This window comes from Moschus berezovskii, chromosome 6 (genome assembly GCF_049115385.1).
Source record: "Moschus berezovskii isolate FMDL1 chromosome 6, NW_MosBer_1.0, whole genome shotgun sequence".
In the NCBI taxonomy this organism is placed as follows: Eukaryota; Metazoa; Chordata; class Mammalia; order Artiodactyla; family Moschidae; genus Moschus; species Moschus berezovskii.
The window spans coordinates 100343963-100632320 of record NC_142465.1 but is presented as its reverse complement, the minus strand read 5'-3'; the positions used below and the strand labels follow the sequence as shown (position 1 = coordinate 100632320).

General features: G+C 38.6%; 2 protein-coding genes and 2 pseudogenes across 7 annotated transcripts; 2 read left to right on the top strand and 2 right to left on the bottom strand.

The window, feature by feature from the left end:
- Positions 1-71438: 71438 nt before the first annotated feature.
- ATF7IP (activating transcription factor 7 interacting protein) lies at positions 71439-192940 on the top strand. Of its 5 annotated transcripts, none has more exons than XM_055394164.2 (15): positions 71439-71629; positions 126529-128009; positions 138130-138213; positions 139479-139624; positions 140981-141118; positions 148366-148431; positions 157405-157478; positions 158021-158109; positions 160220-160858; positions 166963-167027; positions 174777-174855; positions 176529-176684; positions 178840-179022; positions 180923-181035; positions 192022-192940. In XM_055394164.2, the coding sequence occupies exons 2-15, from the start codon at positions 126536-126538 to the stop codon at positions 192439-192441; spliced, it is 3726 nt and encodes a 1241-aa protein (XP_055250139.2). In that variant the 5' UTR covers positions 71439-71629; positions 126529-126535; the 3' UTR covers positions 192442-192940. The 5 variants fall into 5 exon arrangements, with proteins under 5 accessions (XP_055250139.2, XP_055250137.2, XP_055250136.2 ...); XM_055394162.2 differs by having other exon boundaries at positions 71440-71623; XM_055394161.2 differs by lacking the exon at positions 71439-71629 and adding an exon at positions 89243-92276.
- On the top strand, positions 161372-161470 carry LOC129537359 (U6 spliceosomal RNA; annotated as a pseudogene).
- Positions 192941-196532: 3592 nt separating the features above from the next.
- PLBD1 (phospholipase B domain containing 1) lies at positions 196533-281870 on the bottom strand. 2 transcript variants are annotated; one of them, XM_088837305.1, is made up of 11 exons: positions 281620-281870; positions 256772-256991; positions 243323-243406; positions 241414-241552; positions 236588-236728; positions 235830-235974; positions 210612-210812; positions 210373-210513; positions 202007-202192; positions 201216-201322; positions 196533-197647 (listed from the first exon to the last, which is right to left on the bottom strand). In XM_088837305.1, exons 1-11 carry the CDS (start codon positions 281723-281725, stop codon positions 197480-197482), a joined length of 1638 nt encoding a protein of 545 aa, XP_088693431.1. In that variant the 5' UTR covers positions 281726-281870; the 3' UTR covers positions 196533-197479. The 2 variants fall into 2 exon arrangements, with proteins under 2 accessions (XP_088693431.1, XP_088693432.1); XM_088837306.1 differs by lacking the exon at positions 281620-281870 and adding an exon at positions 270752-270897.
- On the bottom strand, positions 260248-262077 carry LOC129535654 (hyaluronan synthase 2 pseudogene; annotated as a pseudogene).
- Positions 281871-288358: the final 6488 nt, after the last annotated feature.

Here is a 288358-nt window from a genome sequence, read left to right as displayed (position 1 = left end):
CCTGAGCCACCAGGGAAGCCCTAGTTGTCATCAGTTCAGTTCAGTTCAGTTCAGTCGCTCAGTCGTGTCCGACTCTCCGCGACCCCATGAATCACAGCACGCCAGGCCTCCCTGTCCATCACCAACTCCCGGAGTACACTCAAACTCATGTCCACAGAGTCGGTGATGCCATCCAGCCATCTCATTCTCCGTCGTCCCCTTCTCCTCCCGCCCCCAACCTTTCCCAGCATCAGAGTCTTTTCCAGTGAGTCAACTCGTCGCATGAGGTGGCCAAAGTATTGCAGTTTCAGCTTTAGCATCAGTTGTCATAGGCCTTATTATTTGGTTTCCTGGACTATCTCTAAAGATAGCAATTTGTCTTCCACAAGCCTGACTTTCATGCTGGCTTTCTGAGCTTGTTGAAATAATACATTGGATTCTGGGACAGGTTGCTTCAGGTTATGGGTATAGGGGAGAAAAAGCTTTTCTCCTACCCTCTTAGGTTCAGTGGGCTTCCCTGGTGGCTCAGAGGTTAAAGTGTCTGCCCGCAATGCAGGAGACCTGGATTCGATCCCTGGGTCGGGAAGATTCCCTGGAGAAGGAAATGGCAACCTACTCCAGGATTCTTGCCTGGAGAATCCCATGGACAGAGCAGCCTGGTGGGCTACAGTCCACAGGGTTGCAAAGAGTTGTACATGACTGAGCGACTTCACTTTCTTTCACTTTCTAGGGTTCAGTAGATGCACTCTGATAATTAAGCTGACAGAAGACTGATTAAGAGGAGAAAAATACACAAGCTTTATTTGATGTTAATATCTTTACATGGTATGAGGGCTTCATAAAAAAGAACTGGAAACCCCAAAGAAGTGATTAGACTCACAGGTTGACATATCATTTCTATCAAGGGCTATAAATTGTGGTGAAATGACTAGACAAGGGAAAGGAGTTTGGGATTCTGTGGGCAGTAAGTTGTGGGAAAGTGACTACAAATATGGGGGAAACTAATGGAAGAAAGGTTATTCTGCTAAGGTTTGTTAGTGCAGCCTCATCTTGGTATCAACTCTCTTTCTGATGATAAGAATGTTCTCTTCTTCCTGGCACCAGGAGGCCCCCTTTTTCATGGGAAATTTGTGACCTGCTTTAAGGCAGAAAGGGGGAGGGTGGAAAGCCCTTCCTAGATCTGCTGTTTCTCTATTGCCTTCTCCTCAAAATTATCAGTATTATCAATATGCCAAAATTATCAATATTCCTCAACAGCGTGTGCTGAGTAACATGTTCTGACTCCCTCTTATGGGTCAGAGTTCTACTTTTACATATAGTCTGGCCATTGTCCGCTTGTATATTCAGTCTCTCAACTCCAATGGCAGAGGTAGGGTTGAGATTATTCTTCTGACACTGACAGAAAGCTGTCTGTTAGGCCGTCTCCAGTATGAGGTATTAGGAGTTTACTTACTTCTTGATGGTTAATAATTTTTCTGAGCAATACTGAGGCCAGGTTGAAAATTAACAAGAGGAAAGCAATGTAACCAAATATTTCCCCTAAGATATGAAAAAAAGATAACCAATTTTTAATCCTGAAAGGGGAATTTGAATTTCTCAACTTCATACCCGACACTCCATATGCATCTCTAATGGGTAAATTTCAAGTTTGATAAAATGGAGTTTGATATAATTATTTTGGGACAGCCCCACAAGAGAGCTGTCTTGGGGTGTATTTTTTTGGAAGCAGATCCTACACAAAAGATTTCAGTACAAATAGTTTGAGAGATGATCTTAGGAAGCCTTGATAGGGAAAGGAGAGGTAAATCAGGGAAGGGGAGGAGCAGTGACAGTAATTGGCAAATTACCACTGGGACAACACAGCCACTATGCATGTTATTAGGCAAGAATTACACAACTATGGGAGGAGCTGAGGAAGTTAAGATCTGGAAGGGGAAGTTGGGGGAATAGTTGTTATAAGCAATCCTTGTGAAGCCCTGGGGTAGGTGGACAAAGGGAAGCTTGAAAGGAAATCTGAGAAGCCAAGCACATCCATCAGTGGATGTTAGGGCTGTGAATGGGGAGCTCACTGAGCACTCTCCTGGAAGCTATGCCTCTCTGTAACTATAACCTCTGTGTGTGTCCACTGCTATGTGTCTGGTGGTGGGCCTACAACTACTGGTGATCAGCAGGGCTAGCAGCTGGGAAGAAGAGTCTAGTGTTCAGTTCAGTTCTGTTCAGTTGCTCAGTCGTGTCCGATCTCTGCAATCCCATGAATCAATCACAGCACGCCAGGCCTCCCTGTCCATCACCAACTCCCGGAGTTCACTCAAACTCATGTCCACAGAGTCGGTGATGCCATCCAGCCATCTCATTCTCGGTCGGTCGTCCCCTTCTCCTCCCACCCCCAACCTTTCCCAGCATCAGAGTCTTTTCCAGTGAGTCAACTCGTCGCATGAGGTGGCCAAAGTATTGTGTAGAAAGGAGCAATTTCAGGTGTGGAATCCAGCAATTCTATACCTGGGTTTATATCTGGAAAAAACAAAAGTCACTAATTTGAAAAGATACATGAGCCCCAGTGTTTATGAATCACGAGTGGAACCCCTGAGCAGCATCCCACTAGGGTAAGAGGAAGCTGGGCATTTATTCTCTCATTCTTATGAATCACTTGCTGAGAGCTGTTCCCATGGGTCTTCCCAGCACTTAGAACCTACTCTACACCTAGGCTGACAGAAAGCCCTCAGGCAGTCACAAGGCAGCAGTAGGACACTGTCTCCATGTACAGAAATAGTAAGTTGTGGGGAAGGGAGCATGGTGTTGATGGTATCTTCCACACTGGCCAACAAAATAAGGTTTTAGATTCCCTAGAGAGTACTGGGATCTAAGAGAAATCAGAAGAACTTTGTAGCAACTTTTCTTGTTTCCTGTCTTCTTTCTCCCTTCCCTGTTTGTGTATATAGTAAATTCCCAAGATGTACCATACTTCTGACTTTAGTTTCATTTACAGCCCAAAGTCAGGCTCTGACCTGTTCTTTCAGAATATATTGGGGCTGGATTTGGGGAGAGGAAATTATATGCACCACAGTAGAAAACAATGAAAATAATATGAAGTATTAGATAGTGTTCCCACCAGATCTGATATCCTGAGAAAGAATCATCACTTTTATTATTTTTCAATCAGGAATTCATAACCTGAATCAGATCATGAGTAAACATTAGACAAATCCAAACTGAGAAACATTCTATAAAATACAATACAGTCTTTAAAAATGTCAATGTTATGACTAGCAAACAAAGACTGAGGAATTTTTACATATTGAAGGAGACCAAAGAAACATGACAACTAAATGTAATATGTGATCTTGGATCCCATGCTTGAAGAAAAAAAAGAGTAACATAAAGGGCATTACTGTGACAAAATCAGAATATGTTTCCTAGAATAAAGTATCAATGTCAACATTTTGAATTGGATAACTGTATAGAGCTTTCATAAAGAATATCTTTGTTCCTAGGACGGTATCCCTGGTGACTCAGATGATAAAGAATCCACCTGCAATGCAGGAGGCCCAGGTTTGATCCCTGAGTCAAGAAGATCCTCTGGAGAAAGGAATGGCTATCCACTCTAGTATACTTGCCTGGAGAATTCCATGGACAGAGGAGCCTGGTGAGTTACAATCCCTGAGGTCGCAGACAGTCAGACTCAACAGAGTGACTAACACCTTCACTTTTCACATTTTTGTCCCTAGGAAATACACTCTAAAGTGTTGAGACAAGGGCCATAATATATCTATACCCAAAAATGTCTTCTTTAAAAAGTTGGGCTGCTTTATATAGTGAAGAACTTATACCTCCTCGAACTATTAAAAATACAAGAGGAGGGAACATTCCCAAATTCATTCTGTAAGATAACAATTACCCTGATATCAAAACCAGATAAAGACACTACCAAAAAAGAAAGTTACAGGCTAATAACTTTGATGAATATAAATGCAAAAAACCTCAACAAAATATTAGCAAACCAAATCTAACAATATACAGAAAGGATCATACACCATGATCAAGTGGGAATTATTCCAGGCAGAAGGATGGTTCAACCTATACAAATCAATCAATGTGATACATCACATTAACAAAACAAAAGACAAAATCCACATGATCATCCAATTGATGCAGAAAAAGCATTTGACGAAAGCTTAAGAGCTTTTTGCACAGCAAAGGAAACCATCAACAAAACAAAAAGACAACCTACTGAATGGTAGACAATATTCGCAAATTATGTGACTGAAAAGTGATTAACACAAAATATACAAGTCACTCATACAACTAAATATAAACAAAATGAAACAAAACAACAATAATCCCTCCAAACAATCCAATCAAAAAATGGGGAGACAACTTGAATAAACATCTCTACACAGAAGACATGCAGATGGTGAAAACGAACATTTAAAAAATGTTTAAAACCACTAATTATTCAGTTCAGTTCAGTCGCTCAGTCGTGTCCGGCTCTTTGTGACCCTGTGGACTGCAGCATGCCAGGCCATCCTGTCCATCACCAACTCCTGGAGTTTACCTGTCCATTGAGTCGGTGATGCCATCCAACCATCTAATCCTCTGTCATCCCCTTCTCCCACCTTCAATCTTTCCCAGAAAGGGTCTTTTCAAATGAGTCAGCTCTTCACAGCAGGTGGCCAAAGTACTGGACTTTCACCTTCAACATCAGTCCTTCCAATTAACATTCAGGACTGATTTCCTTTAGGATGGACTGGTTGGATTTCCTTGCAGCCCAAGGGACTCTCAAGAGCCTTCCCCAACACCACAGTTCAAAAGCATCAACCCTTCGGCACTCAGCTTTCTTTTTAGTCCAATTCTCACATCCGTACATGACCACAGGAAAAACCATAGCCTTGACTAGATGGACCTTGGTTAGCAAAGTAATGTCTCTGCTTTTTAATATGCTATCTAGGTTGGTCATTACTTTCCTTCCAAGGAGTAAGCATCTTTTCATTTCCTGGCTGCAATCAGTATCTGCAGTGATTTTGGAGCCCAAAAAAATAAAGTCTGACACTGTTTCCACTGTTTTTCCATCTATTTCCCATGAAGTGATGGGACCAGATGCCATGATCTTTGTTTTCTGAATGTTGAGCTTCAAGCCAACTTTTTCACTCTCCTCTTTCACTTTCATCAAGAGGCCTTTGAGTTTCTCTTCACTTTCTGCCATAAAGGTGGTGTCATCTGCATATCTGAGGTTATTGATATTTCTCCCGGCAATCTTGATTCCAGCTTGTGCTACTTCCAGCACAGCGTTCCTCATGATGTACTCTGCATAGAAGTTAAATAAGCAGGGTGACAATATAAAACCTTGACGTACTCCTTTTCCTATTTGGAACCAGTCTGTTGTTCCATGTCCTGTTCTAACTGTTGCTTCCTGACCTGCATACAGGTTTCTCAAGAGGCAGGTCAGGTGGTCTGGTATTCCCATCTCTTTCAGAATGTTCCACAGTTTATTGTGATCCACACAGTCAAAGGCTTTGGCATAGTCAATGAAGCAGAAATAGATGTTTTTCTGGAACTCTCTTGCTTTCTCCATGATCTAGCGGATGTTGGCAATTTGATCTCTGGTTCCGCTGCCTTTTCTAAACTCTGCTTGAACATCTGGAAGTTCACGGTTCATATATTGCTGAAGCCTGGCTTGGAGAATTTTGAGCATGTCTTTACTAGCGTGTGAGATGAGTGCAATTGTGCGGTAGTTTGAGCATTCTTTGGCATTGCCTTTCTTTGGGATTGGAATGAAGACTGACCTTTGCCAGTCCTGTGGCCACTGCTGAGTTTTCCAAATTTGCTGGCATATTGAGTGCAGCACTTTCACAGCATCATCTTTCTCAATTGGAATTCGATCACCTCCACTAGCTTTGTTCATAGTGATGCTCTCTAAGGCCTACTTGACTTCACATTCCAAGATGTCTGGTTCCAGGTGAGTGATCATGCCATCATGATTATCTTTGTCGTGAAGATCTTTTTTGTACAGTTCTTCTGTGTATTCTTGCCACCTTTTCTTCATATCTTCTGCTTCTGTTAGGTCCATACCATTTCTGTCCTTTATCGAGCCCATCTTTGCATGAAATGTTCCCTTGGAATCTCTAATTTTCTTGAAAAGATCTCTTGTTTTCCCTATTCTGTTGTTTTCCTCTATTTCTTTGCACTGATCACTGAGGAAGACTTTCTTATCTCTCCTTGCTATTCTTTGGAACTCTGCATTCAGGTGCTTATATCTTTCCTTTTCTCCCTTGCCTTTCGCTTCTCTTCTTTTCACAGCTATTTGTAAGGCCTCCTCAGACAGCCATTTTGCTTTTTTGCATTTCTTTTCCATGGGGATGGTCTTGGTCCCTGTCTCCTGTGGCCGAGAGGAGCTACCCCACGCCCAAGGTCAGGGCGGTGGCTAAGAGGAGCTGTCCCACGCCCAAGAGGCGGTGGCTGCAGGGGCACAGGAGGGCCGAAAGGAGCTACTCCTCTTTCAAGGTCAGGAGGGGCAGCCTTGAGGAGTTACCCCTCGTCCAAGGTAAGGTACAGTGGCTGTACTTTGCTGGGGCAGCTGTGAAGAGATATTCCACGACCAAGGTAAGTGAAACCCAAATAAGACAGTAGGTACTGGGAGGGGACATTAGAGGGCAGACACACTGAAATCATAATCACAAAAAACTAGTTGATCTGATCATATGGAGCACAGCCCTGTCTAACTCAATGAAACTAAGCCATGCCGGGTGGGGCCACCCAAGACAGACCGGTCATGGTGAAGATGTCTGGCAGACAGAATAAAAACCACAGTCACAGAAAATTAACTAATCTAATCACATGGGCCACAGCCTTGTCTAACTCAATGAAACTATGAGCCATGATGTGTAGGGCTACCCAAGATGGATGGGTCATGGTGGAGAGGGCTGACCAAAATAGTCCACTGGACAAGGGAATGGCAAACCACTTCACTATTCTTGTCTTGGGAACCCCATAAACAGTATGAAAAGGCAAAAAGATAGAACACTGAAAAATGAACTCCCCAGGTTGGTAGGTGCCCAATATGCTACTGGAGATCAGTGGAGAAATAGCTCCAGAAAGAATGAAGAGGCTGAGCCAAAGAAAAAACAACGCCCAGCTGTGGATGTGACTGGTGATGGAAGTAAAGTCTGATGCTGTAAAGGGCAATATTGCATAGGAGCCTGAATTTTAGGTCCATGAATCAAGGCAAATTGGAAGTGGTTAAACAGGAGATGGCAAGAGTGAACATCAACATTTTAGGAATCAGTGAACTAAAATGGACTGGGATGGGTGAATTTAACTCATGTGACTATTATATCTACTATTGTGGGAAAGAATCCCTTAGAAGAAATGGAGTAATCGTCGTAGTCAAAAAAAAGATTCCAAAATGCAGTACTGGGATGCAATCTCCAAAATGACAGAATGATCTCTGTTCATTTCCATGGCAAACCATTCAATATCACTGTAATCCAAGTCTATGCCCAGACCAGTAATGCTGAAGAATCTGAAGTTGAACAGTTCTATGAAGACCTACAAGACCTTCTAGAACTAACACCCAAAAAAGATGTCCTTTTCATTATAAGGGACTAGAATGCAAATGTAGGAAGTCAAGAAACAGCTGGGGTAACAAGCAAATTTGGCCTTGGAGTACAGCACCATGCTGCTGCTGCTTGCCACCCATCACTAATTATTACAGAAATGCAAATTAAAATCACAATGAAGTAGAATTTCTACCAGAAATTTCTATCACCAAAAAGTCTATAAATAAACAATGTTAGAGAGGATATGGAGAAAAGAGAACCCTCATATAGTGTTGGTGGGGATATAAATTGGTGGAGCCATTATTGAAAACAATATGGAGTTTCCTTTAAAACATTAAAAACAGAACTACCATATGATCCATCAATTTCACTCCTGGGTATATATCTGGAAGGCATGAAAACAGTAATTTTAAAAGATACATGCACTCTAATGTTCACAGCAGCACTATTTATAATAGTAAAGACATGGAGTAAACCAATGGCCTATCACTGAGCAACTGGATTAAGAATATGTGGTATATATATATGAAATGGAATATTACTTGGTCACAAAAAAGAATGAAATAAAGCCATTTGCAGCAATGTGGATATGCCTAGAGAATATCATGCTTACTGAAATATCTCAGAGAAAGACAAACACTATGTGATATAACCTACACGTGGAATCTAACTAATCAGCAACCTCAGATATGCAGATGACACCACTTTAATGGCAGAAAGTGAAGAGGAAATAAAGAGCTTCTTGATGAAGGTGAAAGAGGAGAATGAAAAAGTTGACTTAAAACTCAACATTGAAAAAACGAAGATCATGGCATCTGGTCCCCACATTTCATGGCAAATAGATGGGGAACAATGGAAACAGTGACAGATTTTGTTTTGGGGGGCTCCAAAATCACTGCGAACAGTGACTGAAGTCACAAAATTAAAAGATGCTTGCTCCTTGGAAGAAAAGCTAGGACTAACCTGAATAGCAGATTAAAAAGCAGAGATATCACTTTGCCGACAGAGGTCTGTATATTCAAAGCTATGGTTTTTTCCAGTAGTCATGTACGGATATGAGAGTTGGACCATAAAGAAAGCTGAGCACTGAAGAACTGATACTTTTGAACTGTGGTGTTGGAGAAGACTCTTGAGAGTCCCTTGGACTACAAGGAGATCCAACCAGTCAATCCTAAAGGAAATCACTCCTGAATATTCACTGGAAGGACTGATGCCGAAACTGAAACTCCATATTTTGGCTATCTGATGTAAAGAATTGACTCATTGTAAAAACCCCTGATGCTGGGAAAGATTGAAGGTAGAAGGAGAAGGGGATGACAGATGATGAGATGTTTGGATGGCATCACCAACTTGATGGACATGTGTTTGAGAAAGATCCAGGAGTTGGTGATGGACAGGGAGGCCTGGTATGCTGCAGTCCATGGGGTCACACAGTGTCAGACACAACTTCACAATTGAACAACAATGACAAATAACAACACAAATGAATCTATATACAAAACTGAAACAAACTCACATGACATAGAAAATAAACTTGTGGTTCCCAAACGAGAGAGAGAAGGGTAGAGGGACAAATTAGAGGTACGAGGTTAACACATACAAACTACTGTTGAACAGATAAGCAACAAGAATTTACTGTATAGCACAGGTAATTATACCTACTGTGTTTCACTAACCTATGATGGAATATACTCTGCAAAAATATTGAAAAAATAGGTTGTTTTTAAAGTCTTCAGGATGATGCAATAAAATTTATGAGAATGCTTCTTTTGGTACACACACACAAGAACCAAGTGTGGCAACTTAACTTAAAGTCTCTGTTTTCATAGGCAATATGCCAAGGATGTGTCATTAATTATTCCTCTATTTTTAAATATTAAACAAAATGAGAAAAACCTTAGAACTTGCCTGGAGTGGAGTTCTACCTAACTAGGGGTTTTGCTTTTTTGGGAGCTGATGTGGAAATAGACTTTCAATAAAACTGATTCTTTCCTAAGCTATTAACTAAATCCTGATGACATATTTGCAATCTTTATTAATTGCCATATAATATGGCTGTCTGAACAGGTAGCATGATTAACATAAAGTCACTAAAGTAAGAAAGGATAAGAATTAGAGTAGAATTCTTGTACAGAAGGTGGATAAGTATTAACATATGGTGGTTAAGCTCTTGGGCTCTAGCAGGTAACCTGGGTTACAAACTTGACTTCATCACTTGCTTGCTGCATGACAATGTGAATATATTACTTAACTATTTTTTGGCTGCACCAGGTCTTAGTTGTGGAATATGAAATCTTAGTTGCAGCATGTGATATCTGATCAGAGATTGAACCTAGTCTCTCTGCAATGAAAGCTCAGAGTCTTAGCCACATGACCATCAGAAAGTCCTTACTTAACTTCTTTAAACCTGTTTCCACATTTGTAAAATGGACATAATAGCAGTGCTACCTTTCTGTAGTTCTTAGGAAGATTTAATGTGACAATGTATGTGACAGTTGGGATAAATGTGGTCTACATATGTTTTAAGACATACACATTTTAATGTATCATAACAGTTCAGGGAAGGAATAGAGCCACTATATGTGTTTTTAGACAAGAAACTTATGACCAGAACTAGAGATTACCCAACTGGGAGGAGCTGAGGAAGTAAAAATCTGGAAGAGGAAGTTGGAAGAATAGTTGTTATAAGCAATCCTCCTGAAGTCCTGGGGTAGGGGTACAAGTGGAAGCTTGCAAGGAAATCTGAGAAGCCCAGCAGCCAATGTAGGACTGTGATTGGAGAGCTGGCTGAGCACTCTATGGGAAGCTATGTCTCTCCATAACTATAACCTCTGTGTGTCCACTGCTACATGTCTGGTGGTGGGCTTACAACCCTATTGACCAGAAGGGCTAGCAGCTGGGAAGAAAAAACTAGTGTAGAACAGAGCAGAGTGGACAAACTGAAGGCACTGAGCACGCTGACATTTGCTCATCACCATGAAGACCTTAAGACAGACATGGCTACTGTTTCACTTCTGCCTCTCAAATCATGAGCAAATTCTTCTTGTGGTCAACTCTAACCTGGAACTACATAAGGAAAAGGATTCTGGGAAATGCAATCCCATATTAGCCAAATTGATGACAGAACAGTCCAGCATGCCTCAAATAATACTGGCTTTAGATGTATAGTTTATTTCTTGCAAATCAAAACCACAATGAAATATCATCTCACACCTGTCAGAATGGCTATTACCAAAAAGAGAACAAATAGCATGGGTTGGTGAGGATGTGGAGAAAAGGAAAGCCTTGTACAGTGTTAGTGGAAATATAAATTGGTGCAGCCATTATGGGAAATAGTATGGAGATTCCTCAAAAAATTAAGAATAGAGCTAACACAGGATCCAGTAATTCTACTTCTGGGTGTTTCTCCAAAAAAAAACAGAAAAATGGAAAGAGTAATTAGAAAGATATATGAAGTGAAAGTGGGAAAGATATATACCCCCCTATATTCAATACATTTGGAAGCAATTGAAGTGCCCATCAATAGATAAGTGAATAAAGAAGATATGCTATATTACTAAGTCTTATGAAAGAATAGGGGTGGGAGGGAGGTTCAAGAGAGAGAAGATGTATGTATATTTATGGCTGGTTCACATTGTTGTACAGCAGAAACCAACACAACATTGTAAAGCAATTATCCTCCAATTAAAAATAAATTTTAAATAATTAAAAAAAACAACCAGAATTGGTTGACTAGAGAGCACATTAATTTCTGTAACAAGTATTCTTTAAGAATATTGACCCGGTCAATCATACTCTTAATGGATCAGGAAAATGCCATACTTAAAGAAACCTTCCCAGGGCAAAATATTCACTAAAAATAAATTAATAATAATGATCTAATACAAATAATCAGGAAAAACCAGAAATATTCCATCCAAAAATTGATTAAATATTATATTTATTTTTTATCTACTTATAGGTTTACTTATTTCTTTTTTATTTATTTATAGGCCTTTGAGTGTTTGAGTGTCTCCTGCAGAGGCACAAGTCAGCAGTAGCCTGCTGCAGGGACACAGACTCTGGCTTCAGCTGGCATGGGAGTCGCAGCACATGGCATAAATCCTCTTGGAAGAGGTTGACATTAGTTCCATCATACAGCCATGGAGCAGATGTTCCACAAACTGGGAACAATTATATCAAAGAAATTCTCCCACTGTTGCAAAAGTTCTAGGGCCCACAACAGATTCCCAAACCTGGGGATTTGACAACAACGGGACTGAGAACCCCCAGGGCATTTGACTTTAAAGGTCAGTGGGATTTGATACAGAATTTCCACAGGACTGGAGAAACAGTCTTGGAGGGCACAAACAAAACCCTGTGTGCACCAGGACCCAGGAGAAAGGAGTTGTAACCACATAAGAAACTAAGGTGGACTTGCCTGTGAGTGTCCAGGAGTCTCCAGCAGAGGCATGGGTTGACGGTGGCCTGCTGTGGGGTCAGGGGCACTGAATATAACAGACCTGAGAGCATTGGGGTGTGCTGGCAGAAGTCCTTTAGGAGTTCACCATTACCCCCACCATAGTTTTGCCTGAGAGGGAACACAGTTCCACCCATTAACAGAAAATTGGATTAAAGTTTTCCTGAGTGTGCCCCCGCCCATCAGAACAAGACACATATTCCCCTTAACTTCCATCAGGAAGCTTCCACAAGTGTCTTATCCTTATCCATCAGAGGGCAGACAGAATGAGAGCCACAATCACAGAAAATTAACCAAACTTATCACAGGGGTCATAGCCTTGTTTAATTCAATAAAACTATGAACCATGCCATGTAGGGTCTTCAAGGACAAACAGGTCTTGGTGGAGAGTTCTGAGAAAATGTGGTCCACTGGACAGTTCAGTTCAGTCACTCAGTCGTGTCCGACTCTCCGCGACCCCATGAATCACAGCACGCCAGGCCTCCCTGTCTATCACCAACTCACGGAGTTCACTCAAACTCATGTCCACAGAGTCGGTGATGCCATCCAACCATCTCATTCTCCGTCGTCCCCTTCTCCTCCCGCCCCCAACCTTTCCCAGCATCAGAGTCTTTTCCAGTGAGTCAACTTATCGCATGAGGTGGCCAAAGTATTGCAGTTTCAGCTTTAGCAGCAGTCCTTCCAATGAACACCCAGGATTGATCTCCTTTAGAATGGACTGGTTGGATCTCCTTGCAGTCCAAGGGACTCTCAAGAGTCTTCTCCAACACCACAGTTCAAAAGCATCGATTCTTCGGCGATCAGCTTTCTTCACAGTCCAACTCTCACATCCATACATGACCATGGGAAAAACCATAGCCTTGACTAGACAGACCTTGGTTGGCAAAGTAATGTCTCTGCTTTTTAATATACTATCAAGGTTAGTCATAACTTTCCTTCCAAGGAGTAAGAGTCTTTTAATTTCATGGCTGCAATCAGCATCTGCAGTGGTTTTGGAGCCCAAAAAATTAAGTCTGACACTGTTTCCACTGTTTTTCCATCTATTTCCCATGAAGTGAGGGGACCAGATGCCATGATCTTTGTTTTCTGAATGTTGAGCTTCAAGCCAACCTTTTCACTCTCCTCTTTCACTTTCATCAAGAGGCTTTTTAGTTCCTCTTCACTTTCTGCCATAAGGGTGGTGTCATCTGCATATCTGAGGTTACTGATATTTCTCCGGGCAATCTTGATTCCAGCTTGTGCTTCTTCCAGCCTCATGATGTTCCTCATGATGTACTCTGCATAGAAGTTAAATAAGCAGGGTGACAATATACAGCCTTGATGTACTCCTTTTCCTATTTGGGACCAGTCTGTTGTTCCATGTACAGTTCTGACTGTTGCTTCCTGACCTGCATACAGCTTTCTCAAGAGGCAGGTCAGGTGGTCTGGTATTCCCATCTCTTTCAGAATGTTCCACAGTTTATTGTGATCCACACAGTCAAAGGCTTTGGCATAGTCAATGAAGCAGAAATAGATGTTTTTCTGGAACTCTCTTGCTTTCTCCATGATCCAGCGGATGTTGGCAATTTGATCTCTGGTGCCTCTGCCTTTTCTAAAACCTGCTGAACATCTGGGAGTTCCCGGTTCACATATTGCTGAAGCCTGGCTTGGAGAATTTTGAGCATGACTTTACTAGCGTGTGAGATGAGTGTAATTGTGCGGTAGTTGGAGCATTCTTTGGCATTGCCTTTCTTTGGGATTGGAATGAAGACTGACCTCTTCCAGTCCTGTGGCCACTGCTGAGTTTTCCAAATCTGCTGGCATATTGAGTGAAGCACTTTCACAGCATCATCTTTCAAGACTTGAAATAGCTCAACTGGAATTCCATCACCTCCACTAGCTTTGTTCATAGTGATGCTTTCTAAGGCCCACTTGACTTCACATTCCAAGATGTCTGGCTCTAGGTCAGTGATCACGTTATCGTGACTATCTTTGTCGTGAAGATCTTTTTTGTACAGTTCTTCTGTGTATTCTTGCCATCTCTTCTTAATATCTCCTGCTTCTGTTAGGTCCATACCATTTCTGTCCTTTATCGAGCCCATCTTTGCATGAAATATTCCCTTGGAATCTCTAATTTTCTTGAAGAGATCTCTTGTTTTTCCTATTCTGTTATTTTCCTCTATTTCTTTGCATTGATCACTGAGGAAGGCTTTCTTATCTCTCCTTGCTATTCTTTGGAACTCTGCATTCAGATGCTTATATCTTTCCTTTTCTCCTTTGCTTTTCGCTTCTCTTCTTTTCACAGCTATTTGTAAGGCCTCCTCAGGCAGCCATTTTGCTTTTTTGCTTTTCTTTTCCATGGGGATGGTCTTGGTCCCTGTCTCCTGTACAATGTCACGAACCTGGTCCACTGGACAAGGGAATTGCAAACCAATTCAGTATGCTTGCCTTGAGAACCCCATGAACAGAATGAAAAGGCAAAAAGCTAGGACACTGAAAGATGAACTCCCCAGATCAGTAGGTGCCCAATATGCTACTGGAGAAGAGTGGAGAAATAGCTCCAGAAAGAATGAAGAGGCTGAGCCAAAGAAAAAACAATGCCCAGCTGTGGATGTGACTGGTGATGTGTCACGCTTGTGTATGTTCCTCAGTTCTTTGTCTCGTCACAACAAAGATTTGGGGTGACGGACATTAAAGCCCCCTCGGCATGTCACAGCTCTCGGGTCTTGGACAGACCGTGTTATAGCTCTCAGGTCTCAAATGGACCATTCTATAGTTCTTCGACAAATCAGAGTTACAGCTCAGTGTTACAGCTCTATTTTATTTAGAAGATAGCCGGAAAATTCATCTTTGAGGCGTGAGGGCATGTTGGTCCAAAGACACAAAGAGAAGAGGGGCTAGCCCACAGGAGAGAGAGAGGGAGATAAAGAGCATATGCACGTGGGAGAGAGAAAGAGCATACGAACGCGGGAGAGAGAGAGAGAACAAGCCCTTGGCTCCTCCTTTTATATGTTTTCTTCCCCCTGGGCCTGCCCTATGCAAATTGGGCTTAGTCAGGAGTGCTGTTCTACCAGCAGTCTTCACTCCAGTCCTCGGACCTTCCTTTGTTCTATTTTCGCGGGCTTTTCCCTTCCTTGTCTTTTGGCCACCGCCATTTTGGACTCCTTTTCCCTATTCTACCTACCTAACAGATGGAAGTAAAGTCTGATGCTGTAAGAACAATATTGCATTGTAACCTAGAATGTTAGGTCCATGAATCAAGGTAAATTGGAAGTGGTCAAACAGGAGGTAACAAGCGTGAACATCGACATTTTGAGAATCAGTGAACTAAAATGGACCAGACAGGGCGAATTTAACTCAGATGACCATTACATCCACTACAGTGGGCAAGAATCCCTTAGAAGAAATGGAGTATCCTCATAGTCAAGAAGAGTTTGGAATGCGGTACTTGGGAGCAGTCTCAAAAATGACAGAATGATCTCTGTTTCCAAGGCAAACCATTCAATATCACAATAATCCAAGTCTATGTCTCAACCACTAATGCCAAAGAAACTGAGGTTAAATGGTTCTGTGAAGACCTACAAGACCTTCTAGAACTAACACCAAAAAAAGATGACCTTTCCATCATACAGGACTGGAATGCAAAAGTAGGAAGTCAAGAGACACCTGGAATAAGAGGCAAATTTGACCGTGGAGTACAAAATGATGCAACCCAAAGGTTAACAGAGTTTTGCGAAGAGAACACACTGTTCATAGCAAACACTCTCTCCCAACAACGTAAGAGACAACTCTACACATGGACATCACCAGATGGTCAATACAAAAATCAGATTGATTATATTCTTTGCAGCTGAAGATGGAGAAGCTCTATACACTCTGCAAAAACAAGAACGGGAGCTGACTGTGGCTCAGATCATGAACTCCTTATTGCCAAATTCAGACTTAAAATGAAGAAAGTAGGGAAAACCACCAGACCATTCAACTATGACCTACATCAAATTCTTTATGAATATACAGTGGAAGTGACAAACAGATGCAAGGGATTAGATCTGATAGACAGAGTGCCTGAAGAACTATGGACAGAGGTTCGTAACATTGTTCAGGAGGCTGTAATCAAAACCATCCCCAAGAAAAAGAAATACAAAAAGGCAAAATGGTTGTCTGAGGAGGCCTTACAAACAGCTGAGAAAAGAAGTGAAAGGCAAAGGAGAAAAGGAAAGATATAGCCCTCTGAATGCAGAGTTTCAAACAATAGCAAGGAGAGATAAGAAAGGCTTCCTCAATGATCAATGCAAAGAAATAGAGGAAAACAATAGAATGGGAAAGACCAGAGATTTTGTCAAGAAAATTAGAGATACCAGGGGAACATTTCATGTGAAGATGGGCACAACAAAGGACAGAAACAGTATGGATCTGACAGAAACAGTATGGATCTAACAGAAACAGAAGACATTAAGAAGAGGTGGCAAGAATACATGGAAGAACTATACAGAAAAGATCTTCATGACCCAGATAACCACAACTGTGTGATCACTCACCTAGAGTCAGACATCTTGGAGTGAGAAGTCAAGTGGGCCTTAGGAAGCATCACTACGAACAAAGCTAGTGGAAATGACGGAATTCAAGTTGAGCTATTTCAAATCCTTAAAGATGATGCCGTGAAAGTGCTGCACTCAATATGCCAGCAAATTTGGAAAACTCAGCCGTGGCCACAGGACTGGAAAAGGTCAGTTTTCTTTCCAATCCCAAAGAAAGGTAATGCCAAAGAATGTGCAAAATACTGCACAATTGTACTCATTTCACATGTTAGCAAAGTAATGCAGAAAATTCTCCAAGCTAGGCTTCAACAGTACGTGAACTGAGAACTTCCTGGTGTTCAAGCTATATTTAGAAAAGGCAGAGGAGCCAGAGATCAAATTGCCAACCTCCCTTGGATCATAGAAAAAGCAAGAGAATCCAAGAAAAACATTTATTTCTGCTTCACTGACTATGCTAAAACCTTTGACTTGTGGATCACAACAAACTGTGGAAAATTCTTAAAGAGACGGAACTACCAGGCCACCTGACCTGCCTCTTGAGAAACCTGTATGCAGGTCAAGAAGCAATAGTTACAACCAGACATGAAACAGCAGAAAAGAGTAAGTTAAGGCTGTATACTGTTACCCTGCTTATTTAACTTCTATGCAAAGTTCATTTCACTCACTTGGTCATGTCTGACTCTTTGCCACTCCATGGACTGCAGCACGCCTGGCTTCCTGTCCATCCCAACTCCTGGAGTGTCCTCAAACTCATGTCCATCAAGTCAGTGATGCCATCCAATCATCTCATCTTCTGTCCTCCCCTTCCCCTCCTACCTTCAATCATTCCCAGCATCAGGGTCTTTTCAAATGAGTCAGCTCTTTGCATCAGGTGGCCAAAGTATTGGAGCTTCAGCTTTAGCATCAATTCTTCCAATGAATATTCAGGAGTGATTTCCTTTAGGATGGACTGGTTGGATCTCTGTGCAGTCCAAGGGACTCTCAAGAGTCTTCTCCAATACCACAATTCAAAAGCATCAATTCTTCAGTGCTCAGCTTTCTTTATAGTCCAACTCTCACCTCTCTAGAAAAAACAAGAGAGTTCAGAAAAACATCTACTTCTGCTTTATTGCTTATGCCAAAGCTTTTGACAGTGTAGATCAAAACAAACTGTGGGAAATTCTTAAAGCGATGGGAATACCAGACGACCTTACCTGCCTCCTGAGAAATCTGTATGTAGGTCAAGAAGCAACAGTTAGAACTGGACATGGAACAACAGACTAGTTCCAAATTGGGAAAGGAGTACATCAAGGCTGTATATTGTCACTCTGCTTATTTAACTTATGTGCAGAGTACATCATGTGAAATGTCTGACTGGATGAAGCACAAGCTGGAATCAGGATTGCCGGCAGAAATATCAGTAACCTCAGATATGCAGATGACACCACCCTTATGGCAGGAAGTGTACTGGAAAAACCATAGCTTTGACTAGACAGACCTTTGTCAGCAATGTAACGTCTCTGTTTTGTAATATGCTGTCAAGTTAGTCATGGCTTTTCTTCCAAGGAGCAAGTATCTTTTAATTTCATTGCTGCAGTCACCATCTGCACTGATTTTGGAACCCAAGAAAAGAAAGTCTCTTACTGATTCCATTGTCTCTTCATCTACTTGCCATGGAGTGATGGGACCAGATGCCATGATCTTAGTTTTTTGAATGTTGAGTTTTAAGCCAGCTTTTTCATTCTCCTTTTTCACTTTCATCAAGAGACTCTTTAGTTCCTCTTCACTTTCTGCCATAAGAGTGGTGTCATCTGCATATCTGAGGTTATTGATATTTCTGCCTACCAGTAATTAGTCCACAGTGACAGGAAACTAGCTCTTTAGATCTTTTTGCGCTGTTGTCCACAGCTGACAACTTTGCAGTTTAAAAGGGGTTCTAAAACTCCAAGATTCACATCCTCATTCCAGCTAGAAGGAAAGAGAAAAAAAAGTAAACTAGGATTTGTTCATTCTTTTTAAAAACACTTCCTAGAAAAGTCACCAACTACATGGAACTCTGGAATGTATAATCTTTACTACAGGAAGTCTTAAATTCAGCTAAAACTTGAAAGAATGAGAAAGCAGGCATCAGGGACAAATAGCTATCCTTGCCACAGTCCACTCATCCACATGTTCCTTCTTTCTACACAGAGACCTTGAATCTTCAAGACTTAAATCCAAAGTGCCATCTAGTTACTGTATTAAGGTCAAAGTCCAGAAACTCTGGGTGATATTCAGTCATCTCTATCATGGCAGGATGCGGCCACTCATACTCTAGAAATCCAAAAACCAAAAGTTAGTTTCCCTCCCCCTCACTCATATTCAATACATAATGGTAAAATAGGACTGAGATAGCCTTAATAAAAATTCCAGCTGGATAAGGAAAAATAGGAAACTTTCACACAATACTCACTGGCACTGGTCCATGGACATGATCAAACCCTATTGGGCAGGAATTAGGAGACTCCCTGGCCCTGATGGCTCAACTGGTAAAGAATCCGCCTGCACTTTGGGAGACCTGGTTTCGATTCCTGGGTTGAGAAGATTCCCTAGAGAAGGGAACCGCAACCCTCTCCAGCATTCTGGCCTGGAGAATTCCATGGGCTGTATAGTCCATGAGGTTGCCGAGTCAGACACAACTGAGCAACGTTCACACACACACTGGCCTGGGAACAGTGAAATTCCTTGATTAGCCTATTAACTGTCTGCTGATTCTGCTCTTGGTGATGAACTCCTTCATTTCCTGCCCTTGTAATGGACTGAACCGTGTTTCCCACAAATTTGTATGCTGAAGTCGTAACCCCTAAATTGACTGTATTGGAAATAGGGCCTTTAGCAGGTAATTAAGGTTGAATGAGGTCAAAAGGGTGATGCTTTAATCTGACATGACTGGTGTCCTTCAAAAAAGAGAGAGACCCCAGAAACAAGGCCATGAATTTAGTCAGCTGTCTACACAACTATGGAGAGCTGCCTCAGAAGAAGCCAGTAATTAGCATCTTGATCAGAGGCTTCTAGCCTCCAGAACTGTGAGAACATACATCTCTGCTGCTTAAGCTCCCAGTCAGTGGTATTTTGTTATGCAGCCCTGGAAGACTAACACAATCCTCATGGCCCTTAGCTTTGCTCCCTCACAATTAAGTTCCTCCTTGCAAGCAATATAATTTTTTCAAATAGGATTTCCTTTTTATTTACTTTCAGTTCTTATAATCATAGACAAGATCTTGTCTAGACATTGTTTATTTTTTTAAGCCTGAGTGCTGGTCTTTTACTTATTGGTTGTATTATTCTGCCCAACTGTGTCTCCCTAAATTTAATGGAGTTACCTCAAAGTCATTTAAAACAGATGAGAAGAAAGAAACCCTAATCTACTGTTTGTTAGCAATTGATCTCCTGCTAAAGTTGAGGGATTTGAGCCACTGCTTATAATTGGTTCTGTTTGGGGGTGCAGAGTTTTATCCCTGCAGAGACCTAAATTATCAACTTAGAATACAGGCCTCAGATAGATAGTAACTCTTTTAGCAAAACTGTAGTATCATCAATCTCTGTTTCTATACTGTCTATCTCTAGCCTGTAAGGCTTTGCTGAAAGGGTCAGGAAGCAGACAAGGCACACAAAAGTATTAATCTTTCCTATCATTTCCCCTAAAGCTACAGCCCCAGTCAGTACATGGTTTCCTTTCCAAGCTAAAGTAGGGGAATGTTTGTCATGAAAAGTTCAGCCTGCAATATTGAGTCTATACCACATGCTGCTCTACTTCTAAACCAGTACCATGTATAATATTTCTGTTGTTGTTGTTTGATGTACTACCCAATTTTATCATACTTAATCCTGTGTTTACTGTGAGTCCATTTAGCATGAAACACAGAAACCTAAAAAGAATAGATAGTTCAGTCAAATGGCAGTTGGTAGTTTTTTCTCTTTAATGTATACTTTGTTGGAAGTAAAGGAGGCGGGGTTTGAAAGCAGTGCTAGCTCTCAAAGACCCATCCTTCTATCTTGTTGCTCTTCCATCCTCAAAACTGTCTCAAAATCTGTATCTCCTAGCTAGTGAAAAGAAGAAAGCTGTGAAGAAAATCATGCCTCCTCTTTTTAAAGTAGATTTTTCTGAAGTGTACTTGAAACTACTTTTCATGCTAAAAACTTGGCTTCTGTGCTGAATCAAATCTCACAGAAAAGAGTTTTGTATGACGTTGAAAAGAATAGTGTTGTTGCTTTGCCAGGCAAAGGGGGACACAGTGGGCTCACGCCCTTAAGAATTGTGTGTCCCCATCCAGGGTAGATCTGGTGAAGAGTTTTATAATGATTCAAGGGCAAGGTTGCTGATGAGGATCAAGGTATGTGCAGGGCTTGCATTCCTTTAACTCGCCCTCAGGTATCCTCATCCAACAAGTCCATCCTAAAGGAAATCAGTCCTGAATATTCATTGGAAGGTCTGATGCTGAAGCTGAAACTCCAATACTTTGGCCACCTGATTCAAAGAACTGTCTGAAGGTGGGAGAAGGGGACAACAGAAGATGAGATGGTTGGATGGCATCATTGACTCAATGGACATGAGTTTGAGCAAGCTCTGGGAGTTGGTGATGGAGAGAGAGGCCTGGCATGCTGCAGTTCACAGGGTCACAAAGAATTGGACACGACTGAGCGACTGAACTGAGCTGAGCTAAACTGATCGTCCTGATGAGATTCTGTGGTTCTCAAGATTATTAAACTGTGACCTTCTCTCTGGAATGAGGAATGGTTCATCAAGTAGTTAACATTTTCCATTTGTTGGGGGTTTTAGTCCTGCAAAAGACTTCAAAGATACTGCTGTGTATATCCTTTGAGGCAGAACCAGGACACTGTCCCAAGACTACACTGTTTTTTCTTGACTGCTCCTCCCTTGTCTCTGCATCCCTTCCATTCCCTGATAAGCAACTGCTTGAACCTACACTTTAGTACACAGGGAAGGTCATGGAGGCTGAAGCCTACTTCCTACAAACAAGAACCGAGGGACACAGGAAAGCTTCCGTGTCCAGGAACCCCACAGAGTCCTGCTCAGTTTCATTTTTGCTTATACTTATTGGATAAAACTTAGCTCTATGCAACACTGAAAACATTCCTTCCAGGTAGGTGTGACAAGCTGTAAAGAGGAAGAGGCAATAAAAGGTATGCTGTCTCCCTTTGGGTATACTGCTTGGAAACAAAGTACTCACCAATTCTAGATGTGATCTATGGGTAGGCATTTCTACCTTCAAGGGAAGCTAGAAAATAAAAAGATTATAGGGAGTCAAATACCTAGCTAAAAATGGAAAGTTTTGTTCCTAAGGGGAAGATAAGGAAAGAACATATGAAGTGACCGATTGCAGGCTTGACTATGGGATGTGAAACACACAGCACAGCCTCTATCATATAGTTAAAAACTCAGTAAATGTTAACTATTATTTGTGTCAAAATGGGGTCTAAATGTTTATTATTTGTGTCTAAGTTACCTTGTTTCATTCCTACTCAGATAACTTTTCAAAACCGACTTTTTTTTTAAAGAGAAGTTTTAGGTTTAACAGAAAAGTTGAACGGAAAGTACAGAGAATCCCCATGTATCCCCTGCTCCCACAGATGCATAGTCTTCCCCGCCTTCCATGAATAACCTTTAATGTTCACTATATAGAAGTGAAACCCTACCTTCCACTTCTTAATATGTTTCTATTGAAATCAACAGCACAAAAGACTCAGATGATTTCTTGAGTATGAAGTGACTTCACTACAACTTGAAAAAATCTTAGATTACAAACAATATACACAGTTTAATGAATAAAATCAATCTACTCTATATTTTAAGTTTATATTATTAGCATATTTCATGAATGTTAAAGAATGAAAGCAAAGTACAGATCAATAGCTTATTTATTGTACCTCTGAAAATATGTGCAGTGTGAATAAATATATTCCATATTATAACTTTCTATCTGGAGAGCAAGTAAAAATTAACATTGCTTTAATAACACAAAGAATGACACATTAAACTTGACCAAATCATTGCTAATGTTAAAATAGAAGATTTAGTGATTATCGACCAGGTTGAGACAATGACATTTCAGGGGGTGTGGGGGGGTTACCCTACTCACTACTCTACTCCTCAAAAACTCTTCTCCCTCTCTCTTGATACCTGAAATTCCTTTGTAAAGAGATAAAAGAAAAAATAAATATTATTAGAGACTAAAGGTTGAGAGCACAATGAAAAAGTGTTACTGAATGGGAGTGTCTTTGAAGTCAAAAGATCATAAACCATATCTGCCCACATGAGAAAAGCAAATACTCTGAGATCATTGGCTACTGATGCCTTGTGCTACCAGCTGGGTAAGCACTGAGTTGGTTGGAAATTATCCACTGTGTCTTTGGTACCCATCTCAAGATTATGGCTTGTAACTGCCTCTGTTGAGTATCTGAAGCCCTGCTTTGGGATTAGAGTATGTTGCTTTCACTTGGCATGAATCAGGATTATTTCACTCAGTCAAGTGTGCATCAGGGTCATGGACTAGGTGTCCATGTCTCTTAGATGAAGGTTTATCAAAAGTAAAAGATAAATGCGATGAAACTGGGAATGGTGGAACAATGTAAATAAGCTTCCATTAAGGTATCAGTCAGTCAGTTCAGTCGCTCAGTCATGTCTGACTCTTTGCGACCCCATGAATCACAGCACCCCAGGCATCCCTGTCCATCACCAACTCCTGGAGTTCACTCAAACTCATGTCCATCGAGCTGGTGATGCCATCCAGCCATCTCATTCTGTCATCCATGTCTCCTCCCGCCCCCAATCCCTCCCAGCATTAGAGTCTTTTCCAGTGAGTCAACTCTTCGCATGAGGTGGCCAAAGTATTGGAGTTTCAGTTTTAGCATCAGTCCTTCCAATGAACACTCAAGATTGATCTCCTCTAGAATGGACTGGTTGGATCTCCTTGCAGCCCAAGGGACTCTCAAGAGTCTTCTCCAGCACCACAGTTTAAAAGCATCAATTCTTCGGTGATCAGCTTTCTTCACAGTCCAACTCTCACATCCATACATGACCACGGGAAAAACCATAGCCTTGACTAGATGGACCTTGGTTGGCAAAGTAATGTCTCTGCTTTTTAATATGCTATCTAGGTTGGTCATGACTTTCCTTCCAAGGAATAAGCGTCTTTTAATTTCATGGCTGCAATCAGCATCTGTCGTGATTTTGGAGCCCAAAAAAATAAAGTCTGACACTGTTTCCACTGTTTTCCCATCTATTTCCCATGAAGTGATGGGACCAGATGCCATGATCTTTGTTTTCTGAATGTTGAGCTTCAAGCCAACCTTTACACTTTCCTCTTTCACTTTCATCAAGAGGCTTTTGAGTTCCTCTTCACTTTCTGCCATAAGGGTGGTGTCATCTGCATATCTGAGGTTATTGATATTTCTCCCAGCAATCTTGATTCCAGCCTGTGCTTCTTCCAGCCCAGCGTTCCTCATGATGTACTCTGCATAGAAGTTAAATAAGCAGGGTGACAATATACAACCTTGACGTACTCCTTCTCCTATTTGGAACCAGTCTGTTGTTCCATGTCCAGTTCTAACTGTTGCTTCCTGACCTGCATACAGGTTTCTCAAGAGGCAGGTCAGGTGGTCTGGTATTCCCATCTCTTTCAGAATTTTCCACAGTTTATTGTGATCCACACAGTCAAAGGCTTTGGCATAGTCAATGAAGCAGAAATATATGTTTTTCTGTAAATCTCTTGCTTTCTCCATGATCCAGCGGATGTTGGCAATTTGATCTCTGGTTCTTCTGCCTTTTCTAAAACCTGCTTGAACATCTGGGAGTTCACGGTTCACATATTGCTGAAGCCTGGCTTGGATAATTTTGAGCATGACTTTACTAGTGTGTGAGATAAGTAACTAATAATAGATCCTGACATATTTTGTTTCAGAGAAGAAAGGAAAATCAAAACACAACAAAATTTCAGTACTTCAGCAATTGTTGACATGTGGTAGTAAGTAAGCTGACCTCCTCTGGAGAAACAAGGAGCACAAAGGAAGATTACTCTTGAATTAGAATATGAGGTATTCAGATACAGATATCCTGCAGGCTGCCATGTTGCCTGAATTCCGTCTTTCCTTCACCTCTCTAAATTCCTAGTCAGCGCCATTGCAGAACTATTAACTTGATTCAGTTATTAAAAAACAATTTTAGGTATGTTAGGAACTTGAGTATGTGAATCTATTTTTTTAACAATAAATTTTATGAAATCTAAATATAGATAAAATCTTTCTCAGGAAAAGTTAAGGTTTAAACTGAAGCACTAATCACTAGGCTTTGAAGACAACACCAAAAAAAAAAAGTAAAATATCTTATTGTGAAAAATATTTACTGAAAGAAATAGTATTTTGGATATAATCAATTATAAATAAAACCTTAAAGTGAAAAAAGTCCACTTTCAATTTACTGAAAGAAATAACATTACTAGAAATTAGCTCACTAAGGAGGACATGGAAGGTAAAAGATGTTGAATAGTAAAGAAGCTTGAAAGTAATGAAAGCGTTAGAAAGGGAAAGATGTCAGACATAAGCTTCACCCATCTCCTGACCCAATCCACAGTTTTCCTGGTAGTTAAGCTACAATCTTGAATTACTAAGTTTTACTTCTCTGAAGAATCACACAAAACACTGTTTTCCTGTTACTCAAGAATCAGGCAGTACCAGAGTAATTTCTTTAGTCACAAAAAATAAAGTCTTTTCTGGACTACAAACTGAGTCCCCTTTGTCCCAAAGGAAACTTCTCTTCTAATTATATACTCAGAGCCCAATTTTACCTCAGTTTGTAAGGAATTTCTCATATAATTTAAATGAAATTCTCATATTACTTGGCAAACTCTTCCAAAATTAGCATTCTTTAGCACCTCTTAAGATTTTCCCTGGTGGCTCAGATGGTAAAGTGTCTGCCTACACTGAAGGAAACCCGGGTTTGATCCCTGGGTGGGGAAGATCCTCTGGAGAAGGAAATGGCAGCCCATTCCAGTACTCTTGCCTGGAAAATCCCATGATGGAGGAGCCTGGTAGGCTACAGTCCATGGGGTCGCAAAGAGTCGGACACGACTGAGCGACTTCATCTCACCTCAGTACCTCTTCATCTTAATTTTTTGTTTATTCTTTCAAAATTTGTTACTCTAAATTTATACTGCGACTGAGACTTTTTTTCTTAAAGTCTTTTCAAAAGTAGGTAACTAACTCACTTTGGTCTTCATTTTGCAAAAAGTTTCTACCTGGGCAAGAAAAGCTCTAGGGGCTTTAAATATGTAAATTGTCATTTGTATCAAAGAGATACCTAATCTAGTGCCATGATTTTATCTTCATGTCTCATTTACATCTTAATGTGGAATATGAGGGTGAGACTAAAGGAAAGCTCTGCCCTTCCCCGGAGAAATAAAATTAGAGGGGAAAACAGAAGTCCTAAAATTGATTTCCACTTGTCATTTACTAAGTCAGAAAGTAGGCTACTGTAATAACACTGTAGCTTCCTTTTTTTCTGTCACGGTTTTTCAGGTTTAGTTCCTGGTAGTGATTAACAACAAAACTCCCGAAGAGGCAAATCACCAGGGTAGGTTTGTCTTTACAACTTGACAGAAAAGTGGAAGATAATAGCATGTGAAGGCAGAAGAATGAAGGCTACATCAAGAAGAGCACGGCCAGGCAGGGAGACATGGACCCTGTGTCTGAGCAGTCCTTGGGTCCCTGTGTGGATTCACAGCTAGGTGTAACCTTCTGAATTCATTATCAAAGCATGTTAGTCTTACACCGATCTCCCAGAGAAGCAGCTGCTGGAGATGGGAGATCCGTGATCAGGGACCAGTCTCCTCACTCACCTTGGACCAACTTCTCTGTGGAGGACATGCCTTTCCAACTGCAACAGTCAGCTCCTGGGAAGAATTCCTTTTTTTTTTTTTTTTGAACAGAGGAAAATTTATGCGTCGAACCTGGACTGGTCACTTATGATAATATACATGCTACAATTCCATTCTCTCCAATCATTCCACCTTCACCCTCTCCCACAGAGTCCCAAAGACTGTTCTAAATGCCTATGTCTCTTTTGCAGTCTCTTATACAGGGTTCAGGTTACCATTTTTCTAAATTCCATATATATGCGTTAATATATATTTTTTTAAGGTCTCTTTATTAGCTGTATTTAAGTGAGTGCTTGGCAGCCTTTACCATCTTTGATCCTTTATCATTTCAAGTTAACAGTAGCTTCCTGGAACTTGGGGGAGCGATGAGGGGTGGGAGAAGAAAAGATAGAATCAGACCATTTCCCCTAGTACCTTGTACAATAAATCCCCCCATTTTTTTTTTTTTTTACAGGCTTCTTTCTTTTCCATATATAAAATACAGCCTAAGTGATTTTTTGTTTTGTTTTGGCCCACACAGCATGGCATGTGGGATCTTAGTTCCCCAGCTAAGCACTGAAAGTTCATGTCCTGCATTGGAAGTGTAATATATTAACCACTGGACCTCCAGGAAAGTCCCAGCAGCATGACGGTTGTGGTGGTTTAGTCACCAAGTCGTGTCTGACTGTTTTCAACCCCATGGACTATAGCCCACCCGGACACTCTGCCATAGGATTTCCCAGGCAAGAATACTGGAGTGGTTTGCCATTTCCTTCTCCAGGGGATCTTCCCTATCCAGGGGTTGAATGCACGTCTCTTGGATTTCCTGCTTTGCAGGCGGATTCTTTTACCGATGAGCCACCAGGGAAGCCCAGAAGCATAAGTGATGTTTATTGTACAGCTGTGATGCTGAGAGCTTGGCCTCTGTGCACTGGTGCTGAGTTGAATCTGAGAGACAGAGTTCTAGATGAAGTAGAAAAGGATAGCTTTATTATTTTGCCAGGCAAAAGAGGACACAGTGGGCTCCTGCTTGGAAAAACTGTGTGTCCCCACCTGGGAGGACTTGGTAAAGAGTTTTCTAACAATACTTCCCCAAGGTTGGGGTTGCTGACAAAGTTAGGGTGTGCCCAAGTGGTCTGTCTCTTAACTATAATGAGCTTATCTGCTCCCTCTAATCCTGCCTCAGGTGATTTCTTGGCTGCTCCTCCCTTGATTAGCCCATTGGAACTCTGGGAAGGTCATGGAGACTTACCTACAGGAAACTAGGGGAAAAGGGGCCTCTGTGCCTGGGAGCTTCACAGGGCCCCGCTGGGTTTCAGATGTTCATATATTTTATAGAGACTTTAAATCTTTCTATATTATGAGACCAGTAAAGCCTTGAAGGTTTGACAGTGAGTTCATTGGACTCCTTCAGTAGATCACAAGAATCATCAGTTTCTGAGTTTTCCTGACAGCAGGCTAGGAAAAGTGTCTGTTTTTAGTTTCTGTTGTTGCATTGTTTTGGTTGTTTTAAATCTTCAAAGTCTCAAATTTCTTATTTCCGTTTGCTAACTTAAAACAATCAGTTAGCAAATATTGATTTGCCCTAACCTGCTTCTTACAACATACTTTGTAAAGGTCAGGTTGGCATAAGGCAAGTTTTCTGTACTTGAGTGGCTTAAAGTCAGCTTGGGGGATCGGATTCCTTACCAACTGAGCTATCAGGAAAGCCCGGGGGAATGGATACAAGGGATTTTATTATCCTTTGGTCACTGGGTTGATTCAACCTCTGTGACAGCAGAGATTTCCTTCTTGTCTCTGCGTAGGTACAAATCTTCCACAAGATGGATAAATTTCGCACACAGAGATATGAAAAACACTCCTTTTAATGCAGGAATCATTTGTTTGCTATTAACAGTGTGATGACTCAGATGGTAAAGAATCTGCCTATAATGTGGGAGCCCTGGGTTTGAGCCCTGGGTTGGGAAGATCCCCTGAAGTAGGAAATGGCAACTTACTCCAATATTCTTGCATAGAAAATTCCATGGACTGAGGAGCCTGGCGGGCTATAGTCCACGGGGTCGCAAAGAGTCAGACACAACTGAATGACTAACGGTTCACACTTTCAATAGTATGAGGAAATAGGACAGCAGAGTAAGCAAACAAGATGACTGGATGTACCTTCAATAAAATGCTATAATGCTAGAATGATCTGATCATAGAGAGAGAACCACTTTTGTCTTTGAGTAGGCTATTTTATAACTCTTTAGAGATTAAAATTAACTTATAGAAAACAAGTAACAGTGCAGATAATTCTTGTCCAGAGTCAAACATATACATTCTGTCCAGAGGTGTGACAACTCTCACTCTCTCCCAAAAGTTGGTTTTATAGTCATTTGCAAATTTGTTTCAATATTCTTGATCAATAAATGTGTCTCTTTTTTGGATTCTCCTTTGAATCTGTTATAACATCTTACTGGTTTCCTCATTTAACTACTATGACTGCCTGTGTGAATGGTCACCATGTCTTACTCTCTGCAACCCTATGGACTCTAGCCCACCAGGCTCCTCTGTCCATGGCATTTTCTACACAAGAATACTGGAGTGAGTTGCCATTTCCTACTTCAGGGGATCTTCCTGAACCAGGGATTGAACCTGTGCCTCTTGCATCTTCTGCATTGGGAAGGAGATTTTTTACCACTGAGCCACCTGGGAAACCCTTAACTAGTACAGAGCTAGTAAAATGTTTAATACATAGTATTTTTATATTTGTCTGAGAATCATGATTTTATCACTAAAAGATTGCCCTTAACATTAGACACAAAAATCTATTCAAATTAATTTGGGCAAATGGGAAACTGCAGGTCCATTTCAAGGAAAACCAAAGCAGGATATATAAGGACCTCTAGGTCAGGAATAGGAGAATCTTTAGGAGTCCAAAGTGTTTATCTCACCATCTTTCCCAATCCATGTGATCTTTTTGTCTCTGCTTCTCACTTTTTTGTCAGCTTTCCCTGTATGAGGGGAAATGGCCCTCTCAAGCCCTAAAATTACAGAAATTTCTTTTATGCAGTCATTCAACAAAAATCTGTCAGAGGCTTACTATGCCAGATACCTCCTGCTCCAGCAATACTGCCAACAGATTAACATTTCAGTGCTTCTATACACTTCCACACACAGGTCAATAAGACAGACTCTTATTGGTTTATTTAGCTCATGCACCTACTCTGATCAGATCAGCAGTACCCAAAAGGCAAAAATCACATAGTACACTACCATGGGAGAGAATTCCTAAGAAAATGGCTGGATAAAGCAGACGAATGGTTTAATAAGCTTTTTCCATGCATGGAATATAAACTGTTAACATATAGTGTTACATATACACTCCACTGCAGTCCCAAATGGGGTGTACTGCAATACATTCTGACACTAACACCCAGTGTTAGAAGACTCCCAAGGTTGAAAGCTCGGTTCTCTAGAGACTGGCCTTACTAGAGTCGCTAACTATAAGTCCACCTGCACTCCTGACTGCCTTGGCTGTAACGTTAGGGGTTTCCATAGCTTCCTCAGTTCAATTCAGTCCAGTCACTCAGTTGTGTCTGACTCTTTGTGACCCCATGAACTGCAGCACGCCAGACCTCCCTGTCCATCACCAACTCCCGGAGCCTACTCAAACTCAGGTCCATCGAGTCGGTGATGCCATCCATCTCATCCTCTGTCATCCCCTTCTCCTCCTGCCTTCAATCTTTCCCAGGATCAGGGTCTTTTCCAATGAGTCAGTTCTTCGAATCAGGGGGCCAAAGTGTTGGAGTTTCAGCTTCAGCGTCTGTCCTTCCAATGATATTCAGGACTGATTTTCTTTAGGATTGACTAGTTGGGTCTCCTTGCAGTCCAAGGGATGCATCATTGGCCACGTGATTAAACTCAGTCTCTAGCTCCCCTTGCCACCCTAGAGGTCAGGCTGGCTCAAAGTCCTAAGCATCTAAACCTTTCATCACATGGTTGGTCTTCTTGGTGACTAGTTCCCACTTTGCGGTTATCTAGGGGTCCGTCATAAGTCACCCATTAGTAATAAAAAAGATACTCCTCTCAAAGAGTTTTTGATGCTCTGTACCAGGAACCAGGAAAAAAGATCAAATATATCTTTATTACATCACAATATATCTTTTTTTATGTTGTGTTAAACACTGTAAGAATTCAGGCATTCACTTCCCATGGTGGGTTAATGGCTGAGATAAAATGAGTTGGTTTGCTGAAATAGAAATTTCAGGAAGGGAAGAGGACAGTAAAACAAGTCAGATGAGATCTTTAAATCTCACTGTTTTAATATGACATTTTGGTTTAAAAAATTACTATATTTTCATTTGACTGAAATGAGAGTTTGTGTGGAAGATAAAGTTCTAAAAGCAACTGGACTGCAACAATGAGGGATTGTGAATGCCAGGCTAATAACTTTTGGAAACTTATCCTGTTTGTAGGATGTTTCATTGTACTGAGAGGACTGTCATAAGTGGTATTTTAGGAAGATCAGACTGACAGCACTGTGTAGTTTGAATTAGAAAAGAGAAATCAGAGAAGCTATTAGGAAGTGCCAAAGTGTGATTTTTAAAGAGCATAATTTTTTAAAACATGACTTTTATACAAATATAGAATGAATATGTGTCAATGATTATTATTTATCTCATTAATGAGTTAGACGGTAAGTTAGTTCAAAGAAGAATTAGAGGAATGGAGGATATATAAATGACCATCTGAAAAATCAAAGAAATGCATATGCTAGGTTTGGGAAAAACTTAAAAGTTTTTTGTTTTTCTCCTATGGGAAAGAAATGATTTGCATCTTTCCCTGAAAAATAAATTTACAATTTCAAAAAAATTATAACAAAGTCTGGGGTCTAATCAATATTAAATATTAAGTCACACAAAACTATATTCCCAAGAAAATTAAATAATCCTGGGTGGTTATGGTTAGGGAAGCTAGATATTAAAGGGACATGTAGTCATGAGAAATGTTGGGCTGGAAGAAGCACAAGCTGGAATCAAGATTGCCGGGAGAAATATCAATAACCTCAGATATGCAGATGACACCACCCTTATGGCAGAAAGTGAAGAAGAACTGAAGAGCCTCTTGATGAAATTGAAAGAGGAGAGCGAAAAAGTAGTCTTAAAGCTCAACATTCAGAAAACAAACATTCAGAAAGCAAATAGATGGGGAAACGGTGGCTGACTTTATTTTTTTGATTTTTGCTCCAAAATCACTGCAGATGGTGATTGCACCCATGAAATTAAAGGATGCTTACTTCTTGGAAGGAAAGTTATGACCAACCTAGACAGCATATTAAAAAGCAGAACCATTACTTTGTCAACAAAGGTCCGTCTAGTCAAGGCTATGGTTTTTCCCGTGGTCATGTATGGATGTCAGAGTTGGACTATAAAGAAAGCTGAGTGCTGAAGAATTGATGTTTTTGAACTGTGGTGTTGGAGAAGACTCTTGAGGGTCCCTTGGACTGCAAGGAGATCCAACCAGTCCATCCTAAAGGATGTTCATTGGAAGTCCTGGGTGTTCATTGGAAGGACTGATGTTGAAGCTGAAGCTGCAATACTTTGGCCACCTGATGCGAAGAGCTGACTCATTTGAAAAGACCCTGATGCTGGGAAAGATTGAAGGCAGGAGGAGAAGGGGACAACAGAGGATGAGATGGTTGTATGGCATCACTGATTCAATAGACATGGGTTTGGGTAGACTCTGGGAATTGGTGATGGACAGGGAGGCCTGGCACACTGTGGTTCATGGGGTTGCAAAGAGTTGGACACGACTCAGCAACAGAACTGAACTGAACTGAATCATTTTTTGGTTTTGTTTCTGAGTTTTGGATAATTTTTCATATTACTCCCCCTTATGATCATAAAAATTTTTTGTCTTGATAACATGTATTTTTAAAAGCTGGACTCATTGTGTTTCAACCCGACTAATGCATGTGTTCAGTTTCCACAGATTAAGAACCATGCCAGTTCCTTCATAGTACACTTTTCATATCCAGTGAAATGAGATTGTTTCTGTAAAATGTACTCCAGTACAGCCCTCATAGGGCAATTGACTTGTTTAATTGTATCTTCATAGAAAGTAGGACAGATTCTTATTGAATGCATACAAATTTTTATGTTAACAATAAAAATAAAGAGACTCAGCTGAAATATTTGTTCTTGAATGCCAAGGGGTCAGGGAGAACAAAATACCATTTAAAGAATGTTTAATTTCAGTTTGCAAAGGCATAGTCTTCTGTATTTAGGGTTGGAGGTAGAATTTGAAGGGAAAAAAAAGGGCTTACTGATTTACCTATCAGAAAATAGAGCACTAGAAGATATTAAGAAGAGGTGGCAAGAATACACAGAAGAACTATATGGAAAAGATCTTGACCCAGATAACTGCGATGGTGGGATCACTCACCTACTAGATATCTTGGAGTATGAAGTCAAGTGGGCCTTAGGAAGCAACACTATGAACAAAGCTAGTGGAAATGATGGAATTCAAACTGAGCTATTTCAAATCCTAAAAGATGATGCTATTAAAGCGTTGCACTCAATATGACAGCAAATTTGGAAAACTCAGCCATGGCCACAGGACTGGAAAAGGTCAGTTTTCATTTTAATCCCAAAGAAAGGTAATGCCAAAGAATGTGCAAAGTACTGCACAATTCCACTCATTTCACATGCTAGCAAAGTAATGCTGAAAATTCTCCAAGCAAGTCTTCAATAGTATGTGAACGGAAAAATTCCAGATGTTCAAACTGGATCTAGAAAAGGCAGAGGAAACAGAGATCAAATTGCCAAAATTCCTTGGATCGTAGAAAAAGCAAGAGAATTCCAGAAAAACATTTACTTCTGCTTCATTGACTATGCTAAAAGCCCTTAACTATGTGGATCATAACAAACTGTGGGAAATTCATAAAGAAATGGGAATACCAGACCACCTTACCTGACTCCTGAGAACCCTGTGTGCAGGTCAAGAAGTAGTAGAACTGAACATGGAACAATGGACTGGTTCCTTCCCTTGTGGCTCAGCTGGTAAAGAATCTGCCTGCAATGCAGGAGACCCAGGTTCAATCCCTGGGTTGGGAAGATACCCTGGGGAAGGGAACGGCTCTGTACTCAAGTATTCTGGCCTGGAGAATTCCATGGACTGTATGGTCCATGGGGTTGCAAAGAGCTGGACAAGACTGAGCAACTTTCACTTTTCCAAATTGGGAAAGGAATGACAAGGCTGTATATTGCCACCCTGCTTATTTAACTTCTATGCAGAGTACATCATGCAAAATGCCAGGCTGGATGAAGCACAAGCTGGAATCAAGGTTGCCAGGAGAAATATCAATAACTTCAGATATGCAGATGACAGCATCCTTATGGCAGAAAGTAAAGAAGAAATAAAGAGCCTCTTGATGATGGTGAAGGAGGAGAGTGAAAAAACTGGCTTAAAACTCAACATTCAAAAAACGAAGATCATGGCATCTGGTCCTATCACTTCATGGCAAATAGATAGGGAAACAATGGAAATAGCAATTCACTTTATTTTCTTGTGCTCCAAAATCATTCTGGATGGTGACTGCAGCCATTAAATTAAAAGACGCTTGCTCCTTGGAAGAAAAGCTGTGACAAACCTAGGCTGCATATTAGAAGTCCATATAGTCAAAGCTACGGTTTTTCCGGTAGGCATGATGGATGTTGGACCATAAAAAAGGCTGAATGTAGAAGAATTGATGCTTTTGAACTGTGGTGTTGGAGAAGACTTTGGAGAGTCCCTTGGACTGCAAGGAGATCAAACCAATCAATCCTAAAGGAAATTAATCCAGAATGTTCATTGCAAGGGCTCATGCTAAAGCTGAAGCTCCAATATTTTGGCCACCTGAGGCCAAGAGCTGACTCATTAGAAAAGACCCTGATGCTGGGCAAGATTTAAGGCAGAAGGAGAAGCAGACGACATATGTGTATATGAGATACATAAATATATATACACACACATATATAATCAGTATTTCAAAGAGATGTCTATATTCTCATGTTCATTGCAGTATTAGTCACGATAAGCAAGATATGGAAACAATCTGTATCCGTGAACAAATGAATGGATAAAGAAACTGTCATATACACATACGCACACTGGACTACTATTCAGCCTTTAAAAAGAAAGAAATCTTGCCATTTCAACAGTATTATACAACATAGGTGAACTTGGAGGACATTATGCTAAAACAAGGAAAGAAGCTAGACACAGAAAGAAAAATACTAGATGATTGTGCTGATATGTGGAATCTAAAATAGCCAAATTTTCAAAAGCATAGAGTAGAATGACGGTTACCAGATACAGGGAGGTGGGGGAAGCTGGGAGATGTTGTCAACAGTTATTAAGTTTTAGTTATACAGGATGAATTAGTTCTAGAGATATAATGTACTAGATGGTGATTACAGCTAATAATACTGTATTGCATACTTGAAATTTGCTAAGAAAGTAGGTATCAGGTTTTTTGTTTTGTTTTTCTGCTACCTCACATGGCACGTGTTACCCAGCTAACACATAGTTACCTAACACTTTGTTACCCAACTAAGGATCAAACCCATGTCCTCTGCAGTGGAAGCATAAAGTCCTAACCCCTGGACCACCAAGGAATTCCGATATCAGGTATTTTTAATATACACACAAATGTAACTATGGGAGGAGATGGACATTTTAATTAGCTTGCTATTGTAATAATTTTATTATGTATTATATATCAAAGCATGTTATACACCTTAAATATACATACATTTTATTCTTAAAAGTGTATCAAATACAATTAACCAAGGAAAGTTATGCTGCTGTATTGATTGGGAAGTTCTTTCTGTACACCACTTAAAACAGTGTGGAAATAATTTTAAAAAGTAGAGCATACCAAACAAGCTTCATTTTTAACTTTCTTTTTTAATAAGGTAACAATAATATTTGTGATTTCCAGGGGATTTCTGAATAACAAAAGACATCTTATGTTTTTTCCTTGAACTTAGGTTCAGTTTTGGAAGGAAAAAAAATTTAAAAGCTATAAAAGGAGATGTGGTCATGATTAACATAGAGTCATATATGCCTTAGAACAATAAATGGTTATAGCTTGGCTGTCTATTAATCAAAATGTCAAATGGTAATTTTAAATAAACATAACACAAATTCTGTGGTCAGCCATCCAGTGGTTTGAACTCCATGCTTTCATTGCCAAGGGCCTGTGTTTCATCCTGGTTGGAGATCTAAGATCCTGCAAGCCACATGGTGTGGGCCAAAAAATAAAACATAGCAGAAAGTAATACAATTGCAAGGAAACTTAGCTTTTTCAGAAGTGAACACTAAAAATTAAGTATAGCACAAAGCACAGAACATTATTTTAATGACATAACAGGTAAAAAATAACTCTTTATTCTTGCAGAAATAGAAAAAAATATCCATCCATTCTAAAATTCACATTAACCCTCAAGGGACTACAAGTAGCCAAAATAATCTTGGAAAAGAAGAGGAAAGTTGGAGGTCTCACATACCTCCTGATTTAAAACTTATTATGAAACTATAGAAATCAAAACACTATGGGCCTGGCATAAAGACAGACTGACAAATATAATAAAATAGTGCAGAAATAAACCCTCACATATTTGCTCAAATGATTTTTGAAAAGGGTACTAAATCATTCAATAGAGAAAGGACATTATTTTATTTTTTCATCATATAATGAAACATATTTCAACATATTTATTTTCATCAAATAATGTAGGGGAAACTGGATATCCACATGCAAAAGAATGAAGTTGGACCCTTACCTAACACCATACACAAAAACTAACTCAAAAAGAGTCATCAAAGTTCTGAGAGCTAAAACTATAAAACTCTTAGAAGAAAATATGGGAGAAAAGCTCATGACACTGGATTTAGTGATAATTTTATGGATATATACCAAAACATAGATAACAAAAGAAAAGACAAATTGGACTACATCAGAATTTCAAACATTTGTGCCCCAAAGGAAACAACAGAATGAAACAGCAACCAATGGAATAAGAGAAAAAATATGCAAATCATATATCTGATGAGTAAATAACTTTGAATATATAAAGAATTCCTACAACACGAAAACAGTAACAACAAAGCAAATGACCCAATTAAAAAATAGGCAAAAGACTTGAATAAACATTTCTCCAAATAAGATATGTAAATGGCCAAATACGAAAAAAGACACTCAACATCACTAACCATTCAGTTCAGTTCAGTCACTCAGTCGTGTCCGACTCTTTGCGACCCCATGAATCACAGCACGCCAGGCCTCCCTGTCCATCACCAACCCCTGGAGTTCACTCAGACTCACTTCCATCGAGTCGGTGATGCCATCCAGCCGTCTCATTCTCTGTCGTCCCCTTCTCCTCCTGCCCCCAATCCCTCCCAGCATCAGAGTCTTTTCCAGTGAGTCAACTCGTTGCATGAGGTGACCAAAGTATTGGAGTTTCAGCTTTAGCATCAGTCCTTCCAATGAACACCCGACTAACCATTAGAGAAATGCAAATGAAAAAATAAAAGCCACTGAGACATCACCTTACACTCATTAGTATGGTTATCAAAAACAAACACAAACCAGAATAACCAGGCTTAGCAAGGATGTGAACAGACCTTGAAAGAAGCAACATGATTGATCATTGGTCATGATGTGCATCTGTTATTAACATAGTGCTTTTTGTGTTAAAAGATAAACTGAATCATAAAAAAGTTTTTTGAGAAAAAATTGATTTGAATTGAGTAACATCCAACTTAGCAGATATAAAGAAGCTCTGAGGACCAGTACTTAATAAAAGATTTTCATAGCAGAAGGGAGCAGACACAAGGAAGTTATACTTGGCAAAAAAGCAAATTGTTTACAGCAAGGTTGCTTTCCTTTAGGAGATCACAGGGGTCTATCAGGCAGTTTACCTAACTAGTGCTGAGGAGGTAATTCCTAATTGACTAGTTTTAGATTTCATTTCTGGAAGAGCCAAAACTGTAATTAAGTTTCAGTTTGGTGATCTGGGGATTAGTAGCAAAAGCAACTGCATTTGAGGTCTGTTGTCTTGCTTTTGTGCAGGAGGGCTAAGAGGAGTTACTCCACGTTCAAGGTCAGGAGGGGTGACTGTGAGGAGATACCCCTCGTCCAAGGTAAGGTACAGCAGCTGCGCTTTGCTGGAGCAGCCGTGAAGAGATACCCAACGACCAAGGTAAGAGAAACCCAAATAAGACGGTAGGAATTGCAAGAGGGCATCAGAGGGCAGACACACTGAAATCACAATCACAGAAAACTAATCGATCTGATCACACAGACCACAGCCTTGTCTAACTCAATGAAACTAAGCCATGCCGTGTGGGGCCACCTAAGATGGACGGGTCATGGTGGAGAGGTCTGACAGAATGTGATCCAGTGGAAAAGGGAATGGCAAACCACTTCAGTATACTTGCCTTGAGAACCCCATGAAGAGTATCAAAAGGCAAAATGATAAGAAACTGAATGAAGAATTCCCCAGGTCGGTAGGTGCCCAGTATGCTACTGGAGATCAGTGGAGAAATAACTCCAGAAAGGACAAAGGGATGGAGCCAAAGCAAAACCAATACCCAGTTGTGGATGTGACTGGTGATAGAAGCAAGGTCCGATGCTGTAAAGATTGCATAGGAACCTGGAATGTTCAGTCCATGAATCAAGGCAAATTGGAAGTGGTCAAACAGGAGATGGCAAGAGTGAATGTTGATATTCTAGGAATCAGTGAACTAAAATGGACTGGAATGGGTGAATCTAACTCAGATGACCATTAGATTTACTACCATGGGCAGGAATCCCTTCGAAGAAATGGAGTAGCCATCATGGTCAACAAAAGAGTCCAAAAGCAGTACTTGGATGCAATCTCAAAAACAACAGAATGATTTCTGTTCGTTTCCAAGGCAAACCATTCAATATTACAGTAATACAAGTCTACACCCCAACCAGTAACGCTGAAGGAGCCGAAGTTGAAAGGTTCAATGAAGACCTACAAGACCTTTTAGAACTAACACCCAACAAAGATGTCCTTTTCATTATAGTGGACTGGAATGCAAAAGAAGGAAGTCAGGAAACACCTGAAGTAACAGGCAAATTTGGCCTTGGAGTACGGAATGAAGCAGGGCCAAGGCTAATAGAGTTCTGCCAAGAGAACACACTGGTCATAGCAAACACCCTCTTCCAACAACACAAGAGAAGACTCTACACATGGACATCACCAGATGGTCAACACCGAAATCAGATTGATTATATTCTTTGCAGCCAAAGATGGAGAAGCTCTACACAGTTAGCAAAAACAAGACCAGGAGCTGACTCTGGCTCAGATCATGAACTCCTTATTGCCAAATTCAGACTGAAATTGAAGAAAATAGGGAAAACCACTAGACCACTCAGATATGACCTAAATCAAATCCCTTATGATTATACAGTGGAAGTGAGAAATAGATTTAAGGGACTAGATCTGATAGAGTGCCTGAGGAACTATGGACGGAGCTTCGTGACATTGTATAAGAGACAGGGACCAAGAACATCCCCATGGAAAAGAAATGCAAAAAAGCAAAATGGCTGTCTGAGGAGGCCTTACAAATAGCTGTGAAAAGAAGAGAAGTGAAAAGCAAAGGAGAAAAGGAAAGATATAAGCGTCTGAACGCAGAGTTCCAAAGAATAGCAAGGAGAGATAAGAAAGCCTTCCTCAGCAATCAGTGCAAAGAAATAGAGGAAACCAACAGAATAGGAAAGACAAGAGATCTCTTCAAGAAAATTAGAGATACCAAGGGAATATTTCATGCAAAGATGGGCTCGATAAAGGACAGAAATGGTGTGGACTTAACAGAAGCAGAAGATATTAAGAAGAGGTGGCAAGAATACACAGAAGAACTGTACAAAAAAGATCTTCATGACCCAGATAATCACAATGGTGTGATCACTCACCTAGAGCCAGATATCTTGGAATGTGAAGTCAAGTGGGCCTTAGAAAGCATCACTATGAACAAAGCTAGTGAAGGTGATGGAATTCCAGTTGAGCTATTTCAAATCCTGGAAGATGATGCTGTGAAAGTGCTGCACTCAATATGCCAGCAAATTTGGAAAACTCAGCAGTGGCCACAGGACTGTAAAAGGTCAGTCTTCATTCCAATCCCAAAGAAAGTCAATGCCAAAGAATGCTCAAACTACCGCACAATTGCACTCATTTCACACGCTAGTAAAGTCATGCTCAAAATTCTCCAAGCTAGGCTTCAGCAATATGTGAACTGTGAACTTCCAGATGTTCAAGGTGGCTTTAGAAAAGGCAGAGGTACCAGAGATCAAATTGCCAACATCTGGTGGATCATCGGAAGAGCAAGAGAGTTTCAGAAAGACATCTATTTCTGCTTCATTGACTATGCCAAAGCCTTTGACTGTGTGGATCACAATAAACTGTGGAAAGTTCTGAAAGAGATGGGAATACCAGACAACCTGACCTGCCTCCTGAGAAACCTGTTTGCAGGTAAGGAAGCAACAGTTAGAACTGGACATGGAACTGGTTCCAAATAAGAAAAGGAGTACGTCAAGGTTGTATATTGTCACCCTGCTTATTTAACTTCTATGCAGAGTACATCATGAGGAACGCTGGGCTGGAAGAAGCACAAGCTGGAATCAAGATTGCCTCGAGAAATATCAATAACCTCAGATATGCAGATGACACCATCCTTATGGCAGAAAGTGAAGAGGAACACAAAGGCCTCTTGATGAAAGTGAAAGAGGAGAGTGAAAAGGTCGGTTTGAAGCTCAACATTCAGAAAACAAAGATCATGGCATCTGGTCCCATCACTTTATGGGAAATAGATGGGGAAACAGTGGAAACAGTGTCAGACTTTATTTTTTTGGGCTCCAAAATCAGTGTGGATGCTGATAGCAGCCATGAAATTAAAAGACACTTAATCCTTTGAAGGAAAGTTATGACCAACCTAGATACCATATTGGAGAAGGAAATGGCAACCCACTCCAGTGTTCTTGCCTGGAGAATCCCAGGGATGGGGGAGCCTGGTGGGCTTCTGTCTATGGGGTCACACAGAGTCGGACACGACTGAAGTGACTTAGCAGCAGCAGCAGATACCATATTAAAAAGCAGACACATTACTTTACCAACAAAGGTCCATCTAGTCAAGGCTATTGTTTTTCCAGTGGTCATGTATGGATGTGAGAGTTAGACTGTGAATAAATCTGATTGCCGAAGAATTGATACTTTTGAACTGTGGTGTTGTATAAGACTCTTGAGAGTCCCTTGGACTGCAATTAGATCCAACCAGTCCATTCTAAAGGAGATCAGTCCTGGGTATTTCCTGGAAGGACTGATGTTGAAGCTGAAACTCCAAAATTTTGGCTGCCTCATGTGAAGAGTTGACTCACTGGAAAAGACTGATGCTGGGAGGGATTGTGGGCAGGAGGAGAAGGGGACGACGGAGTATGAGATGGCTGGATGGCATCACCAACTTGATGGGCATGAGTTTGAGTGAACTTCGGATATTGGTCATAGACAGGGAGGCCTGGTGTGCTGTGATTCATGGGGTCCCAAAGAGTCAGACACAACTGAGCAACTGAACTGAACTGAACTGATAGCAAAGTTTTTACTTTGTGCAATTACTAACATTAATATACTATGATAATTAAATTGGAAACATATTTTGGGGGAACAGGTGTTATTTATGTAAAGATGATGTTATAAGTTGAATTGTGATCCTAAAAGATAATTGGAAGTCATAACCCCTTCTATTTTAGAATGTGACCTTAATTGGAAATAAAAGTTTTTGCAATTACAGAAGATGTAATTGATTAAGATCAGGTCATACTCACAATATTATGAAGCAATTATCCTTCATTAAAAATAAATACATTTTTTAAAAAGAGATGAGATCATACTGGAATTAATCCAGTATGACTGGTGTCCTTATAAAAAGGCAATGTGAAGATAGTAGGAAGAACGTCATGTGAAGATGCAGGCAGAGGTTGGAGCTATGCAGCTGTAAACCAAGGAACATCTGAGGCTGACAGAGGCTGGAAAGGCAAGGAATGAAGACCCTAACACCAGACTTGTAGCTTCCAGACTAAATTTCTCTTGTCTTAAGCCACCCAGTTTATAGAACTTTGTTACAGCAGCCCTAGGAAACTAACATGCATTATAACTACATTGGCCAAACCTACATTTTTCTTCCTGTGCTTTTTTCCTTTACTTTCACACAGAACACTTCACTTCTGACACTTCTGTTCACCAAATGTTTGGGTTTCCCCCACACACACTAACTAGGTGTTGTTCTGAATTTTTAGCTTAATTCTGACACTTTCTCCCTGGAGATAGTATCACATCGCACAGGTTCATCACATAGGCATGATCCATTTTTGATTTCATTTTCAGCCTTTCTCTATTCTCAAGAGTATGAGGTAGGATCGGGGGAGATGACAATTCCAAGATTCTAATCATGGCCTGGTGTTTCCAGTGACCAGCCCTTACTCGGGAGCCATCCAGAAGCCCAACCCAAGTCAACTCATTAGAACAAAAAACACTCAGCACCCAGGAATTATAAAGCTTTCAGGAACCCTGTGTCAGGAATTGGGGGGCAGAGACCAATAAATATTTTCTATTATCTCAGAGTAACTAGAATTACAAAATGATACACATGAGATGGTTGGATGGCATCACCAACTCAATGGACATGGGTTTGGGTAGACTCCAGTAGTTGGTGATGGATAGGGAGGCCTGGCATGCTACGGTTCATGGGGTCACAAAGAGTCGGACACGACTGAGTGACTGAACTGAACTGAACTGACACATGATAAAACAAAATGTGGTAACTAAAATTCATACATCTCAGAATTGTGCAAAGTGAAGACTATCTGTAGTCTTAAACACCCATATTACATATAGATTACAAAATTAACTGCTATTTCACAGAGAGAACATGAAGATTTGATACTTGTCATATGTAAGCATTTTAGCATTTCACTGAAATCTATGATGACCCTCATAACTACATACATACATCATTTTTAAACCTTCTTAAGGTAGCAAAAATGAACACTTACAGACAGCTGTTTAATAAAGTATAAGCATAAGAAAAGTATATATAAAAATAAATGTATACTTTATATAACATACTTAATATATCTATTAATATATAGTGACCAGTTTTCAGTATTCTAGCATATTTAGAAATTTTTCAGGTAACCAGAAATGAACCTTTAATTAGCCAATATTAGCATCTTGAAATTAGGAATATATCTACCTAAAGAAACAAAAGACCTATACATAGAAAACTATAAAACACAGGTGAAAGAAATCAAAGAGGACACAAATAGATGGAGAAATATACTGTGTTCCTGGATCGGAAGAATCAATATAGTGAAAATGAGTATACTACTCAAAGCAATCTATAGATTCAGTGCAATCCCTATCAAGCTACCAATGGTATTTTTCACAGAACTAGAACAAATAATTTCACAATTTGTATGGAAATAAAAAAAACCTCGAATAGCCAAAGCAATCTTGAGAAAGAAGAATAGAACTGGAGGAATCAACCTGCCAGACTTCAGTTCAGTTCAGTTCAGTTCAGTCGCTCAGTCGTGTCCGACTCTCCGCAACCCCATGAATCACAGCACGCCAGGCCTCCCTGTCCATCACCAACTCCCAGAGTACACTCAAACTCATGTCCACAGAGTCGGTGATGCCATCCAGCCATCTCATTCTCCGTCGTCCCCTTCTCCTCCCGCCCCCAACCTTTCCCAGTATCACAGTCTTTTCCAGTGAGTCAACTCGTCTCATGAGGTGGCCAAAGTATTGCAGTTTCAGCTTTAGCATCAGTCCCTCCAATGAACATCCAGGGTTGATCTCCTTTAGAATGGACTGGTTGGATCTCCTTCCAGTATAAGGGACTCTCAAGAGTCTCTACTAAAAAGCCACAGTCATAAAGACAGTATGGTACTGGCACAAAGACAGAAATACAGATCAATGGAACAAAATAGAAAGCCCAGAGATAAATCCATGCACCTATGGACACCTTATCTTCAACAAAGGAGGCAAGAATATTCAATGGAGAAAAGACAATCTCTTTAACAAGTGGTGCTGGGAAAACTGGTCAACAACTTATAAAAAAAATGAAACTAGAACACTTTCTAACACCACATACAAAAATAAACTCAAAATGGATTAAAGATCTAAACGTAAGGCCAGAAACTATAAAACTCCTAGAGAAAAACATAGGCAAAACATTTCTCCGACATAAATCATGGCAGGATCCTCTATGACCCACCTCCCAGAATATTGGAAATAAAAGCAATAATAAACAAATGGGACCTAATTAAACTTAAAAGCTTTTGCGCAACAAAGGAAACTATAAACAAGGTGAAAAGACAGCCCTCAGAATGGGAGAAAATAATGGCAAACGAAGCAACAAAGAATTAATCTCAAAAATATACAAGCAACTCCTGCAGCTCAATTCCAGAAAAATAAACGACCCAATCAATAAATGGGCCAAAGAACTAAACAGACATTTCTCCAAAGAAGACATACAGATGGCTAAAAAACTCATGAAAAGATGCTCAACATCACTCATTATCAAAGAAATGCAAATCAAAACCACAATGAGGTACCATTCCACGCCAGTCAGAATGGCTGCTATGCAAAAATCTACAAGCAATAAATGCTGGAGAGGGTGTGGAGAAAAGGGAACCCTCTTACACTGTTGGTGGGAATGCAAACTAGTACAACCACTATGGAGAACAGTGTGGAGATTCCTTAACAAACGGGAAATAGAACTGCCATACGACCCAGCAATCCCACTGCTGGGCATACACACCGAGGAAGCCAGAATTGAAAGAGACACATGTACTCCAATGTTCATTGCAGCACTGTTTATAATAGCCAGAACATGGAAGCAACCTAGATGTCCATCAGCAGACGAATGGATAAGAAAGCTGTGGTACATATACACAGTGGAATATTACTCAGCCATTAAAAAGAATATATTTGAATCAGTTCTAATGAGGTGGATGAAACTGGAGCCTATTATACAGAGTGAAGTAAGTCAGAAAGAAAAACACCAATACAGTATACTAACGCATATATACGGAATTTAGAAAGATAGTAACGATAACCCTGTATGCAAGATAGCAGAAGAGACACAGATGTATAGAACAGTCTTTTGGGCTTTGTGGGACAGGGAGAGGGTGGGATGTCTTGGGAGAATGGCACTGAAACATGTATATTATCATGTGTGAAATGGATCGCCAGTCCAGGTTCAATGCATGATACAGGGTACTCAGGGCTGGTGCACTGGGATGACCCAGAGGGATGGGATGGGGAGGGTGGTGGGAGGGGGTTCAGGATGGGGAACACATGTACACCCGTGGTGTATTCATGTCAATGTATGGCAAAACCAATACAATACTGTAAAGTAATTAGCCTCCCCTCCAAAATCAAATAAATTAAAATACATAAAAAATTGAAGTCTTATTATATAAAAACTATAAATAAAAATAAATGTATACTTTATGTATGTAACATACTTAATATATCTATTAATATATAATGACCAATTTTCAGTATTCTATCATATTTAGAAATTTTTCAGGTAATCAGAAATGAACCTTTAACCAATATTAACATCTTGAAGTTAAGGATTTTAAGTTGATGTGCTAATGGAACATAATTACTATTGATATGAGAAAGTTTATTAGAATTATAATTCAATTTAATTGAATATATATTTCATGATATTAAATTTTTATAGCATATTCTCCACTAATTAAATCAGGAAGATACAGTTTTTATTTATTTTTTGAACCTTATCTACCAAACTAGTCCTATTTGTCCAAGGATTCACCATAGTCCTGTGAACTTGATTTTTATATCTAAATTCATCTGAGTTAGAAGTTTTTAATGAGAAGATTTGTTTCCTCTGAAAAGGCCAGCACATCGAGAACCTTAGAAATTCAGGGGTTTTCCCCTGGAATTCTTATCCTTTTTATAGGTTGTAAGATTTTGTTTTTAGTCTGTATAAACCAACAAAATTGGAGCTCCTTTAATGTAGAGGTTTTAATTTAATTTGTTTTTGTGAACATACTCCAAAAGTAATATACTACCTCGTACTAATGCAATGGGGTGGATATGCTATGTTTTGTTTTGGTTTTTTTTTTTTTTGGCCCCACAGTTCAGCATGCAGGATCTTAGTTCCTGACCTAAGGAACTAAGGGATTGAACCCAGGTTCCCCTGCAGTGAAAGCTTGGAATCTTAACCACTAGACCATCAGGGATGTACAATGCATTTGCTATTTTTAATAACAGACACAAAAACACACTGAGAGTTCATAGATTCTGTTGTACAACCTTATCCATGGGTAAAAAGTAAATCCAGAACATAAAACTCAGCTGTCTAGATATCCAAAGATTCTTTTATTCTTTCCAGTGGGCATAAAACATTTGCTTAATTCATTTGGATTCATAAATTGTCAAATAAGAAAAAAAAATGACAAAAAAGTCAAAATACTCTGCCACATCTCATTAAACAGAGAATAGAATCCCACCAGATCAACAGAGATCACCAAAGCATTCAGATCATAAAACCAGATTTCCAGTCCTTGCTGCTACCAATGGGAAATAATTTATCAGCTATGTGCACATCAGAACTGGGACCAAACCTGACCAAGAACCAGAAACAAAAAAGAAGATACAGAAGAGTCAGCTTAAGTAAAATTATATTGCTGCCTAGAATTCACTCCAAAGACCAAAAAGAGTAATGCCTTAAGTATTCCATGAGATGTACTCCCTGAACAAGGCAGTTTCACTTACTCTAGCTGGGTGATTACAGGTTGGCATCTAGGTGGAACAACTTCCATAACTGTGAAAGTTAAATTTGATTTCTATAAAGTTTAAAACACCCTCAACAATTTATTTCATTACTGAGGGAACTAGCAGGATTGTAAAGCTGATTTAAAGGAGAATTAGAGAAATTAAGGACTATAAAATAAACCCTCAAGAAAGACATACCAAAATAAATTTGTTACATTTGGGACAAAAGTGATCAAAATCCAATAAGACTAATATAACCTATGATTATATCTCTTCCCATTTATTACTCATATATCTGTCAGGAAAAAAAATCTACATGGTGATATGTACCTTTACAGTCCTAAACCATAGTACTTAATCCTAGAACTAGGGAGAACCTGTTTACAGGATGAAGTATAACACTGAAAGAATATTCAATCATCCTTTTTCTTTAGCTCCAATTTTTAGATACATTTTTTTAACAAGGAGAATGAAAGTAAAGTATGAAAAAAAAAGTAGTTCAAATTTACTTCCTCTCTAGACTTTCATTTATTTCTTAGTGACTTCTGCCACATTTTTTTATATTGCTGGGATCCCAAGTCAGGGGATCCTGTAGGTGACCTAAAATTGCTTTTGTTACCAAAATACAAGTCCTTGTAACCAGTGCACAGTGAGGCCAAATAACACCTAAACACTGGAGTTCAGAACAGAGAAAAGTTATTGAGGGCCATGCAAGGAGATGAGTGGTTCATGTCTTAAAAACCCTAAATTCCCCAAAAGCTTTCAGCAAAGCCCTCTTCTAGGAAAGGTGAGGGAGGTGCTTGGTGAGAGCCTTAGTTCTGGATGTCAGGTCATGGTCAGATAAGGATTCAACTGTAAATCTCTACCAAACAAATAATTATTCTCTGTTCTGACAAGAAAGGGCCAGGTCCCCAGGCATGACTTCCACCCTCCAACTCCCGCTCCTGGCTAAGAGGAGGCAGACCTCAGCTGGATGCTCCCTTAGGACCAGATCCCCAGACCCTGCCCAGCCATCATCATCATTGTTGAGGGAGCCAAGCGCCCAGGACCCAACTGGCCCTTAGGATCCTCAGGCCCTCGTATGGCAGGGGCAGGTCGCATAGACTGTGTCCCAGGAAGACTCTGTGAGATCACAGAGGTGGGGATGGGGAAGAGGTTCACTGCCACTTCAAGACCTTGGGCTGGCCAGTAGGTGGCCTTGGCAGGGGCTCTGAAGCCTTTCAGGACAAAGCCCCCAGCCTGCTCCCTGGACCCTCAGTTCACCACCCACTCAAGGCCAGATAAGCTGGAGAGCCCCTGGGGAGAAGACAAGGCTCTGCCTTTTACCTCACTCTCCACCTGCCAACCACCACTCCACAGATTCTTGTCCGAATCCCCTCACCACCTGTTGCTCTCTGATGGTTGCTTGTGGGCAGGGCCCACTGCAGTGCTGACCAATAGCTGAGCAGGACCACTAACGGTCACTCCTTGACAGTTGGTTGTTTGTGGGTGGGATGGGTGGGGCCTGGGGCCCCCCATAGCTAAGCAGGACCACTAGTGTGTTACTCTGTGATAGATGGTTGCCTGGGCACCTGACTAACCATCATTTCTTTACAGTTGGTTGCTTGTGGGAGGGGCCCACTGCTGTGCTGGCCAGTGGCTGAGTGGGATGACTAACGGTCACTCCTTGACCTTTGGTTGCTTGTGGGAGGGGCCCACTGCTGTGCTGACCAGTGGCTGAGCAGGATGACTAACGGTCACTCCTTGACAGTTGGTTGCTTGTGGGAGGGGCCCACTGCTGTGCTGACCAATGGCTGAGCGGGATGACTAACGGTCACTCCTTGACAGTTGGTTGCTTGTGGGAGGGGCCCACTGCTGTGCTGACCAATGGCTGAGCGGGATGACTAACGGTCACTCCTTGACAATTGGTTGCTTGTGGGAGGGGCCCACTGCTGTGCTGACCAATGGCTAGTAGGACCACTAACGGTCCAATGGTAACTGTTGTCTGGTAACAGAAGGGGTGTGGGTAATGCCCTAGAGCAACAGTCACATGCTCTATCTTCACTGAGAATTTTTCCTTGATTTATTAGCAAAAGCAAGAATTCTGTCACCTTTAATTTCTTTCTCAGCAAATAAATGGTAATATTTCTTTAATAGGAACACTTGTAGCTGAGTTTCTAGAAATGGAGAAGGAGTTTGAAGTGGATCAAGTTCTATCATAACTCCCACATTCCAGGTTTCCCCACAAATAATTATGAACAATTTTAAACATTTATTTATGCCTGTATAATGGAGAAGGAAATGGCAACACACTCCAGTATTCTTGCCTGGAGAATTCCATGGACAGAGGAGCCTGGCGGGCTACAGTCCATGGGATCTCAAAGACTCAGACACAACTGAGTGACTGTAAAACAAGAGTGCCTGTATAATATACAAAATCTACTTTTGCCTGTTTCACTCAATTATAGTTTAGTTGTATGTTTTGAGGTATTTATTCTATGGTCTACTCCAAGATCTTATGTCTTTCAGCATAGAACAGGGGCATAAGAAGCAGCTTAACTCCTTCTTTGTATCTTGGATAAATACATCAACTCTTTTGCCCCACTTTCTTTATCTGGTTTTATGTTGAGAGGGAATATAAATTCTTCCCCAAGAAGGACTATTATACTAGTTCTTCACTGCACCATCAAATTCATCAATCAAGGTTCAATTATTCACCCATCTGATAAGAGGCCAACCAGGCAGCGATTCTTATTTTACACAAGACTTAGCTAAGAAGCTTGTTAAAATGAAGATTCCTTGCCTTGTACTCAGATACTCTGATTCTGTAGGACTGAGATCAGCTGAAGAGTCTGAATTTTCACTCAGATCTCTCAGGGAATTCTTAAGTACAAGGTCCTGAACACATTGTTGAAATGATAAACTGAAATAGCTGAAAATAGGCTTTGAAAGCTAATTTTCCATAGCAACTGATATAGAGGCAGAAAACAAAATACAATTTTGAGTAACTATAGTGTTGGGAGAAATTGGGGTTAGCCTGGCCCAAGTGGCAACTATTAAGAATATAAAACAGGTATAGAAGAGCTTACTCATTGCAAAAGACCCTGATGCTGGGAAAGACTGAAGACAAAAGGAGATTGGGGCAGCAGAGAATGAGACGGTTAGATAACATCACTGACTCAGTGGACATGTATTTAAGCAAACTCCAGGAGACAGTGAAGGATAGAGGGGTCTGGTGTGCTACAGTCTATGGAGTTGCAAAGAATCACATATGACGTAGTGATTGAACAACAACCAAGAGATCCAGGCACAGCAATTTCAGAGGTTAAAAGAAAGGCAGTAGCTATTTAGACAGTGTACTATGAATTCTGCCAAAAGATGCTTCACTTCAGAAATCAATGGTTTTAGCTTCACTGCAGTGGAATTTGCAAGAAAAATTTGACAACCAGCTTACTAAGATGTTGCTAAATATATATTTCAAAAAGACACTGGATGTAACAAAAACTGATTTAAGTCATGACAAAAGAATTATAGGCACTTAGGCAGTTCTAGTGAACTCCAGGAGTTGGTGATGGACAGGGAGGCCTGGAGTGCTGTGATTTGTGGGGTCGCAAAGAGTCGGACACGACTGAGCGACTGAACTAAACTGAACTGAGGCAGTTCTCAGGCTTAAATAAGTTTATAAAAGTAAAATATCTGAATAATGGGAGATGAGAGATCCCTCAGAAAGAATGATACAACATCACACACTGTGAGAGGGCAAATGGCAAAACTTTTGAATATTGGCCATGACCTAATATACCAAGTTCTTAGGACTTGGGACATCACTAATTCCACTTACCAGAATATGGCCTTAAAAATATGAAAATGATAAGATAAGATATATATTCATAATAAGATATATGAATTTGTTGCCCAATGGCTTCAGTCGGATTCTGAGTTCATTCTGATAGCCCTTGCTTAAAATATGATGGCTAGTTATTAGTTGGATGATACGACCCACATTATGGTTGTCAATCACCGTTGAACTTGTTCTTGTTGAATGCATCCATAAGCAAAGTAGCAACGGTGGCAGTGAAGGAGGCCATCATTTCCATTTATCACCTGGACTTCACTTCACCATCGCTAACTCATCGGCTAGGGCTTCCCTTGTGGCTCAGTTGATAAAGAACCCACCTGCAATACAGGAGAGTGCCTGTAATGCAAGAGACCTGGGTTCGATCCCTGGGTTGGGGAGAAAATGGCAAACCCACTCCAGTATTCTTGCCTAGGAAATCCCATGGACAAAGGAGCCTGGCAGACTACAGTCCATGGGGTTGCAAGAGTTGGACATCATAGTGGCTAAACCACCAGTATTGCTAAGGGTTTAATTGGCAAGGCATAATGATCAGTGAACAAGTAAGAGGAAACTAGAGAGAGGGGTAGGGGAAGCCATCTACCTGATTGTATGTTCACATGACTCAGTTCTGACCTGTGAAACATAAGCAGAAATGTTTGTGAAAGTCCTTAAGTGGAGGTGGTTGGGACATACCATTTTCACTTCTTTCTTTACTTGCTGACTGAAAGAATGTATGCGTGCTGTCTTATTTGAGAATATTCAACTCTTTCATTCAGGATAAAGCAAATAAATGAGATATTTGAAACTCATAAGAAGTATTAAGTCTAGATACCAGGTAAGCTATGAAATAAAGGTGAAACTCATGGAGGGTGTTAACTATAGATATGTGTAGGCAGGTAGCTTATGAGATGTAGGCAAATTTCATAAAATGTGTTAAATACAGATTTTAAGTAAGTTAGTAACTTGTAAAACATGTTTAAATTACATATAATAAATGGAGTATATGACAGGACAAACAAGAATTTTATTCATAGGTAGACAGGGGTAAAAAAGTTGAATCACAAGGTACAGGTATATCTTTGGGCTAACAGCTAGGCTATCCTTCAGTCAGCTGCTGTTGTAGGCAGAACTGTAAAATGGTCCTCCAAATTTCTGGCCCCCAGTGTATATACATCTTCTGGCCCCCAGTGTATATACACCTTCACTTATATCAAACATTAATTTAGGTGTTGTTGTGAAAGGATTTTGCAGATGTATTTGGATCCTAAATCAGTTTATCTTATTGTACGGGGATTATCCAGGTGGGCCTGACCTAAGTTTAAGAAGGCTGTAAATATAAGCATAAAGATCAGAGACAGAAAGCTAGAGATTCAAAACATGAGGAGTTGATGCATCGTTCCTGCCTTCAAGATAGAGGGGGCCACAGGGCAGGGAAGATCAGTAGCCTCATGAAATCAAGAGCAGCCCCTAGCTCACAGCCAGTGAGGAAAGGGAACCCCAGTCCTGCAACTTCAGCAACTGAATTCAGTCAACAGGAAGAGTGAGCTTGGAAGTGGATTCATCCACAGAGCCTCAGATAAGAACTAGTCCAGATGAACCTTGGTTTCTGCCTCACAATGCCTTGAGCAGAGAAACTAGTCATGCAGAACCTGTAGCCTCCAGAGCTGTGACTACTAAATGGGTGTTGTTTTAAGCTGCCAAATTGGTGATAATTTGTGACACAGCATTAGAAAAGGAATACAGCTACTCATTAGTGATATTTATCATGGTACCATTTTGGCCTCACACACGTTCTACCCTACAAGCATAGATAACACTCATAATTGTTCAGCAAGCTAATTAGGGAGCTACACTTGCAGCCAGGCATACTCACCACTGCCTCTTGTTGATAGAACATATGAGTTTGTTGGTTCCAGGAACCTGTCTGCCAAACTCCCTTGCTCAAATCCTAGTTCTGCTTATCAAAATCATACCATCAAAGGGGAAGAGTGATGTAGCAGAGAGAAAAAGAGAATATATAAACATTATGTAAGCAAGGAATTCAGTTAATGTGGTACTTCCATCTACTTGCATCCTAAGTGTATGGAACTATTATCCTTGTTTCTTTTTCCTTGTTTTCTCATTCTGTGTTATAAATTGATTTAATAAGCCACATAATTTGAGCATCTTCATTTCATCTGTAGACCTTTTTGTCCCAAAACTTCTATGATAGCTTTCATGTTAGTGTACTTTGAGTTTACTGTTACATTAAGGAAATTTCTCACAAGACAAATGTGGGCATAATGTCTGGCATGCAAGCAGCCATTTTGGTCCCATGAGGCAAAAGGTCCATGCTCAGTACGGTGCTGCTGTCAGATAGAAGGAGAAACAATTTTAAAAGAAGCCTGAATTTCTTACATAATGGTGGGCTGTTACAGCCCTGAATTGACTATTTTTTATGTGTGAGAGAAATAAACTATCTTTAAAAAGTGTCAGTATTATTGATTTTTCATCACTAACAAAACTAGCTGAGGTTTCATGTTTCCTCCACTATGTCTAATAATTGGTTTTTAAACCAATCTTTAGTTGTGGCATGTGGGTTCTAGTTCCATGACCTGGGATCGAACCTGGGCTCTCTGGATTGGGAGTGCAGGATCTTGGCCACTGGACCACCAGGGAAGTTACCCCTACCCACCCTACTGTTATCTTTTAACTCAAGCCCTGCTCAGGGAAGTTGCCTTGAATTGCATTCCAGATCAATGATTAGATCAGGGTAGGTATATGAATGGATGGAAGCTAGTTTCCATCCTATGAGATGACCAGTTAAACATGTGATTGTAAACATCTAAGACAAACACCCTAGCTTCCTCTGTAATTTGGACTATGAAGTTTGAAATGTGGAGGTTACCAGTTAGCAGAGATTTTTGGATTTAACAGTCTAGGGTGGGGCCTGAGGTATTTTTTTCTGTTTAAATATTAGCTTTCTGCTAGTTCCTATTTATTTCCTAATTGGAGATCTCAGTTGTATTGAAAAGATTATGGTATACTGAGTAAAGTATTTAAATCTCATTCCTACTACTTACTAACTTGGCTTGTTGTCAGGTAATCTCTCTGATCTGTAATTTCCTCCACTATGAAGATTATGTCTGACTATCAGGGTTGTAAAGATTACATGATACAAAATATTTAAAATACCTGGCACATACTAGGCACACTGGAAACCTTCAATAAATGCAATGTAGTAGGTACTCTACTGGTATCATACAATATTTGTCTTTCTCTGTCTGACTTACTTCACTCAGCATGACAATTTCTAAGTCCATTCATGTTGCTGCAAATGGCATTATTTCATTCTTTTTAATGGCTGAGTAATATTCCATTGTGTAGATGTACCACATCTTCTTCATCCATTCCTCATTGATGGACATTTCGGTTGCTACCATGTCTTGGCTGTTGTAAACAGTGCTGCAATGAGCATTGAGGTACATGTATCCTTCCAGATCATGTTTTTCTTTGGATACATGCATTATCTGGGTAATCTAAAGGTCTGTTTTTAAAGGCTATATCTTCCTGTTCACAAGTCATATTTTCCTTCATATTTGTAAGTTTCATTTTTAAAGAATTATATGTTGAACATTATATATCCAAAATCTTATGGGAACTGAAATATTTTTGTCCCAGAGAGTTTGTGTCTTTTCCACTGTCAGGAAGTTAGATTGAGAGGCATTGATTTGCTTCAATTGGGATTACGCTCTGTTGGGTTTAAAGTAAAAGTGAAAGTGAAGTCGCTCAGTCGTGTCTGACCCCATGGACTGTAGCCCACCAGGTTTCTCCTTCCATGGGATTCTCCAGGCAAGAATACTGGAGTGGGTTGCCGTTTCCTTCTCCAGGGGATCTTCCCAACCCAGGGATCGAACCCAGGTCTCCAGCATTGCAGGCAGATGCTTTAACCTCTGAGTCACCAGGGAAGTCCACTGTTGGGTTTAGATTATTATAAATTTAGTTTGAGTCGCCTCAGGTTTCAAGTATCTTGAGAGTGAAACTTGGAGTTCTCTCCTGTGTGTATAGCATATCCATTTCTCTAGTAGGACTTTGAGATTAGGCATTGCGAGACTGGCTACATCTTAGTGGGAAGCAAAACTCCTACAATTAAGAAATTTAAGACGCAGGAGACACCCGGCTCCGGCGGCGCAGACGCGGGAGACGCCCGGCTCTGGCGCAACCGACCACGTGCAGAATCGTGGCTGAGATGAGCTACCCCGCGCCCAGGGTTAGGGCGGTGGCCGAGAGGAGCTGTACCACGTTCAGGAGCCGGTGGCTGCTTGGGCACCGGAGGGCTGAGAGGAGCTGACCTACATTCAAAGCAGGAGGCGCTGCCTTGAGGAGATACCCCTCGTCCAAGGTAAGGTACAGTGGCTGCGCCTTGCTGGAGCAGCTGGGAAGAGATACTCCACGACCAAGTGGAATATAAGAATCCAGTGTTCTGGGGAGGAAGGAACAAGATGGCGGAGGGATAAGACGGCAAGACCACTTTCTCCCCCACAAATTCATCAAAAGAACATTTGAACGCGGAGTAAAGTCCACAAAACAACTTCTGAATACTGGCAGAGGACATCAGGCTCCCAGAAAAGCAGCCCATTGTCTTCTAAAGGAGAGAGAAGAAATCCAGCTCCACCCACCAGAACACTGACACATGCTTCCCTAACCAGGGAACCCGGACAAGTCACCCATCCAACCCCACACACAGCGAAGAAACTACATAATAAAGAGAACTCCACAAACTGCAAGAAGAGGGAAAGGCCACCCCAAGCAAAGTAATATAAGCAAGATGAAGAGGCAGAGAAATACCCAGCAAGTAAAGGAACAAGATAATTGCCCACCAACACAAACAAAAGAAGAAGATATAGGGAATTCACCTGATAAAGAATTTCAAATTTTGATGGTGAAAATGATTCAAAATCTTGAAAGCAAAATGGAGTTACAGATAAATAACCTGGAGAAAAGGATTGAGAAGATGGAAGAAAGATTTAATAAGGACTTAGAAGAAATAAAAAAGAGTCAATATACAATGAATAATGCAATAGATGAGATCAGAAACACTCTGGAGGGAACAAACAGTAGAATAACAGAGGCAGAAAACAGGATAAGCGAACTAGAAGATAGAATTGTAGAAATAAATGAAACAGAGAGGAAAAAAGAAAAACGAATTAAAAGAAATGAGGACAATATTAGAGACCTCTGGGACAATGTTAAACGCTCCAACATTCGAATCATAGGAGTCCCAGAAGAAGAAGACAAAAAGAAAGACCATGAGAGAATACTTGAGGAGATAATAGTTGAAAACTTCCCTAAAATGGGGAAAGAAATAATCACCCAAGTCCAAGAAACCCAGAGAGTCCCCAACAGGATAAACACAAGGCGAAATACTCCAAGACACATATTAATCAAATTAACAAAGATCAAACACAAAGAACAAATATTAAAAGCAGCAAGGGAAAAGCAGCAAATAACACATAAGGGGATTCCCATAAGGATAACAGCTGATTTTTCAACAGAAACTCTTCAGGCCAGAAGGGAGTGGCAAGACATACTTAAAGTGATGAAAGGAAATAACCTACAGCCCAGATTACTATACCCAGCAAGGATCTCATTCAAATATGAAGGAGAAATCAAAAGCTTTACAGACAAGCAAAAGCTGAGGGAATTCAGCATCACCAAACCAGCTCTCCAACAAATGCTAAAGGATCTTCTATAGACAGGAAACACAGAAAGAGTGTATAAACTTGAACCCAAAGCAATAAAGAAAATGGCTACAGGATCGTACTTATCAATAATTACCTTAAACGTAAATGGGTTGAAATTTTCAAAAAGGCTAGGAAACAATTCTCATAGCCATCAATAGTTCAGTGTTGAGTTCATGAATAGTTTTTAAAGTTTGGGACAAACTGTAGTGTTTGCTATTTGAAGTACTATTTGTAATTGGCATATTACGATGTAACATTGGTCTTCATTTCCATCTTAAAACGCCTAAAAATGCCTAACAGGTTTTTAGATTTGTGAATTTTAGTTGAAATGTATTTTACGATGTTACTAAACCTGCAGAAATATTGAAATATTTCAGAGAACTTATTCACTGTACATTTAATTTATTTTATTTATAAAAGTTATGAACTGTAGAAAGTTTTACTTGTTGGGTCAAATGCTTGTTGCTTCAAATGCTTGTTGCATTTGAAGTGCTAGTTACAAGAAAATCAAATACCTTCAATGTATAAATGCTATTAAGTTTTTAAAGGACTCTGGAGTATAAGTAAGTTTGTTTAAAGAAATTTAGTCTGTTCAACTTGAAAAAAATAAATAAATAAAATTGGAAAAAAAAATAAAAAAAAAAAAAGAAATTTATACTTGCTTTTGAAAGACAATTTGGAAAATAATTCCAAATAAAAAGACAAAACTCAATCAAAGTACCATCACTTCAGTTAAATTTCGTCATTATTTTGATGTATTTTCTTACAGAAATTATACTGGGGTTTAATAGCTTATAATTGTCTCATTATTTAATTGAAATGCTAAAAATAGATGTATACTTTGATTGAGGGTGAGACTACCTAAGAAATATTTTTTTGGGTCAAAACCTAAAGAAAATAATATTTATAATGAGACCGCTTGCTTTTACATTTTGTCCAGTTTTCTCTGAGAAGGAGGCATCCACACTTTTGCATTCTTGCAAGATCATTAGTGTGGTAAAGCCAATTCAGAGTGGCTTCTTAAATTATTATTCTCAGAATTTTTGTTGGGAGTTGTGTGCTGTGCCTATAGTTCTTTTAAACAAATCTGCTAAACTAATACCCAAACCTTCTAATTTTGGAGGTATTACTTTTGGTTAATCTCTTCGGTAAATAGGCCTATAACTGTCAGTATCTTTTCTAAAAGGATACATAGGTCATATATTTTCTAAACCTTTGAGTATCTAAGAATACATTTCTTTATTTACTTTTTTACATTAAAGACAACTTAAACTTAAATTCTAATGTCGCATCCTTTCCCCTCTCAAAACTGTTATGATATTGCTCAATTAAGTATTTGGTATTAATACAACAGAGGAGAAGTCTGATGTCAATTTGATTTTTGTTCCTTGAAATATAACATTTTTTATCTCCATTCTTTATCCACCCACCAAAGACCCACCCATGGCATATATACCTTCTTAAGCCCCTCTCAAGCTAAAGGTCATAGGATTTTTATCTTGCCTATTATTCAAATATGCTGATAAAATGTTTTAAAAATACAGGTGTTTTTTTTTTAAACTAATATCATTTGAAATATACTTCAGAAGTGAAACACTGGCCATTGCTCTCTAAAGGTCATCTTAGTCAAAACTGGTGCTGAACAAAGAGGTCAAATACTGACCTTGTCAAGTTCCAGATGGTCCTCAGTCTCCTTCACTTCACCTCCAGCTTGTCTTCCTATCTGTGAAACCTGTTGATGAGCAACAGACACTTGGTTAGGACACAAAAGCCATTGCTAACTACATAGAGGCAATAGCTTTCCCTTTGCAGTCCCACTTAGGCAGCTATACAACCCTTACTTTTCAGAGAAGTTGGTTAGCGACTCCTTCTCTGTTCCTTCAACTAGCCTTCTCTAGCTGTTATTCCCCTAGCTTCTACTACAGGTGTAGAAGGTTTAAATCACATAGAATCTCTTACTTCACAAGACTCATTTAGATCTCTACTTCTCTTACTTAATACTAACTGATAGTTATTGGTACTAACAATTGGTCCCAGGGAACAGAAACAAAATGATGGGACTTTTGAACTGATTCTCTGATCTGCCTAAATTTGGGATTAATGACACTGTTACCAGTAATAAAATGGTAGCCTATTGCATGAAGTGGGCAAGATACTTAAATTATAACACATTGTCATGAGCAATCAATGGCCTATCAAAATAGATGTTACCATAGATTATCTCATGGGAGAAACAATAGTGCTGGCTGATTGCTTCCAGAGGCACTGTAGAACTTGAAGAACAAAAATTATGAGTTCAGAACCTTAAATTTCCAACTTTAGACCCAGAAAAGGAACAAGATGGCTTCTATGACTGCCCTAAAATAAACCTCTATCTCTTTTAACTGCAGAGTGTCAAGGTCTCTGACCAAGTCCAAAGTCTAGATGTGTGAATGGCTAAGTTACAATGCAGATTAAAATTATAACATCAAATGGTTTCTTATATTAATGTTAGCACTTTGATTAGGAGGAGTGAGAGAACTGGGGTTGGAACATAGAGGAGACTTCAGTCAGGCTAAGAACCCACATTTTGTCAAGCATCTTTTGCATCAGTAACGGCCTTTTGTACTCTGTCTTTGTTAGTTACTTTTCTTTTGTCTAAAGGACCAGTAACGACCTTTCCTGAACTGGTTGCTTTATAGGGTCCAGTGATCCACGGTATGGACTTGGAAGGTATCCTTTCCAAAATAAAGTTCAAGTTGTTTCATCTGATCCCTTCTACCAGTAAGAAAGGGACAGGATACCTTTTGTGTCTCTTCAGATTTTAGAGACAACATAAGCTACTACTATGATGCACTTACTAGATAACCCAAAGCCTGCTGGTTTGGTGTGGATCCTGGAAGAACGTCGGCATCAGAGATAGTCTTCTGCACAATCTGTTCTGTCATTTGGGCCATATAACTCAGCAGATATGATTATGCTTGTTCTTTCTTTGGTAGATAGGGCTACTATATGGAACCTCTGGCTGACTCCTATAGGATTTTGAGGCAGAACTACACCATCTTCTGTGAATGACTACTGGTCCTTTGAGAAAGGGCTTCTGTCCCACTATAGGCCCTAATGCAGACTGACAGCTTGACCACAAGCTACTAAGTTACCATGTAACCTCAGTTGCCTGTCATTAACTGAGTATTGTATGATACACCAGTTCAGTTCAGTTCAGTCTCTCAGTTGTGTCCGACTCTTTGCGACCCCATGAATTACAGCATGCCAGGCGTCCCTGTCCATCACCAACTCCCGGAGTTCACTCAAACTCATGTCCATAAAGTCAGTGATGCCATCCAGCCATCTCATTCTCTATCGTCCCCTTCTCCTCCCACCCCCAATCCTTCCCAGAATCAGAGTCTTTTCCAGTGAGTCAACTTGTTGCACGAGGTGGCCAAAGTATTGCAGTTTCAGCTTTAGCATCAGTCCTTCCAAAGAACACCCAGGATTGATCTCCTTTAGAATGGACTGGTTGGATCTCCTTGCAGTCCAAGGGACTCTCAAGAGTCTTCTCCAGCACCACAGTTCAAAAGTATCAATTCTTCGGCAATCAGCTTTATTCACAGTCCAACTCTCACATCCGTACATGACCACGGGAAAAACCATAGCCTTGACTAGACGGACCTTTGTTGGCAAAGTAATGTCTCTGCTTTTTAATATACTATCTAGGTTGGTCAAAACTTTCCTTCCAAGGAGTAAGCGTCTTTTAATTTCATGGCTGCAATCAGCATCTGCAGTGATTTTGGAGCCCCAAAAAATAAAGTCTGACACTGTTTCCACTGTTTTTCCATCTATTTCCCATGAAGTGATGGGACCAGATGCCATGATCTTTGTTTTCTGAATGTTGAGCTTCAAGCCAACCTTTTCACTCTCCTCTTTCACTTTCATCAAGAGGCTTTTGAGTTCCTCTTCAATTTCTGCCATAAGGGTGGTGTCATCTGCATATATGAGGTTATTGATATTTCTCCCAGCAATCTTGATTCCAGCTTGTGCTTCTTCCAGCCCAGCATTCCTCATGATGTACTCTGCATAGAAGTTAAATAAGCAGGGTGACAATATACAGCCTTGACATACTCCTTTTCCTATTTGAAACCAGTCTACTGTTCCATGTCCAATTCTGACTGTTGCTTCCTGACCTACATACAGGTTTCTCAAGAGGCAGGTCAGGTGGTCTGGGATTCCCATCTCTTTCACAGTTTCCCACAGTTTATTGTAATCCACACAGTCAAAGGCTTGGCATAGTCAATGAAGCAGAAATATATGTTTTTCTGGAACTCTCTTGCTTTCTCCATGATCCAGTGGATGTTGGTAATTTGATCTCTGGTGCCTCTGCCTTTTCTAAAACCTACTTGAACATCCGGGAGTTCATGGTTCACATTATGCTGAAGCCTGGCTTGGAGAATTTTGAGCATGACTTTACTAGTGTGTGAGATGAGTGTAATTGTGCGGTAGTTTGAGCATTCTTTGGCATTGCCTTTCTTTGGGATTAGAATGAAGACTGACCTTTTCCAGACCTGTGGCCACTGCTGAGTTTTCCAAATTTGCTGGCACATTGAGTGTAGCACTTTCACAGCATCATCTTCCAGGATTTGAAATAGCTCAACTGGAATTCCATCACCTTCACTAGCTTTGTTCGTAGTGATGCTTTCTAAGGCCCACTTGACTTCACATTCCAAGATGTCTGGCTCTAGGTGAGTGATCACACCATCGTAATTATCTGGGTCCTGAAGATCTTTTTTGTACAGTTCTTCTGTGTATTCTGGCCACCTCTTCTTAATATCTTCTGCTTCTGTTAGGTTCATACCATTTCATGCCCATCTTTGCATGAAATGTTCCCTTGGAATCTCTAATTTTCTTGAAGAGATCTCTTGTTTTTCCTATTCTGTTGTTTTCCTCTATTTCTTTGCATTGATCACTGAGGAAGGCTTTCTTATCTCTCCTTGTTACTCTTTGGAACTCTGCATTCAGATGCTTATATCTTTTCTTTTCTCCTTTGCTTTTCGCTTTCCTTCTTTTCACAGCTATTTGTAAGGCCTCCTCAGACAGCCATTTTGCTTTTTTGCATTTCTTTTCCATGGGGATGGTCTTGGTCCCTGTCTCCTGTACAATGTCACGAACCTCCGTTCAGAGCTCATCAGGCACTCTATCTATCAGATCTAGTCCCTTAAATCTATTTCTCACTTCCACTGTATAATCATAATGGATTTGATTTAGGTCATATCTGAATGGTCTAGTGGTTTACCCTACTTTCTTCAGTTTAAGTCTGAATTTGGCAATAAGGAGTTCATGATCTGAGCCACAGTCGGCTCCTGGTCTTGATTTTGCTAACTGTATACAGCTTCTCCATCTTTGGCTGCAAAGAATATAATCAGTCTGATTTCAGTGTTGACCATCTAGTGATGTCCATGTGTAGAGTCTTCTCTTGTGTTGTTGGAAGAGGGTGTTTGCTATGATCAGTGCATTCTCCTGGCAAAACTCTATTAGCCTTTGCCATGCTTCATTCCGTGCTCCAAGGCCAAATTTGCCTGTTACTCCAGGTGTTTCTTGACTTCCTACTTTTGCATTCCAGTCCCCTATAATGAAAAGGACATCTTTTTGGGTGTTAGCACTCCATCATCAGTATAGATTGGTCTTGAGAAATTCCTACAGGAAGTAGTAAGTCGTATGAGTCTGCTTCTGTCTTCTGCTACACTTCTCTCTTTTGCACCTGTGAATGCATTGGGACTTCTATAACTAAGAAAAATTTGGGTGGGCCTGGATTAAAGGTGGTTCTGAATCATATCCTGGCATCATTTGAAACTGGATTGCTCCAGTACCACATTCACACTCTGGAGTAGACTTGAAGAATATGGGTGAAGGAAAAACCTCATTTTGTGTGATTTCAACTGGTACATTTAGTTGTCTACTGTATCAGGACCAAAGAGTTCGTTAGAAGTATGGATTTATATTTATTAATGGACATTTGCTGGTATCTGCCTGGATGGTCAGGGACAAAACAGAATTTTAAGACTGATGACACAGGAGTTTGGGGTAGAGGTATGTGAATGGACCCCTCCAAATAAGCACAGAGTATGGAGATATTTGTATCCCTTGTGAATATCACCCAAGAACAACCTCAGTAGAAGAGTGCATTTAAAATAAGGCAGAAAAGAAGACTCATTCTATCGATATTAGGCATCATTTTTCCTCAGACATCCCTGTCCTTGACAAATGGGCTTTTCCAAAAAGTGGTCATGTGGTCAGGGACGGAGGTTATGCATGGACTTAACAACATGGATTTCCACAGACCAAAACCATTGCAATGAGCCCAAGCTACAATAGTAGAGACCAACAGTGACCCTCCTGCTTTAAGACCATTCCTGGAGATAAGTCTATCTTGGCAGCAGGCTGATTACATTAGATTAATTCCATCATTCAAAGGGTATAATTTGTTCTCACTGATATAGACTATTTCAGACTAATATAATTTGGAAGAAGATTTACCTTTCCTGTCTGCAATACTTCTTCCAAACCCACCACAACCTGTGGATTTACAGAATGCCTTAAGCACAATATTCCAAAGAATATAATTTTCAACCAAGGAACTCATTTTATGGCAAAGTAGGTTGATATGCTCATTTCATAAAATTCACTAGTCTTATTTATTCTCATTACCTAAAACAACTGTCCTAATAGAATGGTAGAATGGCCTTTTTCCTTAAAGAGAAGTTATCTTTTAGAGTAACTGAAAATATTTTCTTTTACCTTCGTTTATTTCATTTCTGATACTCTTTAGACCTTTATGTTGATGCATGTTTCTGACCTATCTAATATTCTTTATCCCTGAGAACTTCTTTAATATTTCTTTTAGAGTATTTCTGCTAACAATGAATTTCCTCAGTTCTGATTTGTTTGAAAATATTTTTATGTCTTCTTCATTTTAAAGGATACTTTTGCCAGGTATAGAATTATGTGTTTTTTTTCTTTCAGCACTTGAAAAGTGTCACTTTATTGTCTCTTGACTTGCATTGTTTTTGATGAGACATATGTTATAATTCTAAGCCTTGTCCCTCTATGAGTAATATATTTTTTCCTCTGGATGACTTCAAGATTTTTGCTTGTCTTTGATTTGCAGCTATTTAAATATGATATGCCTAAATTGTGGGGCCTTTGTATTTATCCTACTTGGTTCTCTGAACTTTTTGGATATGTGATTTACTCTCTGTAATTAATTTTGGAAAATTTTTGGCCATTGTTTGTTCAAATATTCTACTTTATTCTCTTTCTGGGATTCTAATTATGTATAATATCAGACCATGTGATATTATTCCACATCTCTTGAATATTCTGTTCTATTTTTTTTTGTTAATTCTTGCTTTTCTTTTTGCATTTTAGTTTGGGTAATTTCTATTGACCTACCTTCAAGTTTATTGGTTCTTTGCTTACCTATGTTGAGTTTACAGATGAGCTCATTTAAGGCATTCTTCATCTCCATCACTGTGATTTTTAGCTCTCCCAGCTGTACTGTACTGTTATTTTAAAAATCTAATCATTTTAGCATGAGGTGGTGGGGAAGGAGGTGAGGGATATAATGTTGAGGTTAAGTCACAGCTTTAAGCAGGCCTGTAAATTTGGGTCTTGGGGTATGGATTTCTCAAGTTTTCTGTCTGTCTTGCTTGAGTGTACTCTTGGGGTATGGATTTCTCAAGTTTTCTGTCTGTCTTGCTTGAGTGTACAAGCCTACCTTGGATTCCCTCTATCATTTCTTTTGGGTTTATATTCCAGGAATGGAATTGCTGAATCCTATGGTAATTCCATTTAACTTTTTGAGGAAATGTCAACCTCTTTTTCACAGAGGCTATTATACCATTTTGTATTCCCACCAGTGGCTCAGATGGTAAAGTGTCTGCCCGCAATGCGGGAGACCCTGGTTCAATCCCTGGGTCAGGAAGATCTCCTGGAGAAGCAAATGGCAACCCACTCCAGTATTCTTGCCTGGAAAATCCCATGTACAGAGGACCCTGGTAGGCTATAGTCCATGGAGTCGCAAAGAGTTGTACACGTCTGAGCGACTTCACTTTCTTTCCAGTAATGCATGAGAGTTCTAATTTCTTTCCATTCTTGTCTACATTTGTTATTATTATTTGTTTGTTTTTGGTGATAGCCTTCCTAAATGCTATAATGTGGTATGTCATTGTGATTTTTAAAAATATTTATTTTAAACTGATTGATGATTGCTTCACAGTATTGGTTTGATTCCTGTCACCCATCAAAACATGAATTAACCATAGGTGTACATATGTCCCTTCCCTCCCACCAATTCCCACCCTTCTAAATTATTACAGAGCTCGTTTGAGTTCCCTGAGTTGTACAGCATATTCCCATTGGTTGTCTATTTACATAAGTTATTGTATATGCTTCCACACTACTCTCTCCATTCATCTCACCTTCTCCCTCTTCTCCCCGACATTTGTCCTTAAGTCTGGTCTCTATATCTGGGTCTCCATTCTGCTCTGTGAACAGGTTTATCAATATCATCCTTCTAGATTCCATATTATGTGTTAATATACAAAGTTTGTTTTTCTCTTTCTGATTAACTTCGCTTTGCATACTAGGCTCTAGGTTCATCCACCTCATTAGAACTGACTCAAATGTGTTCCTTTTTGTTTTAGTAGTAGTATATTTAGTAGTATATATGTACCACAGCTTCTTTATCCAATCATCTGTTGATGGACACCTAGGTTGCTTCCATGTCTTAGCTATTGTCAATCACGCTGCAATGAACACTGGGGTACATGTGTCTTTTTCAGTTTTGGTTTCTTCAGGGTATATGCCTAGAAGTGGAATTGCTGGGTCATATGATCAATCCTGGGTGTTCATTGGAAGGACTGATGCTAAAGCTGAAACTGCAATACTTTGGCCACCTCATGCGACGGGTTGACTCACTGGAAAAGACTCTGATTCTGGGAAAGGTTGGGGGCGGGAGGAGAAGGGGACAACGGAGAATGAGATGGCTGGATGGCATCACCGACTCTGTGGACATGAGTTTGAGTGAACTCCGGGAGTTGGTGATGGACAGGGAGGCCTGGCGTGCTGTGAATCATGGGGTCGCGGAGAGTCGGACACGACTGAGCGACTGAACTGAACTGATATATATATATCAGATCTTCTTTATTTATTTATCCATTAAATGATCACTTAGGTTGCTTCCATGTCTGTTGTAAACAATGTTGTAAGGGACATGGAAGTGCATTTGTCTTCTTGAGTTAGTGTTCTAGTTTCCTTTCAATAAATACCTAAAAGTGTAATTGCTGTATCATATAGTTGTTCTATTTTTAAGTTTTTTGAGAAACCTTTGTATTGTTTTTCATGGTGGCTGCAGCAATTTACATTCCCAGCAACAGTGTGCAAAGGTTCCTTTTTCCTCTACATCCTCATCAACACTTGTTACCTCTTGTCGTTTCAATAATAGTCATTATGATAAGAGTGAGGTGATATCTCATGTGGTTTTGATTTACATTTTCCTGATATTACTGATTTGATCACTTTTTCATGTATCTATTGGTCATTTATTTGTATGTCTTCTTAAAAAAATGTCTTTTCAGATATTGTGCTTATTTTTCAATATTTTTTTGCTGCTGAGTGTATGAATTCTTTATATATTTTGAATATTTATCCATTATCAGATACACAATTTATGAATTATTTTCTCCCATTCTGTAGGTTTCCTCTTCATTTTGTTGATGATTTCCTCTGCTATGCTGAAGCTTATTAGTTTAATGTAGTCACACTTTTTTTTTACTTTTGTTTCCTTTGCTTTTCGTGTCAAGTGTAAAAACTCACTGAGACTAATGTCAGTGAGCATAACATCTGTTTTCTTCTAGGAGTTTTAAAGCTTCAGGTCTTACATTTAAGATTTTAATTCATTTTGTATTAATTTTTGTATACGGTATAAGACAATTGTCCAGCTTCATTTCTTTGCATGTGGCTGTTCTGATTTTCCAATACCTTTTATTGAAGTGACTGTCATTTCCCCATAGTATATTCCTAGCTCCTTTGTTTCAAATTAACTTACTATATTTAACATATTGGTTGATTTTACATATTTGTGGATTTACTTTTGGTATCTCTATTCTGTTTCACTGATTTATATATCTATTTTTATGCCAGTGCCATACTGTTTTGGTTATTATGACTTTGTAATATAGTTTGAAACCAGAGACCATGATGTTCCCAGATTTGCTCTTTCTCAAGATTGCTTTGGTTGTTCAGGTATGTGTGTGTGTGATTCTTTGTGTCTTTAGGGTTTTCTGCATATCATATCATGTAATCTGCATAATAAAACTGTCATAATGACAGTTTTGCTCCTTTCTTTCTGATTTGGATAACTGATTTCTTTTTCTTGTCTAATTGTCCTTGCTAGGACATTCAGTACTCTGTTGAATAAAAGTGGCAAGAGTGGGCATTTTTGTATTGTTCTTGGTCTTAGAGGAGAAGCTCTTAGCTTTTTACCCTTGAGAGTGATATTAACTCTGGGCTTGTCGTACGTGGCCTTTATTATGTTGAGGTATATTCCCTCTATACCACTTTGTTGGAAGTTTTTGATCATAAATAAGGTTGAATTTTGTCATTTTTCTGCATCTATTGAGCTGATCATAATTTTTATCCTTCATTTTATTAATGTGGTATATCATACTGATTGATTTACAGGTATTGAACTATGCTTCAGTTCAGTTCAGTCGCTCAGTCATGTTCTACTCCTTGCGACCCCATGAACCACAGTACGCCAGGCCTCCCTGTCCATCACCAACTCCCAGAGTCCACCCAAACCCATGTGCATTGAGTCGGTGATGCCATCCAGCCATTTCATTCTCTGTTTTCCCCCTTTCCTCCCACGTTCAATCTTTCCCAGCATCAGGGTCTTTTCAATTGAGTCAGTTCTTCACATCAGGTGGCCAAAGTATTGGAGTTTCAGCTTCAACATCAGTCCTTCCAATGAACACCCAGGATTGATCTCCTTTAGGATGGACTGGTTGGATCTCGAACTATTCCTACATCCCTGAAATAAGTCCCACTTTATCTTGCTGTATGATTCTTTTAATGTATTATTTGCTGATTGAATTCTGTTTGTTAATATTTTGTCGAGGATTTTTCGTCTATGTTCATTAGGAATCAGTTCAGTTCAGTCGCTCAGTCATGTCCGACTCTTTGCAACCCCCTGAATCACAGCATGCCAGGCCTCCCTGTCCATCACCAACTCCCAGAGTTCACGTAACCTCATGTCCATCGAGTTGGTGATGCCATCCAGCCATCTCATTCACTGGTCTGTTTTTTTCTTTTCTGGTTTCATCCCTTCCTGGGTTTGGTATCAAGATGATGCTGTCCTCCTAAAATGAGTTTGTTTCTTCCTCTTTCGTTTTTTGGAAGATTTTGAAGAGAATTTGGTATTAGCTTGCTTTTAAATGTCTGGTTGAATTCACCAGTGAGACCATCTGGTCCTGGCCTTTTGTTGCTTGGAAATTTTTGATTACCAATTCAGTCTCCTTACTGGTTAATTGGTGCATTCAGATTTTCTATTTTTTCATGCTTCTGTCTTGGTAGGTGGTACATTCCTAGGGATTTATCCATTTCTCCTAGGCTGTCCAATTTGTTGATGTATAATTGTTCATAGTAGTGTCTTATGAGCCTTTGTATTTATGGAGTACAGTTATAATTTATTCTCTTTCTTTTCTGATTACTTCAACAAACAAGCAAAGAGAATCTCTCTCCTCATGGAAGGCTCAGTTCCTTTTTCAAGGACTTTTTCCAAGATATTATCCAAGATAATATATCTTTTGATTATTCAAAATCAATTTTTATGAGACCTTGATTACATCTGAAAAATTCATTCACCTTTGTGATATTCTATTGGTTAACTCTGGGAGATAGTGGAGGACAGAGTTGCCTGGCATGCTGCAATCCATGGGTTCACAAAAAGTTGGACATGACTTAGTGACTGAACAATAACAACATTGTCTGGAAGGAAGTCATGAGTTTTGTCCACACTCAACGGGAAATGATTATACAGGGTGTGAATGCAAGAGTAGAGATCATATTATCATACTTCCTATTCCAAGAAATTATTTCTTAAGTTTTCCAAGGTTTTACTACTTAACACCTCAGTAAACTACTCTGAGAATTGGAGGACAATACGAATTATCAGGTTATGGTTCATTCATATTCTATCTTAATGGTAGTATAGGATATATAGATAGAAACTGCTCAAAGTGATCTATGTTTGTGACATTACTACTCTGACAAATATTAAAACTACTACTATTGCTACTATGATTACTATTAGCTAACACTCCTCATGGTATTAATGCTAGTATATACTCAGCATTCCTCAAAGTGTTTTATCATAATTTAATCTTTGTAAAAACATTACCAGATAAGGGCAATTTTTATTATGCCCATTTCATATTTCTGAAACCATTTGGATAGACAAGTTTAGACCATGTAGTAAGAAGCTGAGCTTGTGTGTGTGCTTAGTTGCTCAGCTCAGTCGTGTCGGACTCTTTGTGACCCCACGGACTGCAGCACGTCAGGCTTCCCTGTCCATCACCAGCTCCTGGAGCTTGCTCAAACTCATGTCCATCAAGTTGGTGATGTTCAGTTGTGTCCAACTCTTTGTGAACCCATGGACTGCCTCATGCCTGGCTCCTCTGTCCATGGGGATTATCCAGGCAAGAAAACTGGAGTAGCTGCCATACCCTCCTCCAGGGGATCTACTCAACCTAGAGATCAAACCAGGGTCTCCTGTAATGCAGGCAGAGACAAGATTTTAATTCAGGTAGTTTGTCTTCAGAGCCCATTTTTATAAGCACTAAATTAGACTGTTTCTAACAGTACTTAGAAACTCCAGCTTTCCTCTTTAACTGTTCCTTTCTCAAGTTTATATTGTTTTTCAAAAGTTTTATTTTCCTCGTTCAATTGCTGCTCAATTGTTTCATTTTAAAATGTTTACTATTTTAGGTTTTTTTGCTTTTTGTTTTTTGGAATTTTTTCTGTGTTATTGCTTTACTCCACTTTTTTTCTAGAAGACTATTCAGTCTGTATATATAAATAAATCCATCTTGGAGGGTAAAATATATAAATCCTTCAGTACTTACTGGTAAGTAGCTGCCCTACCCCAAATATCCCTCCTACCAGCCAGTCTGTCTCAATGCTCAGCTGAAGAACCCTTGGACCTCTCCACAAACCTACAACTAAAAGATTAACATCTGGTAAATTAGGGGTCTTCAAACCTTCTTCTATTCTAATTGGTCAGTGCCTGGTACCACAAGGATTGATAAATATTCTAAGTATCATCCTACTATAAATTTAAGCCAGACCTTTTCCTCTTTTCAGTGCCTTTGCATTTCTGTTTTACCTAACTTGAATCTTCTTTCTTTTGTACCTATTCTGACAGCCACATTAAGTTCTACATTATGAGTCAGATCAAGCATCATTTCTTCTGTGAAATTTTCCTACATTCCACAAGGAAGATTTATGTTCTCTATTTTTATATTTCTTTTATTTTTAGTATATAACCTCATGATTGTAATGATCTCATAATGTGAATCTGTATATACGACTCCTTCCTGATTAGAGGCAGTGTCATTTCCTCTGGGCATCTCTAGTGCTTAGAAAAGTGTGTGAATAAATAATAAACGATGTACTTGTTAATTGAAACAATGAATGGCTGGTTACATTAACCAGCAGGTAGAATGGCTAAAGAGCCCATAAACGTGTGGTTGAGGGTATATGGGGGAATACTTTGCCAACCAAGGTCCGTCTAGTCAAGGCTATGGTTTTTCCCGTGGTCATGTATGGATGTGAGAATTGGACTGTGAAGAAAGCTGATCGTCCAAGAATTGATGCTTTTGAACTGTGGTGTTGGAGAAGACTCTAGAGAGTCCCTTGTACTGCAAGGAGATCCAACCAGTCCATTCTAAGGGAGATCGATCCTGGGTGTTCATTGGAAGGACTGATGCTAAAGCTGAAACTGCAATACTTTGGCCACCTCATGCGACGAGTTGACTCACTGGAAAAGACTCTGATGCTGGGAAAGGTTGGGGGCGGGAGGAGAAGGGGACAACCAAGAATGAGATGGCTGGATGGCATCACCAACTCTGTGGACATGAGTTTGAGTGAACTCCGGGAGTTGGTGATGGACAGGGAGGCCTGGCGTGCTGTGATTCATGGGGTCGCGGAGAGTCGGACATGACTGAGTGACTGAACTGAACTGAACTGATTCAAATACAATAAAACTGTCTAACTGGAGTTTTAGGGAGGCAAGTCTAGAATATGAGCAAGAAAGAAAATTGACCAAATGGTGAGTTCATGTTCAATTATTTTCCCTTTGTCATTAGCCGAGACAGTTAATGAACTATTATGAAAATGATTCCTTTTTATTTGCTTATAGAAGACAAAGAGAAAGCTAACGAACTCTACTATACCAACCTCATTTCTTATTATAGAATTTTAAATATTGATAGATTTATAATTTGCTGAGCATCTATTTTATAATTGAGCACTGTGTGTTAAGTAAATTATAATACATCATTTGTTATAACTGAGCCTCCATTTGTAATTTATTGAGCACCAATGTACTATATTCTGTGCTAAGGACAGAATCAAATTATAGAAATAAATATTAACCACCCCACATTAATTTCTAATTATTTACAAAAACTTCCTGATAACTTATTTGTCTCCTCCACTGTAGTAGAGATTTCTTAAAGATGGGCAAAGTAATATAGGTCTGGAACACACTCATTTCTAAATAAATACTGAGGGAATAGATTAAGCGTTAGGGTTTACTGATGATATTAAAAAAAAAACCAACCAAACCTCACTATCCATTTGTTAGTCTGCTTTTGCTTTGCAGAACACATTTACATTTATTCGATCATTTAGCCTCCTCAACTGATTTGAATTACAGTTATCATCATTTTGGAGATGAAAAAATTGACTAACACACTTATTTCAAGTAACAAGCAAGTAAGCAGGAGTAACTGGACGTAAGCCCAGATTCTTCAAAAAACACGAGGAGCATTTTTTTTTTTTTTTATTGCACTCTGTGGCCTTCATGAGGGTTTGGCTCGCAATAAAAAACTGAGTAACAGGGATACAACAGGTGGAAAGGTATAACTGGAAGCGCTTGTTCTGGCAGAGAACAACTGAAAGAAAAGATGTGTTTCCGCCATTCCCTCGTGACTTACACAGTTTAAAGAATATTTTCCGGTTTTTAATATAAACGATAAAGTAACATGCTACAGTCTTTTACGAAAACCTTGCCCTAGCTCTTTTAACTTTCACCCACCTATTTCCTTCCTTCTTTCCTGAGGCTCATAGAGGGCGCTCACAAAGTGCTACTCACTGGTTGAGTGATGCGCCACTCAAAAAACACACATCACTGCAACTAAAGGGCGCAGCGCCACCACCTCAGACTAGCTTCTCTTTTCCACGGCAGGAGGCGGGGCCAGTATTTCTCATTCAAATAAAAACCCTGGAGATTTGCATGGGGAACGGCCAATCCGGGAGCCTATTGGCTGAAAGCACGGCGGGCGTGGCCAATATTACGACCACCTAGCCCCGCCTACAACAATTTGCATAACGGCCCCGGCGCGTGCAGGGGAGAAGCGGGTTTGTTTTTGAATCTGCGGAGGCGGCGGCGGAGGCAGCGGCGGCGCGGCGAGTGGGGAGCGCGAGACTGAGGCGGCAGCGGTGGTGACGACTGCGCGGGACGACTTTGTAGGACGGAACTTGGTTCCTCCTGCCTCATCTCCCGCCCCGAAAGGTATATGTAAGTCCCAGGGGCTGTTATAACCACATTTTGTTAAATTACTATTGTATTTCTGAAGAGTCAAGACCGCATTATGGCGGCTGCGGGACTTGTGTTTGCGCCTGCGCGGTTGCGGATCTGCGGGCGGGCGCTGCATGGGAGCACGTGATCTTGCGGGGTCGGGCTCTAGCTGCAGTTGTGCAGCTGGCGGGGCGGTGGCTGCGCAAGCGCAATATTCATTTTCAAGATCTAATGTTCTTGGACGCCATTCGGGTTCTAGATTTAATTTTTCTCATTCTTGAGGGGTTTCGTTTTGTCACGCGGGAATTCCTGTATTTTTCAAGGAAAACGTTTCTCTTATGCTGTATTCCTGTAGCGAACTGAGAGGTTTTGTGTGTGTGTGTGTTTCTCCTGTTCTCTGAGAAGCTGTGTACTTAATTTTGTGTAAAAATGATTGTCCATTTGTGGTTCTTGATTTTAATTTCACTTTAAATGTATTGCTGGATTCAAGTTTATATTTCGGGCTAAAGATCAGCACCTAGTGGTGTTCTCACGGGAAGTGCAATTATTTGAACTGCATATTTGCAAATACATTTTTAACCCTATCCTTACCAGTTCTATTATGGAATGTTTTCAAAATAGAAACAGTTTGAGGTTTAGAAATATGAGAGGGAGGGGACATTGGAAGAATCTATATAATGTTTAAAAAGAAATCTCAATCTCCTTACGTATTTATATTTTTTAAAATAATTTGATCTTCAGTCGGTGGAGTTTTAATCAGTGGTGTGCCTCTGACCTTGCTTGCATTTGAGTTTTACATTTTTTTTATTTCTGATTGCATGTCTATTACTGCTTCAGTTAGATTATTTTTGTTACTATGACTTTTAAAATTGTAATGATATGAAAAATATAACTCTTAAACTCGGTAAATTTTCCTGATAAAGAATTCTACAAAGAACTCCCAACTACCCTGAGGCCTTTATGAGGAGATTGTGAATGAATCAGTTGATTAAAAAAACAGCCTACTATATATAAATGAGTGTAAGATACAGTTTGTGTGTGGTTTTTTAAGTCGTCTGTTTCTGGTTTTAGTTTCTTAAAGTACTTACAAGTATCCTGATTATTTTAGTTTAAAACGGTAGTGTCACTGTATTTTAATCTTATGTAAGCCTCTGGGAGAAGTTTGATACAATTTAATATAATTCTACCATTGTGCAAAGTATTTCTTACTAGCCTGAAAACTTGTAAATGGTTGTCATAAACGTCATCTTTGGCTTGTATATACAACAACTGTTTTCTTGGTTGGTTATGTAACTTAAGTTAGTCACCTGTCAAATGAAGAAGTGGCTGTTGCTTTATAGTCTTGGTTGGTTTAGGGACTTTATTGGCTACAGGTACTGTTAATAAGAATTAAATAGATGTAGTTGAAAGGAATACTTTTGGTTGATGGTTTTTTTTTTAAATGACATCGCATAGGGGATAGAATGCAGTGATAAGAATAATTCTTTTTTTCTGAACAGAGTATTTGTTGTTGTGATATAATTTTTGAACCTCCTAAGTCTTTTACCCAGAAATATATTTAGAGGGCAGTTGTGTGATTTTTTTCCCCTTTTATGCTTCCGGGTTGATTACCCAGCACACCCCTTCCATCTCCAGATATAATTTCAAATATTTTAGAGTTGAAACATGTTTTTTTCTGTGTCTGTGTATGCGTACATAGTTAGGTTAAGAAAAGAACTTCTGTCATAGGGCATGTTTCATTCTACACTTCCAGAAAAGTGAAGTATTTTGTTTTATATATTTAAGCTTATGTTTTCATTTGCATATACGAATGATTGCCTCAGGTTAATGTTGAAGGTTATAAGAGGCACTTGACAACACTGAAGAACATAACGAACTATGTAAATATGTATTGGTAGGACAGTTTTGTTGTTAAACGTTTGTTAGAAAGGCAAGTATAGTTCTATAAACTTAAAACTAAGAATAATGTACTGTCTGAACATCTGATATTTTTTGTTCGTTAGTACTCTGAATAACAGGCATGATTTGGAATTTGTTACTATTAAGATTGAATGAATACTGAATGAATTCTGTTACTGGGAGTCAATTAGAATCCTTTTAGATTTGTACATTTTAAACAAAAAATTCAGGAAAAAAAGGTTTGAATACTTAAGCCAAAGCCATTAAAGTTTGTTTTTTCTTTAAATTGTGATTTGAATATTGATATTTAAAACTTTTTACTTGTTTGTTTTAGCACGTTTAGAAGATGTCAAAAATTAATTAAAAATAAGCACACTAAATGTTTTTGTGACTTTCCTATTTATTGATTGAGCAGTTAGTTTATATTTTGGATCATAATTTCATTCCTGCCCCTTAACCTGAGCATATGCATACACACATAATGTCGTCTTGTGGATATTTACTTCCCTGGTGGCTCAGCAGAAAAGAATCCGCCTGCAATGCAGGAGGTGTATAGGAGACATGGGTTTGATCCCTGAGTCGGGAAGATCCCATGGAGGAAGAAATGGCAACACATTCCAGTATTCTTGCCAGGGAAATAACATGGACAGAGAAGCCTGGCAGGCTACAGTCCATGGGATTGCAAAGAATTGGACACAACTGAGCATGTACACACACACACACACAACCTAGTGTTATATTGTGGATATTTATCCATTTCATTGTTCTTTAGAAGTATGTTTTTCAAAAATGATTGTGTAATATTCATTTTGTGAAAATATCCTAAATTATCAAATGTTCTTGAAATACATTTTTAAACAGCTACATAATATCAGTGTCTTTAATAAGAATGTATTGTGACTTTCCTTATTGAACATTTTGTTCATTTTGGATTTCTCTATTATAAATAAAGCTATAGTGAACATCTTGTATATGAATCACAATCTATATCTTATTTCTTTGAAATTACTGTTTCAAAGGGCTTTTAAAGTAATTTACATAATAAATAAAAACTTAGTTTTTTTGAAAAGCATTTCCCATGCCACCATGATTTTGGTGGTTGAGAAATAGTAGCTTATTAACTTTTTTTCTTGGTAACTAGTGAAATTGAACTTTTAAGTATTAACTATATATGTAACTTTCTCATTTTTCTTGACTTTGCTGTTTGAGGATATTTTATGTATCTTTTTGTGGTAAATGTTAATATTTTTCTTATTTGTAACCGTTATTTGTGAATATGAAAATTGCTTTTCATATTTTTTGCAGTTGTTTTTTTTTTTTTTTTTCAGTTAAATATTTTAAAGCAATTGCTGTGGGCTTCCAGATGGAACAGTGGTAAAGAATCCACTTGCCAATGCAGGAGACACAAGGGATATGGGATTGATTCCTGGGTTGGGAAGATCCCTTGGAGTAACAGTGGCAACCCACTCCAGTATTTCTTACCTAGCACATTACATGGGTGGAAGAACCTGGCTGTCTGCAATCTATTGGTTCACAGATTTGGACATGGTTTTACCTACTTAGAATTGTTATATTTTAATGTAGTGATGTGCACTGCTTTTTCATTTATTAGACTTCTCTGCATAAAAAATATTACCTCTTGTAAGATGAACTAAATGCTTGTCTTTTTTTTTTTTTTCCAGGTGTTTTAATTATCTTAAAAAATACCTTTGCATCTACATAGAGTTTGTTTTGACATTGTGTAAAGATGGGTTGTTAGTTTCAATCTTTTCCAAATATCTAATTTTCTCTGAATTTTGTGTTGGTGATTCATTTCTCATTGCTTTAAGATGCTTCTTTGACCATAGCTTACTAGGTTTGAGCCGTCAGTTCTGCTTCATTTACTAGGGATATTTAATTAGGCCCATTGACCTTTGGGGATCTATAAATAGGTTTGAAAACTTGCATGGGTTCCATGATGTACACAGTTTTATGTGAGTGAACATAATTTGCAAGTTTTTCTGGGGAAAGAGTTACAGTTTTATCAGCTTCTCACAGGAATATGTTCTGTAAAATTTAAAAGCAGGTTAACAACACTGTAACTGGGCCTTGTTTACGTAGCAGTACTGCGTTGTTTTATCTGCTGTAGTGCTATAGACTATATAAATATATGAAGGGACAATACATAGCATTCCTTTTCATCATTTTCTAAGTGAAAGTGAGTTTTCCCTGCCTTTGTAATAAATTTGACAAAGTTTTAAAACAGCCAAATATTTGAAGCTTTGTTTAGAGTTGCACGAAACCTAAGTTAGGATAATTTACATCTTTATACAGTTTTGTTTTTAATTCATGAATATGATGCATTTCCTGTAGATCCCACAAAAATGTACTGTTTTTAGGAATTCTGGGAAAAATTGTGGTACTTATTACTTTTTATTAAGGTGTTACTTTACTAATTACCTATTAACGGTATAATGTTAATAAGAATGATAAGGTAGAGGATGTAGGATTTCATTTTCATTTTTAATCTGCTTTAGGATATAACATCACGTTAATAGTGCAAGTATAAAGTTAGAAGTAAAAGAAATAGCTTGCTGAGGTAAAGTGTTCTACAATATTTAAAAACAATTTTTCTTCTTTAACATAGACCTGTTTTTTTAAATGGGAAAATTTTGAAACGTTATCTGATTCATTTTTTGGTCAGTATGGAGCCTATAAATAATATGTAATAAAGATTAAATTTTTTTCTTTTTAATCTCTTTGGTAACATTAAATATTCCTCTCATAAGGAATATTTCCCTAATTATTAGCATAAATTCATTCTCTATTAAATCTATTCTTTGTGCTGATTGCAGTGAAAAATATAATCTTGATTAATAGTGTATTTCAGTTGTAATTCTACTTTTAAAAATATCTTTATAATAAGTACAGGAAAGAATTATCAAATAATTGCCAAAATATTTATGTTGAATATAGTGAAACTTGAAAATTCATGTCATGTGTGTAAAGGCGAAATCAAGGAAATAGAGATAAAAATCAAATGGTAAAATATCAACTTTATAAAAATGAATCTAGGACTAGTTAGAAATTGTGTTAAGATACTAAATTACTTTTCTTCAGTATTTTCTTTTTAATGAGAAATTTTGTCTGGGTATTTTTCAAGTAAATCCACTTATAGAAGTTTGCATATTTTTACTTTTTTGTGTGTGACCTTTGCCCTTACTTGAGAATTTTTCCTAGTTCTCAGTATTGTGATTCTTATGTTTCCTGACTATAATAGATAAGTTGCAGTAAATTAAAGAGTCTACCTACAGTGCAGGAGACATGGATTTGATCCCTGGGTCAGGAAGATCCCCTGGAGAAGGCACTGGCAACCCACGCCAGTATTCTTGCCTGAAAAATATCATGGACAGAGCAGCCAGGTGGGCTACAGGCCAAGAGGTCACAAAGAGTTGGGTGCAACTGAGCAACTAAGCACATGGCACAATAGTAAATTAGGGCAAGGAGAGAAAGGCTACTAGAAAAGTGCATATGGATAGGGTCAGGAAGTGATGGCTGGCATCTTGATTGTGAATTGGGGTTAGGTATCAAGTGTGAGAACAAAAATTTGCAGTTTTGAGGTTATTTCGCTTGGGAATTGTTACTCCTAGAGACAAATCAGTATTTATAGAATGTTCATTATGGTAACTGAGGATCTTAATAACAATTCTGAATGATAGAGGATGTCTAATGATGTTCAGTTTGTCCAAGAAGGCAAAGAGGTTTAAATATGATTTGACTTAAAAAGACTTCTGTTACTTTGTTTTTAAGTTTTGAGGTATAGGGAAAATTTATGTATTAGCATACCTAGTTTTTCAAAGGAGTCACATGCAGAAAGAAGTTTGAGAGTAAAGATCTTACTTTGGAGTTCCTAACAGCTATGAGGCATTATAGGGAAAAATTAGATGATATTTTAACAGTAAATTATAAAAGTATCATTGAGTAATCCTGGGGAGCATTGTCCTTCTTAGTTTCCTAGAGTACGCAGAAATTGCCTATCCATTAGTGGAGCATCTCTTTTAAAATTCTTGCGCATTTGATCTTGTTATGTTCTTTAGAGATTTCAAGATTAGAAATTACTTCTCAGTATTCTTTCTCAGAGTGTCATGCAGTCTAGGGAGTAACTCAGTGGTCTTTTCTGTTGTTATTAGCTTTTTTCAAAACAGAAAAGTGAATTCCAAAGTTAAACTAGGTTTATATATGCTTCAAGTTGTATGGTGAAATCCATTTTGTATTGGAGACAGTATGAGTGCTGGGCAGCATTTTCAGTGTTTTTAAGTGCTGCAAAATGAGAAAACCAGGGTATTAGTATTGATTTATAATGGAATGTTTCCAGGTTTGAATTTTGATCTTTGGGTTTTTTAATCTTTAAGAGAATGACTAGGACATCTCGTTGGTCCCCCTCCTAAAAAATGTGGCTGGCCTAAGGGGACAGTTGATAGTGTCTGCTTGAGAGTCTTTATATAATAATTGGACTTATATAAACTCAAATGTCTGGGAAATGAAGATGATCTATTAACTTTATTGTCAGAAATATTTTATTCACATCTGCAATTTTTCATTGTTCAGAATATTATTAAAAAGTTTTGTGTTATTTTGTATCAGATAACTATGAATAACTGGCATTATCCCTTTTAGTTTGGGAGGGAGGGAGAGCCCCTTTGTGTGATAATGATGTGAGTTAGTAGTGTCATTATGTCGAACTATATAATCCTTTCTCCCTCTCTTTGTTGTTTGTGTAACCCTATGCTACTTTGTGAAACATTGTTTTGGTAGGTACCCAGGAATTATGTGTATGGCACTTTTACATTCTAATAGAAAGCATGAATTGGATGTAAAAATGGAGGTTCTTGGAACTGAAAGAGCTGTGCAAGAATCTCTCCTTGAGTCAGTAATTGTCAAAGATGATGTCTTCCATTTTGTAGAAGGGTAAACTTAGATGTTAGGAAAAGATTCTGCTCTTTTGAGGACCAGGGACAAAAGGAAAAGAGATTGGTGAAACAATAATGAATGACTTTACTGCTTCAGCTCTTTCTCAGTTAAGACTTTTCAGCTTAGGTGTGTACCTGCCCTGTTACCCTTATTAGATTAAATGTCTCAAGAAAAGGAATAAATGGGGAAACGTATGGAATAGAGGCTGTTTTTGAACTTCCTTTGTTTTCTTTTAGGTAGTAAATGTTAGGAACTGTTGGAGTACAGTAAAGGCTAAACTTTCTGAGAAACTGTTAGTATTAAAGATAATGAATGTTTATTTCTCTTATAAAATAATACAGAGGAAAACTCTTCAGGTGTGTTAAGTGGCTTTGGCTTAATATTTGTGGTTTTTGTATGTTGAACATGGTTTCTAGGTTGAACATGGATGATTTCACCAGTCAGGGAAAAGGGAGAAAGAACAGTGGGAGTGCACAATCATTCTTTTGATAGCCTCATATGGATGTGGCATATATCTGTTTGATTCATGTTTTATGGATCTGTATGTAATCTTTGGAACATACATAGCTGGGAGAGGAAGCCTGGGAAATGTATCTTGCTGGACAACCATTCGTTCAGCTAAAGTTAGAAAATTTTATAAAAGAAGGAAAGAAATGGATATTTGAGAAGTTAGCATTTTCTGATACTAAAGGAAGCTGGAGAAGTGGTCTCTGATTCATAATTTGATACTGAAAACTGACTCTCTGTTTAAGACTTAGATCCAATTATAACTCTCTATAGCTTCCTTTGAAGGGCTTCCCTGATTGTTCAGTGGGTAAAGAATCTACCTGTAATGCAGGAGACACAAGAGACATAGGTTTGATCCGTGGGTTGGGAAGATCCCCTGGAGGAGGGCCTGGTAACCCACTCCAGTATTCTTGCTGAGAGAATCCCATGGACTGAGGAGCCTGGTGGACTGCAGTCCAAAGCTTCGCAGAGAGTCAGATGTTCCTGACTGAGTAAACACACATGCATACACACACACATCTTCCTTTGAAATGAAATTTTGAGAGCTTTACAGTCATGATTCCTGACTGAGGTTCTAGTTACTATGAATATCTTATTTGGTAGAATTCTTTCTCTTTCTACTTGCCTCTGAAAACATTAAATCATGATGAGTTTTGCAAGAACTCAAGGTAATATCTTTGAATCTTGCCAGTTAACTTACTTTAAAAGGATGAAAGACTGTAGGTAAACTCTGAGTGACTGTTTGAACTGCTGCTTTTAGCTTCAAAGTTGAGTTTATGTTTGAATTATCCAGATACTATTTTTCTTCCTTTATAACTATATAAGTAAACTATACTTTTTTCAAGATAGAAAATGTCATTTTTGAGGGCTTTGTAATATACACAGGTAAAAAAATTGTGGTCATAAATTCTTTGCTTTCAGGTAAAACTTAACTGATAAGTAATGAGTAAGTAAGTAAAAGTAGTTGTCTACAGATGATAAATATAACACAATAGATATTTGTTTGAGGCACGAAAAGTGGGACTCTGTTAGACAGAGGTCAAGGAAACCTTAGAAGAATTGTATTTTAAAGGAAGAATTAGAAGGATATTCTTAGTAAAGTGTATTCAAAATCTCAGAGGTGGGAAAGTAGTATATTTAAGAGAATATACTCATAATGTGCCTATAAAGGGTATTGTTATCTTGAGCTGCTGCTGCTGCTAAGTCACTTCAGTCATGCCCAACTCTGTGTGACCCCATAGACGGAAGCCCACCAGGCTCCCCCATCCCTGGGATTCTCCAGGCAAGAAAACTGGAGTGGGTTGCCATTTCCTTCTCCAATGTGTGAAAGTGAAATGTGAAAGTGAAGTCGCTCAGTCATGTGCGACCCTTAGTGACCCCACGGACTGCAGCCTACCAGGCTCCTCCATCCATGGGATTTTCTAGTTTCTCTTTTTACTTTGCTCTACTTTGTATCTTTTTAAAAGTCTTTTATTCCTTTCAACTTTTATGTTTATAATTACTTGTGTAGAACTTTATAAGCATCCTGCAGCGAGGAGTTTTATCTTATTGATGTATTTGACAAGTATCACATTTTAAAGACAGACCCCTTTTAATTAGGTATAAGACTGCTATTAAAATTATAAAGTTGCTTTCTACAATACCTGCCTTATTATTCAGTAAATATTTGCTTATTGAAAGAACAGAACCTTTGTTTTAGGTGCCAAATAAAAAGGTGGGGGGAGAAGAAGGTGTTTTAACTCCTTTCATTTAACTCATGATAATCCACAGATGTCAGAACTTTTCAGAAAATAACTAACCATGAAGTTTCAAACCCACTGGATAAATTGTCAAAAGATTGGACAGACACTTTGCATCTGGAAAATTATAAACAGTGAAATAACTTTTGGAAAAAAATCTTCAGTTTCATTCACTAAGAAATAGAAAAAATTAAGAAAACACTTTTGCTTACCTATTAGTAACTTCTTAAAATATAAATCTGAAGGATAAATGTATGCAAATTAATAAGGGTTTGATGAAAAGGGGAAATGACTTAATTTTGTGTTGTTTGTGTGATTGTCTTCTTCCCCGTAAAACTCAAGTGATATAATAGCTGGAAGATTAAAAATATGCAAGCAAATTAAGAAGAAGAAAAAGAAGAAAAGGCAAAGGATTTTCCTAAAACCATTTAGTAATATAGTGAAATGAAACATAGTAATTTTGTCTTGGAGCCTGGCCAACTAGTGTCTTGGAGCAGTATTTCTTACACATAAAATGGTGATACCACCTACCTGGTAGGCTTATTTTGAGGATTAAATGAGATTAGTTATATAAAATGCTTAGCATTTGTTCCTGACATACTTTTCAGATTTGGCTTCAATCAGTTGATGAATCTTTTAGTAAGACATGACTATTTACTAAGACGCAACCATGAGCAGCTTTAGAGAGCCCTGCAGTACAAGGAGGTATATAGAAAATGACAGTATTTTTGATTACTGGAGTTAGAACTTTAAATGTGTTTAAAAAGTAAATTAAAAGAGTAAGTTTGATAATGCCACTCCCTAGTAGGAAAAATATGCGTTCAGAAAAGTAGTTTATTTGCAAAGGTTTGTGAGAGAGTCCAGATTTAGGACTTACTCATTAAAACAAAAACAAAAAACAGAAAATACCACTAAAATATTTAAAGAATAAAAATCTTTCAGAGATATTGAATTCGCCAGCCTCATTATGATGAAAAAGCAGCCATTTTCTCACATTATTTATTTATCTTCAAGGTTTATCATAATTCTTCATACTGTCATTATTGTCAAAGTTAGAAATGAAGTCATTTATTTGGGGGGCTAGATCCCTACAGAATTATCCTGTTTTTTTTTTTTTGTAATTTCAGGGTGTAGTGTGATCCCTCACCGCTTATTTACCTTGCTGGACATGCTAACTTAAAATTGAAGAAAAACAAAATGTCCTTTTCTTCCATAACCCTTCCTGTGACTAAGTTTCTACCCCATAAAGCATAGCCTTGACCATATAAGTTTGTTTAATGATTTTCTGATTCTTTATTTTGATGTTTTATTTGACTACTTTATTGATCTAATGAAGTACTCTTAAGTATAGAAGGGCTTCCTTTTATCTGCTTAACAAAAGTATATATGTTTGATATAAATTAACTTCTGTGGGAAATAGATGAAAAAACAGTGGAAACTGTCACACTTTAATTTTTTGGGGCTCCAAAATCACTGCAGATGCTGATTGCAGCCATGAAATTAAAAGACGCTTGCTCCTTGGAAGGAAAGTTATGACCAACCTTGATAGTATATTAAAAAGCAGAGACATTACTTTGCCAACAAAGGTCCATCTAGTCAAGGCTATGGTTTTTCCCGTGGTCATGTATGGATGTGAGAGTTGGACTGTGAAGAAAGCTGATCGCTGAAGAATTGATGCTTTTGAACTGTGGTGTTGGAGAAGACTCTTGAGAGTCCCTTGGACTGCAAGGAGATCCAACCAGTCCATTCTAAAGGAGATCAATCCTGGGTGTTCATTGGAAGGACTGATGCTAAAGCTGAAACTGCAATACTTTGGCTACCTCATGAGACGAGTTGATTCACTGGAAAAGACTCTGATGCTGGGAAAGGTTGGGGGCGGGAGGAGAAGGGGACGATGGAGAATGAGATGGCTGGATGGCATCACCGACTCAATGGACATGAGTTTGAGTGAACTCCGGGAGTTGGTGATAGACAGGGAGGCCTGGCGTGCTGTGATTCATGGGGTTGCGGAGAGTCGGACACGACTGAGCGACTGAACTGAACTTCTGTCTAGTTTTATAAAGTATAATAATTTACTTATTTATCTGCTTGAGTACAAGATTAGGAGGTAAGAGCCATCTAGTTTATCTCAGTGAGATTTCACCTGGAGTACTTAAAGCTGTACTGTATCATGGTTTTTTAAGATTCCCACATTTGTCAGTGTTCCTTGTCTGTCAACAAGTGATATTCTTTATTTCTCTGAGCTGGGAATCCGTCTTCCTGACACAGGGATCGAACCGGGTCTCCTGCATTGCAGGCAGACGCTTTAACCTCTGAGCCACCAGGGAAGCCCCAAGTTATAAAAGAGATACTATAATGATTTCCTGTAGGAGCCTGGCAGTGACCATGAGAAAGAATGGTTAAGGAAGCAGAGATGTGCCTGCAAACAAGACTCTCTGCTTGGGCAGAGCATGCTTGCAAACAGGATGTTCTGCCAGGAAGCCTGCACACAATATCCAAGGTTAATGGTCCGCTTGCATACGAGGGAACATGCCCTCCTTAAAACCAAGGAAGAGGCTGGAGTTCTGGGCAGGCTTCTTAGTAAACATGATGTGGTCACTTCCTCCCTTTGTTCCTCCCGTCCTTGGAATGTGCTTGGTTTTTTGTCCTTATTTGGTAGAAGAATGCATTGCTTAAATTTTGGTATGTGTTCAGCTACCGGGGTATAAAAATAAACCGCAAGGGGGCTTGCACAGAATTTTTCCCCCGGCCGGAGTTGTGTCTTTGTCTGTCTTTTGTGTGTCTTGTCTTTGTGTCATTTCGCCCGCAACATTTCCTGTGAAGACCTACAAGGCATCATTTCTACACTTGAGGTGCAGTCCTTGTTCCCTGTCATAGCTAATTAAAAGAGATTTGTTTTTAAATATCACCTGTCTCTGTGGTCATGGTTACAAATTTGATTTATCCAGTTTTATCCTGGAAGAAGGAAAGCAAATTCTTATTGAAACTATGTACATGAGTTCATAAAAAGTAGAGAGACTCAGTTATGCTACTTTATACAAGATTTAATCATTCTTCCCGTGGTCATGTATGGATGTGAGAGTTGGACTGTGAAGAAAGCTGATCGCCGAAGAATCGATGCTTTTGAACTGTGGTGTTGGAGAAGACTCTTGAGAGTCCCTGGTACCGCAAGGAGATCCAACCAGTCCATTCTAAAGGAGATCAATCCTGGGTGTTCATTGGAAGGACTGATGCTCAAGCTGAAACTGCAATACTTTGGCCCCCTCATGCGACGAGTTGACTCACTGGAAAAGACTCTGATGCTGGGAAAGGTTGGGGGCGGGAGGAGAAGGGGACGATGGAGAATGAGATGGCTGGATGGCATCACCGACTCTGTGGACATGTTTGAGTGAACTCTGGGAGTTGGTGATGGACAGGGAGGCCTGGCGTGCTGTGATTCATGGGGTCGCGGAGAGTCGGACACAACTGAGTGACTGAACTGAACTGATGAGTCCTATGTGTTCATTGGAAGGACTGACACTAAAGCTGAAACTCCAATACTTTGACCACCTCATGCAAAGAGTTGACTCACTGGAAAAGACTGATGCTGGGAGGGATTGGGGGCAGGAGGAGAAGGGGATGACAGAGAATGAGATGGCTGGATGGCATCACTGACTCGATGGACATGAGGTTGAGTGAACTCTGGGAGTTGGTGATGGACAGGGAGGCCTGGTGTGCTACGATTCATGGGGTCGCAAAGAGTCAGAAATGACTGAGCGACTGAACTGAACTGAAAGTAGTTTTTAAACAAGGCCAATCAGTATATTTGGTATTTTTCTATAGAATTGTGCTTATAATAACCTGATGGTTTATTAACTTACAACCTGTATTAAGATCTTCCATAGAATATTTTTTTCTCCTGAATTCTGAGGGTATTGGATCAAGAGACTATTTAAATAATCATTTGCACAAAATATATCTTAAATTAAGAGTTAAAGATAGATTAAGAAGGTAGTGCTTTTCTTATATGACCATTAAAAATAAAATGTTAACTGCAATTAGTTAACTACAGTGTAAACTAAATTAACTTTTCAGTTCAGTTCAGTTGCTCAGTCGTGTCCGACTCTTTGTGACCCCATGAATTGCAGCACTCCAGGCCTCCCTGTCCATCACCAACTCCTGGAGTTCACTCAACCTCATGTCCATCGAGTCGGTGATGCCATCCAGCCATCTCATTCTGTCATTCCCTTCTCCTCCTGCCCCCAATCCCTCCCAGCATCAGGGTCTTTTCCAGTGAGTCAACTCTTCGCATCAGGTGGCCAAAGTATTGGAGTTTCAGCTTTAGCATCAGTCCTTCCAATGAACACCCAGGATTCATCTCCTTTAGGATGAACTTTAGTCTTAGGTAATTCTTACTCTCCTGTTCTCGGGTTAAGTAATCTACTTATATAAAGTTGTCTACATTGAACTAATAGAATTGTGGAAATCCTGACTCATTTTCTTGGTATAGTTATCACAGAAGTTGATCATGAAGGTAACTTTATACTAAGATGTGTGTATCCATGAATCTCGTCTGTATAATAGTTGAGATGTAGTCCAGCCTGACTCTGGGCAACCCTACAGACTGTAGCCTGCCAGGCTCCTCTGTCCGTGGGATTCTCTAGGCAAGAATAATGAAATGTGTCGCCATTCCCTTTCCAGGGGATTTTCCCCACCCAGGGACTGAACCCACTTCTCTTGTGTCTCCTGCATTGGCAGGTGGGTTCTTTACCACTAGCGTCACCTGGGAAGCCTGATAGTACAATTGGTACAGTTCTTTACTAAGGATTTTTTGATGTTTGTTAAGAAGACACCCTCCTCCCCCACCCATCTAGCTTCAGTGGCAGGAAGGATCATGATTCATTTTTGTTTCTTAATTCTCATTGCTCTGGGCTGCCTACTCACTTTCTACATCTGGTACACTACTTTCATCCTTAAAATTTCATTCACCATTGTGGGGATTTCTCTCACCCCTCTTTTGTGTAGGTCTTTTGTTTTCTGTGTGTTATATCTTTTTATTGACTTACTCTGTCATTAGGAGGAGTGGACCACATTCTCTAATAGCTTTTTGAGAAAGCGTATATGGGAAATATGTTTTTTGAGACCATGTATGTCTGATAATTGTCATTTTATATTTTGCTTGATTGATAGTTTGGCTAGGTATACAAGGCTAGGTTGGAAATCATTTTACTTTAGAATTCTAAAGGCACTGCTCCATTATCTTCTTGCTTCTGTTACCACTGAGAAATCTGAGGCCATTTTTCTTTTTGATTTTTTTTCCCTCAATGGAAGCATGTAGAATCTGTTATTACTTTCCAGGTGTTCTGAAATTTCACTTTAATTTCTTGATATCGATCTATTTATTATTGTTTCCTGGAATTCGTCAGTCCTTTTCAGTTTAGCAGCTGTTGTCTTTCAGTCCTGGAATTTTTCTCAAATGATTTTACTGGTGATATCTTCTGCTATTCTATCATTCCAAGGTGAATTTTCGGGTAGATACTCACATTTTTTTTCTCTACTGTTTACAACTTTGTCTTTTTGCTCAGGTAGATTTTTTTTATCACAAAGTCATTCTATTGAGTTTTTCTTTTATATATATTTTTTAATCATGTTCTTAATTTCTGTTGTTTATTCCTTGCCTGTAGTATTCTATTCTTGACACATGAATGCAGCATCTTTTAATATATGTGGATATTAATTTATTTTTGAAGTGTTCTCCCTGTGTAGTCTGTTGCTTTGTGTTTTATTTTTTGTTTGTCTTCCATATTAGACTTTTCTTAGTTGTCTTTCTCTTTCTTGCCTGACTATAATATATTGTGGCAGAGTAAAAAGTTGATTAGAATATCTAAATTTGTCAGTTTTAGACCATTATGGGCTGGTCTGGGTGGGCGGTTTTTGGAGAGTTCCCAAGACCTAAGGTCTTGTGTCTTGTGCTTGTTAAATACCCTTAGAAAGTAGTCTTTCATTTTCTTACATGGAGAGTAAGGATGTTATTGCCAGCATTCTGGAAGATTAATGGAGGAAGAGGACTGGGTTGTCTTCAGTGAGCAATCAATCCTTCTCTTTTTCGTATGCTACTGTTTTTAAAAAAAGTTTTTATTTTATGCTGGAGTATAGCTGATTAACAATGGCAATAGTTTCACGTGGACAGCAAAGGGATCACCATATATATATACAACCATATATATATATATATACATGTATTCATTCTCCCCCAAACTCCACTCCCATCCAGGCTGCTACATAACATTGGCTGTGCTGTGCTCTGCTTAAGCTCAGTCATGCCTGACTCTTTGCAACCCCGTGTACTGTCACCCACCAGGCTCCTCTGTCCATGGGGATTCTCCAGGCAAGAATACTAGAGTGGGTTGCCATGCCCTCCTCCAGGGGATTTTCCCAACCCAAGGATTAAGCCCAGGTCTCCTGCATTGCGGACAGATCCTTTACCGTCTGAGCCACCAGAGAAGCCCAAGAATACCAGAGTGGGTAGCCTGTCTCTTCTCCAGGGAATCTTCCTGACCCAGGAATTGAACTGGGGTCTCCTGCTTTGCAGGCAGATTCTTTACTAGTTGAGTTACTACTCTCCTTTTAAACTGTGGATGTTGTTTTTAGATCTTTGCTAGGATTGGGGAGAGCAGGCATTCAGTGGAATGTGGTAAGGACATCTAGAGATTTCACTGCTTCACAAACAGCTTTCACTAATACTCTCTTTTTTAGTCATGCTCCCTTCACCTCAGTTTCCAAAGTGCTTAGTTCTTCTGGTTTCTATGTCTTTTGAAGTTTCTGCCATGTAAATCAAATTGGTTCCTAACTTACCTCTGTGCAACTTAGAATGCAGTGTTTTGGGAACTGCTTAGTTACGAGTGGTTCTGCATATTTACCAGTTCCCAGAAATCTTTGTAGCTATTGTCCCTCTTACTTTTCTCTTTGTTCTTGAGGATTCATGCCTTCAAAAAATGCCTCCAGTGTAGGTTAGTGGGATTTGAGTGAGTGAAGTTCAGGTGTTTTCAGTTTGAAGTGAAGTGAAGTGAAGTCGCTCAGTTGTGTCTGACTCTTTGCAATCCCAGGGACTGTAGTCTACCAGGCTTCTCTGTCCATGGAATTTTCCAGGCAAGAGTACTGGAGTGGGTTGCCATTTCCTTCTCCAGAATCTTAATAACCTTCTGTTACTTTTAATGTTGATAGTAACCTGTGTAATTAAAGTGTATTAACAAAATTAATAAAAATGTATTTTCTACTTCATACGGTAAAGCCATTTGTTTAGGTTCCATGGAAGTTTCAACATTCTACATATGCAGAGTTTTCTAATAGTGTGATTTGTGATATATTAAAAGTATAGTAGTTGACTAAAGTTAATTCTCTTATAGTTCTCTTTCATTACTACTTGTGTGACCCCTGGCAAATGATTATATTCTCTAGTCATAAAATTTTGAGATTATAGTACCATTATTTTACATGGTCATAGTAAGAGTGAAATGAAAGTGCTAGTTTTACTTAGGAAAAGGGTAAAACATTGAGTAATCATGGAGATGTTTACTTTACATTAGAAATGCCTTCCAAATGTGTTTGCTTTTACAAATTAACATTAATTGGGTTTATTAAGGCTCACTCTACATAAAACAAGTTGATTATAATCTCTGACATTATATAATGAAGCTGTACTTTTCTTAGTAATATTGAAATTTTTTAAGTAGATAATATGATTATATTTGTAATTTTCTATAGACTTTTTCAGAATTCAGCTATTCTAAGCACATGTTATCTCCTGTATAGTGCCTATAAAAACACTTTAAAAACTGAAAAATGCTTCTCAAAAGATATTTTTTCCACCTTGGGTTTTGAAGTGCAGAGTTTTTTAAGTTGACAGTTAAAAACTTAGCTGATATATTGTCCTTCCTAGAGAATAAGCGTTGAGATCCTAAAAATGAAGGTTCATAAAGATGTAGAATTTTCACAGATTTTTGTGGAAGAAATGAAAACACAGGGAATTACCCTGGATATGTTCGAGTGCCTCCTGGTTTATAGTCTATGGGAACTTGAGTAGAATTTGTATCCTGCTGTTGTGTCTAAAGTTGTGTAAGTCTTTTAATTATGTTGGATTGGTTCATAGTGCTTGTCAGGTCTACTCTATCCTACTTTTCTGTCCATTTTGTTAATTTTTGAGAATTTGATATTGAAACTCCAGCTAAAAATCATTTACTTAAAAATAATTGTAATATATAGTGGAACTATATGTAACTTATGTTTTGTATTTTCCAAGTCTCTTGTAAATGTGTTATAATACTTTCATAATTTAAAAAAGAAGAAAAGAGAAAGACAAATATCGTAAGATAGCACTTATATATGGGCTTTGAAATTTGACACAGATGAACATATCTAAACAGAAACAGATTCATAGACATAGAGAACAGACTTGTGGTTGCCAAGGGAGTAGGGTGGGGTGGGGGAGGGATTGGGAGTTAGTGATTAATAGATGCAGACTGCTTGTTATATAGGGAATGGATAAACAACAAGGTCCTACTGTGTAGCACAGGAAACTGTATTCGGTATCCTGTGATAAACCATAATGGAAGAGAATATGAAAAGTTAAATATGTGTATGACAGTCACTTTGCTGTACAGTAGAAATTAGCACAATGCTGTCAACCAACTATACTTCAATAAAATGCATTTTTTTAAAAATTAAAAAACACAAGGAATTAGTTCCAACTCACCAAATATTGAGCAAATAAATACTGTATTTTACACTATGGAAGTGAGTGGAAAATTAATTAGGTTGTGATTTCTGTCTTATAAGGACTCATAAGTAAAGATGTCAATGGCAAAAGATACTGAGTATGTTGGTGGTATGTATAAAAGATCTTGAGAGAGCAAGTACACCTGGTTTGGGGTTTGTGCATAATAAGGGGAAAGGAGAGCAGAAAAAGGATTGTCAGTGATAAGAAAATTTAGGTTGAATTACGAATAGGATTTATTGGGTAAACCAGCATAGTTTCTTTGGGATAAGGAGTGAAACTGGCAGTGACACCAGTTCTCTGAGTAGCAGCCTAACCATTATTCTGAGTTGTTTACGTGTTGCACAGAAGCAGAACCAATGTGGGAATGGATAGAAAAAGCTCAAGTAGGCTTAGGCTGAGTGTAGTCTAGAATATATTTTAGCTATTAGCACTTTCATGAAGTTATTTAATCTCTTAGCCTGTTTCCTCAATCACGAATTGGAGATAAACCTACTTTGTAGGGTTAGTGTGAGAATTACTTTAAACAATGTATGTAAAACTTACATGAAATCTTGATTTTAGTTAATATCTTTTCTACTGCTTTGTCTTCTAAAGCCCCTTGCATGTAGACAATCGATATATTTATTGATTTGACTTAAAGTGTCTTGGGATAATAGAGAGAATACAAATAAATTGGTGGTAAATTGGTTGTAGTGGCTGGAGGAGGATTGGTATAAGGAGGGAACTTAGATTATGTTTCTTATTTTGAAATCTAAATTGGGTGAAAAGGTAGCTCTTATAGCCAATAGCTGTTGGGAAGATCCCCTACAGGAGGGCATGGCAACCCACTCCAGTGTTCTTACTTGGAGAATCCCCATGGACAGAGGAGCCTGGCAGGCTGCATACAGTTCCTGGGGTCGCAAAGAGTGGGACACAAGTGAGCGACTGAGCACAAATACCCAATAGCCAGCAGCTTAGCTTGCCTTGGAAAGCTTAGATTGAGAAAAAAGTATTTAGTATTTACATTGGAAAGGTATTTGGCAAGACATAGGAGGTTTAAGGAGTGCAGGGGAGCAACCTACACTTGAAGGTATGTTACATAATGTAAATCTTTGTAGAACAAGCTTCCAAAAGAATCTGCTGCTTGAATATCAACTGCTATTCATCAGGCAGCTCAAAATGTTTTGGTTGTTTGTTTTGCCATTAACCTTAGCCACATTCTGGTGCTACAGTGTCCTGCTAGAATCTTTCCCAGTTTACCAATTTCTTGCTTTTAACAAATAGATCTGAGCCACCCTCAGAATCCATTATATTTTTGAAGAATTAACGTGACTTGGATCAAGTATTAATGTCAACTTTTTTTCCCCTAATGCAGTACTTAAAGCAGTTTACATTGTCTGACTAATCTCATGGAAGATAAATAAGGACTTTTAAAAAGCAGAATATATATATATATATTTAACCTTTATTATGGACAATTTCAAATGTATACAGAAATAGAATGAAATAATGAGCTCCATGTGCCCATCGCTCAGCTTACGCAATCATCAGTTTTTGGGGCCAATCTCCTTTTGGCTAATCCCTACCACACCCTTAGCAAATTTTCATAAATACCTACCTTTAGTGGTGGATAGAGACAGGAGAGCACAAGGCAGCTAAATTTAGGAAGGTAAACCAAGTAAGAGAAAAGGAAAAGATGGATTTCCTAGCTGATGTGAGTTATCAAGCAAACAGGTTCTTTCTGTGCTTTTGTCCTTTTTCTTTTAATGGTTGGTTAATGCTAAAAACTAATTCTTGTTGTTAATACACCCACTTTCAGACTGAATTTTTACCCTTTTGTTCTTCCTATTTGTTTTTTACACTGAGGGTGTCTACATTCTTTATTTTTATTTGCTTTTCACCCATGTCAAAATGGTGAGAGGTCTGTGTGAGGGCATGAAATTAAATTTGCCCTGGGACCAACCACTCACCTGGAGATGTCTTTGTGACCATCTGGACCACAGACTAGAAGAAATTGTTTTTACCTTTATTGCAGGTTACTCAAAATAAGCTTTGTTGCCATTTTAACTGTAAAGTCTCTAGTCCTCCCCAGTACTTATTTAAAATTATTGTCAAGAGTCAAAAATCTGATTGCAAGGTTTAGCCATTTGGCTACATTTGTGCACTTTGGAGCTTAGATTCTGTGGGAAAATCTTTAACTAGTTTTCTATAAATTGAAATTTATTATCAGGGTTTTAAAAACTTAATTTTCTAGAAATTATAAAAATTGGCACTCTTTTCATGTAAAAAGTACTATAAAAGAGTTAAAAAAAAAAAGACCTTGAGCAGAGTTAGACTTTTTTTTTCTGGACTGAAATGGAGGCTTTCTTTCAAGCGAATTCCCTGATGTTTGCTGTGTGTGATTTGGCTCTATCTCTGTAACTGGTAATATGTGGCATGGACTTTAAGCTGTTTGGGATCAGGATGTACCCAAACTCTGTATTGCAAGTCGGGATTCACAGGCATTATGTTACAAAACTGGCTTGCTGCCTTCTGTTTGCTGTGTTCTGAGTAGCTGCATTGTTTGTTGCAGTATGTGCATTAGCTGTTGTCAGTGTTCAGTTTCCTGCAGGCTGACATAGTGGGAGGGGCTTTGTTTGATACATAGCTGAGTTTCCACTGTGTGAGTTCTTGAGTGCACACTGCAGCCATCTTAATTACACTTTAGTGCAACTGAGACAGTGCAGCTGTCTCAAAATGGCTGCTAACCTAGTCTTTGTAACTGCTTAGGCAGCCACTATGCCACTAAGGAGACCTGTCACATGCATCAGGACCAGAGGTAAGAACCAATTACTCTTTATCTCTGAACATTTTAATAAAAAATATTTGCATTTTACTAAGTTTATATAGGAAGGTGAACTTAGAGCTTGCTTGCTAAGAAGTTGAAATGTTTGCTGATAGAACCTATAAGCCTCTTTTATGGAAACAGTATATAGCATGCTGAGGTCAAAGGTTAAATTCCTGTAATTTTTCACCATCTTATGCTCTGTCATTACCAGAACATTTGATCACCACAGCAGTGCTTTTCTGGCCCTGATTAACTTAATGTTCCTTTTATGTTGGAAAATTCAGTGTGCTTGTTATTTATTTGTAGAAACAAAGAACAGTATATTATCTCAGATTTTTTTTTAAAAGAAGCCATAAATCTTGTTTTGCATGAAGATTGTGGTTTTTCTAAGTTTGTATGTGTGCTTTTGAGGTATTGTTTGGTTGCTTTCTGGGAAGAATGTTAATTTTCTGGATATAAATCACAGTTACAAAAATTAAAAAAAAATTTTAGCACTGTTACTTTTTTTGTACTGTGCATTCCAGTTCTTTATTATTATGCTGCCTCCTCCAGGCCACCCAGTTCTTTCACAGTTTTGATGAAGCTAAATTTTTGTCATTATATTTTTTGCTTAAATTGACATTCAGATTCAGATTTTGAATTTAGAAATAGCTCACATTTTCTAGGTCTGGATACCCTTTTTCTTTGTATCTAATATATTATGCAACAAGATTGAAGTAAATCTCAGTTTTTTAATCAAGTGATATTATGTGTGTCCAGTTTACCTTAGTTAAAATTTGTAGTATACTTAATCTAATGACTCAGTAACTTTGTTAATTTAGTTTCAAAATTTTCAAAAAGCTTTCTTAATGTTGTTCTGAAGTAGAAAGCTTTATTGAGATATTGTAAGTCAGTAGTGACCCAGAATCCCAGGGATAGGGGAGCCTGGTGGGTTTCTGTCTATGGGGTTGCACAGAGTCGGACACGACTGAAGTGACTTATTAGCAACAGCAGCAGTGACCCAGAAAGTAGGAGAATTAAATTTTTGTTACTGTACTATTTCAGCTAGCAGAACAGTTATTTATAATCGCTGATACTTAAATCGAAGTACTTAAAATTTTTTTTCTAAATGATATAGTACATCCCTCTATCTTTATCAGTAGAGTATTATGAATATATCCCTGACTAATATGACATAGAACAGTAAGTTTTGGACTTTCTAAATACAGCAGCTTCTAAAAAATAGCAACTTTTTGCACCTTAAATTGTTATGAAGAATCCTAGCATATAAAAGGGATATATGAATGGTGTATTTTTTGTGTATTTTATAATGCAAACATGACATTTACTTATTATAAACTTAATAAAATGAGAACAATTAGGCTGTTATGATAAAAATGAAAGTTTGAAACCAGATCATGTATGACAATTATGGTCTTTTAGGATCTAGGTGTCACCTATTTGTAGACGTCTAGGTGCTAAGGGACTGTGGAATTCAGCTTGAAAAATACACTAGAACATATATCCTTCATTTCTTTTCTGATATACAAATTTTCATGAAAGTAGTGTGTACGACCTATATTTGCATGATTTAATGATTTAAAATTGCTGCCTTGCCCTGAAATTGTTTTTACTTGTTCTTATTTTTAAACTTTTTTAGCAACATTATTGTTTTTCCTAACTTAATCAGTATTTATTTGTTTATTCAGTGGCCTAAAATGTATTTGGGATCATTAGCTCAGTTTTATCAACAGCTGCAGTATATTCGTTTTATGTATTACTTTGTAAAGTTATTAGGACTTTTTTGTGTGCCGTAATGAATTCTCATAATCTGAACATTTCTTTATGTAAATGTACATATGAGCTTGCCTGTGAAAAAGTAAAAGAACTACAAATCCAATATGTATGACAAGTCCAATATAAGTGAGCAATTCTATCCATTGTGCATTTCGTTTCAGTAAGGTTTTGCCCTAGAGTATGAAATAGGAAAGTGAAGATGCTGTGACTCTAATCACTCTTATATTTTTGGCTTCTTATAGTACAAACAGCTCACTGTATTTCAAAAATTGCATATGATGTAAACCAGCTACTTGGTTTTATATTCTTTATTGCTGGAGAGAAACTGACTAGGTTGAAATTATTGATCAATTTATGATAACCTTCAGAGTAGGGCCTCAGGGAAATTTTAATGATCCATTCTTCTTGTCTTCTATTGTGGACTATAAAATTTACATCCACCTTCCCCTCCACAAGATGAATCCACTGGTTATTACTTAGACAAGGGGAAACGCCAGTACACTGTGATCACTCGTCTCTAATTCTTTCAGTGCCATGTTGCTCTTTTGCAGCTCTGAACATGAGCAACTGTAAACAGAAACTTGACCTCACTGCGATTATTACTTTTAGTGTTGGTGACAGTTTTTAAATTTTCTATGCTGAATTCCATGTTAGCTATTATGCTCAATAACTGAGGGCATAATAAATCTGGGTGCTGGGTAATTAATGTGTTACATTATTATTTTGTCACTTTTTGCCCTCCTCATTTGTTTATCTCTTTTCGCAAGCCATTTTGCTGGCATAAACCTTCAAGAGAAATGTTGAGGTAGCAGAAAGAACATTGACCAAGAGTTCAAACCTGTATTTGAATTATACTTTTGCTACCTTTTTCTTATATTGGCTAACTTTTACATTTTCTGACTCTCATTCCTTATCTATAAAATGGAGGAAAAAATCCTTTTTGGCAAGGATATGTTGGCAATTTACATAATGTTTTTGAATAATACCAGAAAATACTCCTCAAATATCTAGCATTCTAATAGTTTCTTGTAGTACTTGAATGCTCTTCAGTTTCTTTTCTCAGATGTCATATACTATATCAAATATGATTCAATCAGGGAATGTGTTATGTTTAGAAAGAATGGGAAATTTCTCAGAACTCATGCTCAGAAGTGGTAACTAACACCATTATATCCACCTGGTAATTGATATATTCATATTTGTACTCCTGGGTACTCTCTGTTGAATAAATTAGCCTTCCTTTGCTGTATGTGGGTGGTGGCAGATATATTTATTAAGTCAAGCCAATATAGAATGTTGTCATTTCAGAATTAAAACGTTTCGGTTCCAGTCTGGCTGAGTAGTCCACACATGCGGTGAGAAAATAACTTTTTCTAAAGAGATAACTTGAATTCAGGGCCTAAGAGTTTTATATGTTTCAGTACAGATGAGAGTCTTTACAGTGTAGTTCTCTTTCAGTGACAACAAACTGGCAGCGAGTAGACTTCTTTAATGTTTTAACCACTGCTATATTTCTGTAACATTTAAAGTTGCCAGATTTTACACAAAAATCTGTATATCTCTCATCTTTTAGAAAATAGAATATTGGGTAGTGCTAGAAATGTATTTTGCGTGAGAAAAATAATCTACAGTTGAGTACATAGTCTCCTTCAGCTAGGGCCTCCTCCTCACAGCTGGTCCTCTTCATTGATTCACAATACCTTCTGGGCTCCTGTGAGCTGTTCCTTTTAAATTCCTATCCTGCTTACTTCACAGATTGTTGGTGGCCGTTAATATCTAAAATACAGCTTCTCATCCAGAAGAAAGTAAACATAAGTAAAATCTAACCTACTTCATGTGGTAGGAGAGATAGCATATGTAAAATCAGCTTACTCTTCAGAAGATACGGCACATTTGTCTTGTCCTGGATTTTATATTAGAGTACCATGGTTACTGATTGAAGGAGATCCACTGACATCAGCAAAAAGTGACATTCATTTGAAAGTGAAGTGGTTAAAAAAATACAAACTAGGAACATTTAAGTTTCTCAAAGTCTTTTAATGTTATAAATTCTCTTTACATGTTATCACTGTATTAAATCTATCACTATATTTATTTGTTGTATCATCATTGATGTTTTTAATAATGATATTGAATAAATTATATTCATGATGCACAATTTACTGAACAGGTAAATGGAATGAAGTTTATAAAAGAGTTTTGCTTAAATTGATTAAGAAATATTAGCACTTAAAATGAGTAAGTTCCTAATAGAAGGTTCTCTTCACTGTACTAGACTGGATAATTTCATTGGCCATTATATATACTTGTTTTTGTTAATATTTCACTTCCATGTATAAAAGATTTACCATCTCAGCTATGTGAAGACTTCCTTGATGATCCATGAAACATGGTAGTATATAATTATGATCTGATGTGAATTTGAATTCCACATTTTCCAGAGTAAGCCAGCTTCTTAGTGTTCATGTAATGCCATGACATTGATAACTCCAGTGATGTGCTAGAAGAATGTTACTCATTTTTAGAAACTGAGTTTCAAGTTAGAGAGAAAGCTTTAGGGAAAATTGAAAATCCAGTTAACTTGCACAGAAAACATTGATTGACTCCCTTGTTTTCCCACTTCTTACACTACTGAAAGAGAAAGTGATTTGGAAGAAAGCATAAAGTTTATTCACATAAGGGAGTTTTAATAAATTGCTCAGGTTAGAACTTTCACTGAGTGTTCTCTCTTAGTAATTTGTAATAGTCTGTTTTTGGACATTAATGTGTAAATATGGAAATGATGAAAATAGCGCTTACTCAATAAATCTTTGAGTTTAATGAGAAGGGGGAGTTTAACACCAGAAAAAAAAGTCTAGAGTTGCTTCTGCATCTTCTTGAGGGCGTCTACCTTCTCTGCTGAAGTAAACCAGACAGTACTGCCCAGTGGAGTCATCTGACTGATGCTTTTTTTTTTGCTGACATATAAGCATCATGGCATGCAGAGTGGAAAGTAAGTGTAGAAGTCAAGAAGTGATTGTTTTGGTGCTGCTAGTGAGTAGTTGTGGAGAAGGAAATGGCAACCCACTCCAGTGTTCTTGCCTGGAGAATCCCAGGGACGGTGGAGCCTGTTGAGCTGCCATCTATGGGGTCACACAGAGTCGGACACAACTGAGGTGACTTAGCAGCAGCAGCAGCAGTGAGTAGTTGCATAGTTTGGATAAATTATTTAAGCTCTAGATTCCATTTTGTGAACATTAAATGAGGAAGGTGGTTGGACTACAGGTAAGAATACGAACTTTAGAATCAAACAGGGTCAAGTTGAATTCATGTTCTTCCACTCATTTGTTAGAGTAGTGCTCAGAGTATCAATATAATGCCTATTTATAGTAAGTACTCAATTGGTCCTATGCATTATTTTTTTATGGGATGGAGGCTATTTGCTTATTTTTCAGAACTTCAGTTTTCTTTAAAATGGGGATAAAGTACCATATAGAGTTGATACTGGGATTTGAATGGGCGAAACAAAGTACCTAGTGTAGTGTATGATACAAATAAAGTATGAGTAAGATTGGTTGCTTGTTCCTCACAAGGTTCCCTCCAGCATGAATTGTTTTGCTCTGTGTTTCTTTTTTTAATCGTTACGAAATTGAGAGGTCTGGGGTACTAGGTACTCTAGAAAATGGTTTAGGGAGAGAGGATTGTTAGGGCCCTGGCTGATACACAGTAACAATGCCCAAGAGCAAGGTGTTTAAATCTCAAATTGAAGAACTTCAAGAGCCGGAAGGGGACAAAACAAAGAGTTTTTATTTGTGCTAGGGCAGCTAGGGCAACGTGATACAGCGAAACAAAAATATACTGTGAATTGATCAGCTGAATCAACAAATTTAATAAATATTTATTTAGTTCAGTTCAGTTGCTCAATCGTGTCCGACTCTTTGCGACCCCATGAATCACAGCACGCCAGGCCTCCCTGTCCATCACCAACTCCCGGAGTTCACCCAAACTCATATGCATCTAGTCGGTGATGCCATCCAGCCATCTCATTCTCTGTCGTCCCCTTCTCCTCCTGCCCCCAATCCCTCCCAGCATCAGAGTCTTTTCCAGTGAGTCAACTCTGCGCATGAGGTGGCCAAAGTATTGGAGTTTCAGCTTTAGCATCAGTCCTTCCAATGAACACCCAGGACTGATCTCCTCTAGGATGGACTGGCCCCCTCTCAGTTTGCCAGGTACTGTTTTGATGGAATACAAGACCCCTTGCTCTCAAGGAGTTTACATTGGGACAGGGAAAAAAGGAACATAGAAGTAAATATGAGATGCTCAACTGAAAATGCTGGAGGTGGGATGGGGTAGTGACTAGCTAGGTGAATCCTACTCAAAATGTGTTCTGTGGGTCAGTTCAGGGTCAGTTATCAGTTCATCTGTTTCTGGTCCTCCATTAGATAACTAAAATTAAGAATGGCTAGAAAATTTTACATCAATCTAAGAAAATAATTTTGTATCAGATCAAAGAATAAAGGTCATATATTTTATATGCTTCCCTCAACCCCCAGGTAACTCATCCTCATTGTGTTTTACAAGAATATGGATTGGAAATAAAACCCTGATTCTTTACCATTGTTAGTTTGAGAAACATTGTTTCTCAGTGTTTCTCAACTTTAATTTAGTGTGGTAACTTCCATTCTTGGCACTTAGGTAAGCAGGCTGCAGAAAATTTGAGCTTCTTACAATTAATTAATTCATTGTTGGGATTAATTTATTTTGCTTTAAAAAATAGTCTCTACTTGTTATTAGCATTATATTTTATGCTGGACTAAAGGACTTTAGGTCCTTTGATTTTAAAGTACATTTATCAAAGAGTTGAATGTATAAAGTAGAAAGAGAGAGGGAGGAACCAAAATTAAAACTGGAATAAATACAATACTTAGATGATTTCTGACTGAGATTTTATGATCAATTGTTCTTTTGGTATAAAATCTTTCCTCCCACCAAGTGTTAACGTGCACAGTGTCTACTGTATGAATTCACACAATCTTATATATTTGTCCCTGTCCCTTCATATGATGCTGGTGGAGCACAGATCCTAAGAAGAGAATATAGTTGTTTGAGGAAATCTACTACTGCTTATCAGAGATAATGTGGGTAGCATTTAGGATTATCCACATATTAGAAGTCTACCAATTCCTGTTTTTATATAGCTTTATCACTTCCTTATTATTGCACAGTAGGGATAATTTAAGACCAATGTTGTAAGACAACTGAACATAAGATTAAAAAATAAGGAACATATTTTGGATAACCCTTAGTTGGCATATTAAATGGACTTCCCTGGTGGCTCAGATGGTAAAGAATCTACCTGCAGTGCAGGAGACCTGGGTTCAATCCCTGGGTCAGGAGGTTCCCTTGGAGAAGGGAATGGCAACCCATTCCTGTATTCTTGCCTAGAGAATTACAGGGACAGAGGCTATATAATCCATTATGTCACAGAGTCAGACATGACTTGAGCGACTAACTTTCATAGATAATGATTCAATTCTTACCCAGTCAGATCTGGTTCATAAAAACAATACATAAGTGATTTAGGTTCAAAAAGAATATGCCACAAGAACATAAATAATGCTATAAGAACATAAATATGTTCTTATGTAGATACTTGTAATATAACATTCCTGAGTGTTGATATTGAGTGCATAGTTTTGTAGCATTCACCAGTGATAAATATGTTGAATAATTTAAAAATAATAATAATGACACTTGAAGGTGTATTATCTTATTATCTGGTAAAACATAAAGCAACATGATTGTAAGAACATGTCTATTTAGTGATCATTTACTATTTAAGTGATTAATTAAAATTTGAAAGGCAGCTGTAGAGTAGAATAAGGACAGCTTTTAGCTAATGTGAATTATAATTTATATTTTTAATGATTGTTAAAGTAGCAATCATTGGATTTATGTAATCATGTTGATCTATGCCACAAATTAAGGCTTTGAATATCTCTGGGGGTTAAAAATATTTTTGATGTAGTGGGGTTAGAATTTCAGTTATATCAGAACTTTAAGTTGGTTTTTTCTTATTACCTGGAGTTTAATCATGTTAGTAAATAGATAACTAGATATATTCTAGAACCAGTCAGTGCCTGTTGGGGAACAAATGGGGGAGGGTTTAGTCAGCAGTATTCTTCAGTTTGGTCATGAAATGAGGACTGCTTTATGTAAATTGTTCTTACTGGCGCCAGCTAGCTGTAACTGCAGTCTGGCTGTGCTAGGGCAGCAAATAATATGTGTCATGGATTTTCTGTTTGGAATGTATAAGAATGCAGCCTTTTGGACGGAAAGAACAGAGTTGATGCATTAGAATAGGAGTACTGAGACCTCCACAATTGCCAGTGAATAAGTGAAATAGTGAGAAGCTATAAGCCTTTTATGTTTCTGTTCTGCTTTTATAGATTTGTACCTATTGATACTATTGGGTAATATGTGGGAGGTACTTAACTGCACACAGTTGCTGCAGACCTAATAGTTGGCAGCATAGAAAGCTATACAAAAGAATTCTGATTCTAGGCATCTTCACTTGCAACAATCCTTTGGAAGATGTACCTTGAGTGTTCTGTGAGCTTCACTGACATGCTGTCTGATGTTTTCTGGCTTTTGTGGTTGATGGAATGTTTGCTGCACAAACTACACAACAGATGTGAACCACTGAAAGGAGTTTTAATATGTAGCCAGTCTACTGTATTCCTATATTTTTTTAAATGAATATGTACCAAACAAGGAATTTAGGCTCAAAAAAAGCTGATCTAGAAATCTGCATTAGCTTTTATGCTCATACAAATGAACTGAGTAGCAGTGGTTAACAGAAGAGGAAGTCTTTTTCACAGTATCAAGCTGCCCACAGGTAAGAGACTCAGGTCCTTTTTCTATGATAACTCTTCTCTCTCCCCTACCTCCTCAGGCCTTATATCTCTCTCACCTTTGGGAAGTTTTTTTTTTTTTTAGTTTTATTAATACCAGGATTACTAGATTGTTTAATGTTAATTTTCGGGAGATTCTGAACGTCATATTTGGATTTGATTTCTTAAAAAATATTTTCATCTTTTCTAATTTATCTCAAGTTTAAATTGAAATTAACAATAGGCTTCATATATGCGTATTATTCATGCATACAATATGTTCTTATTACATAGAGATCAGTTTTAGGTCTCTTCATAGTCCTGTTACTGTGTTCTCAGTTGTAGTGACACCAACTGGTACATAAAGAGTGATGACTTTTTGTAACCTTACTAAACATGAAGTTTTAGTTTAAATGCACCCCTTTGACTTCAAAATCAGAATGCTTATGTTTTCACAAGTGACTCATTAACATACATTAGATAATGTATGTTTATACATATAACATGGTCAAGTGTTCCCTACCACATTTGTCATTTCCATTTCCATGTAATAAATTCATCACCATTTTATGAGGTGAATTTAAGAATCTAAAACTAACAAGAATGTATTAATTAGAAATTCTGTTGAGTCTAATATTTTATTTCTTAAGCTTGGTGAAAGATACATGAGCATTTATTATTATTTTTTTGTGTCTCTGAGAAATTGCATACAAAAAATCTCATTGCAATAAAAATAAAGAACTATATAAAATAATGAATATGGTAACCATTATTGTAAGTCGGGCATAACAGAGGCAACTCAGCATGCATGAAAAGATACGAAGATTTATGTTTATAAAGAAATGCATACTGATATATCAGTATTGTTGTTCAGTTGCTAAGTCTTGTCAGACTCTTGGTGACACCATGGATTGCAGCATGCCACGTTCTCCTGTCCTTCACTCTTTCATACTGTATCAGTATGGCCAATGATAAGATACATTACAGATTGATAAAATAGTTTTAGAGGGATGAGAGTGGGAAGGTAAGAAAGTTGAATGAAGCTAAGAGAGGGGGGTAGTGAGGCTAGTTTAGAGAAATGGAGGGAAGGAATTAGAGTAGGCAGTTCTCTGCCTTTGGATTCTTTTCTGGGAGTTAAATAGCAGGTTCTTTCTGCAACCTGAAAGTGCTAGTTTTAGTTGGGACTTCAGTTGTCTAGATGAAAGGTAGTTGGTCCTTTATTACTGTGTAGTTGAATACTTAAAATCTAGAGGTCAACTGTGATAAAAGGCACACTCATGTTTTCAGGGGCCTGAACTATTTCCCTTTGCCCTTTGACTGTATTGCTTTGGATTTTAAAAATGACTGTTTTAATATATGTTCTGTTGAAGTATAAAAATGTATATTTGTGGATGTATTTCCTCTAAGTAAAGAATTTCACTAGAATTGGAGAAATGGTGATAGTAGAAATATATCAATTTTGAATAATGTGCTTGAGGTTCAGTGGAAGAATGAGGCTGGATGTATTCTCTTGGTGTAGAGAGCACAGCTGGGAAATGTTTTCAGACTTCTCTTTGAGGCAATGTTTGGGAGAACGTTGGGCTAGGAAGACAGTGGAGATAGACTGGTTTGTATATGTATATAGATAAAGAGGCAAGGAGTTGTTAGACAAAAACAGGGGCATTTATTGATTACTATTAGAGTTAGGGGTCACGGCAAAGAAAGATGATGGAAAAGAGGAGTATTCTGTCTATAGAGAAAAAAACTGAAAAAGAGTCATATAAGACAAAAATAAAGGACATGAGCATAATAAAGATGTGCAGTCTTTGAGACTATTAAGCTTGAGTGTGCATGATCCAAAAATCTAGGGAATGAAATTTGAAGTTTTAGTTTTGGTGTTCCTCTTAGGCAACACAACTTTTGTTTAGCAAGCATTGTAGACTTAGAAAATCTTCAAAGTGAAATGGATGTGAGTGATCTAGTAGTTCTAACATCACACCTTGCACTGGAGTCTACTGTTTGTTATTTCTGACAGATAGTATCTGGCTTCTACATCAACATTTCTAATGACAGAAAAGAAAGGCTCTAATTTTATAAGGCAGTTAGTTCCTTTTGCTGGACATCCAAAACAATGAACGTTTGCAGATTTTAAGACAAAATTGGCCTTTCATTGTTTTGTTCCTGCCCTCTACCTTGTGTCTGTCTCTTTCTCTGTGTATCTCTGTATTTTTTACATGACAAATCTGCACTATTTAAAGAAAGCCATTAAAATTCTCTTGTGTTTTCTAGGCTAAATATCCACCATTTTTCTAACGTTTGCTCATATACTTCATTGTTCTAGGTCATTCTTTAGCCTGGTCATCCTCTTGTTTATTCTACTGTTTTTAAAAGTCTCTTTTTATCCATGAATGCTCATAAGTAAATACATTACTAAAAAGGATGTTCTTTTTTTCTGACAGTGTATTTCTGTTTTCCAGTTTTAAGTTTGCATTGACATTTTTGGCAGCCACTTTCCACTGCTGAATTTTATTGAGTTTGCAATAAGTTAAAATGCCTTAGTCTTTTTCATGTATTCCATTGATAACATGTAATATACTTAAATATTTGAACCAAGTGTATTATCTTATATTTTCTTGATTTCTAATGTGGTTTATTATGCTTTCTTTTTGATTTTCCTTGCTTGTTTTCCCCCTTTAAGAAGTCTTTCAAAGAGCTGGTTTTAGATTTCATTGATTGCTTGCTGTTTTATTGAGTTTCCCATGATAATTTTTGATTTTTATTGTAGTTACTTTCTTTGGGTTTATAACTTTTACTAGTATTTTTGAGTTTGTGCTTCTTTATTAATATATGCATTTAGATTTTCTCCTGAGTATCATTTTAGTTGAATTCCCTGGGTGGTATTTTGTTAATACTTTGTTTTTTTTATTATTTTACCACTGATTCTTCCTTAATCCAAAGTTTTCTTTTTTTAATTTATAAGGAGATAACTTTCCCTCTCATTTCATTGTTATTAATCTAACTGTATTAAGTTATGGCTAGAGAATGTGGCCTTGTGTGAACTTTTTGGGGGGTGGTCTTTGACTTTAGTAATATTTCCTTGTCACCATATGCACAGTCAATATTAAGGTATGTTGATTTTTGTTCATAAAAATTTGTATTCTGGGTTTTTTGGATATACAATTCTATTTTCTACTGAACAACTTCACTTCTTCACTTCAGCATGTTAATTGAGAAATGCATTTTTAATATTGTTTTTTTCATCTGTAGAGTTTAGAAAGAGGTGTGTCTATCTTTCTGGATTTATTAGTTTTTCCTTGAATTTTAAAAAATATAATTTTGGTTTATGTGATTTGAAGTGGGATTATTTAGGTATATCAGACATAATGTTTCTAGTGGATTGTACCTTTTACTAATTAGAAATATATTTTTTGTTCCATTACTGGATTTTAAATTTGAATTTTTTAAATATGTTACATGTAGGTTTTATACATATACTTAACCTTTTTTTGGTTGGCATTTGCCTCATGTATCATTTTTACCTGTTAGTTTTCAACCTTTCTATGCTGCTTTATTATAAGGTAATATATAGCACATATTTGACGATATTTTTGTCATTTTACCCAGTTTGAAGCCTTAGTAACTTTTAGATTGATAGTTTTCTTTCTTTGTTCCCTATTCCACAATCTTAAAGTCCATTAATTCCCGTTTTGTAATTATCTTGTATTTTGCTCCAGAGTATTTGTTTTAAAGATGGTTGATCCTCAATTATTTTAGTCTGCTCATGAGTTTTACTTGTTTTATGGAGCATTGCTATTTCCCTTATCTGAGTTTCTTCCTAGGGTCTTTTACTGTCTTCTGTTAAGTGTATCTTTATATATGTTAGCAATAATCTATTAACTCAGTCTTTGCTCACAAGTAATACTTTTATTTTTTTCTATCCTTGTTGATTTTCTGGCAATAGGATTCTAGGCTAAAAATAACTTTTCCCCTGAACTTTGGGGATATTGTTGTTTTATTTTAGCATTTAGTATTGCTGATGACAAGTCTGATGTCAGTTTAATTTTTATACCTTTGTAGTTAAAATGATGTTTAAAAAAATTCTGAGTTATTAGTATTTCTTCATATGGGTTTCTGAAATCTTAACATAGTATGTCTATCTAAGTGTTAAAAAATTTAATTTAGTCTGTTTTGGTAATTAGTAGACCTTTTCTGTGGAAAAATTTTTTTTTTAGGTCTGTGAAGTTTTATTCTTACTTTTCTCCTTTTTTTCCCCTCAGTTCTTTTTTTCTATAATTCCTCTTGGATGAAAATTGTTGCTTTTGGGTATATCCCTCATATTTCTTAGCTTTCTGTTTGTCCTTTGTATAATCCCTACCTCCGCCTGCCCTGAAATTTTTAATTGATTGTACTTATCTTTGTGCTTGAGAGTTCGTATTTTACTTTGGGTGTATGCTGACCCAGGTGATTATGAGGGAGCTGTTGCTTGCTGCTCATGGAATAAGCTGGGAATTTGTGTTTTCAATGGTAGCCTTCCATTCCTATCTCTTCTGGAGCTTAGTGTCTGTGTGGGTCACTACCCTGTCTACATTCATAAATGTCACATCACTGCTGCCTTGGTTTAGCATTAGCATGAAAGAGATTGGGAAAAGTGGAATGAGCTTAACTGTTAAGACAAGTCACACAAATATGTTGTCATTTGAAAATTGAAACTGATACATCAGGTCTAAGTAAAAGTTTGTTTCTGTTGTCTTCTCCTCAAGGGAACTGCTGTAACTAGTTTGGCACTTATCCTTCCAGACTTTGAAATATCACTTATATGCATATATAAATGTTTAGAAATATATTATTTTGCAATGTAAAGCATAATTGCACAAAATTTGGAATACTTATTGACTACTTATATGTCTAAGAATTTTCTGTTTATGTCCTCATTAGTCTCTGTAACATTTTTATGAAGGCAGGCATTATAATAGTCTCAGTTTCATAGATGAAGGTACTGAGCAAGGAGAGGATATGTATCTTGGACAGGTAATTTAAGAAGGAAATGATTCTATATTCAAAGAGGTATGTTTGACTTCAAAGTTTGTACTGTTAAGTACATTAAATTCTTCAGCTACTTGTTGTATACTTAATATTCACACCAACAAAAACTGTGTTCTTAATTTCTCTTATTGTTCTTTATTCTTTAGTGGATCTTCCAGCATTTTTAACTATTAGGGACTGATTTTTAATTTGTTTGTTTGCTATTATAGTATAGCAGTAGGTATCCTGATACATTACCTTTTAAAAATATATTATTAGTAATACTTAAGATGAATATCTCCAAGTATTCTTTGGTGTGTCAAAGTGAAAGTGAAAGTGGCTCAGTCTTGTCAGACTCCTTAGGACCCCATGGACTGTAGCTCACCAGGCTCCTCTGTCCATGAGATTCTCAAGGCAAGAACACTGGAGTGCGTTGAGGTTCCCTTTTCCAGGGGATGTCCCCTTTTCCAGGGGATCTCCTCGACCCGGGGATCTTCCCGACCCAGGGATCTAACCTGGGTCTCTTGCTCTTCAGGCAGGCTCTTTACTATCTGAGACACCAGGAAAGCCCTTTGGTGTATCAAAGTGATACACAGTTCTGCTTATTTGCCCCTGAAAATCGTTATGACACTGAAATCTTATATCAGCAGTGTATGATGCTACTCATTGCTGTACATTATCGCTAACAATATTCTTTACCGTCTGAGCCACCACGAAGCCCAAGTAGTTGCCACTCTGATGTAAACAAAATATTTTCTCTTTGTTTTGTTTTTTTCTGATTATTATCGAAGTTGAATATTTTTTCTTACGTTCCTTTTATGAATTGCTTATTTGATTTTTTTTTTTGTCCTTTTGAGTTTTTTGTTTTTTTTTATTCACTAATACATACTCTTTTATTCTGGTACTAATCCTTTTAGCACTATGCTTTTTTTTTTTGAACTGGGGGCTGCTCTGCTACCACAGCTGCGCGGTAGGCCTGCCTTCTACCCCCAGGTGACAAGCTCCGCCTATTTGGCGATGCAGCCACTATGCTGGCAGGCTGCTGCCCACTGATTGGCATGCTCCTGGCGCGAGACACCCCAACTCAGTGCACTGTCTTCCCCGGAAGATAAGCCGAGATTGGCGCCCACGGAAGACTGGCAGGTGGAGGAGCGGAGGAAGGAGGCCTAGCGCCTGAGAAGGGCCGGGGTGTGAGCCCACTATGCTTTTTAGCTTTAATGTGTTTCTCGAAACTTGTGGTTACTTGTTACTTTTCTGTGCCTTTGATATTTCTCTACACTGAGTCATATAACCAGCATAGTTCTAATATTTCACATACTTTCATAGTTTTGTCAGGCTTTTTCTTACATGTTGATATTTCTAGATACGTTTATTTTTGCTATTCTGAATTAAATGTTTTCTTCTTTATATCTTTTTGTCAAGATTTCTAGTACAGTAAATGTGTGAATATAGTATCACACTTTTTGTTTTTGCCTTTTATGGAAATATCTGTGATGTTTTACCACTAAATATGAAGTTTCCTATTGGTTTGAAGTTGCCATTATCAACTAAACAAGCAGTCTTTATGTTCTTAATTTTCATTTTTACCAGTGAATGAGTCAGGGAACATACTCAATGCCTTTTCAGTTTCTGTTGAAAAATGACAGTTAATTTTTAGGTTGTTAATACATATGTGAATGTGCTTAATTTTTAAGTTATTAGAAGTGCTTAAAATGTTTAAAAAGTGCAGTTTAGGATAGAATATTCTTTTCATTTAGTAGTTAGCCACGCCTGTAGGGATAGAGTGCTTCTAATGAGAATATATAATTTTTTGTTTCTGAGCCTTAAAGATCTAATAGGAAGTCTCAGTCATTTCATACAGACTGGCCTCCTAGATTCTCCGACTGTTCTCTGCACAGTGTATTATTGAGAGAGTTATTGCCATTAACAGTGACTTGGCTAATCACATGTCTTCTCCAGTAGAAGAACTTTAGAATGTGTATTCCAATATTTAAAGGATGATAAAAAAATTTTGTAGAGAACTATGATTAATATTTGAAAATACCAAAGTAAGGTCTTTGATCTGAATTTGTGAACCCTTGAAAAGAACTTGGTGGCTTATTGCATTTATGATTGTATTTCTTTGGGTTTCCCTCCCCAACCCCTTCCTTTTCCCTTTCTTTCATTTTCTTTTTTTTTTAAATTCTGGAGGCTCTAGGCTCAGTTAAATATTTTAATGTGGCAGACAGCCAGATTTCCAATAGTCCTGAACTCAGCATGTTGCTGTTGCTTAGCAACTACTTGTGAAGTCTTGTGGATATAACTGAATTATAAGTAGGGTTATGGGCAGAAGTGCAGTTGAGATTGGTAAGAAAGGCATTCTCTTTATTTCCCCCTCCCATTTGAATTTGAGTTATTCTTTATGCAGAGTCAGTTTTTAGAAATCTGGCTCATAAAAACTGGGTGTACTAACCCTATCAGGAAGACAGGGCTCTGTAGAACTCTTGTTTGTAATTACACTTTTGAAAGTCTGTTTTTATTATTAGGATTAGATAGTCTATACCGGAGAAATAGCAGTTAATGAAAAATAGAGTACTCCTAATTTTCATGGTTATTCATGTGGAAAGGTTTCTACAGATTGTATTACTGCCTATATTTCTTTTCCACATTTATGTTAACATTTACATGTGTAACAAATTTTTGGTTATATTTCTATAAAAGTTTTTAATCACATTCTTTCTTTAGTGTCTTAAAAACTGTCCCATAATAGTGACCATGTAGGCATTTGATAAATACACAAGTACTCCAAGCTATCTTTGCCATTTCTCAGTAGAGCAGTGGGTTTTCTAGTGGAATTTATTAAAATTTTATTTAAGAGTCAAAATTTAAGGATCCTCTCCGTCCTTTGTTTTCCATTTATTCCAGATGGAAAACTTTAGACCTAAAGATCTTGAATGATTTGCCCAAGCCAACTCTCTCCAATCTGTGTTTTTTTCTGCATTATTATCTTCTCCTGATGCAGATCTAAAAGCTTTTTTTACACTCATATTTCATCAGTTTATACAAAGTTTAATTGTAGTCTGTAATTTAAAGTAAAAATATAAACTGAATTCAGCAGCAAGCACAACTAATATGAGCAGATTTAGATGAGAACAGAACGAACATGAGATCTCAGTAATACTTCTGGCCATCAGTCAATATGTTTATAGAATGGGTGGAAAACATTGGCTTCCTTGGTCTAATGGTTAGTAGGAGAGAGATTAAGAGAGTTTCCAAAGTATAATATTTTGGTGAGATTTGCAGATTTTTTTTTATGTTCTGAAAGAAAACAAAGTGATAATCCTTAGTTTTTGGTAAAGGAACTGTGTTTTCTTAAAATCTATCACAAGCTTTTTGTAGTGGCTTCTGATAGCCCAACTTGTGAAAGTAAGCTTTTTAGGAACATTTGCCTAACGCAAGTAGATTATATTCTCATGCATTGTTTGCTAGGGAGATTTCAGAGTGGGCATGTAATTTTTCTTTTTTTGCTCCCTGGAAGAGTGCTGGTCCATTCTGAGCTGTATGTCCAAGAGAGATCTTGTTATCAAAAGCATAAGCTTTTTCTTAAATTCTAACAGAAGAAAAACATAAATTTGCAAATAAGATCAATTCAAAAAGTTGCAGTAAACATAATTTTAGTTAAATCTATTCAGTGATAATATACTAGCAAATATTGCTTTGCTACGGAAGAGAAAAATTATAGGTACAAAGAAGAATTTGAGTTTCCTCTTTGAAATGAAAGATTAGGCTTCTTTTTTTTAATTTAATTATGTTTGTTGTTAGAGTTAAACTTCTGTACACATAGCTATGGCCAAAGAATATCTGGTTCTCAGATGACATTTTGAATTCCTGTGGGTTTTAGGAGGGGAGGGTCTAGAGATGGGTAAGAGTATAGAGAGATGGAGGACAGTAACATTTCTGGCATGTATCTAAACTTCTCTAGAGCATTTACTTGCTGTACTAATTTTTAATACTAAGGTGCCATTGATAGTTCAGTCCTCCCAAAATTCCAGTTGGTGTGTGATGAAATGTTTACTTTGAATATTATTCTGCAAATTTCATGCTTTTTCTGTTCTCTTGAAATATAAAACTGGTGTCAGTAAAACTAAAATGTATAATAACTGCTTTAAATAATTTTAAGGAAATATGAAGTGCTAAGGTATATATTTACAGTGATAATTTGACTTACATATCTGGAATTGTAAAATACTTTTTCCCACTTGTTGTGCCTTGTTATCAAATTTCAACCCATTTGTTACTTTCTGTCTCCCTAATTATAACTCATAGGTTAATTCATATCGTTTCTTTTGATGAGGATCATAGTTTGTTCAGGTAAGTAAACAAGATGAATTTACATTTAAGATTTAAATTGTCTTAAAGATGTGGATACAGTTCTAAGTTAGATCTGAATATCCAAGTCACGTGTGAATACAACATTAAGAAAAATAAGTAAAACAATAAGCTAAGTTACCTTTGATTCAAACCATTGCTTAAAATAATAATATTTGTGTTTTTAAAGGCTTGGTTAAACTTAATTTTAGAATCTAGCTATCCTTAAAAGGATATACTACCAATGGATTGCTTTTTTGATGTATTTTCATCCTTCACTGGAGCTCTTTTTGTTACTTAAAACTGTTCTGCATTTTTATGTCTTCAGTTCAGTTCAGTTCAGTCACTCAGTCGTGTCCGACTCTTTGCGACCCCATGAATCACAGCAAGCCAGGCCTCCCTGTCCATCACCAAATCCCGGAGTTCACTCAAACTCAATGTCCATTGGGTCGGTGATGCCATCCAGCCATCTCATTCTCTGTCGTCCCCGTCTCCTCCTGCCCCCAATCCCTCCCAGCATCAGACTCTTTTCCAGTGAGTCAGCTTGTCACATGAGGTGGCCAAAGAATTAGAGTTTCAGCTTTAGCATCAGTCCTTCCAATGAACACCCAGGATTGATCTCCTTTAGAAAGAACTGGTTGGATCTCCTTGCAGTCCAAGGGACTCTCAAGAGTCTTCTCCAGCACCACAGTTCAAAAGCATCCACATTGTTTATAAGCTTTATTAAAAATAAGTCTTTTACATGTAATTTTCATAATTAAGTTTTTTAGACTTTCCTTTGATGTAATATCAAATACATGAATTCCATTTTTTGACCAAAGAAAACATTTTAAAGTTTAATTTACCACTTTATTAAAACATAATGGAGGGTTTGAGATATTTAAAACATGAACTTTGATAAGCCACATTTGTTTTAATATGATTTGATTGCAATCAACCTTTCATTTCAACAAATATAATTTAAATTCTTGAAATTAAAAATGATTTTTTCCCCTTTTACCTTTTCTCTTTATTTTCCTTTTATTTAGTTATTTTTAGTTTTGGTCATTCTTCAGTAGCCCATGAGCTTCATAATTAATTACATTAGACTTCACATTGCTTGGCATCTTTATGATTCTCCTGAGTAAATGTGTTATATACATACAAGCATGCATACTAAGCATAATTGGGGCTTCCTTGGTGGCTCCGATGGTAAAGAATCTGCCTGCAATGTAGGAGACCCAGGTTTGATCCCTAAATCAGGAAGATCCCTTGGAGAAGGAAACAGCAGCCCACTCCAGTATTCTTGCCTGAAGAATTCCATGAACAGAGGAACCTGGTGGACTGCAGTCCATGGGGTTGCAAAGAGTTGGACACCACTGAGCGACTGAGAGAGACTGAAGCATAATTGTGGAAAGTTAGAATGATGACAAACATTCTTTTATTTGGTGACAGAAACGTGTTGTCAACTTTAATATAATCCCACATTAGACAAAACTGAAAAACCAAATATAGCAGTATTGTAAAGATTAAATGTTTATATGTTTAACTTTTACTTGACATGAATAATAAGATTGTTTTCCTCAGGAATTGTTTTAGTTTGATTGAAAAAACAGTTATTGAATGTTGACTGTGTGGAAAGCACTATATGTTGGAACAAGTTTGTCTCAAAAAAATAAGGCCTAACCCCTACCTGTTTAGAGATCTGCTTTGATTAATATTTAATCTTTGTATTTTTAATACACAGTAAAATCTTTTACCCTTAAGTGAGATTCTCAAATGATTGCAGGGGAAAAGTGTTAGAAAAAAATGCAGCACTATTCAGATTTTGACAGAATTTAGAAGTTTAGAGATGTGAGAACTATGATTAAAGTGTTAACTTTTTCTCCTGAAAAAAGAACACTTAAATATATATGTACATATATACATGTGTACATATATAAGTAAAATGGTATGGACAATGGCATGTAACTTGAAATTGGTCCATTAATTTAGTTTAAAAATCATTTTTCCTTAATTGCCACTTAGTAAGAAAAAGTTCCAAGTTAATATTCTAGATGATGAAATGCAAGGTACATCATTTTCCCCAGGAAAATAAAGTGTTTTTGCTGGTGGTTTTCCTTTTATATTCACATCTATTCTGGGATTCATAGGAGCATATTGTTTCTATTTTTAGGCTGTTGCCAGGCAGAGTAAAAATTTCTCTTTTAGGATTGCCCACTTTCTAGTTTTCTGATTGGTTACATGAACCTGCTTTCTTTAGCCAACCACAGTGACTATGCAAATCGTATTTCAGTTTCTGTTGCAGTGAGAGAACTAATAAGATGGCTGCAGGGGTTTTCCTTTGGGGTATGTTTATTATTCTAAAGAGGATTTTCAACATTATGTAATAATAAGCAAAAGTAGATTTTTTTCAAAATGGTGTTTTTTGAAATGTGAAATTAACTAATTAAACAAGTTTTATAACTCTTGAAAAATGCCTCTTGTTTCAGATTAGGTTAATTTTAATGGAGTTCTGTATTGAACCTTGTTAGAGGCAGCATTTTGTGTCAGTGGGTATGTTACTTTTTGTTAGTAAATAAACATCCTGACTTCTCAAAGGAAGGTTGACTTCTATGTAAACCTGCTTTATGTGAACATGGCAACATTTTAGTGTGTAATTCTGTCAGATATTCTAGATTACTACCTTTGCTTTATAAAATAATTTCATTGTTTCGCTTAAGAATCATTTTTTATTTTAGTTATATGTATATAGCCCATCATTCTTTTAGTTGGTGTTCACTAAGTGTATATTATATTCCAGACACTGTGTATCTTATTAGTATTATTCCCGGATATTTAGTTTATTTTTTATTCTTTTGTTGAATGACCTGTGAAGTACGTCATAGTGATACCAGCATACTTTTAAGATTTTTTCTGACAGCAAAACTTGGGCTTTTAAACTGTATTAATCTTATACTAAATACATAATGAGATGTGCCAAAGTAGTTCATAAAATAGACATGAATGTAGGTATTATAGTCCATTTATAATAATTATTTAAAAATTGAAGTATAGTTGACTTAACGGTTTTACATTAGTTTCAGGTATAAAATGTGATTCAATGTTATTATAGGTTACATCCCATTCAAAGTTATTACAGTTTTACTTACTGTATTCTCTGTGCTGTGACATTCCTTCCCTGTGACTTATTTATTTTATAACTGGTAGTTTGTACCTCCTGATCCCCTTCACATGTTTCACCCATTCCCCACATTCGGTTCAGTTCAGTTGCTCAGTCCTGTCCGACTCTTTTACCTCCCCTAATAATTCTAGAAAGATACATGTAATGTACTGGTAAATACAGTGGCAAGACACTTCATATTGAATAAAGACAGCACTGATAAACTGTGACAAAGCATTATGTAACTCCAGAAAGTTCAGTAAATAAACCTTATTTATAAGCAAATTTATCATTAATTACATGTAAGGCCTCTTGGTTATAGTTCCAGTTTATAGTAATTGAGAATGCTCCTGTTTCACTTAAGACTCCCTAGTCCTTTTGGAAAAGGCAATTGATTGAATTTTCTGTGTGTAGGATACTTGATTCATATACGTACCTGGAGTGTTCATTTGCACCATGCTCAGTACTGTTTTCTTGTTGGTAAAATTTGTTTTGTTCTTTTTATCTTCTCATGCCCATTATTACATCCTGTGAGATAAACATACTATAGAATTATGTCCCATTTAGGACAGGGGGAAAAAAGTAACTGGCTTATCTGAGAGGAACACGTGGAGAACAAGGTTGCTGTTTTTTTCTATATATTGCCTTTTATAGAAGTATATTAGTGTAATTACAGGTATACTTGTTGACCTAGAAGTGTTAATTCCCTAAAGTGGGAATCAATACTCAGTTCTTTTTGTTTTTGATGCTTTGTCTGTGTTGAAGGTGTGACCCAGTAAAAGTCATAGGTTGAAAACAAAGGAAAAATTATTCAACTCTAGTTTTGCTGTTTAAAAAAATAAAAATCACAGGCTTATTGAGATATAATTCACATGCCATACAATCCACATGATTAAAGTATACAACTCATTGGTTTTTAAAACATTCACACAGTTGTGTAACTATCACTACAATTAATTTTAGAACATTTTTTATTACATTATAAAGAAATCTTGTATCTGTCAGGAGCCATTCCTCATTTCTTCCCCAATGCCCAGTCTTAGCCAGCTACTTATCTGCTTTCTGTCTTTATAGATTTACCTATTCTGGAGATTTCATATAAATAAAGTTATTCAGTGTGTGGCCTTTATGATGAGCTTTTGTCACTCAGCTTGTTTTCAAGGTTTATTCATGAAGTAACATTTATCAGTACTTCATTCCTTTTTATAGCCAGGTAATATTTCATTTTAATGGATATACCACATTTTATTTATCAGTTGCTGGACATCTGTTATTATGGCTATTATGAATAGACACTTTTAGGAGGTTATGAGAAGTGCTTCTGTGAGTATTTGTGTACAAGTATTTGCATGGACGTGATTTTATTTCTTGTGGATATGTATACCTAGGAGTAGAATTGCTAGATTTTTTTGGCAGCACTGTTGAAGAAGTGCCAGCCTTTTTTCCAAAGCACCTGCTCCACTTTACAGCCCCATCAGCTGTATGAGGATTCCAATTTCTCTCCATCTTTTGCTAACACTTGTTATTTTCTGCTTTGGTTATAACCATTGTGTTGTGTGTGAAGTGTTAATTATGGTTTTGATCTTCATTTCTGTAATGACTAATGATGTTGAGCATCTTTTTATGTTTGCTGCTTATTGGCTTATCTTTGGAGAAATATCTATTCAGGTCTCTTGCTCATTTTTAAATTGGGTTGTTTTATTATTATTGAGTCATAGCAGTTTTATATATTCTAATAGATACAAGTCTCTTTTCAGGTATATTATTTACACATATTTCCTCCCATTGTATGAGTTATCTTTTCACTATTTTGATGGTGACCTTTGCAGCACAAAAATTTTTAATTTTTATGAGGTCCAGTTTTTTTTTCTTTTGTTCATCTTTAATTTTTATGAGGTCCAGTTTTTTTTTCTTTTGTTCATCTCTTGGGTCATATGTAAGAAATCATTGACTATTCTAAGGTCATGTAGATTTATATCTGTTTTCTTTTAAGATTAAAAAATATTTAGCCATTAGATTTAGGTCTTTGACCCATTTGATGTCAGTCTTTATTTATGGTATGAGATAGGGGTCCAAAGTAATTATTTTGCATGTGGCCATTCAGTTGTTTCTGCACTATCTGTTGAAAACACTGTTTGTTCCTCATTGAATGGTCTTATCACTCTTATCAAAAATTATTTAACCATAAATGTGAGGGTATATTTTTTGACTGTTTTATTCCATTGCTCTCTATGTCTGTCCTTTTGGTAGTAGTGCATGCTCAGTTGCTAAGTTGTGTCAGACTCTTTGCAATCCCATGGACTGTAGCCCACCAGGCTCCTCTGTCCACAGGATTTTCCAGGCAAGAATACTGGAGTAGGTTGCCATCTCCTCCTCCAGGGGATCTTCCCAACCTAGGGATCAAACCTGCATCTCCTGCATTGGCAGGTGGATTCTTTACCACTGAGCCACCTGGGAAGCCCTAGTAGTACCACACTGTAAAGATTACTGTAGCTTTATAGTAAGTTTTGAAAATGTGAAGTGTGAGTCTTTTCATTGTCTCTCTCCCCTTCACCCCACCCCACCCCCGCCATATTGGCTATTTGGAGTTTCTCGCATTTCCATATGAGTTTTAGAATCAGCTTGTCAGTTTATGCAAAAAAGATAGTTGAGATTTTGATAGGGCTTTGCCTTGAATAAGTCGATCAATTTTGAGAGCAGTGACATCTTAATATTAAGACTTCTGATTCAAGAGTATAAGGTGTCCTTCTGTTTATTTAGATCTTTAATTTCTTCAACACTTTGTAATTTTTTAGAGTTTGTACTTTTTGTTAAATTTACTTTTTATGCTATTATAAATGGAACTGTTTTCTTAATTTTATTCTGAAAGTTTTTTATTATATTTTTTAATATTGATTTTATATCTTGCAACCTTCTAGACTCACTCACTGGTTCTAATGAAAATTTTATGGATTTCTTAGGATTTTCTGTACATAGGATTTTATCATCTGCAAATTGAGATAGTTTCACTTTTTTCCTTTCAAGGTGCATGACCTTTATTTCATTTTCTTGCCTAATTGTCCTGGCTAGAACCTCTGAAAGTAAAGTGAAAGTAAAGTAGCTCAGTCGTGTCCAACTCTTTGTGACCCCATGGACTGTAGCCCACCAGGCTTCTCCCTCCATGGGAGTCTCCAGGCAAGAACACTGGAGTGGGTTGCCATTTCCTTCTCCAGGGGATCTTCCTGACCCAGGGATCATTGCAGGCAGGTGCTTTAACCTCTGAGCCACCAGGGAAGCCCACTCTAGTCAGTGCCTAATAGAAGTAGTAAGAGCAGACATTTTGTCTTTCTTATCTTCGGGTGAAAGCTATCTGTCTTTGACAATTAAGTATGTTAGCTGTGGGTTTTTCCTAGATGCTCTTTATCAGATTGAGGAAATTCCCTGTGGTTTGTTGAGCTAGTTCTATTGTTACTTGCTTGGATGACTTAATGAAAAGTTACTTTTAAAAAGATACTTGGATGTTTAAGAGCTTCTTGGTAATAATGTTTGAGCTAATATGTGAACCAGTCTGTAGGCTGATGAAATTGAGGGTGTAACAATAAGAACTCATTCACTATGTCAATAGGCCTTAGCAATTATATTAAATGACTTTTCCATTTTCAAAGAGAGAACAAAATAGTGGCAGTATAGTTTATTGCTTATTGTTTTGAACACTAGAAGACCCCCATGGTTGCAAAATTTAAAGGATGAAATGCATAAGAAGTGTACATATTCAAAGAAAGCAATTTCGTGCTGAATCAAGTACCTTTTTACTTTACTAAGTTAATTATTATCCATGTAATGAATGATAGTAGCATGGCTATTGATGTGTTAATTCAGTTGTAAAGTTGAACTTGTATAACTTGTCACATAAATGGGAAAAAATATGCCTTGGTATAGGGTCTGACATATAATTACCCCTTGATAAGTGTCACTTTCTTTATCCCTTTAAGGTGGGTTGTTTCATTAATAAAATGGGGACTTTATAATATAGAAAAAAAGTATAAGACGTATCTGGGAATAATAAACATCAGATTCAAGATTATGCTTATCTTTGAGTTAAGGAGTTGGGATGGGGAAGGAGTAGCATGCTATCTGATAGTGTTATACAGGAGGCTTTGTTTTCAATTTCTTATCTGGATGATGAGTACACATATGTTCATTATATTAGAGTTTATGTCTTGCTGCATGTTCTCTGTATTTAATAATGAAAAATTAGTTGTAAAAGAACATCAGTATAGCTAGACTTTAGTAAAATAATTCAAAATTTAAGCTAGAATCAAACTTAGCAAGCATCTAGTCTAACTTCCTCAGTTTTACTGTTGAGTGACATGAAATCAGGAGAGTTTGGGTGATTTATCCTGTGACAACTATTATGCTAATGTTGGAACATAGAGTAGATTTGGTTTTGTTAGTTTAGAAATCTTTATTTTGCCAAGCTTTTATAATAATGTATTTTTGAGTTGTGGTGGATTATATGTGCATGCATGCTCAGTTGTGTCTGACTCTTTGCAACCCCATGTACTGTAGCCTGCCAGGCTCCTCTATCTATGGAATTTTCCAGGCAAGAATACTGGAGTGGACTGCTGTTTCCTACTCCAATGGGTAAATTATATAGTTCATTGTTATTCTTGTTTTGGTAAGATTACATATCCCTGCGTTTTGCCATGTGACATGAAATGTTTCCCCATGAGAGCTTTTTTCTCTCTACCCTCTTAAACTTGGGTTTAGCCAATGGGCTGTGAGTGAAAGTGGCGTATACTATGTCTAAGAAAAAGCTTTAAAATCCATTGTATATTGTATGGTTCTGTCATTGTGGGCTTTTTTTTCTCGGTCATTATGGGCTTTTCTCTATGCCACAAGACTTGGAATTGTGGGGGCTGGGGAAGCATTTGCTGCTTCTTCAGCTGATGACCTAGAATGAAGAAGATTGTTAGTTATTAGCCAGTAAAAAACATTTTTTTTTTCTTACTGCTTTATTACCTAGTGAAAGCTGACTGACACAGAAAGTAAGCTCTCCATCCTTTCTCCTTAGATTGAGTCAATAAGAAAAGTAAGCGCTATTTCCTATCATTTGAAGGATCTACATCTTTCATCTTTTTGCCCTCCTAAATCATTCTGGGTGTTTTAATTCATCCAAGTAAAGTGTGAAAAATTTTGGACAAGTAGTTCTTAAATTCTTGAGGAAATAAAATACATAGCCGTCTGTAACTTTACTCATTGCTGCCTAGGTGCTGGTGGAGTTTGATGAGTTGGATAAGCTAGTGGGCCCTGATGGATAACTGGCTAATTTTCTGAGGGGATGTAATTTAGTGTGTTCCATAATTGAGTTTGTTGGATGAAGTCAATTAATTTGACTTAGAGTGTATAACAGAATGATCCCCGAAATACACTGGAAGAAGTGATTTTAAGGTATCTTGCATTTGCATTTTTTCATGTAGACTGCTCTGCTGCTGCTGCTGCTAAGTCACTTCAGTCGTGTCCGACTCTGTGTGACCCCATAGACGGAAGCCCACCAGGCTCCCCCGTCCCTGGGATTCTCCAGGCAAGAACACTGGAGTGGGTTGCCATTTCCTTCTCCAATGTGTGAAAGTGGAAAGTGAAAAGTGAAAGTGAAGTCGCTCAGTCGTGTCCGACCCTTAGTGACCCCACGGACTGCAGCCCACCAGGCTCCTCCATCCATGGGATTTTCTAGGCAATAGTACTGGAGTGGCTTGCCATTGCCTTCTCCGGTAGACTACTCTAGTATTCTTCAAAATATATCAGTGAATGCAACAAATTAGACTAGTGAATGTTCTGTTTGATGTGCTTATTAATCAATATTAATTTGCTCTTGCTTTGTCCAAGGGATTGTTGGTAAAGCAAACTTCTGTTTCCTTTGTTGCTGATTAGTTTTAAACATTTAGTTAAGGGATATCCCATTATATGTTTTGATATCTCAGCTGTGATATCATGAGGTTGCTGAGAGGCAGAAGGGGTTATTTGTTGCATCAAATATTATAAGCACTTGAAACCATACCAAACTTGTGAGTATTATTAGATAAGGAACGGATTTCCACCAGTTAATGTTTCCTTTTTTTTTTTTTTTCTTTTTAATGCAGTGTGTTCTTTTGCAATTGAGGGAAGAACCATAGCATAGGAGAGTTGAAGAATTGTGAACTGTAAGGGATTCTGGATTCTCAAGTAAATATTGCCAGTGCTTTGTGAGTGACTTCAAGAGAAGTTTGGAAACAAGATGAAAATCCTTGTGAAAGTTTTAATAGGAGTAGTGATTATGTTTTACTCCAGTTTTAGAAAAATAGTTATTGACAAAGTTGACAAGATATCTAGTATTTAAGATAAAAATTTAGAAACTATATTAAATCTTCACAGATAAATATCAAGAGGATGAATCATTTCACCAGCCTTCACTAATGAACAGTAAACATTATGCAGATTATTAACATTTACTGTGCAGCAGAGTGATTATTATTTATGATTTTATTTTCAGGGCTATTGCAGAATTCTCAAGTAAAATTTAGAACTGCGGAGTAAAATCACACGGTTCTCAATTGAGAATGGAATTCTTAGCACAGTAACTGAGTTGCATTTCTACAGAGGCTAGGAATCCTCAGCATAAAGTGATTATTTAAGAGTAAGCCATCAATAGTCAAGCCTACTGAGTAATGTTTGTTTAATCCATTTAACATAAACTGAAATCTGAATAAAAATTATTTTCAGCATCCCATTATTCAGAATAATGTTATAGTACTATCAGTTAAAAGCATGAATTTAATTGGAGTACCTATGTCAAAGATAGAAATGTCAAGTCCATTTAAATGGCTTTGTTTATCACTTTGCAAGTTTTTGCTAAAATTTTACTTTGACATACTTCATCACATACCCATACTTGGAGTTAATATAGTGTCTGTGTATGTGTCTGTGCGCTTTGACCCAACAGTTTTGGTACTTCCTGTTGTTTTGTTAGTTAAAGCAGTTCTTGGAAAGCAGTAGTATAGATCCTTGTTTATTTAATCAGGAAAACCCTGCTATGGACCTGTTATTGAAATAAGAATCTGGGGGTATGTTACAAATATGTGTCAATTTCATCGTTCACCTTTAATTTTACACCGTTTGGATTCTTGGTAGAGCACTTGCCCTCATCTGCTTCCCTTGTTGCCGGGCAAGGTTTGTGATGCTGATGTCTGATTGGTCTAGGCAGCTGTGGCTTTAAGCCAATCAAACAGTGAATTTCAGTTCTCTCACAAGACTGAAGCATTCAAGCAGCTGCTGATTTATTTTTCCTATGGTGAGATTATATAAGAGTATGGCTGCAGCAAGCTCCCTCTTGGGTATGTTTGAAAAATTACAAGGTTCATCTGTAATTGAAAGAGAAAAAATGAAGTTTATTTTAAAAACTTACTACTAAAAATCTCATAGGTAGTGAATTTGAGAAAAAATATTCTGATGACAGATTTCCTATTTTTATTTTATAATTTTATATTTAAAGGATTAGAATGATGTCCTATAAAAAAATTCCCTTCAATTTACATGAATATTTATTATGTAGTATATATATTTGCTTTATTTCTTCAAAAGGGGAGAGCTCATAACCTTTTTGTAACCTGCTGCCAAAGACAGTTAAGGTGAAAAGAATATAGTAATTGTACTTATAACACTTAATACAGGTTATCAAGAATCACATTTTAATTTCATTAAATGAATCAAACTAAGTTAGTTCAGTGCAGTAGACAACAAAACACTTTATAATGCTATCCATAGTTAACCTTTGGGTCCAGAATACAATTAACTTTTGGAATTGGAAATCTATAATGATAGGGATAGATGGGTATGAAAATAATCTTGTTATTTGGATTTAAGATTTTGCTGGATTTCTAGTATAAATGTTTTATATACGTTAAAGACTATGTAATTTTAAAAAGAAATTTACAGTTGAATCTTGCAGATTCTAACCCATTGTGTAGAGACGTATGTTCTTGTTATGTATTGTCCATATTTGACTCATTCCCCAGGTAGGGCATGGATTTATATTTCTGGAAATGTTCTTTAATAAGATTTACACCTTTTATCCTATTTTATTTATGTGGTATATTTTGTGCATATTATAGGTTTAGAATTTTATGCAATTATGTTCTAGATTACTTTTATCAGACAAAGAACCTCACTGAAGTGTTGCGAATCCAGGTTTTAACTATGTTTTTCTGACCTTATTGTCTGTCTCCTGTTGCTGGGCAGGAATCAGAATGCTGGCTGCTGATTGGCTGAGTTTGTGAGCAGCTCTTGAACAGCCACTTAAATTCTTGAGCTTTTTGAGCAGGCAGATTGTAGGCTAAGGCATTACAGCTTTTGGTAATACTTCTCTTTGTTGTTTCATAGCTATAATCTCTTTGCTAGAAAGAAGAGTGTGAAAGAAATGGGTGGAGGGGGATGAAGCAGAGAAGAAAATAATGGTTTCACTTAAAGAAGAAGAGGCTTATTGGGCTTTCCTTAAAAATAATTTACCCAAAATTTGAAAAAAAAAAAAAAATCCAAGCCATAGAGATTTATTTGCAGGTAACACACCCTTCTTGGTTATTTAAATATAAATTCCTTTAGTAAAGGTGAAATTCTTGTTAATGCTGTAGAAAAAAGAAATTTTTTTTAAAGTGGTGATATTTCCCCACAGTTCTTGAATCTGAACATTAAAGTAAGGACTTAAAACATTTTTTTCTTACTATCTTCCTTATGAAAAATGTTTTCAGGAGAAAGTAGTTCATTACAGTTTACACATTTACTTCTAGATATGGCAGACACTTTCTGCTGTAAAATATAAGTGCTTTTCCTATGAAAATAAATTGCAGTCCCGTGAGAGCTTCATGACTGTAGTCATGAAAAAAGTAGTAAAAAAGTAGTATTTCTTTTGTAGTATAGTTTTGTGAATGATGTGTCAGTTCCGGATGACGATATTTAAAATGATCTTTAGAATTGTTTTGTTCCAGTCATATAGTAATGGAGACTTGTTTGCAGGTAACACACCCTTCTCTCCTGTGTCTTTCTTAAATATACATTATTTATGCAAAATAGTTAAACTTATTGCTGATTGGTTTGCATAGATATGGCTGAACTAGTTTGAACTGGTTGTTCATGCTACTTCCTTCTTGCTTTGTTATTCATTGTATTTACTTAGAACCCTTAAAAGATCTTGAAAAATGGCTGTAGTCTGCGCCCTTGTGGGTATAGATGGTAGTTATTCTGTAATTCTTTGTATAGTCTTTTATTTTACTGTATTAATGGCAATTTTGTTGATAAAACCAGTTTGCTTTGATAACATTTATTTTTATTAAATGTTACTTGGTGACAATTAACATTGAACATGATGTGTGCATGGTAGACTTTCTAATTCATATACAAACTACCAAAAATATTTAAGAGAAACTTGTTTCAGATTCTCTATCCCTAAAAACATCCTGAATATACATAGACAATTACAATAACATTTGTTGAGTGCTAACTGCCTTCCAAACACTTAATGTATAGAATCTCATAATCATTACTGCAACCTCTGTGTCAGGTACTGATATTCCCTTTTTAAGGTGGCTGATATTAAACATTGAAATGCCAGGTAACTTGCCCTGTGTCACATAATAAGTACATGGGAGAGTTAGAAATCAAGCACATATTTCTGTTGGCAGAATTCATGTTCTTACTGGAATTACTAAAAATTATGAAAATATGCTTTTTTAAAAAGAAGAATGTTTGTTTTTAATGCATCTGGCAACAGTGACCAGTTATGTATATAACGGCTGAGAAATGTGGCCGTTACAATGTCAAAATCCAGAAGAATTGCAGTTCAGTATTTGAAAATATTTAAAGGGTAACCACACTCCTAGTACTATAAATTTAATCATTTTTTATGTTTGGAGTCAGCAAGGAAAATGTCTACAAAACTTGCATTGTATCTTCTTTGCAGAACATTTTTCAGCAAGTTGAGTTTAAAATGGATTGTAGGTGGGGAAAATTTTGAAGTTAAATTGTAGCTGCATTTAATAATCCTTAAAAATAGTGCTATGATAATTTTGCTTTGACATTTCTTCTCATTTTAAGGTAATTTTTGTAAATAGTTTTACTCAGCCCTATAACTTAAAACCTAGGAAGACTAAGAAATATAAGTAGTTGGGTTACAGTAAGAGTATGAATGCAGATTTTATACTGCAATCTAGAAATGCTGTGACACAATGGTTGGTTCTCAAGCTTTATTGGCCTCCAGCAAATAGGCTGGGCCATTGTTTTGTGCCTTTCAGCTAGAGGAACGATGGAGTATCAGGAACATACCTGTAATTGAAAAATTGGGTTTATTATTTGTTGCAGTGAGAGAGAATGCTCACCACAGGGGAAACTGAGGCATATCAATAGGAGGATATTAGAAAAAAACCTGGTAAACGGTTTATTTATAGTATAGGTTAGGTTTTGCGGGAAGGGTTTGAGGCAGGAGAGCCTTAATCTGGATTAGGTACTATCAGAAAGGGGGCGGGGAGCAATTTCTGTGCTCAGTAACTATCTCAGTACAAACGACAGTGAGGGTAAAACTACAGGTGATTAAAAAAAATGAAAACGTGTAACCATCACTTATTTAGTCAGAGGGGGAGATATTAAGTAATTTATGGGTTGCTGGGTTGCATAGTGACGTTGTCTAATTTAAATGCTGAGGTGGTTATGTCCAACATGGCTTAGCTATAAGCATCAGATCGATTTATAATGACACTGAGCTTTGAACCTTAAATTCCTAGATTTCAGAGCTGCTTTTTTCTCTTCTCCAAGCAAGTATATCCTAGCATCATTCATACTGGTAATGATGATATTAAGTGAATATCCATTTAAAATCAATATTCATGATTCCTGTATATCTTAGTCCTTAAAAGGATGTTTGTTTTATTCTGCTGTAGAGTGGCAACATTGTCTTTTTCTAGAACCAAATGTTAACACAGAAACATTGATAGAGAACATCCTTGTCTTAGTTCTGATCTTATTTTACCATTAAGTATGATACTTGCAATTTTCTTTTGTAGATAACCTGTATTAGATTTTAGTTGTTTACTTCTATTAGATTTCTGAGAGCTTAATTATGACTCAATTTTGAATTTTATAGAATGAATATTCCGTGTTGAGATGATCTGTTGTTTATTTTTACCTTCTATTCTGTTTATGTGGTAAATCACATTGCTTGAAAAAGAAAATTTTTTTTTTTTCTTAAATAACAGAAATGTATTGTCTTGCATTTCTGGCAGTTAGAAGTCTGAAATTAAGGTGTTAAGGGGGCCATGCCCTCACTGATGAAGCTAAGGGAGGATCTGTTCCATATTTCTCTCCCAGCTATGGCTTGTGACTGGTAACTCCAGTTACCACACAGTGTTCTCATGTGTATGTGTCTGTGTCCAGATTTTTCCCTTTTAATAAGTGCACTCGTCATATGGAATTAGGACCCACCCTAATGACCTTATTTTAACTTTATTATCTCTGCAAAGACCCCTATTCAAATGAGGTTACAATTTGAGAAATTATGTCTTAGGGTGCTAATTTATTTTTTTCAAGTGGACGTCTTCATTAGGCCTAAAATCTGCAATACTTAGCGACTTACTTGTAAATCTACACTGCTTGATTTTTTTATTAATGAAATCGACTTTATATATATGTATTTTAAAGATATATGTATGTATTTTAAAGAGCTTATTCACATAGTTGCGTGTTACTACTTTTTAAAGAAATATACTTTTAAGTAACTCACAGTTGAAAGAAGAAGTCATAATGGAAATTAGAAAATATTTTAATAGAACAGTGAAAAATATGACACATTAAAATGTGAGATGCAGCTAAAGCAGCGCTTAGAGGGAAATTTATAGCTTTACATGAATACATTACGAAAAAGAGGAAAGATTAAATTTAATGCTTAATATTTAGCATGTTGTGGAACTGCCAGACTATTTTTCCAAAGCAGCTGTACCAATTTACAATCCCATTGCCATTGTATGAGGGTTTCAATTTGCTCACATTCTTACCAGCACTCATTATTTCTTTTGATAATAGCCACCCTGGTGTGTGTGAGGTGTTAGCTCATTTTGGTTTTGATTTGCATTTCTCTGATGACTAAATCATGTGAGGCGTCTGTTTATGTTCATTGCTTATTGTCTTTTTTGGTATCTTTCAGAGAAATGTCTGTTCAAGTCTGTTGCCCATTTTTAAGTTGCCTTTTTTGATGTTATTTTTCAATTGCAATAGTATTTTACATTTTCCAGATGTTAATCTCTTATCAGGTATTTGATTTGCAAATATATGATTTGCAAATACAGTTGACCCTTGAAAAATGTAGGGACTAATGGTGCTGAACCTCGTACAGTTGAAAATCCTTATGTAACTTTACAGTTAGCCCTTTGTACCTGCAGATTCAACCAGCCGTGAGTCAGGTAATAGTGTAGTATGTATTTATAAAAAAAAATTCCAAGTTTAAGAGGACCCCTAAAGCTCAAACCACATTTGTTCAAGGGTCAACTGTATTTTCTTCTATTGTAAGTTGTCTTTTCACTTTCTAAATAGTAATCTGTTATTAATATGTTAACAGTTATTTAGATATTTCTGATTGCAAATGTAATATTTCTTTATGTTCCTTAATTCTCCTTTCTTTTTCCCCCTACCTCTATACCTCTCCCCCATTCCTCTACTGCTTTCATTCTCTTATTTTTCCATGATAACTACTTTTTTACTTCATGTACTTTTTTAACGCTCTCTCCTCCATACTCTGTGAATCCGTTAGCTTACTGTGAATGAAAACTAGAAATTAGTCACTTTCCCCCTAACATTGCCTAGTAATTGATCTCTTATGAACCGTACCTATTATCAATTTTATGTTATATAAATTCAATAAATATAAAAATTGATACACAGCATTATGTGTGTTATGCTTTAAATAAATTAGCATAAATAATTATGCTTTCTATAATTACTTTAAAATTACGTACAGTGGTGCTTGCTTCTAAGATCAATTTGTAATAAGTCTATAATTAGGTGGCTTTGGTTTCAATTGTTAAACTCTTTCTTTTTCTTTCTTTTTTTAAAGATTCAAAATGGATAGTATAGAAGAACCTCAAAAAAAAGTCTTTAAGGCTCGAAAAACAATGAGAGTGAGTGATCGTCAGCAACTTGAAGCAGTGTACAAGGTCAAGGAAGAACTGTTGAAAACTGATGTCAAGCTGTTAAATGGCAACCATGAAAATGGAGATTTGGACCCAACCTCACCTTTGGAAAATATGGACTATGATAAGGAAGAGGTGAATGGCATTGAGGATCTTTGTTTTGACCCTGAAAAAAGTAAAGCAGAACGGAAAGAAACACCCTGTACCTTAAATGTTCATGTAAAAAGCAAGCAGGATGATGACTTAAAGTGTGAACCTTTGTCTGCAAATAATATAAGTCCAGATCTAGCCTCTAAACTGACTGCTGAGCCATCTTCTGGTGATCCGGCTTCTGATATGGCTACTGGAGGTCGGGGGTCTGAAGATTCTGTCTCTGGAGACCTGGCCTCTGAAACATTAACCTCTGGTGATCCTGCTTCTGGTGACCCTATCTCTGGAAATCTTGCCTCTGGTGAAATAGTCTCCAGTGAGCCAGTTTCTAATGAACTGGTGTCCAGTGACTCAGTCCCTGGTGAGTCGGTCTCCACTGAACCAGTCTCCAGTGATTCAGCGTGTGATGATCCGGCCTCTGGTGATCTTGCCTCTGAATCACTGGCCTCTGATGATCCAGGCTCTGGTGACCTGACTTCTGGTGATCCAGCTTTTGGTGATTCAGCCTCTGGTAATCCAGCCTCTGATGAACCAACTTCTGATGAACCAACTTCTGAGACAGCCTTTGACCCCACCTTTGACCCAAGTTCGGTACCAGCCTGTGAACCAGTTCCTGAAACTGATAGTACAGAGCCCAGTAGCAATAAAGGTGATGATTTTCTTCAACAAAATAGAGACGATGAAAAGTTAGGTCAAATTTTCTCATTTGATGAGAAAAATAAAGCTGATAGTAATAGTGATGCTGATGCAGAAGCTCTCGAAACAGATGATACAATTATTTGTTCAGATATGTCTCCTGAAAAGAAGTTAGAAGAAGATGCAAGCACAGAATCTGCTCTTGGAGAGGAGGCTATATCTAGCAGTGTGGAGATTGACCAAAGTGAAAAGAATGAAGAAGAAAATTCTGCAGACCTTATAGAAACCATTAGTGAAGATGTTATAAAAGATGACAAAAATGAGAATATCCTAGAAAATACAGATTCTATGGAGACAGATGAAATCATTCCTATTTTGGAAAAGCTTGCACCTGCTGAAGATGAACTCACTTGCTTTTCTAAAGCTTCTCTCCTTCCAATTGATGAGTCAAATCCAGATTTGGAAGAAAAGATGGAAGGTTCTTTTGGTTCACCATCTAAACAAGAAAGTAGTGAGAGCTTGCCAAAAGAAGCCTTCTTGGTCCTCTCTGATGAAGAGGATATCTTGGGTGAAAAGGATGAGTCTGAAGTTATATCACAAAATGAGACATGCTCTCCAGGTTAGCATATTATTTAAATTTTAAAGATTTTGATTAGCTTTAATAAACTGCTTAGTAAAACATTCTCATAAAGTTTTAAGTTTCTTTTAGTTACGAAAGTTGAGGAAGTTGAGAATGATGGTGACTAGAATACTCTCTTAACTTGACAGGTTTTTAACTTCACAGAATTCAGAATTAACAAAGACACACTCTGAGAGCAGCATTGTGTAAAGTGCTGAGAAGGGAGATAAAAAATGTAGAAAAATGTTACACTTGCCCGTGAGGAGCTTGTAGACTGGGAATAGAGATAAGATGGACCAATATAACACTGTGATATAACAATTTCCAGTACATAATTAATCAAAATTCTAAAAGTTGTTCTTGCTATCACTTACCAACTGAATAACTTTGAATCTGTTATAAAGGCCTACTGTTTATTTTCTTCAAGTGTAACAAATTCCATTTTACAGTTTTCCAATTGAAATCTGATTCTTTTAATATTCTTTGTCCAGGGAATGATACCATCACTGGCTGGAATTCAGAAACCTGGAGGCCTAATTATATGTTTGATAAAGACTATCCATTTGCTTCCTAAGCGTTCTAGATTCTACCTGATGTTTGACTCATTTTCTAAATGATCTCTTAACTTAAATCTCTATTATTTGATTATGTTCCTCTCTTTGGTTAGATCCCTATTACTTTTAGGATTATCTCAGACTCCTTATATAAAAACTATATAAACTTTATGATTTGGTCAATGCTTGTCTTTCCCATCTCTTTTATTATTGCTAGAGAAAAAGGGAGAATGAGAAAATCCTACGTTGCTTTCATGGTCAAACTCAAGCGTCATTCCCATGTGAAGCTTTCTCAGTTACTTTCAGACTGGCATGAATACCTTTATGTTTCCATTGTGTCACATTCTGTTAGCCTTTAGAGCGCTGTGAGTGGAGTGACCTTGTAACAAGAAACACAGCATTTGGTTTTAGTTTGTTTGAAGAAAAAAAAAGGCAAGACACAGGATTCCCCCACATCACTCCGATATATCATATCTACATTTCTTTTGGAGATAGAAACTTCTCCCTTTTTAAAGATGACTTCATTTCCAAAGAGCATTCATTCATTTATTAAACCTGTATATATAGAAAGGCCAGGTTCTTCTTGGCTTGGGGATTTAAAGGTAAAATTTATTACTTGCCCTGAGGATTCTGACAAGAATTAAACCACAGGCCATTAAATACAAGGTTGTGAATACAGTAATAATGTTAAATTGGTAGGCTGGGAGTTTAGAGGAGAGTAACTTTCAGAGAAGGCAATGGCAAGCCACTCCAGTACTCTTGCCTGGAAAATCCCATGGACGGAGGAGCCTGGTAGGCTGCAGTTCATGGGGTCGCTATGAGTCGGACATGACTGAGTGACTTCACTTTCCCTTTTCACTTTTACACATTGGAGAAGGAAATGGCAACCCACTCCAGTGTTCTTGCCTGGAGAATCCCAGGAACGGGGAAGCCTGATGGGCTTCCGTCTATGGGGTCACACAGAGTCGGACACGACTGAGGTGACTTGGCAGCAGCAACTTTATGAGATATAGATGTATTCAGGGAAGCACTTTTCCTTTCACTATCGGTGTGACATAGAGTTTTAATGAAGATAATCCCTCTTAATTGTAACTCCATCCTACTTGCTCAGGTCCAAGATCTTTGAATGATTCTTTTTTTGTTTGGTTCATGTTGCATATCCAGTCTGTCAGGAAATCGTGTTGTTGCCATCTGCAGAATAGATCTAGAATATAGTCTCTTCTCGTCATCTTTACTGCTATCACTTCTGCTCTGAGCCATCATAATCAGGCCAAAATAATGCTTGGGTCAAAATTAGTGCTCAGTAAATGTTTGTGGAATTAAGTAAATAATTGGTAATATAAGAAATATAATAATATTTTAAGTAATATAAAGAAAAGTGTGTCATGGAGTACCTTGCATATAATGCTGAAACATACTAGCACTGGGGAACCATTGAATGAGTTCAAGGAGAGGAGAATAACGTTTACATTTTGGAAAGATAATAAGTAACTGTTTAGGGTGAACTTCACTCATTTCTCAGTAAATATAGAGAGAGTAGTATTAAAAATATCTTTTGGTAGTGAGTATAAGAAAGTTAGAGCAAATTGAAGCTTTAATGGGTTTATACGTTTTACCTTTATTCCAGAATCTAGGCTACTGGAGACTCTCCTTCCCACACAGTGCTGTTAAATGCAGCAAGATGAATATTCAGTCGCTACCCCTATTGCATACTTTGAAAATTCAGAGTTGGGTTTATTTTTGGTTACTTACTTTCAGACTTTTATTTGGTTGTATGCTGTTAACAGAGTAAGTTTAGTAATAGATTTAATTTCTTAACTGGTAACTGAACTTTTATTTTCTGTCCCTGGATCCAAAGGAAATTTTGTTATTGTAGATTAAAGTATAGTTTCTTAACTGTTCTTTGTTCTTTTTATGTGGTGGTAGAATCTGTTTCATGTCATATTTGTTGCTGTTCATCTGTTGAGGTATTACTTTCTTCAGATTCTTTATTCTTGACTAATTTTTAGTATTTTTAGAACACAGAATTGTAAATCTGGCTTTTCCCTCTAAGTACTAACGCTTATATGCTGTACTAGTAGGAAAACATAAAACTCTTATTGTTTCAGACACTTCTTTAGCAAATTCATTTTAAATATGGCAGTAATAATGTGTATTAGCATCAATAAAAAGTAATGAATGATAGCAGAAAACAAATAGAAAAGCTATTTCAGGTTTACAAAGATAGAAAAACGTAACAAACGACTGCAGCTATTCCTACTGTATAATAACTGATACTCACTAAATGTTTAAACTCATAGTCTATGTAAAAAAAGGCTAGGAAAAGAGAGGTTTCTCTCTGGGAACATTACAGCAACACTAGAGGAGGTATACACATTAGTTATACCTTTCATGTATTTTCCATGCTATGCTCTCCTCTAGCTACTGTTCCATCTTTCCTGTCTTTCAGTGCCACTCTTCAAGTTACGTCAACAAAGCTAGCACAATTTCATCTCTTCCTATTTACTCTCTAACTTAATTGAATTGTAATTTTCACGTTGCCAGCCTCCTACCTAATTGTTCTCAGTGGAGTAATGTTGATGCTCCTGTTGTTAAATCCAGGGGCATCCTTTTTTGAAATTTTATTCTCATACTTAAATGATCTCTTAATAACAATCCTCCCTCTTGAGATTCTCCTTAGCTTTCAAGCTACTGCATTCTCAAATTTTTCCTCCATTTTTGCCTTTGTCATTCTGTTTCTTATGGAGAAATGAGAGGGAGAGCTCTTCTGACTACTTGGCTTTTTAAAATTCTTTAAACATTGTTATTTCTTAATATTTTTGAGGAGAATAATCTGTTTTACAGTAAATAAGATTTTATACTAAGTTCTGACATGATTTCCTTCCAGATATTATTTCAGATTTTAAAAATATCCGATTGATTTGTTTTTCCCTTTTTACTGAATCCTTAAGATAAATTCAGTTCAGTTCAGTCACTCAGTCGTGTCCGACTCTTTGCAACCCCATGGACTGCAGCTCACCAGGCTTCCCTGTCCATCACCAACTCTCCCGGAACTTACTCAAACTCATGTCCATTGAGTCGGTGATGCCATCCACCATCTCATCTTCATTTAATTTATTTATAAATTAATCTCATCCTAATTTATTTATAAGGTAAATTAAGTGATCATAAATGCTAATCAGGATAATTGCATGGGAATAGAATTTAAGATTTCTGTCTAATTTTGCTTTAGGGAAAGTGATAGAATTGCCATGGTTTCAGTTCAGTTCAGTTCAGTCGCTCAGTCTTGTCCGACTCTCCGCGACCCCATGAATCACAGCACGCCAGGCCTCCCTGTCCATCACCAACTCCCGGAGTACACTCAAACTCATGTCCACAGAGTCGGTGATGCCATCCAGCCATCTCATTCTCCGTCGTCCCCTTTTCCTCCCGCCCCCAACCTTTCCCAGCATCAGAGTCTTTTCCAGTGAGTCAACCCGTCGCATGAGGTGGCCAAAGTATTGCAGTTTCAGCTTTAGCATCAGTCCCTCTAATGAACATCCAGGATTGATCTCCTTTAGAATGGACTGGTTGGATCTCCTTGCAGTATAAGGGACTCTCAAGAGTCTTCTCCAGCACCACAGTTCAAAAGCATCGATTCTTCGGCGATCAGCTTTCTTCACAGTCCAACTCTCACATCCATACATGACCACGGGAAAAACCATTGCCTTGACTAGACGGACCTTGGTTGGCAAAGTAATGTCTCTGCTTTTTAATATACTATCCAGGTTGGTCATAACTTTCCTTCCAAGGAGCAAGCGTCTTTTAATTTCATGGCTGCAATCAGCATCTTCAGTGATTTTGGAGCCCAAAAAAATAAAGTCTGACACTGTTTCCACTGTTTTTCCATCTATTTCCCATGAAGTGATGGGACCAGATGCCATGATCTTTGTTTTCTGAATGTTGAGCTTTAAGCCAACCTTTTCACTCTCCTCTTTCACTTTCATCAAGAGGCTTTTGAGTTCCTCTTCACTTTCTGCCATAAGGGTAGTGTCATCTGCATATCTGAGGTTATTGATATTTCTCCCAGCAATCTTGATTCCAGCTTGTACTTCTTCCAGCCCAGCGTTCCTCATGATGTACTCTGCATAGAAGTTAAATAAGCAAGGTCACAATATACAACCTTGACGTACACCTTTTCCTATTTGGAACCAGTCTGTTGTTCCATGTCCAGTTCTAACTGTTGCTTCCTGACCTGCATACAGGTTTCTCAAGAGGCAGGTCAGGTGGTCTGGGATTCCCATCTCTTTCAGAATGTTCCACAGTTTATTGTGATCGACACAGTCAAAGGCTTTGGCATAGTCAATGAAGCAGAAATAGATGTTTTTCTGAAACTCTCTTGCTTTTTGATGATCCAGCGGATGTTGGCAATTTGATCTCTGGTGCCTCTGCCTTTTCTAAAACCTGCTTGAACATCTGGGAGTTCACGGTTTACATACTGCTGAAGCCTGGCTTGGAGAATTTTGAGCATGACTTTACTAGCATGTGAGATGAGTGCAATTGTGCGGTAGTTTGAGCATTCTTTGGCATTGCCTTTCTTTGGGATTGGAATGAAGACTGACCTCTTCCAGTCCTGTGGCCAGCGCTGAGTTTTCCAAATCTGCTGGCATATTGAGTGCAGCACTTTCACAGCATCATCTTTCAAGACTTGAAATAGCTCAACTGGAATTCCATCACCTCCACTAGCTTTATTAGTAGTGATGCTTTCTAAGGCCCACTTGACTTCACATTCCAAGATGTCTGGCTCTAGGTCAGTGATCACGTTATCGTGACTGTCTTGGTCGTGAAGATCTTTTTTGTACAGTTCTTCTGTGTATTCCTGCCACCTCTTCTTAATATCTTCTGCTTCTATTAGGTCCATACCATTTCTGTCCTTTATCGAGCCCATCTTTGCATGAAATGTTCCCTTGGAATCTCTAATTTTCTTGAAGAGCTCTCTTGTTTTTCCTATTCTGTTGTTTTCCTCTATTTCTTTGCATTGATCACTGAGGAAGACTTTCTTATCTCTCCTTGCTGTTCTTTGGAACTCTGCATTCAGATGCTTATATCTTTCCTTTTCTCCTTTGCTTTTCGCCTCTCTTCTTTTCACAGCTATTTGTAAGGCCTCCTCAGACAGCCATTTTGCTCTTTTGCATTTCTTTTCCATGGGGATGGTCTTGGTCCCTGTTTCCTGTACAATGTCACGAACCTCCGTCCAGAGTTCATCAGGCACTCTATCAGATCTAGTCCCTTCAATCTATTCCTCACTTCCACTGTATAATCATAAGGGATTTGATTGAGGTCATATCTGAATGGTCTAGTGGTTTTCCCTACTTTCTTCAATTTAAGTCTGAATTTCGCAATAAGGAGTTCATGATCTGAGCCTCAGTCAGCTCCTGGTCTTGTTTTTGCTAACTGTATACAGCTTCTCCATCTTTGGTTGCAAAGAATATAATCAATCTGATTTCGGTGTTGACCATCTGGTGATGTCCATGTGTAGAGTCTTCTCTTGTGTTGTTGGAAGAGGGTGTTTGCTATGACCAGTGCGTTTTCTTGACAAAACTCTATTAGCCTTTGCCCTGCTTCATTCCGTGCTCCAAGGCCAAATTTGCCTGTTACTCCAGGTGTTTCTTGACTTCCTACTTTTGCATTCCAGTCCCCTATAATGAAAAGGACATCTTTTTTGGGTGTTAGTTCTAAAAGGTCTTGTAGGTCTTCACAGAACCGATTAACTTCAGCTTCTTCAGCATTACTGGTTGGGGCATAGGCCTGGATTACTGTAATATTGAATGGTTTGCCTTGGAAACGAACAGAAATCATTCTGTCGTTTTTAAGATTGCATCCAAGTACTGCATTTCGGACTCTTTTGTTGACCATGATGGCTACTCCATTTCTTCTAAGGGTTTCCTGCCCACAGTAGTAGATATAATGGTCATCCGAGTTAAATTCACCCGTTCTAGTCCATTTTAATTCACTGATTCCTAGAATGTCGACATTCACTCTTGCCATCTCCCGTTTGACCATTTCCAATTTGCCTTGATTCATGGACCTAACATTCCAGGTTCCTATGCAATATTGCTCTTTACAGCACCGGACCTTGCTTCTATCACTGGTCACATCCATGGTTTAGACAATTAAAATTATTGATGATTTGTTTTCACTGTTTACTGTGTTCAGCTGGAATTCTTTATTATCTCAGCCCATTAATATTCAACTATCTTACCTGTTTGAATTTTGTTTATGGAACCTCATATTCCTATACATTGGTGTGGAAGTTGCAGATTGTTCTATCAAGAAGTTGAGGAAGATCAAAGATAAAACAAGTTTTGGAAAGGAAAATGTGAGAGTAAGGTCAGATTCAGATGGCTGTTGTTGCCCATGTTAGATATATATCTGGATTGTAGGGCAGAGGCTTGGACTGTCTAGGAATAATTAGGAGTAGATAGATTACCATATGGCTGGAGTAGGAAATGGCAACCCACTCCAGTATTCTTGATTGGAAAATTCCATGGACAGAGGAGCATGGCGGACTACACTTCTGAGGTCTCAGAGATTTGGACATGACTAAGCATGCACACATAGATAATGTCTATATGACTATATAGACATTAGTTGATGTCGAGTGAGAGCTGAAATCACCTCAGAGTGAGTATAAGTGAGTGAGAGGAGGTCCAAGAACTGAGCTCTTAGTAGTCCAGTGATTAGATTGAGATGAGGAAGAACCAGCAAAGAGTACCAAGAAAGAACTTCAGCTAGAAAGAAAATTAGGAGATTTTGTTGTCTTAGAAAGTCAAGTAAAGAATGTCTGAGAAGGAAGGAAGGAAGAACTAGCTCTATTTATGTATCAAATGCTGCTGTTTGTTCAGTTAAGGTGGAAGAGAAATATTTAATGACCTGGAGATCATTTGTCACCTTGACAAGGGGCAGTGGAGTTGAAAGCCTATTTGAAGTTGAATTTCAGAGAGAATGGGAGAATTGATGATAATAAAATGTAACTTTGCCCCCCAATTTTGCTTTAAAAGGGATCACAAAAACTTACTATGGAAGATATATTATTTGGAAATTTGTATTAGTTAAATAAAGCCTTTAAAAATGTTCTGGAAAAGACATTTACTGTCTCATCTGGTTGAAAGGAAAGAATACCACAGATAGAACTGCATATGAAAGCACGTCAATATATGAGACTGTACTCAAGATGGGAGGAATTACAGCAGAAACTGGATGAGAACAGCTTCTAAAAAAAAACAAAAACAGTCTTAACCTGAGTATTTGGATAAGTTTTCGGGATCCCAGAAACTACTCTAAGTTATATTTAAACCTGACTGTGTACATAGGTTTTTGATTATTATTCTGAGTTGATGCAAGTTCACTTAGATTCTGTGTAGACTTTGTGAACAACAACAACAAAAAATTAAAGATAGGGCCTTATTCCTTTCTGTAGATTCTGTTAATACCGTTTTTTTAATCCCAAGTTCTTTATTAAGTCAAACTTGAGCCTAAATTTTAATTCTCTTTGTCTATTTTTAAGTCCTAATAAGTATTTTAAGTATTGAGAATATAGTCACATCTTCTAAACATCTTCTAAAATGGGAATTGGATGATAAGAGGAGTTTTTTGAATAAAATGAAGGAATCGCACCCTCGACTTGACATCTCTCAGAGGAGAGGGAGAGTAACATACACAGAGAGGCAGACCAAACCAGGCCAGTTTGCTCTGCTGTTTTCTGATCGATTGAAGTTACAAGGCTAATTTTGTCCTTTGGTGCTATGATGGTTTGCTGAATAAAGACTAGGTAAATCTTAATCTTAAGCAACCCAGTTACTCTGGAAACTATGGGAGTCACCACCCTTAGTATTAAAGACAGGAAAACTTGGAAAAATAAATATAGTAAATGCTTTGTAATGAGTGTACAGTCTACAAGGGAGCAAAACAAAGTTTCATTTCATTTAACTGAGGTTGAGGGATGAGATCTTAAAAACATTTCTCATGAGCATAGGGTGGTAAGTGGGAAGTTAATTTTCTAATACTCATTTATTTTAAAGTTTAAAAATAGGTTCAGTAATCTTTATATGTACTGTGTTAACATTCTTATTTTGTTTTACTACTGTCACGCTTTACAGATTTATTGTTTTAATATCTTAGTGTAAAAAATATTGTAATAGGTTCATCAGTGATCCTCGTCTTTGCCTGTTTTCACCTAAAAGTTCTTTTTTTTTTTTTAACCTCAGCTTCTACTTAGTATCTTGCCTGGAGAATTCCATGGACAAAGGAGCCTGGTGGGCTATAGTCAGTCCATGGGGTCACAAAGAGTTGGACATGACTGAGCGACTAACACACACACGCTACTCAGGGCTGTTGAGACTAAAATCCTAGTGTTTGAAGCAGAAATCAGAATCTTTATATAGTGCTATATGTACATCATTGCTTATTTAATTTTGGTTGTAGTATATGATGAAATATGGCATGTTTTATTGACGCTAAAAGATATAAGGGAGAAAAACTGAACCCAAATATATTAGTGATTTGTTCTTCTCCCCTAAATGATTAAGTTAGTTGAGGAGCTATAAATTGACCAAAGGCCATTTCTGGTGCCTCTGGAATTTTCTTTGTTATAACAATGCAGTTGTATAGATATCTTTATAAATGTTTTTTGGTCTCATCTGTTAATTGTTGGCTTTTATGTGCCTCTTATGAAAATTACTTGTGCTACATCGCTTCAGTCATATTCTATTCTTTGTGAAGCCAACCAGGCTCCTCTGTCCATGGGATTCTCCAGGCAAAAATAGTGGAGTGGGCTGCCATGCCCTCCTCCAGGGGATCTTCCTGACCCAGGGATTGAACCTACATCTCTTACTGTCCTGCATTGGCAGGCGAGTTCTTTACCACTAGTGCTACCTGGGAAGCCTGAAAATTACTTAACCTTTTCGAATGTTACTTTCCTTATCTACATGATGGCAAAAATACTGTTTATAGTGTAGGATTATTTGGAGGATGAGAATTAATGTATGTCAAGCACCTAGCTAATTTAGTTGTTGGCACTGGTATTGAAGTAGCTATTACTTTTTAGTAGAATTTTTTTTATCTTTAGGATAGATTTTACCTATCCATAACCATTAAAATAATGATTCAGCCTATCTTGTCAAAAATATTAGGTGTTTTGAGTTTGTCAGTAATTTGTAATTTTTTTGTAATTAGTCACAACTAATGTTTTCGTTTTAATAACTGAATATAAAGGAGTCTAAATGCACCATAGTAGTTGTTTTCACATCTGTTGATGACAGTAAATTATTAAGATATTTTGTTTTAAAATCAATATTAGTTTTTTTTCCATGTTAAGAGTTTATTATGAACTTGCAAGAACATTTAAAGCTGGAGTTGGTCATTGAGTTCCACTAGTTCATGCTCCTTTTTTTATTCCCAATATTTTACATTTTGAGACTGATTTCATAAAATATTATTAGTTGGATAATTACACCAAAAATGTAAATCATTATGAACTGTTGACAAATTATATTGGAAGAAATTTTCCTTTTCTATTTTTGTTACAGAAGAAGTAGAAAGCAATGAAAAGGACAACAAACCTGAGGAGGAAGAGCAAGTAATACGTGAAGATGAAAGACCTTCTGAGAAAAGTAAGCATATACAAGCAAACCTGAAATTGTTTTAAAAATTGTTTCGGCTTTTAAGGCTGTAGAAAATACTCTTCTGTTCATGAAATGATTGTAAAACTTTTCAGTTTAAGTAAGCCACAGTAAAATCATTTTGTTGACGGTTAATTCAACTATCTTTGAAGGTGTTTATTATTTCATGAGCTTTATTGTTTTGTTTATTCTTTCCATTGTTCCATAAGAAAGATTTAAGCTTACTATTTAGTAAGGTACTATCTGAATATCTTGAGAGAAGTTGTTTTAGATTTTCTTTTAGATCATGGGCCTATAGGAATTTTGTCTGAGGTGATGCTGGCTAATGGAAGTATGTATCTCAGTTTATTTAAAGTTCTTAAGCTTTATGGGAAGGGGAAAACAATGTTACTTGAATGTCATTAGGTTTATGGAAAGATCACTGGACCAGAAGTCAAGAAATTGGTATTCTGTAACTCTGTCTTACTGCTCTCCATCTGTGCATGTGCAAGTTATAACACAAGAGGAGTTGTGGAATAGAATGGGATTTTAAATCAGGCTCACAGATATGGATATAGGGTGAGGTAGAGAGGAATATTTATGGTTACATATAGCCATTTTTGTTTAATAAGTGTGGAGATTTTAATATTTTCCTTCTTACATATTCAAAAAGAAACCAGATAAAACTTGCTTATGATCTCATGAGTGTTGTCAGTATTTAAAACAAATTTCTAAGAGAGTCGGACACGACTGAGAGACTGAACTGAACTGAATGATTAAGGGAGAATTTTTCCTAAATTTAGTGAGGAAAAAATTTTACTAAGGGAAAATAAATAATTAAAGCTATGTACAGTTGTATGTGATGTGTAAATGAATGCTGAGAAATCTGTGACTTGTGAATGAATGCTGTATTTTGTCAGAATTCATAGTGTAGTATAGAATGTATTAAAAGGAATGAATTTAAGATGATCTCATATTGTTAGTTCATCTTCCATCTTAATATGAAGATTTTGAGGAAAGAAAATCTTTGTTCATGTTGTTCATCCATTTGCTTATTTAGCCATTAGAAAGTTCTTATTTAGCAAATTGAAAATCATTTCAAGTTTAAAGCTAAAATCTATCTACTAACTTTTCTGATCACAAAAGCAAATGATTGAGAATGCTGTTTTGTAGATAGAAATAATATTTTCCTGAGGATGGAAAATAAGCATTAAAGTCTATCTATAATAAAAGCATCTGATTGGTGTTTAATAAAAACACCTACTTTTTCTTATCAGGTGAATTCTTTAGAAGAAAACGTTCTAAGTCAGAGGACATGGACAATATACAGTCCAAACGCCGTCGATATTTGGAAGAGGAATATGAGGCAGAATTTCAAGTAAAGATTACAGCCAAAGGAGATATAAACCAGAAGCTGCAAAAGGTGTTCGAAATTATAAGTTAAAACCATGTTAAATAAAAGGCACCACCATCTTTATTCTTCTAGGTTTTTGACTTTACTCTGTATTTTATTGACATATTCAGATTTCTCAGAAACAGATAACTTGAAGAAAGTGGTTGGGCTTATTACCCTTAATTCTAAAATTCCTTGTGACTCTTGAAGCTAAATTGTTTTTGTTTTTCTAAAGATACGATAATAATCATCAAAATGGGAGAGAAATTATGACTTCTTATTTGCTTTATACAAAACTGAGTATCAGTTTTCAGCTTTTTTTTTCCTTCTACACTCAATTTCATTCTAGTAGGAATATTAGAGTCTCATATGTTAACATTTTAACTGTTATAATTTTTTTCATAAGCTGGTTTCATGACTGTAAGTCCCTGCGTTCTAAGATCTTTGTTATGTATTTTAGGCTTAGTACTAAAAATGGTATGAACAAGGCTCTGGAAGAACTAGGGAAAAGCAATATTTAAAGTACAGGCATTGGAAACTTCTCACTATATGCGTTAGACTAGAGATAGAAATAATGAAAATATGAAGTATTTAATATATTTTTCACAACGTGTTCATAAATGTTGACAGATCTTTTTTTAAGAGAAGAATAGGAGACTTGGGTGAAATTAATTTTTCAAAGCCTTACAGATTTAATGGTGAAATTATAAATAATCTAGACCAATGTTCTTCTACTCAAAGTGTAAATATCCCCATTAGAGAAGGGAACAGACAGTAAAAAAGTGGCTTTTTTTCTTTCGGATCTTTTTATCGTATGGTGATAATAATGCCAGTTTAGTCTTTCTTTTAGAGCTATTAGCAACATGAAGATAGCTATGTGAAAGGATTTTAAAAAACATCTGTGTATACTGAGGGTTTACTCCTCTAGGAAAGTGTTACCCAAGTGTGGTCCGTGTGTCCTCCTTATGGGTCCATAATGAGATAAGTATAAAAACTATGAGTAAATTTCATAGTGCAGTGAGATTCTTAGTGTCTCCTAAAAATATCATCTGTAACAGATTAGAAAATATTAAAATCTGTTCCTTCACCTTGTTTCCTTAAATCACAATAGAGGGTATGGGAGGAAAATATTTAAACTTCAATTTCAAATTGTTTAAAATTTTTCACCCTCTGGAAATTTTCTATTTTTAGTACATTTTATTCTGTTACAGTAGATAGGCAGAAGTAGAGGATTTCAACAGATATCATTGTGTTATGGATGCCAGTATTTTTTTAAAAAACAAACTATCTAATGTATTAGTACTGTCTTATTAGTACTTCAGAATATTTACTGTTTGCTGCTTGCTTGAAATTCCTTTTTTGTAACAAAGGAATATATATTTTTAGGTTGTACAGTGGTTGCTGGAAGAAAAATTGTGCGCACTGCAGTGTGCTGTATTTGATAAGACATTGGCAGAACTGAAAACACGAGTGGAAAAGATTGAGTGTAACAAGAGGCATAAAACAGTTCTTGCTGAACTACAGGTTTGTACAGTAAATTGCATATCCACGTGTCATCATTTTCATAACTTTTTGGTATATGTTTTCCAGGTTGACAATAAAGTATATTTAACTTCTAAGTATTAGGAATAAAAGGAATCTCTATTAGTTTGCTCAGGCTGCCGTTAAAAGAAATACCATTAACTAGGTGACTTCCAAAACAGAAGTGTAGTGTCTCATAGTTTTGGAGGCTAAAAGCCCAAGGTCAAGCTGCCATCAGGCTGTAAGAAAGAATTGTTCTATTTGTCTCCTCTAGCTTCCTACAGTTTACGGACAGTCTTGGGCATTTCTTGTCTTGTGGAAGTATCATTGTGATTTCTGGCTCCATCTCCACATAGTGCTGTGTCTGTCTGTATGTCTGCTTCCAAATTCCCCTCTTTCTAGGGATACTAGTCACTCTGGATTAGGACCCACACTATTCTAGTAGGACCTCATCTTAACTATAGTTGACTTTTGGACAGTGTAGGGGTTAGAGGTGCTGTCCCCACTGCTTGCAGTTGAAAATCTATGTACTGGTACCTGCCTCAGAAAATGAAGAAATTCATAATGACTCACCCATGGCAGTAAGCTGGAACAGTTTGGATAGACTCAGAACTCAAACCCTAGTTCCTTTGATATCAGTTACGGTGATCTCTAATTGAACACTGACTCTCACTCAATTTAAAGATCTGTAAAATGAAAATATGAATACTATATTTATTGAGAAAAATTTCCATGTATAATCAGACCCATGTGGTTCAACTCCATGTTGTTCAAGGGTCAACTGTAATTACCTCTACAATTACTTATTTCCAGATACGTTTGTGTTCTGATACTTGGCGTTCAGACATCAACATACTTTTGAGATATGTATCAACCTATGCCAAGCCTCAGAAATAATCTTACTAGTGCATCTTCAGTATTTCTTCTGTTAGTGAAGAAAGGCTGGCATCATCTAAAATGCTGTTAAGTACTAAATAATGTTTGCTGTGATTCTCTTTTTATATTAATATATTTCCTCCAATGAATTGTATTTTTAAAGACATTAGTTTGTTGATTATGTTTATGAATAATTGCTACTTTTGATTTTTTATTGAATATATCTATATATTAACATGTAGTGCTTGAGCTTCTAATTAGTTGAAATGAGCACATGGTAGCATGCTTTAGTAATTAATTTTATTCCAAGATTAAGAAGCGGGGAAATTTCATCAGTACATTCATTCTGTCATAAGAGAATGTTTGGTTTCTATTTGGTAGGTTGTCTGAAATATGAGCATTGTCTCAGATGCTGACTTGAAAACCACTTATAGAGCCTTATTTACAAATAAGGGAGAAATGGTTCATGAAAATAAAGTTGCGCAGTTGAAAGCAAATTGCAAGTAACTGTGACTAGATTTTAGGAATTATATATCTCAGCCAACAAGTTCAGTTTTTTAATTTCATATCGTAAATTTTATTTAAAGTGAGACTTTATTAATAATAAGGTCATTGTAGTTATTTTATAATGCATCATTTAGGACAATACTATTCCTGTTTCTTACCTTTAGCGGGTCCTTATATAGTTAGTGATAGTGTTGTCTAATCATTACATTTTATTTTACTAGTACTATTTAGAATGTTGAATTAGAACTGAAAATGTTGGAAGATTTAAGAGAATAATTTCATTCATGGTTTGTTATCAGTCCCGTGGCTACATCTATGATTTTGTGCTTTTAGAACCTGAGATTTTTAACTCTCATATTTTTAAGGTCTGTCTCTAACTTTTAATAAAGTTTGCACTTGGATATTTCTTTGTAGCCTTAGGATTTTAATCTTTCCAACATCAAACCATTCATCTTCTCCACAAATAAGTCATGTTGTGGAGTTTGCACATTGTTTCTTGAATTTCTAGAAAAATCTTCAAGGAAGGTCTTCCCATTATTCCTTTTATTCACAATTTTTCAGTTCTTGGAAACTGATTCCTCTGTATCACTTCACATATACACAGTGATTTGCCAAATTAAAACTTTTAAATTTCTTATAAAAGTCTGTCTTTTACATCTTTTAACTTTCTACAAGGCCATCATCACCCAGTTCCTTGATTATAATATCAGTCTTTTACATAACCACTTTGGTACTGCTTTTTACATCTTTACTGGTCCTTCTCAAGCATTGTGTTCATCTTTCTAAAATGCTGCTTGTTAATTCTCTTCTGTGCAGTCCAGTTTCCTCAGTTGGGTACCAGTTTAAACCTGTCTTCATTTTCTGATTTGTAATTTAGATCTCCTAGTTTTTGATGCACTTTTCCTATCCCACCAGTTGCTTCATTGTACTACAGAGTATTTTTTTTTTTTTTTAAGATTTTTTAAACAAGTGATTTTTGTTTATTTGTTGGCTGTGTCGGGTCCTCATTGCTGTGTGGGCTTTTCTTTAGTTGAGGCGAGTGGAGGCTACTCTCTAGTTGTGATGGCTTCTCTTGTTACTGAACATGGACTCCAGGGTGTGCGGGCTTTAGTAATTGCAACTCATGGACTAAGTAGTTGTGATTCTCAGGCTCTTGAGCACAGGCTCAGTAGTTGTTGTATACGGGCATAGCTGTTCCACGATATGTGGTATCTTTCCAGACCAGGGATCAAACCTGTGCCTCTTGTATTGGCAGGCAGATTCTTTACCACTGAGCCACCAGGAAAGCCCCCACAGAGTGTTAATGCTCACAGTATTTTTATTTCAGCCATTTGATTTCATATTGTAGCTTCCATTCATTTATGATCTGTCCTTACCATGCCATTTATTTACATTTTACTCAGCCCAATTTAGTTCCCTTCTCTTTTTTTGTTCTGATATTTAGATTTTTATGGAAGTAAAATTTGGATAGCAATTACTTTAAAGTCTACAGTTCAGTGTCATTTGGTACCTTCACACTGTTGTATGACCATCATCTTTATCCAGTTCCAGAACATTTTCATCAATCCAGAAGAAAACCTTGTACCCGTTAAATAGTCACTTCTCTTTTCCTTCTCCCTCTAGCCCTTGGGAACCACTAATCTGCTCTCTGTCTCTACTGAGTTACCTGTACTGCATATTTCATATGAATAGAGTTATACAATACGTGACTCTTTGTGTCTGGCCTGTTTTTCATAGCATACTGTTTTTAAGATTCATACATGTTGTAGCATGTATCACTATTACTAAGTAATATTTATGTTTCTATACTGTTGAAAATAAATAGGAATTAATTCAAGATGTTAACTTGTGTATACCCACACACACACATACACATATTTTGTTTATGTATTCTTCAGTTGATGAACATTTGATAAGCATTTGAGTTCTTTCCATCTTTTGAATATTGAAAATAATGCTGCTGTGAACATTAGTATACGAGTATTTGTTTGAATACTTGTTTTCAAATCTTTTGGACACATACCCAGGCATGGAATTGTGGATCATATGCTAATTCTTTTGTTTAATTGATTGTAGAACAGTCAGTTGTTTCCTGTTTTATATTCCCACCAGCAATGTTGAGGGTTCCATTTCTCCATTTCCTTGTTAACACTTGTTACTGTCTGTGTTTTTTATTTATTTTTTTTTATTTTTTATTTTATTTTATTTTTTTTTGTCTGTGTTTTTTAAAAATAATTATAACATCCTAATGGATATGAAGTGGTATTTCATTGTGATTTTGGTTTGTGTTTTCCTAATGGCTACTTATGTTCAGCATCTTTTCATGTGTTGATTAAACATCTGTGTATCTACTTTAGAGAAAATTTAAGTTATTTTTATTCCTAGATTTTTTGTTTTTGCCTTTTTATCTTTACATATTTTGGATATTGAACACTTTAAAGTACATGATTTATGACTATTTCGCCCACTCTGTAAGTTTTCTTTTCACTTTCCTCTCTTGATAATATCTTTTAATGCACAGAAATTTTACATTTTGATGAAGTCTTGTAGGCAGCATAGAGTTGGGTCATGATTTATTATCCTCTTTGCCAATCTCTGCCTTTTAATTGAGGAATTTTTCATCTCTTTACATTTGAATTAGTTATTGATAAAGAAAGACTTAGTCCTACCATTTTACTTGTCTTTCACATTTTTTGTTCCTTAATTCCTACATTATTGCCTTCTTTTGTGATTTTTTTTTTTCTAGTGAACCATTTTGACTGTCTTCATTTTTCTCTTTCTATAAAGTTTTTACTTTTTCCTTAGTGATCACTCTGGGGGTTAAACTTAACCTCTTGAATTAATACCTATTATACAAAAAAGTATACAAAACTTTTCTTTCATTGTCCTCCCATCTCTCTGGTGAATTTCCTAATTTCACTTATTGTACTTTCAGCTGCAGAATTTATACTTTTAAAAAATATATATAATATCTGTCTCTTTACTCATATTCTCTCTATTGGTGAGACTTTCTTTTTTTTTTTTTCCAAGTTCTTTCTCAGTGGTATCCTTTAGCTCTTTGAATAGATTTAAAACCATTTATTTAAAGTCTTTGTCTAGTAAGTCCTATGCCTGAGCTATATTTCTGTTAATTTTTTTTCTTTCTGTGAATAAACCATACTTTCTTATTTCTTTGTATATGTCCTAATTTGTTCATTGTTACTGTTTAAATGGATATTTTGAGTATTGCAATGTGACAATTCAGAAAATCAGATTTTCCCCTTCTATCCAGGGTTTGCTATTGCTGCTTGTTGTTGTTTGCTTGATTAGTGGGTTTTCTAAACAAATTTTGGAAAGTATGTATTCATTATTGTGTATGGTCACTGAAATCTATGTTTTGTTAGCTTAGTGGTCAGCTGATATTTTGACAGTTAAATACTTAAATGCTCAGACGGTAAGGAATATACCTGCAATGCAGGAGACCTGGGTTCCATACCTGGGTTGGGAAGATCCCCTGAAGAAGGGAACAGCTCACTCCAGTATTCTGGCCTGGAGAATTCCATGGATACAGTCCGTGGGGTGGCAGAGTCAGACATGACTGAGCAACTTCACTTAAATGCCTGGTGCCTAAAAAAGTAAAAAGATTACTCTCCCAAATCTTTGCAGATTAACTGCATTGGGATACTCTTTCAACACTTAGTCTAGGCCGTTTACAACCTGTTTTATCATACTTGCCTTATTCTTCTCTTCCTGCTTGCATAGATTCTGAAGGCTAGTCTGAGGTGACAGACAGCTTAGGGTCTTTTCAGGCCACTTGTGAGCTTGCATTCTGTCCTGAACATTCAGATAGTCTTCTCAATTTCCTGAGATGGGTGAGAGCTTTTAAAGCCCCCTTCTGCCATGTGTCTTCTTTCCCAACTTTTTCCATCTCAGGCATTTCTTTTCTTTTGTTAATACTTTTTATTTTATGTTGGAGTATAACTGATTAAGAGTGTTGTGATAGTTTCAGGTGGACAGCAGAGGGACTCAGGTATACATATACATCTATCATTCTCTCCCAAACGCTTCTCCCGTCCAGGCTGTCACATAACACTGAGCAGAGTTCCTTGTGCTATACAGTAGAACCTTGTTGGTTATCCATTTTAAATAATAGCAGTATGTACATGTCTGTCCCAAACTCCCTGACTAAGCCTTTCCCATATCCCTTCCCTCTGGCAATCATAAGTTCATTCTCTAAGTCTGTAAGTCAGTTTCTGTTTTGTAAATGTTGATTTGTATTATTTCTTTTTGGATTCTGCTTGTAAGAGATGTCATACAATATTTCTCCTCCTCTGTCTGACTTTACTTAGTATGAAAATCTCTAGGTCCATCCATGTTGCTTCAAATGGCATTATATCATTCATTTTTTGGCTGAGTAATATACTCTGTTGTATATATGTACCAAATCTTCTTGATCCATTTCTCTATCAGTGGACATTTAGTTTGCTTCCATGTCCTGACTGTTGTAAATAGTGCTGCATTGAACATTGGGGTGAATGTGTCTTTTTGAATTATGGCTTTCTCCAAGTATATGCCCAGTAGTGGGATTGCTGGGTCGTATGGTAGTTCTATTTTTAGTTTTTTTAAGGAACTTCCGTACTGTTCTCCAGGCTTCCCTTGTGGCTCTGCTGGTAAAGAATCTGCCTGCAATTAGGGAGACCTGGGTTCAATCCCTGGATTAGTTTAGAAAGATCCCCTGGAGAAGGGAAAGGCTACACACTCCAGTATTCTGGCCTGGAGAATTCCATGGACTGTATAGTCCATGTGGTCACAAAGAGTTGGACACAACTGAGCGACTTACACGCACATACATACCATTCTCCACAGTGGCTGTATCAATTTACATTCACATGAAGAGTGTAAGGGATTTCCTTTTCTCCACACCTTCTCCAGTGTTTGTTGTCTGTAGATTTTTTTTGATGACCATTCTGAGCAATGTGAGGTGATATCTCATTGTAGTATTGTTTGTATTTCTCTAATAATTGGTGATGTTGAACATCTTTTCATGTTTTTTTTGTCCATCTGTATGTCTTTTTTTGAGAAATGTCTATTTAGGTCTTCTGCCCATTTTTTGATTGGTATTTTTTTTGTTTTGATATTGAGCTGGATAAGCTGTTTTTAGATTTTGGAGATTAATCCTTTCTCAATTGCTTCGTTTGAGAATATTTTTTCCCATTCTGAAGGTTGTCTTTTCATCTTATTTATGGTTTCCTTTGCTATGCAAAATCTTTTAAGTTTTATTAGTCCCATTTGTTTATTTTTCATTACTCTAGGAGATGGGTCAAAAAAGATCTTGCTGCTATTTATCTGCCAATAGGTTAATTTTTGAAAAGAAGTATTTGAGTACTGTAGATGTAGCTTCCCTTGTGGCTCAGCTGGTCAAGAATCCACCTGCAGTGCAGGAGATCTGGGTTTGATTTCTGGGTTGCGAAGATCTGAAGAAGGGGAAGTCTACCCACTGCAGAGTTCTGGCCTAGAGAATTCCAGACTCATATGTACTATTGGTTAGGGATGTTCTGTGATTTATAGATATGTTTACTATTAATATATAATTCTCAGTGAGAAAATTAAGTGTGGTTCCAACTATGTTGAATAATAAGAAATGCAAGCACATATATTCAGAAATATGCTGGTTTGTGAGCAAGGAGGAAAAAAGCTAGTCTTCTAAAACTTAAGAGTGTTTACTTTGGGTTTTGAAATCAAGGATTGTACAACAACTTGTCTTATTTTCTTTGCTGTTGACTGTCTTCTGAGGATCCTATTACCCATAGATTTCTTGTTATGTATGCAAGGTTCCTTTTTAATACTATAATGCCATTTGATTTCTGTCTTGTTTTTGCTTTTTTTAGGCCAAGATAGCCAGGTTAACCAAACGCTTTGGAGCGGCCAAAGAAGATCTTAAGAAAAGACAAGAAGTAAGAATTTCTATTCTTACATAGTTGATATTTAGCTTTAAGTGGTAATCTTAGGAGGCGCTGACCTAGGAGGAAAGAAGTCTGAAATTTTCTTTCATACTGTGTACTTCTTGCATGTTGTTTCTGGAACTTCTGCCCTAGAACTAGTCATTAACCCTTTCTAATCCTCACTGTTTTCATATGAACATCAGTACCTGTAATATGTATATGTAAGGCATTCTTGAAATTGTATTTTCTATCCATCTTTAAAATTAAGCTTTGGGGATTTGCCTTACCATGTTTCTCTCAGTCATACCTTGGAGATACTGCGGGTTCAGTTCCAGACCATTGTAGTAAAGCAATTATTGCGATAAAGCAAGCCACAAATTTGTAAAAAAAAAAAAAATTTCATTAAAGAAAATACATACATAAATGTTGTTAATTCTATAGTCTATTAAGTGAGCAGTGGTTTTATGTCTGAAAAATCATTTAGATATGTTTTAATGTACATACCTTAATTTAAAAATGCAAAACATAGAAAAATTGCAATAACATCAGAGATCCTTGGTCACAGATTGCTATAGACTATAATAGGGTCTCCCTAGTGGCTACATGGTAAAGAAACTACCTACCAATGCAGAAGATGATCCCTGGGTCAAGAAGGAAATGGCAATCCACTGCAGTATTCTTGCCTGGGATATCACATAAACAGAGGAGCCTGGTAGGCTACAGACCACGGAGAGTCAGACACAACTTAGTGACTAAAACAAAAACAAATAGCAGTATAATAGTAATGAAGAAGTTTGAAATATTACAAGAATTACCTAAATGTAACATAAGAGACACGAAGTGAAGAAATGCTATTGGAAAAATAGTACCAAGCTTGACGCATGTTGCTACAAACCTTCAGTTTTTTAAAAATGCAGTATCTGTGAGGTGCAATAAAGCACGGTATGCCTGTACTTGCCAGTGTAGTACTTTAGTCTGTTATGTCCTGCAAAATACTTCAGTATTACACGGCCTCAAGTAGCCCAGTTCTCCTCTTCCTTTCTTTTTCCATGTAGTTTAATCCAGGTGTCGTAGCATAGCACAAACCCTGGTCTGTAATTACGCTTTGCTTTCTGTTGTTTCCTTAGTTATTCTGTAATATGGATTTTTAGTATAACATTGTACATTGCAGTATTTAGTTGAATTTCTTTTCCTTTTTTTCATTTGAGCAAGTTATATTTCTTTGTGTCTTGATAACTTTATTGCCTGGTACACAGTAATTTCCAATAGTAGTTTTTTTCAGTAGTAGTCATTATTCCTATAGATATTTCTGTCTTAAATCATTTTCATGTCTTCTTTACTTGACTTTTTAAAACAACTTATTTTGAAATGATAGATACACAAGAAATTACAATAATACACACAGACTCCTATGAACCCTTCACTTAGCCTCACTCATTGGTGAAATCTGTACCCATAGTACATTATCAAAACCAATAAATTAGTACAGTTCTGTCAGATAGTTTTGTAGACTTTATCAGTTTCCTTCAGTTTTTACATAAATTGATTCTGTATATCTGTGTGTTTCTCTGCAATTTGATCTCATGTATAGATTTATGTAACCTGCCACCACAGTTCTAGATACAGTCCCTTACCACACAGGGACACCCTTCTGCTTCTCTTTTACAGTTTCAACCTTGCTTTTACCCTACCCTTACCTCCTGTATTCTGGTAGCTACAAATCTGTTCTGCATCTTTATATTCTTTGAACTTAAATTTTTAATCTCTGATTTATCTTTTCTTGAGCAACTGACAGTTTGTTTGCACAGGCTAATCATCAAATCCTCATTTGGCCACACCCAAAGATTTTTTTATTATGGTCTTCTTCACTGATGTAATTACTTTTCTGATTTTAAACTCTAGTTTCTCAGCTTTAAAAATAGGTGGTTTTTTTTGGTCACACTATAAAAACTATTTCTTCTATTAGAAAATTGGTATAAACCTTTATTTACTATGCCTGAACCAAACATATGGGTTTGAAATTTTTCCATTGTTTTTTACAATATGATTTTCCATTTTTTTCTTTTCAACCTGTGTCTGAACTAAGTATTGCTGCCCACCTTGTACTTTTCCCGTGTTTGTGCATATCACATTTGTTATCAGAACTGTTTTCCAGGTCTTACTTGTTTAGTTAAAGGAGATAGGCAGAGACCTTAAGATATATAGATGAAAATATTACAATCCCTGAAAAGTTTGTCTTGAAGAGCTACAATAAGTATGGAAAGAAGGACAAATACTGTGTAATTCCTAAAGATCGGAAAAGATTAATTTGAACAATTAGTGTGTTTGGCACTTGAAGAAAATGTTAAAGTAGTGTTCAGTCTTTCAAATTGTGTTACTTCTTTTAGTTTGTGAGACCAGTTTTAAATTTCAAAACTTAGACATCTTTTTAACTCATTCTTGTTATTGTTTTCTTCTTGTGAGAGATATTTCTAGAGAAATGTCAAAAGATTTTGTTCTTCCATGTTTTAATTTCCTTTAATTATGGTTTCCACTATAATTTTACATCTGTCTTTCTAGGCTTTATAAACAAGACACATAAAAGAATATTGAGAACTTTTTCCCCCTTACCAAAATAACTAAACGAGCAATACCACTTCAGATTCTTTTCTTCTGTTTAGATTTGCTCCTTGGTCCTCTGATATTAATCAGTTAATAACAAACCCGACTATTCAGATTTGTCTTAAAACATTTTCTGTTAATTTCTGAAAGAAAAGAAAATCCTCATAAGCAGTTTGCTATTAAGACCATATTCATATTTAATCTATTTTAGGGCTTTATGACTGATATCTTTAACTTTCATCCTATCTTTTTTTTACTATAAAAGAAATATCAAGATGTTTCTCTCATTTATGGAAATCAGTGACTTATAATTGATACTCAAATTTTAGATTTAATCTAAATCCTGCATTTCAGTTTTTTATTAAAAATAATTCTTTTTATTTTAATTGTGATAAAAACTTAACATAAAATTTACCATTTGAAATGCTACAATTTAGTAGTGTTAACTGTATTCACATTGTTGTGTAACATATCTCTAGGAATTTTTCATCTTGCAAAACTAAGAGCTCCATAGAACAATTACCATTTCCCCTCCCCTTTAACCCTTGGAAATGGTCATTCTACTTTGTTTCCATGGTTTTAACTTCTCTAGATATCTCATAAGTGCAGTCATACAGTATTTGTTTTATCTTATTTCACAAGCATTATGTTCTCAAGGTTCATCTGGATTGTTGAATATGACAGGATTTCCTTTTTTAAAGCTAATACTCCATTGTATGTATATACCACATTTTCTTTATCCATTTATTTATTGATGGATATTTGGGCTGGTTTCAACTTCTGGCTCTTATGAATAATGCTGCAATGACATTGGTGTGCAGATACTTCTTTGAGGTCAAAGTTTTGGATATTTCTACCCAGAAGTGAAATTGCTGGGTCATTTGGTAATTCTGTTATTTTTTGAGGAGCCTCCATATAGTTTTCTTTTGCAGTCACATCACTGCTAAAGTCGCATTTAGCTTCCCATCTAGCTCAGTAGGTAAAGAATCTGCCTTCAGTGCTGGAGACCCCAGTTCGATCCCTGGGTCTGGAAGATCCCCTGGAGAAGGAAATGGCAAATCACTCCAGTATTCTTGCCAGAAAATCCTGTGGACAGAGGAGCCTGGTGGCCTGCAGTCCATGACTTGCAAAGAGTTGGGCACGACTGAACAAGTAACACTGAGGAACTGAGCAATCACATCATTTCCATTCCCATCAGGATGACACAAGGGTTCCAATTTCTGTATATTTTTGGCAGCACTTATTTTTTTCCTCTTTTGTAATAGTGTCCACCCTAATGGATGTGAGACCTTATCTCATTGTGGTTTTGATTTGCATTTCTCTGCTCAGTGATGTTGAGCATCTTTTCACACGCTTATTGATCATTTTGCATATTTTCTTTGGAGAAATGTTTATTCAGGTCCTTTGGCCATTCGTAATCTGGTTACTTATCTTTTAGTTGTTAAGATATAGGAGTTCTTTTTATGTTCTGGATATTAACACCTTACCAGTTACATGATTTGTAGTTTTCTCTGCCATTAAGTAGGTGTCCTTTTCACTCTGTTGATTGCTTTCTTTCATGTGAAGAAGATTTTAAGTTTGATGTAATCTTCTTTGTCTTGTTAATGCTTTTGTTACCTTTGCTTTGATCCAAGAAATCATTGCCAAATCCCCTATCATGAAGCTTTCCTTTGTGTTTTCTCTTAAGAATTTCATAGTTTTAGGTTTTACGTTTTAGATCTTTAATCCATTTGGATTAAATCTTATATATGATTAAATGGTCTGACTTCATTTTTTTGCAGTAGGATATCCAATTTTCACACAGTTTGTCAAAAGACTGTTCTTTCCCCATTTTGTGTAGCCTTTACACCCTTGTAGAAGAACATCATTTGAGTGTATACGTTAAGAGTTTATTTCTGGGGTCAGTATTCTGTTTCACGTTTCTATATGTCTGTCTGTATTCCAGCACCATACTGTTTGGATTACTTTAGCTTTGTAGCATGTTTTAAAATTAGGACGTATAAACTTTCAACTTTGTTCTTTTCTAAGATTGTTTTGGTAGTTCAGAGTTTCTTGAGATTTCATTGGAATTTTAGGATGCCTTTTCCTATTTCTGCAAAAAAAATGGCAGGAATTTTGATTGAGATTGCATTGAAATTGTTGACCACTTTGGGTAGAATGGACATTTTAATAATACTATAGATTTTTTAATGATGGCCATTCTGACTGGTGTGAGATGATTTCTCATTGTAGTTTTGATTTGCACGTCTCTAAGTTTACAACTATTTTAAACTGGAAATAAATTCAGGTCACTTTTTCCCTCCCACCACTTTGATGATATCATACATTATATCTTTTTGTACTGTGTGTACATTAACATAGATTTACAGTTATATTTTATACTTAAATTCTGTACTAGAATTAAGTATGATTTCTGTTCCCACTTTATAGTAATGCAGTATTCTGTATTTATTTTTGTATTTACTTTACCAGAGGGTTTTATAGTTTCCTTTGCTTTCAGGTTGCAGTCTAGTGTCATTTCATTTCTACTTGAAGGACTCCATGTAACATTTCTTGTATGGTGGATTTAGTGGTGCGAAATGCACTCAGCTTTGTATTTACTGTGAAATCTTAATTTTGCCTTCATTTTTGCAGTGATAGTGTTGTTGGTTATGATATTCTTGCTTGGCAGTATTTTTCTTTTAGCACTTGAATGTATCATTCCACTCCCTTGTGGCCTGCTAGGTTTCTTCTGAAAAAAAAGCACTGATAATCTTAAGGGAGCAGCCTTAAATGTGATGGGTCCCTTTTCTCCTGCTACTTTTACAGTCTTTGTGACTTTTCACAGTTAACTATAATGTTTCTTAGTGTAGGTCTCTTTGAGTTGGAAGTCTTTCACCTTGAATTTGTCAGTTTTCTTTCTTAATTTTGGGAAGGTTTTGGCCTTTACTTAAGTAGGCTTTCTGCCTATTTTCTTTCTTTCCATTCTTGTTCTCCCATATTTGTATATTGGCCAACTTGATGGTGTCTAATAAATCTCTTAGTCTGTCTTTACCTTTTTTCCATTCACTTTTTCTGTTTGATTCTCTTAACTCAGTAATTTCAAATGATTTATCTTCAGGTTTGCTGATTCTCTTTTCTTTGTTTTTATCCCTTCTAGTAAATGTTTCAATTCAGTTGTTGTAGTCTTCAGCTCCAGAATTTCTGTTGGTTCTATTCTGAAGTTTAATTTTCTTCTTGCTTTGTTTTCCTAATTTCATTTAGTTTTCTGTGTTCTTTTCTGTCTCATTGAGCATCTTAATGATAGTTATTTTGAATTCTTTGTTGGGTAGTTCCTAGATATGTTTATTTAAGGTTAGTTTCTGGAGATTAATTTCATAGATTGATCTATATTTCTCTCTTTTTTTTTTTGTATGTTTCTCTTTTGTTGAAATTAGGCATATGAAAAAGTACACTTCCCATCTTTTTGGAATATCTTTGTACAGATAAAGACCTTTACTAGTTGGCCCAGTTAGATAACTGATCTCCTTTCAAACCTTTTTTCAGAGATGGCATTTTCTTGGAGTTTGTGTGTGTATTTCCAATCTGCAGAGTTTTGTCTGGTTCTATTTGGGAACTTCCTTGGTATCTGCCTTTCAAATTGCTGCTGCTTTAGCAAACCATTATATTGGAGTTACCCCTGTTGTCTCTCTCTGTTACTGCCAGTTTTCTGGTTTAGTACCAAGCCAAGAGGTTTGCCTTTCTTCTTATCTACCCCTCAAGACACCCAGTGTGTGCTGCTTCTTCCAAATTGGGTGAAACTGAAGCCAGTACCTTGATCGGTGTCCCCCGAAAGTCAGAGTGTTGAATGCAAATTCCACTGTTTCTTTCCTGAAGGAGAGCACACTTGTTGGGATTTTTTTTCCTTTTTCTATTTTTACCACACAGTGTAAGGAAGGAGGTGGGATGTGGTGGTTAAGTGCAACAGACTTTCCTACCTTCTACTATTTATCTCTTTGGGGCTTACTCTCATTTAGGGGGCTGTAATCTCTCAACTGAACTGAACTGAATCTCTCAACAGGTTTCTTGACTTCTTACAAGTGAAATTTGATCACGTTGTTAAGTCATTGTTTTCATAAGGGAAGGAATCTATAGGATTTTCAGTTCTGCCATCTTGCTGATGTTGCCACACTGTAGTGTTTAAGGTCCGCCATCCAGTGACACTAAACAATACTTTACTTATTTATACTTATTTATTATGCTTATACTCCTTTTATATTTTTTCCCTCTGAAATGTTTACCTTCATTTTAAGTGTTTTGAGTGTTCAGTTCAGTTCAGTTCAGTCGCTCAGTCGTGTCCGACTCTCCGCGACCCCATGAATCACAGCACGCCAGGCCTCCCTGTCCATCACCAACTCCCGAAGTATACTCAAACTCATGTCCACAGAGTCGGTGATGCCATCCAGCCATCTCATTCTCCGTCGTCCCCTTCTCCTCCCGCCCCCAACCTTTCCCAGCATCAGAGTCTTTTCCAGTGAGTCAACTCGTCGCATGAGGTGGCCAAAGTATTGCAGTTTCAGCTTTAGCATCAGTCCCTCCAATGAACACCCAGGATTGATCTCCTTTAGAATGGACTGGTTGGATCTCCTTGCAGTATAAGGGACTCTCAAGAGTCTTCTCCAACACCACAGTTCAAAAGCATCGATTCTTCACTGATTACTTAAAGACTTATTAGAAGATGCACTTCTTTCCCCTAAGATTTTTTTAAAACTTTTCCCAATGATGCTACAATGTTACTTTCATTTGCTTTTCTAGATATTTCAATTGTTTCTGTGTCAGAGCAGTTTATCTTAATTCTTTATCTTTTTTTCCTCCTCTACACAGATAAAATTGTTCTTTTATGCTATAAAAAGTAGCAAAATATATTTGTTGTTGAGAAGAGGGATTAGTGGCACCTGCTTGGTATGATTCTGTTTATCACCTTTTGTTTAATATGTATTACTTATTATATTTAATTAAGACTTGAGTGGACTTATTCTTCTCAATTTAAGAAATAGATGATGATAGTGGCATTATAACAGAGGGCCAAATAAATGGTAAATGTAACATATATATGTTACAACTCTATTTCTATAGTCCCTGTTTTGGAGGATGGAAAAAGGCTTAGTTTGTACTGAAGTTTAGAATTAGGGCATCTTTTTATGAAATTATAAGTCACATAGTGACAAGTAGTTTTTTTTTAAAACAAAAATTATAAACATAATTTTGATATGTGACCTAGGGTACCACTTAATTGGTAATCAATTACTTCTGAGGATAAACAAATATTTTCCTTGTTTCTTGAGTTTCTGCTTGTAAGCTGGTGCTTCATCTGCCAGGTATTTAGTAGGCGTTTACTAGATGTTTATTGAATGAGTATCTAGTTATTCTTTAGATTCATATTGTTAATGCTTACTGAACACTTTTAGCATTTAAACTACTTTTACATTCTTTATTTACTCATAAAAAACTGAGGTCTAGGAATTATTCACTTTTCATATGATAAGTAGTTGTGACACTAGACTAATTTGTATAAGCACTTTAATATGTGCCAATGCCACAGTTTAATTTTTTTTTCTTAGTAAGATTTTCTCCTGTACTATAGAAATAACTTGAAATTCATATTTCAGTGTCCATACATAAAATTTTATTGAAACACAACCATGCTTATTCACGTACATATCATCTATGGCTAATTTTTGTGCTACAGTGGCAGAGCTGAGTAGCTGCAAAGCCTAAAATATTTACTATCTGGCCCTTTATAAAGTTCACAGACTCCTAATCTAATACCATTAATTCCCTAATCCTTTTATTTTACACCTACAAAAAGACTTAAATTTTGCAACAGATTTGTAGTAAGTGGCAAGAAACATAGGTTCCTAAGTCTTGTTTCATAGAATAGTGATGATTAATTTACACGTTTTGGTCATCAAATGCCCTATTTCCACAGTAAAGCAGTCAATTCTGCCATTTCTAAAGGGGTCTTATGAGGTAACAGTATTTATACTTAAATATAGTATGATTCTTAGATAATAAGCTGGGAGAAGGCACTGACTACCCACTCCAGTACTCTTGCCTGGAAAATCCCATGGTTGGAGGGGCCTGGTAGGCTACAGTCTATGGGGTCACAAAGAGTCAGACATGACTGAGCGACTTCACTTTCCCTTTTCACTTTCATGCGTTGGAGAAGGAAATGGCAACCTACTCTAGGGTTCTTGCCTAGAGAATCTCAGGGACTGGGGAGCCTGGTGGGCTGCCATCTCTGGGGTTGCACAGAGTCAGACATGACTGAAGTGACTTAGCAGCAGCATAGAAATAACAGATAACATATTAACAAAGATTCCTTGTGAATTGGGCTTTATTTTACGTTGGTATTTTTCTCCCCAGAACCCACCAAACCCACCTGTATCACCAGGAAAGTCTGTAGTTGATGTCATCAGCAATAACAGTGTGCCCTACAGGTGAGAATTGTGAACAGGCTGTTTATCAAGTTTTTCATTAAGAGAACAAGATTCTGATTTTCTTTATTGTGCAGAAAGATTTTAGAATGTGATACTATGTATTTTGTAGAGATAAGTGTTTGGTATACTGAATTAAGTATGTTTGCTTCTTTTTACTTTGCTGTAATTGTTCTCCTATGGATACTGGTTTTGCTAGTTTTTTATAAGGCTTTCTTTTGTCATTGTAGATTTCTTTAACCACTTGTGCTAAATAGTATAAAAACTAATGTGTGCAGATATTCGGACCCATATTTGGTTTTCAGGTTAAAGTATTGAGGACATGGAATATAAAAGGGAGACTCTTCCCTAATGCCCTATACCCCAGCATTCCAGTGTTTTCATACCAGCTTTGCTTCACTGCATTCACTCCCAGTTTAGTGCTTTAAATTAATATCCAAGTCTAGCTACCCTTTCTTCCTATGGGCCACTGCTTTCTCTATGCATAAGTAAATATCCCCTAGAATGGCATGTCCAGTGACCATTTGTGTGTATATGTTTCATAGAAATACAAACACGGTGAGACAGATGTTGGAGTCCAAAAGAAATACAAGTGAGAGTGCACCGCCATCTTTTCAAACCCCTATGAATACAGGTAATATTCTTAACATAGAAATACATTTTGTTAGGAATTTAAGGCTTTTGTTCTCTTTTCTTACACACTTTTGAGCTTGAAATGGACTAAGAAACTGAACACAGTTATGTAAAATTGAGTACTAAGAGCAAAATTTTGTTTAAAAAGTAGAATCACAGATGTGCATAAAAATACAGAAATTCAGATTTCTGCTGTAGTGATTCTCAAACTTTTGGGTGTTGACATCCCTGTATAATCTTAAAAATTATTAAGAATCTATAGAGTTTTGTTTATGTGGTATATTAATTGATACTTATTATGATAGAAATTAAAACATACAATTTTTAAATGTTTATTAATTCACTTAAAAATAATTGCAAACCTATATTTTGTACCATTATACAGTCCAGTATTCTTGCCTGGGAAATCCCATGGATAGAGGAGCCTGGTGGGCTACAGTCCTTTTGATCACAGAAGAGTTGAGCATGATTTAGCAAATTAAACAACAGAATTACATACCATGAGTAGCAAGTTTTGGTGAAAAGTAACTCTTTTCCAAAATTAAAAAAATTAGCAAAAAGAGTATTATTATATTAAATTTTTATGTCTCTTTTATACTTCACTTAAAACATTAAGATAGCCAAACACACCTGGATTCTCATATCTGTGTCTGCGCTCAGTCTGTTGCAGTTTGTTGTTTTAGTTGAACTATGTGAGAAAATTCAGCCTCATACAAATATGTAGTTGGAAAAGGCCTAGAGAGAATCTGGGTATTATTCTTTGACACAGCAAGTAGTGGTTTCTTAAAGGTTAGTTGCAAAGTGAAATCAGAAATCACACCAATAAACATTTGTAAATTTTTCACTAAATTTTTTTATCTGTCTTGTACTTGGATGGGTCTTTTACTAATATCATTCATTGATCACTTGGAAAATATTCACCAAGTTTTCTAAGTATTCCAAACATGGGTACATTTCATTAATAATTTTTTAAAAATTGTATTTATTTACTTTGTTATCAGTTATTCTCAGAAGAGCCTTTAAAGATTTGGGAAGCTAACCATGCTCTCAGGGTGGCAGGTAGATGTATTTTCCCAAGGTCCAAGTTGTTTTTGTTTTTTTTAAACTCAGATTTTATTGTTGCCAATCTATACTGTTGGTTGTTTTCTTTGAAGTCTCTGCCTTATTTGGTTTATTTTCAAGAAAAAATTTGCCAGATACCCAAGTGTGAATAACCATAGTATGTTTATAAGCCAGTCTTTCAAGTAAAAGGGGTGTTCCATCAAATAGGCTGTGAGCTCAGCTTACAGGTCAGCCAGTCGTCCGAGCACTTTTCCTTGAGCCAGCCAGCCTTATTTGGTATGCTGCAGTAATGCTTTATGTGTGCCTGTGATTTTGGAAAGACTTTACAAATCAGTGAGGAGACTTGGTCATTGATTTTTATTAAACCTGCTCAAATGAGAAGAAACACAAATGGCTAAAATAAAAAGACTATAACTCCAGTACCAACATTTTGATTTACTCTGTTCTTTGTTGTCAGCTACTTAATTCTTCTCCCATCTTCCCTATGTTATTTTCCATATCACATAATGTCAATAGAACGTTAATAGAGGTAGTAGCCTCTCCTCACTAGTTCCTCTCCCAGGGATTTCAGTAAAATTGGATCTACAGGTACAGGTTTCACTTTATCCATATGGCAAAATACCATCACTAAGTTTACCTATTATGAATTTATGATACTCTTTCTAGATAATCTATTTGAGTTTATATATTGCCAGTGTTCTAAGGCATTTTTAATGTACTTTCAAAATTGTCTTTACAATTTTGCCTCATCTTCACTGTTTTTTAGTTGTATTTCCAGCTAGTTACTCTGAAGTAAGTATGCTAATTTTTGGAGACTCTTGATACAGAGATAGCAGTCCTCTATCTTAATAAACATGTGCTATTTTCATAATGTACCACATGTAGATGCAGAAATGATTCTGCAAATAATCTAAGATTCAAGGATTTAAATCAAAGTAAAAGATATGAGAGAATACTGTATATATTGCAGTACATCAAATTTGTATTATATTATTTTAGCTGATACATACAGCTATTTAAACTGAAACTTCTCTCTCTTTTTTTTGTAGTATCTTCAACCAACCTTGTCACTCCTCCAACGGTTGTCAGTAGTCAACCTAAATTGCAGCCTCCAGTGACTTCAGGTTCTCTGACAGCCACGTCAGTTCTTCCTGCACCCAACACAGCTACAGTAGTTGCTTCTACTCAGGTGCCTAGTGGAAATCCCCAACCTACAATCTCTTTACAGTCTTTACCAGTGATATTACATGTACCTGTTGCTGTATCCTCCCAGCCTCAGCTCCTCCAGAGCCATCCAGGGACTTTAGTGACCAATCAACCATCAGGCAACGTTGAATTCATTTCTGTACAAAGCCCACCTACAGTGAGTGGTCTTACCAAAAATCCGGTGTCTTTGCCATCTTTGCCAAACCCCACGAAACCAAACAACGTTCCTTCTGTGCCCAGTCCTAGTATTCAAAGGAATTCTCCTGCCAGTGCTGCACCGTTAGGAACAACACTTGCTGTACAGGCCGTTCCAACAGCACACTCTATTGTACAAGCCACCAGGACTTCTTTACCTACAGTAGGCCCATCAGGACTCTATAGTCCATCAAATAATCGAGGTCCTATACAGATGAAAATTCCAATTTCTGCTTTTAGTACTTCATCTCCTGCAGAACAGAGCAGCACTACCACCACAAGAATTGGTAAGTCAACATGTAGATTTAATAATAGAAATGCAAGCTTGTTAGTAGCCTGTAGATAGTTGAATTTATGTGTGTGTGTGTGTGTATATAGTTGACTAACGTTATTAGAAGACAGAGTGAATAGAATTTTACAGACTGTTTTAGTTACCCAAGAGGAATGATGTTGTTAAAGTGGGATCTGAGAGTTTATTTTGAGTGAGAAGTTACCATTTATAATTCATCTTTTACTAGTTTTCCTAACCTGGGCAAATTTTTAATTTTGGCTTTGCAGCAAGCGTTGTGAATTACTTTTATAGTACATTTTCCAGATATATCTGAATATATAGAAAACAGTATGTTTTAAAGTATCTGAGTGACATAATATATGCTAATAAGAGGAAAATAATAACCACACATCTTCTCTAGTGAAAGTGTTAGTCACTCAGTCATGTCTGACTCTTTGTGACCCCATGGACTGTAGCCCGCCAGGTTCTTCTGTCTATGGCATTCTCCAGGTAAGAATACTGGAGTGGTGCTCACTTGGGCATATACTCAAATTAGAATGATGCAGAGATGATTAGTATGACCCTGCACAAGGATGACATGCAAATTTGTGAAGTGTTCCATATTTTTTGTTCATGTTTGGCAGAAACCAACAAAATTCTGTAAAGCAATTATCCTTCAATTAAACAATAAATGAATTAAAAAAAAAAAGAATAGTGGAGTGGGTTGCCATTCCCTTTTCCAGGGGATCTTCCATCCCAAAGATCAAACTTGAGTCTCCTGCATTGAAGGCAGATTCTTTACCATCTGAGACACTAGGGAAGCCCCTGCCATTACCCCATTTGGAAAAATCCTTTGTACATTCTTCGCTCATATCTTCCAAATTTGAATGGTTTTATACTAGGTCTTCCCTCTTTAATTTACTGCAGAACGTTTGCTTGCTTCTTGTTTTCTCTTATATGTTTTCCCATATGGCGTTTTTATATGATTATGTTTGTATATTTATATATACTTTGAAGTATTGCAAGAAGGAGAACTTGATTGTTCCTAATTTAAAATCGGTAGAACTCTGTCTTCCTTGTTCTTAGAAAGCATAGATTGTATATATATTCTTGAACTTGCTTATTCTTCATTTCTGATTTTATATTTATCCCCACTACTTTTGGAAAGACAGGAAAGAGTACCTGGACATCATGTATATAGTGAAGTAGCTGTCCTATTGTTATAGTTGACCTTGAAATATAAGAAAAAATTAGTACAAAATTATTTTTTAGAAGTGAGATATACAGGGCTTGTTTTTTTAATTTCTTATGTGGTCTTCAGTAGAGTACTTGTCTTCTGAGTATATATTCTCATGAAATAGAGTTTCATAGAGTTACTGAGAGTAAATGAATGGTAGATTAAAATTCATACTGGAATGAAGCAGAATATCACCCTCATACAATTAACATCTGGGATATAAGATTAAATATGAAATTTCAAATACAGTTATTAGTATTTAAAATTAAATATTTGCATGGTACAGTAAATAATAAGATATTTATTAGCATTATCTGCTGTCACAACATTCCTTAGATGCTTATTTTTAATTGAATTCAGTGAAATAGCAAGATTTTTTTAGGGGGTGGTTACATTTCTTCCAGTCATTCCTACTTTTTAACATGTTAGGTGGAAGATGATTATCACGGACATGGTTTTCATTGATTTTGGCGTTTTTCTTCTTTATGAAATTTTGAGCTTAGTTGACATTGTTTTTAAATCATGGTTACAAGATAAGGTAAATTCCTAAATATAGAACTTTCCCTGAAAGACTGTAGCCTGAAAAGAAGTAAATAACTTGAAAGATTACTTTGTCTAGTGTTATGATTGCAAGTTCCCTAAATACTTGAGTTTCCCAGGTGGCTCATTGGTAAAGTATGCATCTGTCAATGCAGGCAACGCAGGAGACAGAGGTTTGATCCCAGGGTCAGAAAAATCCCTAGAGGAGGAAATGGCAACCCACTCCAGTTCTTGCTAGGAGAATCACATGGACAGAGAAGCCTGGTGGACTGCAGTCCATAGGGTTGAAAAGAGTTGGACCTGACTGAACATACACACACACATCAGAATTATAATTCAGTTTCATTATCCTGTTAACATTGTATGAACATTTGTTGACCCAAAGGGTGTGTTTTTCCCAAAATTATCTAGCTTAATGAGCTTTATTAGTTGTAATGTTAGTCTGTTTCTGTTTAATTTCTTGACTGTCATTAATTATTTTTGTATATAAAATTAGTAATTTTAGTAATTATTATTAGTTTTATGATAATACATTTGTAGTTTTACTTAAAACTTTATATTTTAACATATATATATTTAACACATATACTTTAATACATAAATTATATTATGGAGATCTTCATTTTGAGTTCCATTTGGAATGCATACATATATTTGAAAGTAAATTATTAGATATTAACCAAAAATATTAATAATAAGCTTGGCTTTACCATGTTAATTAGAAGGAGGTCCTATGAAATGATATATTCTCTGATTATGCATAATTTAAGGATGCCATAAATGGCATGAAAATAGGCATTTAGCTATTGAGACTTGCAAACACCTAAGCCGAGGTCAAATAGCAAAATTTGGCTGAATATGAAGGTTGGTGCCAAACTTTAATACATCCATAAGGTGATAAATTAATTAGTTTTTAATTAAAACTTTTTGAAAACTATGCTGATTTAAGTTTTATTTCAGTTCAGTTGCTCAGTCGTGTCCGACTCTTTGTGACCCCGTGAACCGCAGCACGCCCCAGGCCTCCCTGTCCATCACCAACTCCACCCAAACCCATGTCCATTGAGTCAGTGATGCCATTCAACCATCTCATCCTCTGTTGTCCCCTTCTCCTCCTGCCCTCAATCTTTCCCAGCATCAGGGTCTTAAGCTCTTCACATCAGGTAGCCAAAGTATTGGAGTTTCAGCTTCAACATCAGTCCTTCCAATGAACACCCAGGATTGATCTCCTTTAGGATGGACTGGTTGGATCTCCTTGCAGTCCGAGGGACTCTCAAGAGTCTTCTCCAACACCACAGTTCAAAAGCATCAATTCTTCGGCGATCAGCTTTCTTCACAGTCCAACTCTCACATCCATACATGACCACTGGAAAAACCATAGCATTGACTAGATGGGCCTTTGTTGGCAAAGTAATGTCTCTGCTTTTTAATATGCTGTCTACATAATGTATAACTAGACAGCATGCATTTGTGTATATTTATATACATATATCTTCATAAAGTCAATATTTTTTATAAAGTGTAAAATAAAAGTTGTCCTAAGGATTACTTGGAAATTTAGAGACCAAATTATAGCTTATCTAATTCATTCATAGGAGAAGGAAATGGCTACGCATTTCAGTATTCTTGCCTGAAGAGTCCTGTGGACGGAGGAGCCTGGTGGGCTGCTGTCCACAGAGTCGCATAGAGTTGGATATGACTGAAATGACTTAGCATGCATGCATTCATTCATAAAACACTGAATTCCTGTTTTGTTCTAAAATCATGCAGACACACAGAAATGTACAAAATAATCCCTATTCTAACCAAGCTCATAGTCAAATAGGAAACTTGAATGTTAAATAATTATAAATGTGATGGGTGTAAATGTATGCAGGTTTCTGTGAGAGGATATGGGAGCTCTGGGAAGGTACGAGAATGGAGTGAATGGCAAGATGGTGGGAAGTAGAGTTTTAAAGGATTTTTACAGAGAGGAAGGAGTGTGACATCCACGAACATTGGCTACAGGAGGGGTGAAAATGGAATTAGAGAGAAACCAGAGGCTCTGCGAATGCCCTAGATGAGAGATAGGGTTGTAAAAATGACTTACAAGTTTTCTCATTCCATTTATTTTCATTCAGTTGTCCAGCACCCACCAAGGGACACGACTAATGCACTCCTGTAAAATGCACACGCACATAGTGCACGTCCATTTTTTGATGCTGGTAAAAATTCAGTGTTGGTTAAAAGTGACAATGTCTTTTAAGAATAAAGAGACAGAGATGTTTCTTATATGATAGAGTTTGGTGTACAATTTTTGAGTTTATATCTTGCCAATTTTATTGCTTGATAGATTGATTCATAGCTTTTTACTTTCAAAATTCATCTGAAGTAGTAAAAGAAAACAAAAGATACAGTGAAACTATAAAATGTTACATTGAGAATCAAGACAACAATCTAATAAAAGGGTAGGAGAAGTTAATGGAAAATCTAGGATAAAGAATATTATTACAGCTTTATGAATAATTAACTTTGTGTCCTGAGACATAAGTCAAAGAGAGCATCTTATCGTGCTGGATAAGAAAACTCTCATAGTTATTAGCATTTGTGTGTGTGTAGAAATAAAACATTTCATTAATCAGTTTAAATCTTTCCTGAATCTTGAGAATAATTGTATGAGGATAATTCCACAGAAAATTCCACGTACAGAGGAGTCTATTGGGCTACAGTCCCATGGGTTGCAAGAGTCAGACATGACTTAGAACTAAACCAGCCAACTAACCAATTAACAGAAAATAAAAATGAAACTCCCTCACCTGCTTTGCTTCTTGACTTACCTTTTATTTTCACTTGAAAATGTGTTTTAAATCCAAATGAATGTATTCTAACACTGTATATATATTTTTAAAAATTGGTAGTAAATTGCTTATGTTTTGGTAATATTTTGAGTTTGGGTGAACTCTGGGAGTTGGTGATGGACAGGGAGGCCTGGTGTGCTGTGATTCATGGATGGGGTCGCAAAGAGTCAGTCACAACTGAGCGACTGAACTGAACTGAGTGTGTGTTAATACTCTGCATGTCAGTAACCTGGAATTAATTTTTTTTTTATTAAGTAGTACTTTTAAGAAGTACTATTTAAAAAAATTTTTTTTATTAAGTAGTATTTCAAGAACTTTGCAGTCCAGAAATGAAGCTGATTCATTATAAATGAATTAATTTTAAGATATTAAAGATATGTATATGTCTTTTTAAAGTTACATACATCTTCCAAATATACCTGGGAGATTCCTTAGGTTATATATACCCACATATGCATATGTACATATGTATATGTGTATATATGTATATTTTCTTGCTATGCAAAGAACTAAGATAATTCAGATAGGGTAGGCAGAAATTGGAAGGGCCCCTTTTACTTACCTAGCCTGTAAAACCCTCTTTTTTAACAAGTTGATATTTATCCTCATTTTTTTTTAATGTATAGATAGAAATAATTCTATCTACCATTTCTGGTCTTGTCTCTTTAAATATATTGATAAATGATTTACTTTGTATGTATGTTATGAAGATCTACAAATGAAAGGAGTCATATTTTGACTAAAGTTTTTTGACAGAAAGTGTGGATAGGATGTTTCAGCCTTAGAAAACTCCTATTGATGTAATTGACCACATTACCAAAGATAAAAAACTGATTAATCACCTCAGTAGATGCTCAAGACATTTGACAAAACTTAATACCTTTTTTTTAGAAATTGAGGCAAAAAACATACTTTGTTTCTTTTCTGTGCTGTTTTTTCATTTAGCTATCTTTTATACAACTATATAGTTATAGTTCTATACATGCAAAATTCATATGTATGTTTGTGTGTGTGTACAAACTCAATAAAAGTTTATTGAAAAATGAATAAAGGAAAATCATCTGTGATTGAGCTATTGAGATTATGCATGTATGTTTCATCAGGATCACTTTTATTTTTCTAGTGAATTTATTACATTTTTACCATGTTACTAAATTTTTTTCTCCAGAGGTGTGTAGTATGGAAGGATTATATTTTATTTAACTTTTCGTGTTATAGCATTTAGGTTATACACATGTTAAATTGCTTCCCTGCAATATTCCTTTGGTTAGAGTTAAAATTTCTATTTAATGGGTATATGAAGTGTTTGGATTTCTGGTATCAATTTGTCCTTCTGAGAGATTTGTAGCAGTGGTCTCTGAGAGAGTAATTTACATATATAACATGTTGACAGACAAAAAACTATTGGAGAAAATTAATATGAATTTTTGTAAAGAAACCTATCCTTTCACATTTTGCAGGTTCCTTTAAAAATAGCTCTGAGTTTTGTTTTCTTTTTTGACTCCTTAGAAAACCAGACAAACAAAACAGTAGATGCTTCTGTTAATAAGAAAGCAGCTGATAGTACATCACAGGTAAGATGTTTCCTACTGTTTCAAAATGAAAGAGTGGATTTCTATTGATATTCTTTGATAAAATGAAAATTATTCCAAGTCTGTTTTTTACAACTGTCCAAAATTTTTCAAACAGCTTCTCTGTGTTGACAAGAATTGAATTTTTTTGATTAGTGATTCTCTTAGTTATATTGGATTATATATAACTGACAGTCTAGTTATTTTCTTTCATACAGTGTGAAGTTTTAGTCTCCACTTATAATTTCTTCCTGGCCCATCTTTTTAAGAAAATCTCCCTGGTTTATTCCTCTCCCCACACCTCCCCATCCTCTGTCCTGCCATTGCCAACACACACAGAGACACCATTTTAGTTTGTTCAGAGCTGATCAGAAATAGTTTTATGGAAAGAAAATTTTGGTTTTTCTGATAGCTTATTACCTTTTTGCCAGTCTTGGTACTTTTTCATGTTAAATTTAAGTCACCCAGGAGTGGAGTAACTCCATTTTTCCTGTATTAATAAAGTTCATCATGATTCTTTTTCTACATTGCTTTAGTTATAATAGATTCATAGGAAAGTCATTGCATGTTTGATGGTCTAATTTCTTCCCTTCCTATTAATCATATCTAGAAACTCATATATTTTCCTAGTGAGAGAAAAAATCTTGAATAAGTCAGGTATGAATAAATGATGTGAATTTTAAAACAAGGGCATAGTGATCTTTAATTTTGACTATTCAGCTTTAAAATGATGGATTTTTGACCAAAGATAGATATATATACCATGCTGTTTTGATCAAACTAAAGCTATTAGAAATATTTTATTTCTTACTAATTTTAGCAGGCTTTTTATATGATATTAAAGGTCAAAGTTTTGATTGTTTCTGAGGATGTCTTATAGCTATGTTTTTAATTAAAAGTATATGGGGTACTTTTTAGGGAGGTATGTAGTATAGGAAACATCGATATATTCAGTGACTTTTATGTAACATAGGAAGTCTAGCTTTATTTTATGAAGTAAAACTAAAGCTAAACAAATTACAAACATCCTCATTTCTTTCAGTAATTTCTTTCTTGTTTGTTTGGACATACTAGGTAATGTTTTAGGAGAGGAAGATGTACACTGTAATGGCTGTTTTCATCTTGTTATAAATGGTGATTCTTCTAGAGTTGTGCTGTCTAATGTGGTAGCCACTAATCACATTTAGGCTATTTAAATGAAAATAGATTTAATTTAGCCTTAAATAAAAAATTTACTTCCTCTATCACAGTAGCCCCATTTCAAGACTCAAAAGCCACATATAGATAGTAACTACCATATTGGAAAACAAGGATGTGGAAATTTTTCATCATTGCAAAATGTTATATTCCAATGTTATATGACAGCCTGGATGGGAGAGGAATTGGGGGAGAATGGTACATGTGTCAGTTCGGTTCAGTTTGGTCGCTTAGTCGTGACCGACTCTTTGTGACCCCATGAATCACAGCACGCCAGGCCTCCCTGTCCATCACCAACTCCCGGAGTTCACTCAAACTCATGTCCATCGAGTCGGTGATGCCATCCAGCCATCTCATTCTCTGTCGTCCCCTTCTCCTCCTGCCCCCAATCCTTCCCAGCGTCAGTCTTTTCCAGTGAGTCAACTCTTCTCTTGAGGTGTCCAAAGTATTGGAGTTTCAGCTTTAGCATTAGTCCTTCCAATGAACACCCAGGATTGATCTCCTTTAGAATGGACTGGTTGGATCTCCTTGCAGTCCAAGAGACTCTCATATGTATGACTAAATCCCTTTGTTGTCAATCCCTTTGCTGGTATGACATTGTTAATTGTCTATACTCCAGTACAAAATAAAACATTTTTTTAAAAGTTATATTAGATTGCTGAAATAAAGTATATGTAATATTGTAAAAATTTCAGTGAAATTAAAGTTGATATAAAAGTTTGCCATACTTTTAAAATTCTTTACTTAAAAATATTCTTTTTAAATTAAAAAAGTAACAAAATAATATAAAATCTAGTGACACTCAGCTACTTATTATGTTTTATAAATTCTAAAACATGTATTACCACTTCACAAGTTTTAGAATCGTAACTATTTTAGTTTACATTGTATTATATAACTTTTATTTTGATGAAGCAACTTGTACCAGTGTATCCAAAAGACACCTGAAATAGTAAGTGACTGCATCAGATTAGCAAAGAGACTGTACAACCAAATTCTAAGTTCTCAAAGAATGTATTTTTTTTAATTCTTCTTATTTATTTAATGAATTTATTTGGCTGTACCAGGTCTTAGTTGTGGCATGTGGGATCTTACTTCCCTGACCAGGGATTGAACCTAGGCCCGTGCATTGGGAGCATGGAGTCTTAGCCACTGGACCACCAGGAAAGTCTCTCAATGAATATTTTGTTTGGCTTACAGGAATAGTAATTCACTACCATTGTATGAAAGACACAAGTAGCATGACTAGGCAGCTAATCTGTTAAAGTCATGCCTGATCAAAGGTTTGTATGAGTTCCAGTTATGGATTTAAATAGTAAATATGCAAGTTTTACAGTAAGAAATTATTATGGAACTATATATGGGCTGCTAGTTATAAATTGATGCTTTATTGGCTTTTTGGGTTATAGATAAAAGTTTTGTTGTGCAAAAATACTTTGATAATGTAACACTATAGGTTTTTTTTGAACATATGTTAAGAAATTGCTGGTAGCTTTTTACCCTGTATGTTGCTTGGTAGCAAATAGAATCTGGTGTGAAAGAGGTATCCTATGATTCTTTACAGTCTTAGCTTTCTAACCACTCAGATAACTTCTTTTTTCTGTGCCAAGTCTTACTTAGTTGTACTTCTGAACACTTCTAAGACTATCATAATTTAGGAGGAATCTAGATGGTATGTATGGAAATGATTGTTGTTCAGACATAGCTAATGAGAAAATAATTAAAGATATAAAATAGTCCTTGAATGAAGATTTCTCTAATGTCTTCCAAATAAGTATTTATTAGCATATTCCATATAATTGTTATTACATATTTTATTCATAGATCTCATTTTATGTAGTACATTACTAATATATTTTATGTGGTAAAACATTATTTATTGAAACTACCATCATATGTTGTAAAATAGTGTAGAAATAATTTTCTGTTGCATCTGTAGTTTTATATTACTGTTTGGAGGGACTTGAGATCCACCTCAATTTTGCTGATTTGCTAGAAGGACTCATAAAACCTGTGACAGGTTATACTCATGGTTATGGTTTATCACAGCCAAAAATAGAGAACCAGACCAGCAGGGAAAAATATAAGCATCAAGTGGGATCAAGTACGGTCAGGCTGAGGCTTTCATGTTCTTCCCTAACCAGCACTGCACAGGAGGGGCTTTCTCTCTGGTTATATACCTTAAGGAACAAGTGACAAAAGTCTTTGCCCAGGTAAGCCTGACTGATTATCACTGCCTGAGCTGATTGGACAGCTGCTTCTTTCTGTGTAACCAGCTATGGCAGTCAAAATACAGGACTCCTAACAGTGAAACCGGGTGTGCATCATCTGTCTTGGTGTTTGTGCAGATCAGCCTTGATAAGCCGGTATAACACAGTTCATTGTTTAAGGTGTTTAAGGTACATAAGAAAGTTATCAGTAATTTATGTAAACTTTCTAAGGGCCACATTTTTGGTAGCCAACCAAACCTTAAAGTAGTTCCCAAGTTCCTTTGGAGAGATGTGTGTGGAGTGAAAAGCCGGGTCTTCTGTACTGGCATTCTCTGCAGTTGTCGAAGTGCCCTGTTCTAGCCTTTCAGATATATTCTTTGTTATTGTCTTTTAAATATGATCTTATTATTTGTTTTAGTACAAAAAAAATACCCTACAAAGCCAATATCTTTGCCTTCTTGAAATTTTCTTAGTGTTCATATGATGAGAGTGGTCATTTGGGGGAAGGACACATGATTAAATAACTTTAATAAAATAGATTCTTAGTATTAAAACTTACTTGACACAAGATATTTTTTAGCAGTTTCAGGACTTCGGTAATATGTATAAATGCAGATATAGGCATGTAATGTCTCTTGATTACATAAGTTTTCTCAGAATTGATGGCAGAAAAACATGAACCTAGTGACATAAAAATAATAAGCTCTAGAGTCAGACAGTCTGGCAACTGTTACTTACCTAATATGTAAGGCTCGAATAAGTTATCTAAACCTTGGATTTGATTTCTTACCTATAAAATATGGCTAATGCTGATCGCAGCCACAGATTATTGTAGATGAAATTTGTTAATGAATGTGGAACACTGACCACAGAGCCTGATGGAAATAGTTCCAACTATCATGACTATCTTTTATTTGCTGTTAATAATTATTGAAATAATTAGATTTTATTTCTTAAGAAAATAGAAACAGGAGACTACTGTAGTTTGTGATAATAGATGAATTTTATCAGCCAAGTTAGGATAAATAAAAATACAATTCAGTAGATTAGCTCATTGATTATAGATCTTCTCTTCCTATTATAGATTATACACTATAGAAAAATATGCACCTTATAGTAGAGCATTTACACAATAAAAAGAAATAGACAAATTGACCCTTTTATCTTTATAAGATTTACTCTTTGTATCTTCTCTAACATTAATGTAATTACAGCAGTTTTTTTCAGTGTGTTTGTGTATTTGATTTAAAGTGAGTATCTAGGAGGAAGAAACTAGTTATTTCTTGATTTTTTTGGTGTGTTATTTCACCTGACAATCCCTAATATTGATAGGAAATTTCATTCCGTTTAGTTGGTTTAGTCATTGATATGGTTGAATTTAGGTCTGCTGTTTATAATTTTAAAAATATATCATCTGTACTTTGTTTTGGGGTACTTCTCCCCCTATTTTAATTTTGTGTTGATTTTTAATACTCTTAATTTTTCTGTTGTCTATTCTTAAAAAATTGAAGTATAATTGATTTACAATGTTGTGTTAAATTGTAGTGTACAGCAAAGTGATTCAGTTATACATATGTATATATTCTTTTTCATTACAGGTTATTAGAAGGTATTGAATATAGTTCCCTTAGATATATAGTAGAATCTTACTGTTTTCTGTTATATATAGTAGTTTGTATCTGCTAATTCCAGACTCTTAATTTATCCCTCCCTGCCTTTTCCCCTTCGGTAACCATTAGTTTGTTTTCTATGTCTATGAGTCTGTTTCTGTTTTATAAGTGAATTCATTTGTATATTTTAGATTCCATGTATAAGTGATATCATATCTTTCTGACTTACTTCACTTAGTATGATAATCCTTAGGTCCATTCTTTTTTATGGCTAATTAATATTACGTGTGTGTGTGTGTGTGTGTAAGAGAGACATCTTTATCTATTTATCTGTCAATAGGCTTTTAGGTTGCTTTCATATCTTCGCTGTTGTAAATAGTACTGCTGTGAACATTGGGGTGCATGTATCTTTTTGAATTAAGAGTTTTCTCTGGATGTGTGCCCAGCAATGAGATGTTTGGATCAAGTGGTAACTCTAGTTTAAGTTTTTTAAGGAACCTCTATGTTTTCCTTCATAGTGGTTACATCAGTAATTTACATTTTCACCAATAGTGTAGGAGGGTACCCTTTTCTCCACATGCTCTCAAGCACTTATTGTTTATAGACTTTTCAATGATGATCCTTCTGACCAGTTTGAGATGATACTTCCTTGTAGTTTTGATTTGCATTTCTCTGGTAATTAGCTGTATTAGCATCATTTCATGTGCTTGTTGGCCATCTTCTTTGGAGAAATGTCTATTTAAGTCTTCTGCCCATTTTTTGATTGGACTATTTGTTTTTTAGTTATTGATTTGTATACCTTGTTTATATATTTTGGAATTAAGCCCTTGTCAATTGTGTTGTTTGCAAATATTTCCTCCCAGTCTGTAGGTTGTCTTTTTGTTTATGGTTTCCTTTGCTGTGCAAAAGCTTATGAGTTTTTTTAGGTCTCATTGGTTTATTTTTGCTTTTATTTCTATTGCCTCAGAAGACTGACCTAAGAAAACATTGCTGTGGTTTATGTCAGAGAAAGTTTTGCCCACGTTCTCATCTGGGAACTTTATGGTGTCATGTCTTACATATTTAAGTCTTTAGCCATTTGCAGTTTACTTTTGTGTATAGTGTGAGGGAATGTTCCAGCATCATTGATAGACCTGTAGCTGTCCAGCTTTCCCAACACCACTTGCTGAAGAGACTGTCTTTTGTCCATTGTATCATTCTTGCCTCCTCTGTCAAAGATTAGTTGACCATAGGTGTGTGGGTTTCTTTCTGGGCTCTCTGTTCTGATCCATTGATCCATGTCTGTTTTTATGCCAACACCATGTTGTTTTGATTGCTTTGTTGTATTGTTGATGTTGGGAGTGTTAGGCCTCCAGTTTTTTTCTGTTCTCCCAGGATTACTTTGGCAATTCTGGGTCTTTTGTGATCCCAGGCAAGTTCTTGGATTATTTGTTCTAGTAATTCTTGGAATATATTTTTAACAGCTGCTTTGAAGTCTGCTAAATTCAACATCTGGCTCCACTTGGAGTTATTTTTATTGACTATCTTTTATTTCTAGTTGGGTTCTACTTTACTAGTCTTTGCCTATTCTAGTAACTTTTGATGAATTTAAAATTTAATTTTAAAAGTGGACCTTAGTTGGACAATTGGATCTTATAGATCTGTTGTAGCAAGTAGATTCTGTTATGTTCTTCAAGGGTTTGTTCTTCAACTTTTCAGTTTGGGTTTTACAGATTTGTGATGTTTATTACAAGTCATTTTCTGTGAAGTCATTATCATAGAAAAGGTTTATAATTGTAAGATTTAGAGTTGCATCATGGTCTTTGAATTTGGCCTGTATATCAAGAAATCATTTTCTTTAATTTTGTAAAACTGTAGTCTTGTAGATGAAAACCTTAATCATTTGGAGTTGACATGACTGTAAATATACCATAAAGTAATTATGATTAGCATGTATTGGGTGGTTACTGTGTGTCATGCCTGGTGTTAAGCTTTTTGTTTTTTTGTATGCATAGTTGTATTAATCATTATAATAGACTTCATATCCAATTTTTTTTGAAATTAAAAAAATGACATTTTGAAATTTAAAAAATGAATGAACATAAGTTCACGTAACTTGTAAGTGTTGGAACTAAAAGATTCAGTCATTCTTTTTGACTTGAAGATCTTGGCTATTTAGGTCTATGTTGTACTGCTTTCCTTTTTTTGTTGCCATTATATAGTTAAAAAAAATTTTTTTAACTACATTTCTAATAATTTTGGACAGTGAGTTGACTTTGGTCAAATTGGATGTCATCTGATTATAGCACATTACATCCTATGATACCATACCATTCTTTAGGGAGAAAAATAGATTATTTTATGTAACCTAATTCTGCCTTTGGTCTTTTTGTGAATTAATGTTGATAATATTTAGTGTCGGTTTGGTCAATATTTAAATATTAGAAATGAATTATGTTTACATGTAACCATTTAAAGCACCGGATAGTCACTCTAATAGCTCTATGCAATTGACAATATAATTAAAAAAGAAAATAATTTATTGTGGAAGATTTCTTTCTTTTTTTTTTTTTGGCAAATATTTGACTCATGAGTATCCTTGGGTCATTTATCTGACCAACACTCTTTAGGTAAAGTCATTTAGGGGTCCAGATTGAACCAGGCTGTGCATTATCATTGCTTCCCTTCAGTATTGTTTTATTTTCCTTATGCCTACCAGAGTTCCCATTGATCAATGCAAATGTTTTGTTTTTTAGAGTGGAAAAGCTACAAGCAGTGATTCAGGTGGTGTCATTGATCTCACAATGGATGATGAAGAGAGTGGAGCTTTACAAGGTACTTAAATATAAGTAATCATACTAAGGAATGCTTTGGTACCATTTTTCTCCCTTAACTCATTATATTTAGTGGGTACAACTCTTGACAGCACTGTTTGTGTCCTTTTTAGAAAGAGTTTTTAAGATTAGAAGTAAAAAATAGAAGTCAAATCTTGGGAGAATATTAACAAAGCATGAAGGAAAACAGAGCAACTAGGAGAATATTTAACTTATGGAATACTTCTCTTTTTATATCTGTTATTTCACTTGATCCTTACAATAACCCTGTAATGCCCATTTTAGAATTGAGGATAGATTCAGAGTATGAACTAAATCTAGGTCTTTAGACTTTAAATGTTTTTTCCATATATGTATATGTGTATTTTAACGTAGGCATAAAGGCTACCCCCTACACCACTACAGTATTCTGGCCTGGAGAATTCCATGGACTGTATAGTCCATGGGGTCGCAAAGAGTTGGACACGACTGTGTGACTTTCACTTAAATCAAGATATTGTTAAAAAGCATGTATACCCAGAATTCTCAGTATTATTCTGAGTTATAATATTTACAAATTATATTGGTTAGCTGTTGAACAATATTCCAAGTTATTCTTCCACAGTGTTAATAGGTGTTGTGTAAATAAAACTTTAATGGTTAAATATGCTTGGGAAATTCTGAGTTAAAATTATATGGGTTTTTTCCCTTAATACGGATATCTCTGAACCTTTACTGGCTGATTTACAATGTAAATCTCCAAGAATGATTCAAGTGATAGAGTATTTCTCAAACTTATTTGACTGTACAAAATAACTTTGTTCATAGACATATCTGTAAAACTTTGTGGTGGTAATTATATAATGCATGTGAAAAATCTAGTAGGATCAGATGTTATTATACCTTTAAGACATTAATTTTTAAAAAAATACTAGAAATTTTAAGAAATTATATTTTAGGGAATAAGATAGTTCAGTTGGTTTTAGGAAAACAAAATTAAGTAGCTAGACAATTCATTATGTGACAGTAAGGTCAGGTTTTTTGTATAAAACTGATATAAAATTGGAAGATTTATGTCATCATTTGTTGGGGTTGAATTCATGCCTGTCTGATTACTGTTTAAACATTTCAAATTTTCTGTATTACTTTTACTATTTTTTTAATACACAAATCTTAATGAAAGAAATTTCCTAGAGCACAAAAGTAAATACTGGTTGTTTGTAAGAAGACACAGATAGGGCTAGTTTTGGATAAAAAAGTAAAATAAAAGTTTGTCATCTGTACTCTTGCCATTTCCCTTTGTAGCATCCCTGCCTCTTAGAATCTCTCTCCATTGCCCCACCATTGAGTGTTACTTAAATTCTCCCGTCTAGTGTACATTTTCTTCATCAACACTCAAATATTAAAGTAGTTGCTGCTGATGCCTTAAGCTTGTTGTATTGTTAGAAGTAGGATTCTTTTCATTAAAAAAAAATTACAACTATATTTTCTTTAAATGTGATTTAAAATCTATGGTAGAACCAAGAATGAATTATTTAAGGTTCTGACTTGGTTTTCACATTGACAGAAGTACACTTAATTAAAATACAATGAAATTGTTCTCTTAGTGGTAAAATGCAACTGAATGGCAAAGATAAACTTGTATACCTAATATTTTTCTATCAGTAATCATATTGCCTCACCTTTAATTAACAGACCCTAAAAAGGTAAATCATACCCCTGTGTCAACCATGAGTTCTTCTCAGCCTTTATCTCGACCATTGCAACCCATCCAGCCAGCACCGCCTCTTCAACCATCTGGAGTGCCAACAAGTGGACCATCTCAGACAACCATACACTTACTACCTACAGGTAAACTTGCTGAATCACTGAGCTGAAATGTTAGTTTTATCTGTTGTGAAATATGACTGTGAAACTGAGTGGAAAGGTTAGACAGAAAATTAGCTCATTTAGGTAAGTACCAATGGACGTGATTACTGGATCATACAGGAAGAATTGTGGTTTTGCAGAAACTGCCTGAGTAGAGTGGCTGTACCAGTTTGCATTTTTACCAGCAGTGAGTGTGAGGAAGGAACTGTTGCTCCACATCCTTACCAGCATTTGGTATTGTTAGTGTTTTAGATTTTCATTATTCTAATAGGGATAGTAGAATCTCATTGTTATTTGATTTGCATCTCCCTGATGATATGTTAAGCAGCTTTTCCTGCGCTTGTTTGCCATCTGTTCATCTTCTTTGGTGAGGTGTCTGTTCAGATCCTTTGTCCACTTTTTAATTGGGTTGTACATTTTCTTACTGTTGCGTTCTAGGAGTTCTTTGTATGTTTTGGATGAGTCCTTTATCAAATAATGTCTTTTGCAGATATTTTGTCCTTTTCTTCACATTCCCTTGAGATGAACTTGATTTTAACCCTAATTATGTTAGTAATAAGTTATAAAGGCTATAACTATTTTTTAAAAGATTAGAAGATTAAGAATAATCATTGTTATTTTTTATTTTTTAAAAATTTGTGTTGGCATATTCATCATTGTCATTTTGAAGACAATGTGTGTTTTTGAATGCAGTGAGTTAATTTTGCAGTCTTTTAACTAGCAGCGCTGATACAGAATGGATATAAAGAAGAGTTAAACTATATATGTCTTTGTCATTTGACAGTGTAAACAGCAGAAATGAATATAGTTTCTCTGGAAGGGATGAATATAATGATTCATTCTAATAATAACCAAGATATAATTGATCAAACAAGAGTTTTTCAGTAATTCTTAACTAGAAATTGTTTTAACTGGCCTAACACTACTGTCAGAAGATAACCGTTAATATTTTCTCTGCTACCTCTTAAAAAGCTATTAATTAGACATTTTCAAGATGTAGTTTATGTCTCCTAATCTGTTTGGAAGCCAATTAAGACAGGTCGTTGTCTTCATAAAATAGCCCATTGCTTAAGAAATTTATCTGCGAAATGCTCATATAAGCACTTTTCTCATTAAGGAAAGCATTGAACTTACATGGAATTTTATCCAATGGAATAAAATGACAGTCAATTTAGTTGATTTAAGAGAAGTGTTAATAATATAGATAATAAAATGGGGAATGAAGAGATGAAGAGCTAAGTATTCCTCCTTATATACTTTCTTCTTCTTTGTAAAGACTCATATTGAAAGTTAGGATATATAAAGGCTAAGGAGTCTCTTTATTGTATACAGTTTTTACCTCCAAATTTGTTTTATTGTAGAACATATTTTTCCATAGGAGAGTACATTGATTATTGATTTGTATTATATAGCTAACATGTCATTTGTAAAATGTAGTTCTAATTCAGAAAGTTTTAACAAAATATTGTTAACTCCTTAAAATCATTATTTGTACTCCATGCTGTCAGTGAACATTGTAGAATTCATTATTGATAAATATATGTTAATATCACTCAAGGCATTAATGTTCTCTGGAACATAAATTAGGGGGAATGCCAAGATAGAGAATGAAGAAGGCTATATTTTAATAGGTATTTTATTGTTTGGAATAGGAGGTGATTTGACTCATCTGAAGAACTTGTCAGTTATAATAGCCAGTCAGTTTTTTGAACTATGGGACCACAAGTTACTCATTTGGATTTGTACCCATTGGTAGAAGGCCTGGAGGGCCTAAAATTCCACTCTGCTAAGAGTAATTTAACATTGAGGAAGGGAAAATTCACCCTTCTAAGTCATTCCTATAAGATCATACTCCCCAAAGTCTAAACCCTTTCTTCATCTTCACTTGCTTATTTATGTAGACAAACTAGAGTGGGAAAGGCCTTGGACATGGTTGAGGTGTTCTTTTCTTCTGAAACTTTGATTGTACTAATACTAACCTTGGTTGGCCCTGTCATTCTTAACTTTCATGATTACAGAAGCAGACTCTTGTCTATTATAGTAAATTAGATTTTGTATAAAGTGAATTGTCACTTAATATTGCTTACTTAACGTAGAATTTACTGCGGCTTAAATCTATTTTTCTGCTTTTCATTAGCTCCAACCACCGTGAATGTAACACATCGTCCAGTAACTCAGGTGACCACAAGACTCCCTGTACCGAGAGCTCCTGCAAACCACCAGGTGGTTTATACAACCCTCCCCGCACCACCAGCTCAGGCTCCCCTGCGAGGAACTGTTATGCAGGCTCCTGCTGTTCGGCAGGTCAATCCCCAAAACAGTAAGAGACCCTTTTCCTGTTTATGTTGTTCTTTTGCATGTAGTTGGAGTGGCTTATATTGATGTTAGATGCAGCAAAAAGTGTTCAGTATCATACTAAAACTATTATTCATTCATTTTCTTTTCTTAGGAGAGTTAACCAGAAAAAAATGGACTGGTATCTAATTTGTGTTCTGTGTGTTGTCTTCAGTTTAATTATTTATGGCCTACTTGATTTGATGTTGGTCTGTACCATACTTTAGAGACAACTTGCCTAATTAAAGTGGGAATGATCAATTGTGACTTAGCCCAGATGGAGATAATGGTAAAGGATAGCCTCCAATGAGAGTCTTAAAGGTATGGAAAGTGGCTGAGAAATAAAAGATGGGAAAATGTTTAAGGTAACTTGTATTTTCCAAATGTGTGTGTGTGTGTGTGTGTGTATATATATATATATATACACACATATATATATGAAATATATATTCAGTTGTAAAATATACAAACAAGTTTCTATAAAGGATATATTTAAAGCTTAAAGAAAAATAGCAAAATGAACCACATATGAACTCTCCACTAGGCTAAGAAATAGAACTTTATCAGAATCCAAAAGTCTATGTATGCCCGCTCTTAATTGCATCCTTCTCCCTTTCCATCAGAGGTAACCATCACCCTTACTTAATTTCTGGTTTTTTGTATGGTTTTGCGATCTCTATACTAAAAATATTTAGTTTTGCAAAATTTAACAAGCAGGGACAAATCCAGCTGTTCACTGAAACTTCAGTCATGCCATTATTAGGTGACGGCTATAGGAGAAAATAAACTAAACGGTGTCTTTAGTTCACATTCTGGCTTTAGCTTTTTCAAGTTTACAAGAGCTTTCTCTGGGGAAATCAGTCAGCAGTGTCTTAAATGAATTCTGGGAAACAGGGCTTACCCCAGGCAAGGTACCCACGGTACTGGATATATGGCAGAAATATGGTTGGGTGATGAGTGGCTTCTAAATTTTCTCCATTTTTTAATTTAAAAAAATTATTTTAGTTTTGTTCACACTGGGTCTTCATTGCTACACATGAGCTTTCTATAGTTGCGGGGAACAGGGGCTACTCTCTAGTTGTAGTGTTCAGCTTTCACATTGCAGTGACTTGTGCAGTGCAGGCTCTAGGGGCTTGGGCTTCAGTAGTTGCAGCTGTAGATTAGACTGGACTCTAGTGCACAGTCTCAGTAGTTGTCCCGTGGCGTGTGGGGTCTTCCCAGACCAGGGATCAAAGCCGTGTCCTCTGCATTGGCAGGCGAATTCTTATGCACAGTATCACCGAAGAAGTCTGCTTCTAAATTTTCTGCATTTGTTGCCCTGATGTCTGTAGAAAGTTTTCTGTTGGATGAAATGAGTGTCCTCAGCTGATCAGCAGGGCATGGAAAGGAAGAGAGGAACCTTGTTAAAATGAGGCAAGATTAACTTGCCTGCTCTGGAGGCAGCAGAGATCTTTGTGAAGAGAGCTTCATGTTTTCTATCTTTAGAGTCACAGTGCTCTGTTCTGGCCTATTTGCCTTCTATGTTCTGTGTACCTCCAGTGTTTCAGTGTGCTAAGATTTTGGGTAGGGATTGCATTTATTTCTTTCCTATGCTGGATCTCCTGTTCACTGTGTCTCCTGTTGTCCTTTGTTGATATTGTCTCTCGTGTGGCTACTTAAAGAAAAGTTCACGGAGGTAGACTGTTTATTTTGGTAGGTTGCTTATGTGAGAATTTCTTTATCCTCATGCTCAAATGATACTTTAGCTGAGTATAGACTTCTAGGTTAGATATATTTTTCCTTTTAAATTTTAAAAACATCACTTTACTGATTTTTAAATGTTTAATTCAGTGTTCTACCAAATTTAGAATAGAATTCTAATTCTGTCACTTCATTTTCTTTTATAGGTGTTACAGTTAGAGTGCCTCAAGCAACTACATATGTTGTAAACAATGGATTAACCCTGGGATCAACGGGACCTCAGCTCACAGTGCATCACCGACCACCACAAGTGCATACTGTAAGTGTGGACCCTTGGCTTCACAAAATTCTCACCTATAATGCTGTCAGATACCACTGCAGTTGGTACTTTTTCTTTAAACTAGTTATATCAAAAGAAAATAACAGGTCTTCTGTTTTTCCAGCAGATGTTTATTGAAGAAAGTAGATCTTACTGTTAGATCTATCACCATTACCCAGAAACACTTCTGGGTAATGATGGTTGGGGAGTATAGACTTTGCTTGTGGTGGTGTGCAGCATATGGAGAGAGTCCTCATCTGGGGCATGAGAAGTGAAATAGACCATGTTAAACTTATGGTTAGGTTAAAGAGAGCATTCTTGAGTAGTGAATATTTTTTAAAAGTATTGAATATTTTAAGATATATTGTTGCATGTTTAATTTTATTTTTTTCTCAGAATTTTATACTAGTTCTGTTACATTGCTATCATTTTATTGGTTTTATTTTAAACTTTTAATTAAATTTTTTTTTAATTTAACTGTACTTGATTTACAGTATTGTGGTAGTTTCAGGTGTACAGCTGCAGATTCTTTTCCATTATAGTTTATTATAAGATATTGAATGGAGTTGCCTGTGCTATAGAGTAAATCCTTGTTGTTTACCTATTTTATACGTAGTGATGTGTATCTGGTAATCCCATACTTCTAACTTATCCCTTCCCCTCTCCTTTGGTAACTATAACTATTATCTGTGTCTGTGAGCCTGTTTCTGTTCTGTAAAGAAGTCCATTTGTGTTATTTTTTGGATTCCACATATAAGTGATATCATATAATATTTGTCTTTCTCTGACTTATCACTTAACTACTTTTAATCATCTAATGGTATTGGGAATTTATTGGTTAAGAGATAATAGAGAAAACCAAAGATTTCTCCTTAGTTTTAGTCTCCAAATCAATGTCACATTATCCTATGACCTGACGGTAATAGTATTTGGTATGGTAGAGTGTGTGAATGGAAATGCTGGCTCTAATGGTGATAGGAGATTGAGGCTGATTGATACCACTTTTTACCAAGCAAAGCATCCTTCTTAAAATATACATAATAATGGCTAAGTTTGTGAAGTGCTTTCTATGCACCAGACACTGTTAATTTATGTGGTCCTTACACAGAAATTCTTTAGAACTCTAGCTTTCCTTTTCTTATCCTTTATTATAGGTTTGGCAGCTAATGTACAGAGTGGTTGAGTAATCAGCCCCAGGTCGTACCTCATAAAACCCAATACATTCCAATTCCAGAGCCTGCTCTTAGCAGCTGTTATTTTACTGTCCCACTACAGTGAAAAAAAGTCACGTTAATGGAGCACTTCACATGTATGAGGCACTCTACTATCTTACTTGTATTATTTTATTTATTCCTCCCAACCCTGCTGTGTACTTAGTCGCTCAGTTGTGTCCAACTCTTTATGACCCCATAGACTGTAGCCCACCAGCTTCCTCTGTCCATGGGGGTTCTCCAGGCAAGAATACTGGAGTGGGTTGCCATGCCCTCCTCCAGGGGATCTTCCCAACCCAGGGATCAAACCCAGGTCTCCTGCATTGCAGGCGGAGTCTTTACCGTCTGAGCCACCAGGGAAGCCCTTGAGAATCAATATTCTCCGTTTGATGGAAGAGGCTACTGTGTCTTATAGATATTAAGTGATTACTCAGTGTCATTACCAAACTTGTGTCAGAGGCAGAGTCATTTTAAAACTCAGATTTTCTGGTCCCAGCACCTCCAGCATGTTGTCACAGTGCTTCAGATCTAGCCCTATAAGATCTGTGGCAAATATCTCATTACTGTTGTTTGCAACTACAAATAACTTACTTCATCCCATATTCCTTCGAGAAATATATAGTAAAAATCTCTTATTTATGCCACAGTTTTGCAAATGTGATGATCCATCAGAGATTTTTTTAAAACAGGATTCCATATGAATTGTCTTATAATAAATACATTATATCTCATTGGAGAAGGCAATGGCAACCCACTCCAGTACTCTTGCCTGGAGAATCCCAGGGATGGCGGAGCCTGGTGGGCTGCTGTCTATGGGGTCGCACAGAGTCGAACACGACTGAAGCGACTTAGCAGCAGCAGCAGCAGTATCTCATAGGAGAAACATTCTTTTAATTTAATTTTAATAATATTTTTAACTGGAAATTTTCAAATATATATAAAAGTAGAAAGACTGGTGTAGCAATCCCCACGTACCCATCACCTGTCTTCAGTAGTCATCAGTCTTTAGCAGTCATAGCCAGTCTTCTTTCTTCTGTGTTGCCACCCACAACCTGTGTATGCACTGGAATATTTTGAAGCAAATCCCTGATATATTATCTCTAAAACTTCAATAGAATCCTCCATGGCAGTGGCAGAAACAAAACAGTAACTCAGTTGACTTAACTGTTTTGAGATATGACAGGATTCAGTAGCCTCAAATTTATGAATTAGAAAGGGCTGTTACAGGCTGTAAGCTATTATCACACTCCTTAAATTCCTACTCTCTCCAGTCAAGTTCATGACTTCAGCCTTCTTTTCATAGATCTTACTAGTTGTATGTTTATTTACTGTTATTTACTTAATTTGAGAGAAGTCATACAGTAAGACGGCCAGTATTCAAATCTGTTTTCCTTCAGCTTTCAATGTTTTGTGTATTTGCATTTGCTTTTCTCCCCCCTCTAACTTTGTATTTATTTTAGCTTTTAAACTGTGGATTATGCTTTTTTCCACATGTATATATGAATTTTTTTCCACTTCACATAAGAATTTCAGCATATTTTCATTCCTTGAGATTATTTGGCAGATCCTTTTTATTTTTTTGCTGTATGTATATTATTTTTTTTTAATTGGAGGCTAATTTACAATATTATATTGGTTAGTTTTGCCATACACTGACATGAATCCACCCCGGGTGTACATTTGTTCCCCATCTTGAACCCACCTCCCTCCTCCCCTTATCCTCCCTCTGGGTCATCCCCGTGCACTAGCCCCAAGCATCCTGTATCACGCGTCGACCTGGACTGGTGATTCGTTTCACATATGATAATATACATGTTTCAATGCCATTCTCCCAAATCATCCTACCCTCTCCCTCTCCCACAGAGTCCAAAAGACTATTCTATACACCTGTGTCTCTTGCTGTCTCGTATAAAGGGTTATCGTTACCATCTTTCTAAATTCCATATATATGCGTTAGTATACTGTATTGGTGTTTTTCTTTCTGGCTTACTTCACTCTGTATAATAGGCTCCAGTTTCATCCACCTCATTAGAACTGATTCAAATGTATTCTTTTTAATGGCTGAGTAATACTCTATTATGTATATGTACTACAGCTTTCTTATCCATTCTTCTGCTGATGGACATCTAGGTTGCTTCCATGTCCTGGCTATTATAAACAGTGCTGCAATGAACATTGCAGTACATGTGTCTCTTTCAATTCTGGCTTCCTCGGTGTGTATGCCCAGGAGTGTGATTGCTGGATCATATGGCAGTTCTATTTCCAGTTTTTTAAGGAATCTCCACACTGTTCTCCATAGTGGCTGTACTAGTTTGCATTCCCACCAACAGTATAAGAGGGTTCCCTTTTCTCCACACCCTCTCCAGCATTTATTGCTTGTAGACTTTTGGATAGCAGCCATTCTGACTGGCGTGGAATGGTACCTCATTGTGGTTTTGATTTGCATTTCTCTGATTATGAGGGATGTTGAGCATTTTTTCATGTGTTTGTTAGCCATCTTTATGTCTTCTTTGGAGAAATGTCTGTTTAGTTCTTTGGCCCATTTGTTGATTGGGTCGTTTATTTTTCTGGAATTGAGCTGCAGGAGTTGCTTGTATATTTTTGAGATTATTTCTTTGTCAGTTGCTTCATTTGCTATTATTTTCTCCCATTCTGAAGGCTGTCTTTTCACCTTGCTTATAGTTTCCTTTGCTGTGAAGAAGCTTTTAATTTGAATTAGGTCCCATTTGTTTATTTTTGCTTTTATTTCCAATATTCTGGGAGGTGGGTCATGGAGGATCCTGTTGTGATTTATGTTGGAGAGTGTTTTGCCTATGTTCTCCTCTAGGAGTTTTATAGTTTCTGGTCTTACATTTAGATCTTTAATCCATTTTGAGTTTATATTTGTGTATGGTGTTAGGGAGTTTTCTAATTTTATTCTTTCACAAGTGACTGACCAGTTTTCCCAGTTAAAGAGACTTGTTAAAGAGACTGTCTTTTCTCCATTTTATATTCTTGCCTCCTTTGTCAAAGATAAGGTGTCCATAGTTGTGTGGATTTATCTCTGGACTTTCTATTTTGTTCCATTGATCTATATTTCTGTCTTTATGCCAGTACCATACTGTCTTGATGACTGTGGCTTTGTAGTAGAGCCTGAAGTCCGGCAGGTTGATTCCCCCAGTTCCATTCTTCCTCCTCAAGATTCCTTTGGCTATTCAAGGTTTTTTGTATTTCCATATAAATTGTGAGATTATTTGTTCTAGCTCTGTGAAAAATACCGTTGGTAGCTTGATAGGGATTGCATTGCATGTATAAATTATTTTGGGTAGTATACTCATTTTCACTGTATTTATTCTTCCAATCCACGAACACAGTATATTTCTCCATCTATTAGTGTCCTCTTTGATTTCTTTCACCAGTGTTTTATAGTTTTCTATATATAAGTCTTGTTTCTTTAGGTAGATATATTCCTAAGTATTTTATTTTATTTTATTCTTTTCGTTGCAACAGTGAATGGAATAGTTTCCTTAATTTCTCTTTCTATTTTCTCATTATTAGTGTATAGGAATGCAAGGGATTTCTGTTTGTTGATTTTATATCCTGCAACTTCACTGTGTTCATTGATTAGCTCTAGTAGTTTTCTGGTAGAGTCTTTAGGGTTTTCTGTGTAGAGGATCATGTCATCGGTGAACAGTGAGAGATTTACTTCTTCTTTTCCAATTTGGATTCCTTTTATGTCTTTTTCTGCTCTAATTGCTGTGGCCAAAACTTCCAGAACTATGTTGAATAGTAGCGGTGAGAATGGGCACCCTTGTCTTGTTCCTGACTTTAGGGGAAATGCTTTCAATTTTTCACCATTGAGGATAATGTTTGCTGTGGGTTTATCATATATAGCTTTTATTATGTTGAGGTATGTTCCTTCTATTCCCACCTTCTGGAGGGTTTTTATCATAAATGGATGTTGAATTTTGTCAAAGGCTTTCTCTGCATCTATTGAGATAATCATGATTTTTATGTTTCAGTTTGTTAATGTGGTGTATTACATTGATTGATTTGTGGATATTGAAGAATCCTTGCATTCCTGGGATAAAGCCCACTTGGTCATGATGTATGATCTTCTTAATGTGTTGTTGGAGTCTGATTGCTAGAATTTTGTTAAGGATTTTTGCATCTATGTTCATCAGTGACATTGGCCTGTAGTTTTCTTTTTTTGTGGGATCTTTGCCAGGTTTTGGGATTAGGGTGATGGTGGACTCATCAAATGAGTTTGGAAGTTTACCTTCCTCAGCAATTTTCTGGAAGAGTTTGAGTAGAATAGGTGTTAGCTCTTCTCTAAATTTTTGGTAGAGTTCAGCTGTAAAGCCATTTGGACCTGGGCTTTTGTTTGCTGGAAGATTTCTGATTACAGCTTCTATTTCCATGCTTGTGATGGGTCTATTAAGATTTTCTATTTCTTCCTGGTTCAGTTTTGGAAAGTTGTACTTTTCTAGGAATTTGTCCATTTCTTCCAAGTTGTCCATTTTATTGGCATGTAATTGGTGATAGTATTCTCTAATAATCCTTTGTATTTCTGTGTTGTCGGTTGTGATCTCTCCATTTTCATTTCTAATTTTATTGATTTGGTTTTTCTCCCTTTGTTTCTTGATGAGTCTGGCTAGTGGTTTGTCAATTTTATTTACCTTCTCAAAGAACCAGCTTTTGGCTTTGTTGATTTTTGCTATGGTCTCTTTTATTTCTTTTGCATTTATATCTGCCCTAATTTTTAAGATTTCTTTCCTTTTACTAACCCTGGGGTTCCTCATTTCTTCCTTTTCTAGTTTCTTTTTGTGTAGAGTTAGGTTATTTAGTTGACTTTTTTCTTGTTTCTTGAGGTATGCCTGTGTTGCTATGAACCTTCCCCTTAGCACTGCTTTGACATTGTCCCAGAGGTTTTGGGTTGTTGTGTTTTCCTTTTCATTCATTTCTATGCATATTTTGATTTCTTTTTTGATTTCTTCTATGATTTGTTCGTTATTCAGCAGCATGTTGTTCAGCCTCCATATGTTGGCATTTTTAATAGTTTCTCTCCTGTAATTGAGATCTAATCTTACTGCATTGTGGTCAGAAAAGATGCTTGGAATGATTTCAATGTTTTTTAATTTACCTAGGCTAGATTTATGGCCCAGGATGTGATCTATCCTGGAAAAGGTTCCATGTGCGCTTCAGAAAAAGGTGAAATGCATTGTTTTGGGGGGAAATGTCCTTTAGAGATCTATCAGGTCTAACTGGTCTATTGTATCATTTAAAGTTTGTGTTTCCTTGTTAATTTTCTGTTTAGTTGATCTATCCATAGGTGTGAGTGGGGTATTAAAGTCTCCCACTATTATTGCGTTGTTGTTAATTTCCCCTTTCATACTTGTTAGTAATTGTCTTACATATTTCAGTGCTCCTATGTTGGGTGCATAAATATTTGTAATTGTTATATCTTCTTCTTGGATTGATCCTTTGATCATTATGTAATGTCCTTCTTTGTCTCTTTTCATAGCCTTTGTTTTAAAGTCAATTTTATCTGATATGAGTATTGCTACTCCTGCTTTCTTTCAGTCTCTATTTGCATGGAATATCTTTTTCCAGCCTTTCACTTTCAGTCTGTATGTGTCCCTCGTTTTGAGGTGGGTCTCTTGTAGACAACATATATGGGGGTCTTGTTTTTGTATCCATTCAGCCAGCCTTTGTCTCTTGGTTGGGGCATTCAACCCATTTACATTTAAAGTGATTATTGATAAGTATAATCCCGTTGCCATTTTCTTTATTGCTTTGGGTTCAAGTTTATACACCCTTTATAAGTTCCAACTACTTTAATACTCTTGTTACTGCCCTGATTAATAACAACTTTTACTGAGGAATTAATACATTCTAGGCACTGCTTCGGAGAAGGCAATGGCAAGCCACTCCAGTACTCTTGCCTAGAAAATCCCATGGATGGAGGAGCCTGGTAGGCTGCAGTCCGTGGGGTCGCTAGGGGTCGGACACGACTGAGCGACTTTACTTTCATTTTTCACTTTCACACATTGGAGAAGGAAATGGCAACCCACTCCAGTGTTCTTGCCTGGAGAATCCCAGGGATGGGGGAGCCTGGTGGGCTGCCGTCTATGGGGTCACACAGAGTCGGACACGACTGAAGTGACTCAGCAGCAGCAGCAGCAGCAGGCACTGCTTCAGGTATTTGCTCTCATTAATCCTCATGACAACTCTTCTATGAAGTAGGGTTATTAGTCTAATTTTACAAATAAGAAAATTGAGTCATCCTTTAGCATTTGTTGGAGAGCTGGTTTGGTGATGCTGAATTCTTTCAGCTTTTGCTTGTCTGTAAAGCTTTTGATTTCTCCTTCATATTTGAATGAGATCCTTGCTGGGTATAGTAATCTGGGCTGTAGGTATTTTCTTTCATCACTTTAAGTATGTCTTGCCATTCCCTCCTGGCCTGAAGAGTTTCTGTTGAAAGATCAGCTGTTATCCATATGGGAATCCCCTTGTGTGTTTTTTGTTGCTTTTCCCTTGCTGCTTTTAATATTTGTTCTTTGTGTTTGATCTTTGTTAATTTGATTAATATGTGTCTTGGAGTATTTCACCTTGGGTTTATCCTGTTAGGGACTCTCTGGGTTTCTTGGACTTGGGTGATTATTTCCTTCCCCATTTTAGGGAAGTTTTCAACTATTATCTCCTCAGGTATTCTCTCATGGTCTTTCTTTTTGTCTTCTTCTGGGACTCCTATGATTCAAATGTTGGGGCATTTAACATTGTCCCAGAGGTCTCTGAGATTGTCCTCATTTCTTTTAATTCGTTTTTCTTTTTTCCTCTCTGTTTCATTTATTTCTACAATTCTATCTTCTAGCTCGCTTATCCTGTCTTCTGCCTCCGTTATTCTACTGATTGTTCCCTCCAGAGTGTTTCTGATCTCATCTATTGCATTATTCATTGTATATTGGCTCTTTTTTATTTCCTCTAGATCCTTGTTAAACCTTTTTTGCATATTCTCGATCCTTGTTTCCAGGTTATTTATCTGTAACTCCAGATTGTTTTCAAGATTTTGAATCATTTTCACTATCAATAATTGAAATTCTTTATCAGGTAGATTCCCTATATCTTCCTCTTTTGTTTGGGTTGGTGGGCAATCCTGTTCCTTTACTTGCTGGGTATTTCTCTGCCTCTTCATCTTGCTTATATTGCTGTGTTTGGGGTGGCCTTTCCGTCTTCTGGCAGTTTGTGGAGTTCTCTTTATTGTGTAGTTTCCTTGCTGTGTGTGGGGTTAGACGGGTGGCTTGTCAAGGTTCCCTGGTTAGGGAATCTTTGTCAGTGTTCTGGTGGGTATAGCTGGATTTCTTCTCTCTAGAGTGCAATGAAGTGTCCAGAAATTTGTTATGAGATGTCAGTGGGTTTGGAGTGGCTTTAGGCAGCCTGTATGTTGAAGCTCAGGGCTATTCTGTGTTGCTGGAGAATTTGCGTGGTTTGTCTTTCTCTGAAACTTGTTGACCCTGGGTGGTGCCTGGTTTCAGTGAAGCTATGGAGGCATTTGATGAGCTCCTATCGATTAATGTTCCCTGGAACAGGAGTTCTCTGTGTTCTCAGGATTTGGACTTAAGCCTCTGCTTCTGGTTTTCAGTCTTATTCTTGCAGTAGGCTCAAGACTTCTCCATCTGTCACTTCCAAGGAAGTTCCTTCTGTTTAAGCTCTTCTGTTTGCTGGTCTCTTCAGTGTCTAATACCCATCCTGACACAAGGGGGCGGTGGTGGACACTTTTTAAGGCTCACTTGTTCAGTCCTGTTCTGAGGAGGGAGGAATGCTGCTAGCAAATATCAGTGGCATCTGTGGGGAGTGCTCACAGTGTCTTGGCCACACTGTGTTTGCCTCCACTCACAGCGTGTGCTTTCCCTGTTTATGCTGCTCAGGCTCTTAGGTTGCTCTGCCAGGAACTGTCCGAGGTCGGCACTGGAGTGTACGCACTTCCCAGGTCTGAGCTGCTCAGGTTCAGGTACTCAGGTACTCTACAAAGGCGCAGACTTGGTTGGGTCTGCGTTTTGTGCCCTTCCCCGGTCCGAGCAGCTCAGGTGACCATGTGTTTGGCGATCGCGGTTGCTGCGACTTACCACCTCCCTGGTCCCTGCCGCTCGGTTTTCTGGGTGTACAACCAGTGCACCTTCTCAGGTGGATATCGACCGGTCAGAACCCAAGTAGTCTTTGTTAGCAAGGAAGCCTGCTTGCAGCTTGGTATCGGATGCCTCTCTGGGGCCGCGATTGCCTGCTTCCTGCTCTGGCTGCCCTCCCCTGCCTGTCTCTGCAGGGGATGGTGGATGGGCCGACCGCAGCTGCCTAGCTCTGTTCCATCCTTTGTCCTGTGAGCAGGTCTGGTGGTGTCTTAGGTTGGGGCTTTTCACCTTTTCACGGGGTAGCTATCCCACAGTTAGCTCCCTCAGATTGCCCTCAGGGCATTTTGGCAGATCCTTTTTTGAGTTGTTACTACATGCACGTGCACATTACTGGCACTGAACTTTGAAAAGGCATGGAGATTTAGAAGATATCAGATCTTCATAGAATTCACTATTTAGCATATGCAAATTATCCATTTAATAAAATGCATATTAAAACATAATTTTGTTAAATGAATTTCAGTTAAGGAAATCTTATTTTTTCATGACTTCCAAACTAAAGTCATTGAGCAATAATGTTTCCCTTGGGGGAGGAAAAAGACCACTTATATCTCTGTTTCCTGGCTTTTACTTAAATCTTTTTGAAAAAACTGTTATCATTGTAATCTTAAAACCCAGATGATAATAATGTCCAGCGTTAGGTCAGTTTGTAAGCTTAGTATTCATGCTTTTTCATTATCTGACCTTCTTTCCAAATTTGTGTGTTGTTCTTCACATTCTTCGTGTTTTTGCCCATAAATACCCTCACTTGCCTATCCCTATGCCCTTGTTCGTGCTTTTACCTATTAGCAGAAAGATTCACAACTATTTCTACATTTCTAAATTCTCTCTCTCACAGTCCAGTATCAATGTCCCCTTTTTCATGCAGACTGACCAAGAACATAAATACAGTCAGTGTTATATGTACTTACTTATAAGAATATGCTACTGTCTTTTTCCCTGGTGGCTCAGGCGGTAAAGCGTCTGTCTACAATGCGGGAGACCTGGGTTCGAGCCCTGGGTTGGGAATCTCCCCTGGAGAAGTAAATGGCAATCCACTCTAATACTATTGCCTGGAAAATCCCATGGACAGAGGAGCCTGGTAGGCTACAGTCTATGGGGTCGCAAAGAGTCGGACACGACTGAGCGACTTCACTCACTCACTCACTCACTGTCTTTTTATGAGAAACAATATGAAAATGTAAGTAGAGTTGATACTCAAATTTTAGATGACTGATAGACTGCCAACACATGTTATTAAAAAATATATTAAAACAAGGGTCTGTGGTATAGATCATTAAGTCATTAATTATTTTATCTGAAGTAGATGATTATTTTTTCTGTCAAGATGATATTCTATCAGCCAGGGCTTTTGTTTCAAAAGGAAAACTCAGTATTTCAGACCCAAAAACAACAGAGGGAATAATCTCAGCACTCATATTCTGGGTCATGACTAGTTACAAGTTATCAGGGAGAACTTGCCAGATGTCTGATATTTGCTATTTCCCAGTGTTCTTGATATAAAATGAAGACCCTAAAAGTAAGTGATTTCTAGGATGTTATCGTTCTCGCATTAAGAAACAGTCCTTTCTCCAATCATTATCCATCAACATGACTTTTTTTTTCGTTAGGAGCCCCCACGCCCTGTGCACCCAGCACCCTTACCAGAAGCCCCACAACCACAGCGTCTGCCCCCTGAAGCTGCCAGCACGTCTCTGCCTCAGAAGCCTCACTTGAAGTTAGCACGAGTTCAGAGTCAAAATGGCATTGTACTGTCCTGGAGTGTTCTGGAGGTGGACAGAAGCTGCGCCACTGTTGACAGCTACCACCTGTACGCTTACCACGAGGAACCCAGTGCCACTGTACCCTCACAGTGGAAGAAGATTGGCGAAGTCAAGGCACTTCCCTTGCCCATGGCATGCACTCTCACCCAGTTCGTGTCTGGCAGCAAATACTACTTTGCAGTACGAGCCAAGGATATTTATGGGCGTTTTGGACCTTTCTGTGATCCTCAGTCAACAGATGTAATCTCTTCTTCGCAGAGCAGTTAAACCTTGGAGCCTTTCCCTCTTCCTCTTTCAGAAGTTCTACTTTTTGGTCTTGTTTTAATCTTGTGCATGATACCCATTGTAAAATGCAAATTGTGCAAGATTTCTTGGACCGATGTGTATATACACTACATTTGTTAATAATCAGAATAAACTCGGCCCGTAAAGCAGAATCTTTTCCTGAACAATTCAGGCTTCAAGGTTTTGAAATGTAAATGTGCACCTTGCTTTAGTTTTGAGGCTGGGGTATATGTGTGGTGTGTGCTTTTCTGTATTTATATGTTTATTACAGTGGAATCTCCCATTTTCATTCTCAAATTTACCTCTCTTCCAGTGTGAAGTAAGTAGATCAAAGGATTTGAGGTATGTATCTGGCATGATTCTGCTTCTACGTGATCTGTAGGTTTATAGATAGATGATTTAAACTGACTCTAAGTGGAACCCAAAGAAAAAATAAAAAGCAAAATGGTCAAATAGTTTAAAATAGGTTAATTTGAACACAGGAAAAGATCTTTTCATATTTTCTTTTGTCTTTTCTGGGTTGTCAATTCGATGAAAAAGAATTGCAGTGGGCCCTCCCTTTTCTAATCTGAGATTTTTTTCCATTTATTTTTGTGCCTTAAAGATTAACTGCAAAAGTAAACAGGGCCATTTTTCCATTGTGGTTTACTCTTCTCTGTCAACCTTTCATCCTCATTTCTCCTTTTTCTCCATCAAATGTAGCACATTTCCCTCAAGTAAATTTTAGACCAAGGCTTTTACATGTAGTCTCATCAGTGACATCATTACATTTAACTTGCTCTTTTCTTCCAAGGAAATTAATGCTTTTTATTTCTGGTCACTATTTAACTCTGTAAAGTGAACCAAAAGAAGACCACAATGTATAAGCCAATTTCCCTTCAAATATATTTTAGTATCCATGTTGCACACTGTCTTAGAGATTATGAAAGCAATTCTGGTTTACCTTATCACCCAAAGCATACCTTATTACCCATAGTATTCTTTCAAAGAAAGTAAATAGTAAAATTCACAAAATACAGTGAGCTAAACTATCAAAGCTCCATTTCTTCTTTATCCTCATATCATTCTTCCTGTATTAATCTTTTCTTTTGATGGTGCTAAGTTTTATCTGATTCACCATATGTCAGCTTTGGATAGGGTTTAAAGTATATCCTTTAGGGTCATTTATGTAAGAATGACTTTACAATTTCTGTGCATCTCTGTTCCTCTTCAAAGTTTTAATCAAACTTTGGTCATGGATTTTCTATTTGAGTGCCAGTTATACTGGTATCAGGTACGTGTTGGAGTGTAGGTAGCTTAAGACAGGAGAGCTGGCGTAATTTGGGGGATGAGAGTGGGGTTGGCGATGCTTGGAAAGGAATTTATGGAGTTTGTGGAATACATTTTCAAGCCATCTTCCATATCATATTTGAAATCATATTCCTGCCTTCTTAAATGAGTTAGTTGTTAATGTGTTCTGGACTTATAAAGGGAACTGTCATTTCCATATTAATGCTTCTTTGCAACTTCAATGGCTTGTAATAGGAAACAGTCTACTTGTAAAGAAACTCTCTTTAGAGACTTTTACTGGTCACTGTACTGTCAGGTTGGATGTGAAGTTTGATTGATGTGGAAGAAAGCCTACAGATTGCCAAAAGTAAATGCTCCAAAATCTTCCTTTTGCTTTCAGAAAATGGACCACAATGAGAATTAAAATTTCCGTGAGTCATATTTGCCAACCAGCTATATAGGCATTACTCATTGTGGGTCTAATGATGATGGTAAAGAAATTGCCAATGTCATGCCAATGAAAAATTTTAAAGGGAGAAATCGATGATCTTCCAGATGTATGTGAGCACCTGTCTTATATCTGCATGTATATCTGCTATGTTTTTAGCTGCAATGGTTGCAGTGTTGATTATGTGTTGAAGACCATTTCAGTCGACAGAATAGAAAGCCCATGTTCAAAATTGTTCTTTATTGACCGGTTTTATGGTCATGTGATAATTTGCTTACCTAGCCTAGAAAGCTTCCCTTGGTGAGTACTTTATGTTTACTAATCCTTTTTTTTAAAAAAAAACAAAACAAAACTTTCATAGCATTATATAATCAGGTGAAGAAAGCCCAGTAGAATGAAAATATTATTTTGACCTATACTGTGTGATTTCTGTCAGAGCAAAAAGAAATAACTTAAATAGTAACCCTAAAAAATAGATTTACTACTGTAAAATAAAACTTTTTATTCCAAGTGGTGGAGGGAAGGTACAAAGAGAGATTGTAATTATTTGAGGGAAAAGATATTATAAAATGGTTTCTTTCAATTAGCCTGCCACAGAATTTATAGGCAACAACTATGTTGGAGTTACCAATGGGTGCTAGACTTGAACTCTAGGTTTTTATTTCAGGCAGGTTTTTTAATGTTGAAAAGAGCTTTCTGTTTGGTTTGTTTCTTTAAAGACAGAGAATGGAGGACTCAACTAGAAATACCTACTGGTCACATATTTTTTAATAGCAATTCATACTTCATGGTACCTTTTTTAATTTCACAGTATCTTTTCACAGAGTATTACAAATAAGCTTAATAATCCCATTTTGGGAATGCGAGTTTGCTACCTTTTTAGTCTGACAATACTTGTATAAGTATTGCCTTATTGGAAACCCTGGAAACTTCTGATACTTCAACCTGAAATATAGGATGTTTATATGACGTTTAAAGGTAATGGTGATGTTTGTTACTGTCTACTTTGCACTTTGTCAGAGTAATTTTCACCCAAATTTAAGTGTGAGTAAGCCTCACATTTTAAAATTATATTCTTGCCAGTACATTTATAAAGTATATACAAAGACATCTGTTGGTAACAGGTAACTTTATGAGGTAACTATATCCCTCTATTTCTCTGGACTCACTTTTTAAAACATGCAGAATACTGTGTGCTATTTAACACAGTCGAAGTTTATGAGAGAAGTGAAGAGCAGAGCCTGCTTCCTTGAAAAGTGAATGTTTGTGGGGATGCCATTTGCCTCACAGACATGTGTTTGCCACTGTCCCAACCCCCATTGCCAGATAAGAAATGAAAAGTTTGATTGAATAAAATGACCTCAAACAAGGAGCTTAGGACCACCTGTCAGCAGAACTCCTTAGGCAGACTGCACCATACAGTTCTCTTCCTGTAGCCGATAAGTGTTAACGTGATTTTTTTGTTTGTTTGCTCTTTTGCTTATATTTTCCAAATTATTGTTTCTGCAGCAAGGTGTTAATATTGCATGATACGCATTTATCTTGTTCCACAAATTTTCCAGTACTGTACAAGATTAACAGAATAATGCCTGCGTTATCCTCCTCTCTCACTTGTATACACTGTGATGTTGGCACAGTACATTACCGCAAAGACTTCCAAGTGTTCTCCCAGACTTTCCTTTTTGGGCTATTTCAGTATCCTGTGATTTATTCATTATTTTAGCTTTATCATTGACCAGTCATTGGCCTGTTTTATTCTGATTTCCAGAAAGACCATGTCCCAGTATTAGATTATTGCAAATAACTCTATCTAAAATCACTGTATAATTCTGCCTGCCTTACTCTCTACTGGGTAAATGGTGGCCCCTCCCCTTCCTGAAAATTTTGGGACAAAAAAGGTTAGAACAGTTCCTGTAAAGTGTTTCATTAGTGTGGCAGGTTTATCCAATTCCACAAACTTATTTCCCTTGAGCCAGCTAATGGGGAGGAATAGAATGATACAAACACATGTTTTGTCTTCTCATCTTCAGTTTTATCATGCTAAGTTTGCCATTCTTTTTTTTTTTTAACTTGTAAAGTCAAATACCCACCCTTTATATTTAATTGCTATCTTTAAAAAAAATTTTTTTTTGTAAATAAGGTAACTGGGCAATCAAACATTTGGGGAATCCTGGCTTTAGAATTTTATCAGCCATTTCAAAATTAAATATTAAAATAATTCCTTTGTCAGAAACTTGCATCCTAATATTTCTTTATTACAGTTGAAAGTGTAAATAATAAGACAATGTAAGACCTTCCGATGTCTAATAGAAACTGGGCTGTAGCAAGTTGCCCTATTTTTATTAGGTTTTGAAGGTTTTTGTGGGTTTTTTTTTTTTTTCCTTTTTTAAATGTACAGTAGAGTGGTGTCTGTATAAGTGTTAACTGTAGTGGGATTTTGTCCAGCAAGCCTGAAATTTATACTTTGAAATAAACTACTGGGTTTTTAACATTCTGAGTACTCCGATTCATTCTGTTATTCTCAGACCTTATGAGTATTCTTTTCTTTTGCAAGTCTCTCACCTTGTTAAGAGTCACTGTTACACTATTCAGTATGGTTTCCTTAATTTGACAACACCATGACATTCAAACAACATATAATCCTCCAGCTTTGAAAGAAACATTGTTAGGCAGAGCTGCTGCTAGGTTAGATAAGCTGTTTTTAACTAATAAGAGACAACATTAAAGTCTGCTGTATGATGTTTGTGCACCACAGAAAGACTTCAACTGTTGCTTGTTAATGACCAGAAAAAAACAAAAACATACTAACTGCATTTCTGTTAGAGGTTCCACCATCCCCTAGGGTTTTGTCATAAAGTCTATCCAGCAAGGAGAAGGGGAAAAAGCATGAGGTAGTCAGGGTCTGAGGAGCCGGGCCTGGGAGTAGCACTCAACTCGGAGTCCACCCCAAGTACTCTGTCACATGTCATAGCTGCCCCAGGGAAGCTGCGAGGTGCAGCCTGTGCGGTCAGGCATACATGGAGACGGTGGATCTCGGGGTGAGGGAGCAGTTTCTACCATACTTTCTGGTGTATAAGTTTGTGTACTGAAATGGTATTGTTTATTTATCATATGTTTCTTCTATGGTGCCCCACCTAATTATAGGCGCTTGTTTTAAAAATGACAAAATCAGCAGCAGAAAATGAAAGTGATAGACTGAATTGAATATATTCCATTAAAACTAATTCTGAATGGAAAGACAGCTACCTTTGGTATCTTACTTGCAGCCTTCTATTCCCTTATCTCTCTCCATTTTATGTCAAGTTACAAAATAGGTTTCATGGTAATAAAATCAAAGTTGTAGGCCTCTGGCATGCCCTCATGGAGAGTTTTGTTGAAACGGCTCCAGTGAAAAACAGGGAGGCCACCTTGTACAGTGGGCCCACTGATGGCATAGGCTTTGTACTTGGATGCCAGGTAGATGTCTGCCACCTGCAGAGAGAGAGGAGGGGGATGTTTTAGAAAACCATTGGGAAAAAAACACAACTAAGCCTCTTTGGGTGTGGTCCCTGCTCTTTGTCCAAAATCACAATATTAGCTCCCCTTAAAATAAAATCCTGCAAGCTTCCACAATATGCTCTTCTGTATCCATTTGGCATCCAAATGTTAATTGACTAGTTCTTCAGTCACTAAGTCATGACCTGTAGGAACCCGGCAGTGACCATGAGAAGAAATGGTTAAGGAAGCAGAGATGTGCCTGCAAACAAGACTCTCTGCTTGGGCAGAGCATGCTTGCAAACAGGATGTTCTGCCAAGAAGCCTGCACACAATATCCAAGGTTAATGGTCTGCTCGCATACAAGGGAACATGCCCTCCTTAAAAACAAGGAAGAGGCTGGAGTTCTGGGCAGGCTTCTTAGTAAATATGATGTGGTCACTTCCTCCCTTTGTTCCTCCCGTCCTTGGAATGTGCTTGGCTTTTTGTCCTTATTTGGTAGAAGAATGCATTGCTTAGATTTTGGTATGTGTCCAGCTACCGGGGTATAAAAATAAACCGCAAGGGGGCTTGTGCAGAATTTTTCCTCCGGCCGGAGTTGTGTCTTTGTCTGTCTTTTGTGTGTCTTGTCTTTGTGTCATTTCGCCCGCAACAATGACCTGCCAGACTCCCCTGTCCATAGGATTTCCCAGGCAAGAATACTGGACTGGGTTGCCATTTCCTTGTTTGGGGGGATCTTCCAAACCCAAGGAGTGAACCCACGTCTCCTGCTTGGCAGGTGGATTCTTTACCACTGTGCCACCTGGGAAGCCCTACATTGACTCATAGAAGTGTATTAAACTAACAGCCCAAAGTGTGAGATCTGGAGTCAGGTTACTCATATTTTGAATTCAACCTCCAAAATTTATTTGACTCAGTTTTCTTATTTGTAAAATTAGACTAATAACCCTACTTCATAGAAGAGTTGTCATGAGGATTAATGAGAGCAAATACTTGAAGCAGTGCCTAGAATGTATTAATTCCTCAGTAAAAGTTGTTATTAATCAGGGCAGTAACAAGAGTATTAAAGTAGATGGAACTTATAAAAAAATAAGGTCCATGGTTCTTAAAAACAGTTGAACATTGTGTTGCAGCAGATCTTAAGCTTAGAGAGGAAAGCAGAAAATGTCTCATAACTTCAGATTTTCCTCATTCAAAATGGCTCAAGAGAAGTGATATTTTTAAAATAAGTGCTTCAACAGAACCTTTTTTGATGAAAAATTGGCAGGCTCTTGTCTCCTGAAAAAGGTAAAATTTGGCAGATGAAAGCGTGGCTTGGTTTCTCCCCAGTTCAAGTAATTTTCTTTGTGTACTCTGGAATGGATATAACACTTTTTACACACTTTACTGAATGTTTGCAAATATCATTAAAAAGAAATAAATACAAAAGTATTCACTGGGGCTTCATGTATGCCAGGCTCACTACATCCACTAAATTTTTTGTTCATTACACAAAATCTTAAAGAGTCATTAAGACTAGAGCTTGGCTCAAACTATTCTAAACCATGTTCTGTTTAGCCATTAGGCTGATAGAAAAAATAATGTGTCAGGGGATTGGCATTTTTAATAGTTTTCAGAGCTTCAGATAGAACAGTTAACTCTAAATCTAATAAATTTTTTCAGAATTTAGGATCATAGATGCAAATGGACAGACACATGCCCAAGCCGAAAAGTACAAAAAGATGTGGTAGAATGATTCTTTTCCACCTACTAGATGGTTAATGCATAATCTTGGACACTCCAGATGCAGTCGTGTGCCAATAAGTTTTTCTTAGGAAAAAAGACCCCAATTTGTACTGTTTGCTGATTTCCATGATGTACATATTCCACCATTTCAGGCTATCAAACTGGTGTTGACATTTTAAACAACTGGTTCTCACAAGCCTATATGTGGGCTTCACCCCCACTGAAACTTACTTATTACTTATATTATGAGACACATTACAGCACTTAACAATTGTAGTGTAGTGAAAACCCTTTGGTGCTTGAGCATCTGGCCCAATACTTATTCCTTCAGCTCAATTCAATTCCTGTTTAAAGTGACATCACTGTGCTCTCAATATGTTCTTTGGGCCAATCTGATAAAACTTAAGACAGCAACACTCTCACCACCACCATCATCATCATCATTATGGTTATGCACATTTATAAATAACATGCTAAGTACTGTTGTAAACACTTTATAGATATTAAATGTTCATTCTTCACAACAACCCTAGGAAGCAAGTACTCTTTCCATTTTTCAGATGAGGAAACAGAAGCACTGTGAGATGATGTGATGAAGTGGCAGAGCAGGGACTGGAAGTTAGTCCAAGGGACCTACCATACCACTGTAACCTCTGAAAAAGCTGACTGAGTTCATGTTTAAGAGACATTGCGCTTCCCAGGTTAGCAGTAAAGAATACTCCTGCCAGCGCAGGAGACACTGGTCGGTCCCAGAGTCGGGAAGATCCCCTTGAGAAGGAAATGTCAAGCCATTCCGGTATTGTCTGGGAAATTCCATGGACAGAGGAGCCTGGCAGGCTACAGTTAGGGTTGCCAAGTCAAACACAACTGAGCGCAGGCACAAAAAGTTAAGAGATGTTACTGTGTTTTTTGCCACAAAAATCCGGAGAAGGCAATGGCACCCCACTCCAGTACTCTTGCCTGGAAAATCCCATGGATGGAGGAGCCTGGTAGGCTGCAGTCCATGGGGTCACTAAGAGTCGGACACAACTGAGCAACCTCACTTTCACTTTTCACTTTCATGCATTGGAGAAGGAAATGGCAACCCACTCCAGTGTTCTTGCCTGGAGAATCCCAAGGACAGTGGAGCCTGGTGGGCTGCCATCTGTGGGGTCGCACAGAGTTGGACACGACTGAAGCAACTTAGCAGCAGCAGCCACAAAAATCTCTGCAGCTGTGAATAGGCCTAAGCGCTGGTGGAAATTAAATTAGAAAACCAATAGCGTGGGGCTTTCTTGGTGGTTCAGTGGGAAGAAGTCCGCCTGCCAATGTGGGAGAATGGGTTCAATCCCTGGTCCAGGACGATCCCACTTGCTGTCAAGCACTTAAGCCCATGGGCCACAACAAAGCCTGTGCTCTAGAGCCTGGGAACTGCAACTGTTGTAGCACGTGAAACCACTGCAGTGAGAAGCCTGCTGCTGCTGCTAACTCACTTCAGTCGTGTCCGACTCTGTGTGAGCCCATAGACGGAAGATCACCAGGCTCCCCCATCCCTGGGATTCTCCAGGCAAGAACACTGGAGTGGGTTGCCATTTCCTTTTCCAATGCATGAAAGTGAAAAGTGAAAGTGAAGTCGCTCAGTCGTGTCCGACTAGTAGCGACCCCACGGACTGCAGCCGACCAGGCTCCTCCATCCATGGGATTTTCTAGGCAAGAGTACTGGAGTGGCTTGCCACTGCAGTGAGAAGCCTAGGCACTGCAATTAAAGAGTAGCCTCTGCTCACCATAAGTATAAAAAAGCCCAAACAACAAAGACCCAGCACAGCCCAAATAAAGCAAACAGAACCCAACAGCATGTTACCTTGGTGTCATAGCAACCTCCAGGACTCGGACTGTGTGAGTTTAGGTCCTCACGGCAGCAGATGGTGTTGCAGGGATCACCCTTGCTATAAGGGTCCTCCTTGTAATCTAGGGAACAGTGATGGGACAGAGTGAGCACTGGCCATTCCGAAGTGCATTTTTTCCACAGTAAGCTGTGTGGCCCTACTCAAGCCTAGGTGTCCAGAGCATACACCCCAGAGGCCTCCTCTGCCCAGCCTGCTCCCACATACGGAAGGCCCCTGTGGCTTGTACAGGGAGGAGGCAACCTCAAGCCCCGACTCCAGGCTCAGCCTGCGCTCACAAACCTTCACAGTGATGACTGGACAGAAGAGAAATAACAGAGCACAAGTGTGTGTCCAATTTTTTTTAACAAAACAAATACGAATCTGACTTTGATACTGTTCATCAAAAATAAAGTGTTTACAGGTAATTTTTGTTTTAGTAGCTGCTTTTGTCCTTGGAAGGAAATCTGTGTTTGGGATGATAGGGTAAAAAGGAAAAAAAAAGTTACCCCTCTATGGATTATTTCTTTTGTGTTTTACATAAAAATTTTTTCAATTAAATCCATAGAATCTTCTTCCCTATCATTTTTATAAAGAACAAAATTCTATTTGTTCAGTATATAATATGCATAGTATCAACTGAATACTAAATAATTCAATAACTTCTAGACTGCCTTCTAGTACAAAGGTGATAAACTTACATGGATTCTTTATCCATGGGGAAGAAAAGGAGTTTTGAAAAATGATTCTTGATAAATGTGCTACGTACTGTTGTATCGCATGATATATTTCATGGATTCCATATCAGTCACTTTTCCTTGGTCACGCCGGAAGATTTTAGCTCGGGAAGCCAGATCATAAGAGTAGTCCAAACCCAGCTTCTTGACCAGTATTGGATAGCCACTCCAGTTGTAAACTTTTTCATGGAAAGGAATGTTGTAGGAGGGCCAATATCCTGATTTGGAGTGGGAGGGAGAGAAGGGTGGGATTGACAGGGAGGAAGACAGAAGAGAGAGGAAACAAAAGAAGTGTCATGAACGGTACTTTCTTTTGAACATTGACACAGCTGTGTAATTACAAAGTAATATTACACACAAAATAATGGATGTGAACCCTGGTAATAACGCAGATCCTTAGAAATTTACAGAACCAGTATAGTCTAGATTATTCCATTAGGGGGAGAAGAGCATCAGAATTCTTTGGTTTTTCATCCCAAATTCTTAAAGCAATCTATTAAGCAGAAGAAAACCTGACTTCTAGGCTCAGAGTTGAATAATTAGGCCTTTGTCAGTTAACCTCATTTCTGCCCCTTCTTTTTTTTTTTTTAAGTAGGAAGAGGGAAAGGAAAAGTTATATTGTGAAGGGATTGGAGATGATCTTAAGATTCCAGTAGACTTTTAACTCCTCTGACCCTAAACATTCATAAGGCTCATCTTCATTCAGAGCTTCACAGTGTGCCAGCCCTTCGTCACTAGGCATCAAACGTGACACAACTTTAATAAAATCGCCATTTCAGGAACATCTGAGATTACAGTAGCCTGGGGTATTGCTGCAGGACTGTCAGCCAAGGTAGGGCCACCTTCACCATTCAGGGTTTAACCTCCACTCCCATCTTCTCTTGGCCCTTGTCTGCCTTCCTTTCTCCTTACTATTTTATAGGATCCGCTGCTCGGGGCAAAGTTATCAGGACAAAACAAATGAGAAAACGTTCAACCTCACTGGTTCTGGGGCGTGGACCCAGCATCAGGGTGAAGGGAGACAAAAACAATGTTGAAAGTACGGGCTAAAAATCACATTTATTACTGCAGTATAACTAGGTAATTCAGATGTGAGAGCTAGACTGCCTGGCTTTTAAGCCTGGTCCTGCCATTACTAGGTATGTGACCTTACAGAAGTTACTTAACCTCTCTGTGGCTCACGTCTTCATCTGTAAAATGTGAACAATGATGTCTTACCTCACAAGGATCGCTGCTGTGAACATTCAGTGAGTTCAAATGGATGGCAGAGCTTACAACAGGGTCTGGTACTTTGTAAGCACTGGATGAACATAAACTATTACAGTTCTCTACGTGGATAGCTCAAGTGAATAATAAAAATGGTTGCTCTTTACATTTTCATAAAGCTTTATGATTAAAAAAGCATTTAAAAAGAGTAGCTTGTATGCTGCTACTAAGTCACTTCAGTCGTGTCCGACTCTGTGTGACCCCATAGACGGAAGCCCACCAGGCTCCCCCATCCCTGGGATTCTCCAGGCAAGAACACTGGAGTGGGTTGCCATTTCCTTCTCCAATGCATGAAAGTGAAAAGTGAAAGTTAAGTCGCTCACTCGTGTCCGACCCTTAGCAACCCCACGGACTGCAGCCTACCAGGCTCCTCCATCCATGGGATTTTCCAGGCAAGAGTACTGGAGTGGCTTGCCATTGCCTTCTCCGGTAGCTTGTATAGGGTTAACCAAAAAGTTTCTTCAGGTTTTTCCATCACATTGTATGGAAGACCCTGAACGAACTTTTTGGCCAACCCAATATAGTGTCAGAACCACCTGCTGATGTATAAATATTACCAGCCTTCCTTCTAAAGGAAGAAGCAGAGGTTCAGAGAGGCTGAATGCCTTCTTTCTGACTAAAAGCACCTAGGACTTCTATCGATATATCACTACAGGTTCTAAATACTGGGTTTGTGGGGTTTTTTAAAAAATGGCCATACGATATCACTTAATTATTTGGGAAAATCGTATGTTTCTTCCTCAGCTTTTCTTCCCTTTCAGTAAGATTGTAAGAATACTACTTATCTGGAAATGTGTGTGTGTGCTCAGTCGCACAGTCATGTCCAACTCTTTGTGACCCCATGGGCTGTAGCCTGGCAGGCTCCTCTCTGCGTGGGATCTCCAGGCAAGGATACTGGAGTGGGTTGCCATTCCCTTCTCCAGAGGATCTTCCCGACCCAGGGATCGAACCCAACTCTCCTGTGCTCCAGCATTGGCAGGCAGATCCTTTACCACTGTGCCACCTGGGAAGCCCTTGGAAATACGTTATGAAGCTCAAACAAAAGAAAATAAATAAAAGACACATCAAGTATATAGTAGACACTCTGAATTTAAATGTGTTTTCTGCCTCTGGGGGGAAAATAAAACATAAAACCCCCCAAACTACAGACAGATCATCATCAATTTATTTAATACCAGGGTAGATTTCTTCATGGGATCTAAAATGGGATTGCAAAGAACCCAAATCCCATCATATCATCATCAGCAATCCAAAGAAGAAAAGGCCTGGGGTAACTAGTCCACTTTAACAAGCATCTCCCTCTTGAGGCTGGCTATCACTATCAGGCTCTTAAGAGCTGGATGGACCAGTCTTCAGAGTCAGATAGCTGGGTCCTCAGTTTTGAATTGTCGTGCTAACCAAGTAACCGCCTAGTGATCTGACTTCTCAGGTGGATTTCCCAAGAAGAAGTGGAGGTAGGTCCACTGCTTGGTAGCACCGGATCTTCTTGGCAACTGAGTTTCCACCTTAGTCAATTCTGTCTTACGCACATGGTGTGCATTTCACTGGCGGGAGCCACTGTGGAGTGAGGCATCTCCCCCTGGGTGTTATTACAATATGAATGTAAGGACCTGGGAAATGAAGGACCAGCTCTGATCCCCGGGATCCACACATTATCTTGATTCTGTACCTACTCCTCTCTCAGTGGACCTATTTCAACAGTTTCCTAATTCACCTCCTGTATTCTCTCTGTCCTTCAGTGTGTTCTCCCTTTTCAAAGGCTCCAGTTTTCTAAAGCAAGGTCCCCAACCTCTGGAATCTAATGCCTGATGATCTGAGGTGCAGCTGATGTAATAATAACAGAAATAAAGTGCATAATGAATATAATGCATTTGAATCACACCCAAACCCAAATCATCCCCACCCCCCGCCCCAGGCTGTAGAAGAATGGTCTTCCAAGAAACCAATCTCTGGTGCCAAAAAGGCTGGGGACTGATGCTCTAAAGGATAAAGGCTAAACTGCTCAGCGGGATCCAAGGGCTGTAGTTTTCCCATCACTACATTATCTTCCACATCACAGCGTCCTCTCCAGCCATCCTGGGCTAATACATTCTCCTTCATGCCACGGTCTCGTGTCTCTGTTTGATATGTCCCTTTGTCAAACTGCTGAGCTCCTTTCTCGCATGTCTCTTCATTGTTTCGGGAGTTGTTTGTCCACTGATCTCCAGTAGCATATTGAGCACCTACTGACCTGGGAAGTTCAACTTTCAGTGTCCTATCTTTTTGCCTTTTCATACTGTTCATGGGGTTCTCAAGGCAAGAATGCTGAAGTGCTCTGCCGTTCCCTTTCCCTTCTCCAGTGGACCACATTTTGTCAGAACTCTCCACCATGACCCGTACGACTTGGGTAGCCCTACACAGCATGGCTCATAGTTTCATTGAGTTAGACAAGGCTAATTTGTGGTCCATGTGATCAGTTTCATTAGTTTTCTATGACGGTGGTTTTCATTCTCTCTGCCCTCTGATGGATAAGGATAAGAAGCTTATAGAAGCTTCCTGATGGGAGAGACTGACTGAGGGGGAAACTGGGTCTTCTTCTGATCAGTGGGGCCATGCTCAGTAAATCTTTAATCCAAGTTTCTGTCGATGGCTGTGTTCCCTCCCTGTTGTTTGACCTGAGGCCAAACTATGGTGGAGAAAAAGGTCCGATGCATGCACTGCTGCAATCAGTGCCCCTGACCCTGCAGCAAGCCACCACCAACCCACGCCTCTGCTGGAGACTCCTGGACACTCAGGGGCAAGTCTGGGTCAGTCTCCTGTGGGGTCACTGCTCCTTTTTCCTAGGTCCTGGTGTACACAAGGTTTTGTTTGTGCCCTCCAAGAGTCTGTTTCCCCAGTCCTGTGTAAGTTCTGGTGGCTCTATAGTGAGGTTAATGGCGACCTCCTCCAAGATGGCTTATTCCATACCCAGGTCTGCTGCACCGAGTCCCTGCCCCTGTGGCAGGCCACTGCTGACCCGTACCTCCACAGGAGACAGACACTCAAAGGCAGGTCTAGCTCAGTCCCTGTGGGGTCTCTGGTGTGCACAATGTTTTGTTTGAGCCCTCCAATCAATGGAGAAGTAACTCCAGAAAGAATGAAGAGACAGAGCCAAAGCAAAAACAATGCCCAGTTGTGGATGTGACTGGTGATAGTAGTAAAGTCCGATGCTGCAAAGAACAATATTGCATAGGAACCTGGAATGTTAGGTCCGTGAATCAAGGTAAATTGGAAGTGGTCAAACAGAAGATGGAAGGAGTGAACATTGACATCTTAGGAATCAGTGAACTAAAACGGACTGGGATGGGTGAATTTACTCAGATGACCATTATATCTACTACTGTGGGCAAGAATCCCTTACAAGAAATGGAGTGGCCCTCATAGTCAACGAAAGAGTCCAAAATGCAGTACTTGGATGCAATCTCAAAAATGACAGAATAATCTCTGTTCGTTTCCAAGGCACACCATTCAATATCACACTAATCCAAGGCTATGCCCCAACCAGTAATGCTGAAGAAGCTGAAGTTGAATGGTTCCATGAAGACCTAGAAGACCTTCTAGAACTAACACACAAAAAAGATGTCCTTTTCATCATAGGGGACTGGAATACAAAAGTAGGAAGTCAAGAGATACCTGGAGTAACAGGCAAATTTGGCCTTGGAGTAAAAATGAAGCAGTGCAAAGGCTAACTGAGTTTTTCCAAGAGAATGTACTGTTCATAGCAAACACCCTTTTCCAACAACACAAGAGAAGACTTTACACATGGACATCACCAGATGGTCAATACGGAAATCAGATTGATTATCTTCTTTGCAGCCAAAGATGGAAAAGCTCTATACAGTCAACAAAAAAAAAGACTGGGAGCTGAGTGTGGCTCAGATCATGAACTCCTTATTGCAAATTCAGACTGAAATTGAAGAAAGTAGGGAATACCACTAGACCATTCGGGTATGACCTAAATCAAATTTCTTATGATTATACAGCGGAAGTGACAAACAGATTCAAGGGATTAGATCTGATAGAGTGCCTGAAGAACTATGGTCAGAGGTTTGTGACATTGTAGAGGAGGCAGTGCTCAAGACTATCCCCAAGAAAAAGAAATGGAAAAAGGCAATAGTTGTTTGAGGAGGCCTTACAAATAGCTAAGCAAAGAGAGGCCAAAGAGAAAGGAGAAAGAAAATATACTCATTTGAATGCAGAGTTCCAAAGAATAGAAAGGAGAGATAAGAAAGCCTTCCTAAGTGATCAATACAAAGAAATAGAGGAAAACAATAGAATGGAAGGGCTTCCCTGGTGGTTCAGAGGTTAAAGCGTCTGTCTCCAATGCGGGAGACCCAGGTTCGATCCCTGGGTTGGGAAGATCCCCTGGAGAAGGAAACGTTAACCCACTCCAGTATTCTTGCCTGGAGAATCCCATGGACGGAGAAGCCTGGTAGGCTACAGTCCACGGGGTCACAAAGAGTCGGACACGACTGAGCGACGGGACGGAACGGACGGAATAGAATGGAAAAGACTAGAGATCTCTTTAAGAAAATTAGAGATACCAAGGGAACATTTCATGCAAAGATGGGCTTGATAAAGGACAGAAACGGTATGAACCTAACAGAAGCAGAAGACATTAAAAAGAAGTGGCAAGAATACACAGAAGCACTATACAAAAAAGATCTTCATGACCCAGATCACATGATGGTGTGATCACTTACCTAGAGCCAGACATCCTGTAATGCGAAGTCAAGTAGGCCTTAGGAAGCATCACTATGAACAAAGCTAGTGGAGGTGATAGAATTCCAGTTGAGCTATTTCAAATCCTAAAAGATGATGCTGTGAAAGTGCTACACTCAATATGCCAGCAAATTTGGAAAACTCAGCAGTGGCCACAGGACTGGAAAAAGTCAGTTTTCATTACAATCCCAAAGAAAGGCAATGCCAAAGAATGTTCAAACTACCGCATAATTGCACTTGTCTCACACACTAGCAAGTAATACTCAAAATTCTCCAAGCCAGGCTTCAACAGTACGTGAACCGAGAACTTCCAGATGTTCAAGCTGGATTTAGAAAAGGCAGAGGAACCAGAGATCAAATTGCCAACATTTGTTGGATCATTGAAAAAGGAAGAGAGTTCCAGAAAAACATCTACTTCAGCTTTATTGACTACAAAGCCTTTGACTGTGTGGATCACAACAAACTGTGAAAAATTCTTAAAGAGATGGGAATACCAGACTTCCTTTCCTGCCTCCTGAGAAATCTGTATGCAGGTCAAGAAGCAACAGTTAGAACTGGACATGGAACAACAGACTGGTTCCAAATCGGGAAAGGAGTACATCAAGGTTGTATATTGTCACCCTGCTTATTTAAATCATGTGCAGAGTACATCATGTGAAATGCCAGGCTGGATGAAGCACAAACTGGAATCGAGATTTCAGAGAGAAATATCAGTGACCTCAGATATGCAGATGACACCACCCTCATGGCAGAAAGTGAAGAACTAAAGATCCTCTTGATGAAAGTAAAAGAGGAGAGTGAAAAAGTTGGCTTAGAACTCAACATTCAGAAAACTAAGATCATGGCATCTGGTCCCATCCCTTCAATGGCAGATAGATGGGGAAACAATGGAAACAGTGAGAGACTTTATTTTTGGGCTCCAAAATCACTGCAGATGGTGACTGCAGCTTTGAAATTAAAAGATGCTTGCTCCTTGGAAGAAATGCTATGACCAACCTAGACAGCATATTAAAAATTAGAGACATTACTTTGCAACAAAGGTCCATCTAGTCAAAGCTGTGGTTTTTCCAGTAGTCATGTATGGATGTGAGAGTTGGACCATAAGAAAGCTGAGCATTGAAGAATTAATGCTTTTGAACTGTGGTGTTGGAGAAGACTCTTGAGAGTCCTTTGGACTGCAAGGAAATCAAATTAGTCAATCCTAAAGGAAATCAGTCCTGAATATTCATTGGAAGGACTGATGCTGAGGCTCCAATACTTTGGCCACCTGATGCAAAGAACTGACTCACTGGAAAAGACCCTGATGCTGGGAAAGATTGAAGGCCTGAGGAGAAGGGGATGATAGAGGATGAGATGGTTGGATGGCATCATCAACTCGATGGACATGAGTTTACATAAGCTCTGGGAGTTGATGATGGACAGAGAAGCCTGGTGTGCCTCAGTCCCTGGGGTTGCAAAAACTTGGACACGACTGAGCGACTGAACTGAACCTTCTAGCCTGTAAATTTCCACCCAGACATCATCTTCTCTTTCATTTATTCAACAAATATCCAGTGAGGACTTGCTGTGTGTGCTGAGCACTATGTTCAATGCAAGATGCTAGGACTTGCTATGGACTGGTAATATGCTTTAGAATCAATAGAAATTATCTCAATTCATTTTCATAAAACCTGGTGAAATTGCAAAGGTGGGCTTCCCAGGTGGCGCTAGTGGTAAAGAACCCATCCATCTGCCAATGCAGGAGACTTAAGAGTCTCTGGTTCAATCCCTGGGTCAGGAAGATCCCCTGGAAGAGGGCATGACAACACACTCCAATATACTTAGTTGGAGAACCCTATGGACAGAGCCTGGCAGGCAGGCTACAGCCCCTAGGGTCACAAAGAACTGGACATGACTGAAGTGAAGTGGCTTTGCACACACGCACACACATGTAAGAGTACACTGTCATGGGACTTCCCTGGTGGTTCAGTGGTTAAGACTCCACTCACTGAGGGGTACAGGTTCAATTCATCCCTGGTCGGGGAACTGAGATCCCTTATGCTGCATGGTGCAGCCAAAAGAAGTATTAATTGAGCTGCTACTCTGTACTAGGAAAAATCATGACTGTGACTTAACCAGTGCATGCAACAGAGGTCATAAACAAATAGTACAAAAAACTTTTTTTTTTAAATAAATAGTACAAAAAAGAGTACATTGACATGTAAGAGTTTGAGGTGTAAGTTTTACATGTGCTGAACCTTGTCATTCTTTCCCTGTGTGACAAGCAACGGCATTCCCATCCCTGCATCCCCACCATACACACCCCCCATCGTACACTCACACACCACATATTATCCATCATAAATCTGTGCTCACACACACACTCATCAGACTTCTAGCATGAAGAAAGTACCTCTCCGCAGAATAGCAGTTTGTTCAGAATATTCTACACATGTAGGAATTTGCTCCACAATGTACAGAGTGCCTTCGTCAAGGCTGTGGTTCAGATTTACCTTCTTCAGGTCCAGGACCATGTACTGATTGTTATATGTGCCTGAAGCAGAGAAGACATGAAGACAGGGCGTGCTGGTTAACTCAAAATCTAAAAAAAAAAACGTACATGCCTAAACGTTATTCTGAAGGGGCACTTACCAGAGTTGTATTTTGAAAAGACCTCTGCCCACTGCTTGCCGTTATTAGCCATCATATTGGCCACCCGGACTCTTTGCCAGGCCAGGAGAGACTGGGGTACCACGTGCTGCAGTAGGGTTTTATTATATATGCTGTTTGTGGTCTGCAGCAATACCAAACCACTGCTAAGAAGGTAAAAGTCGTCCAGAGACTCCAAAAATCCTACAGGAAACATGAATATATGAATCAGCATACATATATGCAAAATATCAAACCGTCATTATTAACGTAGAGCTTCTCATATACAGTGCATTTTGCAGAGTATAAGTTATTATTTCTTTTGGGGTTTTTTTAAAAATTTATAAGTGGAGGATAATTGCTTTACAGTGTTGTTGGTTTCTGCCATACATCAGCATGAATAAGCCATCGGTATACACAGGTCCCCTCCTTATTGAACTTCCCTCCTACCATCCACCCCATCCCACCCCTCCAGGTTGTTACAGAGCACCAGGCTGAGCTCCCTGCATCACATGCCAGATTCCCACCGGCTATATATTTCACATATAACATGTATATATTTCAGGGCTACTCTCTCAATTCATCCCACCATCTCCTTCCCCCGCTGTGTCCACAAGTCTTTTCTCTGTCTGCGACTCCATTCCTGCCCTGAAAATAGGCTCATCAGTACCATTTTTCCTGATTCTATATATGTGTGTTAATATACAGTATTTGTGTTTCTCAGACTTACTTCACTGTTTACAACAAGCTCTAGGGTATCAGTTACCATTACCCTCTCCCAGCTTTGGTTCACCTCTGTAGCAGGTGCCAGTGAACCTCCATCCCTGGGTTCTCCTTTGAAAATTTTTGATTTTATGATTTGACAAAAATACATTAAATCAGGAACCAGACCTAAGGATGCATGATTGACCAGCAAAGTATGAAATGAATTTTAATGACTATTCATTCACCACTTGGGCTGGAGTCATTTTGCAGTGTTTCATCTGAACAACCATACTGGCAGCCTTGAGCAAGCTCTCTAATAGAAAATCTCCACAGGATGGAAAGCTTTTTTTCTTGCCTGATACTCTTGCTAATTCACTCCTTACTGTAGCAGCCTCAATGGACACAAGAGGGCAGGCATTCTTTAATAAGTATAAGTAAGTGACTAATACTAACATGAAAGGAATAGTCTTTCATTCAAGAGCAAGACTGTTTATAGAAGACCAAAAAAAAAAAAAGCAGTCCATCCAGAGTTCTGGAACAAAGAAGATAAACTGTCTTATAAAAAACTTTAGTCAAGGAGTCTAATTTTATAATTTCAAGTTTAAAGTTAAAGAAAGGAAAAGGCCCAGGGAAGGGCCTTTTCAGGGCAAAGTCCTGAAATATTGCATTATAAGAGAAACAAGTGTTCTTTGAACATGTAAAATTATATTCTTGCTCTAATCTGTCACTAGCAACTTTGGAAGGCACACGATGTTAGATAAGGATAGAGTGAAACACTCCGGGATGAAAGCCAGCTGGCAAATTACATTTCATAGTAAGTTTCTTACTAAATTTAATTAACAGACAAAAGAGAACAGTTACAGTTAATAAAGCATCTTCCAGGACTTAGAAAATAACCACCTGAGGTCTTCCCTGGTGGCACAGTGGATAAGAATCTGCCTGCCAATGCAGGGGACACGGATCAGGTCCAGCAAGATTCCACATGCCGTGGGGCAACTAAGCCTGTGCACCCTAAAGCCTGTACTCTGCAACAAGAAAAGCCACTGCAATGAGAAGCCCTTGCACCACAAGGAACAGCAGTCCCAGCTCGCTACAACTAGAGAAAGCCTGCACAAAGCAACCAAGATCCAGTGCAGAAAAAAATAAATCAGTAAAATCTTTTAAAAAATGGACTTTCAGAAGGTTTTTTTTTTTTTAAATAGCCACTTGAATTATAAACAATGACCACTCTCTAATTCTATTTAAATCTATTGCTTAGCACAACCCAGAAGAGTTGATCCTTATTATCCTACCAAGTGTATTTAAAATGTGCCCCGTTTGGAAGAGTGACATCAGCGTCACAGGGGTATGAGACACTCCCTTTATCTCTCCCCCTCAATCTACAACCAGTAAAACCAGTAAAGCATCCATAACTCAACAAAGGTGACTCTGCCCCCACACAGCAGGATGCTGGAGAATTCCACACATCTGTTATTTGAAGGTGGGTGGACTGGACCTCATGGACGAGGAAGAACCAGAGGAACAATGAAGGTAGGACCTGTAGTCCTGAACCCCTGGCCACAATAGCTGGGCCCAGAGCCCAGGAGAAGCCCGTAACAGGTGGCACACAGGAGTCTGGTGGCCTGGTCACAGCACCCCAAGCCAACAGGGAGCCGGAAGGCAGCGGCAGCAAGCCCTGCAACCCTGTTCCTCAAGCTACAGGGGCACCACGACTCAGCCTCCTCTATACCACAGCCTCCAGCAGCAGCACCCACAACCTCAGTCAAGGCAGAGACACCTGTGACCCCGGTTCCCATTCACCCTCTCCCTCCCCATACCCGGGGAACTTGCACACAGCCAAGGAACCTGCTATTTTGGTGCCCCAGGTGGCACTGCCAGCAGCACCAGCAGCAGCAAGGCACCAACAACACTGGTGACAAGGAGGGTCCAGGGCAACATCCCTGACAGAGACAGTAGAGGGTGGAAAGTGGCAGCTCTCAAGAATAACCAGAGGCAGTTCTGGGAAAAGAACCCCCACCACTCCCCGTAGCAAAAAAAGAAAAAAACCACAACAAAACCAACGTGCGCTATATCGCCACCTACTGGAAAGCAAAAGAAAGGCATCTAATTACTAAACATTGCAGGCGGATCCTTTACCAACTGAGCTATGAGGGAAGCCCCAATTACTAAACTACTGAACAGTTACTAAAGTGGGGGCGGGGGGGGGTAGTTTTACCTAAAGAAGAAATATTTGACACTTCAAGTTCACTGGATGAAGCACAAGCTGGAATCAAGATTGGCGAGAGAAATATCAACAACCTCAGATATGCAGATGACACACCCTTATGGCAGAAAGCGAAGAGGAACTAAAGAGCCTCTTGATGAAAGTGAAAGAGGAGAGTGAAAAAGTTGGCTTAAAACTCAACATTCAGAAAACTAAGATCATGGCATCCAATCCCATCGCTTCCTGGCAAATAGATGGGGAAACGATGGAAACAGTGAGAGATTTTATTTTCTTGGCCTCCAAAATCACTGCAGATGGTGACTGCAGCTTTAAAATTAAAAGACACTTGCTCTTTGGAAGAAATGCTATGACCAACCTAGACATTATATTAAAAAGCAGAGACATTACTTTGCCAACAAAGGTCCAGCTAGTCAAAGCTATGGTTTTTCCAGTAGTCATCTATGGATGTGAGAGTTGGACTTTAAAAAAAGCTGAGTGCCAAAGAATTGATGTTTTTGAACTGTGGTGTTGGAGAATACTCTTGAGAGTCCCCTGGACTGCAAAGAAATCCAACCAGTCAATCCTAAAGGAAATCAGTCCTGAATCTTCCTGAAGAAGATGCTGAAGCTGAAACTCCAATACTTAGGCCATCTGATGCGAAGAACTGACTCACTAGAAAACATTCTGATGCTGGGAAAGATTGAAGGCGGGAGGAGAGGGGGATGACAGAGGATGAGATGGTTGGATGGCATCACCGACTGGATGGACGTGAGTTTGAGCAAGCTCTGGGAGTTGGTGATGGACAGGGAAGCCTGGCATGTTGCAGTCCATGGGGTCGTAAAGAATTGGACACGAATGAGCAGCTGAACTGAACATTATATAAATTTTTGTATACATAAATGTTATATTTCTTCTCCTGTATACACTCCAGTGTGCTCATTCCCAAAATGCCCTCCCCCTGCCACCCTTCCCCTCTGGTTACCACTAATCTGTTCACTGTATCTATGTGTTTGTTTTTGTTTGGTTTTTTCATTTATTTTTTAATTTATTTTTGTATCCCACATATGAGTGAAATCATATGATATGTGTCTTTCTCCAGCTGACTTACTTCATTTAGCATAATACTTTCAAGGTTCCCAAATAGCCAAAACAATCTTGAGAAAGAGGAACAGAGCTAGAAGAATCATGCTCCCTGACTACAGACTATACTACAAAGTTACAGTCATAAAACAGTATGGAACTGGCACAAAAAAGACACATCAGTTGCTTAATTTCATAGACTTGTATGTCCAGTTTTTTCCCCAGGTTTGGTTAGTCCTCAACTGTTACTTCTTTCAATATACTCTCTTCACTGTCCCTTCTCCTTGCTGGGATACCCATTACCCTAATGATACATTTCCTAATGGAGTCAGATAGTTCTATAGGATTTTCTTTTTTGTAGACCTTAATTTCCTCTCTTCTATCTATATCATTTCTAGATTTGTCTTTGAATTCACTAATTCTCTCTTCCATGTGGTCTCCAGTATTTCCAGTGCTTTCTAATGCAGTCTTCATCTCATTTATAAGTTTCTTCAGCTCCAGAGTTTCTATTTGGTTCTATTTTCAAATTTCAGTTGGTATTCAGAAACTATCAATTTCTCTTTGGTATTCTTTCTGTTCATTAATTTTATTTTTGAGCTCACTGAATTGCCTTTCAAAGTTTTCTTGTAGCTCATTGGGTATCTTCAATGAGCTACATTGAATTTCTGAATTCTCTATCACTTCAGTTCAGTTCAGTTCAGTTCAGTCGCTCAGTCATGTCCGACTCTCCGCGACCCCATGAATCACAGCACACCAGGCCTCCCTGTCCATCACCAACTCCCAGAGTACACTCAAACTCATGTCCACAGAGTCGGTGATGCCATCCAGCCATCTCATTCTCCGTCGTCCCCTTCTCCTCCTGCCCCCAACCTTTCCCAGCATCAGAGTCTTTTCCAGTGAGTCAACTCGTCGCATGAGGTGGCCAAAGTATTGCAGTTTCAGCTTTAGCATCAGTCCTTCCAATGAACATCCAGGATTGATCTCCTTTAGAATGGACTGGTTGGATCTCCTTGCAGTATAAGGGACTCTCAAGAGTCTTCTCCAACACCACAGTTCAAAAGCATCGATTCTTCGGCGATCAGCCTTCTTCACAGTCCAACTCTCACATCCATACATGACCACGGGAAAAACCATTGCCTTGACTAGACGGACCTTGGTTGGCAAAGTAATGTCTCTGCTTTTTAATATACTATCAAGGTTGGTCATAACTTTCCTTCCAAGGAGCAAGCGTCTTTTAATTTCATGGCTGCAATCAGCGTCTGCAGTGATTTTGGAGCCCAAAAAACAGTCTGACACTGTTTCCACTGTTTTTCCATCTATTTCCCATGAAGTGATGGGACCAGATGCCATGATCTTTGTTTTCTGAATGTTGAGCTTCAAGCCAACCTTTTCACTCTCCTCTTTCACTTTCATCAAGAGGCTTTTGAGTTCATGTTATAAACCATTTAAAATTTAAAATGTGTTCATGTGCACATCACATGCATTAACTGCTCCAAAGCTTTTGAAACCAAAAGCCCCCGTGTCCTTGTCTTCTGAAATAAAATATTGACTCAAGAGTTAATCACTGAAAAATGTGAAGATGTAGAAAGAAAGAATAGCTGTTGGACTGGGGAACCGATAACAATTTAGGCTATAATTCTTCCAACACAGAAGAATCACTGAACTCCCAATTCCCTGAAAGACATATATAAAGGCCTGACACATACTCCTAAGTTGTCTTTACAAGAAGCAGACTCCCCTACCCTTCATCTGGAGAGATGAAAACGGCTGGCCACAAGGACAAAGACCCTCGACTGGTTGAAATCAGAAGACTGATGGTGCTTGAAGCTTCACCTTGATCCCAGCCAATCCAAGGACTATCAATTAGCTGATCATGCCCTGCTCCTCACACTATGAAACTCCTCATTACCCTCTTCAGGGTGGGTCATATAGTTTTGAGGGCATTAGCCCTCTGTGGCCCTCTTTGCCTGGCTAAGCAATAAAAGCTACTCTTTTCTACTTCACCCCAAACTCTGTCTCTGCATTTCTATTCAGCGCCAGTGAACAGAGGCTGAATTTCAGCAACACTCTGAAGACCAAAACCCTTCCTTCCTTCCAAAAGAGTAGACTCATTGTTGACCAAGGACACAAATGACATACAACTCAGGGTCAGACATGAGGATCATGATTGTAAAAATATCTGCTGCATGTCTTCACCCCTCGCTTTATCCATACTTAGCAATGGGACATTGCAGCATCTCCCAGCAAGAAGCATTGTCTGTTTCCCCACCCCTTAAATGTGAACTGTTTTGGCTTAACAAAAGGTGCTGGCCTAGGCCTCAAGAGACCTTGCACACTTCTCACTCTCTTATAACCCTATTACAGCTGAGAAAACTGGTGCAGCCTAGCCTAGTCTCTGGGATGGGAGGCAAAGTGCAGGAGGGCCAGCCTCTAGCTGGGCAGCCCCCAAAGTGTGACAGAGTTCATCCAAGATCAACAGAGCTGCCCACCCAACCCCAGCCAACCATGGGTGCATGGGTGTGCCCAGCTGAGACACTGTCCTCTACACTCAAAAGCAATACTAATCATGCATGTGTTTACAGCCCGAACATTTGGAGGTTCAGCAGTAGCCAGTATAATAATAGTAATCCAGTTACATAACGTAATTTGTTTTCAAATGTCTTACTGCCATTTGATTTTAACATAGATGGATGTGACACTTCGGAAATAGTTTTCTTTTTTAAAAGGTAAAAAACAAAGTAATGTCTTGGCACCATACTCACCTTTCTGCTCAGAATTTTCCCACGGCTAAAGAGGAACAATATCACTTCTCAGACCTTGGGGAAAGCAATCACCTATGCTAGGCTGTCTGATGTCTCAAAGCCTATCTGTTACTCATTAAAACTTTATTTAACACCTACTAGATTCCAAGCCGGAGAAGGCAATGGCAAGCCACTCCAGTACTCTTGCCTAGAAAATCCCATGGATGGAGGAGCCTTGTAGGCTGCAGTCCGTGGGGTCACTAGGGGTCGGACACGACTGAGCGACTTCACTTTCACTTTTCACTTTCACACATTGGAGAAGGAAATGGCAACCCACTCCGGTGTTCTTGCCTGGAGAATCCCAGGGACGGGGGAGCCTGGTAGGCTTCCATCTATGGGGTCACACAGAGTCGGACACGACTGAAGTGACTTAGCAGTAGCAGCAGATTCCAAGCACTGTGCAATGACCCCAACCTAGAGACTGTAGTAGAATTCCTGCAGCTTCTCTAAAAGTCACATGCCCAGAATGCTCTCCCTGCCCACCTCTGCTTCACTCTGAGTCTCCACCGGGTGCCCTGCACTAAGGTGACTGCAGCGGGAAAAACCTCTGCTTCTTCCCTGAGAAAAGGTGCTCTCCATGTCATCCCACAACATGACATCTTCCAGTCATTTGTTCTGTCTGCTCTACAATGGACCCAGTCTTCCTACCTTACAGAATGGCATTCATTTACTTCTCTTTCTGCCAAGAACCTAACTGGTACCAACCAATTTCCCCCTTCACTTTCCAGTAATTATTCTTCAATCAAGTATGGCTGGGTTTTTGTTTTTCAGCACATTTGTGCTTTACCCTGCAATAGGAATGTGAGCAATGAAAGATTCATACTATTAGATATTCAGGCACATGAAGACCATACTCTGGAGTCTGAATATCCTGAAGTAGCTCAAATAAAACAATAAGTATAATTCTTCAGTTCAGTTCAGTTCAGTTGCTCAGTCGTGTCCGACTCTCCGCGACCCCATGAATCACAGCACGCCAGGCCTCCCTGTCCATCACCAACTCCCAGAGTTCACTCAAACTCATGTCCACAGAGTCGGTGATGCCATCCAGCCATCTCATTCTCCGTCGTCCCCTTCTCCTCCCGCCCCCAACCTTTCCCAGCATCAGAGTCTTTTCCAGTGAGTCAACTCGTCGCATGAGGTGGCCAAAGTATTGCAGTTTCAGCTTTAGCATCAGTCCTTCCAATGAACATCCAGGATTGATCTCCTTTAGAATGGACTGGTTGGATCTCCTTGCAGTATAAGGGACTCTCAAGAGTCTTCTCCAACACCACAGTTCAAAAGCATCGATTCTTCGGCGATCAGCCTTCTTCACAGTCCAACTCTCACATCCATACATGACCACGGGAAAAACCATTGCCTTGACTAGACGGACCTTGGTTGGCAAAGTAATGTCTCTGCTTTTTAATATACTATCAAGGTTGGTCATAACTTTCCTTCCAAGGAGCAAGCGTCTTTTAATTTCATGGCTGCAATCAGCATCTGCAGTGATTTTGGAGCCCAAAAAAACAAAGTCTGACACTGTTTCCACTGTTTTTCCATCTATTTCCCATGAAGTGATGGGACCAGATGCCATGATCTTTGTTTTCTGAATGTTGAGCTTCAAGCCAACCTTTTCACTCTCCTCTTTCACTTTCATCAAGAGGCTTTTGAGTTCCTCTTCACTTTCTGCCATAAGGGTAGTGTCATCTGCATATCTGAGGTTATTGATATTTCTCCCAGCAATCTTGATTCCAGCTTGTGCTTCTTCCAGCCCAGCGTTCCTCATGATGTACTCTGCATATAAGTTAAATAAGCAAGGTGACAATATACAACCTTGACGTACACCTTTTCCTATTTGGAACCAGTCTGTTGTTCCATGTCCAGTTCTAACTGTTGCTTCCTGACCTGCATACAGGTTTCTCAAGAGGCAGGTCAGGTGGTCTGGTATTCCCATCTCTTTCAGAATGTTCCACAGTTTATTGTGATCCACACAATCAAAGGCTTTGGCATAGTCAATGAAGCAGAAATAGATGTTTTTCTGAAACTCTCTTGCTTTCTCTATGATCCAGCGGATGTTGGCAATTTGATCTCTGGTGCCTCTGCCTTTTCTAAAACCTGCTTGAACATCTGGGAGTTCACGGTTTACATACTGCTGAAGCCTGGCTTGGAGAATTTTGAGCATGACTTTACTAGCGTGTGAGATGAGTGCAATTGTCCGGTAGTTTGAGCATTCTTTGGCATTGCCTTTCTTTGGGATTGGAATGAAGACTGACCTCTTCCAGTCCTGTGGCCACTGCTGAGTTTTCCAAATCTGCTGGCATATTGAGTGCAGCACTTTCACAGCATCATCTTTCAAGACTTGAAATAGCTCAACTGGAATTCCATCACCTCCACTAGCTTTGTTCCTAGTGATGCTTTCTAAGGCCCACTTGACTTCACATTCCAAGATGTCTGGCTCTAGGTCAGTGATCACATTATCATGACTATCTTGGTCGTGAATATCTTTTTTGTACAGTTCTTCTGTGTATTCCGGCCACCTCTTCTTAATATCTTCTGCTTCTGTTAGGTCCTTACCATTTCTATCCTTTATCGAGCCCATCTTTGAATGAAATGTTCCCTTGGAATCTCTAATTTTCTTGAAGAGGTCTCTTGTTTTTCCTATTCTGTTGTTTTCCTCTATTTCCTTGCATTGATCACTGAGGAAGGCTTTCTTATCTCTCCTTGCTATTTTTTGGAACTCTGCATTCAGATGCTTATATCTTTCCTTTTCTCCTTTGCTTTTCGCCTCTCTTCTTTTCACAGCTATTTGTAAGGCCTCCTCAGACAGCCATTTTGCTCTTTTGCATTTCTTTTCCATGGGGATGGTCTTGGTCCCTGTCTCCTGTACAATGTCACGAACCTCCGTCCAGAGTTCATCAGGCACTCTATCAATCAGATCTAGTCCCTTGCGACGCGAGAGACGCCGGCCCCGGCGCAACGAACGACGCAAAGAGGTGCGGCCGTGAGGAGCTACCCCACGCCTGAGGCCAGGGCCGGCGGCGGAGAGGAGCTGCCCCACGTCCAACAGGCGGTGGCTGCGCGGGCGCAGGAGGGCAGAGAGGAGCTACTCCGCGTTCAAGGTCAGGAGGGGCGGCCTTGAGGAGATACCCCTCGTCCAAGGTAAGGTACAGCGGCTGCACTTTGCTGGAGCGGCTGTGAAGAGATTTTCCACGACCAAGGTAAGAGAAACCCAAATAAGACGGTAGGTATTGCTAGGGGGCACCAGAGGGCAGACAGACTGAAATCATAATCACAGGAAACTAGCCGATCTGATCACATGGACCACAGCCGAATGTGGTCCCCTGGAGAAGGGAATGGCAAACCACTTCAGTATACTTGCCTTGAGAACCCCATGAACAGTAACAAAGAGCAAAATGATAGGATACTGAATGAGGAATTCCCCAGGTCAGTAGGTGCCCAGTATGCTACTGGAGCTCAGTGGAGAACTAACTATAGAAGGAATGAAGGGATGGAGCAAAAGCAAAACCAATACCCAGTTGTGGATGTGACCAGTGATAGAAGCAAGGTCTGGTGCTGTAAAGAGCAATATTGCATAGGAACCTGGAATGTTAGGTCCATGAATCAAGGCAAATTGGAAATGGTCAAACAGGAGATGGCAAGAGTGAACGTCGACATTCTAGGAATCAGTGAATTAAAATGGACTGGAATGGGTGAATTTAACTCGGATGACCATTATATCTACTACTGTGGGCAGGAATCCCTTAGAAGAAATGGAGTAGCCATCATGGTCAACAAAAGAGTCTAAAATGCAGTACTTGGATGCAATCTTAAAAATGACAGGATGATTTCTATTCATTTCCAAGGCAAACCATTCAATATTACAGTAATCCAGGCCTATGCCCCAACCAGTAATGCTGAAGAAGCTGAAGTTAATCGGTTCTATGAAGACCTACAAGACCTTTTAGAACTAACACCCAAAAAAGATGTCCTTTTCATTATAGGGGACTGGAATGCAAAAGTAGGAAGTCAAGAAACACTTGGAGTAACAGGCAAATTTGGCCTTGGAGCACGGAATGAAGCAGGGAAAAGGCTAATAGAGTTTTGTCAAGAGAATGCACTGGTCATAGCAAACACCCTCTTCCAACAACACAAGAGAAGACTCTACACATGGACATCACCAGATGGTCAACACCGAAATCAGATTGATTATATTCTTTGCAACCAAAGATGGAGAAACTGTATACAGTTAGCGAAAACAAGACCAGGAGCTGACTGTGGCTCAGATCATGAACTCCTTATTGCGAAGTTCAGACTTAAATTGAAGAAAGTAGGGAAAACCACTAGACCATTCAGATATGACCTCAATCAAATCCCTTATGATTATACAGTGGAAGTATAATTCTTATTCTAAGATAATAATAATCTCTTGGGCCATAAAGATGTCTGAACACTGAAGAATTGATGCTTTTGAACTGTGGTGTTGGAGAAGACTCTTGAGAGTCCCTTGGACTGCAAGAAGATCAAACCAGTCAATCTTAAAGGAAATCAACCCTGAATATTCATTGGAAGGATGATGCTGAAGCTGAAGCTCCAAAACTTTGGCCACCTGATGTGAAGAGCCACCTCATTGTAAAAGACCCTGATGCTGGGAAAGACTGAAGGCAGAAGGTGAAGGGGATGACAGAGGATGAGATGGTTAGATAGCATGTCGCTGACTCAGGGACATGCGTTTGAGCAAACTTGGGGAGATAGTGAACAACAGGGAAGCCTGGCATGCTGCAGTCCATGGTATCACAGAGTTGGATACGACTTAGTGACTGAACAACAGCAAAGATTATACTGAGTAAATATGAAGAGGTGGGTATACATTTAATCAATGTTCAGTTATTATCCACATCAAAATTGTTTGCTTTTCTTCAGTAAGAAGTTATTTAGGTTATATTACTTGTTTACTGTTTCCTTTTCCATCTATCCCATAACATATAAGTTCCACCAGGGCAGGAAATTTTTCTGTCTTGTTCACTCCAGTGGCAAGAAAAGGATTAGGCATGTGGTGTGTCTGTGCTCAGTCACTCAGTCATGTCCAATTCTTTGTGACCCCATGGATTGTCAGTGGAATTCTCCAGGCAAGAACACTGGAGTGGATTGCCATTTCCTTCTCAAGAGGGTCTTCCAGACCCAGGGATTGAACCTATCTCTTGTGTCTCCTGCATTGGCAAGCTGATTCTTTACCACTGTGCCACCTGGGAAGCCCCTTGGCACATAGTAGGTGCTCAATAAATGTTACATACAAGAGAGAAGAAGACAGTGGTGACTAACATTTATAGTGTACCTACTACACATCGGAGAAGGCAATGGCAAGCCACTCCAGTACTCTTGCTTAGAAAATCCCATGGACAGAGGAGCCTGGTAGGCTGCAGTCCATGGGGTCGCTACAAGTCAGACATGACTGAGCGACTTCACTTTCACTTTTCACTTTCACACATTGGAGAAGGAAATGGCAACCCACTCCAGTGATCTTGCCTTGAGAATCCCAGGGACAGGGAAGCCTGGTGGGCTGCTGTCTATGGGGTCGCACAGAGTCGGACACGACTGAAGTGACTTAGCAGCAGCAGCAGTACTACACATCAGAAACTTGGCTTCAGAAGGATGTATACTTTCATTTGCTCTTCACAAAAAGAGTGCTTAGATGAGCTATTTTTTTTTTTAAGTATTTAGCTTTTTAAAGCTTATAAACAGCATTGTCAGGGATAAGTCTAGAACTGAATCTCAACACATACCTTTTCCACCCTAACATATGTCTGACAAAACTGAGGGGAATAGTCATGCAAATGGCAACAACACATACTCACACTGGAGCAAATACATTAGGAGCAATTAAGGAGGGGGTGAATCATGGGGAGTTGCATGTTTAAACAGGGTGGAGGTGGGGAAAATCACCTTATGACCAGTCAATCAAGAAAAGTGTGGAGAATAAGGTGGAATTTCTGGAAAGATAGAAGGGAAGAAGCTTTCTTTGGCTCGGTGGGGAAAGATTCAAGGCAGGGGTGGCCTGGCTGAAGTTATCAGCATCCTGGTGCTAAATTGCTTCAGCTTGTCCGACTCTTTGTGACTCTTTGGACTGTAGCCCACCAGGCTCCTCTGTCCATGGGATTTCCCAGGCAAGAATACCGGAGTGGGTTGCCATTTCCTCCTCCAGGGGATCTTCCCCACCCAGGGACTGAACCCACATCTCTTATATCTCCTGCATTGGCAGGCGGGGTCTTTACCACTAGCGCCACCTGGATGGCTACTCAGTATCCTGGGATGGTACCAAAGAGGAACATGAAACAAAACAAAGGTACATAGGAAAGCAGGAATGAAGTGCTACAAAATCTGTCTACAGTCTTTGGAATAGGTGACCGAGTTCTACTTTTATTTCTTCTCCTTTGGTTCTGCTTTTTAAAGGCAGAAGATATCAATCTTGGCATGTGTTAAATCATAGATTGTTTGTATATATTTCAGCCTTATGATCAAAGTATCTAAGACAAAAGAGGTAGCATGAAATTAATAAAAGTAATTGTACTTCATTAAAAATGTTTACAACTATAAATGCAATTTAATAACAAATGAAAGTAGTAATGTTATGGATTATGAAGGAGACTTGGCGACATTTTCCCCAGGCATTGAGGGTATTCTTTTATCTTCCTACTTTTAAGTAATGGAACTTCAAACAGGAGAAGGCTGAGCAAAATCATGTCTACCCAGACCCAAAGGGCTGCCAGAGTCTAAGAGGATAGACTTGGAAACCCAATAAGTTAGAAACGCCTAGGGTGCTTGTTCGAATGCACCAACCCAGATCAACCGGTTAAGAATTCCTATGGATGGCACTTTAGAATCTGCATTTTTAACAAGCTCCAGAGAAAACTGTAAGGGGTATGTAACATGTGTGTGGGAGGCGATGGAATGCCCAGATGTAATGCAAAGTAGGAACACATGCATGCTTGGTGAAACATACCGAGTGCACTCTGGAGAGCTCCACTTACAGATAATTAAGCAGAAAGCCTCGGCCTCATAGGCATCATCATTATTTACTGTACTCCTCAATTAGAACACTTTGAATAGGTTCCAGCTTTGGTTCCCACGCAAAAGTTCCACCCACCTGCATCCCAGGAGGCCCTTTGAGTCCACATCTCTTTTAGTTTTAACCATTTAACTTAGATACAAACAGAACCATTTCTGAAAACAAACAAACAAACAAAATGGGTATTTTGTAGTCAGATATGTTCTGCTTGAACCGCACTGCCCAACCTCTGAGCAGTATGGTTCTGAAAAGGCTATTTAATTTCTCTGAACCTGTTTATTTTAAAAATACCGATACAATACCCTCCTTTTTAGATCTTTATGAAAATTCAGTGAAATAATACACACCAAATGTGAATTATGCATACACTGTCAGTTATAATGCCGGACACATAAATAGGAACTAAACAAACGTTAGTTTTGGGGCCTTTTTTTTCTGTCTATTTCAAAGACAAGTTAAGCACAAATGAGTTTAAAGTAACTTACTTAAAACTTGGGTGCTGCCTAATTCCCATACAACTGCTGCTGCTGCTGCTGCTGCGTCACTTCAGTCATGTCCGACTCTGTGTGACCCCATAGACAGAAGCCCACCAGGGTCCCCCGTCCCTGGGATTCTCCAGGCAAGATCACTGGAGTGGCTTGCCATTGCCTTCTCCGTCCCATACAACTAGTTGGGTTCTATTCATGTCATTCCTATTAAGGCCCTAACTTGCTTCAGTTGTGTCTGACTCTTTGAGACCCTATGGACTGTAGCCCGCCAGGCTCCTCTGTCCATGGGATTTTCAAGGCAAGAACACTGGAGTGGGTTGCCATTTCTTCCCAACCCAGGGATGGAACCTACGTCTCTTCTGTCTTCTGCATTGGCAGGAGGGTTCTTTACTAGCGCCACCTGGGTGGCTACAAAGGATCATCTTACAGGTCCAATCCCTATGCTGTCCAGGTGTGCATCTGAGATGCCTTGATAACAATTCCTGAACATCTGAGACTCTTGTTTTCAAATCAACAGTATAAAGCGAGGGTGCTAAATAAATTACTTTTAAAAACATGCAGTTTATTAAAAAAATAAAAGGGAGGGCAGGATGAAGAGAAGACAATGAGACCGTGGTAGAGATGACGATCTCTTCAGCAGGCCCTTCTCCGCCTCTCACTGAATTTCCAGTCTTTCTCTCTCCAGTTTCCACATGTCCACATCAGGATGAGTTGTCTGTAATCTGTCTGCTGTCTCCTTTCCTTTTTCTTTCCATTGTCTTTTTTCTCCTTCCTTGCCTCTACAAATATTTATTCACTGATTACCATGTGCAAGCCTCTGTACTGGCCCTGGGGATGCAGACATGAATACGAAACGTGGGCTCTGAAGAATACCAACAGGCACCAGGGAAGCTGAAAGGAGGGGTAACTGGCTCTGCCTGAAAGTTAGGGAAGGCTTCGAAGAGGAACTCTTGTGAGACTTTTGTTAATATGGAAAACGTTTGGGTAAGGTGCATTAAAAGGCAATAAAAAAGGGTGAACATTCCAATAGCAACACAAAGAAATTGGATGATTCTTCCCACAAGTAAAAATGATAAACTGTATGGTGGTGGTGGCTTAGTCACTCAGTCACATCTGACTCTTGCAACCCCACGGGCTGTAGCCCGCCAGGCTCCTCTCTCCATGGGATTTCTCAGGCAAGGATATTGCAGTGGGTTGCCATTTCCTTCTCCAGGGTACATTATGATTAATTGGGGCTTACCCAAGGAATGCCAAGTTGATTTAACATCTGAAAATTAATCAGTGGAACACACTATATTAATGCAAGATGAAAATCAGATGATCATTTTAATAGAAAATGAGAATTGCGTAAAGTGCAGCACTTATTCATGATAAAACCATAAAGAAAAGTAGTAAGAGACGGAATCCTCTTTAAGCTTATAAAGGGTATCTACAAAAAGCCTACAAATTAACATCATACTTAATGGTGAATGACTGTATACTTTTTCACTTAAGATCAGGAATTAGGCAAGGATTTCCATGCCACTTCTAGTCTATAGTCTACAGTCCTAGAGGTCTTATCCAGTGCACTCATGGAAGAAAACAAAGACAGACAAGGTAAGGGGGAAGTAAAACTGTCTTCCTGCAAAGATGGGCTGATGATGCATCTAGAAAAATCCCAAGAAATCTACCAAAAAAAAAAAAAGCTATTAGAATGATAAATGAACTTAGAAAGTTCTCAAGATAAAAATACAACACATAGTATTTCAATATTGTGATGGTTTTTAAATTTCCACAAATTCCTTGGCAATTTTCCCTTGAAAAGATAGATTCTAACATCCTCTTCTTGAGTGTGGACTAATCATAGCCACCTCCTTCTAATAAACAGAATGTGGTGGAGGTGACAGCATGTGACTTCTGAGATAGGTCATAATAGTCACTGCTGTTTCTGCCTGTTCTTTTGGATCACTTGGTTTGGGGGAACCAGGAGCCCTGTTTCAAGGATACTTGAGCAGTTCTACAGAGAGGCCCATGGAAGGGAATTGATTTGTCAGCAGCATCTTGTTGACTATGAAAGTGAGTCACCTTGGAAGTATATCCTTTCACTTCAGTTAAATTATCAGAGATTTCAGGCCCTCAGTCTCTGGGTCTTCGTAGACACAAGCCATTCTAGCTGGGTCCTATCTAAATTCCTTATCCATAGAGACTATGTGATGCTAAACAATTACTGTCATTCCTTCAAGTCAAGAATTTGGGGCATGACTTGTTACGTGGTGATAGCTAACTAATGCAAACATACAAGCAATGAACAATTGGAAAAGTGAGTAAAAAACTGATTCTGATTACAGTAGCATCAAAATTCACTTAGGATTCAGATTAGTTTAAGGTATGTAAGACCGATATACTAAAAACTACAAAAAAAAATTGCTCAAATTAAAGAAGAAGACCTAAATAAATAGAGAAACAATATTTTTGGATGGGAAGACTCAGGATTACTGACATGTTGATTCTCTCTGATTGATTTAAAGCTTCAATGCAATAGAAATCAACAGACCTTTTTTTTGACATGAACACATTTTATTTTTAATACAATTTCTAAAAGGTTACACTTCATTTACACCTATTACAAAATATTTGCTGTATTCCCTGAGTTGTAAAATGCACCCTGTAACCTATCTTACAGCCTATAGTTTGTACCTCCCAGTCCCTCTACCCTCTGTAAACCCTCTCTCCTCCCCACTAGTAACAACTAATTTGTTCTCTGTATCATGAGTCTTCTTTTCTTGTTATATTCACTAGTTTGTTGTATTTTTTAGATTCCACGTATAAGTGATTTCATATGGTATTTGTCTTTCTCTGTCTGACATAAGTGAAATAATTCACTTAGCATAATGCCTTTCAAGTCCATCCATGTTTTTCCAAATGGCAAAATTTCATTCTTTTTATGGCTGAATGGTATTCCATTGTGTGTGTGTGTGTGTATATATATATATATATAATATATATATACCACATCTTCTCTATCAGTCATCTGTTGATGAACACTTAGATTGCTTCCATGTCTTAGCAATTGTAAATAATGCTGCTATGAACACTGGGGGACACATATCTTTTCAAGGTAGTGTTTCTGGCTTTTTTTGGGGGGGAGGATATGTATCCAGGAGTGGAATTGCTGGGTCATATGATAGTTGTAGTTTTAGAGGAACTTCCATACTGCTTTCCATGGTGGCTGCACCAATACAGATTTCCACCAACCAGTGTACAAGGGTTCACTTTTCCCCACATCCATTAGAGATACTGAATATAGTTCCTTGTGTCATACAGTAAGGTCCTTATTAGTCATCTATTTTACATATGTGTTGTCTGTTTAAGTCGTGTCTGACTCTTTTGCGACCCCATGGACTGTAGCCTGCCAGGCTCCTCTGTCCATGGAATTTTCCAGGCAAGAGTACTGGAGTGGATTGCCATTTCCTCCTCCAGGGAGTACATAGTGATAGTGGCAGAAACTAAGGATCCAGACAAGTATATAACCTTTTGTAAAAATTGGTTTTCAAATTAATTAATTAATTAATTTTTGGCTGTGCTGGGTCTGTGTTGCTGCAAGCAGGCTTTCTCTATTTGCAGTACATGGGCTTCTCATTATGGTGGCTTCTCTTGTTGCAAAGCATGGACTCTAGGCACATGGGCTTCAGTAACTGTGGCGCACAGGCTTAGCTGCCGTTTGGCATGTGGAATCTTGCCGGACAAGTGATCAAACCTGTTGCCCTTGCATGGACAGCAGATTCTTATCCACTGGACCACTAAGGATGTCCCAGTGTATAACCTTTCATCTGGGAAGTGTTCCCGAGCTATAGTGAGGCCAATGGGGTGTGCCAGCATGATGTCTCCCAGCTTATGTTCCCATGCTGTGTCTCCTTAGCCTCTAGAGGGGTGGAAAACCTGAAGCCTGTCTGAAGCTGAAGCTCCAGGCTAAGTAAATAGGTCTTTTTCACAGGAATACTTGGGTTTTATTTTCACTTGCTGTCTGTGCAGTGCCCTGGGGGTGTTTGCCTGCTGAGAATTGTCTTTCTGATGGTTACAGCCCTGTGAAGCTCAGGAATGCCAGTGTCCTTGGCCAGCAAGGCCAAGGGATCAAAAGGTATCCCCTGTGTGGACTTCACGTGCTCAGTGGCTTTAGCAAGACTGCTGGGGAGTGTAGCGGGTGGGGCACGCCCACTGGCTTAAGACAGCTCTCCAGCCCCAGCCAGGAGGTGGGGGAGTGGTGCAACCACTGTGCCTGCAGACCTCAGCAAGGACGTGGGACACTGTCACCACCATTCACCCCTGCCTGCTTAGCTAGGCAGTTGGGAGGGTGTTGTATCCAAGCTCACCAACCTGTTCTAGCATGCTAGGTGGAGTGCAACAACCAGGTCCATCAGTGCCTCTGCCTTTGGGAGGTTGTTTTTTTTTTTTTTTTCTCTTATTTTTGGCTGTGCTGGATCTTGGTTGCTGTGCAAGCTTTTCTCTAGTTGAGGCGAGTGGGGACTACTCTCTAATTGCAGTGCATGGGCTTCTCATTGCTGTGGCTTCTCTCGTGGTGGAGCATGGGCTCTAGGGCACATGGGCTTGGTAGTTGCGGCTCCCTGGCTCTAGCGCACAGGCTCAGGAGCTGTGGCACACAGGTTTAGTTGCTCTGCGGCATGTGGGATCTTCCCAGACCAGGGATCGAACCCGCATCCCCTGCACTGGCAGGCAGATTCTTTACCACTGAGCTACCAGGGAAGCCCAGGAGCTTTTCAATTGTTCCTTGCCTTTCCAGCTGATGCCTTCAGATTGACAATGAATCTCCTTCATGTATGGCCCTTTCCAAGCTACTGTTATTCTGCTTGCTCTGGGGGTAAGACCACATGCAAAATCCTTTAATAGGGGAATGTCACATTCCTATAGCACTTTGGAACCCTTGGAGCTCAGCCCTGTTGGGTCTCTAAGCCAGGAGTTTTGGGGGCTCATCTTTCTGGGGCAGACCCCAGGGGCTGGGGTGCTTGGGGTGTGGCACCAATCCCTCACTTCCTCTGGAAAAGTGGGTAGGCTCATGAGAGTCCTCCTTGTCCAGTGTTGCTGCATACAATAAGGGGAGGTCTTTTGCAAGACCATGTCTCTGCCTCTCCTACCTGCCTCAATGTGTTCCTTTTATTTTGTGCTGTGGGAAGAATTTTGTCTAGTTTTCAGATTTTTTTTCAGAGGGAAATGTCCCATACTAAGCTGTAGATTTAGTGTGTCCATGAAAGCCCATGAGTTCAGAATTTTTCTACTCTGTCATCCTGGACACTGCCTTAAAACCTTTCTAAATTAAAATGGGGGATATTATATTAATTTGTTTCCTTGAACAACCTCCTCTATTTTTATGAAGTCAGCCGGGACTCTTGGTGAACACAGAGCATGAAATTGGCTTGAATAAGTCTGGGTGTGCTGGGGTAAGCAAATCCTTTTGCAATATTGACCAAGGCACTGTGAAAGATTACTAATGCTCCTCCTATCCTCCTATGCTGGAGGACAGTTTTGAGAGTGCCCTTGTGTAATAATTCTTACTGGGCAATTATCCCTCAAGGATTTTGGCAAGAACAACAGGAATATACGGAAAATCAAGTAACTCAGCAGTCATATTTTTTTATCTTCTTGAAGATGAATATCAATCTTCTATCCATATATTGATCTATAACATGTTACGTGGTTTGAGTTGCCTGGATTGTTGCCTCAGCCTTCTACACTTTCTGTTGGAAGCCTTTCTTGTCCAACGCTCAGGAGCTTGGCATTTTGTAATTTGAAAATGTAAATCTATTAATGTCACTTCACTTATCACTTTAATGGTCTTGCATTGCCCTTCATTCCCTCCCTCTGGGCTTCTCTGTACTTTTTCTTGCCTACAGGCTTTTACATGTGCTATGTTCCACGTGGAACATTCCATCACATTCCATCACATATCCCAATCGGTCTCGTTAATTTATACTCGCTTTTGTGTCTTAACATAAACTTTACTTTCTCTTAAAAGTTTCCTCATTATCCCCAAACTACTCTTCCCTATTATTACACAAATTACACTTTAAGCATTGCTTTCTTTTATTTGTCTCTCTTTTTTACCAGAAGGTAAAATTTTGTTAGAATAGAGACCGTCTGTCCTGTTTTTCATCACAAATACTCTGTCTAGCACATCTTAACGGAAAATTGTAGATGAATAAATTATATCATGACTTGATCTATCAGTTCTGACTCAACAATTCTTAGTATATTTATCCATATTAGGAAGAACTTCCAGGTCTTGCTACTCTGAATACAAAACCAACATCATGATCCTAACTCACTCAATCTACCGTGGCATTCCTCCACCAAAAAAAACAAGTTACCCAGCTTCTTTTCTGGGATCAACAGCACCTTCACATGGCATAGAGTTCACGGCAAAGCTTAGTTCCATACCTATTGAATGAATCTGATGTGGTTGATCCCTTAATTAAACAATTCTTTGTAATATAAATAAAATACTATATGGTTTTCATGTTTGCTGTTGAGAACAAAGCAGTTTAGTTAGAGAAATTATGAATTACACTGCTCCACTGGCTCCTATAAAAACATCTTGGAGTAAGAAAGATGTATTTTGATTTCTCTCAGTTAAATATATACTTCTGTATCTGTCTATTCTGGAAGAAAATCAACCCTGAATATTCATTGGAAGGACTGATGCTGAAGCTGAAGTTCCAATACTTTGGCTGACTCGAAGAGCCAGCTCACTGGAAAAGACCCTGATGCTGGAGAAGATTGAAGGCAGGAGGAGAATGGGGACAACAGAGGATGAGATGGTTGAATGGCATCACTGACTCAATGGACATGAGTTTGAACAACCTCCAGGAGATGGAAGGACAGGGAATCCTGGTGTGCTGCAATCCATGGGTCACAAAGAGTCAGACACAACTAAGCAACTGAACAACAATAATCAGTTCAGTTCAGTTCAGTTGCTCAGTCGTGTCCGACTCTTTGCGGCCCCATGAATCATAGCACGCCAGGCCTCCCTGTCCATCACCAACTCCCGGAGTTCACTCAAACTCATGTCCATAGAGTCAGTGATGCCATCCAGCCATCTCATTCTCTGTCGTCCCCGTCTCCTCCTGCCCCCAATCCCTCCCAGCATCAGTCTTTTCCAGTGAGTCAACTCTTCGCATGAGGTGGCCAAAGTATTAGAGTTTCAGCTTTAGCATCAGTCCTTCCAATGAACACCCAGGATTGATCTCCTTTAGAATGGACTGGTTGGATCTCCTTGCAGTATAAGGGACTCTCAAGAGTCTTCTCCAGCACCACAGTCCAAAAGCATAAATTCTTCGGTGATCAGCTTTCTTCACAGTCCAACTCTCACATCCATACATGACCACGGGAAAAACCAGAGCCTTTGACTAGACGGACCTTGGTTGGCAAAGTAATGTCTCTGCTTTTTACTATGCTATCTAGGTTGGTCATAACTTTCCTTCCAAGGAGTAAGCGTCTTTTAATTTCATGGCTGCAATCAGCATCTGCAGTGATTTTGGAGCCCCCCAAAATAAAGTCTGACACTGTTTCCACTGTTTCCCCAAATATTTCCCATGAAGTGATGGGACCAGATGCCATGATCTGAGTTTTCTGAATGTTGAACTTCAAGCCAAACTTTTCACTCTCCTCTTTCACTTTTATCAAGAGGCCTTTGAGTTCCTCTTCACTTTCTGCCATAAGGGTTGTGTCATCTGCATATCTGAGGTTATTGATATTTCTCCTGGCAATCTTGATTCCAGCTTGAGCTTCTTCCAGCCCAGCGTTCCTCATGATGTACTCTGCATAGAAGTTAAATAAGCAGGGTGACAAGATACAACCTTGACGCACTCCTTTTCCTATTTGGAACCAGTCTGTTGTTCCATGTCCAGTTCTAACTATTGCTTCCTGACCTGCATACAGGTTTCTCAAGAGGCAGGTCAGGTGGTCTGGGATTCCCTTCTCTTTCAGAATGTTCCACAGTTTATTGTGATCCACACAGTCAAAGGCTTTGGCATAGTCAATGAAGCAGAAATAGATGTTTTTCTGGAACTCCCTTGCTTTCTCCATGATCCAGCGGATGTTGGCAAATTGATCTCTGGTTTCTCTGCCTTTTCTAAAACCTGCTTGAACATCTGGGAGTTCATGGTTCACATATTGCTGAAGCCTGGCTTCGAGAATTTTGAGCATGGCTTTACTAGAGTGTGCTGCTGCTGGTAGTTTGAGCATTCTTTGGCATTGCCTTTCTTTGGGATTGGAATGAAGACTGACCTTTTCCAGTCCTGTGGCCACTGCTGAGTTTTCCAAATTTGCTGGCATATTGAGTGCAGCACTTTCACAGCATCATCTTTCAGGATTTGAAATAGCTCAATTGGAATTCCACCACCTCCACTAGCTTTGTTCAGAGTGAAGCTCTCTAAGGCCCACTTGACTTCACATTCCAATATGCCTGGCTCCACGTGAGTGATCACGCCATCGTGATTACCTTGGTTGTGAAGATCTTTTTTGTACAGTTCTGTGTATTCTTGCCACCTCTTCTTAATATCTTCTGCTTCTGTTAGGTCCATACCATTTCTGTCTTTTATCGAGCCCATCTTTGCATGAAATGTTCCCTTGATATCTTTAATTTTCTTGAAGAGATCTCTTGTTTTTCCTATTCTGTTGTTTTCCTCTATTTCCTTGCATTGATCGCTGAGGAAGGCTTTCTCATCTCTCCTTGCTATTCTTTGGAACTCTGCATTCAGATGCTTATATCTTTCCTTTTCTCCTTTGCTTTTCACTTCTCTTCTTTTCACAGATATTTGTAAGGCCTCCTCAGACAGCCATTTTACTTTTTTGCATTTCTTTTCCATGGGGATGGTCTTGGTCCCTGTCTCCTATACAGTGTCACGAACCCCCATCCATAGTTTATCAGGCACTCTATCTATCAGATCTAGTCCCTTAAATCTATTCCTCACTTCCACTGTATAATCATAAGGGATTTGATTTAGGTCATACCTGAATGGTCTAGTGGTTTTCCCTACTTTCTTCAATTTAAGTCTGAATTTGGCAATAAATATTAGCAAGCCAAACATTTTCACATTTAATCCCTCCATGTCCTTCTCCCTCACTACTTTTGGGATCCAGGACTGTTAAAATTGGAGAGATTTGAAAGCAAAGATTTCAGGTAGCTGTTGAATTTTGCATTTTATCAAAAATAGGAGGAAGAGTAGGAATGGTTCATTGTCTCAGTATCTTGCTGTCCTTAAATTTTGGAACAAAGAGCCAAAACATGGTCTAACTTGCAGAAAGGTCTAACTCAGTCCCCCTCAATACTAAAACAATTCAGCAAACAAAAACAAAGATGAAATCCAAGTGGTCTCAAAGGAAGGATCAGGTCACAAAGACAGTAAAACAGAACACTATTCCCCTGGTCAGAATTCCTGATAGAGTAAAGCTAGTATTATCAAGAACAACAGAACCAGAAGAGGCAATAATACTCTGACAAAAATACGCTTTCAAAGGTAGATATGACAGGTGGTTGGTACAACCACCCTGTAAGTTGCATATTTGTAATTAGAGGTTAATGTCCACATCATATCCGTGTAGCACACTTGGGTGTTTGGTAAGAACTTCCCCCTTGTCTTTTTGTTGGTGATGTTTCCTGAAGAGGCTGCAAACCAGCTGTTGAGGGCAATTCAGTTATCAGATACAATTTTAGGGGTTTACACAGTGGGTTTTGTTGCTTAAATCCATATTTCTCTCTTGAGAAGCTAGAGGATGTGGAAATACTGATCTCCAGGACATGTCTGGGTGACAACAGTCAGTAGGTGCTGAACAGCTGACTCCCTTTCAATGGACCCTTTACTAACAATTGTTTCCACTTCTATTTACTTTTACTGATCCCTTTTATTCACTTCTATCACCTTCTTGTCTCCTTCCGGCATGCATGTGTGCATGCTCAGAATCTTCAGTTGTCCAACTCTGTGACTCCATGGACTGTAGCCAACCAGGCTCCTTTGTCCATGAGATTCTCCAGGCAGGAATACTGGAGTGGGTTGCCATGCCCTCCTTCAGGAGATCTTCCTAACCCAGGGATTGAACCCACACCTCTAATGTCTCCTGCATTGGCAAGTGGTTCTTTACCATTAGCACCACAGGCATGAGACCCCTGGGAAGCCCCCTGCTTTAGGCACAGGAGTTTGCAATTCCTACTCTACAAAGACTATCCCTTCTCATCCGTCTCTACTTGCTCAAATTCTAGTCATCATTCATGGTTCATCTCAAATATAAACTCTTTTCCTTTTCCCAACAATCCGATGTGAGTTATCCCTATCTTGAATACTCAAAACATGTCTAACACTTCTTTTGTAGCCTATACAGTATTCAGCAGTAATATTGTTATTTATCTTGTTAGTATAAGACCTATAAACTTGCACATTCAGTCACTCATTCATTCAGCAAAAATTTATTTAAGTACATATTGCCACACACAAGGTAAAGTCCTGTGGATATTGCAAAGAATAAGAGAAAAGGGTAAATCAACCATACTTCGACTAAAAAATCATAAAAAAGAGAACTGGAGACAGGCTCTCAAGGAGAAACTGCAATCAGGATCTTTCTTGTTCATCTTTGCTTCCACTGCAGAGCCTCAAAAAGTGACTTGTACTTAATAAATACTCAGTTGGCATTTGTAGAAGTGAATTTCTGACAACCCTCTTAACATAGTTTATGACGTAGTACTTTAAGTAAAAGTAATAGAGTTATATTTCTTCAAACAGCACTCTAAAAACCAGTTTTCATTAATATATGCTAATCACTAAACATTTTTTCATCCATTCCAGTTACTCTGAATCACCAGTGTTTTATCCTGAAATAGGACTCAAAGTACTGAGATGTCCCTCTAAATTTAGTTACCTGGGTAACTGCTGAAAGAGAGGCGACTGCTGCTGGTGTCTTTATCGACGATGTTGAAGTCCCAGTGTTTGTATATCCTGAGCATGGCTGCATATGTGTACCAGCTTGAGTGAGCAAAAAAAATGTTCTCAAATCCAGGAAGAACCTATAGCCAGAATCACAGTGAAGTAAACAGATAACTGCAAATGTGGGAGATGTACATCTACTGAGGTGTTTACTGTTATATTTGGTAGTGGAAAATTAACCTTTAATGTACACAAGACAGATTCTGTCCTAGCTTCCAAAATGGAAGATTCTGGAAGGTAGGAGTGGCAGGTACATACAGCATGAGAAAAATGATGGAAGAAACAGAAGTGTTGTGTGCATGCTAAGTTGCTTTAGTTGTGTCTGACTCTTTGCGACCCCATGGACTGTAGCCTGCCAGGGTCCTCTGTCCATGGGATTCTCCAGGCAAGAATACTGGAGTGGGTTGCCATGCCCTCCTCCAAGGGATCTTGCTGACTCAGGGATTGAAGCGTCTCTTGCATCTCCTGCATTGGCAGGTGGGTTCTTTACCACTAGCGTCCAAACAGAGTCAACATCATGTACATCCAACTCCTCTATCAGTTCCTTCCAGTTCTTAACTTCCATGACAGAGGAACCCATGAGGTGGTATGTAACTGCAGCAGGGGTGATGAGATCCCATGTTTGGGTGACGTATAGAAAGAATCTCCACGGACCAGAAAAAGGACAAAGAGAAAGGCTACCGAGTGACTCACCTTAATAAGCGCAGAGCAATGTCCCATGTCCCATCTCTTAAAAAACTTCAGGCTGGAGTTTTTTGTGGGAGAAAGTGAGGGAATCAGATCCAGCAGGTCTCCAATAGCATTCAGGAACTGAATCTGGAACAGGGTTATGGGCTAGGGAAAGACAAAGACTGCACTTAACATTGATTTGATACTATCACATGTCATTTTCTGTTGGGAGGGTTCCTCTTGTTAGGTATCCACTACATCATTACTTTGTGAAGGGTCCCTCATGTAACAGATACCAAGATTTTTTTGTACTTTATAAAATAATTTTTATTGCTTTATAGTTTACGAGACGTTTTAGCCTTTTATACACACATTCGAGGAGTGGGTCCCGGGACAGGAAAACAAACAGAGCACTCTGCTTGCATTTCTCTACCACAAGTTTTTTCAGTCTTGGCATGAGTGATACATATGTACGTGTGTGCAACCCCAGTCGTGTCTGACTGTAGCCTGGACTGTAGCCTGCCAGGCTTCCCTGTCCATGGGACTTCCCGGGAAAGAACACTGGAGTGGGTTGCCATAAGGTCTATAGTGGAAATTCTTTTGACTCCTCTTCACTGTTTGCTCAAACCTCAGTCCTAAACCTTCAGCTTACCACTTGAATTGGTTTCTAGCGTAACTCTCTAGACTTTTAAAAATGCCTTGTGCTGTGCTAAGTTGCTTCAGTCCTGTACAACTTTGCAACCCTATGGAGTGTAGCCTACCAGGCTCCTCTGTCCATGGGGATTCACCAGGCAAGAATACTGGAATGGGTTGCCATGCCCTCCTCCAAGGAATCTTTTAAAAATGCCTTACAAATACATTTTTTAAAACATAAATTATAATATATTTTATGTGCTTCTTTTCACCTTGATTTTTTTTTCCCTCTTCCTATCTTTTGATATCTTGGGGACCTTTCCATACTGGATGTAAAAATGTTCCTCATTCTTTTAAACAGTATGTCAATGAATGGATGCATTATAATGTTTTTAATCAGTATTTTACTGATGGACCTTCAGGTGGTTTCTAGTCTTTTACTATTGAAGACAGTCTTCCAATAATCAGCCTTGGACACATTATTTTCTATGTGTGTGACTTGGTGTAGAACAGATTTCTAGAGATGATTTTGGTTTTAATAGATATTTCCATATTATCTTCACAGGGCTTATTTCAATTATACTATTACAGCCTCAACAATGAATTAAACAATTAGTTTATTTCCAATTTGATAAGGAAAAACAGTATCTGGTAGCTACATTTAATGTAGACCATTTTTAAAGTCTTTATTGAATTTGTTACAATATTGCTTCTGTTTTATGTGTGTTTTTTTGGCCATGAGGCATGTGGGATCTTAGTTCCCCAATCAGGGATCGAACCCCCTGCACTGGAAGACGAAGTCTTAGCCACTAGACTGCCAGGGAAATCCCCTCACTGTAGTTTACCTTGGCATTTATGAATACGGCTGAGTATATATTTAAGAATCTTTGGATTTACTTTTTGTGATCTGTTAACATGCTTTATTTTTCTACTAGGTTATTATTTTTTATCTACTTTTAAGAGCTCTTTAAGTCTGATATGAATTGCAAGATTTTTTCAGTTTGTAATTTGCCTTTAAATTTTTTGCCTTTATTTTAAAAATCAAGAATGATATCATACATATAAAAGAATGAAGATGTATATGCACATTTTAAGAAAAAATAATAAAAATAAACTCCTATGTACCTGCATCCCAGTTAAAAAATAGAATATTTTAAGTAGAATATTAGCTGGGCCTTAGAAAGTCACCAATCTCATTTCTGTTCCCCACCAGCAGTAACCACTCAGCTAAATTTCATGTTGTTCATTACTTGCTGTCCTATCATTTTATCATCTATGTATAAATCCCTAGGCAATATATTTTTAAAACTTTGCCTGGTTTAGAATATGGATAAATAGAATCATATCATGTGCATTCTCTTGCTCAAAATTATTTTTTGACATTGATCAAAGTTGATAGTGTGGAAATAGTTCGTTTATTTTCATTCCTATATGGTATCATATTACATGAACATGTGGTACCACCATATACTTAGGATAAACATTTGAGATGTTTACAGTTCACAGTAAAGAGTGGTGCTATGAACTTTTACATATGTGGACCCCATGTTCAAGACTGTATCTAATCTCTGAGTGGATCTACCAGGTTGTAGAATATGTATTCACCTCAAATGTTTCAAGTAATGTCCAATCCTTTTCCAGCGTGGTTGTAAGAGTTTACTTACACCAATAGTGGTTGGGATTTCCCAAATCTGGTGTGTAATAGGATTTCATTGTGGCTTTATGATGCATTTTCTTGAAATCATGCATTTCTTCACGTTTATTGGTCATTTGTATTTCCTCTTCTGTGAAGTTCCTGTTGATGTTCTGTGCCTGTTACCCATTTTTCTACTGGGTATGTTCTTTTTAAAAAATTGTTGACATTCTTTATGTATTTTAGATACAAATCCTTTGTTAGTTAAATGTATTGCAAATATCTTCCTTTGGTTTACTGCTTATCTTTTCACTCTCCAAAGTCTTTTGATAAAAAGAAATTCTTATTTTAATTAGTTAGATTTCCCAATCTTTTTCTTCATGGCTAGTGATTCTATGTCTTGTTTAAGATAGACCATATCTTCCTAGGGAAGACTAAATGCTACTGGGTCAAGGCTATTGTCATTACTTCTAGGCTTTTTCAAGGAACAAAGAAAGGAAATGTATATATTTTTTTTATTAAGGAAGCTAAAAGTAATGATTTCCTACCTATAAGTCAATTAAAAAATACACAGCGTGTTTACTTCATTAACTTTTCTTGTGCTGAAAATCTTGTTATCTAATATACTTCTTTGCTTTATCTTTACCTGTCAAACTCTATCAGACTTCAAAATAGCAATAGCAATATTTTTGCTAAAGTAAGATTACAAGTCAAGGCTGTCTATTTTTGTTTTGATGATTTTCTTATCCTTAGTATCTATTCCTTCCACTGAGGATGCACTGTTTTTTGAGGATAACTGCTTTTTGCTCGTTTGTTTTGGCCATTCTGTGTGGCATGTGGGATCCTAGTTTCCTGACCGAGGATCAAACTCATGCCCCCTGCACTGAAAGTGTGGAGTCCCACCACTGGACCACCGGGGAAGTTCAATAACTCTGTTTTGACGTCACTTAACTATTGCTCATATGATTATACCATGAACTTGATGTACCACTAAGTATATTTATGTGCATTCATTTTCAGGTCTTAGGAATCGCTTTGCTTTCAAAAATTTTGTTAAGTATGAACAGCATTTACATGGTTTCAAAGTCAAATGTAAAAATACAAGTTACATCCAGAGAAATGTAGTAGCTTTCATTTCTGCTCCCCCCACTCTCCTTTCATTTATCTTTTAGTTATTGGTTTACACTTTGATTGCTGTTTCTCCTTGAAAATATGAGTAAATCTATCATCTATCTGTCATCTATTATCTATCATGTATCTATCAATCATCTATTATCTATCTATCTCAATTTCTTATGCAGAAGGCAGCACACGATACACACTGGTCTTTACTTTTTACACTTAATAACAGATCCTGAAGGTCAGTCCATATCAGTATATGGAGACACACCTCATTTCTGTTTACAGCCACATCATTCGTTCAGCCAGTCTTCCATGAATTTGGCTGTTTTCAGTCTTTTCACTACTGTAAATTATCTGCAATGAATAGGCTTATATTGCTGCCAGTGGACCTTTGCGATAATCCTGGAAATCCTGATTCAGAGGATAAATGAGTACGTGATTTTGGTGCTGGGTGCCAAACTGTCCATAGCAGATATGCCATTTTGTATTCCCACCAGTCTTTTAGGAAAATGTCTTTTCCCCCCATTACCTTTTAACACAGTACGCTCTCACACTTTGGAATTTTTGCCAAATTGAGAAGAAAGAAAATATTTCTCAGTATGGCTTTCCAGGTGGCTTGTTGGTAAAGAACCCACCTGCCAATGCAGGAGACATGGGTTCGAACCCTGGGTCGGGAAGATCCCCTGGAGAAGGAAATGGCAATGCACTCCAATATTCTTGCCTGGGAAGTCCCATGGACAGAGGAGTCTGGCGGACTACAAGGATTGGACACAACTTAGTGACTAAACAACAAACATTTCTCAGTATGGCTTTAATTTGTATTTCTAATTTATGTACACATAGGCCGAGCTCAAGAGATTAAGAATACTTTTTGTACCTACTTTCTATAAACTGTCATTTTATATATTTTGTCCAGTGTGCGTGCACGCGTGTGTGTGTGGTATATATACTACCCCCAGGAAATAAAATCTTCCTAATTTTTGGAAGTATATTAAACAGTGCCTTACTATCCTCAGTGATTCAGTAAACTTTTCAGAAAAAATTATGACATGTGGGTCTGGGTTGTGTGTGTGTTTGTGTGTGTGGAGGATGGAAAGCATAGTACTTGTACACTTTTAAAAACTTATACATTTTTCTTTATCATATTGTCTAAAACTCTAGCTTTAGTAGGTTAATCAAATAGCCAGTACATTCATGTCGGACTTTAACCTGACCCAGGGCACATGAACGACACTGAGAGGATATAGAAACAAGCTGGTTTATTTGTGTGTTCAGCTTGGATTTTGGGTCAGACATTGAGTCAGGTTCTAGTAATGAGATAGATAAGACAGTATTTCTATGCAAGAAATTTATTCTTTAGTCCTAATTTGATCTTCTCCTTAATTGCAATGTAATTTTAAAGACCATTTTCAGTATTCTTGCCATACCATACAAATCCTGAGGAGCTTTTTGGAAGTCTTACCTTTGTTCCTTCTAATACAGCTCTCTTCGTTGCACCTACAAACAGCCCATCCATTTGTGCCACAACATAGCCTGCGTGTCTCCAAAATGGGTCATTCTTGTAATATTTAATGTTCTCCCTGGTCCACTGATCTTGCTTCCTGGAAGACAAATTAGATTTTTACTAGTGGTCTCTACGGTTGTTCATCCAAAGCCAAATTAAACCTAAGTATTTAAAGATTATATGTTCAGATTCCTATGCTGGTATAGGGCTTCCCTGGTGTCTCAGATGGTAAAGAATCTACCTGCAATGTGGGAGACGTGGGTTTGATCCCTGGGTTGGGAAGATCCCCTGGAGGAGGGCATGGCAACCCACTCCAGTATTCTCGCCTGGAGAATCCCCATGAACAGAGAAGCCTGGTGGGCTACAGTCCATGGGGTCCCAAAGAATCAGACACAACTGAGTGACTAAGCACACACAAAGGTTAATATAATTTAAATTCTGACTCTTGTAACATTCCAGTCATTTTGAAAAGATATCAGAGCAAATCCTAAATGATTTTTAATTTCTCCCAAGGACTATGAAAGTGAACATGTTAGTTGGTGAGTCATGTCCAAGTCTCTATGACCCCATGGACTGCAGCCTGCCAGGCTTCTCTGTCCATGGAATTCTCTAGGCAAGAATACTAAAGTAGATAGCCATTCCCTTTTCCAGGGGATCTTCCTGACCCAGGGATTGAACCCAAGTCTCCTGAACTGCAGACAGATTCTTTCCCATCTGAACCCCAAGGACTACGGAAGCCCCAAGGACTATGACTCTTTCTTTATAACTCTGCATGCTTTACCTAGAACTACCTAGAAACACAGATGTGATATTTATTTATTTTTCTGTGATACTGAGACCTAAGAAAGTTGAGGACAGACTATTCAAATGCATCTCATATAATACTATAATGTTTTTACTAAATCCATAAGGACAAGTTGATCAACTTACTTTTGTAGATATAACTGGTGAAGTTAAACAGGAAAAAGTAAAAGTTCTTAAGGACACAGTGGTTTGTATTTGCTTATATTTCTCTCAGATCATCTTCATAGTTTATGGTTTGTTCTATTCCAGTTTTTGCCAATAACCGCATCAACTACTATCCTACAAAAAAGTCTTTTTGTTGTTGTTTTATATTCCTTTCATTCTGTCTCATATTTTAGTTGTCTGCACTTTATGCAAGATGAGTTGACATAACTTTGTATGCTAAAAGCAGTTTCTGACTTGTTCAGGCTGTCTCCAGATCCATTTAAAAACACAGTATCACTGCTTCATGAGATCTAGCCTAGATGCTCTGAAGGACCTTCGCATTTGACAAACAGGTTGCTAGGTATATATTTTAGAGGGCCAAACCAAGAGTTCTTCTATCCCCAAATTAGTGTCAGTCTGTCATTCCCACAAATATAAAACAAATTCTGAATATTGAGTATTATTAGTCTCCAGAAAGCTTTACTAAACTAAAAATATTCTCAAAGGATGTTAGGAATTATAACAAGATGTGCACTAACTCCCCAGCTAGGATGAGTCACCAGGTCCATAAAAAGGAAGCACCTTAGAGAGGAAGGAGGGGGTTTCTGAAGGAGAGGAGCCCCAGGTGGAAGGGCTCCAGGGGTTTGGCTTTGCCTGTCCGTGAGGTTTCCACTAGCTGTGTTGCAGCTGATGTGATATATTAATCTGACCTCTGAAAGGGCATAAATTAGAAGGCATTTGTCTGCAACCAGTTTTTATGCTATTACCAAAAGGTGCTACACTTAACTGTAAGAACCACTCCAGAGTCCTGCCTTAGAGGTGGAAAAGAAATTGGTGAAGGAAAAATGGCTGTTTGAAATGACAGACTCAATCCCTGAAGCCTCAGTAACAATCAGAAGGGAATGTTAATCATACGTACGTTAAAAAGTCCTGCACTTTATTCAACATGGAACGTTCCTTAATCAGCTGTGGGTAGAGGTTTGTGAAGTGGTCATCCATGTGTCTGAAATGAGAGATGAAAATCGTTACATTTCCATTTTTCCTCTTGGATTTTCCCATCACAGTAAATTACTTGATATTTTGGCTAAGTGTGATGTTCCCTATTGCAAAGCTTCCCTATCTTTTTTAATAAATCAAACACACAATTTAAAATTGGAAGTATTTTCAATGTATAGAAAAGCATAGAATATAACAAACACCCAAGTATCCACTAGTCAACTATATTAAATCATTCATTATATATTACTAAATTTGTTTCATATATTTTAAAAAGATATAAAACATAAGCTGGAGTTGAAGTGCTGACATTAATTGTCCTCCCTTCTCCCTAGAGGCAGCTGCAATCTTGAATCAGTATTTATTATTCTTATACACATTGTAATACCATGCTGCTGCTGCTAAGTTGCTTCAATTGTGTCCGACTCTGTGCGACCCCATACACGGCAGCCCACCAAGCTACCCTGTCCCTGGGATTCTCCAGGCAAGAACACTGGAGTGTGTTGCCATTTCTTCTCCAATGCATGAATGTGAAAAGTGAAAGTGAAGTCACTCAGTCATGTCCGAATCTTAGCGACCCCATGGACTGCAGCCTACCAGGCTCCTCCACCCATGGGATTTTCCAGGCAAGAGCACTGGAGTGGGATCCATTGCCTTCTCCGTTTAATACCATATATATATTTAAATATTTAATCATAAATAATGTAGAGCATTGCACCCAAGTACTGCATTTCTGAGTCTTTTGTTGACTATGAGGGCTACTCCATTTTTTCAAAGGAGTTCTTGCCCATCAGTTCAGTTCAGTTCAGTCGCTCAGTCGTGTCCGACTCTCCGCAACCCCATGAATCACAGCACGCCAGGCCTCCCTGTCCATCACCAACTCCCGGAGTTCACTCAAACTCATGTCCACAGAGTCGGTGATGCCATCCAGGCATCTCATTCTCGGTCATCCCCTTCTCCTCCCGCCCCCAACCTTTCCCAGCATCAGAGTCTTTTCCAGTGAGTCAACTCGTCGCATGAGGTGGCCAAAGTATTAGAGTTTCAGCTTTAGCATCAGTCCTTCCAATGAACACCCAGGATTGATCTCCTTTAGAACAGACTGGTTGGATCTCCTTGCAGTCCATAGTAGTAGATATAATGGTCACCTGAATTAAATTCACTCATTCTAGTCCATTTTAGTTCACTGATTCCTAAAGTGTCAATGTTCACTCTTGCCATCTCCTGTTTGACCACTTCCAATTCACCTTGATTCATGGACCTAACATTCCGGGTTCCTATGCAATATTGTTTTTTACAGCATTGGACTTTACTTTCATCACCAGTCACATCCACAGCTGGGCATTGTTTTTGCTTTGGCTCCATCTCTTCATTCTTTCTGGAGTTATTTCTCCACTCTTCTCCAGTAGCGTATGGGGCACCTACCGACTTGGGGAGTTCATCTTTCAGTGTCACATCTTTTTGTTCTCAAGGCAGAAATACTGGAGTGGTTGCCATTCACTTCTTCCTTCTCCAGTGGACCACGTTTTGTCAGAACTCTCCAGCATGACCTGTCTGTCTTGGGTGGCCCTACATGTCATGGCTCATAGTTTCATTGAGTTAGACAAAGCTGTGATCCATGATATCAGTTTGGTTAGTTTTCTATGACTGTGGTTTGCATTCTATCTGCCTCTGATGGATAAGGTTAAGAGGCTTATGGAAGCTTCCTGATGGGAAAGACTGATTGTGGGGTTCCAAAGAATAGCAAGGAGAGAGAAAAAACTCTTCCTGATCAATGCAAAGAAACAGGGAAAAACAATAGAATGGGAAAGACTAGAGATCTCTTTAAAAAAATTAGAGATAAGGGAACATTTCATGCAAAGATGGGCACAATAAAGGACAGAAATGGTATGGACCTAACAGAAGCAGAAGATATTAAGAAGAGGTGACAAGAATACACAGAAGAACTATACAAAAAAGATCTGCATGACCCAGATAACCACAATGGTGTGATCACTCACCTAGAGTCAGACATCCTGGAATGCGAAGTCAAACAGGCCTTAGGAAGCATTAACTATGAACAAAGCTAGTGGAGGTGATGGAATTCCAGCTGAGCTATTTCAAATCCTAAAGGATGATGCTGTGAAAGTTCTTCATTCAATATGCCAGCAAATTTGGAAAACTCAGCAGTGGCCACAGGACTGGAAAAGGTCAGTTTTCATTCCAAACCCAAAGAAAGGCAATGCCAAAGAATGCTCAAACTACTGCACAACTGCACTCATCTCACATGCTAGTAAAGTAATGCTCAAAACTCTCCAAGCCAGGCTTCAACAGTACGTGAACCATGAAATTCCAGATGTTCAAGCTGGATTTAGAAAAGGCAGAGGAACCAGAGATCAAATTGCCAAGATCTGTTAGATCATCGAAAAAGCAGGAGAGTTCCAGAAAAACATCTACTTCTACTTTATGCAGAGAAGGCAATGGCAGGCCACTCCAGTACTCTTGCCTGGAAAATCCCATGGATGGAGGAGCCTGGTAGGCTGCAGTCCGTGGGGTCGCTACGAGTCAGACATGACCGAGTGACTTCACTTTCACTTTTCACTTTCACAAATTGGAGAAGGAAATGGCAACCCACTCCAGTGTTCTTGCCTGGAGAATCCCAGGGACGGGGGAGCCTGGTGGGCTTCTGTCTATGGGGTCACACAGAGTCGGACACGACTGAAGTGACTTAGCAGCAGCAGCTACTTTATGAGTACACAAAAACCTTTGACTGTGTGGATCACAACAAACTGTTGAAAATTCTGAAAGAGATGGGAATACCAGACCACCTTACCTGCCTCCTGAGAAATCTGTATGCAGGTCAAGAAGCAACAGTTAGAACTGGACATGAAATAATGGACTGGTTCCAAATTGGGAAAGGAGTACATTAAGGCTGTATATTGTCACCCTGATTATTTAACTTATACGCAGAGTACATCATGCGAAATGCTGGGCTGGAAGAAGCACAAGCTGGAATCAAGATTGCCGGGAGAAATATCAATAACCTCAGATATGCAGAGGACACCACCCTTATGGCAGAAAGTGAAGAGGAACTAAACAGCCTCTTGGTGAATGTGAAAGAGGAGAGTGAAAAAGCTGGTTTTAAACTCAACATTCAAAAAACTAAGATCATGGCATCCGGTCCCATCACTTCATGGGAAATAGATGGGGAAACAGTGGAAACAGTGTCGGACTTTATTTTGGGGGGCTCCAAAATCACTGCAGATGGTGACTGCAGCCATGAAATTAAAAGATGTTTGCTCCTTGGAAGAAATGCTATAACAAACCTAGACATTATATTAAAAAGCAGAGACATTACTTGGCCGACAAAGGTCCACCTAGTCAAAGCTATTGTTTTTCCAGTAGTCATGGATGGATGTGAGAGTTGGACCATAAAGAAAGCTGAATGCCAAAGAATTGATGTTTTTGAACTGTGTTGTTGGAGAAGACTCTTGAGAGTCCCTTGGACTGCAAGGAGATCAAACCAGTCAATTGTAATGGAAATCAGTCCTGAATATTCATTGGAAGGACTGATGCTGAAGCTGAAGCTCCAATACTTTGGCCACCTGATGCGAAGAACTGATTCACTGGAAAAGCCCCTGATGCTGGGAAAGATTGAAGGTAGGAGGAGAAGGGGACAACAGAGGATGAGATGGCTGGATGGCACCCCAACTTGCTGGACATGAGTTTGAGCAAGCTCTAGGAGTTGGTGATGGACAGGGAAGCCTGATGTGCTGCAACTCATGGGGTTGCAAAGAGTTGGACATGACTGAGCAACTGAACTAAACTGAATGTATAGCATTATTTATCATGTTTCAGAACATATATTAACAAGTAAATAAGATCATACTATCTACCACTCTAACTTGTTTCCACATGACATTTTTAAATTTTTTTGCATTTAGTGTCATAATATTTATTTAATGCAAATCTATTCTGTATGTGTCTAAATGACATGGCCAATTCTTGACAAGTTGATCTCTTTTCTATCACCTCTTAAATGGAGGGAGAGAACAGCAATAAAGCTAGACAGGTATGTGGGTGACAGGAAAGAGACCCTCTGCCCTGGCCTCATACTTCAGGGGAATGGAATGGAGAAACTACAGGTATGCTGGGTGACTTGATTTAGTTGCTTAGAAGCAAGAGCCCTGAAGTTTCCCCTCCAAGGTTGCCTGGCAGAGTTGACTTCCTGGACTGTCTGGGTTCACGAGCTAAATGCAGCAAACCCTGCACCCACCTTGAGTTTTAGCGGGCAGCCAAAGTTGCTCTTGTCTGGTCTAGGGTGGAATAAGAGGACATTGGGAGCTGATGAGCCTCCTCAGGGCAGAGGACTAATACTTGGGGTGACTACCGCAGCCTCAATGGCATTGATTGTGCAACTGGAGACCAGGGAGACCATGGAAGCCTCATCTGATGTCAGGTGGGGAAACACCCAAGCTAAAGACTCAGTGAGATCCTTCCACTTCAGTAGATGCTCCAGAGAAGGACACAAGACAGACACTCACTACTTAAACATCTCCCCTCCCTCCACGATGCCTCAGCAAAACCAGGCCATTCTGGAGACAAGTGTTTGGGACAGGAGTGTAATATTCTGAACTGCTTGTGTGTACGTGTTCAGTCAAGTCTGATTCTTTGTGACCTTCCATCCTTGGGAATCTCCAGGCAAGAATACTGGCGTGCGTTGCCATGGCCTTCTCTAGGGGATGTTCCCAACCCAGGGATTAAACTCATGTCTCTTATGTCTCCTGCATTGGCAGGCAGGTTCTTTCCCACTAGGGCCACCTGGGAAGCCTGTTTTGAACTGACTTAGTCTCAATGATAAATTATTTTGTTCTTATTGAAATAACTATGGTCACATTCCTTGCCACAAGGAGGAATGGACTCTTAACATTAAAATGATTTAAGTGAAAATGAAGTTCTATTTTTTGGAAAAAAATAATTTGTGGGCTATTGACCCACAGTGGTCACTCAGGTAAAGAAACAAAAGTCATACTTTTTAGCTGAGGTTTCCTCCACTGCATCTTGCCCAGCTCCATTCAGAGTTCCAGATCCTCTCTACTTTTCAGTCTATTTCAATACAGGGCCATGTTTCTCAACTGGAGTATTTTTTCCATCCATTTGGCAACGTCTGGAGACATATTTTGTTGTTACAATAGGGGGAGGGAAGGTGCAATTGGCATCTAGCGGGTAGATAGCAAGGACGTTGCTAAACATCCTACAGTGCACAACAAAGGATAATTCAATCCCTGATGTCTAAGTGCTGAGGCTGAGAAACCCTGAAACAGAGGAACATTCATCCTGACTTGGGGGTGGAGCTGAGGAGGTCCACATCACAGTAGACAGGACAGATGGAGACAGAGGAGGGTAATCAGGCTAGAATTATTAAACCTGCTTCTTTCTTTTTTGGGTGAGGGCTAAATTTTTGATTCTGACATTCAGAGCAGGTGAAGAGAAACCTGCACCTTGAGATCAGAAGTGGAGGCTTCGCCTGATTCTGCCCCATCTAGTGGCCCTGAGGGACATAGTCCACTCACAGTCCCCTCAGAAGGCTGAGGCCCTTCTCTGACCCTTGGCCCTGGGACTCTACACTTCGTGTGTGTTATAGCAACACAGGACAGCAACTAAGAGCAGAGGCTTTGAATTCTGAGTTCAAAGCTCGACCCACTCCTTCTGGACTCTTCAACCATATTAAAGACTCCCAGCTTCTCCAAGTCTCTTGATTCTCATCAAACAGAACCCACACCAGTCTCCAGGTCAAGGATGTGTTAGATTTAGTTCCAGCTCCTATGGTGTGTAAAGTCAGTAAGTTTCCTCCTAAACTGGTGGAGACTTCACCCACCTTTCCATCTCTCACACACGCGTATGCCCACTTTTCCCTGAATCTATCTGCATTACGTTAATACCATATCACTTGACAGCCCACTCCAGCATTCTTGCTTGGAAAATGCCATGGACAGAGAAGCCTGGTGGGCTACAGTTCATGGGGGCACAAAGAGTCGGACACGACTGAGTGAGTTTCACTTAGTGCTTGTCAGGAGCTCTCTCCTACTCTTTCCTAGCTGTTTTGACTTCCTACTTCCTTTAGTAGGAATGGGCTCCTTTAGTATTTCCCATTGTGATTAATCTATTTGTGTTTGTACGTGTTGTGTGCATGTGCATGGACTCCATAGCCAGATAGCTTATTTCCAAACCTGGCTTCTGCTTACTAGCGTTGTGACTTTCAGCTAATTACTGAACTTCTCTGTGCCCAAGTTTTCTCATCAATGATATGGAGATAATAATAATATGTATCTTTTAGCACTGTTATGGATGAAATAATTTAATGGGCTTCCCAGATGGCTCAGTGGTAAAGAATCCATTTGCCAATGCAGGAGACACAAGAGTCGTGTGTTCAATTCCTGGGTCGGGAAGATCCTCTGGAGGAAGAAGTGGCAACCCACTCCAGTATTCTTGCCTGGAGAAGCCTACAGACAGAGGAGCCTGGTGGGCTATGGCCCACGGGGTGGCAAAGAGTCGGACACAACTGAGCATACACACATCTCATACAAGTAATATAACATATATAAAATGTTTTGAACAATGCTTGACATATTTTAAACTATATATATATATGCTAGTTATTATCATCATCATCACCATTTTGTGGTTCATGTTAAGTTCCAAATAATTACTGGTTGATGTGTCATTTGATAATTTTGAGGGTGGAACTGTGTCTTACTTATCTTTCCTATGTCTACAGCCTTGACCAGAAGCCATAGTCAATTTCTAATATCAGAAGGAGCAAGTTTGGGGGTGTGGAGGAGATCCTTGATGTATCTCTTGATGGTAAGACAAACACTGAAAAGGTTCCACCTTTTGACTGCTTTCTCTACTTGTGTCAAAATCTTGCTAGAATATCTTTTCATCATAGTTTTGGCAACTGTTGTGTCAACACATTAACTTAAAAAGAGTGTGGAAAGCACTGACGAACTCACTCCCCACTGTCTCTCTGTTCCCAGAGCCCAGCACAAGGTAGTATTCACAAGTGTTGGCTGCATGGAATTCACTCACCCAAGCTGGGTAAACTCTGAAGAAGTCATTTCTGCAGCTGCTCCAGCAATGCACGAGATCAGCTGCTTTGCTAAAAACTAGAGCAGACCAGGTCCACACACCCTCATCACCATTCTTTCCAGAAAGGTCTCATGACTCATTTTATTAAAAATCAATCTATGGCTGTTTATCAGCTTTTACCTCATTAGTGAGCCATCAGAGACTCTTTAATTTGCAACTCTTAGGGAGCCACCCCAGTAGAGTTTAAAAAAAAAAAAAAAGGAAGAAAAAATTCCATCTAGCCAAGGCTGCTAGACAGGGCATTACATGGAAATAGGTAGCTCACACTTCTGATTCATCTCTAATAAAACTGGAACAACAACAGGATTCATTCAACTTAACAAGCCTGTTAAGTAAGTGCTAGAGGCAGAAGTGCTATGCTTGGCTTCTGGAGTATGCACAGATGAAAGATGGGGACCCTGTCATCAAAGCTAACAGATGGTGGAGGAGAAAGATGGGCCTTGACCCGGTAGAAATGGAATCAGAAAGAGCTTCATCAAGGAGACAGCAACTGAGACGGGTCTTGGAGGCTGAGCAGTATTTTGATCGGTAGAGATGTGAAGAGCAGCATCTGGCTCTTAAGAATCATAGTTCGAAGAGTTGCTAGGAAGGGGATGTGCAAGAGGCAGAAGGAGCATCACCGCACCGCTCACGGGCACATGTGAAATGCGTGGTGCACCACACAGGGAGGGGGTTCCTCGGGGGACGGGAGTGGGGCAGCGAAAGAAGAGGAAAAATAGAGCATGAAGAAGAGCAAACCAGTGAGAGAAACCCCTGAAAACAGTGAGTGCCTGCTCTAAGCTGGATGTGCCGTAGCTCCACACAAGATCACCCTGCAGAAGCAGCGCAGGTAGATGGCCGTGAGCTTCAGGATAAAGTATTGATACAAAGGGCTGGACCCAGGAGAGTGTTGTAAAAGTTCAGAGAAGCAGCAAATGCTGAATGCTTCAAAGACAGTGATGGAGCATATGAGGATATGTCTTTGCATTTTGATTTGGTTTCTTGAATAGTTCACATTTCAAATGATATTTTCCGAGGTCATCAAACCAACATCCTTGTCTGTCTCAAGTTGTTCATCCCACGATCTCCGACCTTCCACACACCTCTACCCCCAGGAGGTGCAGGAGACTATAAGAAACACTCCATTTTAAAAGTGGAAGAAAGTGGCGGGCCTATACCTTCCACTGCTTCTGGCAGCTGCCTGAGCAACTCTGTATAATGAGAGGGAAACAAGGCAGCTCTTTCTTCTGGCCTCTGGCACAAACTCACCTTCTCTGCCCTGGCACCAAGGCTGTGTCTGGGTACGTGGGACTGTACTTTGCAAAACAGTTTCCAGCAGTATATGTTTTAAGTGGATGAAATGATGCCTGGGTATGAACATGCTATTGCTTCTCATGTAACTCCCCTTGCGTAGCTGAAAACAAAAGATTCTAGCCTGTGACTTGTTTCTCCACCATTGGTTCATGGCTACAGTCCTTCCAGAGGGTTGATATTTTAAGCTACTTCTGCTTTGCTTCAGAGAATGCTGGATACTTTTGCTCGGAGGGAGCCCCACTGCCTCCCTGCTCAGCTGAGACAGAGCATGGAGCGCTTACTGCTGCAGTCCTTCTTTGATAGGGCCTTGGGTCTAAGAGTCTCAATTCCAGGAATCCTTCCAGTTGCCACTCACCAACCACACCCCCCCACCCCTCCCACCCTATCTCCCTGCCAGACCTCTTGTCTCTGTGAGCCCCAGCTCTCTATTCCATCTGGCACTTCCTCCAAATTAAACTCTTGCACCGCAGAATGTGTACTAAACCTTCACCCCCTGGACCATATCAGAGAGGAAGCAGGAAACTAGTAACCGCTTCCCTCTCCTCCCTCTTCCCCAACCCATTGCCAGGGGTCTGTTTGACACTTGCTGCATCGTATCCCGTGGCTCTGAGCTTTGAACAAGGCACAGAGCAGAGCTTTGGAATGTGTGCTGATTCAGAAATTCCCTTCCTTAGTGAATTTCTCAGTAATGCAATCAGAATGACAGCCTCTGAAAGGAGCTTATGGGAAATGACCTTCTAAAGATGGTTTTGGGGGACTTCCCTGGTGATCCAGTGGTTAAGAATCTGCCTTCCAATGAAGGGAACACAGGTTCGATCCTTGGTTGGGGAACTAAGCCGGTGTGCCACAGTGAAGACCCAGCATAGCCAAAACGTACATTGAAAAAAAATAAATAAAAAGAGGGGTTTGGTTATAATTCTTAAAAAGAAAAAAAAGTAGCATTTATTTATTTATTTGGTCACGCAGCTCATGGGCAATTTGTTCCCTAACCAGAAATTGAACCTGGGCCCTCGGCAGTGAGAGCACAGAGTCCTAACCACTGAACAGCCAGGGATATACCTTGGTTGTAATTCCTCCTCCTCCTCCTCCTCCTCCTTCTCCTCTTTCCTGTTCTGTCCCATCTTCCCTTCCTTCCTTTCCTCTTTCCTTTTTGTCCTCTCCTCCTCTCTTCTCTTTTTCTTCTCCTTCAAACATACAAATATCGATCTCACTCTTCCATCCTTTATCAGGCAACTTGCTGCTCACCAGCATCTTCTCAGGCTCAGTGAGATACAACAAAGTCCTGCGCAGAGCAGAGCTCCTCTCAGACTCCTCGTATCACCCACAGGGAAGCCCATCATGAGCAGCTGGGGAGAGTTTCTACACTCACGAATCCTAGATGAACAGAGAGGCTGTCTTTCCAATTCAATAAAACTACTTGAAATAGAGAATGACCACCATCACATGGGCCTCTACCCAGAGTTTCCATGACATGGCTGCCATCTGCCTTTTTAAACCAGATGTCCCTGCCTGCTTGATTGGAGCCTCCACTCCTGGTCACTGTAAATGCAACTTATTCAGACTCAGCGCCTTTCTTCTGTGCTCTCTTCTGTTACCTTCCACTTTGAATGATTTTGCCTAAGCCTAGTCGGACATGCCTGAGCGACTGAACTGAACTGAACTGAAGGGTTCTTAGGAGAAGGCAATGGCAACCCCCTCCAGTACTCTTGCCTGGAAAATCTCATGCACTGAGGAGCCTGGTACGCTGCAGTCCATGGGGTCCCAAAGAGTCAGACACGACTGAGTGACTTCACTTTCACTTTTCACTTTCATGCATTGGAGAAGGAAATGGCAACCCACTCCAATGTTCTTGCCTGGAGAATCCCAGGGACAGGGGAGCCTGGTGAGCTGCTGTCTATGGGGTCGCACAGAGTCAGACACGACTGAAGCGACTTAGCAGCAGCAAGGGTTCTTAAGCCAGGCTTCAGCAATATATGAACAGTGAACTTCCAGATGTTCAAGCAGGTTTTAGAAAAGGCAGAGGCACCAGAGATCAAATTGCTAACATCCGCTGGATCATGGAGAAAGCAAGAGAGTTCCAGAAAAACATCTATTTCTGCTTCATTGACTATGCCAAAGCCTTTGACTGTGTGGATCACAATAAACTGTGGAACATTCTGAAAGAGATGGGAATCCCAGACCACCTGACCTGCCTCTTGAGAAACCTGTATGCAGGTCAGGAAGCAACAGTTAGAACTGGACATGGAACAACAGACTGGTTCCAAATAGGAAAAGGAGTACGTCAAGGTTGTATCTTGTCACCCTGCTTATTTAACTTCTATGCAGAGTACATCATGAGGAACGCTGGGCTGGAAGAAGCACAAGCTGGAATCAAGATTGCTGGGAGAAATATCAATAAGCTCAGATATGCAGATGACACCACCCTTATGGCAGAAAGTGAAGAGGAACTCAAAAGCCTCTTGATGGAAGTGAAAGAGGAGAGTGAAAAGGTTGGCTTGAAGCTCAACATTCAGAAAACTAAGATCATGGGGAATAGATGGGGAAACAGTGGAAACAGTGTCAGACTTTATTTTGGGGGGCTCCAAAATCACTGCGGATGCCGATTGCAGCCATGAAATTAAAAGACGCTTACTCCTTGGAAGGAAAGTTATGACCAACCTAGATAGCATATTAAAGAGCAGAGACATTACTTTGCCAACAAAGGTCCGCCTAGTCAAGGCTCTGGTTTTTCCAGTGGTCATGTATGGATGTGAGAGTTGGACTGTGAAGAAAGCTGATCGCCGAAGAATTGATGCTTTTGAACTGTGGTGCTGGAGAAGACTCTTGAGAGTCTCTTGGACTGCAAGGAGATCCAACCAGTCCATCCTAAAGGACATTAGTCCTGGGTGTTCATTGGAAGGACTGATGCTAAAGCTGAAACTCCAATACTTTGGCCACCTCATGCGAAGAGTTGACTCACTGGAAAAGACCCTGATCCTAGGAGGGATTGGGGGCAGGAGAAGGAGATGACAGAGGATGAGATGGCTGGATGGCATCACCAACTCGATGGACATGAGTTTATTTGAACTCCGGGAGATGGTGATGGACAGGGAGGCCTGGCGTGCTGTGATTAATGGGGTCGCGAGTAGTGAGACACAACTGAGCGACTGAACTGAACTGAACTGAAGGGTTCTCATCTATCAAGTGCCTAACCCACCACTCACTGCTTCCACAAAGCCTCCCTTGGCTGCTCTGGTCCATGGGGGTGCCTTCCTCTCAGACTCTCATAGGACTAATGATAAAATCACTTTTCATCTGTTCTCTGCAGCAGAAAATCTGCCAAGAATTTCCCAACGTTTCCTGAAGGATCCAATAGTGAGTGAGCTTCCTAGGCTGGCCCCTCCCTCACTCCTGACCCCCAGTCCCCAGGCTAATGCTACAGGATCCTAGGGAAGGCGGAATCAGAGTCTGAAATCAGGAGCTTCTCTGGTGGCTCAGTGGTAAAGAATCCATCTGCCAATGCAGACAGATTCCATCTGTCTTCCATCCCTGATCCAGGAAGATTCCTCAAGCCAAGGGGCAGTTGCCCATGTGCTCAACTACTAAGCCTGTGCTCTCGAGCCTGGGAGCCCCAACTACTGAAGCCTGAGGGCCCTAGAGCCTGTGCTCTGTAACAAGAGAAGCCACAATGAGAAGCCTGCCCACCACAACTAGAGACGAGCCCCTGCTCGCTGCAACTAGAGAAAAGCCTGCACAGCAATGAAGACCCAGCACGGGCAAAAATAAATAATAAATAAAAATTTTAAAAAAGAGAATGCAATGAGAATTCAGTGGATCCAGAAACAGATAAGGATTTGGAGGGAAAAAGAAAAAAGTCTGGATTGTTACATGCAGAATAACAGTTTTAAACATGTTTTTAAACATCGTATTCACTTTATAGTTTTCTACATCTCCAAATAGAGAGTTCCCTACTACAGGGACTCGTATGGCAAGGTAATAAAAATTTGGTAGAAAGATAAAAACAGGAATTTTTAGTTTAAGGTTAAAAAAAAGCAGCCAGAGCCCAGTAATTAACGATTCAACATTTTATATAATTGCCAGCACTTAGAAACAGATTAAGACCAGCACTGTGTTTACTATGACTAAGGCTGTAACAGGGGAAAATTAGGTTTGGTTAAACTTGCACTCAGCGATCTAGGTCACGGAGCATAAAAAGAAGAAAGCCAAGTCCTCAAGATATTTTATATCAAGGGAAGAATGAGGCCTGCTTGAATAATTTGCAACTTTCCTTTCCTCAAGGAAGAGTTCTCCAAAAAGGATGCATCATGATTGCATTATTATAACTACATTTTTGTTATTTTCATTAGACAAAGAAAAGAATCAAACAACAATAGAACATTCATGATAAGACATCAAAATTTCAATTTAAAATATTTGCCTACTTGAAAGTATCATTCTAAGACAATTGAAAACAAATGTTCTTACATTTTATTTTGAATTAATTTTTAATTAATCCTCTCTGTTTTGTGCTTCTCAAAGAGCCACTCCACCTCCCTTTGCTTTCTCTCTGACGATAAATGACTAGGGAGATGAAATGGCTTAGCTGTCTTTACAACAGTTTCATGAGAGGGAAATGTTTTAAATGTCACAACTGGGGGCTTTGTCCTTCTAGGTGGCATGACTATAGATACAAATGTAACTGTGATTTTTTTTTTTTTTAACTTTTGGCCATATTGCACAGCACTTAGGATCTTAGTTCCCCGAGCAGGGATTGAACCCGGGCTTCCTGCTCGGAGTCTTAACCACTGGACTACCAAGGAAGTCCCTGTAAATGTAATTCCAATGTTTCTATCATATGAGAAGGACCACGGTGACTTTTCAATTCTAGTGTACAATGCTAGGAAGAAAAATGTTACTGCTGAAAAAAGAAAGGGACAGAGGTTGCCTTGCAGTTCTCTATGACTGGGGTACTTACGGGGCAGTGAGGTAACCCTCCAAAAAGCCGGCGGCAAACATGACGATCTCGTTGCTCAGGGATTGAGAACCGTACCCTGCTTTGATCTCCAGGATACCCCAGCCTGTGGTTTTCACAGAGTTATTGTAAAAGCCATAGGCATCCCCATTCCTGTCTAGGACATTTCTGACTTGTATTCTCTTCTCGGTAGGCATCCAGTACGCAGTTGCATAGTAGACCCCTGGAAGAAAAGAAAAAGGAATAACGCTAGGATGTCATTGAACTGAGTGGCTGATGCCTTTCTTTTTCTGCGTAACGAACAATTCCAGCACATCTGCTTTTAAAGAGTTTCACTCTATTAGAGTTGGGAAATCTGTCACCATAACTTGTCCTTGTTGTTGTTGTTCAATCTCTAAGTCGTGTCTGACTCTTCGCAACCTCATGGACTGTAGCCCACCAGACTCCTCTGTCCATGGGATTTCCCAGGCGAGAATAGTGGAGTGTGTTGTCATTTTCTTCACTGGATCTTCCTAACCCCGTGATCAAGCCCATGTACCTGGCATTGGCAGGCGGATTCTTTACCAGTGAGCCACCTGGCAAGCCTTTGTCCTTGTTACAAATGGGGGGAAACCAGAGCCTTGATCAAAGGCAAAGAGCCTAGAGCACAAAGAACCAGGTCAAAGGTAGGGGTGTAGCTGGAGGATCAGAGAGGGGGTCTAAGTGCTTCCACCTTAGGGATGGAATTCTGGGCAAGGCAGGAGCTGGACCTCTCACCCTCCTTGTCATTAAACCAAGAATAAGATCTGGGATTTCCCTGTTGAGAGTCCACCTTGCAATGGCTGGGACTTGGGTTCAATCCCTGGTCAGGGAACTAGGATCCCACATGCCTTAGAGCAGGTAAGCCTGTGGTTTGCAACTACTGAGCCCAAGTGCTGAAACAAAAAAATCCCACATTACACACTGAAAATTGTGCATGCCACAACTAAGACCCAATGCAGCCAAATAAATAAACATAGTTTTTCAAAACAGAATAGGGTGCAACCCTGGTCTGCAGCCCTTTTCATCCTCCTCAATAGTTGGGCCAAAGCATCCACATTCTCTCTCTTTCTACCCTATCTCTCCTGCTTAATTCTTTTTTTTTTTCTTATCAAAAATATTACAAAAAAATTCAATGGAAATACACTGAATAATTGCTAAAGTAAATTCAGGCAATTCATTCAACCCTTTATAAGAAGAAGAGAATTTGACATTTGAATGTTACTAAAGCTTAACTTAGAACATAAATAGCTAGAAAGGCAAACTCAAGGTTTAGTCTCACTTAATGGCATGGTCTGTTTGCTTCCCACAAGCTCTCCAATCAGTGCAATTATACATTGTATAACATTATCCCTTTCGTACTCTGAAGTTGGGCTGTGCAGTTTTTTCTTCGGCAAGATTGGTGAATATAGGTGTCTGATTAAAAAGGAAGCAGAAAGGCAGGAAACACACGGTTGAACACTTCTCCACACTTCTGCTTCATCACAATACTTTTTATTCAGCTCTTCATGTGTTCAATTGTGTTTTTAACACAGGTCTACAGAGCACCAGCTACAAGGCCAGATGGGTCATCTCAAAAGTCAAACTGGATAAATAAGATCCCAGAGTAGCTAAATGAACCAGGCTGGGGGTACCTGGTCCATCAATTTTTTATGTGCCAATTCTTGATACAGCTATTAGTATTAAACCTTGATACCACGTCTACTATGTGAACGTATTTATATAGGCCAAGAACAGAAGAGATAAAGCAATTAACTGTATAATTCAGAAAAAAATCTTTCCTAGAAAGTCAAATAACAATAGGTGGAGTTTGATTCTGCCAGTTTTGAATCTATATGTTTTATCCTTGTTATAATTTATTCCACTCCCCATATAAACCTCATGGACATGAGTTTGAGCAAACTCCGGGAGACGTTGAGGGACAGGGAAGCCTGGCATGCTGCAGTCCATAGGGTCGCAAAGAGTCGGACACAACTTAGCGACTAAACAACAACAGCAAAGTGAACTTTGGGGAAAAAAAAAAAACTTTGAAAAAGAGAAAAAAAAGGTAGGTGAAGTATGTTCAACATATGGGCAGAATCCAGTGAATACAGGTCACAGAACAAAATGATGAACTGTACTGTATTTGTCCAAATTACACAGATAATTTTTCCCACTTTCCTTCTTCTTGGCCTAGAAAAACACTATGAGAATCTCCAAAGACTGTCTTTGATACATAAATTTCATCTATTGCTGGATACTCGCTTTTTTTTTTCAATCTTATGAAAAATTGCATTTTTCTACCCCTTTGGCTTTGCTTTTCAAGGACTACTTTTTGGTACATGTAAGTATGAATTTCTATTTCCAAAGTGTGACAGATATATTGGCCTTTTCTAAAATAAATGAAGAAAGGGACTTCCCTGGTGGTCCGGTGGGAGTGGTTAAGACTTCTTGTTCCCAATGTAGGGGGCCCTGCTCAGGGAACTAGATCCCACCTGCCTCAACTAAAGATCACACGTGCTACAATGAAGTTGGAAGATCCTGTGTGCTGCAACTAAAACAGTTACAAGCGCTCCCAAATAAATAAATATTAAAAAATAAAATAAATGAGAAAAGTTAAAATATTGAAAGTTTAAGCACCTTTTCACAGAAATAAACTATTCAATTTTAAAGGTAGAGAGAAAGAAAGGCTTTATTCTTTCTATCATGAATAATATCAGTCAACCAAGCTTCACATTTTGGGTAAACATTTTTCAAGTATGAATTTTTTCAGAACCTATTTTATTTTAAAAAAAGGAAGAATAGGTGAATTTTGGCAGAGGAGTAAAATATAAAAATATGCGTTTTAAGATTGGCATACAAACTTTAAAACAGTACAATTATATAAAAGTACGGCCTGTAAAATATCCTTTGGCATTTCACTTGGTAGTTAAACAGAAAAATTTTCTAAAAAAAAAAAAAAAATAGCTACCAACACAATTCATAAGTTAGGGTTGTATATGTTGAAAGAAATTTCTCTTGAGTTTAAAAATCCTTTTCTTCCATAATAACTCAGTGGACATGAGTTTGAGCAAATCCAAGGAGATAGTGAAGGATTGGAAAGCCTGGTGTGCTGCCATTAATGGGGTCGCTAAGAGTCAGGCATGACTTAGCTACTGAACAACAACCCATGTAAGTCATCACTAGTGAGGTATATAGGGCAGAACACTGTTCAGTTAACTTCAGTTCAGTCGTTCAGTCGCTCAGTCGTGTCCGACTCTTTGCAACCCCAAGAATCACAGCACGCCAAGCCTCCCTGTCCATCACCAACTCCCGGAGTTCACTCACACTGTTAGGCAAATGTAAAGTAAAGAAAGAGTGCATGAACAAAGAATTCTTCCCATTTTCATAGAAATATCAGGTTAAATCTGAGTCATCCTTCTTGATGTGTCACTTTACTTTGGCAGAATTAAATCCATACAAATGTCTTTGTTCAAGTCCTAGCAGCAGCGATATGTCTCCTTTGGCGGCATTATTTGATGCCAAGACACCGTACAGTCCCCTGGAGGGATGAAGATTGTGTGCATGTGTCTGCATCTGTAAATGCAAACATCGAATGTAAGCTCATACATCAAGCGCCATGTTGTACTGTTGTCCCCTCCTCTGCCTGCCACACTTCTTGATGACAGCCACATACAGTGTCAAAAACAGGACCCAATAGCATACATAGAGCAATGTTCCTACAATTACAACTGTCTGTTTTGATTCTGAGAATGGCTTTTGAGATTCCATATAAATGGTGAAAACCACACCACCCAGGAGGATTGTGAACCAAACTGTTATGGGGATGAGTCCTATGAAATTAACAACAATGGTCTTCCTTCCAGAAGTACCCCACCCAGCTTTGTTAATCGTTGCAATTGCAAATATCTTGGTGGGAAGTAAACTTGACATGTATAACACTGAGTAGAGGGACATGAAGAACATGATGGTGTTTCCTCTAAGGCAGCTGGCAAAAGATGACTTTATGAGACCCACTAACTGGACAGTTAACAAGAAGAGGAGTATGTTCCAAGTTTTACCCCTGTAAAAGAGCTGGATTACTGTGGCAATGAGAAAGAAAGGGAAGAACCCAGTGATGACGGCTTCATAGGTCATCCACAGGTGATGTTTGTGGAACCACATCGCGTTGTACAGCCACTCTCGGAAGTAGGACTTGCTCCAACGGGTCTGCTGGTTTAACCATCTGAGATATTCCTTAGGTGTTTCAGTAAGACACTTGGATCGAGCTGTGTATTTCGTTGCATAGCCCAGACTCAGCACTCGGTTTGTTAGGTGCCTGTCATCTCCAAAACTACAGTGGCTGCCCATAAATTCTTGATTGTACCAGTCTTCCACAAATTCCTGCAGTAAGGCGTTTCGGTACATTCCTAGGGGTCCGCTAATGCACTGGACACACCCAAAATAAGACTGACAGGCCCTTTCTATGTTAAAAGCCATCCAGTATCTCACGCTGCTGAGGAAAGAGATCCAGGAATCATACTTGTTTAAAATCTGGACATCTCCCCCAACACCTCCAACCATGGCATCTTCTTCTAAAACCTTTACCATCTCCATCGATGAGGCAGGATCAAGTATGGTGTCTGAATCACAGACCTGTACATAATCCACACTCCGTCCCAGTGCTCTGAAAGCTGTGTACATGACTTCTCTTTTTCCACCCCATTTTTGCATGATGCAGATATTCTTGTTGGACAAGACCAACTGGGTGACATGTTGTGAGCTCTCTTCATGTGACTCATTTCTCTCACCAGGACCCTTAACGTGAAAGTTGCTCTTCCAGATATACGTGGCTGACATGTCCCTGCCCATGACTTCACTGAAGATGTCCATCATGTAAAGGTCATCTTCTGAGTTTCCGTCTATGACCATGACAACTTTAATTCTGGGGTAGGTTAGCCTTTTCACAGATTGCAAACATTTCCGTAAGTAGCCTGGATCTTCTTGATACGCGGCAATGCAAAGAGCAACAGTTTTGTTCAACTTAACGGGGGTTTCTAGAGACTTTCTCATTTTCCGGTGCTCCAAAAAGGCAAACAGGCTTTGGATGATGAGGTGTGATACTAAAACTGCACCGTATAGCCCAAAAGAGAAATAGTAATTATCCATTTGGAAAAATTGGTAGCCAACAATATAAGCAGCTGTGACTCCAAGGAGGAGAGAAACTCCAAAAAGTGTGGTTCCAATTATTCTCAGGATACATGGTAACCTCCCACAGTGCATCTTGTTCGGCTCTGGGTCATAAAGTTGTCCTCAGCCTGTCTGTCCTGGAGGGTCGGCGGCAGGCAGTTTCCAAAATTGAGCTAATAGGAGATCAGATGAATTTGAGACAATGGACCAAAAAAAAAAATTTAATACACAACATTTAAAAAAGATTGAGGAGTTTTTTGTTTTATGCTCCAGTTCCCCTCCCTTAATACTGGAAAGTCTCTTCTCTCTTTTGTATTAAAAAAAAAAAAGGCCTGGTGAAAACTCAACAGAACCCAGGAAGTGTAGAATTGGGAGAAAGTCTTTGGCAGGGCCTGGTTCAAATCCTGAGTCAGTGGGTTGCTGGAAGCCAGGTCTGATTAACTCTTTTCGGATGCCTTGATTTCTTCCTTCTGGCTGTTGCCTTTCTGCCTCCTTCAATGGAAGGGGGTTCTCCTGCTTAATTCTTCACAAATGACATTAGATTCTTACTTTGTAGAAATGATAGAAACTATCACCTGTGGATTCCTCAAGTTCTTGATAATTTTGTGAATTGATCCTCACAGCTCCTGTGTCCATCTCACCCTCCTTGGTCTCCTCCATCCTTCCACCCATGCTCTGGGTCCCACCACTTTCCTTAAGTGGATCTGTCACTTTCGTTAAGAACTTCACTGCATCCTGTATCTTCTTGCTCATGTACCCTAAAGTTCCCTCTCTGCAGTGGCTCATCCCCATTCAGGATATTAACGTGCTCCACTGTCTTGCAGCTCAAAGCTAACCAACCCCAGCAGCCTTCTCTGGATCACAAATGAAATTCTTGAATCCCAATGTCACATGAACTTCCAAAAGCATATGACCCTGATGACCACTTATTCTTAAAGCTCTTTCCTCCCATGGCCTCGGGAATAACAATCACTCCTGAATCACCACCTCCTCTACTTGCTTTTCCTTACTTTTCCCAGGAGTTCCACTTTATCCCCAACAGCACCATGGATAACTTCTGGATGATTCCTTTAGCACTAGGAATTAAAAATATCCAAAGCAAAATTCATATTCTCTTCCAATCCATCCTCCACCCTCTGCTTTTTAGCTCTGTGGTCTTTCACCCAAGTCCATCCAGATCTCCTCTCTCCTCCACAACTCATATTTAATCAAAACCTCCTAAATAGCTCTCCCATTAGTAAGTGCCTCCTTAGCTCTATCTTTCTATGCTAGTTTTTAAAAAGTAAATGTATTTGTTTTTGGCTGTGCTGGATCTTTGTTGCTGCACACAGGCCTTTCTTTAGCGGTGGCAAGCGGGGGCTACGCTCTAGTTACGGTGCATGTGTTTCTCATTGTGGTGGCTTCTCTTCTTGCAGAGAACAGGATCTAGGATGCCTGGGTTTCAGTAATTGCCACACACAGGCTCAGTAGTTGTAGCTTCCGGGTTCTAGAGCACAGGCTTGGTTGCTGCAGTGCACAGACTTAGTTGTTCCACCGCACGTGGGATCTTCCAGAACCAGGGATCAAACCCGTGTCTCCTGCATCGGCAGGTAGATTCTCTACTATTGAGACACAGGGAAGACCATTTCTATACTAGTTTCCATATCACAACTAGTCTAAACTATGAAGAGGCTTTTTTCCCCCAGGTCTCTCTTTTATTCCATTTTTCATACTTTGCCAGAGTGACCTTTCTAAAATGCAAAACTAATTTGTTTACTTGCTTACCCCCAATTGTCAACAGCTTCCACTTCCTAGAATTAAAATTCTTTGACTTATCCTCTTGGGCCTTCATGACCTGGTTTCTGCCTACCTATCTAGTTTCATCCACCACCTCTTGTACTCCATGTGATCTCGAAACCATTACACTCAGCTCTCTGGCCTACCATGAGCTAGTCCAACACCTCTGACTTTGCATATGCTGTTTCCTCTGCCTGAGATTTTCCCCCTTGTTGACTACTGAGTAATCTCAAAACTGTTATTTAAGACTCAGGAAGCAGCACCCCCTTTACAGGGACTGACTCACTCTACAAGCTCTATGTACCTTGTATGGAGGTCTGCTGGTCTGTATGGAGGTCTGCTGGTCTAATGTAACTTACACGTCTGCTCCTGCTCTCAGCCTATAAACTTGTTTCCTCAGTACCTAATACAGTGTCTGACCCACAACAAGTACTCAATTTTTGTTGCTGTTTAGTGGCTAAGTCATGTCCGACTCTTCTGTGACCCTATGGACTGTTGCCCGCCAGGCTCCTCTATCCATGGGATTTTCCAGGCAAGAATACTAGAGTGGGTTGCCATTTCCTTCTCCAGGGGATCTTCCAACCCAGGGAATGAACCCATGTCTCTTGTATTGGTAAGTGGATTCTTTACCACTGAGCCACCTGGGAAGACACAGGTATTCAATAAATATCTATAAAAGGGAGGAGGACATAGGAAGAGAGTGAAATGAAGAAAAGAAGTGGTATGTAGAGCATTAATTTCTCTGCCTAAGAAACCATTGCACAGCCGCTCAGGTTAAAGAGAAACTTTATATTCAGGTCATCAGGGAGGTGGGAGGAGGCCAGAATGACTCAGATTCTGGGCTGCGGCTCAGCAGATAGATATTGTATCATCACTGAGAGAGAAAGCAAAAGGGAAACATGTCTGGGAGGGAGCATATGTTTAGTTTTGGACATACTAAGTTTTCCCGTGGTCATGTATGGATGTGAGAGTTGGACTGTGAAGAAAGCTGATCGCCGAAGAATCGATGCTTTTGAACTGTGGTGTTGGAGAAGACTCTTGAGAGTCCCTTATACTGCAAGGAGATCCAACCAGTCCATTCTAAAGGAGATCAATCCTGGATGTTCATTGGAGGGACTGATGCTAAAGCTGAAACTCCAATACTTTGGCCACCTCATGAGACGAGTTGACTCACTGGAAAAGACTCTGATGCTGGGAAAGGTTGGGGGCGGGAGGAGAAGGGGACGACGGAGAATGAGATGGCTGGATGGCATCACCGACTCTGTGGACATGAGTTTGAGCGTACTCCGGGAGTTGGTGATGGACAGGGAGGCCTGGCGTGCTGTGATTCATGGGGTCGCGGAGAGTCGGACACGACTGAGCGACTGAACTGAACTGAACTGAACTGAACTGAAGTTTATAGTGGTTAAGATACTAGAAAGCTCAGATATAATATTTAAATACGGTTACTTGCTTTCAACATTCAAAACTAACTCAGTATTTTATTTATTTGGCTAAGGCATGTGGAATCTTTGGTTGCAGAATTCAAACTCCTAGTTGCAGCACATGAGATCTAGTTCCCGGACCAGGGATCAAATCCCGGGCCCCCTGCATTGGGAGTGCAGTGTTTTAACACTGGACCACCAGGGAAGACTGTCTATGAAATGAGCACTAAAATTAGAATCTTAAAGTTAGAGCATCATGGCACCTTGGCCCAACAAGGTGATAGACTGGGGCTTGGTCAAGCTGCGCTAATCAGCTAATGTTATAACTGTTAAAGAAAGATCTTGAGCAGGGAAGTCAGTTTATTCTCAGTCAAGTCATGACCATAATGGTGGGCTTTCTTTAAAAATGGTAAAGTGGAAGTAATGGCAGTGATAAACATAGGCAGGTGCAGAACACCTATTCACCAGTTTTCTGGTGATGAAAGAGAGTCTAATTGTTACTGAGTCAATTGACCACAGTTGGATAATTGTGGGCAACATCCACAAAAACATCCTTTCTGCTCCTCCCAAATATAATAAATATGCTTTCCAAACTGCTCTTAGACCATGAATGCTACAGCCTCAACCCCGTCCCAGCTTTTCTCCTGCATTCTCATCCACTTTTACCACTGATGAACTTGGAGGGAAATGAGAAAGGATGGCTGTTTCACTGTTACTGGTACTACCCCCTTTTCTTACCACAAATAATAAACTTCTGCAAATCTGCTTTTTTGACATTCATGTGCCCCCACATATGGAAAAAAAAATTTTTTTTACCCAGTCCTCAAGAGAATTCAATGAGAAAAATTTGCCACTAACACACTGACCAATTTAGCAAGTGCTTTGAGAATTAAGCCAAAATCTGAGTTTCTTGTGCTACCCCTAATTGATGTCCTCCGTTCTTCAATGTTTTTTCCATATATCAACTCTTCCTAGTTGTCTAGTTTCATGCCTTAAAAAAAATTTTTTTTCTTAAATACTTGATTAGTTTAAGCCTTATGTTTTTCTATTAAAAATAAAAAATCTCCATGTTGTGAAGTGACTGGTGTGGAAACTGTAATAGCAAAAAGGTAGAAAAATATCACTTAATTCTAATCTCAACCTTGCTTTATGCAGGCTCTGTGAAGGTAGGGACCACTTTTGCTTATGACCCCATGTCCTGGGAATGCTAAAGCTGGCACAATAATGTTTCTGTGATGGATCTAGATTACATGTGTGTGTTCCTGACCCCAAAGTGAAATTTATCTGAACATTCACAGAAGTTAGTCTAAAATAACTCAAGCTCGGATAAGAAGCCTAGAGGACATTCACATGCCCACGGGGCAAATGCCATGTGTGTGAAAATGAGATTTAAACATTTCTAACTGCTGTGATTCATGGGGTCACAAAGAGTCGGACACGACTGAGCGATTGAACTGAACCGAACAGCCAACATCATTAGAATCAATCCACTTGATAAATATTCATTGAATGATTGAGAATATTACTTTCTAAAAAAGTTTTTTCTTCCACAAATAAAGATGAAAAGAAGCCCCATCAATTTTTGATTTCTCTCTATGTAAAAACCCAAACACCCAAATTAAATTTCTTTTCTTTACCTATGTATTCTAATATTTTCTATAAGTTAATTGTTTTCAGTTGAAAAAAAATTCATCACACTGTCTTAGAATTTGTAAAACAGTCATACATCGCCAAAATCACTTTTTCCCATAGTTGGAACCTAAGTTTGCTAGCACTTCATTTATGAAAGAGGAAGTGGTTTTCAACCCTGAGCAATACAATTTTCCCCTAATATAGTCAGTCAGATAAAGGAAAAAAGATACATGGGAAAGCAGAGCATATGTCAGAGAAAATATAAAAGCAAAATTGCAACTTAAACTATTCAGATTAGTTTTAGCTAATAGTTTACTATGATCCTCGAATTGCTTTTCTTTTTCATGTTCAATAAGCACAATCACTCAGCTTCCTTCTCTGTACCCTGGCTTTGCACCGTTCCTTCTCTGAAAGGACTTAAAGTAAGTGGATACCTGGTTTTTAGATTTGCTTTGTCTCTTCATCAGAGTCACTAAGAAAATAACTGACTAATGAATAATCAATCTCCAGGCAACAAAATCATAAGTTGGTATTTTAGCTCTCACTCTCTCCAGAAATCAGAGCCTGGGATTCTGGATGGAAAGAGGATCATTTGGCGAAGTGCTCCAGAGAACAGGAGAAGGCCGCTTTAGGAGAGTGAACCACGAAGGGAGGGAAAGCAGCAGGGTGCATTTTAAGATGGTCCGAAGAGGTGTGCGGAAGAAGCCTCTGCAGACCACAGCCCAGGGACGGAGAGAGGGAGCATGTATCCACCCACTCATATCCTGCATAGGTCAGGGGTGGCCTTGGACCATTCTCAGTTATGCACATGCTCCAGTGCTAAACAGCGATGATTTCAGAGGAGCTCTGAGGTAGAAAGTGGGGGCTCTTGCAGTTTGGCTGAAGTGAGGTGCCTCAGCTTACCTGAGTGAAGCTATAATAAAAGGCAGAATATGAGGTGGGTTGAATAATGTGTCTAATACACAAAGCAGGTTGAAAGGGATTCGTTTAAAAAAAAAATAGCTTCGAGGAAACAAAATACTAGTACATAAAAATGCTGCAGATTTGCTTGGCTCTGGAATGACCTCTTTCCTTCACCTCCTAGAAGTGTACCTGGTTCTTCACTGCTGGCTTAACTCAGAGTTCTTGTCAAAAGTCTTATCAACAGAAAGTCAACTTTGCTCCATTCTGATTCAGCACTAAGCTCACTGCTCATCTATATCTCTCTTTAGTTATATGAATTTGTGTGTATTTGTTGCAGTAAATTGGACTATAAACTTCTTAAGAATGAGGGGTGGCATCATGTATCTCATTGCATTGACTCCCTTGGGCTTAATATAATGCTTTATCCTCAGTTCAGTTCAGTTCAGTCGCTCAGTCGTGTCCGACTCTTTGCGACTCCATGAATCACAGCACGCCAGGCCTCCCTGTCCATCACCAACTCCCGGAGTTCACTCAAACTCATGTCCATCGAGTCGGTGATGCCATCCAGCCATCTCATTCTCTGTCGTCCCCTTCTTCTCCTGCCCCCAATCCCTCCCAGCATCAGAGTCTTTTCCAGTGAGTCAACTCTTCGCATGAGGTGGCCAAAGTATTGGAGTTTCAGCTTTAGCATCAGTCCTTCCAGTGAATACCAAACCCTCAGCTTTTACACTGGCTGGAAGGTTACCATTGGAGACAGATTCACACCACATTTGAGGTACTTTAATTCTTGATTTCTCACTTTAAATTAGAATTCTCATATCTTAGGTCTGATTTGAGTAACTTGACGCTACTTTATATTAGAACTGTAGTTGTGTTTGCAATGCTGCAGGACAAACTTCAGAGTAAGCCTGTCTCTCTCAATCAAGAGACTTTCGCAATTTTTCCCAAGAAGATTATAACATATCTGCTATCTATACAGACATGGAGTTTCAAGTGTTAGACTCAAGTTTCCTCATAATTTCACTACCTCTATTAGTTTCATTTTTTTAACCACATTAAGTAAATTCCTGTTTCATAGTAGTACAAGAAACCTACATAATAACATTATTAATACATTTTCTAGTCACATCTTAAACTAAGTTATCAAAAAATTATGAGACATAAGTTGTAGAAGCAACTGGAACCTTCTCTATTTTTAAAAAAGGTAAAACAAACATATTCTTAAACAATTCTTAAAATGTTAAACAAAATTAATTCCTTGAGATTCACTACATTATTGCTGCTACTACCTTTTTTGCTATTTCAATAGTTAATGCTTTTTAATTTGGAATCCAACAAAATATAACAGGTGACACAAGTGAAAATAATGTCTTAAATAAGTGTGAAAACTAAAGTTTCTATTTTGTGTGTCAGAACCAAGACCCAAGATGAAGTTCATATATTATGGAAAGTAAATCACCAAGAAATAGTTATTTAAAATTTTCTACCCCAATTTTGGTGGGGGAGTTTCCCTGGTGGCTCAGATGGTAAAGAATCTGCCTGAATGCAGGAGACCTGGGTTTGATCCATGGATTGGGAAGATCCCCTGGATAAGGGAATGGCAACCCACTCCAGTATTCTTCCTGGAGAATCTCATAGACTGGAGAGCGTGGCAGGCTAGTCCATGGGATGGCAAAGAGACGGATACAATTGAGCAACTAACTAACATATACACACATACCCTAATTTCAGGACTGAAGGAGGGTCTTTTAAATTTTCTTCTGGAGAAAGTTTTCGATCTTTTCTATAAGTTTCAGGACCAGGAAACAAAATTTAATAATAAAGATTAATAAGTATTAATAATTCTCCCAGAAATTCTTCTGAACTTATCTATTAAAAAATGTTTTTAGCTAAGGTCTAATCAATAAATGTGATGCCATGCTTGTATTTGCCCTGTCAGAGTCTATAATAAATGTTCAATCAAAATATTTGTATGTTAGTCTTTATGAGAGAACTGCCCTAAATTTTCTCAAAAGATCCCAAACTCCACGCATCCCAAACTAAAGTCACCCTATTCCCAACCCTCAAATAAGCACCTTTTCCTTTAGTTCTTACCTTGATGAAGGCAAGAAACATCTACCTACTTTGATCTGGGTATTCTCAACTCAACATTGCTAAGTATTAGAGAAATGCAAATCAAAACTACATTAAGATAACACCACACACCAGTCAAAATGGTTATCATCAAAAAAATCCACAAACAATAAATGCCAGGGAAGGTGTGGAGAGAAGGGAACTCTCCTGCATTGTTGGTGGGAATGTAAATTGATACAGCCACTATGGAGAACAATATGGAGGTTTCTTTAAAAACTACCATATGACCCTGCAATCCCACTCCTGGGCATATATCTGGAGGAAAACATGATCGGAAATGATACATGCACCCCAATGTTCCTACCCTGGAAAGGAAAGTGAAGTTGTTCCTTCTGGCCATTTACCAAGTCCTCACGCTTTTATCTACTTCCTTTCCTTCCCTATGTATCACTTTAGTTGAGGCTTTTCCAATTTCTGGGAATTATCTTGTATATACTCTGATAAGCAAACTGGTATAGCCCTTGAATTGGTTCAAGATGGCAGAGTAGAAGGATGTGCACTCACTCCTTGAGAGAGCACTGAATCATAACAAACTGCTGAACCATCATTGGCAGGAAGATGCTGGAACCAACCGGAAAAGATACCCCACATCCAGAGACAAAGGAGAAGCTGCAACGAGATAGCAGGAGGGGTGCAATCACGATAAAATAAAATCCCATAATCACCAGGTGGGCTACTCACAAACTGGAGATCAATTGTATCACAGAATTTCTCCCACTGGAGTGAAGGTTCTGAGCCCCATGTCAGGCTTCCCAATGTGGGGGTCTGGCAACAGGAGAAGGAATCCCCAGAGAACCTGACTTTGAAGGCCAGTGGGATTTGATTGCAGGACTTCCACAGGATTGGGGAAAACAGAGTCTACTCTTGGAGGACACACACAAAATCCGGTGCACATTAGAACCCAGGGGAAGGGAGCAGTGACCCCATGGAAGACTGAACCAGACCTTACCTGCTAGCGCTGGAGGGTCTTTGCAGAAGAGAGGGGGCAGCTATGGTTCACCATGGAGACAAGGACACTGGCAGCAGCAGTTCTCAGAAGTACTTGTTGGCATGAGGCCTCCATGAGGTCACCATTATCCACAACAAACAGCCTGTAGGCTCCAGTGTTGGGCTGCTTCAGGCCAAACAACCAAGAGGGAAGGAACACAGCCATACCCATCAGCAGACAAGTGGGTTAAAGTTTAACTGAGCGCAGACTTGTCCACAAGAGCAAGACTCAGCTCCACTTACCACCAGTCCCTCCCATCAGGAAACTTGCACAAAACTCTTAGATACTCCATCTACTAGAAGGTAGACAGCAGAAGCAAGAACTGCAACCCTGCAGCCCGTTGAATAAAAACCACGATCACAGAAAGAGAAAACGAACATGTGGAGGATTATGTCTCCATGTCATTACGTCTCAGATGAAGGAACAAAATAAAACCCCAGAAAAGTAACTAAATGAAGTAGAGATAGGCAACCTTCCAGAAAAAGAATCTTGAATAATGATAGTGAAGATGATCCAGGATCTTGGGCACATGATTTAGGCAAGGATAGAGAAGATGCAAGAAATGTTTAATATAGACCTGGAAGAACTAAAGAACAACAAACAGAGACAAAAAGTACACTAACTGAAATTAAATACTAGAAGGAATCAAGCAGAATAAATGAGGCAGAAGAAGGAATAAGTGACCTAGAAGGCAGAATGGTGGAAATCACTGCCACTGAACAAAATAAAGAACGAAATAAAGACAACCTAAGAGACCTTTGGGACGTATTAAACACACCAACATTTGCATTATAGGGGTCCAAAAGTGATAAGAAATAGAAAAAGGATCTAATAAAATATTTGAGGAGACTGTAGCTGAAAACTTCTCGAACATGGGAAAGGAAACCCCTCAATCAAGCTTGGGAAGTGTAGAGTGTCCCAGGCAGGATAAACCCAAAGAAGAGCACAGCAAGACACATGGTAATCAAACTGACAAAAATTAAAGACAATGAAAAAATATTAAAATCAACAAGGGGAAAACAACAACATACATACATGGGTACTTCCATAAGGTTATGATCTGACTTCTAGGCAGAAACTCTGCAAGCCAGAAGGAAGTGGCACAATGTATTCAAAGTGATGAAAGGGAAAAGAATCTACAACCAAAATACTCTACTCAGCAAGCATATCATTCAGATTTGAGGGAGAAATCAAAAGCTTTTCAAACAAGCAAAAGTCAAGAATTTGACACCATCAGAAAAGCTTTACAACAAATACAAAAGGAACTCCTCTAGGTAGGAAAGAGACTAGCAACTTAAAACAACCTGTGCATCTACAGACCACTATATCAAAACCTCATAGAAGCAGCAAACCTAAAAACTACAATAGACATACCCACAAAAAAGAAAAAGCAACCCAACATAACACCAAAGATGACCATCAAACCACAAGAGAAGAGAACAAAAGAGGAAAGGGAGAAAAAAGACCTACAAAAACAAACCCCAAACAATTAAGAAAATGGCAATAGAAACACATATACTGATTATTATCTTAAATGCAAATAGATGAAATGTGCCAACCAAAAGACAGAGACTGTTTGAATGGCTACAAAAACAAGACCTGTCTATAAGAGACCCACCTCAGACCTAGGGACACATACAGGCTGAAACTGAGGGGATGGAAGAAGGAATTCCATTCAAATGGAAATCAAAAGAAAGCTGGAGTAGTCATACTCCTATCAGACAAAATAGACTTTAAAGAATGTTATAAGAGACAAAGAAGGACACTACATAATGATCAAGGGATCAATCCAAGAAGACGATATAACAATTGCAAATATACATGTACCCAACAAAGAAGCACCTCAATTCATAAGACAAATCATAACAGCCAAAGAGTGAAAAATTGACAGTAACACGATAATAGTGGAGGACTTTAACATCCCACTTTCATCAATGGATACATCATCCAGTCAGAAAATCAATAAGGAAACAAAGGCCTTAAATAACACATTAGACTAGATGGACTTAATTTATATTTATAGAGCATTCCATCCAAAAGCAGAAGAATACATGTTTCTCAAGTGCACATGCAATATTCTCCAGGACTGACCACATGCTTGGCCACAAAGTGAGTGTAAATTTAAGAAAACTGAAATCATATCAAGCATGTTTTCCAACTATAACACTTTGAGATTAGAAATAAAGTACAAGAAAAAAACAATAAAAACACACACATAGAGGTTAAACAATTCGTTACTAAACAAACAATGGATCACTGAAGAAATCAAAGGGGAAATAAAAAAAATACCTAGAGACAAATGAAAATGAAAGCACAATGATCCAAAACCTATAGGATGCAGCAAAAGTAGTTCTAAGAGGAAAATTTATAGCAATACAGTCTTACCTCAAGAAATAAGAAAAATCTCAAATAAACAACCCAACCTCACACTTAAAGCAATTAGAGAAAGTAAAACAAACAAAACCTAAAGTTAGTAGAAGAAAAGAAAACATAAAGATCAGAGCAGAAATCAGTGAAATAGAGACAAAGAAGACAACAGCAAAAATCAGCAAAACTAAAAGCTGGTTCTTTGAAAAGATAAAACCGATAAAGTCTTAGCCAGACTGAGAGAGGACTCAAGTCAATAAAATTAGAAATGCAAAAAATGTTACAACTGACACCACAGAAATACAACATATCATAAGAGACTACTACAAGAAACTGTATGACAATAAAATGGACAACCTAGAAGAAATGGACAGATTCTTAAAAAGATGCAGTCTCAAGAATGAACCAGGAAGAAATAAAAAATATGAATAGCCCAATCATATGCACTGAAATTGAAACTGATTTTAAAACTTCCAACAAAAAAAAGTCCAAGACACAGGTGAGTTCTATCAAACATTTAGAGAAGAGCTAACACCTATCCTTCTGAAACTGTTCTGAAAAAATGGCAGAGGAAGGAAAACTCTCAAAATCGTTCTATGAGGCCACCATCACTCTGATACCAAAATCAGGCAAAGACACCACACAGATAAGAAAATTACAGGCCAATATCACTGATGAACACAGACACAGAAATCCTCAACAAAATACTATCAATTCCAATCCAACAATACATTAAAAGGCTCAATACCATGATTAAGTGGGATTTGTCCCAGGGATCAAGGATTTTTCAATTTTCACAAATCAAGCAGTGTGATAAATTACATCAAAAAACTGAAGAATAAAAACCATTGATCATCTCAATAAAAGCAGAAAAAGCTTCTGATAAAATTCAGGACCGGTTTATGACAAAAAAAAAAAAAAACTCTCCAGAAAGTGGACATAAAGGAAACACATGCTCAGTCGCTCAGTCAAGGCTGACTCTTTGCAACTCCATGGGCTTTAGCCCTCCAGGCTCCTCTGTTCATGGAATTTTCTGGGCAAGAATATTGGAGTGGGTTGCCATTTCTTTCTCCATAAAAAACACACCTCAACAGAATACAGGCTGTATAACCCAGACCTAAAGATAACATCATAGTCAATGGTGAAAAGCTGAAAGCATTTCCTCTAAGATCAGAAAGAAGGCAAGGATGTCCACTTTTGCCACTTATATTCAACATAGCTTTGGAAGTCCTAGCTACAGCAATCAGAGAAGAAAATAAAAGGAATCCAAATTGGAAAAAAAAAAAAGTGAAACTGCCATGATACTATACATAAAAACCCTAAAGTTACTACCAGAAAATTACTAGACCTCATCAATGAATTCAGTAAAGTTTCAGGATACAAAATTGATACAGAGAAATCTCTTGCATTTCTATGCACTAAAACGCTAGTAAAGTCATGCTCAAAATTCTCCAAGCCAGGCTTCAGCAATACATGAACTGTGAACTTCCAGATGTTCAAGCAGGTTTTAGAAAAGGCAGAGGCACCAGAGATCAAATTGCCAACATCCACTGGATCATGGAGAAAGCAAGAGAGTTCCAGAAAAACATCTATTTCTGCTTCATTGACTATGCCAAAGCCTTTGACTGTGTGGATCACAATAAACTGTGGAACATTCTGAAAGAGATCGGAATACCAGACCACCTGACCTGCCTCTTGAGAAACCTGTATGCAGGTCAGGAAGCAACAGTTAGAACTGGACATGGAACAACCGACTGGTTCCAAATAGGAAAAGGAGTACGTCAAGGTTGTATATTGTCACCCTGCTTATTTAATTTATCTGCAGAGTACATCATGAGGAACGCTGGGTGGAAGAAGCACAAGCTGGAATCAAGATTGCTGGGAGAAATATCAATAACCTCAGATATGCAGATGACACCACCCTTATGGCAGAGGAACTAAAAAGCCTCTTGATGAAAGTGAAAGAGGAGAGTGAAAAGGTTGGCTTGAAGCTCAACATTCAGAAAACAAAGATCATGGCATCTGGTCCCATCACTTCATGGGAAATAAATGGGGAAACAGTGGAAACAGACGCTTACTCCTTGGAAGGACAGTTATGACCAACCTAGACAGCATATTAAAAAGCAGAGACATTACTTTGCCAGCAAAGGTCCGTCTAGTCAAGGCTATGGTTTTTCCAGTAGTCATGTATGGATGTGAAAATTGGACTGTGAAGAAAGCTGAGCGCCGAAGAATTGGTGCTTTTGAACTGTGGTGTTGGAGAAGACTCTTGAGAGTCCCTTGGACTGCAAGGAGATCCAACCAGTCCATTCTAAAGGAGATCAGTCCTGGGTGTTCATTGGAAGGACTGATGCTAAAGCTGAAACTCCAATACTTTGGCCACCTCATGCAACAAGTTGACTCACTGGAAAAGATTCTGATGCTGGGAAGGATTGGGGGCGGGAGGAGAAGGGGACGACAGAGAATGAGATGGCTGGATGGCATCACCGACTCGATGGTCATGAGTTTGAGTGAACTCCGGGGGTTGGTGATGGACAGGGAGGCCTGGCGTGCTGTGATTCATGGGGTTACGGAGAGTCGGACACGACTGAGTGACTGAACTGAACTGAACTGATGCACTGAAAGTGAAACATCAGAAAGAGAAATTAAGGAAACAATCCCATTATCATTGCTTCAGAAAAATGAAATAAAACACCTAGGAATAAATCTACCCAGCATGCAAAAGACCTGTACATGGAATACTATAAGACACTGATTAAGGAAATCAAAGATGACAGAGATGAAAAAATATATTATGTTCTTGGATTGGAAAAATCACGATTGTCCAAATAACTATATTACCCAAGGCAATCTACAGATCAAATTCAATCCTTATCAAATTACCAATGACATTTTTCACAAAACTAGAACAAAAAACCTTAAAATTTGCATGGAAACACAAAAGATCCCAAATCATCAAAACAATCTTGAGAAAGAAAAACAGAGCTGGAGGGATCACGCTCTCTGACTTCAGATTATACTGCAAAACTATAGTCATCAAAACAGTATGGTACTGGCAGAAAAACAGATATATAGATCAATGGAACAGGATAGAGTGCCTAGAAATAAACCCATGCACCTGTGCTCCATTAATCTATGACAAAGGAGGCCAGAATATACAATGGTGGGAAGATAGTCTCTTCAATAAATGACGCTGGAAAACTGGACAACTACATGTAAAAAAAAAAAAAAGAAATTAGATCATTCTTTAATACCATACACAAAAATAAACTCAAAATGGATTAAAGACACTACACAGCTCCTAGAAGAAAACATAGGCAGAACACTCTCTGACATAAACGGCAGCAATATATTTTTTGATTCATCTCCCAGAGTAGTGGAAATAAAAACAAAAACAAATAGGACCTAATTAAACTCAAAAGCTTATGCATAGCAAAATAACCATAAACAAAATCAAAGACAGCCCAAAGACTGGGGAAAATATTTGCAAATTATGTGACCAACAAGGGATTAGTCTCCAAAGTTTACAAACAGCTCATGTGGCTTCATACTATCAAAAACAAACAATCCAATCAAAAAATGGGCAGAGGACCTAGACATTTCTCCAAAGATGGCCAAGAGGCACATGAAAATATGTTCAACATTGCTAAGTATTAGATAAATGCAAATCAAAACTACAATGAGATATCACCTCACACCAGTCAAAATAGCTATCATCAAAAAATCCACAAACAATAAATGCTAGCGAAGGTGTGGAGAGAAGGGAACCCTCCTGCACTGTTGGTGGGAATGTAAATTCAAACAGCACGGAGGTTTCTTTAAAAACTAAAAATAGGGCTACTATATGACCCTGCAATCCCACTCCTGGGCACAAACCTGGAGGAAAACATGATTGGAAAGGATATATGCACCCCAACGTTCATTACCGGAGAAGGCAATGGCAAGCCACTCCAGTACTCTTGCCTAGAAAATTGCATGGAGAGAGGAGCCTGGTAGGCTGCAGTCCATGGGGTCGCTACTAGTCGGACACGACTGAGCAACTTCACTTTCACTTTTCACTTTCACACATTGGAGAAGGAAATGGCAACCCACTCCAGTGTTCTTGCCTGGAGAATCCCAGGGACGGCGGAGCCTGGTCGGCTGCCGTCTACGGGGTCGCACAGAGTCGGACACGACTGAAGCAACAGCAGCAACGTTCATTACAGCATTGCTTACAATGGTCAAGACATGGAAGCAACTCAAATGTCCATTGACAGAGGAACAGATAAACAAATTGTGGTACATGTATACAATGTAGTATTCAATTCAGTTCAGTCGCTCAGTCGTGTCCGACTCTTTGCAACCCCATGAATCACAGCACGCCAGGCCTCCCTGTCCATCACCAACTCCCGGAGTTTACTCAGACTCATGTCCATTGAGTCGGTGATGCCATCCAGCCATCTCATTCTCTGTCGTCCCCTTCTCCTCCTGCCCCCAATCCTTCCCACTCAGCCATTAAAAAGAATGAAATAATGTCACTTGCAGCAACATGGATGGATCTAGAGATTGTCATACTGAGTGAAGTAAGTCAGACAGAGAAAGAGAAATATCACAGGCTTATATGTGAAATCTAAAAAGAAATGTTACAAATAAACTTATTTACAAAATAGAAACAAAGTCACAGACTTAGAAAACAAACTTATGGTTACCGGGCGGGCGAAGAGTGAGGGTAAGGAATAATGAGGGAGTTTTGGGATTGACATGTATACACAGTTGTATTTAAAACCTATAACTAACAAGGATCTATTGTATAATACAGGGAACTCTGTTCAATGTTATGTAGCAGCCTGGACGGGAAGTGAGTTTGGGGGAGAATGGATATATATATATATGTATGGCTGAGTTGCTCTGCTGTGCACCTGAAACTATTACGTTTTTGATGGGCTATATTCCAATGTAAAATAAAAAGTGTGGTGTGTTTTTTTTAAGATAATATATTACCACATTAAAAATAAAAAAATTGGTACAGAAAAACAGGAAGTGAAGTGAAGTGAAAGTCACTCAATCATGTCCAGCTCTTTGTGATCCCAGGGACTGTACAATCCATGGAATTCTCCAGGCCAGAATACTGGAGTAGGTAGCTGTTCCCTTCTCCAGGGGGTCTTCCCAACCCAGGGCTCAAACCCAGGTCTCCTACATTGCAGGTGGATTCTGTACTAGCTGACTCGCCAGGGAAGCCCGAAAAACAGGAAAGTATTGGGAAATACTAAAGCAGCCATTGTTAATAAAACTGTACTTTGGCAAAAATAATCATGATGACTTCAGACACTTATAACCAAGGAAAGTGCTTTCTGAAAGAGCTGCTTAATGTACTGGTATGCACCCCAACTCCTCAAAAGATTAGGCCATGATTAAGAAAATCAGTTTTTATAACAAGTTATTACTTCACTGAACAGGAATTATCATCAGCAATTCTGTTGCCTTATCAAGAGATCCATGATGCCTTTTCAGAGAAAAGCAACTCCCGTGGCTGGTCATAATACTCACTCAATTATATAGCCCCTACTATGTGCCCTCGTTAGTTAAGCTTTCCTGATAGCTCAGTTGGTAAAGAATCCACCTGCAATGTGGGAGACCTGGGTTTGAGCCCTGGGTTGGGAAGATCCCCTGGAGAAGGGAAAGGCTATCCATTCCAGTATTCTGGCCTGGAGAATTCCATGGACTGTATAGTCCATGGGGTCGTAAAGAGTCGGACATGACTGAGGGACTTTCACACTATGTGCCAGGCACTGTTCCTCATAACAAACTTACGAGATAGGTATTATTATAATACCCATTTTACAGATGAGGAAATTGAGGCATGGAGAGATTAGATAATTGGTTAAAAGTCATGCAGTTTGTAAGTATTGGAGCCAGGCTTCAAACATAGGCGGTCTGGCCCCATGGCTTCTGTCTTGGCATTCCAACCTATCTCTCTAGTATTTGACTTCCAAGAATGAAGACCTGCCATGGAAAGAGTGAACATATGGCACAACACCCACAGGGAATCTGGAAATAAGGAAGCCCTCAGAGATAAAGGATCAATTGAGATTGGCCTCAACCACAAGGCTGCTATGTCAGTTAAGGAGCCTGAACAACTCCCAGGACTGTAGACTCCTTGACAGCCACTTAAAGGAATTAGCTAATCTAGACAGGCAGTCAGTTAGTCTCAAGTGGTACTGGTAAGCCATGGAAGAGTGGAAAAGGAGTCTGTGACCAGCTGTTTTGGGCAAGCAGTGACTGGTAAGGAGCAGCTATGTACTGCCTGAAATGTCCAGTCCTAGTGAGAGGCAGATGAATCAGGTCCTCAGCCTGAGAATCCCTGATATATTTTCTATACCAGGTAGTTTGATTACAGTGAGAATGTGCCCGGAGCAGGCTACACAAATAACCTGATTGTTAAAAATTAGTTTCCTTGTATCTGATCAGCTCTGGAGAACTGCAAAGAATGCATTTCTAGAGTCTATCCCTGAGAAACCCAGAGCCAGATCTTAAACTCACTTTACCAAGGCACATGCCACTTTATGAGTGTCTTTGCAACCAACCCATCTCTTTCCCTAGTGACAACCTGACTGCCCTATAGATATGACTAGAAAAACTGGTAATTCCCTGGTTGTCCAGTGGTTAGAACTCCATGCTTCTACTGTCGATGGCTTGGGTTCAATCTCTGGTTGGGGCCACAAGCCGCTGGGCAAAAAAGAAAAGAAAAATTTACAAGGCATCCTAAAACACACGTGGGGACTCAGTTTAAGAAGCAATTTCTTGCAGGGATATATTTTCTAAATAAACAATTCCCCATCTTCAGAAAAACAAAGTCTCCACCTCACTCTTTAGGCTGCCCACTTCATCTACTGGAACATTTAAAACAATCCCAATAATCTAAAAGGAGACCAGGAAAGGGAGAAAAGTTTCTGCCATCGTTCCAGACACAACCGCCATTTCCGTTTCCGGGGCACTCCCCAGCCTGTCCCAGGTGTGTTCAAATGAGCAGTCTCAGTGGGCGATAAGGCGGCATGGACACCGCCGTCTCCAGAATGTGTAGGCAAATCACAGGTCAGGAGCCAGGGAGTCATCACTTCTGAGCTCAGAAGCTGAGGCAGCTTCGGAGACTGGAAAAATTTAAGAGTGATAAGTAGGCACATTGCGAAAGTTAAGGCTTTGAAATCTGGTAACTGCACATACTGGATGGAAGACGGTAGAACAAGAACCCATAAGGCGCTTTTAGGAAGGGATAGCCCTGCTGAACCCCACCCTAGTCTTGCGCAAAGTCAGCACAGAAAAGGAATTAGGAAATAAAATGAATCCTCTCTCGTTTTAAATGAATTGTCTCTTATATGTTACTTTTGAAGTCTTTCAGGTTTTTTTTTTTTAACTTAATCTTAGTTTTACTCATTGGGAATGAAACAGACAAAACCTAGACCCCACCCCCACCCCCCAACACCCACACACCTACACACACCCTCCCTTTTGCTTTTGAAGTAAAGGGTACAATTCAGTGTCAATACCTGTAGGGATGAAACCTTGTTTAAAACCTGTTTTATTAAGAGGGGAGTAGTTAAGTACATGCCTTTTTGCATTTCAGCTCTGCCTCCATTTGTGTATCTTTATGCAAATCATTGAACTTGCTCAGTCTCAAACTTTCTCATCTGTAGAATAGGGATAATAAACCTATTTAGGATCGTGTTATTGTTGTTTAGTGGCTAATTCGTGTCAGATTCTTTGCCACCCCATGGACTGTAGCCTGCCAGGCTCCTCTTTCCATGGGATTTCCCAGGCAAGAAAACTGGAGTGGGTTTCCATCTCCAGGGGATCTTCCTCACCCAGGGATCAAATCCATGCCTCCTGCGTTTTCTGCATTGGCAGGCGGATTCTGTTTTATCACTATGCCACCTGGGAAGCCCATTTAGGATTGCAGTGAGCAGTATATGAAAGAACATAAATCCTTGGGTATACTGCCTAGCACATTTCAAGCTAACACTACCATGTTGCACTTCTCAACACTTTAAACAAAAGCCATTGTCAAAAAAAAAAAGTGGCAACCTGGATCACACTATGATGAGAATAAATATATTTAGATGTCCTTTGGCTAACGCTTTTAGGATCAGCCAAGAATCAGCAAAGCCAAGAGCCGTGCCGGAGCGAACCGATTTGTCTGCCAAGAATTCCGGCCAGCACTTTCTAAGTTTGGAGACACACACCCCCAAGTCCTCGTCCGGGGCCATCCCCGAGCGCCAGCAGGGCTGGAGCAACGCAGGCCGTCCCCCCGCCCCGGCAGAAGCGCATTCCTTGGCGTCCACCCAGAAAACAGACGGACATCCGCGGGAAGTCAACTTGAGTGGACTCTGGAGCGACGGGGAGGCACGCGCGCAGAGGGAAGCGCTCGGGCTCCCAGAGGTCCCTCCCGGCGCCCCCGGCCGGGGCGGCACACTGGGCGCGCGGCTCACCTGCCTGGCTCGGAGGCACCGCGGCGGCCAGAAGCAGCAGGAGCAGCGGAAGCCGGGCCGGCGGCGGGGGCAGCCCGAGGCGCTCATCCCGGCTGTGGCGTGACATTGCTCCGCGGCCGCGATCTCCGCTCCGCTCGGCAGGACCAGGCAGCTGCTGGCAGAGCGGCTCTAGGGCCGACAGCGGGGCGCCCGGACGCGGAGGTTCGGGCGTCCTTCTTAACTTTCCTCTCTCATAAGCCCGGCCTGTTTGGGGCTTTTTAGGGGCGCGGAAGCCTCACGTGGTCTTGAGGACAACCTTCGCCCTGCTGGGCCCGTCTGGGAAGGGCGGGTCCTTTCTGACCCTCTAGCGCCCCGTGAGCCGGGCCGGACCGGTTCCCCTCCTGCACTCCTGGGACCTGCGTGCTGCTTTCTCCGCGCTCCGTCGGGCGGTTTGGCGACCCAGGGCTGGGAAAGATCAGTTCACGTCCACACCGCTGGCCTCCAGGGCCGGCCACTGGTCTGCAGCAGCGGAGAGGGGGCGTCCCGGGCAGTGTAGAAAAGCATACCCCTGCCTACACGCAGCTCCGATTCCTCACCCTTTCGGAGAGGGCTTCCCAGGTGCTTACAACTCAGGGTTTAGTGCCACTCTCCATCCCCCCTGTTTAACCTAAATCCATTTGCTGCCGCTCAGGACTTCGGATCGTTTGTTTTTCTCTTCATTGGCTGGAGCCACCGCTGGCGAGTGATTCAGATCAGATGGGGCTGAAACCAGAGATACCCCAGAAAACTCCTGTGAAGTCCCCATTTCTGTGCGGGGTCAGTTGAAAGTGACATTGTGAAGTAGGCAACACCGTGCCTTGGGGGACATTGTGAAGGTGGCAGAGGGTGCCCTAGGTGACATTGTGAAGTAGGCAAAAGACATTTTATTCATCCAATAAGCCTCTGTTGAGCCCTCCTTGTGTCTCTGGTACAGGTGGTATAAAGATCATTAAGACCACGGTCTACAGCAGGCCAGGAGCGACAGAGCCCCAAAAATAAACAGGTACCGGAAGTTGCCATCAGTGCTGTAACAGAGCCCTGCTTACCTATGATTGTATCCACCTGGGTACCAAGGCACCGCCTTCTCCATCCTTCTTCTGCGCTTAACCCAGGTGTTGAGGGGAGATGGGAAGGGAGGGAAAGAGGCACCTTTCCTAGAGGGCGAAACACACTTGTCATGCTAGGAAAGATATAAAACAATTACATCAGATCTCTATGCAAATTGTTAAACACATCATGTAAGCCTGTTTCTTTTCCAAAAGGTGTAATTAACTTAGCATTTAAACACTTATGCACCATGGCAAAAATTTTAGCATGACAAATTTAAGGTTACTCAATCTCATTTGGGCTAAATTCTAAGCATTCTTCACCTCCTCCATATTCTTTGCCCCTTTACTTAAGGTTCATCTTTGTTTCAGGGGGTTTATGTATTGACTGGGTAGAGGGCATCTACTCTGTGAGTCATCTTTTTGGCTTGGTGGCCTCCAGTGAGATGTAGTTCATCTCTTTTGGTCCTCCTTGTGGGACAGCAGTGGCAGGAACCCCCTGTTGACATATGAGGTTCTTGGCCTCACGTCTGGATTCCTACATACTCCGTGTATTAGTTAGGTAATGACAAACTCCCGAGGTTCGATGGGTTAATGCAACTGAAATGTATTCCTGACTCATATACCAGTCTAATGTGGGAGTTCTTTATTTGTTGGTGGCTTTCTTTCATGTGGGAATTAAGAATCTGGTATCCTTTCATCTGTGGTTCCACCATTCCCTAAGGCAGATGTCCCCATCTTTCTTGGTTCATAGTGCCCTGAGAATCTTGAGACCGCAGGCCAAAAGAAATATCTAACAGTTTCTTTTATTAATTAGTTAGGGTCAAACAATTTATAAGTAGTAATTTACTCAGTGTCCTAGATGGTACTGTGTTTTCCTCAAAGATTTATAATATCTCAAATGCTCCCTTGAGTTCACTGTGGTGTGTTACACTGATACTATTATTTCCTGTGAATATTTAGCATATCCAAGGTCTCCTGCATTGTAGGCGGGTTCTTTACCATCTGAGCCACCAGGGAAGCCCATATTCTAGGCAGCCCTTGTGAATTCACCGTGGTTGTCAAACTGGATACAGGGATCATCACCCAAGGGACTTGGAATGTCTTCTTCTAACCAGAAGAAGAAGAAAGAATATGGGACAGCTCTCTTACTTCTTATTCACTTCCACTCACATTCCATCAATAGTAACTGGACATATTGCCATACCTGGATGATAAAGAGACTGAGAAATGCAGCCTCTGGTTGGGATGTCACCTCTCAGCATGGAAAGAAAATGTACATTTTTGGGGAAGGAAGCTGGCTGTCTCTGGCACTCTCGGCAACCTCTCCATCCAGACTTGGATTCTGCTGGATCCTCTGGCTCATTCTTAGACCCCTCAGATCCCTCTATGTGTGTGTGTGTGTAGTGGGGGTGGGCGTGTGGAGTAGGGACTCAAAGATCCTCTGACTTGGGGTGTGTTTGTCAGCCTCCCCAAACAGTGCCCTCTATCACTGCTTATCTGCAATTCGCATGTCACTGTAGGGCACATAACTCCTCGCAAATTCATGAGCTACATTCTGAGAAGTTTAAGCACAGCCTTCTCTGCTCTGGTAACTCTAGACCTATTTGGAGTTTCTGTTACCAAATGCTCCCACATCCAGCCCCACCCATCAAATAGGCGACTCATCTCCTAGAGGAAGGGTGGTACTGGCCCTTGCATCAACCCACTGAGTCTTTCTCTTATCAGTTCTTCAGACTTTGTAGTTGTTTGCATAAGAGTTATTATACATTCTTATACATTATTATCTTTTAAACATTTATTATCTACTACATACCTTATTATGTATTATTCTTATTCCAATTTATTGTTCTTGAATATTTCTCACACCACTTTATTTCAATCTGTGCCTTTTAATTAACTGTTGAATATTTCAAAATATTTTTCTCTTTAAAATGCACACATCTGACATTTGAATGACTTTGAATATTATGATTTGTGTCTACACAAGACCTCAAAAAGACCAGCTTTACTCTGGTTTTTTCATTACTTTTGTCTCCTCCTTCCTTGAGAAACAAGTCTTAGCTTCTTGGATTTAATCTACTACTGGAAAATTTACTAAGTTTTACTAAATGTGTAGGGTAATACTCAACTTCCTTCTATATATTTACTTCTGTAGTTAATTTTTCTTGAATTTATTTATTATTTTCCTACATTCATTTTTGTACAGGTTGTTTTGGTAGCTGAACTTACCATTTGGTACTTTGAGATCAGATTATTGAGTTCAGACTGCTGCAGAAAAGATGGACATTCTTGGGCTCAAACTTAATGCCCGTGAAGCTTGTTTTGCTTACTTATAACACAGTTCTGTACTGAGTATCACCGACTCAATGGACATGAATTTGAGAAAACTCTGGGAGATACTTAAGGACAGGGGAGTCTAGTGTGCTGCCAGTCCATGGGGTCACAAACAGTCAGACATGACACAGCAGCTGACATGACACAGCAGCTGAACAACTGTACTATATCCCTATCTTCTCTTCAACTCACTTGCTTGCACTTTATATAAGCTACCATCCATTGTAATTTCTAGACTGCAGGTGTTTTGTAAATTGGTTATATAAAAGAGGGGCTCCCATTGGTCAGCGATTGTAAGGCCACTAGCACATCTTAGCTTTGGGACCACAGTATAAGGGTGAGACGTGAATCAGGCATGGGTTGACTGAAGCAGATGAAGCAGAGTTTAAAAGAGAAGTTGCTATACAAGTTGAATACTGATTAGAGTAGATGCTTAGTAGAGTAGATGGGGTAGAGTAGATGATTTAGTATCATTATCTTTCTCTACAGATAACTATAAACTTTTTACCCAGCTGATAGGCATCTTGGTCCCCATCTTTACATTCCAAAGAGGCTGAAAAAAAGACTGAACACCCTTGAGGCCAAGCACATTTTCGTCATTGTTTAAGAGATGTAATTTTTTTGCCTGGGGTTCTTTTTTCATAATTTTTCTTTTTCTATTTATTTTCTAAATTCAGTGGCTATCTCCTGGAGTCAGTTTAGTCGCTTAGTCGTGTCTGACTCTTTGCGACTCCATGGACTGCAGCACGCCAGGCTTCCTTGTCCATCAACTCCCAAAGCTTGCTTAAACTCATCTTCATCGAGTTGGTGATGCCATCCAACCGTCTCATTCTCTGTTGTCTCCTTCTCCTCCAGCCTGTAATCTTTCCCAGCATCATGGTCTTTTCTAGTGAGTCAGTTCTTCACATCAGGTGTCTGAAGTACTGGAGTAGATGCCACCAATTTCTCTATTTACTTTCCTTCCCCTACTCTTAATTATCTTAATATTTTCTCTTCTTTCTACAGACAGAAATACCAATGCCAAGTAAAAACAGTTAACAAAATGCAACCCTTTTTTGTTCTGTTTAATCTTGACTACTGATGCAAAATATCTCTGTATTAAATGTCCCAGATATTCTTTCAGATTATAAAAAAGTATTTAAGCCTAAACCGTGTATAACAGTGGATAAATGAAAAGTGTTTGATCAAGATTTGGTTGGTCTAGTTGCTATTGATATTTTTAAACGAAGACAACAAGAATACAAGTCTTAGGCAGTGAATTCTTGGAAAGTGGATAGAAATTAACATGTAAATGAAACCCAGGGTCAAAACCCAAGAAAATGTTACTAGGAAAAGATCCTATTTCAGTCTAGCTGAGTAAACTAGATGAACATCCCCTGGATACAGAGAATTGTGTTCTCAACTGTGCATATCAATCTTCCTGAAAACTGCTGTCTGAGAAAGGAGTACTAGGGAGCATTGCCAAGAGAAATTTGAATACTCTCTCTGTTGAGAAACACACTGTCTGCTAGCACTTTCAATGTAAGGATGAGTAATCAGAAACAAGAACCAGCACAACATGGAGTCTTTTAGAAACATTGCCATATGAGGGAAAAGGAACATCACCCTGAAAGCTCAAATTTCTAAACACTATCAATTTTAGGAACCCAAAGAAATTTTAGGAAAATAATATTAGCATCTTCTATACGATATGAGAAGATAGGCTGTCTCTAAAGAAAAACAGGTTGAGAAGAAAAGGGATGAGATGAATGAGAGATGGATATAATAAGAGAGGGTTGATAGAAAACTAAAAATTTTATTGTATTATTGACTTTCCATTGGAAGCTATGAATGAAGAGCAGAAACTGACACTGTTGAAAATGCAGTCAGGAATTTGACAGAAAAATTGATGAGGCCCTCCAAAAAATAGAGGGGAAAGATGGAAATGAAAAGGAAGGTAAGGGTGAGAGACACAAAAGAGTCTACAGTCCAGCCTAAGAATGGTATTCTTACTGAAAATTAAGGTCAAATAAAATCAGACAGGAGCACTGATCAAAACACTATCAGGAAAACTTTCCTGAGCTGAGTGCTTTTCCTGATATGATGTGATGGGAGGTTCACAACATCACTTACATTGTAGTCTTGGCAATATTTTTTGCCTAAATCAAATCATGGGGATCATATCTAGCTGGGGCCAGCTTCATGGGCACATGACCTGTGTGGTGAAATAGCCCCCGTCCTCAATGGTGAGAGATGCACAACAGTGTGGATGTACTTAGTGCCACTGAACTGGACAGTTAAACAGGGTGACAATAGTAGGTTTTATATTTTGTGACTTTTGTTGCATCTGGACTACAGATGCAAAATATTTCTGTATTAAATGTCCCAGATCTTCTTTCAGGTTATAAAAAAATGATTTAAACCTAAACAGTTTATAACAGTAAAAAAACTTTTTTAATAGCAAGATGTGTTCTAAATATAAATTATAAATGAATACTATAGTAAGTTACCAGTTTATAATCTTACAATCTCTAACTTGCTCTAAGCAAAATAAAAAATAAAAGTTTCAGCAATCTTTCCTGCAAAAAAAAGTATACACACACACACATCATCATCATTATCATCCTTAGAAGGGACCCACACTTGGTTTAACATCCTGCTGTCACTTGTCCTGAAATTCTTACTAATTTCTGAACAGGCAGTCTTGCATTTTCACCTTGTGTGGGGCATCACAAATCATACAGTCATTCCTGAATCTGCCAAATCCACATTGTGGGACATTCTGCAAGACAACTGGCCTATATTATTTTTTAAAATGTCAGTTACTTAATAGATATCCCCTTCCCCACCCCTCAAAAACCCACTGCCCTAGAAAAAGCATAAAGAAGTACTCTTCCAGGTTAAAGGCAGTTAAGGAGATGTGACGACCCAAAATATGATCTTGAGTAGGTATATGTGTATGATGGGGGTTATCTACAAAAGACATTTTAGTGGAGAATATTTGGAAAAATTTAAATAAATTAGGACTATATATTAGATGGCATTATACATTTAAACATTTATTGGGCATGAAAATTGCATTCTGTGTATGCAAAAGGAGGTCCTAGTTTTTAGCCAGTACAGGCCGTGGTCAAGTTTCGTGATGTTTGCAACTTACTTTCAAATGGTTTGGTAAAAATAAATGCATGTAGTTTGGTCGCTAAGTCTTGTCTGACTCTTTTTGCAACCCAATAGACTGTAGCCCTCCAGGCTCCTCTGACAATGGGATCCTCCAGGCAAGAATACTGGAGTGGGTTGCCATTTCCGTCTCCAGGGGATCCTCCCAGCCCAGAGATTGAACCCACGTCTCTCTTACATTG

Bases quoted from the DNA above. Each gene is read 5' to 3' on its own strand.
- PLBD1 (XM_088837305.1), bottom strand. From the start codon at position 281,725: ATGTCACGCCACAGCCGGGATGAGCGCCTCGGGCTGCCCCCGCCGCCG. The intron at 243,407-256,771 runs GTAAGTACCCCA...CTCTCATTTCAG, and splicing joins GAGGGTTACCTCACTGCCCC to ACACATGGATGACCACTTCA. The intron at 236,729-241,413 runs GTAAGACTTCCA...GTCTTTCCCTAG, and splicing joins CTGTATTAGAAGGAACAAAG to CCCATAACCCTGTTCCAGAT.
- ATF7IP (XM_055394161.2), top strand. The intron at 128,010-138,129 runs GTTAGCATATTA...TTTTTGTTACAG, and splicing joins AAATGAGACATGCTCTCCAG to AAGAAGTAGAAAGCAATGAA. The intron at 157,479-158,020 runs GTGAGAATTGTG...TATGTTTCATAG, and splicing joins AATAACAGTGTGCCCTACAG to AAATACAAACACGGTGAGAC.